Source organism: Cygnus olor, chromosome Z (genome assembly GCF_009769625.2).
Source record: "Cygnus olor isolate bCygOlo1 chromosome Z, bCygOlo1.pri.v2, whole genome shotgun sequence".
NCBI classification, from domain to species: domain Eukaryota; kingdom Metazoa; phylum Chordata; class Aves; order Anseriformes; family Anatidae; genus Cygnus; species Cygnus olor.
This window is the reverse complement of record NC_049198.1, coordinates 21,003,391-21,291,748: the sequence shown is the minus strand read 5'-3', so window position 1 is coordinate 21,291,748 and position 288,358 is coordinate 21,003,391. Positions and strand designations below refer to the sequence as shown.

The following is a 288,358-nucleotide window of genomic DNA, read 5'->3' as shown; positions in this document are numbered from 1 at the left end:
TCCTCTGACCCCATCTGATGGTCAGTTTAGGTCATGAAACTTTTTCCCTTAACAGTCCTGAAAAAAAAACAGTTTTAGCATTAGGAAGGAAGTTATCTTATTCCTGGATTCTGTATCTGCATTCCCTTTACAAAAATGTTGAACACATCGTTTTATTACAGCAAAGTACCAAGAGATGAAACATTCCAGCAGCAGTAAAAAGCAAGACATGTCTGCATCTCTTTAGTATACCATTTCAACCCATGAAAATACACCATCCCATTATACACAGCATAGAGAACAGAGTAGTGTTCATTTTAACTGTTCTACTCTCAAGCATGTCTTTTGCAGAAATGTAATAATCATTGTAAGAAACAAATTAAAAAGGTTGAAGCAATACATCGGAGTGATTAAAACCAACTAAAAGCTCTAACTAAAAACTGCATTTTCATGTTACTGTGAATCTCCAAAGTCAAAGATAATTCTGTATAAAATCTCTTATTTATTCATAACCATCAGAAGAAAGGCTCTACTTTCTGGAACTAGTAAAATTCAGTTACTTTGCAGCTCCCGAAGAAAGACCACCCCTTTACTGTATGACTTCACCTGATGAAGACTCCTTATAACTATCTGCATCCTACAGCAAGGTACATCTCATGGCAGTCAGTGACAATGCCCGTGGTACCTTCAAGGCTGATACCACTGCAGTGGATCAAACAGGTTTATATGCATATGATCATAAATACAGTCAGAAATCCACAGCTATTCAGCCTAGTACTTTGAAAATCCTTGAGAAGTCAGAAAAAGTAAGGATCCTAAAAAGGTTGATCATCTTTCCTATTCCTCATTAATGTATGTAATCTGGAAACTGTTATCCACTCATGCTCCTGCTACATACAGAGATGTGTGGGATCAAGTAGATTAACAGGCTTGTGGTCACTGAAAGAGACCACTTTGTCTGCGTAAAACTGTCGGTGACGTGACAGGACCCAAAAGTGTACCACAAAGCAGCAAGATCATAAAATATGACCAACAGTTTCTCTCCTCATCTCAGTTATTCACAATGCTCAAAGCTGCAGCACAATGCACATCTTAATTGCATGTTAAGTGCCCAGTCCACTATAGAGCGAATGGTGTATTGTACTGGGTCTGGCTGGGATGGAGTTATCTTTCCTTGCAGCAGCCCATGCAGTGCTGTGCTCTGCACCTGTAGCTAGAACAGCACTGGTATTGTGCTGTGTTTATTTTTGAGCAGTGCTGGCACAGCACCAAGACTCCCTCCAACCCCTCCAAGAGCCAGCAGACTGGGGGTGGGCAAGAGGTGGGGAGGCGACATCACCAGGGCAGCTGACTTAAACCAACCAAAGGGATATCCCACAGTGTGTGATGGCACACTCAGCAATAAAAGGTGTGGAAGGGCAAGGAGAGGGGGGGCTCTCGTTATGAAGACATCTGTCCTTCCAAAGAAACACTACATGTATTGAGGCCCTGATTCCTGGGATGAGGCTGAATATTGCACATTGACAGGAAGTAGGGAACAATTATTTTTTTAATTCCCACTTTGCTTCCATGTGTTTTTTGCCTTTTTTTTCCCCTTTCTTTTCCCTTTAATTACATTATCCTTATCTAAACTTGTGAGCATTTTTGTTTTTGTTTCCATCATATATTCTCCCCCTCTTCTTTTGACAAGGGGAAGTGAGAGAGCGGTTGTGGTGGAGTTTGTCTGTCCAGCAGAGTAAAATCATCACAGTGTGGTAAGGGCATTCTGGCCAGTAGGCAATGGTGAACCTCAGCAAATCTGCAGCTGTTTATCTTGGCTACAAGATACCTCCAAGCCACCTTGGACATTATACCTACACATCACTCAGAAGATTTGTATCCTTCTGTTCTTTTAAAACATAACCATAAAAGAAATTTTTTCTCTGTTTTATGTGCTGACAATCCAAGTCTGCAGCTTACATTATTCTCAGAGCAAAGCCAACAGTACTGCTATACTTGGTTGAGACAGTGTTAAATCAAGTCATAAACATCACAATTCCACTTCTCTAGAGATCCTGTAAAATAACACTGAATGTTCTCTCAGAAAGTGCAGAGTAGATACGATATTGATATGATTTATATGATATTTGTACTGTCATATTGGTGCTTGTACAATGTTAATCACAGAATTACAGAATCGTTTGTGTTGGAAGGGACCTTAGAGATCACCCAGTTCCAACCCCTGTCATGGGCAGGGACACCTCCCACCAGACCAGGCTGCCCAAAGCCCCATCCAGCCTGGCCTTGAACACCTCCAGGGATGGGGCATCCACAGGTTCTCTGGTCAACCTGTGCCAGTGCCTCACCACCCTCACAGTAAAGAATTTCTTCCAAATATCGAATCTAAATCTACCCTCTTTTAGTTCAAAGCCATTCCTTCTTGTCCTATCACTGCGCTCCCTGACAAGTCCCTCCCCAGCTTTCCTGTAGGCCCCCTTTAGGTAATGGAAGGCCCCTGTAAGGTGTCCCTGGAGCCTTCTCTTCTCTGGGCTGAACAACCCCAGCTCTCTCAGCCTGTCTCCTACACAAGAGAGGTGCTCCAGCCCCTCGATCTTCTTTGTGGCCCTCCTCTGGATTCACTCCAACATCTCCATGTCCTTCTTGTGCTGCGGGCTCCAGAACTGAGTGCAGCACTCCAGGTGGGGTCTCACAAGAGCAGAATAGAGGGGGAGAATCACCTCCCTTCATCTGCTAGTCATGGTTCTGTTGATGCAGCCCAGGATACGGTTGGCTTTGGGGCTGCAAATGCACATTGGCTGCTCAAGTTCAATTTTACACCCACCAACACCCCCCGGTCCTTCTCCTCAGGGCTGCTCTCAATCTCAATCCATTCTCCTCCCAACGTATATTTTTGCTTGGCATTGCTCCAACCCAGATGCAGGAGTTGACCTTGTTGAACCTCATGAGGTTCGCACAGGCCCACCTCTCAGGCCTGCCCAGGTCCCTCTGGATGGCATCCCTTCCTTCCAGCATATCATTGGCAAACTTGCTGAGGGTGCACTCAATCTCACAGTCCATGTCACTGACAAAGATCTTAAATAGTGCTGATTCCAATATGAACCCCTAAGGAACGCCACTTGTTACTGATCTCCTCTTGAACGTTGAGCTCTTGACCACAACATTTTGGGGGCGACCATCCAACCAGTAGATAGAAATGAGTATATAATTTTTTTAGGATTTTTTTGTTTATTTTGTCCCAGCCAGACCCAGTACACCATTTGTACTGCCTTGTCTGTGTTATTGTTCTATTAGAAATAATCTCTACTATATGAAGATCTTTAACATCTCATGGAGGTATGCACATTAAAATCCTCCTTAAATATGTCCTTTACAGCAAGGAAAGCAGGAAACCATGTTGCACCTGTAATATTATCAAAAATGTGTGTCTTAAAGATGTCATTTTTCTGGCAAAAAGAGACAATCACTTCAGTGTACACCATGTTGGCTGCTACTCAGTTTCTCCTCTCAGAAAATGGTCTCCAACTCAACCATGTGTTGCAGTGTATTAGATAAGAATCCAAATAATCCATATGACTTTATACAAGGTCTGTGTGAATTCTTGAATGTGAGTATATCTACTGCTGCATTCTTGAACTGTTGAGCCAGTGCTTTCCTCTGACCTAGCCTGTGTAATAGCTCTGCTTAGGTAGTGCTCAAAGTTTAATAAATCGTAGACATATTTCTTCACCCCATGTGGAGGTGGGGTGGGGGTGCATTTGGGGGTGAGGGGGTGGTGGCTTGTTGTGGTGGTTTTATCTTCTGCAGAAACATGACATGCCTGTACTGAAGTGCATTATACATAGATGTGTATTGAATGCGGATCAGTCTATTAAGGTAGCGCAAAATACTTAAAAAGTCAGGACTTGCAGTAGTGTTTGCACAAGCATGTTAAAGAACATGTGGTGAGCAGCAGAGATATTCAACTGCCAGCTTGAGAAAGGAACAGAAAATGAGTATGCAGTGTGGTTAAACTGTTTTTATTTTTATTTTTATTTTTATTTTTATTTTATTTTTCTAGAAGTAATATCTTAATCTTTGTTTTATTTTAGTTTTACTCAATCAATTAATTTTATTTTGAAAGTTTCTTATTTTTGTACTTAAACTAGCATTCTTGCAGCAAGGCTGTGATAAGGGTATGTGAAAAGCAGGGCTGATGGGAGAGGGAATAGCTTTTGTAGTTTACTGGTACTATTGTGAAAAATCAGCTAAACTGTTTCCCACACAGGACCCTTCAGACCTGTAACAAATAGCAAATTTCAAATTGCTCTGATGAGCTGGTACATACAAAGTTTTTTTATAGATTAAATATTCTAAAATTTCATCCATTTATCTTTGGAAATCCCATCTACTCTATTCGTTCTTTACAAACAAAGGCACTATTTTATTTAGGTCTTGACCAAACCAATGTTTGGTGCCAGCAAGCACTTTTTCATATAATTAAACTTTACAGAACTGTCCCATAATAAAAAACAATTGAAAAATGGGAGAATTAAAAATATTTATGAAACTTATATGAAGGGAGAGAAATGATAAACCTCCATTTCCAGCATAGGTGAATGATATATATAATTTATGGGTTTAACAATAATAACAGTTGTCATGTTATATCTTAAGAGTGCAGACTGGCATTTTTGGGTCTGATGAAACAGTATTTTAAAGAGTGGTTTAAAAGAAGAGAGGATAGAAGATGACAGATGGGGTTTCTAAAACAGTGCATTGCTTGGAGGAAAGTTTGGAAAGGTAAATGAGGGAAGGAAATGTAAATTGGTTGGCGAGGTTTATCGAATAGCCTTCTATAATAATGTTATTGCAGATGGCATGTACAGGCTGGTTAGCTAAAGCCCACTAAGAGCTCAATATTATCGTTAGTTTAGCTCATATAAAAGCTTACATTTATGATATGAAAAACAGGTAACAAATACACTTAATTAGCTTCTGGAGTACTGAAAGGCTTGTCTTCACACAGAGGTCATCAAATTCGTAGGGTGCTTTCTTTCATAAAATGGCACTGTTACTTTAACTTTGGATTGTTAATACGTTCAAAGGGAATGTGATTAAAACACTGTAACTTAATATTTCTCTTTTAAGATCAGAAAGGTGTGGAATTGTCTAAATTAGGAAATAAGCTTTGCAACAGGTTAGCATTAACCAGCTATTCAGTAGCTGTGCATAAATATTTGAAGAGTAATCCTTCTCTTTGAAGAAGTAAGATTTTCCCCTAGTTAATCCAGGATATAAATATTTTAAAATATCTACTCCACTGAATACTTAAAGGTTGAAATTTATTAAATGGGAATGCTTTAATTCTCTATTGTGACTTAACCTGACAGGCACCTAAGCACCACACAGCCCTTGGTGCAATATTGGCACAAATGCACCGTTGTGCTAGCTGTTGGTACCTCTGTTCTTTGACCCTCAGCAACCCCAGAACAGTTCTCTGGGAGTTCTCTGGGAGATCAGGCAAGATAGACAACTGTTAGACCTTTTCTTTTCTTAAGGCAGGTATGACAAAAACCCACCAGTACCCTTTTGGATCCTTGAAGTACACTCTCCTGAGGGTACTGCCAAGGATGTGTGGAGCCTCCAGGCCAGTCACAACGGGGTGCTTTTGCCACTCATCCCCAGTTAGGCTCACTTTGGCGCCCCAATACTGTTAGTTGTTGGGATCCCTCTGTAATTCCAGAAAAACAGATGGGTTCTGCCCCTTGATAGCTTGATGGCATTAGGGTAAACTGTGCGCCAGGTCCACTAGAGCCTTATACTCATGCTGTTCTGATGTGCCAGGCTATCAAATCTACAGAGTCCAATAAGACCAGTTGTATCTTTCCTCCACCTGTCTGGAGGCAAGGCCCCTCTAGTCCTGGTCATTGCGTTTGTTACTCGCTTCTTTTAAATTTGAATCAAATGTCGTTCCTTAAGGTCAGAAGTAAGATCAGTCCATCTACTGTCCACTGGAAACTAGAACAGCCATTTCCATTGTTTTTCCTTGCAACTCATGTACCTGTGCCTCAAGAGTTGAGGTAGATTTTCCATTCTACTTCCTCTTGTCCTCACGGTGGTCATGCAGATACAAAAACACAGGGTGGCCCATGGTGCATACCCACTATATCCTCCTTCTTGAGCAGAGAAACACTTCTAATAGCTGATATACTGGTCTGTATGGGTGGGGGAGAAAACTTATTCTCTCTGTGTTTGAGCTGCTGAACCAGTTTCTCCACAGCTGAGACACAGGCCCATATGGAAGAAGAGAGACTTTCTTTGTATTGCTGGAGTTGGCCAGCCAATTCATCCAGCATTTGTCCCTCTCCATTTTTCCAGGTCATTATTGTCAATGAGTTGGCATACTAAGACAGTGCACTCTGTATAAACTTCTGCCACATGGGTCACATGCACTTCACTTTATCTGGATCTTTAGATATCTGTTCAATGTCTAGGTCATCGTAAATCACCTCCAGCATGGCTAATTCTCTCAGGTACTGGGTGTTCTCTACATGGTTGTCCATTTTCCTGGGTGACATACAGCACCTTCCTTGAAGGGATATTCTTCCTTCACTCCTGACAGGAGTCGCCTCCAGAAGCTAAAGGCTTGTACCTGTTTTCCAATCTCTTTGTCAATGCTCCCTTCCCTAGAGAGGAATCCCAGCTTCCTGGCTTCCCTGCCTTCTAATTCCATGCTACTGTCCCTGTTGTCCCAGCATTGGTGCAGCCAGGTGACAATGGGCACACCTGGATGACAGCTGAAATCTTTTCACATATCTCACTGCTCACTCAGGGATGGGGATCAGGTGGTGACTGCTGCATTCATGAGATCTGCCTATTCCTCTTCCTATCCCCATGATAGCCCTACTTCAGAGTAGCTTCCCTTGTCCTCTTCTTCCTCCTTCCTATTCTAAGTAGGAGTCTCTTTCCTTGCTAAACAAGATGACTTTTGCATCCCTTATTTCTTCCTGTGTATCCTATGGGGTGACTGATACCTGCGTGGGTTGGTTCTCTGGTTCAGCTGCAGGGCCTGTTGCTGAGGTTGTAGTAACCGAAGGGCCTGTCATGGGAGTTGGATGAGCTGCAGGAATTGTCACCAGAGTTGGATCAGATTCAGAGGCATTTTCTTCCTCTTGAAGGTGCTGAATAAAAAAAGAAAACGTGCTAAATAATGTTTGATGTGCACAGGCTGGACCCCAGCACAGCGCAGTGAGCTATAAACCTCTGGCATTGCCAGGATCAGAGCTTGCATTTTTAAAATAAATCTATCAGCTTTTTAGCATTCTGCATTTGTTCAGGTGTAAATTCCAAAACCATCAAAGGTGACAATCATGATAGATACCTGCTTACATCCTCCCACACACCTTGTGACCCATAACCATCCTTCCTCAGGGCAGATCTCTGGGTGGTACTTTTAAATAGCTTTATAACTATAGACAAAAATGCAAAAATGTGTAGGAGACAAAATAATAGGATCATGCTAGTTTGAACTCCTCAAGAATATTCAAAATTTTCAAAAACTATTTTAACTTGCCTGGAGTAAAGGGTGTACTTTTTAATAGTCTCTATAGTAAAGTCCAGGTGGTTGGACCAGATGATCTTGACTGTCTTTTCCAACCTTAATGGTTCTATGATTCTGTGATCCCTTTGGCCAGTCTGGCTGTGTCCCCTCCAAGTTTCTTGTGCAACCTCAGCAGGGCAGCACGAGAAGCTGAAAAGTCCTTGACTCAGTGTAAGCACTGCTCTGCAACAACTAAAGGTGTGTTATTAACATTATTTTTCTCCTAAATCAAAAACATGGCAACATACCAGCCACTATGAAGATAATTAACCCTATCTCAGCTGAAACCATGACATTCTCTTAGGCTGGCATTAAAAAACAAGCCAAGCAAGCAAGAAACTAACAAAACAACAATAACATGTTTTGTGATGAATACTGAGGACATTTGTTTATACGGTGTAACAGTTCTGGGTGGAGATTCTTAAATTAGAAAGCATTAAACACTTGTGTGATTTTGCAAAATTAGAGAGCACTGCACAATGCATATAATAAGTATTGTATTACAAAAATGTCCAGATACGATGAGAATGAGTTATTTATAAAAGTAAAAGTACAATAAAACACACTGTCTTCAGTCTTTTTTTTCCATAGCCCTCTGCACACTATGTTATTTAACATGTTATTACTGGTATTATTTAAGATCTTTGTCAGTGACATGGACTGTGAGATTGAGTGCACCCTCAGCAAGTTTGCCAATGATATGCTGGAAGGAAGGGATGCCATCCAGAGGGACCTGGGCAGGCCTGAGAGGTGGGCCTGTGCGAACCTCATGAGGTTCAACAAGGTCAACTCCTGCATCTGGGTTGGAGCAATGCCAAGCAAAAATATACGTTGGGAGGAGAATGGATTGAGATTGAGAGCAGCCCTGAGGAGAAGGACCGGGGGGTGTTGGTGGGTGTAAAATTGAACTTGAGCAGCCAATGTGCATTTGCAGCCCCAAAGCCAACCGTATCCTGGGCTGCATCAACAGAACCATGACTAGCAGATGAAGGGAGGTGATTCTCCCCCTCTATTCTGCTCTTGTGAGACCCCACCTGGAGTGCTGCACTCAGTTCTGGAGCCCGCAGCACAAGAAGGACATGGAGATGTTGGAGTGAATCCAGAGGAGGGCCACAAAGAAGATCGAGGGGCTGGAGCACCTCTCTTGTGTAGGAGACAGGCTGAGAGAGCTGGGGTTGTTCAGCCCAGAGAAGAGAAGGCTCCAGGGACACCTTACAGGGGCCTTCCATTACCTAAAGGGGGCCTACAGGAAAGCTGGGGAGGGACTTGTCAGGGAGCGCAGTGATAGGACAAGAAGGAATGGCTTTGAACTAAAAGAGGGTAGATTTAGATTCGATATTTGGAAGAAATTCTTTACTGTGAGGGTGGTGAGGCACTGGCACAGGTTGACCAGAGAAGCTGTGTATGCCCTAGCTTGGAAGGGACTTTGAGCAACCTGGTGTAACGAAAGATGTCCCTGCCCATTATAGGGTGGTTGGAAATAGATGATCTTTAAGGTTCCTTCCAACTCAGATAATTCTATGATTCTATGATTCCATCCAAATTCCAAAAACATTTTCCACATATATTTTTTAATTGTTTTCCTTATAATTAAATGCAGAGAAGGTACCAATATTATTTTTAAATAAACCACACCTTTGTTCTGAAAAGTTGTGATTAGAGGTGAGAAAAGCGCTTAGCCAATGTCCCCCAGAGCAATGTACCACTTAACCTGCCTATCTGCAGACATCCACCGTACTGCAGTGGTACACAGCGTGCCAAAATGTGCAAGCAATCCTCTTACAATGCCCTTTCAAATCCTTCATTTATCACGTATACTTATGTTCCCAAAGATATAGCCATTTACAAAAGAGACAATATTAAATTTTAATCTGTTCTGTCCCACAGCACTGATGATTTATCACAGTCTACAATAATTGTCAAACTCAGTTCCTCCATGGACTCAGCCCTCGCTCAGGTTCCTATTCTAATCCAGAATTCATGGATGCATTTTGCTGTGCTGTGTTGGCTATGTTTTCCCTAAGGAAACAAACAAACAAAAAAGTTTTAAAAATTATTTTGTTTGAACTAAAGATCAGGCAAAATCAGGCTGTTATAGGCAGAAATTTCAAGGTTTACATGGAGATTGACTTACTGTCCTTCATGATATATAGGAATGATAACCATTACTCATTTTACTGAGACGGAGTCTGGCACACGCTCTATAACAGAGATGAAGTTACATCAGTACTTTCAACAGAATGATAATATTTGGGCTTAGCTCAGTAGTACTTTTCCACCAGCTATTTTAAAATTGAAAATCGTGCATGCTGTGATGTTATAAACTAAAACATATTAACATATTGTAAAATTATCTGCTCTATACATGAATCAGAAATAACACCAGTCACTCACCCTGTCACTAAACAGTTATTTCAACACAGTTACACCAGACCACATACCAAACACACACCTGTACCAACCAGTGTATCATGCAAGGCACATCCGCTTGGAAGGTAATCTTCTAGAGCTACCGTTAGTTGATTGCTCCAACATTGGATTAAGCCTAGACTAGCAATTTTGCTTTTACCAAGAAACAGGACAAGTTTCCAAAACTATTATCCCAATCACCTCAGTCTGTTAGCTCTGAGGTCTTTCTGACTCAGTTAATAGAAAATAAACTCTTCCTCCCTATTTCTTGTTGGGTTATTTTAGGTCAATGTTCATATTATATCCTCAGGGATCATTAACGACAAAGGGATATATCAATCAACAGACACACTGCAGTTTATAAGGTGAGCAACTTTATGGCTTCCCTGGCTGTTCTCAGAAGACTTGCATAGTAATGTAATGAAAATGAATGATGAGCTGCCATTAATTATCAGAGATCTTATGGGTCTGTCAGTGTGTGAAAGGTCTTGAAATAGGAAGACGAAGAAAAAGTGCTCGTAAATTTGAGAAAAATACAGGATTAACACCATAAATAGAAACCAGATGAAAACATTATAGAATTAGCAAAATCAGAACAAATAAACAATGTCTGCCACAAGGAAAAAAGAAAATAATAGCATTTAAGGAAAAGATAAGGAAAAGTGCAGGCTACGCAGAGGAAACTCAGGCAAAGTAGCTGCAGAAGGAGAGAAGACAAGGAGTTTATTGGAAAATTCACTTACTACTTGCTAAAAGATGTCCTAAGCCTTGTAGAAGGTGAAAGAAAAGTCTTTCCATCCTGAACGAACACAGGTGAGAGGCCAAAGAAGCAGAAGCGCCTTTTTTGTCCTTATCACAAAGCATGAGAAATAATGTAAACTGCACTTCATCAATATTTTACATTGCCATTTCTCCTTCTGTAGTTTCACATGTTGAACATTAGAAACTGGACAGAAATTATTTTCTTCTCCATTTTATAATGGATAATGTATCACTTGAAAAAATGATGAAAACATTCCTACACTCCAGTCTCCCAAGCTGCAATACAGAATAGGAAAAAATAGCTCTTTTTACTGTGGCCTTAATGCTGCTGACTTTTGAATAGTGTATATTTACCAAATGTTGGTCTTCTACCTGTAGTTACACAGGAAAATCAAAAGTATGTACACATGAATGGCTGACAATATGCTTCTCTGACTTTTTCTTATGGGCAAGTATGAAAACTACAGAGTTTGCAGATCTGTACGTGTGCACCTAATGTTTTGAAATACTCCTGTTGGTTCTTACTACCAAACAAAGCAGATTCTACTCTTCTCATTGAACCTAGAGAGCAACAGGTTCCACTAAACAGTCACCTCCCAGGATCTGACATTTAATATGCACACAGAAGGATGCTGTGCTGCACAGTCCTTTGTTGTGCATAATGGTCACTGACGCTAAAATGTTTTTAAAGTGGACTGATTAATTTATTAAATTCCTGTTTATATTGAAGTGAAATTTGTGTGTGTGTGTATATATATATATACACATATATGTAGTAGCATTAATCCAAAGGAAGATATAGAAACACACCCTAATGGTGCAAAATTCCAGATCGAGGTAATCCCCTATAATACTTTTCTATAGGTGGACCTCTCTGAACAACAAATAAATTTGTCTGCACTTCTCCTGAGTCTACATGATCTGTGGTGTCACAGGTGAATTGACCTGTCATAATGGCTCACATATCAATATTTATTTTTGTTTAATATAAAGTTGAAGCTTGATCCATTAATTGACTTAACACAGAAGAAAAAACAGAAAGGGGTATCAAAGCCTAGCTTGAAACCAAAGGAGAGCAGCTGCACTCTGTGCCTCCTGGAACATGTTCACCACTCATAGTCAGCCTCAGGGACAGCAGGTTGCAGCAATCCCTTCCAAACACACAGTCGCTAAGACGTTGCCATCTTGGGAACAGGAAGAAAACTTTTGTAATAAGCTGGAGGTCAGACATGACACTTCTGGAAAGTGAATCTTTGAATCATGAAGCTTTGCACAAACTTGACAATCAGGATTGTATACCTTTGGCCTTGTCTGGGCTGGCTCAGTCCTCTTTCCAGAGTTAAGACTGCTCTGGTAAAGAGGAAATGTTGGGAGTAATAAAGCCACACAGCATTAGTCAAAGCAGAAATGTATCATATTCAGTGCAGGTAGATGCAGGGTTTGCATGAGGGAAATGATGGGCCATGAGCTGGTAGTTAATGTTCAGTAGTTACAACTTTCTGTTGGGACAGACTGTTGCACAAAAGCAGCAGCTCCAAGTTCAGCAGCAGTCAAAAACATAAACTGTCATGCATTGGGAGTTTTTAGGATAGGAATAAGGAACAAAACACAAAATGTAATTGTGTCACTGTACAAATCCATTACTTGAATTCAATACCTTGAATATATTGAGCAATCCTGATTCCCTAGTTTCAAAGGAGATGTACTAGGACTGGGAAGTTTTTGAATGCAGACTTCAAGGAAACTCAAAACTATGAAAGAGCTTTCATGAAAGGAATGGTTGAGCAGATTGAATTCAGACAGTTTGGAAAAATGAGTATTCTTCAGTGAAATGACAGAGGCTTGCAAGATCATAATAGTCATAAAGGGACTGGATAAAAACTGGCTGTTCCCTCTGCTAATGCAAAGGAGCAGCAGCCATCAAAAGAAGGTGGCTGGAGACAGGTTCATAACCAGCAAAAGGAGACTGCTCACAAAGCAGGTCATACACAGATATGTGGAGCCCCCTGCCAGATGATGCTGTGGATGCAGGAATATTAGGTTGCTTCAGGGAGTGCCTGAATAATATCATGAGAGAGTTACCATCAGTTGCATCCTACATGAACACAACAGGCAAAGGAGATCCTCTGAACACACACACACACACACACACACAATGTCCAATATTGGGAATGGATTAAGGGAAAGCATCACGTATGTCTGTACTGTTCCTACACTTCCCTAGGAATCCATTTTGGTGTCACTGGAGAAAGAACAGAGGACTGGATATGTAGACAATGTTTTAACAATTTTAGTTGGATGCTACAAGTTCTGTAAATTAGAATAATTGGAAAGAAGATAAAGAACAAAACTGAAAGCTACTTTGAAAACTATGCTTTAGCAACAACAGAAACAGGGCCCATTGCAACCAAATTCCTCCCAGTAGCAGCTGAATCCCAGCTAATAACAAGAACAATGTTTAAAAAAATAAAAAACATACTTCTACCTTGCATTCCTCCAACCCACTGTAGTCTCCAAGTTGTAAGTTTGGCAAAGATTTAAGTCCTTTTTAATTATTTGAAAGTTATTTTTTTATTTAACATTGTGGTGTAGCAGGTGGACATTGACATGAACAAGTCACACTCCTCAAGGTGGAGTGTGCACACCTCCTAGGTTTGCTAGGCTAGCTCATACTGGCCTCTCTCTCTGCTCCATGTGCTTCAAGGACTGCAGATATCCAGGTGTGCCCTAAAACTCAGTTTCTCTGCAAAAGAGAGCCCTATGACTATGTCATGATTCACAACCACATGCAAAGGGGACGGTTTTTAGCCCTTGAAGTACAGATCACCAATAATTCTGCTTACACCTAACAGATTGTGTGAAGTGATGTGCAGTAAGATATTGAGGAATCAGGGTGCAGGGAATGTTTCAGAGAAATCTTATTCACAATCCCTGCTAACCACAAGTAACAGAGGCAGGGTGGCTGAAAGGGCCAATTTGAGACAAACAAGGGATACAGAACAACCTCTAAAGTGAGCAGGAGTGACCTCCCTTACCCCGTTACCTGTTCCTGTATGTGCAGCTGGAGGTGTCCTGTCACAAGGCATACATGACAACCTCAGGCGCCTCACCAGTAGACCCATTTTGAACTTCCGCTCTCCCACCTTCACTGCTCAGTGCAGCACTTTTTGAAAGTTATGTTGAATACTCTTCTCCCAACAGTTCAGTTTGCAAAGAATTGTTATCAGAAACTGAAAACCTGCCGAAAAGTTCAGGTTTACATTTTTGAAGGCATCCTTAAGATTCCCAGGAAACAAGGAGTAAGCCCATTTTAAGATTATGAAAAATGTCCTAGGGAAGACATTGGGAAGTCAGAAGAAAACATCTTGAAGACACATTGGATATGCAGAAAGGTGACATGAGGGACATGAACCATTAACCCGCTGTTAGGAGTAAGTCAAGGCTGGTAAATGCCGTGTAATGAATGAGAAGAAGGGGTGATTCATGCTGCAGCAGAGCTCAGGCACCACGCATGCCTGAGTATTTGCCGGGTACCTTCGCAGAGAGAGCTGCAAAGTATCATCCATATATGACAAAATATCATCCATAGTGTTATCTTCAGTATTTTCCATCCCATTTCTACTGAATCCATCATTCAAATTATCTCCTGTACCGTCTACATGCATAATATGAAGAAGAGAACAGACCAAATTAAAGAAGGAGCCAGTTCATCCTTACCATTTCTGAATAAATGACAGCTCTGTCTGGCAATATCAGAACCCAAATCTATATTAAATTTTCACTGATATGTCTTGGAGTAGCAGTTTCATTTATTGAACAAAATGGAGAGGAAATCAAAGGAGAAAATTAATTATATAAGATATAGGGTTTGCTTTCTCATGGCATGAAGCAGCCTTGCAAAACAGAGCCAAAGAGTTGTCAGGCAGCGCTGAAAAACCATGGGACATACAAGCTCCTTAGGGCATGACAAATACAACAGGAATACACAGTGTGAGATGCAATAACTGTCCAACACCTGCAGACAGTAGTGCTAACTGACCAGAATAAGCAGTCAAAGACAGGAAAATGATTTATCAGTTTTGAATATTATATTACTAGCAGCTTGAAAAACTAACACCAAGTAAAGTGAAACAATAATTAAGTGCCTTTATAATTTTTCTTCATACATCAAGAGTCTGATTACACAAGCTGTTATAAAAGATGCAAAATTGCCACCCCTGATGTTTCATGTCTTCAGCTCTTGGTCAGATGCACTACTGCAGAACAGCTAGACTGCACAGGGCAAGTTCCCACAGATCTTTTTAAATCAAATGTTTAGGAAAGCATGTCAATTCAAACTGTTCCTATTTAAATTTTATTTTGCTGTTAGCATTTTAAATTAAAAATATTTTGACTGAAATGGAAAACAAATGCTCAACAGTTCTGATAAAACATATTTGTTTGCACTGATTTGAAAACTATTTGTTTAGAACTTTCAAAGTACTGTATTAACATTTTAAGTCTAAATTATCTAGTTGGAAATTAAATTCAAAATATCTTCAATTGATTTCTATTTTCACATTTTTCTATATTTTTGCATCACTACATCATGGCGTAATTGTTAAATAATATTTTTGTATGAACATTTGCTATCATATTTTTTTCCTTTAAAGTTAAAATTTCTATAAAACTTAGGGGTACAAAAGCAAATAAAAGAGGTACATTCATCTAGAGGAGAAAATATATCATCATTGTGTAGCAGCAGCTCTTTGGAAACTTTAAAAAAAAAATCAGAGCATGTAATCATTGCATGCCAGCAACAGTCATAGCATGAAATAAGGCTTTTTAAAGCTTAAGTTTCTTCCAAGAATTATTATTAATTATTAATTATTAATTATTTACACTTTGCACATTTTATAAGATCTACAAAAACGCAGTACTTTTTCTTACGTTTGAATATATTTTTGCTTGAAATATTTTAGTGAATTTTCCAGAAAATTCATAAAAAAGCTACAGCTTGAACAAAATAATACACTCACCCAAATCAAAAGCCCTGTTACTTTATGAATAACCTAAAACTATTGTGAAATATCTTTATTGCTTCACTGTTTTATTGTCTCCTTGTAAAGAATGCAAGGTAAAGGCATTTTAGAGAAAAAATATATATATTTTACTTCTTCCCAGAAAACGGTGATAGTAAAGAGTTCCAGAGAAGAGGAAGGGACAATGGATGAAGTTTAATGTACTGTAAGACTACATATCAGAACTAGGTAGCTCAGAAAATGCATCTACAGATTTTTATTTTTGTTTCTTTTTTTTTTTTTTCAAACTCAATCCTATGTGGAAAGTAAGAAAGCACTAATGAGATGTCACAGATGATATTGGAATAGACACTATTCCAGATATACTTTCTTGTCTGTATCACTTAAATTCATGACTTCTGTGAGCTGGAATCTATTTTGCCAAATTAGAAAGCTGAAAATAAGGAAGGTTTATTTTTGCATCTTACTTTCAGGAGAACTTTAGACACTGGAAATAATAACCATGACCTGTATAAGAAACAGTGAGAATTTTCCTTAAGTGACATGATTTAACAGAATGATCTGCAAGACAGCACATGAAACTGGACACGTTGAATTAATTGGAGGATTCTTTCCATTTCACCTCTTGACTAAAAATGCAAGACTCTGCTTCCTCTATCATAGTTTCCCTCTATTAAGCCTGATATCACAAATCTACTTTTTCACCTTACTATTCTCATAACAACTGAAATTCATGCTTACTGAGCTACATGACTTGCTGATATACTAGGCCAAGCTTAAAATTCTATTTTTGGTCCTATATGTCTCCATTTAATTAGTGAAAAGATTGAATCTTGTATGCATCTTTGCCAGATCACTGTATCATAGAATCACAGAATGGTTTGGGTTGGAAGGAACCTTAAAGATAATCTTATTCCAACCCCCTGCCATGGGCAGGGACACCTCCCACCAGACCAGGCTGCCCAAAGCCCCATCCAGCCTGGCCTTGAACACCTCCAGGGATGGGGCATCCACAGGTTCTCTGGTCAACCTGTCCCAGTGCCTCACCACCCTCTGAGTAAAGAATTTCATTCTAAAATTAATTTCTTCCTAAGATGCAGTCAAATGAACTTCTCTCTGTAATATATGTTTTTCATTTTTAAGATTTTTTTGTTAGGTGGACCATTTTATTTTCGTTATTCTTGTTTGTTTGTTTTTATTTCTCGTTGATGACATGAGGAAAGACATGAGCTTCTGAGAGATACTTATCTGGGTGACTCCAGTCTGCTTTTTAAGCCAAATTGAAATAACAGCAGGCATGTGTAAACTTGTCATTAGTGTCACAATAATATTATGTAACCTGGTCAAGCTTACATGCTTGAAGATAGCATGAAATACTGCATTCTGCATTATGGCTGACTTCTAGTCAGCCACCATAAGACTTGCTGTAGAGAAAGGAATGAAAAATACCCTGAGAGAAACATTTTTTTTCCTCTTTCAACATTACAATTGTGTAATCATAAGATAAATTTTCAGACTGACAGTTCAGCTAGACTTGCCTGTAAACCTCCTTTTTCATTTTATATAAGAAAAGTTGTGCTTTTCTTCATATCAGAAAATTTTGCTAAAAATAAATGGTTAAATAACTGGCTCAGTTACAGCTTCTCACCCATGTGTCTAATCACTTTTTGCCAATACATTTATACAGTAAAGGGATATATTTCATATGCAAAGCTGTAAAATAATCTTGTCCATTCCAAATGAGTGACAAAAATAGATTTCCCAGAATGTTTTTTTTCATAAATCAAAGTGGATATTTTCTTGTGCATGACTTCATTCTAACTAACTTCAATCCTTTAATGGAAGAAAAAATTGTGAAAAGGCTTCAAATTAAACTAATGATACTGGAATATAATTGAAAAAAAGAAACAACATCCTGCATAAAACCACATTAAAGGAAGTATCCTGCTACAGAGCAGGTATTTACTAGGCTGCTTCTTTGAAATAGCTTTCACAGAAGAGGGACTTCACATCAGCAGCAAGTGAGAACACAGTTGGACAAAGAGGACCAGTTCAGCAGGACAGGGGTACAGAAGGAGAAACCCCTCCTGCCTCACCGCAGAACATGAGGCACACCACACACTTTCCTTCCTGCTACCACCCAGGATTCTCCCCATTCATCTGCTCCACCAGCAGCTGCTTCCCCTGAGCTTCTCATACACCATGTGCACACCACTCACCTTTTCTTGTTTTCTATCAAAAAATATTTTGACATCTCATCACAGAACCTTTCACGGTGGATTACCAAGAGAAGAAACAGGTATAAGCCCAAAAATAATTCATATAATTTGGGGTATGAATTCATATTCTTTGGGGAGAGAGATTACAATCTTTATTCTAGTTTCTGAGAGAAGCCACATCTGCAGGGGGTGGGAGCTGAGCTCTCGGTGCTGGGGCCTGGTGTGGCTGTTCTTGCCTGTCACTTGGGAAGCCAGACAGTGAACTGATGCATTATGAAAACTCTGATCCACACCCCACAAAGCACAATCAGAGAAATGTCCATCAAAGAGCGGAGGTTGCATGGCATACCTTTCATATGAACACATCATATGAAACCTTACCACGATGCAAATAACTGAAAGGAGAACTGGATTACTTCCAGCAGCTAGGTACCCTGAAACTCCAGAGGTTCCCCAGTTGGACATTTCCTCAGTTACAACAGAAGGTGGGGTTTTTTTTTGTTTGTTTGTTTTGCCTTTAAAATGTCACTGAATGGCCTAACAGTCACCAAGATAGCCATTAGCAAGGAGTATTAATGCACAGCAAGAAAATGTGTGTGCCATTACCTTTACTCTCTCCAAGTTGCTTGCCACTTTTTCCCCACTGCAAAGGCACACCCTATGGTTACCTCCAGAATGGGAGATATCAGCCAGACCCATCGACCAATTCCAAAGCCCTGCTATTTCAATTTCCTCTTGTGTTTCCCAATGTACCCTTGCACAGCCTCTCCGAGCTGCTCTGTGTCTCACAGCTTATTTCAGCAGCTGCTATGTGCGGTAGTGTTCATAAATCTCAGAGCTGGCAAATCAGATGAAAAAGGAGCAGATTCATGCAAGGGAAATTGTTAATTATGAGGCTGAGTCACTCTCCTAGTTCCTTTTAAAATCAGATTGATGGTTGGTACAGTGTTCTCTGGCATGTGTCAGTCTACAGTGCCAGTTGAAGACCCCCTGGATAGTCACTGTCAATGTCCAAAGGCAGCTGACACGTAGTTGGACACCTTGCTGTACAGCATCAAACTAATGTAAAAGCAAGAGCTGCTGTATGTGGCAGCTACACAATAGGCCATATCTGTTTCTTTACAGTTTCCTCAGAAATACAGCTGAAGGAACAACATCAAGCTTGAGAAGGGAGAGCACTAGGGTTCATGTTAATATCTTCTCTGCTGAACATATGCCAGGGGGAAAAAAAAATAAAAAATGATGTGTTTTGCATACTCAACACTTTTTTATAGTGGAATTATTTAGTGAAGTAGCACTTCAAAGATCCATTTGCAATCGATTTTGTTGACTTGTGTTGTAAGAAGTTCTTAATTAATTTAGCATTTCCTTCATTAGTTCATTCTGTAAGTATTCCCTTGTAAATTAGCACTGGGCAATGGATGCATACAGCATTATTAATGTGGACAAGGCTGCAGATTAGAGTTTCCATTATTAAGCAGTCACAGAACAAATAGGAAACAGTTACAATGTTTAATTTTAGCATAATTTCCTTTCCTTGTTTTTTTATTTATTGTTTCAAATATGCTTATTCTCCAATGGTTCTTTTGGTTCTCATCAGAAAATGAAACTATGGAGTTTTTCTAACGAAGTCATCTGACAATCTTTTATTTTAACTATAATAATTTACTATGAAAACAACAAGTCCTGCTGGAGTTATATTCTATGACCATGCAGATGTCAATTTGTTTTCATTCTCAGTGGTCTTGCTGACTACTATACTGCAGCCACAGAAATTAAGCAGAGTGAAGAGGAATACACTACTGATGAAACCTATACTGTTTCAACTCTAATTAAGCAGCGAGGCACTAAGTGATGTTGTTTGTGCCTCTGGGAGAGCAGATTGAAGAAAGGGAAAAATACTGCTTTGCTACAACAGCTGGGAGAAAGAAGAGTGAGAAGCAGCCCCGCAGCCCCCCAGGTCAGTGCAGCAGGAGGGCAGGAGGTGCTCCAGGCATGCAGCAGCAGTTCCCCCTGTGGCCTGTGGAGAGGCCCCTGGTGGAGCAGGCTGTCTGTCCCCCTGCAGCCCATGGGTCCCACACGGAGCAGATCTCCACGCTGCAGCCCGTGGAGGAGCCCCCGCTGGAGCAGGTGGATGTGGCCTGGAGGAGGCTGCGGCCCATGGAGAGCCCCCGCAGGAGCAGGCCCCGGGCCGGAGCTGCAGCCCGTGGAGAGGAGCCCACGCAGGAGTAGGGGGTCTGGGGAAGCTGCCACCCAGCTGTGGGGGACCCGTGCTGGAGCAGTTTGCTCCTGGGGGATGGACCCTGTGGTACGGAGCCACGTGGGAGCAGTTCTTGAAGAGCTGCTGCCTGTGGGCAGCCCCCGCAGGCTCAGTTCGGGAAGGATGGCATCCCGTGGGAGGGATGCCACGGGGAGCAGGGGAGCAGGGGCAGAGAGTGACCTTGAAGGAGCGGAGGAGACGAAGCATCAGGTACTGACCACAGCCCCCATTCCCTGTTCCTCTGTGCTGCTTAGCGGGAGGAGGGAGAAGAGGGTGGATGGATGGAAGGTGTTTTTATTTTGAATTTTTAGTTTCTCACTGCTCTATCTTGTAAGTAATGGGTAATAAATGACATTAATCTCCCTACGCTGAGTCTGTTTTGCCCATGATGATAATTGTTGAGCAATCTCCCTGTCCTGATTGCAACCCTTGAGCCCATTTCATTGTATTTTCTCCCCATTTCCCTTTGAGGGCAGTTGTGATGGAGTTCAGCTGCCCAGCTGAGAAAAACCACCACACATGCTATGAAGAAACCACAAAATTTTAGTAACCACTGAAATCCCTTTCACTTTACAAAATTTGCCTATCTATTCTCCTGTGGACCTTATTCTATTAAAATCAGCTTTCACTGCAGAGCATCTTTTTTTTTTTTTTTATTTGCCATCTTATATCTTGCCCATGAGCATTGACATAGTCTTGGTGCAACCATCTATACAATAATTTATCTTGTGAGCAAGGCACGGAGACAACCGAAGGCAATTCTTTGATTGCATATCTCAAGCTTTATCACACAAGATGCCACTGGATTAAAAGAACGTGTAGTGGCAGAATACCAAGATATCTCTGAGATGGACTCAGCCAACTATGTAAAAAGTCCTTTGCATTCACAACCACAGGGCCTTTATTGATCTACCTTGATAGAAAGGTTAAAAAGTTAACCTTTTTAGTTATCCTAAAAGTTAACCTTCTATTAAATTATTTTGTTTTAAACCCTACCTTTCTGATTCCAGTGTTGGATTTAGTGTTGTGAAATTTAAAATACTAACTGTCAAAAAAGTTTTTCCTCATTACTAATGCCTTGACAGTGGAGTTATGAGACCCCAAATGCACCCATCAAAAGCTGAGATTAAAACTGCAGTGAAATCACATATCAATATGTTTGTCTGTTTTTCTAAATTGTTAATTGGATTTCCATAGTTGATAGATTTGTGCACAATTCATAGTAAGTTGCAGAATTTTTTAATGCATTACTTCATATAAATAATTGTTCGTATAACATACAACAGAATAACCAAGGAAACTGGCATATCATTGGAATATCATAACTAAGGAAATAGTTTTCTGGAATGCTTGCATTTTCTGAGGGGATCCTAAAAAGAACTCATGCAACCAGTAACTTGACTGGCATGCAGCTGTAATCCCCCGTCTGGATTTCAGCTACTGTGGCCAAGGGCCCAGATCACAATGTCATAGCTGAGGATCCCTGGTTTAGCATTATTGAAAAAACAATTGTTGAGCTGTGACAGACTATAATAAAGCTAAATCTAGGCAAGACAAGAAATGTAAAAACAAAGACAGAAGTTAAGTCAGTAGTAAGTAATTCAAGGACTGAATAGAAAAATACCAACATGAAAGGTATGAAGAGTAAAGGGGGAAAGATAAACAAATAACAACAACAAAAACCACCACCAACAACAAAAAACAAAATACAAAAACAAGCAAACAAACAAAAAACAATATGGCAATTAGGCAGGGCTGAGGATCAGTCTGCTTTAGGTTTGATAAAGACTGACAGCTGAGCAGAGAGCAAAAATCCACTGGGATCTTTGATTTGATGTCTATTTAAAAGACTTTTGATGTCTTACATCTCAGCTGGACCTAGTGCTATCCATAGATATAAAACATAGATTTATGAATGTATATACAATTATATTTTGTTGTTGTTGTTGTTGTTGTTTTGTTTTGTTTTTCTGTGTACTTAAACAAGGTCTCTGATAGAGATTACAACTGCGTTTTCTTTCCCCCTATTGGCTGACTATTCTCAGCTACATACCCTGTTTTTATTGGTCACCTATTATGAAATGCCCTGGGAACAGTCATCATTTTGCATGACGAGCTTCAGGCTGAAGCTGACAGTTTTAGAAGACTTGATCAATATATTGTCTCCACATTCAGTGATGGCAGGAACCCTACACATCAGCAACACTCAAAACCCTGAAAGACTTGCTGGAGTCCTCCCTACACTAGGAGCAGTAGTATCAGTTTTCAAATACTTTTTTTTTTTCCTTTGGATCCATGGTTTTGGTGGTCCAAGTGTTTTGTCCCTCTCCTCTCAGGCGGGAACTGGGCCTTTCCATCCCCACCATGGGCTGTTGTGACACCATCCCTGAAGACAAACACAAAGATGACATCTGGAATTGGATATGGCTGACTGGTTTCTCCATGATTCACCCTACTGTGAACACTGTACAGTTAATCTTTTGAACCTCCTGAGGGCCATTCTGATGCCATCAAAATGTTTTAACTCTCATTTTCACTGCTATTGGGGAAATCCAATGAACATCAGGCCCCATTTTTGCTCAGTGAAACATTGCAACAGCTGCACTCTGCTGACACTACAAAGATAACAAAGCCCAGGGTAAATCAAACTATATTCACAACAAACAAAAGCAGCTTGCTTCATTTCAGCTGGTGGTGATTACAGAAACCTACCAAAGGTTGCAGTGGAATTGGTTAATGACAAAATCTTTCATTCATTTTTGTTACAAGGAAATTACTCCAGCTTCAACAGGAGTTTAGACAAGGCCTAGATCCTGTATCCAAGATCAAACCACATGAACACGAGCCTTTTTACCTTTATAATCTATGAGAATAGGGAAAAAAAATCTCAGTAAAGAGATTAGACTTTTTATTACAACAGAAAGTAACAAAAATCCAAGCATCTTCAGCTAATATTGCTGGGTATGTTCTCCACCAGGAGTAACACTCAAGCTCCAGTTCTCACTCCCTTGTCAAAATTGCATGCTAAATTCTCTGCTGCAAGGTAAACAGAGAATATCACCATTGTTAATTTTACATAGAGGACAAGGATCAACTTGGTTCTTCACATGCCTATTCCTGCTGCTGCTGCTGGGCTTGCAACAACAATCCTCTCCTGAAATCCTCCTATATGACATGTATAATCAGGAGGAGGAGATCACAGAATCACAGAATTGTAGGGGTTGGAAGGGACCTCAAGAGATAATTGGGTCCAACCCCCCTACCAAAGCAGGTTCCTTAGAGCAGGCTGCCCAGGTAGGCGTCCAGACGGGCCTTGAATATCTCCAGAGAAGGAGACTCCACAGCCTCCCTGGGCAGCCTGTTCCAGTGCTCCGTCACCCTCACTGTGAAGAAGTTAGTTTCGCATGTTGGTGCAGAACTTCCTGTGCTCCATCTTGTGGCCATTGCCCCTTGTTCTGTCCCCACAAACCACTGAAAAGAGGTTGGCCAAATCCCTCTGTCTCCCACACCTCAGGTACTTATAAACATTGATAAGATTCCCCCCTCAGTCTTCTTTTCTCCAGGCTGAACAGACCCAGGTCTCTCAGCCTTTCTTCATAGGGAAGATGCTTCAGGCCCCGTATCATCTTTGTGGCCCTCCGCTGGACTCTTTCCAGGAGATCCGTGTCTTTTTTGTACCGGGGAGCCCAGAACTGGACACAGTACTCCAGGTGAGGCCTGACCAGGGCAGAATAGAGGGGGAGGATCACTTCCCTTGACCTGCTGGCCACGCTCCTTTTAATGCACGCCAGGATCCCATTGGCCCTCTTGGCCACCAGGGCACACTGCTGGCTCATGGTCAACCTGTCGTCTACCAGGACCCCCAGGTCCTTCTCCTCAGAGCTCCTCTCCAGCAGGTCACTCCCCAGCCTGTACTGATACGTGCGGTTCTTCCTTCCCAGGTGCAGGACTCTACACTTGCTCTTATTAAACCTCATTTGGTTTCTTCCTGCCCATCTCTCCAGCCTGTCCAGGTCTCGCTGAATGGCAGCACAGCCCTCTGGCATGAGATGACCAAGAGGATTTCAATTTTATGAACTTCCAGTTGAAAAAAAAAAAAAAAAAAAAAAAGGAAAAAGATAACAAAAAATGTAAAGAAATAACCAGAAGGTATCAGACACTGTGTATAATTCCACATTCTACTGTGCAGAATTTCCATGAATTAATTACATACTAAAAGAGTGTTGGAGCCTTTCAAATAATTTGTAAGCAAACTAAGTGATTCCTACAGCATTCTGTAACTTGGTGGATCAACAGAGAATCAGAATAAATGTTCTGCGTTATTTATTTTTGAAATACAGGTCGGTATGTTTCATAGAAACTTATTTCACACATTATTTGAATAACATCTGTTTTGGGAAGCCTAGTAATGTGTTGCTCAAAAGGTCATTATTAGCAGTAGTTTAATCAGGTTCCACTTTGCCACATGCAGCAGTTTAGAATTAGTGTCTTTTCAGAAGCTATATTTGTTTGATTGTATAAGGTTTTAAATATATATTATAACTGTATCACTAATTTGTTCTTTTGCAATTTTTTTAAAAGAAGGGGAAGGGAAGGGAAGGGAAGGGAAGGGAAGGGAAGGGAAGGGAAGGGAAGGGAAGGGAAGGGAAGGGAAGGGAAGGGAAGGGAAGGGAAGGGAAGGGAAGGGAAGGGAAGGGAAGGGAAGGGAAGGGAAGGGAAGGGAAGGGAAGGGAAGGGAAGGGAAGGGAAGGGAAGGGAAGGGAAAACATCCAGAAATCTCCATAATTTCTTTTGGAAAATCAAAACAGGGATTGTTTATGAATTAATTTGGTGCTTAGATACTCAAGGGCTTTCTTTCCAAATTTACCATAATTTTGTTGTCAAAAAGAGAGACCAGTCAATCCATTTTTACCATCACTGAGGCTGTCATAATGGTTTGGTTCTGGTTTTACTGGCAAAAGGAGACACTGGTGCTCTGATTTCACTGATCAGTCATGACAAGTGCATCTGCCCTTTTTCCAAGAGAGTATTTTTATTTGAAAATATTTGATCATTTAATTATCTGATTTTCATCCGGGTTTATAAACTAAACACAGATATACACTTAAAATAATGTCAGTTGCCCTCATCAGGACTGCTACTAGAACACTTTTCCTGATCACCAACACATAGCAAATAGTGATAATTCCTTGAGACTGAACAAAATTAATGAGACAACATTACAACAAAAAGACAAAAAACAAAACAAAAAAAAAAGAGACAACAAAAAGAGACAATCTGTTAGAAAATCCACATATACATCTCCTCCTTAATGAGGAAATCTTTGCATGTAAAATGTTTTCCATTAATATTACAACATTCACCCTTGCTCCAGGACTTCAGTTGTCAGCCAGGGAGGGCAAAGATTCCCAGGGCACCCTGTGATGACAGAGGGAACAGGCTGAGCATCGGGAGCTTATCTCCATACGTGCGACTGTAGCACGAGCAGAAGTAGCCCAAGACTGTTGACAACTGCCTCTAAGGATCACTCCTTCATGATTTTCTCTCAAGTTAGAACCCCTACTAAGAATTAAAGGCGTAGCTCCATAAGCAATGAGACCCACTGACAAGTGTGCCCAGTCTTTCTCCCAGCCATCCCATTTCACCTGCTTCAGGTGTGCACTCCCAGAGGGATACAAAGCAGAAATAAGAAGCAGAAGCAAAACTTCCTTCCCAGCATGATACATTTACGCCAACATTTGATTTGAGAAATAAATAAATAAGAACAAATAAGAAAAATAAAAAAAAAAAAAAAAAAAGAGAGAGAGAGAGAATAATTCTCATATACATGTATAGGACAAGGTTTTATAAACAAAACAGTATATACAGAGAAGTGATGCTCTAAGACATTTCATTCACCTATCACCCATTCACTTATTTCATTAAATAGAGTTTTACTTTTTATTAATTAATGTTTATAATTTCTGCATTAAAATGTAGAACACAAATCAAATACTGGACTTAATTTCCAGAGGCTCTCAAAAGCCTGTTCTCAAAACATCATTCTAATCTTTTAATCCTTGATCACATTTATGCTGAACATAGAAACAAGTTAGTTGTTTTCTCTGATGTACATCAGCTGAGCCCTAGCTGGATCAAATCTCAGTGTCTCAATTCAGTGGAAATTGCTGTACTAGAGAAACCCAGGGCAGATACTGCTGTTGAGAAAAAGGATCTGGAAAATTCACTGATCTGAAACGATTCCTTCTCATCCTTCTCAACATTTCAGAGTAACAGCAAGAAACTCTTAAAAGATTCATCATAGAAAAAAGCACAAAATTTCTGGACTTGGCCTGAATTACTTCAAGGCATCCATTCAAAATGGTGAATTAGAAAATGCAGAAGTTAAGAGTCCTGTCATATTCCACTGCTAGATAATACTTCAGTGTAAATTGTCACCCAGATATAGGGTGTGTTTTTAGCGTGAGTAGCTTTTCCCAGTCATCTGCATTACTAGAATAAGAATATGATAAATAGTATAATATATGATAATGGTAAAATATAATGTAAAATATTAAACTTTAAAATAAAATTTAAACTGAAAGCAGTCATGATGGGTTAGAACATTGTTTTATTTTAAGGTAGACTTGAGAACCATTAACATCATTGGCTTTTTAGGAGAACAAAGAGGCCAGCATAGTCATAATCCACAATTTACTAAGTCTTACATTTTGAATCCCTTTAAAAACTAACAAATCTAGAACAGACATTACAAGATAGGCTGACTCATTAAAAAGAAATTTGAAAACTACAGTTTCCCAAACTCAGCAGATTCAGCTGTCCTCTGTCTACAACCTTCTCTTTGCAAAAACAAGCTTTGCAATATGCCCTTGAAAGTTATTCTTTTAATACCTTGAAAATAAATGAGCCATACTGACAGGAAAGCGAAGCAGAAACTGTGCAGCCTTCTCCTGTGCTGTATTATATTTATAAATAAAGTTTCATCATGAGCACTGCATACTTACTCATTTTTATCTGGTATGAAATGAGCAGTAAGTTATCATGTACTGCAAAGACAGTTTAGAGGACAGCAGAACCTCCCATCTTACTTGCTGCAAGACTGTCTGTGCTTTGTAACGCAGGCTCCTTACTGTTCACCCTGTGTGCTCTTTGAAGGCATTAGCCATTATCCAAAGATTTCTTTTCATAAATCAGGACTGGTGCTGACAGCTGAGGGATTTAACATTGACTATTTCAGGATTATAATAGCTTATACAGGAAAATAACAATCTTACCATCTAGGTAAGTACAGCAACACCCACAGTGTTTTACTGTTAACATTCCATTAGCATTTCTAGAAATTTAAAACTGTGTTGTGAGAATCTAGGCTGAAATTCAACATGAAGTCCAGAGGCAATACTTTGTACAATGTATAATTTACCTGGCTTTGTCTTATAAAATCAAACAGCTTATATAGTATATGCACATTTACAGTTAGTAGGTATGGAGGAATCCCTGTCCTACTGACCAGTTTATAATAAACCAGTAGAACCTACCCAAACTTGGTGAAGAGTAAAGTATGTCAGGTATGCATGAATCATTTGTTTATATTTGGGCATTTTTGAAAATTTTTGAAAACAAAGCCATGCTTGTTGGATCTTCATCTTTTTTGCCTCAGTCTTCACTAGCAAAAGTTCTAGCAACATAGCCCGGTCCCCAGAAGGCACAGGCAGGGACTGGAAGAATGATGAACCACCTACTGTAGGAGAAGATAGGTTCAAGACCAGCTAAGGAACATAAACCTTCAGAAGTCCATGGGACATAATAATATGCATCTACGAGTCCTGAGGGAACTGGCAGATGAAGTTGCTAAGCCACTGTCCATCATATTTGAGAAGCTCTGTCAGCCTGGTGAAGTTCCCACTGATGGGAAGAGTGGAAACATAAACCACATTTTCAAAAAGGGGGGGGAAAAAAGAAAGACCCGGGGAACTACAGGCCAGTCAGTCTCACCCCTGTGCCTGACAAGATCATGGAACATATCCTCCTGGAAACATTGCTAAGGCAAATAAGGTGGTGAATAAGGAAAACAAGGAGGTGATTGGTGACAGCCAACATGGCTTCTCTAAGGGCACATCATGCCTGAGAAATCTGGTGACCTTTTACAACGAAGTTACAGCATTGGTGGATAGGGGAAGAGCAACTGACACCATCTATCTGGACTTGTGCAGATTTGACACTGTCCCCCATGTTATCCTTGTAAATTGGAGAGACATAGATTTGACAGATGGACCACTTGGTGGGTAAGGAATTGGTTGGATGGTCGCACTCAAAGAGTTGCAGTCAACAGCTCAATGTCCAGGTGGAGATCAGTAACGAGTGGTGTTCCTCAGGGGTCAGTATTGTGACCAGCACTATTTCAAATCTTTGTCAGCAACATGGGCAGTGGGATCAAGTGCACCCTCAGCAAGTTTGCTGATGACACCAAGCTGTGTGGTGCGGTCAACACATTGGAGGGAAGGGATGCCATCCAGAGGGAACTGGGCAGGCCTGAGAGATGGGCCTGTGCAAGCCACATGAGGTTCAACAAGGCCAAGTGCAAGGTCCTGCAGCTGGGCGAGGGCCATCCTAAGCACCAATACAGGCTGGGCAGAGAATGGATAGAGAGCAGTCCTGAGGAGAAGGACCTGGGAGTCTTGGTTGATGGGAAGCTCAACATGAGCCAGCAATGGGCACTTGTAACCCAGAAAGCCAACCATATCCTGGGCTGCCTCAAAAGAAGCATGGCCAGCATGTCAAGGAAGGTACCCCTCTGCTCTGTGCTCATGAGACCCCATACAGCATTCAAAACTAGGGTCTCAGCACAAAAAGACATGGATATATTACAGCAAGTCCAGAGGAGGGCCATGAAGATGATCAGAAGGCTGGAGTACCTATCCTAAGAAGACAGGCTGAGACAGTTGGGGCTGTTCAGCATGGAGAAGAGAAAGCTCTGGAGAGACCTTATTGAAGCCTTCCAGTACCTAAAGGGGGCCTACAGGAAAGCTAGGGAGGGACTCTTTGTCAGGGAGTGGAGTGATAGGACAAGGGGGAATGTCTTTAAACTAAAAGAGGGTAGGTTTAGATTAGATACTTGGAAGAAATTCTTTACTGTGAGGGCGGTGAGGCACTGGAACAGTTTGCCTAAAGAAACTGTGGATGCCCCATCCCTGGAAGTGTTCAAGGCCGGGCTGGATGGGGCTTTGGGCAACCTGGTCTAGTGGGAGGTGTCCCTGCCCATGGTGAGGGGGTTGGAATTAGATAATCTTTAAGGTCCCTTACAACCCAAACCATTCTAAGACTCTATGATTCATAGTGCTGAATCAGAATATGAAAAGGTCATTGGTTTCCAAGAAAATATATGGGCTTAGGTACTAGTGTTCTAGATACTGTGCAAGTATGTAATGAGATATGGACTCTAACATAAAAGTTTGTAATCTAGTAGTCTCATCAAGTGAGATACAATGAAGTCCTCAAGGAATGAAAGAGAAAAAAAAATAAAGAAAAAACAGTAAAGAAGCATTTTGAATAGACATTGCAGTAGTCATGCTAAATGGCATAACTACTATTAGAAATCCTTAGACTCCACCCAAAATCACCTTTTGCTTGTCTCTAAATACAGCTTGATTTTTTATATTGATTCGCATCCAAGCTCTTCACAGAGAATCCTGAAATTCTGCAGAGCCTTTCTGCATATTTATTCAACAAAAATTCACTGTCAATATGTTTTCAATTTCTTTGTTCAAGAATCCGTACCCACAAGTCCCTTAAGTACCAAGACCACAGTAATGGCTAGACTTAATTCAGCTTTTAGGATGGAAAATTAAAAAAAAAAAAAAAAAAAAAAAAAATCACTTCTCTTAAGTTTAGAGTTGCTCTTGGATGAATGGTTTTGGAACCTGATTGTGCTTTTCTTCTCCTGAGAAATTCCACTGAAAGCTAGAGTAGTCATTTATTTTAAAGCAAACACATGGATATTCATGGAAAAGTAGAGGTTTGTTTAATACTTTCACGTATTTGCATCATTTGAAATGAGGAATCTTAACTGTTACAGAAAAAAATGAAACAGGCAAATTGCTTTCTAGAGTGCAAACCATCCCCCTTGCTGACCACGTCAGCTGGGTGCTGTTCTCAGAAGCTCTTTGGCTAGCAGTATCTGCTCTGTATCTCTGAGACAGCCTGCTTGGCTGCCTCAACAGACAGCTTGCATCCTCCTTGTATCCAAACATTTTTTCAGGCACCCAAATGCAAAATGGAGTTAAAGAAATTTCATCCCTCACATCAGTGAAAATGGACTCATTGGGAAAATAAAGATATTTTTTAAAAGTGCATTTTTCTTTTTATTTTTTCCCCCAAGAATCAATACCTGAGTTGAGGCATTACCCCACAGCAATTATTAGCTCTATACAGTTTCCATCAGGCCTGTAGGCAAGCTACAGTTAGCAGAACCCCATCCCGTCACACCAGTTCATGTCTCAGATATAATACATACTAGATATGCAGTTATTGCATAAAATGACATGCATGTTTTCAGAATGTGTTTCACAAAAGCGAGGAACACAACATCAGCCTTATGAAAGAGAAATACTTCCATGGGTTGTTATCTCATTATGCTCTGCAGAGAGTGTGTCTGGTTTACCATTCAATTTCCAATTAAAACAATTAGATTAAATCAAGTATAAATAAAATTGGAAAGCTGGAAAATGAACTACAAGGCTGATTTCTTAAAGTCTCCTATCTTGGCTTGTACCTGTTCCCTCACAGCAGTCAGATAAGATTGAATCTCCTCTTCAATTGAATCCTATAGGGATATAATTACGCATAATTTGCAACACATTACAGGCAACTGAGTAATAATTTAATACTATCATGAATTTTTATTCTTCAACTGCTTTCAAGAGGAATGGTTTTACAGACCTTGGAAGTCAAAGTTGCTGGCTCAGCTAGCACAACTGGATGTTATTTTTTTTCCTCATGGGGCGACAATGGCAGCCCAGTCTACCTCAGCTCAATACAAATAAGTAGTAGCTATGTTGTCTTGCAGGCTGGCTGCCTTGGCAACAGAACAATCTGCAAGGCCACAGAGGAGCCAAGTTTTGTTGACTGAGCAGTGTCAGAGGACAGAGAGCTCAAAAAGCCTCATACACCTCAGGACATAACTCTCATCAGAGCCTCAGCAAGTCATCACCTGCATGACACTGCTGGACCAGAAGGGCCTGAAAGCCAGAAAACAAGAAAAACATTAAGTAACTTCTTTGCATGCAAATGAAGACACACTTAGCATGATGGACGTGGTATTCATAAGAGTGGACTACTAAACTTTGAGTCAACAGTAGTTGCAGATGTTCAGCACAATTGAAAAATTTCTTCAAAAATATTGAACAAGGATGTTTACAGTATCAAGTCCATGTTTTTCATGGGGATAACATTACTGTAAGAACTTACTTCTGTTTTTTATGGAATTTACTTGATTGGTTCCACAGTTCTCCATTAGAAAAAATAAATAAATAAATAAGTGAAAAGCTAACTTCTGTGCTCCTGGGCCTCCATGCCTTTACCAAGACAAAATAAGGTTTAGTGATACAGATGTAAACAGCATTGGGCTTTACAGCCTTGACATTAAAAGGAGTAGAGAAACTCTCAAGAGAAGAAAAATCACACAACTACTTTGCCCAAAAAATGGACGAATTTGAGGAGGTTCAGGTCTTTGAGGATTCAGTTACAAAGATTTCCAGGATGAAGAAATACTGAAGTTTTGTGTGTTTTTTTTATTTTCCTTTTTTTTTTTTTAAGTTGTTGGGTGGGTTTTTTTTAGATTTTATTTTTGATACTTTCCTATGGTGTGTTTCAGTGTTGGGAAATTACTTACCTAAAATACATCCTGGTAGGAAAAGCACATGTACGAATTCCAACTTTAAAGAATTTCTGTTCTTTTGTATGCCCCTTTATTAAGATAATCCTATTTAATCCAGTCAACTACCATATATGTATGACCTTCATTAAGTGTGCTAGCCCATGAAGAGACTTCAAGAGATTTGTATTCAGTGCATAGATCATAAGACAATGAAATGTCAATGATCATTTTTCAAGACAGACAAAGTGGTTTATAATACAGCCAAACAATGCTCCATATAGATAATCTTCTCATTATCTTTGTATGAAGGACACTGACATACTCATTTTTCTCAGTGAGATGTATCCTCACATCAAAAAATTCTAAAAATTCTCCTACATATAGTCATCTTTTGATGAAGAACTTGCCTGGAGGCTTCTTTCCATGTGCTTTTGACTTGTGTTTATTTCGGCATAATTATTTCTATGTATTGTTGTGGTGGTTTTGTTCAGGTGGGCAGCTGAGATCCACCACAACTGCCCTCTCACTCCCCCTCCTCAAAGGGAAAGGGGAGAAAACATGATGAAAAGGGCTCAAGGGTTGAAATAAGGACAGGGAGATCGCTCAACAATTATCATGATGGGCAAAACAGACTCACAGAGTCATAGAATATTCCAAGTTGGAAGGGACCCACAAGGATCATCGACTCCAACTCCTGGCACCACACAGTTCTACCCAAAAATTCAGACCATATGACTAAGTGCACAGTCCAAATGCTTCTTAAACTCCAACAGGCTTGGTGCTGTGATTACATCCCTGGGGAGCCTGTTCCAGTGCACAACAACCCACTTTCTCAGTGAAGAACCTCCTTTTCCCAATATCCAGCCTGAACCTCTTGTCACAGATTTTTGGTTTTGTTTTGTTTTTCTTTTTATTTTCTTTGTTTTTCTTTGTTTGTTTTTAAACAAACTCTGCACTTTATTTCCAATAAAAATTTAGATCCTAGGTGGATACAGCTTGGATACTTGTGTCCAATGGCCTTGGCAGGGAGATTGGAACAGAACTTGGCACGAACCATGACGCTGTTCCCATGGCACGGGTTACCTTCCCCCAGATCACTGGTGTCCTCTTGGGCTTTGCACCAAGGGTTACAGTGTTGTTCTTCACTTTGTATACATAGGCACACCTTTTACCGAAGTAGAACTCTGTCACCTGGCAAGCACAGACACCTTCAATTTTCAGAAGGTCAGTGTGCTCCCACTGGTTTCAGAGGTCATGTTTGTAGCCAGAAAAAAAATGGCCTTGGACCACAACCTCCCACTTATGGTGTCCTCCCACAGCCCTAATCCCGGCAGGCCCCTATGGCAGTGCACCAAGATGGTGATGAAAAGCAGAGTGGGGATATTAGTAAAATGTATTGCCTATTACTAGCAAGTTAGACAAGTGAGAAACAAATGAAAGAAACTAAAAACACCTTCTCCCCATCCACCCTCTTCCACCTCCTCCCCCTAAGCAGCACAGAGGAACAGGGAATGGGGCTGTGGTCAGTCTATAGCGGTTCTCCTCCTCCACTCTGGCACAATCACTCTGTGACTCCACTCCACGTGGCGTCCCTCCCACGGGATGCCGTCCTTCCCGAACTGAGCCTGCAGGGGCTGCCCACAGGCAGCAGCTCTTCAAGAACTGCTCCCACGCGGCTCCGTACCACGCGGTCCATCCCCCAGGAGCAAACTGCTCCAGCACAGGTCCCCCACATGTGGGCGGCAGCTCCCCCCAGACCCCCTGCTCCTGCGTGGGCTCCTCTCCACGGGCTGCAGCTCTGGCCCGGGGCCTGCTCCTGCGGGGGCTCTCCATGGGCCGCAGCCTCCTCCAGGCCACATCCACCTGCTCCAGCGGGGGCTCCTCCACGGGCTGCAGCGTGGAGATCTGCTCCGTGTGGGACCCATGGGCTGCAGGGGGACAGCCTGCTCCACCAGGGGCCTCTCCACAGGCCACAGGGGGAACTGCTGCTGCATGCCTGGAGCACCTCCTGCCCTCCTGCTGCACTGACCTGGGGTCTGCAGGGCTGCTTCTCACTACTATCTCCCAGCTGCTGTTGCCCAGCAGGTTTTTGTTGTTGTTATTGTTGTTTTCCCTTTCTTAAATCTGTTCTCATAGCATAGCTTTTTGGCTCAGCTCTGGCCAGCAGCAGGACCCTTATCTAACTTTGGTCAGCATCTGGATTCTTCTCACAGAAGCCACCCCTACAGCCTCCTGCTACCAAAACCTTGCCACATAAACGCATTACAATTATATTTAAACACAGGAATATATTTGAAGTCAATGAGTCAACTCAAACATTGTCTGCACTTGAGATCAAGCCCTCAGTTTGGAATAGGGATAAATCTGCCCTCACTTAAAAGCTTCATTCATGAAACTGGAACCAGAACCAACTCTGAAAATGCTCAGAATAATCACACACCATGACTGCATAACAGCAACATGTTTTAGCGACATGTTTTCTGAAGAGCATGTACTGCAAATAAAAAGTATATACCAATAAACTAGTTTTATTATTCTGTCTTTCCTTCTGAACTGGAATTTGGTTGTCATGGAGCTCTTCTCTCTGTAACAAAACATTTAGGTGTTAAAATGATCTCACAAGGAATTTTTCGGTTATACCTACCTATCTTCTTGCACTGACTTGCACCTGGGTCCACTGACTTCAATAAGGCACTCAGTCTGAGAAGCTTCCCCAGAATGATTCCTGCTTCTATCAGTTAGGTTTGTGGGGAGCTTTTATACAATAATGGAATCCCCCAGGTGGTGCTCCTTTGTGTGTGTGTGTGTGTGTGAACTTGAACCTTTCTTTCTTCACGATATTTCTTAGATATGAGTATTAAATGGTTTCATCTGTGAAAGAACTGCTAGATCCTTTACCCTAGCCTATAAAAAATTCAAGTTTTGTTTTATTGTTGTAATAATTTCATGCATTCTTCAAGTATCTGTACCTTCTAGCCAGGCAGAATCTGAATTTTAGAGCAAGCAGATGATAACCTAAAACATTTATTATCAAGAACATTTATTTTTCCTCTGCAAATCAAAAAGGATTGGAATGCGATGTCACCCCAATTTCTAGTTTATTTGCAGATCATCCTTAATATGGACAAAGATAGGACATGAAGCAAAAAAGAGTAAGTGAATAAATAAAAGTCCAGAATAATTGCATTTTATTCTATCAGTTTTATGTATTATCTTGAAAAACAAAGAGAGTTCATCACAGAGTTGGTACATTTCCATAGACTTATCTGTTTCCTGCTCACAGCTTTTATAGTGCAGCAGTAAGAAGGTAAATGCATTGATGTTTATTGATGAACTGGATATGGAGGACCCTTTCTAAACAAAAATGATTATGCAATAATGAAGAAACATGTTTGTTAAAATAGCTTTGATTTTTGCTGGAAATATTATTTTCATTAACAGTAGCCGCTATAATTTCCAGATGTAGATTTACTGTCATATTCCAGATTTATCTTTAATCTTTTATACAGTATCATATAGTGTGTACTGACATTTAGCAGCCATCCTCATTACAAACACTGTTCTTGATCATTTTAATTGCCTAAAATCAACTGGACAATAACAGAACTATTCAATAAATTACTGGAGGTACCAAGTGGTATCTCAGTACCTTTAGATCCAAAATTGCTCTATAACTTAGAGATGCATAGTTTACAAATAAGATGCAAAAAATAAGTATTCACTCACCAAGACAAATTACTTGAGGTTTTCTTAACCTCTGGAATATTATTACACTGTCAACTTGGCACTAACTAATCAAGAAAGCTGAAATTTGGGCCTTAATGAAAATGTATTTTAAAATATTTTCCAGTATTGTAACACAAGTGCATAAAGCCCATGTCAAAGGTTTGTGCAGGAAAGAGTATAAAAAATTTCCAGGGTCATCAAAAACAAGCAACAAAGTATTATTTTTCATATCACTACTAAGAAGAAGGTCCATTCCTTTAGTATGTGAATGGAGGTGGGACGCCAGTGAGACCAATATGGAATCTTGTATCCCATCATGGAAAATAAAGTAATTACTCCCCAATAATACCATTTAGAAAGAAAATACCTCACTGGCCTCAGTTTAGGTGGATAATTATTTGGAAGCAAGCTGCACCCTTTTAAGGGCTGCTTCTGAACATCCACAGAGGAGGATTTTGCCATCCTCAGTCACACCATATTTGTCAGATGTTTCCCTTAGCTGAATTATTTTCACTATAGGCCAACAATGTCAAAAGACAATGTCCAACAACTCACTGTCACTGTCAGATTTAAGTATTACTGCCTACATGCCTCATCCAAGGTAGTTCACATGCTTAGCCTGTACTTCTACATAACCAGGAAACATATATTGCCAAAAATTACTTACAGAAATTTTGGCTCCTTTTTAGAGGTTTGAAGAATTGATGATTCCTAGTATGTCCACTCCATTTTCTTAAAAATAAATAAATAAATAAATAAATAATAATCATAATAAATAAAAAAGGAGTAATATTATTGGGAAATAATTTCAAAGAGCGAAATTTAAATATGATAGTTTTTTAAATTATTTGTTTGTTTCCCATATTATTACTGGCCATGTCTACACAGAGTGGACACAATCTGATTTCTTTATCAGTCCATCAAAAAAAAAATCATATATGATATATTTAAAAATTCATCCCTGTTCTACAAAAAAGAAAAGTTTTCAAACAGTTTTTTTGTTTTTTTTCTTTTGTGATGTATCTGTATTGCACATAGCATGATGGAGCCCAGAACTGCAGTTGTGATGTGTTTAATGCAACACTATGAATCATAAATACTGATGGAGTACTGAGTTGCCCTCACCATAATTCATATTTAGCATTCTAAACCATCTCTGCATGTCATGTTGATTTGTTTCACTTGCATGGGAATAAAGCTTTCTTCATACCAGCATGGGGGGATATGAACAAGAAAAAAGTCTTACTGAATTTATCTTGCCCACATCTGTATCTAACTTAAGCCATGAACATGCTCTGAACAGTGGTATGCACATTAGAAATGTATGCCAATACATTTTATTCAAGAAGAAGTTTGAAGAACATGCAGCTGAAAAAATAAATAAATAAATAGATAAAAGGTAGATAAGCTATAGGAAAGAAACATGATTCCAAAGCAGTGAAAGCTGCCAGAAAGGGCAGCTATCCAACTACATATTTTTATTCATTATCCATTTCTTATATGTAAAAGAATGATCAGAAAGACTCAGACACATTTGAAACGCTGAGCAGCACATTGCACACCAGTGTGGCAGTACTATTCACTGTACATTGTCTCAAAGGTTGCTGTGGACCTTTAGTGGGCTACATTTCACACACAAAATAGTAACACCTATACTTCAGGCTACATGCACAAACTAAATTTTTAAATTTTATTTGGTACACTTTGAAATGAACAATGTTCATCTCTCAACAACACCACCTATTTGAGTTAAATAAATGGGAGAAGAGCAGTGTGGGTTATAGGCTCTGCAGTATTTGAGTGAGTTAGTGAAAGAACTGAAACCTTGCATACCTGTAATAATGCATAGTAATATCCTTAAAGTCTATGAATCGACTCTCTTGCAAAGACTTGATATCAAGGAAAAGAATGAAATGCTCTTTTACTATCAATCTGCTCTGAAGCAATCATTAAAAGATTCACCATGCTGACACAGCTTATATAAAGAAACCAGCAATTCTATTTTTTCAAAATAAATGAGGATCTAATTCTTAAGAGTGAAAATGAAAATGAATAATATTTATCAGGTTTATCTAACATTTTCTTCTTAAAGGAACATATCTTCTGCCCCATAAGAAAAGTATTTTAATCTGAAGGTTTAAAATAACCCTGACTCTGTCCAATTATTTCTGGTTTTAAGGTTTTACATAGTTCATTGCCTCTGGATGGAATAGCATTCCACTGATATCTGGTTGTCTTAGATAAAGACAAATGTTTCACTGATTTTAAAGCACATAAATATTAGAGCCTTCAAGAACACTCTTATGACTGTATCTAAGAAATTAGATTAATATCCAGAGCATATCTATTCTGCCTGTTGCGTTAAAGGTTAAAGTAAATGGGAGTGATGCCCAATTAGCCGTTATAAGTCTGGTTGCATTCAGGGTACTGAGCTATCATGATTACGGATTCACAGATAACATAATACACTCTCAGTCTAGTCACATTCTGTGAACTATCATGGCCACACTTAAAGAGTTTGGTTGCGTTCAGTGAGAACTATCACAGCTAGATTTAATGAGTAGTGCAACTTATTAAAGCAACAGGTACACAGGTTATTCGGATTGCTGGTGATAAATTCACTGTCTGCAAATCATATACTAATACCAAAAGTATGAGTAACTCAGCCTGGCTATAAAAGCAGTAAAAGGTATAAAGCAACTCTATAGAGATTTCTAACTTTCCCAGGGAGGCACTTGGTATAACCAAGTGTTTGAATCTTACCCAAAGGTGTCCCGATGGGGGGGGGGAAGAGAGGCTCAGCCCATTGACTGATCCCAGAAGTCAGAAGGTATCCTTCGCGATGCTATCTTCCCTAATATCCCCTCTCTCTTAAGCCAATTTATATTATTTTCTATCCTTTAGGTGGAGCACGAGTAACTCTAGTCATGTATATCTTGGTTATGATTGGTGCAAAGTTTTCTCGCATTTTTTAATGGTATAGGCTCACAGAAATTCACAGCATGTGCTCAGTGGGGGGCAGCTGCACCTTGGAGGCAGGTAGATTTTGGGATGGAGGTGTGTTTTGGTATTATAATGATATTATAATGAGCAAAGTTCACCAAAAGGACAGCATTTTATCGAACAAATGGCAGACCGTTGGCTCAGGGTAGCAAATGTGCAGCTTATCGCCCTCAGTGTGCACAAGAACAATTGAGTTTCCATCTAATAAGATGTGATAACAGAGCCTAGCTGTCTCCACTCTGCTCCATGCTCCATTCCTCTTAGAGTCAGCACACCAAGTTCTCCCAGTGTGATTAACATCTAAGGTTGGAGGCCTAGGGAACTTCTATGTAGTGCAGCTACACTCCACCCTGGAACCTTGTTCAATGCTGTACCTTTTCTTTAAAATGTGAATATCTGTTTAATTTCCAAGTCGCCTTAAGCAATTATTCCACACTGCCAATATCAATATATCACATTATCCTCCACGTAGCCATCTAGCTAGTTTCCAGGCAGGTTTAAATATCACAATTTGGTTTGGCTTTCCACTGACACCTACAGTCAAATTAAGTTAAATTTACTTAGCCCAAGATAGAAGATATTGTGAAGTCCACCACCAAGAAAGTTCAGAGCATCGTTGTTACAGTGTTACTGATATATCCATTCTGCAAGACTGAAATGTAATGTGAATACTATACAGACACTGTATGATGTTCTTCTGGACATGGGCAAATGTCTTTATCATGACGTCAAAAGGAAAACTCCCCCTTACTACAAAAAGACTCAGTGGCACTATTAGAGGCCAAGAGTCAGATGTTGTGAGGTAAATTGCTGTGTTGTGTGTCCACACTTGCAGACTGCAAGCAGTAACACAAACCATAGATTTCTATGAACATCTTTAGAAAAGAACTACTAAGCTACATAGATATTTCAAAATATTGCGTGAATTTATGCTTACACTGACAGACTTACTTGCTCAAGTCATCTTACAGTGTTCCTCTGAAAGTAGATGCAAGCAAGAAAGTTGATATTTGACAAACACTGTGGTCACAGGACATCAGACTAAGCTTTACTACTTATTAGCAGATAGATTCCCCTTTAAAACATGCTATTTAGGAATTTAAATAAGGCACACTTATTGTCAGTTCTAAGCGCTCACTGACTTATTATTGATTAAGCTTCTGGAGAGCTTAACATCTTTAAAACATTTACTACTTCTTTATCAATGATGATCCATTCTTTTCGGCATCTAGCTGAAAATCGTCAGCTTATTTCTGCAATTTCGGAAGGAAGGAAGGAAAGAAGGAAGGAAGGAAGGAAGGAAGGAAGGAAGGAAGGAAGGAAGGAAGGAAGGAAGGAAAGGAAGAAGAAATCATGTCCTCCTTTTTTTCCTAGGTAACAAAGTATTTATTTGGTTTTACTAATTGTTTGTTATAAAGAAAATTCATTTAAAGGTAGAGTAAGACAGAAAATGTTACTGCTAGAAATCATGAAAAAGGATCCCAAACTCTGAAAATTAAATGGCATCACAGTGAAGTATTGTGTGTATCACAGTCTGATGACAACGAGCACAACAGTTCAGGAAATTTTATTTCCTTCTGATAGAAATGACCAGAGCAAGAATGAAAGTGATATCATGAGTGACTGGAAAGAACTGGAAAAATGAGAACTCAGATGGGACATATTTATGTGTGAACGACTATTCTCTGATTTAGAGGATTTATACTCTGGAGATTAAACCATGATGAAAGCATTTCAGCTTTAACTGAATGTCATAACATTGACATAATTCATTAATCTTGAATGCTTAAGTTACTTATTGTGCCATTCTGCAGAAAAGTTTTTTGTTTGTTTGTTTGTTTGTTTAATTGAATTGTATAGTTCAGTTCTGTAGGAAAGTTTTCCCACTTTTTCAATTCTTTCTTTAAATTCAGAGAGGTCAGATATCTAGAGATATACCTCTGTGGAAAAGGCATCTACACTTCTGGCAAAACACAAAACCAGAAGCAATAAATCTTTCTCTTTGTGCACAATCTCAACTGCCATCAGCCTCTGATTACTATGTGAAAGATCTGTGTAGATCTGTACTCTTTCTGAAGAGCATCTACTGAGACCAGACTTTCAGAGGTGTGCATAACTTGTACAGCTGGGTAATTTTTATTTCATTTTGAGTATAAATCCAACCAACTTCATCTGTCTCCCTGGATATATAGTACAGCCATCTGTAATAAAACCAATTTGCCCCATTGCTATGGTGGGAATGAAGAGTTTGATACTGGCAATGAGCAGGCAAGTGGAAATAAATCATTTAGTGACCAGTATACGAATGTAAATTTCTATGAGGCACTCCTCCCATGGGAATGTGAAAAATGTTTTTGAACAAGAGGTCTTTGGAGCAACAGTAAATGGAAATCAGGTGTCAAATCTCCATTCCTCTCTGTGATGGTAACCTTTGAGTCCACAAGGCTTCGCCTTTGCATTAGCACTAAAGAAAAAATGATAACGTGGTACTTCAAGCAATCTAGTCTTAGGAATAAGCAAATGGAATCCCCCCGAGGTTCTCAGCCCCCACATTGGAGGCTAGAAGCCCTACATCAAAGACCCAGTAGCTATTAATCCCCCTTTAACCTTATCATTCCAACAAAGTTATACATTCTTTATAATTCTTTGTAAGTTTTATGTAATTCTTACATAAGGAACATATAATTCTTTATAAATTTTATACAAGTTTTCATAACTGAGAAAGTTGGGAGTAGGAAAGTAAGTTTTATGGCACAGAAAAGGAAGGAGCAGCAGGTGAGAACATCCAGGGCTAATGGTGCCAGTAATGCAAAGTCAGAAAAAGTGCTTTTGAGAAAATGTCACTTCTTGTCTCATACATAAAATGACACATCTGCATTTTTCCAGTGATACAGCAACTTTCCAACTGAAAACCTGCCTGCTTTTTGGTGTCCTGGTTTTAAAAGTTGCATATTTAAAACCTTACAAAGTCTAAAATATCTCTGCTAAAATTTAGAAAGCAACCCTTTGGTGTCAGACGACTTATTCCTGTTCACAGCTCTGATCTCATTTTTCTTTTCATTTTTTTCTTAAAAAATCAAATCGATTTTATGAAATCTGCAGTAAGAATTTTAATAAGAACTCTCTATTTCTTAATTTTCCTTTCAATCTTCTTTCCCTTTGTTAAATGTCTCATCTAATTTTTTTCAGTGAGAGAGTTCAGATTCAAGGTTTCTCATGCTAAAGGCTGCCTTGGTTCTTCCTTGACCAGCTACACCTGTGTAACCATCCTTCTATCTGCCCGCCACTCACCCTTCCGTTGCTGGAAAAGCAAGGTGCAAAGTGTGCACAGAACATTTATATCTACCATCAGCATTTCACTAAAATCCAGACAGTACTATAAAGTTATGAAGTAGGCAAAAAGAAAAGTTGAAAGCATTTCTTAAGAGTAAATAGAAGATTTTCATAAAAACACCAGCAACTTCTGACATCTTATGTTTTCTGCTCATCTTAAACTCAAATTAACCTTTATTACATATTTTAAAAATACAAGCCTGTAGGAACAAGTCTGTTTATTGTGCTGTTCTGCAGCAATAACAGGTCTGTCTGAAGGTTAAAAATATTACTAGATGAAAGAACACAATAAGGATAACTATTTGATGTAAATTTACTGACATAACACACTTCTGGTAAGAAAGAATGTTTTAAGGAAGTGATCTCTGAAACACATCTAGCTTTTCATACAAAAATATATATTTTTTTTCAGAACTAAAAGAAACATGTCTCCTAAACATTATAAAAGTAGGTCCAGCACTGAAAATGACAGCAGTGGAACAAAGACAAATACCAAAATGTAGTAGTTTATATATAAAGAACAAATGCACACAAAAAATTTGTAAGCAGCCAAGCTAAAAAGCTGTAGAGCATTTTAAAGTGTAAAGGTTTGCTGCTCCTCAACAAAGGCTCAGAAATATATGAAATATGTGCAGGAATATATACCTGTGCTATGAGGTAAGGTCTTAGTTTAAAAATTAATCCTGATGTACTAATGCCTTAAATCACCTGGCTTAAAAACAGCACTAAAGTCTTTTTTTCAGATAAGTTAATATTCCTTAAGCTCCCTTCCTCCTCTCCATGTTCATCTAGTTCTGAAAAGTCAGGAAATTTCAGCTTTTAAGATTTTTATATCATCAGTAGTTTGCAATTCTGAAAGATTAATTGGAAACTACTTATACTTTCAAATTATTTTCCATTCAGATATTTAACTTTCTACTAATGTGTACACAGAGGCAGAGGAATAGTTTTCTCCTTTGACTCACATTGAAGAAGTGGCCGAGCCCATCAAAATTGCTGTTTTCTGAATGATTTACATGGTTAATTCTCCTTCAAAGTAGGTACTTTACTTGCAGCTCCCACTTCAAATTTTTGGTCAGTCATCCTACAACATTTTAATGGTAGGTTCAGTCAACATATGTCTGAAAGTTAGGATTTTTAACGGGTTTCATAATATCTTAACTCTAACATGTAGGTATGCACTCTTTAAAGACTATTAAAAAAAAGATAACAATAGTAGAAATATACATCCAAAACAGAAACAAAATTGTTTAGGAATAAATATTTACTTTCTAACTCTTTGGAGTGTCACTCAGCCCTTGGACCACTGCCCGATAGGGCCAGGCCTCTACGCTTGGCATTGTAATCTCTGATTGAAGGATAAACATGGAGAAACTATAAGGAAGTTTTACTACTTTTTTATGATCAAATTAATTTTCTCTGTAACTAGTATAATGCCTTTCTTGCAACCAGGAAGCATATTGAAAAAAAAAAAAAAAAAAAAAAACACTGCTAGAGGTAAGACACCTGTTTTCACAACTTTGGAGAAGTCAGAAAACACTGTCTAGGAAAAATACTATTTTCCAGGTGCCAGGGTGCCAGAGAGACTGACAGACTGATGTGCTAAACCTGAGAGCCTGACAAAACAAAACAAAACAAAACAAACAAACAAACAAAACCCTTCAACAGTTAAAGATATGGGTTTGATTTCAACCTCAGTGATTCCATGATTCTATGATTATATGACATGAATGTTTTGGAATAAGCTGTGTTCAGGTTGTGCAAACTGGCTTTATTTTAATACAAGACTATGAAATCCATCAGTTTCCACATACGCAAAGTGACTGAGTGACGCCCTTGTGATTTAATTTTTATTTCAAGGTCTCACTGACATTTATTTTTAGAAGCTGCTTTCATTTCAAGTGCCTCTGCTGCTATATAAAATTGAAGCACAGAACACACCATTCACAACCACTCACACAGAGTTTTACATGCATACATAAATTTAATTTCTCTTTCATTTTGCTCAGGGCTCTGGAGGTGGAGATACAAAATATGGATCATTTACTTACCTTGTTTTGCCAGCTTATCTGCCTCCTTGCTTATTATCCTGAGCCATGATGACAACTGGTGGCATGATTACTAGGGGTGTTTAAATTTCTGTGAAAAACAGCTTTTTGCTGAAGGCTTACAAATGTGCAAAGAGGGGGGAAAGGAGCTGAAATGTTGCATACATATCATTCAGGTGCAATTTATATGCATACGTAAAAACACAAAGAAATTACAAGTGATCTATGCTGATTCACTGTTCAGATTCCTGCAATGCAACCCATTTCTTAGGCCAGCAGGACTTACGACATGCTTAATTCTGTGTGTACTAGCTCCTTCCTGGAGATAGAACCAGAAGAAGGCTGTTTTGTCATTAAATTCCTCTTTAGGCATTTCTGGCCAGTGTAAGACAGCATTCAGATTCACAATGCTGTACCTATGGGTTCATAATGATGCTTGTACCTAAGTTGTATTTAGTAATTTGGCCTTGATGTTTTGATTTTACACATAGCATGAGATGGCCATTGGTTACATGGATAGCTGGTCAACAGATAAATAAGCGAGCACGCAAACAGTGAATGTGTGGCAGAGCTGTCTCACTTGACCAAATCTGATTTCTTGTAACAGAAAAACATTAGTTGAAGATAAGCACAGAAAGACAGATGGTCTTACAAGCTCTGCCAAAACAATGGGTCTTACTATTAATAAATCAATGGCAGAAGCTATGAAAATTAATTTACCTACCGATAATGTAATTTCTTTGAAAAGTGAAGTCTCAACAACCGATAATAAATCTACCTAAACCAGAGACCGAGTGCTGGAAAACAAGTGCTGCATTTCAAAAGTTTGGTATGTAATGAAGGTCCAGTGTGATCACTAAGAACTTCAAATGAAATATGAAGCACTGACATTTCTAATCAGTTTCCACACTGCACAGTTTTGAAGCAGAAAAACTAGGAGGCTGTTCAGTTTGTATTAGAGGAACATGCAATGAAGCCACCTGTGTAGAATAACTCAAGACAAGTGAATGTGCAAAAGTTTTCCATAATTATTCTAAGTACCATCACAACTGCAAGCAAACATCTTGATAACCATAGGCAGCTTATCCATGCCAAGGACTTCAGCTGCTGTGCCTTATTAACACTACTATGCTGGTTGCCAGTTGTGGCTGTGGCAGCAGCTGTACAAAGCAATTCTCCGTCTCATGGAAACAAGCAAAAAAGCTGAGCAGAACCTGTGTTGGCTGTATGTAAGGAGATGTCAAGCTCAGGCATCTCCCAGGCCAGCACTTCTTAGCACCACTTCTATTATCTACAGTCAGCAAGTGGTCAATTACAAAGGAAGATAATAAGAGGTAGGTGCCTAGGCATAATAGAGATTTAGAACTTAATGGGGGTGCATATGGGACAAGATAAGAACACTTAACCAGTGGATACACGTTCAGTTGAAGAAATCACGGTTAGGCTCACCTAACATACTCCACAGCACACAAATAAATACCCAGAATGGCATTATGTAATTCATTATATATGAATTTAGCAGGAAAAAAAAAAATGAGGACAAATGATTAGTGCTTTGTTAGATTGGTGTCTTGCTCATCTAATGCTATGAGAGTGGTGATGATCCAGTAGAAAGGGAAGCAATGAATTAAGATTTCTTTCTTAACTTACTTAAGACTAAGTTTCATATGTGATACATGTGTTTTGTTTCACAAGGCTTCTTCAGTGCAGCATTATGAGTCCTATTTGGTAGGTATCAGCCCTGAACAGAACTAAGGGGTGGTGATGGTGGGAATCAGGTAGGTTAGAGCATGCATAAAAAGAAAATGAGAAACAATTATTACAATGTGTATTCCAGAACCCTACTAATCTTATTTATATTAGAAATCTACTATTGAGATCTGAGCCCTCACGAAGACTGTTATTCTACAAATAATTTGTCCAAAACACAGTAAAATATCTGACTCAGAATTAAATGCAATAGAATTCCCAAAGAGGTCTGTATAAGCAATCAGGATTATAAGAGAAACAGTAAATCTGCTGTCCTCTCAGTGGCAGTAAAAGAAATTTGGAGGATAAAACCTGGCACTTGGAAAATGAGAAGACTGTCAGGCCAAAAGAAGAATGGCACAATTTATGATCTTTACATTTGGAAGTATTATCTTTTAGATTTTGGTCTTCATTGATGTAAGCTACTTGTGCTATACAAATCCCAACACTGCTTTCTCTAAAACTTATTTCTATATGTAAGTTTCAAAAGGCTATATATAAATAGGAAGAAAGGGAGCTGATATGTCTGGCATCATCTGAAGAATAGAAAACAGCTGGCTTTCCTTAAGAGGAGTCACAGAAGGTGCAATTTGCAACAGATGATAAAATAAGCAGCTCAAAATCTAAGAAGTTAACAGCATTAAAAATTCTCCAATTCCTGTATCTGCAAAGCTTGTTCTATGGATCTATGTAAAGAATAGTGTTGGAAATGGGCTTAATGCCTTGCAGCTGAATAACTCCTGGCTGTATCATATTAGATATCTATTTTTTTTTCTCCCTTTCTCATCTAAGTTTGCTCAATTTACAGTCATCACAGCCTTTAAAAAGAAAATCTCAAAGAAAAACACAGGAGATGTGAATTCATTTATCTTCTGGTAATACTGAGGATTTAAGTGCATAGTGCGGAATATGATATTGTTCATTTGAGACAGACATGAGGGTAAAGTGTAAAAAGCTTACAGAGCAGCTAATTAAGAACTTGCTTTTGCACACTCCATTAACCCTGGCCTGAATGAAAAGCACTTTAAATTACTACATGTATATTTTGTAGCCCCAAGGGTCTGACATGGGACAATCTCCTTAGATATAGTGTACAAATTAACTCCCAGGTAAATTATCCATTTTCTTATATTACAAAAGTTTCCCAGATTAGCAAAATTGATTGCACAACTAGAAATATATATATAAAACTTTCTAAACTATTCATCAACATGTAATAATTCCCTGCAGATGCAAAATCGGTATGAGACCTTTGTATCTGCAGAACACATCTGCTCCTTCTCCATAAGCAGCTCCAGAACAGCCAGCAGGAACACAGAAGTTCTGCAGTGAGCACAGGCAGTCTCTTGGGTAATGTTTACTTGACACATCCTCCCATCATGTTTTTCCTGTTGCAGAAGAACAAGTGCAAGGTGCCTAGGACCTGCTCTGCTGTGCTTGGTGAAGATGGCAGCTGCGGCAGTAGTGATGCTACCACCACTGTAGGGATGCACCTGGAAGGGTGCAATTGTGCTGGGTCTGGCTGGGATGGAGTTACCTTTCCCTGCAGCAGCCCATGCAGTGCTGTGCTCTGCACTTGTAGCTAGAACAGCACTGGTATCACACCAGCATTTTGACTCTTGCTGAGCAATAATGGCACAGCATCAGGATTCTGTCTAACCCCTAAGAGCCAGCAGGCTGCGGGTGGGCAAGAGGTGAGGAAGGAATATCACCAGGGCAGCTGACCCAAACCAATCAAAGGGATATTCCACACCATATGGTGTCACACTCAGCAATAAAAGGTGGAAAAGGGTAAGGAGAGGCGAGGGGAGGGCTCTGATTGTGAAAACATCTGTCCTGAACAAGGGCTATGCAGATTTAGGCTTTAGGGGCTTGGTCAAGCATCGCTTTTTGGTGGGAAGTAGAGAGTAATTTCTTTCCTCTCTCTCTGTGCTCCTGCACAGCCTTTGCTTGTTTTTTGCTTTTTCTTTTTTTTTCCCCCTCTCTTCCTTTTCCCTTCAGTTAAATTATTTAATTTTTCCTTAATAATAATTTTACCTTAATAATTATATTCCCTTTATTTAAACTATCCTTATCTCAAGCCATGAGTTGTTTTTCTTTCCTTCTTTCTTCTTCCTCTTCTCTTCTGAGAAGGGGGAGTGAGAGAGCAGCTGTGGTGGAGTTCAGCTGCCTAGTGAGGTAAAACCATCACAGCAAGCCAGGCTTTTGCTCCCTCATCTGGATAAAGCTGCACATCTTCTCTGTTGCTGTGCTCTTCAGAGAATGTGCTGCAGATGAGCAATACGACAGCGTTGCTTTCTCAGTGACTTCATCCTTGACTAACAGTTACATAAAAAGTACCCCACAGTGAAGGTTGGATCACTGAGTGTCAACATATGCATGGAAAGCAGAACACTCAGCTAAAGTAGGAGCAAGCATTGACTTAAAAAGTAAACAAAACTGAAAACTGATCACACACATTTGATTTATTTATTTATTTTTACTTCACTGTTCTGTTTCTGAAGCTTGATGTAAATCTTTTCCTAGATCTACTGACTAAGGAAAAAAGTCAATTGAATGTCAGGATTCAAAACTGTTCAGCAGAGATATTTTAGGACACTTGGGAATGAAAACAAACCAAAAAATCTCACACCTCTACCTCACTTTGCCAGGAAAAATGTTAAATATTAGCCACACATTCTGTAAAGTGTAATATGCATGATAAAAACAACATTGGCTAAAAGTACAAAAACAAACAGAAAAGAAAAGAAAAGAAAAGAAAAGAAAAGAAAAGAAAAGAAAAGAAAAGAAAAGAAAAGAAAAGAAAAGAAAAGAAAAGAAAAACTAAGACCTGTGTGTGTGCTTGCATGTGACAATGTAAACTTTTATATTGTCAGTAAAACATTATCAATGTATAAATTGATTCCAGTTAGCATTTGCATAAAGTTAGGTATTAATATGGTCAAATTATACTCAACAAAATGTAAAATTAACTTAGACTGGTTCTAACAACTGAAAATTGGTAATTACAAAGTAAACAGCAAATTCATCAGGGTTTCTGAAAACTGGGTATGCAAAGTTGTGATTTCATCCTTATAGCTGGATAGCAAGCAATTGTCACTGCAGACACACCTTCCAATTATATTGATTCTCCAAGCACAGTCCAGAACCACCACTAATGTGAACCCTATCTTCAGTGCCTGTACTCAGCAATTTAAGCTACTCTTACTCATCCTAAAGCAAGACAAGGATAAAGAACATGTTAGTTTGTGAGTAATGAGTCAAGAAACGCTGGACCTCTGAAGCGAATGTCTGATCCAGAGGCTGCTAGCAGAACAGCAGCCAGAAGCTCAGAATAAGAGAGATTAGAGGTATAACACCCTATTCATTCATCCCCTGAAACCTCAATATCCTTTCCAGCACTTTGCACAAATCTGTTTTTATTGTTGCAACTTCTTCCTTCACCTTTAGGGTCAGAAATGCACTGAAGAGAAACAGCTTGGAATGGTAAAACCTATTCTTATCTTTTTCTGAAGAGAACCATCAGCTCTCTCTTACTGTCATAATCTCAGTTTATCACAAAAAAAAAAAAAAAGGTAAGGGAATGACAAATGATCATCCCATAACCTTTTCATCATTTAGAATGATTGCTGAAGTTTACACTTCTGAGCTGAAGTAAAAGAAAAAACAGTGTTCTTTTGAGTGAACTTTAATTTTTCTATGCTGTTGCCTTCTGTCAGGAGAAAATGGGAACAGAATAAAGTCACAAATTCCCCTTAATACTCACTAGTCTAATGCTAAAGGGTAAGAGGCCAGATCTAGCTAGATCAAAGCCAGCTAACAAGGCCAAGTGGTGGACCACAAAAAAAAATGATCAGCTTATCAGAGCTGAGTAAGTTTTGTGTAAAGCTAAGGGCAAAAACTGCCTCCAGATGAAGTTTCAACATCAGAGGAAATTCCCGTACTGCCTGCGTGCTGCTACCCCAGGGCCAAAGTCATGCTCCTCCAAAGCTGTGGATTGGATGCAACCGGGATTCTCCTGGGCATCGTATCGGTCAGCCTTCACTGATGGCTTGACTGCAACACAGCATCTGGATGGAGAGAAGGGTAGCTTCAGGACTGCCACCAGCTTCAGGACTGCTCCTTAAGCCATGAAGATTCAGGTTTAGAAGGAACCTTGAAAGCACGGGGGCAACAAGATGCCAGCTGGGGTCTGTCCCCTCACCTTGCCATCCCTTCCCTTGTACCTGCACCACTGCAGGAGCAAAGCCTTTTGAAGAAAATGAGATCACTGAGTAACAAAAAGAGATTTCAGCCAAACCAGGCTGACAATATGGAGGCACAACAAATACAGCAAGGTCATCCTGACTCTTTTTGTACAGTCTCTGCCTCCCAGATGACTGCATTTCCACCCTCACACTTCCTACCCCCATCCCCCCATGCACAGCCCCCTCTTCAATGTAAAGAAGCCAAAGTATTCAAAAGGAGGCGCACCATCTGCAGTACTAATTTCTGCAACATCTAGATTTAGTTTGGCAGTCTCGCACATACCAATTCATTGCCAGCTGCAGAGCAGAATAGGTTTTACAGAATATGACTGAGCCAAGCCCAAATAAATACAGTGAAGCATTAGAGGATTCAACTCTGGTCCATATGACTTCTGTTTCTAAAATTCCTTGCATATGTTGTTCTTACATCATGTAAACCCAGACAGCAGAGAACATTCTGAATGTTGTAACAACTTTTTTTATACCTTTCACTTATGCAATATTGTTTTTAAAATCAAGAAAATTATATTTATATTTATATATATATATATATATATATGCATCAATCAACTGAAACATTTCTTGCCCTGACTCTATGGAGCATAAGAACAATTCAGATCCAATTTCTTGCAGTTCTAAACTTCAAAGTTACAGTTGGTATGAGATAGTATTGTAAGGAAATAAAATCTGATCAAGGCAAAAACATTATAGAGAGTGGTAGTAACCATGAATATTACCACACGTTATAGAAAAAGAGGCTGTGAAAATGGTTCCTGTTTCCGAAAATATATATATATAATACATATGAGAGTAACACAGATATGTGATTTTATACATATATATATGTACATATATATATTTCTCATATATATATATACATGAGAAAAAGCACTTTGAAAAGGAATCCTTTTTGGCTTTACCTGAGAGTTTGGGTTCAAAATCCTGAGTCCCGCTAATCTAGTCTGTGAAAAGGAAAAGAAAGGGGGGAAAGGGGAAAGAGGAAGGGGAGGGGGAGGGGGAGGGGGAGGGGGAGGGGGAGGGGGAGGGGGAGGGGGAGGGGGAGGGGGGGGGAGGGGGAGGGGGAGGGGGAGGGGAGGGGAGGGGAGGGGAGGGGGAGGGGAGGGGAGGGGAGGGGAGGGGAGGGGAGGGGAGGGGAGGGGAGGGGAGGGGAGGGGAGGGGGAGGGGAGGGGAGGGGAGGGGAGGGGAGGGAAGGGAAGGGAAGGGAAGGGAAGGGAAGGGAAGGGAAGGGAAGGGAAGGGAAGGGAAGGGAAGGGAAGGGAAGGGAAGGGAAGGGAAGGGAAGGGAAGGGAAGGGAAGGGAAGGGAAGGGAAGGGAAGGGAAGGGAAGGGAAGGGAAGGGAAGGGAAGGGAAGGGAAGGGAAGGGAAGGGAAGGGAAGGGAAGGGAAGGGAAGGGAAGGGAAGGGAAGGGAAGGGAAGGGAAGGGAAGGGAAGGGAAGGGAAGGGGAAGGGAAGGGAAGGGAAGGGAAGGGAAGGGAAGGGAAGGGAAGGGAAGGGAAGGGAAGGGAAGGGAAGGGAAGGGGCGGAAAGGAAAGGAAGGGGCGGAAAGGAAAGGAGCGGAAAGGAGCGGAAAGGAAAGGAGCGGAAAGGAAAGGAGCGGAAAGGAAAGGAGCGGAAAGGAAAGGAAAGGAGCGGGAAAGGAGCGGAAAGGAAAGGAGCGGAAAGGAAAGGAGCGGAAAGGAAAGGAGCGGAAAGGAAAGGAGCGGAAAGGAAAGGAAGCGGAAAGGAAAGGAGCGGAAAGGAAAGGAGCGGAAAGGAAAGGAGCGGAAAGGAAAGGAAAGGAAAGGAAGAAAGGAAAGGAAAGGAAAGGAAAGGAAAGGAAAGGAAAGGAAAGGAAAGGAAAGGAAAGGAGTGAAAGGAGCGGAAAGGAAAGGAGCGGAAAGGAAAGGAGCAAAAAGGAAAGGAAAGGAAAGGAGCAGAAAGGAAAGGAGCGGAAAGGAAAGGAAAGGAAAGGAAAGGAAAGGAACCACTCACACTAAAGAAACAAACCACCACCACCACCACCCCAAGAAAAAAAAAGAAAAAAAAGGAAAAAAAACATTATCAGTCAGTTTTCATATTACAAAAAAAGCACAACATTTTAATTAGTGAGATTTATATGGTTTAGGAAATGGAACCAGACAAAGATCCCGAAGTTTGGATGTTTATATAAAACTCAACAGAACCCAGCTGGCTTGCAAAATGAGACCTGAAATCTGACTGGAATTTGCTCTAACTAGACTTTTTCTTTCCAGCTTGACTCAGTCACAAAGTGTATTTCTGCCTTTTCCTATCCCACATTATCTGAACCAAAGAAGCAAACTTGTACTTTCCTTCACCTATTTTAACTCACTCTCCAGAAACCATATACTGGCATAAGAATACGTTTGTGCACTAGCGCTTATTTTATCAGTATGTGCCTTTTACTGTTTTATCAGGCCATTCCCATTTTTGCTGACTGTGAACAGTAAGTCCAACAGCAACAGAAAAGCTGATTCTGGTTCCATCAAACCTTATATTGCCTTGTGAAAATTCACAATGCCTCAAGTCCTGTAATTAAAATGACTTTATTCTAGACTTTTCAAATAGCTTCATTGGCTAACTAAATTAACCTCAAAACATGATATAACCTATGCCATTACTAGACACTGCAAATGAAGAAAAGGACTTTCACGAGGATTGATAACTGTAATTATTTTAAAATTTATTATTTTTAAAGGATTGGCTTTTGACAAAAAATGTCTTTTCAACAGGTTCTATAGCAATAGCAGAATATAACTTCCAAACCTTAAAAAAATACTTCTGTTTATCCATGTTTAATAATTATATTAAAATAACTGGCCAAATAGCTGATGAGAACTTCCATCTCTTGATGTTGTTCACACACTCACCTTTAAACCCCAGCCTTTAAAACAAAACATTGCATGATCTTTATATTTCCATGAGCACTTACTAGGCTTTTTCATCTTTACATAATCTTCTCTAATGCTATCATATTCTCACTAAAAGCGTATCAAGAAAACCAGTCACTATGTCTGAAGGTCAACATTTGTTCACTGAAGATGAAAATCCCGCTATGTATCTGATTCTAAGCCTTCAGCCCTGCTACCAGTATACACATTATTCTCTCCTTTTTAGAAGAAGAAGAAGACGACGAAGACGAAGAAGAAGACCCACAAGAACCACAAGAACAAGAACGAGCCTGTCAATTCAACTCAAAATATTTTGCCCAATAAACACTGTCTCTTTTATCTGTGACAGTGGTAGACTTAACAGACATTCAGCATTCATCTAGGCTTTATCAGTCAGACTGCACAAAACAGATCTTCCCTGAATATTGCAGAGTCACAAAATGCACACCGTAATACATGGGACACTATTTTCTATTTTAATGTTATTGTTTTCAAGCACAATTCTCAAAAACACATGCAGATGGAGAAAACATTAGTTCACAATGCCTGATGCTTTTTTTTTTTTTTTTCTGACACAAATATTTCCCCAGAGGAACAAATGTTACACTCCTACCTGTCACAGCCCTCATATTTACCTCAAAGACATCTCCAGCATTATCAGAAACCTTGTTCACATCCTACTTTTTGCCTCATTAATGCTCAGAAGACTGACATTCGCCTGACATTTACAAACATGCCAGTAAGTGAATTGCTGACACCTCTCATTGAATAACCCACAGCCATGTTTTCACTTTAAAATTCAGTGCCTTGCAATTTGTTTGGAATTGAGTGATCATAGTTTGGGTTGTTGTTTTTGGTCCAGAGTTACCAATTCCTGAAGTCGTTTAATCGCTTTAAAAAGAAAAAGCAACAAAAAAAAAAAAAAAAAAAAAAAAAAAAACGCAGAAACTTTAAAAAATGTTTTATACCTTCTGTATAGTTATAACAACTAATATCATAGAATCATAGAATATCCCAATTTGGAAGGGACCCTCAAAGATCATTGAGGCCAAGTCCTGGGTCCCCAAAGTACCAACCAAGATTCAGACCATGTGTCTCTGAGCATTGTCCAAACTCTTCTTGAACTCTGTCAGGCTTGGTACTGTGACCGCTGCCCTGGGGAGCCTGTCCCAGTTCTCAGTGCAGAACCTTTCCCTAACCCCCAGCCCGACCCTCCCCTGTCCCACATCCATGCCGTTCCCTCGGGTCCTGTCGCTGTCCCCAGAGAGCAGAGCTCAGCGCCTGCCCCTCTGCTCCCCTCGTGAGGGAGCTGCAGGCCGCCATGAGGCCTCCCCTCAGCCTGCTCTGCTCTGGGCTGAGCAAACCAAGGGACCTCAGCTGCTCCTCAGACATCTCGCCCTCTAGAGCCTTCACCATCCTCATAGCCCTCTTTTAGGTACTCTCTGATAATATCCTTGACTTTCTGCATAAAAGTCAAAAATCCTGTTTACATATACTCAGCATCCTACTAGTCTGCTTTGAAACAGAAAACTTAGTTTCAGGAAATTTAGTTTCAGGAAAAACAGTTGTTTTGTTACTCATAAAAAATAGAACTAGTCCCAACTCCCACCTTTGAAATCTTCATGTGACAATTTGTCATCATAGACCTTTCCCAGAGATGAAAAAATTACTCTTTTATGAAACAAAGTATTAGAGGAGAATAGGTGTAGGTTTCTACACTGATGTTTCTCAGGTTCTTGTGGCATTTGTTTAAGTAGCAGAACTTCACCCTGCTAGCAGCCTCTATGTTACCACAGAAGCACCATAGCAGTGCTGCAATGGAACATGTAATATGATGGATTGGCAATACCAGGGGTAAATGGCATTGCCTATATGCAGCTCCAGAGCTGAAAGAAGAGCTCCGGTAAAGGCTGCTATTTTAAGCAAGTCCAACAAATTTACTCCCCTTCCGCCTTCCTGAATAACAGCACCTCCCCGCCCCACCCCCCAAAAAAAAAAAAAAAAAAAAAAAAAGCACCTCTGCCTGAAGTGGGAGGTAAATATCTTACCATTTCCCAGTAAAACCCATGTTTCAAAGACAGGTTTTCCACTGGTGACGCTTTATGTTCATATTTGAGACACAAGAAAATGATCCAAATCAATTCTGTTATGACTTATCGCTGATATGCTGCAGTCAAACTCTGAAGCCCCATGGTCCTGTGCATCTTTGGTGTGAGTTTATGGTGGTCTAAGCAGATAAATTCCTAAATACTTCCTACTTAAAACAGGCAGAGATCATACATAAACAGCATAACAAGTGGTAGCTTTATATGCTGTGATTTCTATTGCTACTGTATGAGTGGGGCTTTAAGTAGAGATTAACTTCCTTCTCCAAAACTGAAGAAGCTCTGGCAAATTTCTGAATGTGCTCAGGTAAAAGCTGCAAGGGCTCGTTTTCCTGTATGAGCTCTGGAAAATGTACCAGTCCTGGTAACAGCCACGGAAACACAGGTGACTGTGCACACGCACAATTATGTCTGCACCGAACAGAACATTTTAACTCTGATACTGTTGGTTTTACTGTTTTCCATCCTTTCGTATTTATCATTTTTATTCTTCAGCATCATTCATTTCTTACCTCTGTGCTTGTGTCAGCTCTCATCATCTTCCTTTTTCATTGTCTTTCCCACTCTTTCCCCCATAGCTCACCTTTTCTATCCTCCCCCTCCCTAGGCCAGTTTATTTCTCTTGATCTACTCCTGAGGGCATCTTCTACTGCACCTGCTCTCTGCAAGCAGGCAGTTGAAACTGTCCCATTCTGAGCTGTGCAGTTTCACTACACAGAGAACATGATCTGGTTATGTCCAATATGCAGAGAGTGTCAGGCTGTAAAGTGCAATTCAGACAAAATTGACCTGCAGGAGTGACACTGTGAGGTCCATGCTCCTCTCCCAATCTCCAGACCAGAGAGAACTAATTTAAAAACATAGTAAATGAAAAGTTGCACCTGCAATCATCCCCAACTGCAAATAGAAGGAAATATGGGACATTTCTGAAAGCCTCCTCTCCACCTCAATTTCTAAATACTAGCCTACAAAATTCTCTCCAGATCTAGGACCAGGAAGATTCACTAATGCCACTGATCTTTATTTAGTTGCAGATTTGGCTATTTTTTCTTTTTTATTCTATAAATCTGTAAAAGTAATGAAGCATATTAATAATGGCCTGATAAATAAGCATTGTAGGTAGCTCTGTTTGAAAAACAAAAACAAAAAAAAAATCACACATTTCTTTCTCTTTTTAAATGTGGTGAATAGGGAAATGCCAGTATATCACAGTGTTCAATCAGAAGCAACATCCTGGAATCCTTTACAATAAATGATAAAAGAGGTTCAAAATAAAATGTAAAAATACAGCAGCCTCCGATATGCTCTGCTAGGTTTAAGTATTCTGCTAAATTTTAATGTTGTATTGAAGTAACAAGAAATTGACAGAACAGAATAACAGTGGTAAACTTCTAAAGCTGTCATATCATTACTTCACTGTTTACAAACAGATTTCACACAAAGTGCAAATTAAACTAGACTATGTTGCTCAACTGCCTGCGGGTAATAATACATTAAGTATTTCAGATTGTCTTTGGTGCTGAACTCACATTCCTACATATTAAAACAAGGACCTTGAATTCCAGAGAGAGTGAGATTCATGAGGGTGGTCATGCTATCATGAAAAAATTGTCAATATCTCCATCTCTAATTATGTTTAATATCTTCTGTACCATTTTACAAATGGTCTGAGCCAACACTGTTGGCTTTGTGTTGGTTGTGATGCAAGCGTGCATATGGCTGGTCGCATATGAAATGTTCAGTGACTTGAACCCATGGACTGAGCCTTAAAACAAAAGCAGTAGATTCAAGGTTCACCTGTCTCTCTGGAAGCTAACCTATGAAAAGAGGACAAAATGATCCTATCTTTCACTCTGCAACCTCAACTCAGATTTTGTGAGCAAATTCAACATCAAGTGATCACTCCTTCCAAAATTAATTTGCTGCAGTGATACAGTTCACCAGATGTAGACCTCAAGGCAGAAAGTCTTCTCCAAATCCCACTCTTCCTTTCAAAAAAATCAGAAGTCCTCCCTTTACAATAAAGCATAAATCATCACTGGATCTTTTCTGAAGAGGACCTTTCCTCTTTCCGGTCTTGTTCCTGAAATATCATCTTCAACAAGACTAAGATATTTTTACTTCCTCATTACAGACTTTTTGTAACATCCCTCCAGTGTGTGGGAATCCTTATGCTCTTTTTAGTATGGGCCCAGTCCTGGTACCCTAAAACTCTTAAGTTTTCTGTCCTAATCCAAGTGCACACTTGTTTCTTTTTCATACCAACTACTCTTAAAAATCAAGGTCTTCATCCACTCGTGTTGTCTTCCTTAGAGGGAACACATTTGCAGCCTTTCCTTTACTCTGTATTTTTCCCTCACAAACTCTCCACAATAAGATCCCCAAAGATTTGGGAGTCTCTTACCAGCATGTATAAGTACCTGCTAGAAGGGAATTAAGAGGTATCCAGACTCTTCTCAGTGGTGCCCACTGACAGGATGAGAAGCAATGGGCACAAACTGAAACCCAAGAAACTCCATCTGAACACAAGGAAACTTTTTTTTTTTTACCGTAAGGGTGGTCAAACAGGTTGCCCAGAGAGGCTGTGGAGTCTCCATCAGTGGAGACAGTGAAAACACAACTGGACACAGTCCTGGGCAACCCGCTGTAGCTAACCCTGCTTGAGAAGAAAAAGTGTACTAGGTGTACTAGGTGGTCACAAGAGGTCCCTTCAACCAAAACAATTGTGTGAAATCTCATTTTCTGCATAACTGGGTGACTTTGTTCAAATTCTCTCTCTCCCTCCTTGGTAATTTGACTATCTAGGTTTCCAGTTCATCAGCCACACATGAAGGCTGATTCAGGATATCTCTTGCAAGGCCGATTAGCCTTTGCCAGCTCTGAAGCTTCATCTGCCTTTGCATTGCTAGAGCACCCTGCTCAGTTACGTTCCTGGCAGTTCCCAATTCGCTGGCAATTTTTGCCAATTCACTATTCATCAACACTTCCTAACCATCAAAAGTTTGATAAGAATCTAATCTAATCCAGAACCACGTGTCATCTTTCTGAAAACCTTTTACCAGATTGAAAATTGCCCATTCACCTTCTGCTTTCTACCTCTAATTATTGAGATGTTAGAATTTCACCTGTGACCATGCAACCACCCACCTTCCTTACCAGTCTTTGTGACATGGCTTTCTGAAAGTCCAGCTCCTCCCATTCAGCCATGTTCAAGAAAGAGGCTCAAAGGAACTTGTTAATTCAGGCACAGCAGAACAATTCTGTTTGCAGGGTTTCAGGCTGATTTCAAAAGTGAGACAATACATCAAAATGCTTCAATAAGTGCATGGCTAGCAAAAGAAAGCCAGAAGAGGGCTCCTGGGATCCAGGGACCATTGATATATTCTGCTTTACAATATTGCTGAATAAAATATATAAGAAGCCTTGACAATAACTAAGACAACACAGGCCTCTTACTGCTTCCTAAACCTATAGCTATTGGATTAATAAATCTCCTTAGCCTTGACCAGAGTGCTTAGTGTTATATATTGAAGAAGTTCATTTATATATTAAAAATAAATAAATAAATAAAATAAAATAAAACAATGAAAAACACAAGTGCTAGTGAACCACCAGGCATTTACTATAGATATAATAAAAGATAAAGCAAGTTCTGTTAGTACAGAAAAGGGGAAAATACACAGCAGAGCATTTCACCAGCTGTATGAAACTAAAATATATTAATAACAACTAAAATTTTTAATAACAAACTGTAGTGGATGTACAGCTTATTCCTGTATGCATCCCTGCCTGAACCATCATAGTGAAAGTGATATTTTGGGTTCCATAATGTTTCCCTTGCAAACTCATAGTCATAAATTCTGTATGTATGTACAAAGTCCCATATTCCTGTTTCATAAGAGTTTCTAGTTTTCCTCAGCATCCTGGAAAAACTGGGGAAAATATCTGGAAGATATATTTGTCAATTTTGTTTAAACAAAAAGAAAGAAATCAAAAACAACAACAACAAAAATAAATTAGAATAAAACTCCAACTGAAAGAAAGACTATTTGGTTTAAAATACTTCCAGAACAACTTCAGAAATTACTCATGTTGTACTTCTGAAACACTGCCATGCAGCAAAATAACTGCTGTTATTGTTCTACAGATTTAGACTTCATGAATTTACCTATCAGCAATTCCAGTTTTCTCAAGTTGGTAAGTTACTAGATAATACTTGTCTATGTCGTACAGTTGATTTAGTTGGTTTTCCTGAAACCAACATATTCGTAGCTTAAAACACAAACACTGAACAATGCACAGGCATTCTTTTATTCTCCCTGAGTAACACCAAAGGTTTTGCTGGTGGAAATACTGGGAATAAATAGCTTTCAATTCAAACAGTCATGTCATAGACAGACTGTGTTCTGTGTATTTTAAAATGCTGTTTCAATGATCTTTCTTGTAGGAGGAAGTTAAAAAACACTGTAGGAAGTGATGACAACCCACAATCACAAACATAACTAATTTTTTGTTTTGTTTTGTTGTTGTTTAAAATAACAATGTGCCCCTACCTCCAATGATTTATAATAGTACTAAATCCCATAACAGAATTGAATAAGCTTTCTGGAGCTTAATAAAATGCAGAAAGTGAAAACTAGTTTCAGGTAGTAAGAAACTATATGCAAGTTCAGGAAATTATTTCTCCTAAGAATATTTGTTTTAAATGTTCTAGGTTTTTGACATGTTTAGAAGTGACAGAGCTATTTCAAAAGCTGTTGTATTTTATTAAAAGCTGGCTACAAAACCTAAAAATGAAGTACTATATTAAACCTTGGGTCACATAAAATATTTTTTTTGCCAAGACACCATTTTACCCTTCTTTAGAAAGAAAGTGAAAAAGCCAATTACTTCTACAGCTCCAGCCCAGGGGACACATTTGCCACCTGCCAACAGCCACCGCTGACTTCAAGCATGAAACATACTTTGATGTAGAGTGTGGTTTTATTTTCTGTAATCCCTTTTAAGAGCCATACTTTAGTTACATTTGCACATTGGTGGCAGAATTGTCTTGTTTGCAGCAATTTTACTTTTATTCCTTTATACTTCTTTTTAGAACCCTCTTTGGAAACTGATGTAACCAATCACCCATTCTGTGTAAACCTGAGAAGAAATTCTTTCATGATCAATATTTCTCTAAGTAGTATGTAATAGTATAAGCAATAATCAATGCAGTAATATGCATTTAGCCTAAAAAATAGTGCCTAACCAGTGTGGACTATGGAAGATATATCAATTTTAAACACTTCTTTTCACTCCACAATCAAATTTTAAAGGGGGTTAACTCAATTCCATTTTCATCCTAGAATCAGCAAAATCCAATATGAACCAGCTATCATACCTTTTGAAAAGTTTCTACAGAATCAGTCAAATTTGACTATCTGATGATTAGTCATCATTGTTGATCACAGCTAGCTGCAAGATGGCAATGGTGAACATTTAAAAATTAGTAATTAATCATTTATTTTTTGAAACAGCAGCACTTGAGCAAGACAAGTAAATGAGTTTGGAAAGCCTTCAATATGTGCACCTCAATTACAAAGATGCTGTATTTCCTAGGGGAAGATGTGGCATGTTCAGCAGCTCAAAGAACACTATGAACTCTAATTTATGGGCATCACAAGAGCTTGGAACTACATATATATATAAAAAAAAAAAAAAGTAAAAATTACCGGATGTTATTAACTGTAAATCTAATAGCATGTCTGTGATAATACAATTTACAAAAGTGACTTTATCATTGTTGAACCATCAAAGAAATTAACCCATCTGTTATGATTTTCAGTTAGGAGATGTGTCTCCACTTAAGACTTCAGTCAGCATTCCCGGTGTGCTGAGAGAAGATACGTGTGGGGACCAACAAGAAAACAAAGATTATCATGAGTAGCTTTGTGAAGGAGACCAGACTATGAGGTGGTCCATTTTAAAAGAAAAATTGTGGTCCAAACCTTGGAAAAAAGACAACTTCACAACAGGAAGGACAAAAATCTCTGCATTGTAACATTCTTTCCTTTGTAGCATGAATAATACAGCCTGAAGAGTAATTGCAACAACACATTACTTCCAGTGTCCTTCTTTCCCCCTGTATTGTCTCTAAACAACAATGCAGGAGCCAAGTTTCCTTATGCAAATTCTTCCAGATGACTTCCTAGATCACCACCCAGCCCTTCCTCAAATGGTGCATCCTGCCAGTCAAAATGGCTTGGATTGGAAGGGACCTTAAAGATCACCCAGTTTCAACCCCCTGCCATGGGCAGGGACACCTCCCACCAGACAAGGCTGCCCAAAGCCCCATCCAGCCTGGCCTTGAGCACCTCCAGGGACAGGGCATCCACAGCTTCTCTGGGCAGCCTATGCCAGCGCCTCACCACCCTCTGAGTGAAGCTTTCCTTCTTAACACTAAATCTAAATAACCTCTCTTTTAGTTTAAAACAATTCCCCTTTGTTCGTAGAATCATAGAATAACCCAAGCTGGAAGGGACCCACAAGGATCATTGAGTCCAGCTCCTGGCTACGCGCAGAACCACCCAAATATCAGACCAGATGTCTGAGGGCATTGTCCAAGCACTTTTTGAACTCCGGCACCTCAGTTCCGAGACCTGGGCAGCCTGTCCCAGTGCCCGACCACCCTCTGGGTGCAGAACCTTTCCCTAACACCCAGCCTGACCCTCCCCTGTCCCACATCCATGCCGTTCCCTCCGGTCCTGTTGCTGTCCCCAGAGAGCAGAGCTCAGCGCCTGCCCCTCCGCTCCCCTCGTGAGGGAGCTGCAGACTGCCACGAGGCCTCCCTTCAGCCTGCTCTGCTCTGGGCTGAGCAAACCAAGGGACCTCAGCTGCTCCTAAGACAGCTTGCCCTCTAGACCCCCCACCACCCTCACAGCCCTCTTTTGGGTACTCTCTGATAATATCCTTGACCTTCTGGATAATAGTCAAAAATCCTGTTTATGTATATTCAGCTCCAGCTACCTGATCATCTTTGTGGCCCTCCTCTGGACTTAGTTTAATAGGACCACATCCTTGTTCTGGGGGCCTCAGACCCGGATGCAGCACTCCAGGTGGGGCCTCCCAAGGGCAGAGCAGAAGGGCACAATCCCCTCCCTCCACCTGCTGGCCACTCCTCTGTTGATGCAGCTCAGGACATGGTTGGCTTTCTGGGCTGCAAGCACACTGCTGGCTCATGTTGAGCTTTTTGTCCACCAGAACCCCCAGGTCCTTCTCTGCAGGGCTGCTTTCAATACGTGTCTGTACTTATGTCTGGAATTGCCCCAGCCCAGGGGCAATGTCACTGTCACCAGCACATCTTGCACTTGGACTTGCTGAACCTCATTAGGATCACATGGGCCCACTTCTCCAGCCTTTCCAGGTTCCTTTGGATGGCATCCCTTCCTTCTGGTGTATCAATTGCACCACTCAGCTTGGTGTTGTCTGCAAATTTGCTGAAGGTGCACTCGAACCCACTGTCTATGTCATTGATAAAGACATCAAACAGCACTGGTTGCAAGATGGACCCTTTAGGGACGCCACTCGTCACCAGCCTTCGCCAGGACATAGAGTCATTGACCACTACTTCCTGGATGCGGCCTTCAAGCCAATTGCTATCCACTGAAAAGTCCACCCATCAAATCCATATCTTTCCAATCTGGAGATCAGGATGTCATGTGGGACCCCATCCAAGGCCTTACAGAAGTCCAGGGAGAGGATATCACTTGGTCTTCCTTTGTTGACTAGTGCGGTCACTCCATCATAGAAGGCCACCGGATTGGTCAGGAACTATTTGCCTTTGGTAAAGCCTTGCTCGGAGGTTGAGGGACTCAAGAGATGGGGAAGCCTGACTCGCAGAGAAGGCCGAGGCTAAGAACTTGCTGAGTACCTCCGTCTTCTCCATGTCTGTTACCAGTTTGCCTTTCTTGTTTATCTGGGGGGTTGGAGGCATACTCTCCTTGGCCTTTCCTTTCTTTCCAATATACCTATAGAATAACTTTTTGATATTTGCAATCGATCAGTATTATTTCACTAACATCACACAAATTGGTCTTCTCAACTGTTTTGCCCAGGACTCACAGGACCATATGCAGCTTTGCAGCATCTCCAGGGCAACCCCTGTCTTTTATGCTTCCCCATGAATCCAACCACGCAGACACTTAGTTCTTATCAAAAACAGAAAAGCCTTGCCTTCAACTTCACAGTTACTGCCTGTGGTGGTTTTACCCAGCTGGGCAGCTGAGCTCCACCACAACTGCTCTCTCACTCCCCCTTCTCAAAGGGAAAGTGGGAGAAAATACAATGAAAAGTGCTGAAGGGTTGAGATAAGGACAGGATCACTCAACAGTTATCATGATGGGCAAAACAGACTCAGCACAGGGAGATTAAAGACATTTATTTTCTATTACTAACAAGCTATAGATGTGAGAAACAAAGAAATCAATTTAGACACCTTCCCCCTATCCACCCTCTTCTGCCTCCTCCCCCTGAGCAGTGCAGGGGGGCTGAGGTCAGTCCCTGATGCTTCCGCTGTCTCCGCAGTTCCCTCACGGTCACTCTGTGACCCTGCTCCACGCGGGGTCCCTCCCACGGGATGCCGTCCTTCCCAAAATGAGCCTGCGGAGGCTGCCCACAGGCAGCAGCTCTTCAAGAACTGCTCCCACATGGCTCCATACCACAGGGTCCCCCACATGTGGGCAGCAGCTCCCCCCAGAGCCCCTGCTCCTGCATGGGCTCCTCTCCACGGGCTGCAGCTCTGGCCCGGGGCCTGCTCCTGCGGGGGCTCTCCATGGGCCGCAGCCTCCTCCAGGCCACATCCACCTGCTCCACCGGGGGCTCCTCCACGGGGGGGCTGCAGCGTGGAGATCTGCTCCGTGTGGGACCCATGGGCTGCAGGGGGACAGCCTGCTCCACCAGGGGCCTCTCCACAGGCCGCAGGGGAACTGCTGCTGCGTGCCTGCAGCACCTCCTGCCCTCCTGCTGCACTGACCTGGGGGGCTGCAGGGGTGGATCTCACCCCTCTCTCCCAGCTGCTGTAGTACAGCAGGTTTTTTTCCCTTTCTTAATTCTGCTCTCCCAGAGGCACAAACAACATGACTTACCGGCTCAGCTCTGCCAGCAGCAGGTCCCTTTTGAGGTGGCTGAAACTGGCCCTTATATACCATGGGGCAGCTGCTGGACTCTTCTCATAGAAGCCACCTCTGCAGCCCCTCGCTACCAAAACCTTGACATATAAACCCACTACATTGCATCTTCTGAAAGGTAAAGTGGTAAAATTTGTAAGCATCAGAAGTTTAATTAGCCTGTATTCCATACACACCCCCTTCCCCTTTCAAAAGTAAAGCTAAAATGACATCAGGATCAAAATCCTTCCTCACTCAGGACAGTTTCAGAAACTACTTCAAGGCTTCTGTTTCAGGTGGTTCGTTGTATTCAGTTTCTTTTCTTATCGAAGTAGCTGCAGTCAGAAATTTCAACATAAAGGGTCTAAGGCTTGCAGCAGTCCTGAATTCACAACCTTTTAGTGAAAATTTAATCCTATTTTGGGAGGGAGAGTGGAAATAATTTGTTAACATCTTAAGACAATGAAGAATTTTTTTCTGCTATACCACACATAATATTGCCTGACTTGAACCTGGCATTGCCGAAACAGGCAATACAGGTTCTCCCATTGTCTCAGAACATGTTTTTCTTCTATTTTTTAAGCTGAAATTTCTCCATTTTTTCAGTATTGGAATGGTACTGAGTGCTGGCAGACACTTGTTTTGCATTGTGCTAATAGTAGTTGTCAGATAAGCAGTTACAATGATGACAATTAATTTATAGTCCAAGTCTTGCAGTAAAATAGTTCAAGATGAAAAGCTAAACATTTAGTGAAAAATTTAACTTGTTCCCTAACGCATACGAAAATGAATTAATATGCTAATTCAGAGGTATTACTCAAAGTTAATCACAATGTTATGATGCCATTATCAGCCAAAAGTATGTCCATCACTCCTTACAGCCTGTGCTGATATTAGTTACTGTGCACTACAATAAACTGCTAACGCTTCACCACATGGAGCAATGCAAGGCTTGAACATCTGAGAAAAGAACAGGTCTGGCTCATCTGCACACAGCAGTGCTGACAATCCCCACCTGCACGCAGATGCTGTGTAGGTTCCTAACGCAGAGACCATCCTTCTATCCATATCTGGAGAAGGGGTGGTAGGACCTCCCTCCACCTGAGATCACAGAGCCCCATGTGGAGGTGCACATGGGATTTTACCAAAATGTGCTTTAAGATACAGAAGTATTGTTTCCCGACCTGAGGTTGCTCTGCAGGCCTTTCATTGATGCTATGCAGTGAAAAAACTAGCAGGGCTGACTAGACCTGCACGAAAAATGTAATTTTAATGAAATAACAGCATGTATGTACGGTAAAGAAGGAGGAAGGGGAGAACATTTGTAGTGATGGTGTTCTTCCCAAGAAACCGTTATGCATGACATGCCCTGCTTTCCTGGATGTGGTTGAACACCTGCCTGCTGATGGGAAGTAGTGAATGGATTCCATTTTGCTTTACTTGTGTGTGTAGCTTTTGTTTTACCTAATAAAATTTGTCTCAATCCAAGAGTTCTTGTGTTTTCACCTTTAGGATTCTCTCCCCCAGTCCATCTAGAGACAGTGACTGAACAGCTGTGTGGTACTAGATGCCTGCAAGTTTAAACCACAACAGTAAGGTTATCTGGCAAGATTATCAAAAGTATAAGTATCTCTATCTTTAAATAGTTAATCAACTCTGAGAAAAAAAGAAGTCCATCCTAACAGCTTAATTATCCTTTAGTCAAGCAAACAAACTTCAGCCTTGGAGGTGGAAGACTAGAACTTAAAAGGAAAAGCTAAAAATGCAAGAGTCTTCTCCTCACCCCAAACCCAGATATGAAAGACAAAGACACAGAAAGGAGAAGCTTTGCCCTGTCATTCCTGCAGCTGCCAGGTAACTAATAAAGATAGCTTTGAGTTTCATTTAAATCTCAAGTTTGTAGATAATTGTTTGAATTGTGACACTCTGGGCTCAAACTTTTCACTAACAATTACGAAGTATCTCAGTGATACGACTTTGGTGAAAAACAAAAGAATTGCGATAGTGGATAACAACTTTAAGTCCAAGTACAGTCCAGAGTTAATTGAAATTAATTATTCACAAAACTCTGGAGAGCTTCACTGTGTTACAACAGCTAAAAGGGAGACAGAAGGAACTCAAGAGAAAGTAAGAAAAATTTCGTAACAGAAATAAAGAAACTGGTGATAAAAATGAAAACCTCCATCTTCGGACAGATATACATCTGCATTCTCTAACCCCTTGACAAATACAATTTAAGTGTTACAATCTAAGTTTCTTTTTCCTTAAGACAATTCAAACTGAAGTTATCACGTTTTGCTCATGAAGGAATGCTTCTACTCACAGTTTTACTGGTGTACTTGTATGGCTGAATATGGAGCCAAGAAATGGTAACAGGACAAAGAGAAAATTATACGTATACAGTAACAGAACAAGCAACTACTGATACTGAACCATACTGCTGGATTAGTAGGTATGCCTCATGATATATATTATCAAGTTCCTTCATACCTCTCAGTTTATGACATAGTTTTGTGAAACAAAGTCAGTAACAGTAAAGAAAACAGTATGACCTGCAACAGCACATGACATGTTTTGAGGCATCATCCTGAAATTTAATTGACACTTTTCTGTTTTCCTCTCTGGAAGCACCATAAATTGCAGCACTCTTTTACTTTTTTACTTTTTCATAGGGAACAAAGGACTCCCCAGTTACATGCTGTGCGCAGCCACATACCGAGAATTTATAGTCCATTTTGACATTACACCTAAGAAGGCTGTCACCATAGGCCAACTAGACAAAAATAGCTTTCTCCTCGTCCCTCCTCCCTTCAGCACTTTATTCTGTTGAGGAATAAGCAGTAATGACGAAGGGGAAAAACACTGCCTTTGAATCACCAACTACCCTCAAGATTTCTCTACAATTTTTCTAAGTTTAATATCCTCGCTACATCCTAAAGGGTCTGCTCTAAAAATCAAACGTACTCTACAGATTTCGGATGTCCTTAATCTTACAAAGAGGATGCTACTCAATCCTGAATATATCATAGGACCCACTTCTACTAAGACTGGTAACTTAAATTGCTACAGTACACATGAACCCTATCAGCTTGTGAGAGAATTCACATATGGTAGGATTTTCTTTTGTAAGGAAAAGAAGTATTCAACTTCTTCAGCCTGGAAGCTTAGGCATATACAGGTTTATGTGTGCACATAATGTTTAACAACCTTCAATCAGAAACTGTTTCCTGTTGAAACAGTTCCCTACAGCTGCAGAAAAATGCTGTCACAGGCAATTAAGAAGTATAAGGCTGAGAAATCAAGGTATTACCACTGCATGAAAGCAGCTCCAAAATCAGATTCTGCTCCTCAGTGTGGAATCAAAAACACTTCCTGTTACTATTAACAGCAGAAGAAACAAAGAAAAAAATAAACATATTTCCTTATACAACCCATCATTCTTCATGCACAGAAAAATCACACAGTCATGAAACACTTTGTAAACTCTAGCCAGGACCCAATTTACATTTATTCTTTCAGCCGTACAGTGAGAAAAAAGAAATCTGCTTTTTCTTTGTGAACACATTATTTTCAGCTTTCAGTAGGCTCTTTCATACAAGAGGGAAGGTTAGAGTTTTTTTTTCTTTTGTATCTTTTGAAAGGAAAATTGGACATAAAAAATCTTGTTTTCGCTTATTTAGAAGCCTTGTAAAAATTCTTGTAGCTGTGCAACTACTTCTGTATCCACGGTTTCCATAAGTGCATGGAAACCTTGTTCTCCCAGCAATTCCTGCTGTGCCTTTAGCTTCTCATAGACGAATTGCTGCAACGACACAGTGTGCACGGGGTCCTTCAGTGCAAGCTGTGGAAAATGAGGAAAAAAAAATATAAGAACACACTTGAAATACTGCAAGTACTCATCTCTCTAATAATCTGAGCCCAGGAAAGAAATCTACATTTCTTTGTAATTAATTGAGAAACAGAAGGAAAAACTATAAAAAAATCAAATTAATTATTATCAAAAGCAAATGTCAGCCTAACACTATTTGAAACAATAGTCTCAAACCATGAACAGTCTGTTGTAAAGTTCCACCCTTCTATAAGATAAAACAATTTCAAAGCTGCTTTGCTGAAATGAATTCTGCTGAATAAATTCTGCTGAAATTCATTCTGCTGAATGAATTCTCCTTAACTCCTAAGAAACACATCAGATGTGTTACCATGACAAGCACTTTAGATAGTGTATCAACTATGATCAGTTATATTTTATTAGTAAGGAAACAAAGAAACTAGTTCAACTAGTGCAGCACTAGACTTAAATGACAAGATCTGGAAATAAAAATATTTACAGTTAGGTCAATAGCTAAAATAAATTGTTCATATGCATAAAGAATATACACACTTCTTCAGTAGCAGTACTTATATAACAATCTATCCAGCTGAATTATGCAAATTTCTTTTAGGCAGGGACTGACAGAATATTTGTCTATTTTACACAATAACTGCAGAAGAGGTAAACAGAAGGGCTACATTGACAAAGGATCAATTTTGAAGTCAGAAGAGAGGGGTGGGCTAGCTAGGGACATGGACAGGTACACAGCATTTGTCCCTCAGTCCACCAGGGTGGATGAAGGGGAGGTGAGGACACCTAGAGCTTGCAGTATCACAAAGCACTAGGATATTGAAATAATAACAAAATCACTGCAGATGCATGAGCTTCTGCTTATCTTAGTATCAAAACCAAACAACACTACTATGTACGCTGGAAAGTCAGGAAATAACATATAATGCTAGGTTTCAAAGTCCACTGAAAAAGAAAACCTTCTGAGCCTGTATACCCTGCTATGCTATTTCCAAAGAAACAGGGCATACTAAATGCAATAACTATATTTTCTTTATTCCTTTTTATTCTTATTTCACAGTCTATTGCCCTAGTCTGTTGCATTATTACAGAATTATCTTAGCCGCCACTATGTAAAAATCCAAAGTGAAAATTACACAGGATTATTGCGACAGGCAAAAGGATATTTCCAGTAATGTACATTTATTGATCAAATTCCTTTGTTGGGTTGAATCAGAACAAGGAATTACGGCATTTAATTCTTCTCTGACTACAAGCTATGGGATACAATTAGCATCGCATGGGGATTTATATCAATGGGAATGCAGTATCAAAAGTATGCCTTATTAAATAAGCTACCTGGCCTGACATATGAGGTTGAACACAGATGCATTGTTTCATCAGTAAGAGTACAGGTATCTACTGCCTAATACAGAGTTTTTATTTTTCCAGAGCAGTAGTAATCATAGGTCACTCTCAACTTGTGAGCTATGTCTTTTTTGTAACATTAATGGATGAAGCTACAAAATCTCTAAAGAAAAAATCTTACTGCTTATCCATAAATAATTCATGCATACCATAATGTTGCATGTTTTGAGATACACTGGAATAAAATAAAGAGAATCTTTTCTGTTTTGGTATGACAGAAAAAAAAGGAGTATTTGAATTTTAATAGGGGGTGGAAGACATTAAGATGTACTTATCTATTAAACAATACTACAGGCAAAACATAGGGACATACTGATAGAAACAACCATATAAGCACAGGACTTCTTATAACGTAAATACTTACTATTGCCTATTAGTGGTTTGTTTCAAAAATAAAAGCAAAGAGAGAGAAGAACACCCTGAAACATTGTAATTATCACAAAAAAGAAGTGCTAGTCCTTCATCTTTTTAATTATGGTCACATCAATTTTCAAATTGTAAACCTCATCATTCCCCCTACGTTCCTAACACTGTCTCAGCCTTTGATCGTTCACCATTTTATACTATCCATCTATTTTACATTTCAAAGGTGAGATATGATCTTTTTACTACTTATTCCTAGCACTTTATAACACTAGCATTTTATAATGTTATTATAATCCTAACATTGTATAACAATTTTTTAACACATTCTTTCCACGTTTGAAAAGGGGACTAATTGCAGTAAGATTTTAATCTTTTTTGTATAGTAGTAATTCTCAGTAAATGTAGTCTGGTTGCTAGAATATACACAAACTTTTCAAACTGAAATACTGTAACGTAAATTCTAAACTACAGCTACCGTAGTCCAGATTTACCAAGGTGTATTGAGTCCACATTGCAAGGGTTTGGTACCATGGGGGCTGTAGATGTGGCCTCTGTGAGCAGAGCTCAGCAGCTGCCACACGTCAGATCAGAGCCAGCTCCAGCTGGCTCCAAAATGGACCTGCCAGTGGCCAGAGCTGAGCGAGGGAGAGACACTGATTGGGTGTCTGGGAGAGCAGGTTGAAGAAAGGGAAAAATAGTGCTGCACAACAGCAGCTCAGAGAGAGGAGTGAGAAGCAGCCCTGCAGCCCCCCAGGTCAGTGCAGCAGGAGGGCAGGAGGTGCTCCAGGCACGCAGCAGCAGTTCCCCTGCGGCCTGTGGAGAGGCCCCTGGTGGAGCAGGCTGTCCCCCTGCAGCCCATGGGTCCCACATGGAGCAGATCTCCACGCTGCAGCCCGTGGAGGAGCCCCCGCTGGAGCAGGTGGATGTGGCCTGGAGGAGGCTGCGGCCCATGGAGAGCCCCCGCAGGAGCAGGCCCCGGGCCGGAGCTGCAGCCCGTGGAGAGGAGCCCACGCAGGAGCAGGGGGTCTGGGGGAGCTGCCGCCCACCCGTGGGGGACCCATGCTTTAGCAGTTTGCTCCTGGGGGATGGACCCCGTGGTACGGAGCCATGTGGGAGCAGTTCTTGAAGAGCTGCTGCCTGTGGGCAGCCTCCGCAGGCTCATTTTGGGAAGGACGGCATCCCGTGGGAGGGACCCCGCGTGGAGCAGGGGCAGAGAGTGACCATCAGGGAGAGCAGTGGAGTTGAATCGCCACGGAATTAGAGCCCCCAATCCCCACTTCCCTGTACTGCTTGGAGGGAGGAGGTAGGAAAGGGTGTTTGGGGGAAAGTTGTCTTACATTTGTTTTTAGTTCTTGCTGCTCTAATCTCTTAGTAACAGGCAATAAATTACATTAATCTTCCCTATATCTGTTTTGTCTGTGATGCTCAACATTGGTGAGTGATGGGTCGTCCTTATCTCAACACATGACCCTTTTTTCATGGTATTTTCTTCCCTTGCTCTTTTCAGGAGGGAGAGTGAGAGAGCAGCATGGTGGAGCTCAGCTGCCCACTGGTGTTGAACTGCCACACAAGGTTATATCCTTCAGTAGCAGTTAGCACAATTTACAGGGTTAAAAAAAAAAAAAAAGACCATCTTACCAAGCAAAGAAACAATTTTCTTTTGTTAATGAATGACTGTAATTTGGAGCACATAACACATTCCTAGTTAGTTTCATAGCTCACAACAGTCAAGCATAAAATTACTGTAGGAAATATTGCACAGAAAAACAGGCATTGAAATTGCAATGGACATGTCTTCTCATAGCTGTGACCCTCAGAGCAGCAACTAGATTAATGGCATGTACTACATACTTGCCTTGGGAAACAACTCTAAAAAGCTGTTTGTTAACGACCATTTTACTCACAAACCAATTAATAATCCACAGATGTAGTCAACTAAATGACTTACGTGACCCTACCAAAAATCTCTTCTGAAGTACTCATTATTATGTGTGAAGACAGAACAATTTCCTGAAAATATCAACTTTAATTGTTCTATTCTTCTAGAAAACATTCCTCCATGTGACAATTTCATATTTACAAAGTATATTCCCTGATATCTAAAGAAAAAAGATGAAAACAAAGAAGAAACAGACTTCAAGTCAATGGAAAAATAAGCTTCTAATATTTATAACCAATGTTTACTAATAAGCCTCAGCTTTAAGTCCATTTTTTCCCTAATTTTCACAAGCTTCTAGAATACAATTATGCATATAATGCTATTCTAGCACACAAACAGTGATTTTCAATTTCCAGACAGAATTGCTGTTTTCTTTTGAAATATAAGGTTTGAATCCTTGCATACTTTTGCAAAGCTCATTGGAACTTAAAATCTGAGCGCTTGCTAGCATCTCTTAATTATACTGGTCTTCTCTAACATCTCTTTGAGGTGCTAACACACTAGCACTTGTCAGGCGGCAGACAGCAATTCCAAAGATCTTTTGAATACCAAAGATCTTTTGAATAATCTCTGCAATACTACTGAAAAGTAATTGTATAAAAATTTGTTTAGGTTATTGCAACAGGCATAAGCATCTCCCACCATCTGTTCAATACAGCAACACTGTAAGCCAGTAGGGACTTTTATAGTATGATTAATGCTTGCTGTCATAAGCACCAGCTAATGTTTCTAAGCCAAATGGGACTTAGTCTTTTGACTTAAATTCAAGGAGCTAAATACACTAATTTGATTTCATTCAGATCATCACATCAAAAAATATTTTGAGTAAACTACATTTGCTTTCCTTCTACTTTACATTTTCAGAACTTGTACTCAGAACTAACAAAAATGAAACAGCTTAGTATAACTAGTTTATAGATAATATTAAACAATCAGCTGCAGTCTTAGCTGAATAATCAAGCAAAATGATAGTTTGGTAGAACACTAAACACTCAAGCTCTCATCTTTCATCTTATAACACCACCAAAAACGCTGCCTCAGGTAGAAGTCTCCCCTGACCAGAATTTCACCAAAGTATTCAGGTACACCTCAACGCGTATATATTTTAAAACAAAAGTCCCTCGACATTAACAGTGGAAGCCAGTAATCAAGTCTATAAATTACCTTCATTATGACAAAATTGTAATAGTACCTGGTTTAAGAGATGACCTTTCAGATGTTTTCAGCCAATTCTACCTGATTTTTCGAGGAACAATTGTCCTCTTGAAAATTAAGTCTCTGGCTTGATAAGCGCTGAGCATCTAACATCAGTCCGGCTCAAACAGCCATATCAATATTAACACTGGCTATTATTCTGCAAACACTAGGTCAGGGACAATCTTTGAATTAAAGTATGTATGTTGTGCTCCTAGTTGTGTGGCTAGACTTTTTTTTTGATTGAAACACTCCTGATACAGACAAGACCAAAAAGTACCTACTTCCAAATAATAATAAAAAAAATGTAAAAAATTCCAACAGTTTCTTTACCTGAACAGCAAGCTAAACAAAAGCAGCAGAATTTTGGCAAGGAAACTTATGTTACTAAAATCTGCTTTAAGATGCTGAGTGAAAACCTTATTTGACTAGCTTTTTAATATAGCTACTTTACAAATTGATCTTGAATCTGGACATGGGTGCCTACTTTAAGGCTGGACTCAAAAAGCAAATTTTCCACCTCACTAGTTGTAAAAAGCAGTTTGAATGGGAAAAGTAGTACACAGGTCTGGAGAAAAAACATGCCCCATACCTCCAAAATCCACTTGCCACCATCAGACTTCCTGCAGAATTATCAGTTTTTTGAAACCAGTATTTTGTCAGGTGGATCTCTCCGCTCAACGTCTTTAGACAACACCATCAAAAATCATACCATTTCCAATACATTGTTATACATCATTCAGTAGTACTCAATCAGTGATCTAATCACTACAAGCAAGTCAATGGAATGTCATTTAGAATGCAAGAATGGGTAATAAAAGTCTAATAAAACTCAAAAAGTTTTTCGGTGATATCCTGAGCTAAATTTTTCTTGACAAGGTTTCCAGAATTTAAAAGGATCTCTTCAGTTTAAAGATGAACACTGATACTAAAGAAAGCAAGAGTGGCGGACATGAAATATTTACTAAGATAATTAATATCTTCAGACTGTGAAAGACTGGAAAAATGATTTAAGTTGTGTTATGTCCTTTACATTTAACAATGATCTCAGATTATAAAATGGAGATGGACAATATGAAAGGTTTTTCACAGACTTCTACTAATGTTTTCTCACAGATTTCAATGGGCCTTGCATTAGACCTGTGATTTACCTGTAGATTAAGTGTATACTGAGAAATTATACCACAAACAGTGCAATAATAGTATTGTTTTATCACGTAAAATTTGATCGTTTGACTTATTACAATGTAACTCATCTATTTATTTTCCTCAGAATATAAAGTCATGCTTTAACCAGTGTCCTTCCACAGTAGAGTGAAAAAAAAAAAAAAATACTCCCAAACCTTTACACATAAGCACATTATTTACACTTAAGATCATCTAAACAACGTGCTACCATGGACAAATTTTAAGTTTAAATAAAATTTTAAAGGAAAGTAGTTCATTTTTCTTCCCTGGTTTCAAATAGACACCTGAAAAAGGTTAACTCCCTTTTTGAACAATGATACTGGAGTTCATCAAAACATACACATCAAGGGCACATAAAAAAACCATTTAAGTCTATATACTATATGCAATGCAAGGTCATGAATCAGTCTCCATCTATCCACATTTTCTTCAACATATTTACAAGAAGAATAAAATATAGCAATAGCTGATAAATGCTGATTAAACAAAGTTATCACAAACTTCTAAAGCACTGTCTAGCTAAAACTGTCTTTAGTAATTATGAGCTATGCGTAACTATGAAAAGAGGTAGCAATGACAGGATAAAGGGATAGATCATAGAAGAATATCTAGACCCTGTGCAAACATCAGGAAGTCATACTTAGCATGGACCTTGACAGCTTTTTCTTTTCTCTCTTTTTTTTTTTTTTAAATCTTTTCATTAGTGCCTTATGAGGTTTAAACTCTGAACCCTGCCATAAAAGCTGCTGATTCAACACGTAGAATATGTAAGAGGGTATAAACCTCTTGCAGTAATTAGATAGGAGACTGAAAACTTTCTTAAATCAATTACAGATTCCTGTTAGGTGGGTCCTGATCTTCCTCTTTTCACCCCAAATATTTGTTCACATCTTTGTTTCACCAGAGGTATTTGCTACTGCATTTGTTATAGATATCATAAGAAATGTGTGTGCTGATGCTATTACATAAAGGAAAAAGCTTCCAGTGCAGGTGGATGGGAATGGTCCCTGGTGCTGTTTTGTTTTTAATCCAGTTTTGCAAATCAAATGCCAGTTGTACTTTCAAAGCCCAGTGTCGCAAAATAACCAGGATTGGCACACTCCTACTACTAGTAACTGACCCAAATCATCTGCATCATTTTTGCTACTGAAAGCAGAACAATTTGAAATAAACATTTGTGAGAAGTCTCAACTTGTGCACCATCCAGAAAAATTTATAATGAGTAAATTCAGCTGGGATTCAAAATGAATTTCTAGCAGACAATCCTAATAACTAGAGTTTGTTTGCTTTAACAGCTGTGAGAAATTGCAAAGAACAGCATAAGAAAACAGTGAACACATTAGCTGAAAAAAATGACAGTAGAGAAGGCTCAAGTCTGAAACATATCAGGAATAATCATCTAAGTACGAGAATGAAGAGTGAAACAAAGAAAGATATTCTTACAACGGAGGCTTGAAATGAGAGAAACAAAGGATTTTCATAATACTTAGGAACCTAGAAAACACAGAAACAGTGGAAATAGATATATCTAGATTATGAGATAAGAAACACAGAGGAAGCTGCAATGTCTGTGTATGATAATGTGTTCTATGTAAACCTTCCAAAGACACAAAGGCTGACTATGTGTTCAGGTTGAATGTTAAAGAACAGTAGAGGAAAAATCACAAGCAATTCCTTCAAAAAAAAAAAAAAAAAGAAAAAAGGAAAGTTACAAAGGGAAAATACATTTCCCATGTAAATTAACACCTGACTCGTCACGTCCTTACAAGTTCTGGCTCTTCATTACCCAAGCACAGCCATTTCTCTTTAATCACAAACGAAAACTATTATCCAAACGGCCAATGAACTTTGTATTACGTATGATCTCAGTATAGTTTCTTCACTATGACTGTGTTAATCAACACTGTACTGGTGCACTGAATCGTTTAGGAGGTTAGAATGATACTGGTCATAAAATAATGACCCCTTTTCACTTCTCTTGTACATCCCCAACGATGGTAATTCATATTAAATCTACAAAGTCACAATTTCTAAATGCATACTATACTATTAAAGTCAATCCATAACTACAAAATTAAGAGAATTTTGACTACAAACTTATTAAAACTTTAGCTAGAGAGAAATAAAATCGGGTATATTCGAAGAATGCTAATAAAATGGAAAGACTATTTAAAAATCCACTTGATGTTTTTAAAATCTGATTACAAAATCCAATGTATATGTATTTGTATAAGTCTATACGTATAGATATGAATATATGGAGCCCTGTATCTTCAGCTATCTCAATAGATATATCTATGTATATATCTCAAGATATCTGTATATATTTTATTTCAGCATATGAAATCCTCATCAGATTTACCTATATGGATACCTGCATAGACACAGATAACATCTATCTAGATTAGTTATGTACCTAAAGAAACACCACAATTCCTAAGAACGAATACTATAATTCTGCAACAAACTTGGCCTACTATGACATATCAGTAAGCTTCATCTTCCTGCATTTTTCGATAAACCATTTTTAAAGCATCTCAATTTTACAATGTCCAAATTCTGTGAACAGATGATGTTTACTTTGGCAACATTTTCTAATACTCAAAAGGAATGCAGAAGCATAAATATTGTCACTGCAAAGTTCATCATCAGAGTTTTTTCTCTTTTTTTTTGATTCAAGAGATGAATTCATCTAAGAAAAACAGCTGAACCAGATCCAAGTAATTGAGTCTCATACAAGTGAATTACATAATCAGTTCAATAATTAATTAACAGATCTAAAACTTACAATTTTTTTCCTTTTGTCTTGTTCTGTGGGAGGTTCCTCATCTTCTGTAACTTTGGGCTCCTCAAAATGAGGCATCAACATGCAGCTAAGAATGGGAATAAAAATAGTTTGAGTACACACTATAATTAAAATTTATTTTAAAGCAGTTTTAAAAACACGGGACAGATAGGAGGAAGTTTGGAAGTCTGGCAATACCTATTAACAAGGCAATACATGCCTGTGGAGATAACACATTACTGCTTAGTCAGTAATTTGGTTGCTGCCAAATTTCACCTGACTTTCCTTCAGTGGAAACACATTTAGACTCTCTCCTCTGCCAAGATGGTAACTTCTGAAAAATTTGTCTCAAATTGTAACTGATGTCTGTTGAAACAGTTGAAAATTAGCCACCAATTTAAAACCTATTCAAGCTTGGGAGAGACAACCAAACTTGGCCACTTTCTAGTGCATAGATGTGTATTGTGTCAGCATGTATGTACTTACCATTTTTATATCAGTACTGCATTTAACAGTAGGTTATTATTTTTATGATTATTTTTCTTAAAAAAAAGAAAAGAGCTTGCATTTAGAAGTTTCCGTGGCATCAAATTTACTGCTGATAGACATCTCTTCTGTTAGATTGCAATCTTTTATAATTTTCAGTAGCGTTAGGCAACTAGTCTTCTATACTAATGTTTAATATATATGCTTCATAATTGACTTATAGACAGAAAAAGATCAAGACCGAATTTACTAAGTGAACAGATACTTTCATTTTGCAGCGGAGTTCATCATGACTAGACATTTTTGTCTTGGCAGATCAATTCAGAAATTATATTCAACAAGAACGAGCCTCAGGAAAAGAAAGTCTGAACAGATATATTTTAGCTCAAGTTCTTGTTTAAAAATGCATTTCTGCATACAGAAAACAGACCAAGTGGGTTTAAAACACGTAACATATAAAATGTAATGTCCCTAACTAGAGTTTCCCAATCTTTCTAGGTGAGTGCTATATAAGCACTCTGCATTCTGTCAGTATGAAAATCAGAGTGGCACATACACAAACCTGTAGCATTAACAGAATCAGCAGACATTTCTCATTACATTCATGCTTTTCTGTGAGATCTTTAACAAGAGAATCTGAAATCTATTATGATCATTACTATTGGTTCAAGACAAAATCTGAAGGACACTGAACAGTAAAGTTTTAGGTGGATAGAAATTAGTTAGCTTTTGTTTCTAGGCAGATACAAGGCTTTTAAACTTGTTTTTCTGTTTTGCCCTGCCCCCAAGTGATAGGTGACTGTATGCACAGATAATAGCCATATTTTAATTATTGTAGTAGGTATGAAAGGGGAAATTATGAAAAAAGGTCCAAATTCCAGAGATTTTTTCTGTCTTTTCAAATAGTTTGTATAGACTTCATAAAGCCATTGGTGAAAGTCATCCTCTAGCAAACATGTTTTCCATTCACGTTGCAATCTCCATGTTGGAAGAATGCACATAAATTCCACCACTTTACCAATTCTTCTTCCTAGAAAACCTGCTTTAAGAACTGAAAGGATGTAAAATCATTCTGGTGACAGCAACTTGCCACCATGTATTAGTAATGTTTTACGGCAAGAAGGCCAAATAAACCACATATTAAAAAGCAATAGGACAAATGTACGTTATTGCTCATTTTCAGCCCTATACTTCTCTACTATACATTCTACTAGAAGATGAAATAATCCTGTAGCTAAATTGAATAATTTGCTTTAAAGGATATCTGTTACTAAAATGAAAAAAGTTGTGATTATATATGAAAACATTCATACTTGCTTAGAGCTGTATGAAATGCTTGCTAAGCAGCATGGCAGAAGAGCCAAATGCTAACTCAGAAGCTGCTTCCAAAGGAATTAGTCCTTTCAAAAAAAATACAGCAAATCACATTTCCTCTCACCTCATAAATGGTACCTCTTGCAACTCAGTGTATTATGAAAAGGAAGACAAATGTCAATTGCCAAAATATACAAAATTATATTCAAATTGAAGTCTGAAAACTCAAGTTCTGTAACCATAAACAGTAATTAAAAAAAATAAAGAAGGAGGTAATACTTTTTTTTTTAAAAAAAAAAAAAGAAAGCAAGATGATAAGATTGGGAAACCTGCAAATATTGGCGAGACAATACTAGAAGAATGGAATGCTCCTCTTTCCAGAAAATCTGGAGGTCCAAAAAGATTTCTTCTAATTACCATTACAATGCAAAATACAAGTTCTAGAAAATCCATCTGACTGTAAGCTCTTTGCATTGTAAGCCAGGCCACTGTGTTATTGTTTTCAGACCTTGAGCAGAATCCCATCTATAAACTGGCAAGACCTCTACCTCTGCCTTTGTATTTGGAAAGGCTCCTCCAGAACCTCACTGCTCTAACTACAACACTTTCTTCAAATTCCCAGTGTAAAGGTACCCAGGGTCAGCTTATACTCAAGCCAACACTATCATTTAATTTGTAGTTTTCCTGTGCATATTTACCCCTGCTCCATCCTTTATAAGCTGCAGTTCTATGTATTGCTTCAGCCTTCATTTTCCTGTACTCAACATACAAGTTCTATTAGCCTTTCCCCTGAAGTAAATACTAAGAAGCTACACGTTGTGATTTCCAGTGAGGTACATGATTTTTTTTTTTTTCTCTACCAGTTCAAGCTTAAATTCATTCTTCTTCAACCTGGACGGATGCAATAGCAGACACCACTCCAGATGAGTGCTTTTACTTTATTTACTTTCAGATGATTTGGAAAATTTTAACACAAATGTCAGAATCTTTTAAACAGCCCATTCGGTATCTGTTAACAGAAATATATCCTTGGTTCAGTGTGACTGTATTTTATAAAGAAAAAACAACGTCGAGAGTTTAGAAATGTGCAGTGAGACGTTCTACAGGCCTTCAAGCTTAAAATATAAAATGAACTAGGACAAAGTTTTATTACTTTCTATGTGAGAACTCCTTCCAAAAAGTGTTGGCAAAGCAACATGTTTAGAAATAGAAGTGACTCTATGGTGTTGTCTCTGATAGTAAATAAAACATCACCACAGCACATTTTCAGACTTTGCAGATAAATCTTATATATTGATAAACAGTTCAAAGAAAAATAAATGCCTAGCATGGGTCAGCACTTTTGCAATCAATTTTTGGGCACAACTGAGGTTTAGCCTGTATGAACCATTCACACACTGGTGCACAGGCCACCTATTTTAAGGGGAGGAGAAATTAATAGCACATATGCAGGCTGTTCTGTGCCAGCTGGCTTCAGTGACAGAAAACACCCCCTTAAGCATTTAAATAATTAGTCCAGGTCCAGGTATTCTGTCACCAGATAATTATCTGAAAGTTAGAAAATGTTTGATTTTTATCACACAGTAAATAATATTATTAGAATATACTTCTTGGCTTGACTTCTCTGGCTTTGATATAATACCTCTAATAAGCTGGGAGTTAGTAGTAGATGAGTGAGTGTGATTCTGGAAGCACATTCTCAGCAACCCTGAATCTTCCCACCATAAACAAATCCCCTTCTTCCAGCTCAGGAAGCTGCCCTTTCAGGTATGCCCTGTAGCATAACTTAACATACGCTGGTATGTTAAGTAGAACAACTGAAGACCATGAATTCTGCTTGAGGAATAGGTTTCCAAGTGTCTCCACACCTACGTACACTGGGTACACTCAATGGATGTGAGGCACTTAAAAAAATAGTTAAATGCTGGATGTCACATTCAAAGAACTGTGCTATTGTTGAACTACCAACAGCAATCTTTATTGGAAGATAATCTTAAATATAAAATAGTCAAGTGAGCAAAAAGCAAAAGCTAAGAATATGAGTATTTTAAGCCATCATTTAATAATTTTTTAAAATAAAATTCTTTCCATTTTCATTTTATGTTCAGCCCCAAGTATTTTTCTTAGAACCAAAAATTTGCTAAAACTTTGCCAAAAAAAATTTACTATCCTGCTAAAACAGATTCTGTTACAGAAACAGACTCTTATGAGCATGTCTCAAATGCCTACAGAGTTTTCCCAACAAAACACCACATATGCAAAACTATTATTAAACACAAAAATTAGATTTTTCCACTTACTCTTTGTATGTTCCTGTTTCAGGATCTTCAGTCATAACGTCATACAGCCCTTCCAATGTAACGTGGATGATACCACAAAATTTATCTTGGATAACACTGGAAAAGAACAAAATTTATTTTGGACAACACTGGAAAAGAACAAAATTTCTCTTGGATAACACTGGAAAAGAACAGGAAAGTGACTTAGCTAAAGGAACTAAACAGGAAATTTGCTCAATAACTGTAAAGCACAGTTAATGAGCAGTGATTTCATTACTTACTGCTTAGCTAAGCATGCTATCAAGCAGCTAATTCAATTTTTATTTTGATTACATAAATGACCTAAAGTCACCAAAAAGATGCAAGTAACATTCACTTTAAAAAAAGATTAATAGAATGAAGTGTTGCATGCCGTCATTGAAAACCTAAAAGTAATTGCAAATAATTGCATAAAACTCCAGAAATGAGCAGGGAATCATGTTACTGGCTTATCTTCCTAACACATTTGCACATTTTCTCCCATTATGAGTTGATGAAAAACCTACACTGCAAAGTCCTGAGCAAAGAGCAGCGTGTAAAGCCAGTACTTTCCCCTGTTGTCTTCTCTCTTCAGCTTTATGAATATTTAACCTCCACTGTTTCCACCCACAGAAGCCAATTTTCTTAACTAGACAGGTGGGGACAGGATTCATCTCTGCTTAAACATAGGCATCTCCTGTCACTTGAAATACCAGGTTATCTAAGACAACTGAAAAGGGCTGTCAGATACTGCCAGGGGCTTTAAAAAAAAAAAAAAGAGAAATAAAAAGAGATGAGGACTTTCCTTTCTGCAGCTAAAGGCCAGGCTGGATACCCACATATATCCAAAATGACACCTACATTTAGACACTTATCTCTGCCTTGAGAAAGAGTGCCTGTAGCCTAAGAAGAGCATAGAACCACAATCTCCCAGACTCACTGAAAACGTAGTTGTCACCAGCTTCTAGTTAAACAGAAAGCAGCTGTGATTGCTGTAATTTCTGCTGATTTCCCTGCTATTCTGGGCTTGACTATCAGTGCCTGAACTCCTGCTCTGTGAATTACAAAAGGGTTAAGCCACATTGCAAGTGAAGAGATGTTCATCTTTGGAAGACTCCAAAGTTTCCAGCTGTAAGCAGCAAAGAAACAGTCTAACTGGTGATGGTAAACATCAACTCTTTCCTGGTTCACTGCTCTTGGCTGAAGCATTATATTAGCCCCATTTTGGAATTTCAGACTTAGTTTTCCCCAAAAGATGCAGCTGGTGCCTATTATGCAGAAGCAAACAGGTTCCATATATGTTTAATGATACTGAACACAGTGTGTTCATGCTAGTTTCATCCTTTATATTCTAAATATGTTACTTAAAACTGCTTAGTCAGCTCTGTTCTTTAATATTCTTTCATTCCATTTTTGTATTTACAATATGATCAAAACCAAAAGACTGGATAAAAATACAGCTACTTTTACATTAGTTCTATTTGATAAATTCATTTTGCAGACATACAAAGTTATAAATATAAAACAGGCTATAGAGCAATAGATTGGAAAAAAATAGGTACCAAGTTAGAATATTAAGCATACAAAATGTCTTTTCTATTTGCTTTGATAAGATTATGATTCAGCTCAGGACCATTTTGATTTCACAGGATTATTTCTTTCTGTTTGCCTGGCTAAAGTCAAATGCCAGAAATTGAACTGAATTTTGAATGAAGAAACCTAAAACTCCAGCATTCTCTGGGATGAAAACTGATTCAATTTTCCTTCAGACTGGCTTCTTATTGTTCATTTACATTTTGAAAGAGACTTTCTCCCTTACAAACAGCTTCACTACCTCATTCGAAGAAGAAAGCAAACAGCCTGCAGACCACTGAGAAACAAGCACGGGCTATTTAACAGCCTACAGAATAAGGCCTCAGAGATAAGGGATTTCTTCACCTGAGTTAGAGATTCCTACAAAGCACACCTCCCATTAAAGCTCTTTTGCCTCATACTTTGTAAAAAACACTTATCTAGGAAAATCCCTATTAGCTTGGTATTTTCCACTGTGAGAAAGGAAACAGCTGTCCTCACATTTATTTCAACAGGAACCTGGGGAATTCAACCAAGAACACTTTGCACCCTGGAGGAGCAAGCTATGCTCTGTAAGCATGCACTATTTTAATTAACAGTACAGGTTGCTATCAGCTACACAGTAGCTATATTTGCTCCTTTCAAGCTTCATGAAGGATCCCTAATTGCCAGAAAAATTTTGTAATTTTAACTGGGGAGGAGGGAAGGGAGAAAGGTGTTTGACACTACAAAGGCACAGCCTTTTCATCTGCTGCAAGGGCTAATTATGGTCAATCTACTTGGGTGGTGGTGGGGAGGGGGTTTACATTAACCAAGATGTAAAACATATTGTAAGCATAGTACTCATTAACTGTTCCCTATTCCCCCCACAAGCTTGCAGATTGATACGAGAAGCACACAGAGAGGCCCTTTCAAGTTACTTCTGTTTCCAGCTTCTTTTTCCCCCCTTCTCCTTTTTCCCTTGAAATGGGACAAAGCTTCTTCCTACCAGATACAGGTAGTTGCAATGTTTATCAAGTATATAATCATTAAATAATACTGTTTTTATAATGTAAAACACATATGAGGGAAAAATAAAGGGCCTATGTTTACTGTGATTTGAAAAAAAATCAAACCTGGATTAAAGTTCAATGACAATACAGATGAGATACTAGGTCTCATTTTCATAGACGAGGAGGAAATAGCCTTGCAAACCAATCAAATATCTTTTAAGAAGTCTACAGGTTGTGTCAAGAAACACATTGGGAAGTTGTATGAGTGGATTCGGAAAAGAAAGGGACACTGTATTTTAGATTAAAGCTGAACTGTTGATACTGCTCATAGTAAAACCTCAGCTCAGAAGGAAGGCAGTATTTAAGCAGTTACCCCCTTCAACTACATCCAATCCAGGTCAGCAGCAGAACAAAGAACAGCATAAAAGTATGGTTTATAATTACCCTAAGGTTTCCTAAATTATGGGAACAACAGCTAGTTTGGTAAGCAGCAAGAATTATCAAGAGACAGGCCCAGAACCAGGTTTATAAGATTCTAACTGACAACAGCATAGAAGCTAATCAGTCTAGGATCCAGTTCCAAAGATGCAATTGACACATTCGTTATTATTATTATTATAAAAAGGATCTCTTACACTATCTAAAAAAAATCACTTTGTCTCTACTGAAAAAACATCACAAACATTTAGGGTAGCTTGAATGTGAATGATCTCAAATCTTTCATTTCAAAGCTTGCATATTCTGTCAGATAAAAATATTGAACTTTTTGCAAAGGAAAAAACACAGACCACATATGTTGTGATTAAGTAGTAATATACCTTTCTCATTCTGTTTGACATTTCCAGCTCATTCAGCTACTTTTTCAGTATTTTTATTATCTCAATGTTTTATACAAACATTCAGAATTTTGAATTTCATTTACATAGCTACTGTAAAAAAAAAGTTTTACCATCAGCTTAACAAAACACATCATAATAAATTGTTAGTGGTGCAATTGTTATATAAGTAAATAAAATGGTCCTTGTGTCCGCTACAATTCTTCCTCAGTCTACCAGGGAGGAAAAATTCTCATTGGAAAACACACCTTTCTCCTCTAGACATTAAAAGGAAGAGGAGGAAATTTTTTCTGCTTTTCTGTTTGCCAGGATGAAGCAGCAAACACCAAAAAGAAAGGGAGAAGCTTCATTTCATACCTTTACTGGTGTACACTTGTGAAAGATTAATTTTTTATTCTTATTTCATTAGCCAGGGGAAGAGGTAGAAAGGGACAAATGGAGATTAGACACGTTATGAGCAATGTAAATGAATTCTTTTTTCTCCCCTAGAAGTTGCACTGTGCTATGAAGCTCCTAAAATGGTAATGACACATCTAAAATGATATTTCCAGGGTAATCCTATGGCTGACCGTAAATGTGATAATGAACTTTACAAATGGGAACCTAGTTAGGGACTGTGACTAAGTTACTAAGTGGAAACTTATGGACCATTTTGCGTCATGAGGGAAGGCACTAAAAGGAATTCTAAATGGGTTCCCTAATGATTTAAATAGTTAGGCCATACGAATGACACGTGTACATGGATGCATCTATTGCCTAGTAGGAACACCTAACTTTAAAAGCTGCTAACTGCCAAGGGCACTTCCCTGCAGATGCACAATGTACCTCTCAATTCTTTGCTACAGTGAAACACAAAATTGTTAGCAAGACAGATATTAGAGGATGACTCTTCTCCAGAAGATGTTGTCAACTGCCCCAACACTCCTTCCAGACACAACTCTTAAAATATCCTTTTACATTCCACCACTGTAGATTGTGAGACTCATGCCTGAAAAACAATTCCTACAGGAGCTTTCCATCTACAGGTGGAAAGGAGACACGTTCAGGTGGAACCATAGTCTTCTGGAGAGAGCAGCCAGGGAACACAGAGCCTAACAACAGAAGACCCATCCCTCCCAGATTTGAGGATTGGGCTTGTTTTGTGCACCTTCATCCACTCTCTCTCAAAAAAAAATCCTCTCTTATATGGACACATTAACATTTCTACTGATGAAAAGCTGGTTAACTAGCTTTGACTGGAATTATCGCCTGGGTGCTAATAAAGCCCATTATTACTGAAGACATCCATATAAAATTGAAAATTTAGAAATACAGAACTTAAGACTACAGAACCTACTACTGTGGAATCACAGACAGTGACAAAAAAAGCAACAAATTTAACACTTATCACAGGGAATTACATAGGGAAGGCAGAAAGTAACAAAAAGGTACTAAAGAGGAAAATTAATTAGCCACAAAAATAATTAAGCATGAATTTAAGAGTTGTCAGTGTTTTCCCTTCTTAGAAGATATTCGCATGTTACATTTAATTAATATCTGACTAGAAAAGTACAGATAAAGTACTTTCTACTGATGCAACCCAAAATAGTTTAAGCTTTTGCTCAAGTAGCTGAATTAAGTGCTCCATAAACTAAAAGTATATCGTGTGTTACACAGTAGATTAGAATAAAATATTGTGATGCAACAGAAATTAATCTCAATGAAACTGAGATTTTGTTACATTCAATAAAAACATGTAGCAAACAACAATAGAGGCACACAGTGAAGACTTCCGCTGTCACACCCATACAAGTACAGTCAAGGTCTATATTTGTATTGGCAGCAGAAAGTATCTGTCATTCCTGGAAATGCACTGGAGATGTACAAACAGGATGACAGGGAGTGGAACAACATGATCATGCACATCAGCTACACTGGCAGAAGGAAGGCTAGCTGGACCAAGAAACCCTGCAGCAGTCCTATGCATCTGGAGAAGTCCTGGTCTCCAGGATGGACTTTGGAACAGCAAGATACTTCTATGCAACTATGAAGTTGAATCAACATCTTGACTATCAAAACATTGCTCTCCATTTTTCACTGTGCAAAATGATCTCCCTTTAAATTGTGCTGTTGATAAACCAAGTGACTGAAGTCTCTAGGGTGCATACCTGAAGACAAACAGTATCTGCAAAAACAGGTACACTCAGCTAGCTGAAAATTTTACTGGATTGGAGCATTTTGAAACTATTTTTAAGACTTTTTCCTTAATAAAACTTGAATTACTGGAGGAACAAGAAAAAAAATCACAAATTCAGGTTGAAAATACACCCACATAACACTAGATGCAACCTAACAGTAATGTAAAGAGAACATTAATATCCTAAATAAATGTTAAAATACATGCAAAACAAAAATATCCATCATTTAAAGCATAATCATAAAATAAGGTCACTAAGAAACATAATTTGAAGAACTGACACTTCTAAATATACATCACAAAAACAACTATCTTCAGCAATCAAGCTATAGTTATGTACTTAAAGTATAGTAGATTTCTTCTGTTTACACCCCTCATTGAGCCAGACTCTCTGAAATTTTACTATATAGATGAGAATCTTTTATAGACAAAAATTAATCAACTCCATTACCCTAGACACTATAAACTTGTTCAAGTTTTCAATCCACTAGAAATTTAGCTTCCCTATTAGCTATGACCATAAAATGATACAGATGCACACAAAAAATCACTTTTTAATATATTCATTATACAGATTGAATATACATATTTGTATGTTAAAATGTCAGATATGAACACATTTTGTATCATTTAAATTTGTTTTCATTAAGAGTTTCAACATGTTAGCTGTAAATATGCTCACATTTTTCTCTGCGATGATTAATGGAGGCAGAACAGAAATTATGCTTTAGAATAAATACAGTAAGCATTATTCTCTTCCCATTCCCCCACATTTCTTGCCTCCACGATCCTGCTAAAAACTGACATTTAACTTTAAGTTAGCTATGCAATTTCTACAGAAACTTAATACCAGTAAGTACTGCAAAACAAATCAACATACTTTTTACTGCATACATATTTGAATCATAGAAATAATCTTACAACAAGGAAAGATGATAATATACCTATCCAGGTCAGATTTAAATGACATCTAATAAAAAAAAAATCAGAACATTCAGGAAGCAAATGATGATGCAGAACCCAAATTATACCATTTGCTACAATTCTATCAATCAGCTGATTTTCGTCAGTGAAAGATTATTATTATTTTTTTATTTTTTTTAGAAAATTGAGTTCTTGACTTCTTGGCATTTCAGATCACCAAAAAAAAAATCAAATCAAATGAGGTTAATTACAATGATGAATGTTCAAACAATATGACCTGTGCCTGACTTTCTGATGCTGTTCGCTTGAGCAACCTAATTTGGTCCAGTTCTGGATGTCCCACTGAATTCTCAGTTAGAGACTGCACTGGATTAGTTATGTTGTATCTGCCAGGCTGATAAAAACCATAATATTCTATTCTCTTTTCCCCTGAGTTTTCCAGCACCTTTAGTTTCTGTCTAAACCAAATAATTTTATAGGTTAGGAACAGGATAACAGCACAAGCCAGAATGAAAAAGGCTAGCAAAATGTCAAAAGCCTGACTCAGCTTTTCAACCTGTTGCGTACAAAGTACAGATGTTTCTAATGATACAGGAGCAGCATCTGTTGGAAATAAACCTTTTCCTTCTACAGTTCTGTTAACAGGTATAATCCGTGCTGGTATTTTTACTGGTGATATTGATAACGTAGTTGCCTGTGATGGAATTTCAGCAGCATTTTCTTCATACGGCAAAGGGTTAGCAGATGTAGCTGTAGTTCCTTCCCAGAAAGTAACGTATTTTGTATCCACATTAACAAACTGTTCCAATGTATTCTGCCTGTGTACCTTATGCCATGCCATCAGCAAAGTGGTAGGGCTGTGATGGATTTCTGTAGATCCTAGATTCCACGCTGCTTCTGGGCTGGCAGTGGGGCTACTGCAGTTTGCAAACTGAGTCCACCTAATATAACGCAAAGGTCTGCCACGCATACTGAGGGGATTTTGACAGTGAATTTTAACAGAAATAGGAGATGATGCTAGCCAATTCAGCAACCCAAGCATTTTGCAGCTACAGTTCCAAGGGTTGTAGTTTACCTGTAGATGAGTTAAAGACACCAGGGGCTTCAGCACTTCAGGTTGCAACTCTGTAATATTATTAAATGCTAAACTGAGTATTTTAAGTGACTGTCCCATTTTTTCAAAGGTACCATCACCAATACTGGTTATTTTATTTCTGTCTAACTGCAGATACATTAAATTGTTCAATAAAGTAAAAGTACTGGAATTTATATTTTCTAAATCATTATAACTTAAGATTAACTGACTAAGATTATTTAATCCAAAAAAACCATTTGCAGAAATCTCTTTTAGCTTTACACTTTTTAAAGACAAATACTTAAGCTTGTTAAGTCCTCTAAATGCAAAATGATGCACTGACTGAATAGGATTGTGAGACAAAGAAAGTCTTTCAAGGTTTTTGAGCCTTCCAATGGCATTTGATGGCACAAGTGTTAAATTGTTACCTTCAAGGAACAAATATACAAGGTTTTCAAGATGATAAAATGCTGAATCTGATATCCGTGAAATCTTATTATTGGCTAGATTAAGCGTTTGAAGACTTATCATTCCTAAGAAAGTTCCACTTCCAAGGACACTGAGGCGGTTTCTTTGAAGTGTTAAATATCTAACAGAAAGGAGATCACTAAATAATCCTCTGGAAACAAAAGCTATTTGATTATTCTGAAGGTATAAATAACGAAGATTGGAAAGACCTTCAAAGGTTCCTGGATCCAGGCGTTTAATATTATTGTTATCTAGATGCAGGTAGCACAGATTAGGGAGTTCCACAAAAGCTTTTGGATGTACATATGAAATACTGGAATTTTCCATGTAAAGTGCAGCAAGCTTCTGAAGACCTCTTAATTCATTTGGAATGACATGCGATATATTATTCCCACTGAGGTATACAAGAATTGCAGTTTTGGGGAAGTTCCGGGGGATGCTTGAAAGACCCAAGTTACGACAGGTAACTTGTCTCCCTGTGCAGAGCTGGCAAACAGCTGGACAGCCAAGTACCTCCTTCTGGAGGAGCAGCAAAAGAAAACCATTAAGGAGATATGGTAATGCTCCTGTGCAGGGTGGAAAACTTTGCAGTCCACACATATCCCTGTCTTTGTCCTTCTCACTCATCTCTGACTTCGCTAGTAGAGATAAAAAAAAATTATGAATATTATTCATTTGAAATTATGGATTCTACTTGTACATTCTTTAAAAATACAGGCATTACTTTCAAGATTGTTATTTCATATATTCTCCTCGTGATGCCAAATAATCAATTTCAAAATAAAACTTTTAAGTATCATGATTTTGAATTACATGGAAACAAATTTCAAAGTAAATGAACAGTGAAACAAATATACTGTCAAAATAGCTGGAAAATATGTAACCGGTTGCAGCATAAAAGCTGCCAAAATGATGGATTCTAGTAGATTCAAGATACTGCTCATTATTTATTTTTAACAGTTAAAAATGACCAGGAACTTTTTCAATAGCCATCAAGTAAAAGTGCCAACTAAAACACTGTTCCTTTCATTTGCGGATCATTTTTAATTTGAATTTTGCTTTTATAAAGTTGTGTTACATTCAAAATAAGCAAAAACAATTCCTTACCCCAAATCTGAAGTTCATTATTTCCGTTATTTACTTGTTTTGCAGTTTGTTAGGCTGTTACCAGTTGACTGACTATACTTATCTGCGAAACGTTAGTAAAAGCACTATTGTCGGGTGCTACAACTCTCACGTTTTTCCCCTGGATTTGTAACTGCTCACTCAGGAAACTAAGAAAGAAGTGGTTAAATTGAGGTTGCCATGGATACAGGAAACTGTCAGACAGGAAGTCATTTTATCTGTGCTTCAGAAGCATTGTTGGAAAGGAAATCTCAACTATTTGTTTCTAGAAAACCAAGAACTATCCTAGTTTGTAACTGTTGCCTTATTTTTTTTTTTTTATAAAACTACTGATTTTAAGTAGCAGAGCTCTAAAGAGTTTTTTCGAATATAGTTAGTTATAGCTATTACGATAAAGCATACTTACTTGTAACTACTATTGCCTTATCTGTAAATCCCAGCCAGAAAACAAAACATTCTATTAAACAAACAAACAACATTTATATTGTTCCATCTCTGTCTACCGAGCAAAATCGCTCCTCACGTAAGCAAAGTCCTGTGAAATATAGAACAGCAAGGTCTGGAAGGCAAGGCCTGAACCCCTGGCATGGTACCCGGGGCATGCCAGCCAGGCAAACCCCTCCAGAAAGCCCAGGGAAGCCTAGGAAATCTTGGAGATGAGAACTTCACAACACAGTACTAAAAAGCTGTGTATTACATTTACATTACATATATAATTTACATATTCATGTATTTTGCAATAATAATATTATTACACTGTATTTCTTGATTTTCTTGATCTTGATTACACTCGATCCAGGCACTTAGTTAAGTTTCATGTTAGGACACTTTTTTTTAAGCAGACTTATCTGCACAGGTCTATGTATGTTCTAAAAGCCACATCCTACGTACATGACTTTAGTTTCCTTCAGTGTCCCTTGTGCAAATAAAGACTTTGTGCAAATATGAACTATAAATAGTCCCCTCACTTAAGTACCGGACATTACATCCCCAGTTTATCTGTCACAGGGACTAAACACTTGCAAAATCCAGTGACATATTCAAAGGGGGAGAGGATGAAATAATAAAAAGAGATGTAAAGTTAGAGATTAAATGTAAAAATAGAGTAACTATAAAATCACAGTTTATACTAATATGAGACACCTTGCTTAGCAAAACGAACATGACAAAGCCCATCAATGGCCAAACACAAGACAAACACAAGTCAAACACAAGAGACAAACATAAGACATTACAGGAGAATCAAGTAGCTTCAGCCACAAATACCTCACATCGGAAACATGAGTTCACTTAAGAGGCAAAATGTCATCCAAAATATCTTTGTCTATAAAAATCCAAACTGAAATGCAGGAAGCACATAAGCCAAAGAACAGAATAGATAAAGACACACTTTTGAAGCGTCCTTCCTCCAAATTCTACCTAGAGAGTTTCTAAAGCTTTAAAAAAAGTTTTAACCATACACAACTGGCTTTACTAGCTTTTTATGTTTGAAATATAAAACACAAAACATTGTCAACTGATAAAGCTGTTCAAAAGCACCTTGAGTTGGGAGGAAGGGGAGTGTTTAAAAAAGAGACAAATTTAATCTTTAATTCTACCACTGTCAATCTCTCTTAAAATATCTAAACGAAATTAATAAATCAGCAGAACCAGTAGAATTGGTCCATGGGCCAATTTAGACAGACATTATCAGTTACAACCCAGAATTTGAACTGCATTTGGTTCTTTATTCTGAGACCATTAAACCAACAGGAAAACTAATTGTTCTTTAGCATTAACTATTCATTTTACATTCGATTTTTTAAACCATATTTAGCATTATTGTGGATGCAAAGGAAAGTAAAATAAAATAGCATTTCATTTCTTTAAAGCAGCAAACACTGAAACAGTTTTGAACAGTTCCCATGATGATTAAGGAAATATCCCAGATATGGGAGAGATCAGTTAGAATAATTGAAAAAGATTACTCAGATCAGATATAATCAAGTGAAGGAACAAAGCAGAGAAAGACTGCCCCAGAATGATAAGTTACTTCATACTCTGACCTACCCTACACTCCATACAGCTTACTTATACTGACATTTACTTGGGTAAAGAAATTTTAAAAGTTATTTCTTACGTGTTGTGTGAAAGAACTCCAAAGGACTGAAAGAAGTAAGTCCTGAGCTAAAAATGTTTTAAAGGACAAATACTAATAGATCTTGTGTTTTCAAAACGGGCAGAAAATTTGGAAGACTAAAATAATTACTGAAATTCCATGGGACATCAAATAGTATGAAAATTTAGAGAAAACAGTAGGGTATGGGCCAGATAAACAAAAGTTGGTGCCCAGAAAGTTGCTGAATATCTGTGGTCTTGTACTAAAGGTGAATTATTGATACCAAAAAAATTTTGATCAAACTCTCAGTACCACAGTGGTCCTGAGTACATCACTGACTTTTTTGATCATCAGGTCCCACATACAAAATTATGAAGAAAAGTGTTAAGGTCATTGATCAATTCACAGTAGTAATTCTGGGGAAAATCTTGTCCAGTACTCTGTAAGAAATGGCACCTAAAGTCCTGCAGATCTGATCTGACTGTAATTTCTAGGTATTATCTCATTAATAGTACACACTTAAAATACTTGAGAGGAGTATCTATTATGGAAAAAGAAAAACAGCATGCTATGTAACTGATACCATCATTTGGGGGAAAACCATTAAAAATTGGTATAGGTATTTCTCAGACTCGCTAGTCCATGAAAAAAAACGAAAATTCCGTCATTAGTTTAAAACTACTAAGACAGCACTTAAGCAGAAAAGCCCCAAACTGTTCATTAAAAAGAGCTTTGGCACCTCCAACAGTGACATATTTTATGCACATATTTTGTTTTCCAGTGATAGAAAGATCAAGTTTATTTACGAATATAGATAGTTTCACATGGCGATACATTTATTTTTGAATTCTGAAGTGAATTTTATCTTAATACGTTAACATTATTGAAGCTCCTTGTGTCGTTTCTTTTAGCATATTAAAATCTAGTTCAATGACTCCTTGCCAATACAAGCATGAAGTCTGAGCAACAGTAATTTGTCAAATTCTTCATAAAATGAAATGTCAAAGCAATTGAAAGAACACACAAGCATTATACCTAGTACAGCCTTTCCAAGCGACCTCTATTTTCTCACTAGCCAATACTAGATAAAAGTATGATTCAGGTTAAGAATTTAATAAGAATAAAATAGTCATCCAACTCAAAATTATGAAGAGCAGAAAAACAAGTTCAAGTACAAAAGTTACAAATGCAACAAGTTCAAATGCAAGTTCAAAAGTTACCCACCTTTAAAATGTATTAAAGCCAGTTTTTGAAAAGGGATTTCATTTTCAATCATTACAAAGTTATGTTAAGCTCACACACTGAAGGAAAACCAATTCTTATGACTGCAACTATTCTTTTGAGCTTGTAAGAGTGAAACTGTCCATTTCCATCCCACTACATTATTTCACAAGAAATTGTATAGCACAGTAAAACTATGCAGGGGCAAAAGTTAAAAACGACCTGCATGTGATGCACTGTTCATATCCCAACACAGAATTCAGAAGAAAAATCTCAAGATCAGCTATTCTCCATTACCATTTCCCTTTATTTCTTTGCTATTGGAATGGTCAGTCCCCAAAAGAACTGCGCTCCTCCAACCCTGCTTATTTTCCATCTTCTCTTTGCTATTACCACTCTGATAATTCAGCAAGTACCTCCTCTTACAGGCCTTCTGCTTTTTTTCTTCACAGGTGGGCTAAGATGCACCTTGTTTTACTTCCAAATAGTTACCACTTTCTACCCACATCTTTCTCTTATGTTAAATGTTAATTTACAAGCTACAAACACACTGCTTGGGTAGAATAGCCATCAACATTTAATCTCATTTTCACCTGGTTTCTTTGATCCAGTGACACCTGCTATGGACATCTTGCTGATGTTAAGATAACAGGCCTCAACCCCCTACCCCCACTCTCCTTTTTTTCCTCATTATCATTTCGAAAAAGTCTTGATTTGCTCCTTCAGTTACTGAAAATTTTTCCATTCCACTGAGCACTACTCCACTCTTATATAACAGCAACTGTGATTATCATAAAGGGAAGACACAGGCACGGAAGCTGTGATACTAAATTAATAACCCAGAAAAAAACATTCCTGTTTAATAAAGGCACAGTATTAAACGTTTATACATGTAAACATTTATCACAAAACCCATTTCAATCTTTGTAACTTATTTTCCCTTTTATCCTTGGCATTTATATGCATATTTTTATTAAGTTATGAAAAGCAGGTTTTGCAACATCCTGAGAAACAATAAGAAGAAAACTACAAAATTATTTTTCCCATTGAGAATAAGAAACTACACATACACCTCCCTTTTAGAAATCTTACTTCACTTTAAACTCTAGAAAAAATGACAGAAAGCTCGTACAAAGCTAAGAGTAAAACTCTTACCTAGCAATAATTATTACACCAAAAAACATTTCTTATGCAAACCAACAAGAAAAAAATAAAGTCAGAGCGAGCAGTAACCTTGTGAATAAAACAATAACAAAGACTGGCCATTAATGAAATGCAGAGATGTAATATGCTGAAAAAAAAAGTATTTTTAGCTTTAGCCTCTAACTATTCACTACAATAATTAGTGAACTCTGATCAAACTAGAAAAGCAATACAAGATATAGTTAATATGACTGCAATTAAAACCCAAAGATTTAAAGAACTCGATTCAAATAATTTCCCAAATTTCAACCAGAGTAGCTAATTAACTTTCTGGAAACTGATTCAAACCTAAATCCAATTGTACAGCTCTCAGCAGCATGCTGCCTAACTTACCATACAGCACGGCCATGCACTTAGCATTAGCAACTGACAGCTTCTAAAAATTTTAGAAAAGGAATGCATGAGCGACTGGTACCTTCCCTGAAAACTACTACAGAGAATACGTGTACACAAAAACCAAACGCTACTTCTCCTTTAAAAATACAAATATTCTTTACGCTCCCACACTAGACATTCCTTCACAAAACATCAAGTTTTGGTATTTCAAACAGTCACTTCCCCACCATTTTGATTAAGAAACATTGATTTTTAGGACACTACTTATTTGCAGAAGTACTTGTAGTGACATGGGTTGTGTTGTTAACCAGTTATGGCACCTTATTCAATCTTAAAAGTCCTGCGCTGCTAAGTCACCAGAAATCTCAGCTGCTCTCCAGCAATCTCAAACATCATGGAATATATGGCAAGATGACGAGCAGATGTACCAAAACAGATTAAAACAAACAGGTGGAAAACTAGCTACAAGTTTCTATTAACTATTTTTTAAAACCTATTACAATCTTGTGATTTCTGACTTACCTGACTTTAGCCAGGTAAATACATTTTTGCTTGTTCAAAAATGTATTTGCAAGCATGTAAACTGCATATTACAAAGGATAAATAGTTTGAAGAAAGCTATTTTGACCATGTCTCAGAGTGTTTTCATATGACGTTAACATAGCAGCAATTTAAGATTTATATTATATTTTTATGGTAAATAACAAGGTTACATTGTGTGACTTTTAACAGCACTTAATCAGCATTTAATCACCAGCCAATTGAACACAATGGTTTCAACAGAATTTGCTATGATAGACACAGCAACTTAGTTAAAGGTTCAAGAATGGCATGGCTCATCTGAGACCTTCCAAATCCAGTCATGTGTTTCCAAAATCCCCTTTTTAGGGTGAATTACTCACCCTGCTTCATTCTCAGCATTTGTCTGCAGACGAGGTTGTTCCTCAAGGAGTCAGCCCCGAGATGTGCTTCTCAGGGGTACCCTGAGAGGTATCCCAGCTCAGGGGGAGATCAAGGGTGCAGCCTCCTGCAGACCCTAGAGAGCTAAAAGGGGCTCTTACTCAGGACTGCTATTTAGAGGACTGTGAGACTGACTAACAGTACTATCATCCTGGCTATGGTACAGATAAGGCAATTTCAGTATTTTCCACCAACCCTGCAGAATGTATGGCTCTGGTACTGCCCAGAGCCTGAGCAGCAGGGTTGGAGACACGATCAGGGAGTGCCTATTTGTACTCACCCATTACGCCTGCTGCTCACTGGCAATGGAGGACTGACATAACATCACTTAGTCCTGAACTGCAGCTGAACTTCACCACATAGATCAAGCCAGCCACAATCCCTGGAGAGCTCAGATTGGCTTTTCTCTAGCTGCTATATATTTATAAGAAAAAGCGACTGACTCGTAGTCAAGCTCAGATTCCTTACCATGTTCTGGAACTCCAAATTGCAAGGAAGGATCACATCGAGGCCTACCATGGCTCGGAAGCCTGAGCAAGACTTATGTCAAGTGCAGGAATAGAGTGCATCTGCCACAGACCATTAACAACTTTTGCTGTCTTTTATATAATTAAAAGGTTTTATTTTAGGGTGGAATAGATTTATAAGAGTTTTAGGAAAGATTCCTGAAATCCTGTATTTATATAGGTCAAACAAAAACAAGATACTAGCTGCAGTCAATCCCTTATGACTACAGTTTAACTTTATTTTATTTTTCAGTAGCTCAGTTGCATTTAGTGACATAATCCCTTCACATTATTTGGTACACTTTGCAAGCAAGCCTTATAGGCCTTACCGGAAATGTTCCTGACCAGTCCATAATAAAAACCAGTCCATAATAAAAACTCAGGTGTGGTGAAAAATTAATGAAGTTTTTGAACAAGGGAAGTTTAAACAGTATGTCCAATCTGCATCCTCTAATCAATGCTTTGATGTCAAATACTAATTATGTAGGTGAACACACATTTCACTAAATAAATAAAAAAAGAAGTGGGGAAGAAAGGGCAATGGCTTCAGTAGGGTATCCTTGTTTCTTTATTGAGATGATAAAATTAGTTATGTAACAAATTCTGACTTTATAAATGAGGATATAACTACCCTGAAGGAGAATATGACATTATTCTTACATTATTGGGTTCATGAGGGGTAGATCCTGCCTAACAAATTTGATTTCCTTTTATGATACGATCACCCATCTAGTCGATCAAGGCAAACCAGCTGATGTCATCTTTTTGGACTTCAGCAAAGCTTTTGACATGGTTTCCCATAGGATCCTACTGGACAAAATGTCCAGCATACAGCTAAACAAAAACATCATACGATGGGTGAGCAATTGGCTGACGGGCAGGGCTCAAAGGCTTGTGGTAAATGGGGCCACATCTGGCTGGTGGATGGTCACTAGTGGGGTCCCTCAAGGCTCCATTTTAGGGCCAGTCCTCTTCAATGTTTTTATAAATGATTCGGATGTAGGACTGGAAGGTGTTTTGAGCAAATTTGCTGACACCAAACTTGGGGGAGTTGTGGACTCGGATGAGGGTGGAAAGGCCTTGCAGAGAGATCTGGACAGATTGGAGAGCTAGGCAATCACCAACCGCAAGAAGTTTAACAAAAGCAAGTGCCGGGTCCTGCACCTGGGACGGGGCAACCCTGGCTATACATAGACTGGGCGACGAGACGCTGGGGAGCAGCCCTGCAGAGAGGGATCTGGGGGTTGTGGTTGACAGCAAGTTGAATATGAGCCAGCAGTGTGCCCTGGCAGCCAGGAGGGCCAACCATAACCTGGGGTGCATCAAGCACGACATTACTGGTTGGTCGAGGGAAGGGACTGTCCCGCTCTACTCTGCGCTGGTGTGGCCTCACCTCGAGTACTGTGTGCAGTTCTGGGCACCACAGTACAAAAAGGACATTAAACTGTTGGAGAGTGTCCAGAGGAGGGCAACGAAGATGGTGAAGGGCCTAGAGGGGAAGACATATGAGGAGCGGCTGAGGTCACTGGGCCTGTTCAGCCTGGAGAAGGGGAGGCTGAGGGGGGACCTCATCGCAGTCTACAACTCCTCGCGAGGGGGAGTGGAGAGGCAGGTGACCTATTCTCCATTATCACCAGTGACAGGACCTGCGGGAACGGTGTTAAGCTGAGGCAGGGGAAGTTTAGGCTGGACATCAGGAAGAGGTTCTTCACCGAGAGGGTGGTCGCACACTGGAACAGGCTCCCCAGGGAAGTAGTCACTGCACCAAGCCTGTCTGAATTTAAGAAGCGATTGGACTGTGCACTTAGTCACATGGTCTAAACTTTTGGGCAGACCTGTGCGGTGCCAGGAGTTGGACTTGATGATCCTTATGGGCCCCTTCCAACTCGGGATATTCTATGATTCTATGATTATTATATGACTTTCCTGTGATGGCTATATGTAATATTAGGACATAACCTTAAGAGGAAAATTAAATTTCTAACAAAGTAACTTTAAAAAATGACAAAGAAAAACTTCTGTAATAACCTAGTGAAGATTTATAATTGCAGACTATAAGTGCTTGTACTTGCTGAATGCCAATTATAATTGGCAGAAATCACATTGGCTGACATATCAGATTTGATACACAATGAAAAAATGCAGACATTCGTTTACACGAAGATTAGATACAAGTAGAGCAACCTGAAGAACCTCTTCAGCTCTTAGCCTCTTCTTTGCAGTAGTTTTTCCAGTCAAATATATTTGAATCAAAGGGAAAGAGTGAACACTGGAATCTGGAAATACTACTCAAGTGCCATAAATTAAAAAGAAAAAAGACTGGATAGATTCAAATGCTTTGTATTTCATACTTAGCAAAGTAAAGTCTCCGCTATTTTGGAGCTGTACCACTCTACACTGGTATGTCTAGCAAGAATGAGCATACTCTCAAGCACCAAAATTAGTTGACCTTTTTTGGAAGGCACTGACTTTGAGAATTTATAGCAGAAATAAATTAAAAACAGACAAAATACATTTCACAGGTGAGCTCTTAAAGAACCCTCAGGAACAGTAAGAAGTGGAACAAAGAAGCCCATTAGGAAATTACTACCTGCTTATTCTAACTTTAAATTGATTGTCTTAGTATTATTTAAGTCTTTAATATTTTGACGTAACTTCCTACCATTGGTTCTGTTGCTTTTTTTTTCATTAACCTCCCCAAACTGTATTTTATGAAAGTAACACATCTTTCCCTACACAGCATCATGAGAAATTTGAAAAAGAAATTCAACTGTAGTACCAGACTACTATGGTTTAAATTGATGGAGTAATCACAACTGCTCTCCACTTGAAAATGCTCATCAGGAATCAATATTAATAAGAGGTTACAGATGCCCTCTATTCAGATTTGGATAATTTATGTACAGCATGGTTCTATTTTATAGAAATAACTCTTCATGGATATCACACTGCAAATTCTATATTGAAGCTTACATTGACCTTTATTTAAGATCTAAAAAAAACTACAACCACTTTCACAGAAAACAGTGAAAGGACAAGTATCAGAAGTGAGCAAAAACCTGCATGGCCTTAGAAGCATCATGAAACAAGAACAAATCCAATCCATTTTACTCTGACACATACTCTCTAAGACTGCTAACGGAGAGTGGGTAACTAGCAGAAAAGCATGCTGCTTCTTTTGCCCTTTTTTTTTTTCCTTCAGTGAAAGCAGAGACTGATTATATCTGGGACCTCTTAAAAATCCAACCTGGACTATGAATCCCAGATGTTCCAAGCCTACTGCTCAGTATAAGCAAGCCATAGAGTCTAAGCTAGCAACATTACATAGGACAGCACAATCTACAATGATCTCTTGTCAATAGACACCTGTGTAAAACAAAGTGTGCTCCCAGACAAAATGATGTGATACAAAATCCAGCAGTACTCAGTTCAGGCCAAAGAATTATTGCAAATCCCATGGGATACATGTATCAGTCACCCAAAAACGCTAACAATTTGAGTGCCCAGATTCAAGACAGCAAATGAAGATAATTAGGTAACACTTCGTTTATGCAAAAAAAACAAATGAGTAAAACCAGGAAATTACTGCAAAGTGAAAAGGTGCTGCAACACTACTCAGGAAAGAAACGGTTATTGTTCTTTTTAATATATTTTTTTTTTTGAATATGAACTTCTAAAGACTAACACAATGTGCAGCTGCAAGTAGGAAGATAAACAGGATGCTGGATTGAAGGACTATAAGCATACATGATAAAATGCAGTGGTACTGTTGCTACTAAAGATCTGTCATTCCATATGATGATATTGCTTACAAGACAGCTATAGTTGGGCTAATAAACTGTTACTTTATAACCTGCTTAGGCCAACGATTTGGCCTGAGAACCACTGTGACCTACAAGTGCAATGTAGCGATTTCCATCATATCCACTCTAAAATCCTTTACTAATGCTAGGTGCAGTACAGATACCTATTTTCTCTATAGTGAAATCCTGAAACCTGCTAGCAGTACCCGCTATGGGAGTGAGCTGAGGGTGCAAACCTGCTCTGCAACAAGCAGAAATGTATACATGGCTTTCCTGAGCAAGTCTGCCTCACTGCCGTCCTCAGGAGACAAAATCCTGTTCAGCCTCAGCAGCTGAGAAATCTTGAACTGGCTTAGGAAATCCAAAGAAATGTCTAATCAGCAATCTGTTTGGAGAGGTAATTCAAAAGGCAAAATTACATAGCTTTTCTTGAGAAGGTTGTTTGTAAGAATTTAAGTATCCTGTTTAAATACAGTAGTTTAATATATTTTTGCCGAACTCTGCAAATTGACTTGCAAAAGAACATATTTTTTAACATGAGTTTCAGATGTGAGATACAGCAACCATATGTAATATAATTTCTACGAAATGCCAAAAACAGTGACTCACGTTGTTAGGTAGAAGGAACAAGTGCTTGACAGAATCAATTTCACATATTCAGTCTGAAGGTATGTTTGGCTCTGGCAGTCTATTAGTTGTACAGTAAAATTTTTGTAGCCTTTATAAAGATATGCCCACTGAAGAGAAGCTTTTTTTTTTTTGAGAAGAGGCATTCTTAAGTAATCTGAATATCTGAAAACTAAAGCTGTCATTAGCAGAAGTTTTATTGCATTGAGAACTGCCAAAAATAATTTGCTCTTGCAGCAGGAAATTTGGAACAGCTGAAGGTAGTTCAAAAATAACAAGGTTATCTAAAGCAAGTTTTTTCCCTCCTCTCTTTACAAGAAACTTCACAGGAAGACAGGCATGTACTTCAGCAACTTAAATTTTAGCTAATACCACTAAGAATGTTTCAAATACATTCATAAGTTTTAACACTTATGTCTGCTGAAAAGAACAAAAGCTTTCTCAAACCAGCTGCTTGGTTCACCTTTGGCTAAATATCTGTCCTGATGATCTGGGGAAAAAAAATGAAAGCTTCTGTGCACACTAAAAGAAATGAAACCGCTAAGTTATACATATAAGAGTTCCTTGATTTTTAGGTACCAACTACATACTCTACAGCTTTACAAATACTAACATAGCTTTAGGATTTGTAAGTAACATCTAAATTATCATTGGAAAATACTTCAGACTTTTCAAGAAATCTAGCAGACCAAATGTTAACTCATGCAATACTGTATTCCTGACTTTCAAAGCAAACAAGAATACTCTGAGGGTACATATGACCTGAGCTCTCACCTAAACATGTATTACAAATGAATCCCTGTAGTGACAATTTAAAAGAGTAACTCTATTCAGCATTTTCATTACGAATTCTTTTTTTGTGTGCGCTTTTATCCACCAATGGCCATGGTCAGAGAAAGGGCAATACTATAAGCTAATCAGAGAAAAAACTGTTCCACAGTTTTTCCACAGTAACTCTTCCACTGAATGTCATTAAGTAGAAAAACAGGATGAATGTTACGAACTACCCTCAACCTGAAACAAGACTGAACAAACATTATTCCCTAGAAGGGACATCAAAAGACTAACGAGCCAACTCAAAGAACCACATATCAGAGGAGCAGCTAAGCCAATATTAATATGAGAACGTATGCTAAAAATTATGGTCAAAATTACCGTAGTTTCCTCACTTTTGCTGAATGACATTTTCAAAGAGCTGAAAAAAGTTTATTGCTTTATTACTATGAATCCCAAGAAAAGATTAATATAATGTAGCATCAAAATTTTACCTTTTTAAGCTTCTTTAGCCCTAAATAAAGATGCAATATAACTACTCATATTTGAATATTAATTTGCAATATTGTGAAAGGTCTTACAAACTATCTTAAGGGGCTTTGAAGAATTCTTTTTAATGCATTTTTGCATTCTCTCACCCATTCAACGATGGTAGAAGTGAAAGCAATGCCAAAGCAGACAGTTTTCTTCTCTCTGGCTGAGTGATGTTATCCATGCGATCAACCCACATTTCAATCATGTTACCAAGAATTTGGTCCAACTGCAATGGGAAACAGTTACATAAATGTGACAGAAGTTGAACCAAGTGATGTATTTTTATTTTTTGGTGTGTCCCCCCACCCCCCTTTAAAATTATTAATCGATCATGCTTCCAGGCCTTGAACCACCCTTACCATTGTAACCTTGAAGTTACAAATGCATTTAGTTCACAGACAGAGCACAGATTCAGAACACTGAATTACTCAGTTTTCATATGGGAATCTTAGCACATGTAAACAACGTGAATTTACTCTTTTTAAAAAAACAAAAACAAAAAAACACTTTCACCAGTGGCAGAGACTTGTCTTTTTCTGTTTAAACCTGAAGATAAGAAAATTATTACATTCCTCTTCAAGACATAGCAAAACACTTGTAGCAAAGGAGCCTCAATAACCTGATCACTGAAAACTGAGCACATTGAACCAGCTGTTCTAGAAACCATCACTGGTGAACGATTAAACCACTGTCCCTCATACAAAACCATCAAGGTGCAACAAGGAAAGCAACTCTCACCCTGAAACATCATGCAAACTAAGAGGGCTTATAAAGATCATAGCGGGATACAGCAAGAAGAAAATCTAGAGATTGTATAAAATTTCCGATGAGATGTTTTAAGCAAATTGTGGGAACACATAAAACTTGGTACAGGAGGAGTTCAGGGGAAGAAACAAAGCAGGAGAAAGGGAACATGCCTGTACTGGGGAGGTACAAGCACTGAAAACACAGGGAAATTTTTTTTCACGTCAAAAGAATGTAAGATTTCCACATGAAATACTGTTGAAATACCAAGACAAGCATCCTTACCTCCTGACCCAATTCACATGCCATCTGGTTCAAAAGTAATGAAAAAAAACTTGTATTTTGTAGTAGAACTCTACCCATGACACCCAGGTAAGTAGACATCAACATTGGGTATCTCTGAAACAAAAGTAAACAAGACCAAAGCGTATTTAGTTCAATCGAGTGTTAAAAATACTTAACATACAGCACAGAAATGCATGGAAAACATTTACATGCATCCTTTATGCATTTTATTTAATTAAAATTTTAAATGTTCATAGAACACAATATTGAGCAATAGTTACCAAGGAGTATACTGACACTTACAAAATGAGAAACATGGCAATCCACAGTCTGTTTCACTCAAACAGCCATGACAACAAGCAAAATTATTTTACTATATATATTTAAAAGTCAGCAGCTTGAAAATAAGCAATATACTTCACTGTTAAAAAATAACTCTTAAAATTGATTATGGTTCCAAAATACTGTTTAAAATTTTAGTAACAATAAATATAGCTAATATTTCAGAAGTTGTTACTGCTCTAAGAGAACCTATATGCATTTGCCAAAATCTAGTTTGCAAGTGTCTCAAAATTAACTGGATACAGTAATAAACAACTTAGTTTATTATCTTTTGTTATTTTCATTTTAAAAGAAGCTACAGATAAATCCAACATCTAATAATGTAAATATTTTGCAGAACTGCCTACTGGAAAAACAAAACGCCAACACTTACCTGAAAATGTTAACACATTATTGTTAACCTATTCAAAGCCTTTTTTTTTTTTTTTTTTTAGTTTGTACTGCAAAAATAAAACTGTTAAGCAATATTACTTGGTCTAATCTTGGAAATACGTTAGTTAACTCAATCACAGTAAGAGTCAAATATTGATAAAAAAGCAGATGTTTTGATCGAAGAGGTCAGAAGCATACAGAACTTCACCCACCAGTTCTGCCGGTAAAAATCCTTTTTCCTCCTACTATCAATACTTGGTTAAAGCATATTTGATTTTACTCTTTTCTGTCCAACATGGAAATTTGTTGAAGGCACAGAGAAAAAGAAAACATGTAAGTAAACAAAATATGAAAGTTGCTTCCACCTTACATAAATCATTCTCACATTCTTCAGCTCTTCATATTAGTTACGTCAATTGGAAAAAAAAAAAAGGTCAAGTCATTCCTCTCTCTACATTCCAGCTTGTTTTGCTCTGATGCATGTAGACTTAGAAGTAAGTAGTATATCACAAAAAAGGCACAACAAAAAGCCCTAATACTTACAAAGCATCTAAGTGCTACCAGTGTAGTCATAGCACATTTTCAGTGTTAAAAGTGAAGGAACAGAACAATAAAACTTGTGGTATTTTATTATAATGAACATTAGATGATGAAATAAGTGATGAATAGATTTAACTCTTGTGCTACCATTTTTACTACATATAGACTTTGAAAATAGCTGTCAAAGATCTATCAGATGGACTTAAAACTAGAGAAAAAGAGAGAAATACCAACACGAGAAAACTGGGCCAGGCAATTGAAGGTACTTTCCTGTTCAAAAGGTAGAGAGGACCAAAAGAATAACTCTTACCTCGCCATCTATAATCCCTTTGAATACTGATGGCAGAAGGGGCTGAAACATTTGAGGACCCAAAACAGGATTTACTTTCAGGACGTTTTCCACAACCTTAAGAACAAAATTAAATTAGATAATAAATACATTTAAAAATCATAACTGAAACTTTAAAACTACATATACCGATCTATAAATAAAACTCTGGTAAGATGTTTACCATTAACAAAACCCAGGACTGCTGAAAGTACGTTCTAGTTAAGTGCTCTGCAAACCTGACCTGCTTTCATTCTCACATGGAAAACTGACATGAGAAGCCAAACCAAGGGTCCCATCTAGACAAGCACCTCCTCATCAGCCTCATTCTGATCCTGGCAAAGCTAGCAAGGCTGGGCTCCAGGAAAAGCAGCTTGATGAGGTATGCTGGAAGGGAGGAGTCCCAGCAGTTTAAGGCCTATTACTGTACCTTTGTTCAGTCACTTTTTTGGGGGAGGGAAGGGGGAACCATTGATTAGACCCTACCATCACTTTGCATGTTGTAAGTAACTGCAAGTGATCTCGTATAGGCTATTCTAAGTACCTGGCTCTGGCTCCCAGTTTTTACATTCTTAACTCATTGTTTCTCAGCTCTCTCTTTTCCCATGAGATGTTCCCTGAAGTAATTTTTTTCCTGCACTCTTTGGGCTTTCTCCTCCCAAGCTGCTTGTGCTCTCCCAGTGCAGAGATGTGTGGTTTCTGTCCTTACTATCCATGCACACGTGTATAAAAAAGGAAGAATGGGGCAACAACACAAAAGGTTTCCTTTTTCCACACCCTTTCAGTTTAGGGGAACTTCCACACAGAAATTCTTGTCTAGTCTCCCCTGAATCTGCGTACATGTAAAAATCCTGATGCTTGAAGAAACACCATTTTATTTTCCCTCTCCTTTAATTTTTTTTTTTTTTTAATCTTGTTCCTACTAGCTTAATTTAGTGGTCCCCATTTCCCATTTCTTGCCTTGAACAAGATGTTTTTTCAATGCCTCTCGATTTTGTAGACTTTTAACATACTGTTGTATGTGGGGCCAACAAAACCTTTCCCCCTACTCATCTCTCCTGGGGACTTGAAGATTTGGCTGAATCATTTGTTCCTCGTACAGAATCTTTTCAAACCTTTGATAGTCTTACTTGCTTTTACCTGAGCTTTTTTTGAGTTCTGCTTAAACCTTTTCAAGATTAAGACAACAGAGCTTTACATAGTGTGATACCTAAGCAAATCATTGATCTTTCCAGGAGCACAAAAAACATTGTTTTGTCCCCTATTCCTCCCAATACCTCCTAGGGTTTTTGTTTGTTCATTTGTTTTCTTTTTGACTGCTATTTCATTAATGGTTCTGTGGAGATAAAAAGATCATTGGGTCCTGAGCAGTAATGACTAACTCAGAGCTGACTCCTTTAGGTAAGACAAGAGTGTTTTTTCCCCAGATGCGTAGTTGCAAGTAGCAAATTTCTGCTACTTAAGTGTTCATTCCAAGATCTTACTTAAAATTGATAAAAACCACGTCATTTATTTTCAACAAATTATGAATTTAGAAAAAAAAGAAAAAAACTCTTAGAAAAAGGAGAAGACATCAATAACAGTAAAAATCACTGCCTTTAATATAGCCTTTTTCAACTTCCCTTTATCCTGTCCTGTAATCTTAGGGAGGAAAAAATAATCCCATCTAGGCAATAGGAATGATGGCTACCGCAGGCAATTAAATGCTGGAAAGACACCTGAATTCCTGAAAATGTAAAATCTACTTCATGTAATTTAATCATCAAATTGTAGCACTGAAAGCATATCAGTTATTAATGATAGCTCTCTTCCATGCACACTGAAACAATATAGCTGGACAATTATTTTTTTTTTAAAGTATTCCCGTGTTAAGTAATACAAAATACAGCATAAAAAAAATTCGTTAGATCAAAATTACATTCTCAAGGTTGCCCATTCTTCCTCTTAAGATTGGTTTAGAAAGAGTTATGCTGTATAAAGATATATTTAAAACTAAAAAAAACTTATAATTAAATGTTAATAAAACAGCAGTAGACATGCCTATGTTGATAATATTAATATGTAAAAGAAAGTCAGAAAATCAAGGTAAAAATGCCTATCAATTCCTATGGTGCATAAATAGAATTTTGATTACTTCACAGTCGTAAGTTATATTTATAAAAATGTGAAATTTCTATGTTTATTTCTATATAGTTAAGCAATTATCTCAAGTATAAACACTAAAATGAAGTTCTAAAGAAATACATATTAGATTCAAGAAGAGCAGACATTTTGTTAAGGCAGTCAGTCTAACTGCTTGTAAAAACTGGAAAAGTAGCATAAAAGCAAGTATGAAGGTATTTAACTGATAACATTTTGAAATAAAAATCATTTCTCACACCAAAGAATTCGCAGGAATTGGTATCACGCCTAAATCTGAAATAATCAAGGCCTGACTGCATTGCAGTCACAGAAGCCAGGTAAAACAATCTGTACTTAATTAGCTGTAGCATATGTATTTCTAAACTACATTTGCAAATGCTTTTGTGTGTTCAGCTACAGTCCATAGATTCAGATTACATTCTGTCAATCTGGTAGTATGTCAGTATTGCCCAGTTTAAAGTGCAGAATAATTCTGGCTAAGCACGCATCTTTAAACATGATTTCACTTCTAAAATATTCCTGTAGTGTTCATCCTGAACTTCAGCAATGCTAATGATAATTTTTTATTGGCAAGCAGTTACAACAAATCATTTTGTCAATTCTGTACTATTTACAGTGTCCCCCACTATTTATGCATTTTATTGCTTCTAGCACTGTTTATTCTCTTCTTGATATTTAAGTAGCAGAAGTAGCTACTAAATCTGGTGACAGAGACTTCACAACTCTCATTGATTTTCAAAATAACATTGATGCATGTTTTTTCCTTAAATACATGGATTTTTTTTTATGGTTTGTTTAACACAATGATTACTTAAACCACTACACTCTAGCTACACAACCCATGAAATTTAGTTAATATTTTGTCAAACCAATAAGCCCTAGAGGCCTACGGACAAATTAATAATTCTTAGATCTAACACATGCTTAAGTATCTAGCAATATTAAAAATCGCAATATATATACAACAAAATTAGGTCATTTACTACGTTAAGCAAGTCAACTATAAAATATTTCTAGTTAACTCATTTCTAAGTGATTTCCTTCAACTTCTTATCTACTTATTCATGACAATTACTGCTTGACTGACTCAGACAGCCAAAGAGAAAAAGTAAAAATAGTGAAAACTCGAAGTATGTCAAAATTCAATATACACAGACCTCGTACTTTAAAGGAATTTCTCTTTAATAAATATAATAATGATTAAATACTTGCACTCAAGAGTTATGGCTTTTTTTCATGAGCTATGTAACAGTAAATTTAATGATTTGAGAAATTAAGCAGGAACTGTGTTTCGGCTCCTCCCTTTTAGTGGATGGCCAACAGCTTCGTTTAAATAGATGCTTGCTCTTGGAGACTAAGCTCAAGAGTCAAAACTTGCTAATGCATGCAGGATTACTTCAGGAAGTCTGCAACTGGATATGACATTTAAATTAATGTTTTTAAAGACAAAAAGCACAGAAGAAAAAAATGGTTGAGATTATAATCTTGCATTTCCTGGACAATACCTCCTCCCCCCAAAGAGATTATGTTAATATTACTTATTTATAGTGAATTTTGATGCCACACACTGGCAAGTTTGATAAAGGAGGCCACCAGCCTTCCCATAAAATCTTGTCAAGGTAATTTAGTAGATATAGTTGGTCAATTTTGGATTATGGAGTAGAAAATAAGAAAAAGATGGATGCTAAATAAGATTGGAAAGATTCCTGCAGGAAAGATACATAAATGTACGCTACATGTCTAAAAGTATATTACTATAACAGCTTGATTACATACAAGACTTGGACAGGCTTCAGTTTTCAAATTTAAGAGAAAAAGTTGCTACAGGCAGCAATAAACCATATGTGTAATCTTTCCTTGCTTCCACTAGAGTTGAAATGCAGTTGTAACACTAACCTTGCAGGTCCTTAAAAAACACTGGTGTTGAGTTATGCATAGAAATAATGATAGGATGAAACAGCAAGAGCAGCACATAATTGAAAAGACTCAGACATTACTCCCTAAGAAGGAAAAACTTTTTCCTGCAGAGAAAACAAGTACTATGTACCACTAAGGTAAAACATGTATTAAGGGGCTCTAATTTGCATACCAAGTGATACTGGGGACAATTCAGATTGCTAATTCTGTTGGAAGTATTGGGAATTTGCTATGCGTAGTGCATCCAACCTGTTTTTCAGTTGCATGTGGACCCAAGTAAAAGGTCCAGCACAGAAGGATTGTTAATAAATGCATTTTACTAGATAAAGACTTTACCATTTAATTAACGGCACTGATTTCAACAAGCTGCTTATGAAACTCTGTGGATACTTAGAGGCTAGCAGCCAAAAACAGTGCTGCTGAAATCCCAACAAAAGAGGCTCCTTCCTGTAGATGAAAGAGTCTGTCGCACTCCTCTGAAATAATACAGTTGTTTAGTTCTTGTTTAAAATCTGGAACCAATTTGTTAACCTGACAACAAGGAGAACAAAGTCCACCTGAGGGAAAAAAGAGTCAAAAATGCCTTTCCTTTCTCATCTATACATGTAAGTGACTTATGACACTTTGCTCAGGAGAACGAGGTACACATTTACCAGCCTAATACAACACCTAGAGAAGTACAAGGCCATCCAAGACTCAAATTGGTAATCGAATGAAAAGACCGAGGAGATGTATAGATATTGTCATCATTAAAACACAGTGTGGTATGTTCACCAATGATACTGATGTGCAAACCACCAAGAGCAACAGAAGTATCTTTTAATTATTGGTAAACCTATTTTCGAGCTAACAGAACAAACAGAGGTTTTAAACTGATACAATGTTTCCAAAAAGTCTCTCTTGGCAATGTTCAAACTCCCAAGAAAAACTCATTACTTGCCAATGCTACCAGACAAGTTCGGTTTTCTTAATAAAGTGATGTTGTTCAAAAACTTGTTGAATAGAACTTTTATCACATAGGGGAAGAGTTTTCTTTATTGCAGGATTACTTTATAGACTAAAACTATCTAAAGTAAATTGTTGTAAGCAATAACTTTATTGCTCTTGAATCTAAATGAAGCAGTAGTTAAAATATTAAGAATGAGTTTTTGAAGTCCTGTATCTCAGAAGAATTTTCAAAGTGACCACAAGAGTCAGAACTTCTTGACAAGAGGATTAACATTTGTTTGATACAACCTCCTCCAGAAGAGAAAAAGGTATTCATTTACCTAACACATTTGACAGTTATGAGTTATTGTAAGACAGATGGATCTAAGTTCTCATGCTCCGTAATCCTCTCATTGTCCTTAGACACTAACCACTGCTACTGACAGAATAATTTAGCAACCATTTCAACTGTCTTAAGATGTGCATTAAGACAGTCGTCATACACACACACAGAAAACCCATTTAAGCCACTTTTGATTGCTTTAGATTTCCTCTCCTTCTTCTTTTATACACTACTCAGAGTAATTCTGTTACTACCAAAATACTAATTTTGTTCATTAGGTCTCTCCCCTTTATTTTCTTTTTGTGTGTGTGTGCGCGCCTTATTTCTACGGATTTGTTTACGGTATCACTTATCTTTGGATAAAAACAGCAGAAAAAAACACATTGTTTAATCTCTCAGATAATTAGAAAATCAAGTCGCATCAAGCCTCAGCAATCTTGTAATAAATTGTCTTATCAGTCCAAATTAAGATTCTTCAACCGTATGCTTTTATTTACTGCTCTGATGCCTATTTTCAACCCAGCCAAAGCTGTTCGTAACACAGTATTTCAGAACACTCCCTCATTTGTTTCTAATATTTATCTTTTTTTTTGTTGTTGCTCAACACATCAGTATGATACCTGAGAAAACTTTTTTTAGAATACAAATATTTACATTGATATTTCAGTTACCCCTTTGGAATCAGATAGGCATACTAGGAAGGTGTTCAAATTACAGTGGACAAACTGTGGCTAATGCAAGGTCACACTGGAGCCAAGTGGATAAATATGCCATATTACTAATGTTATTTCATTTTAAGGTTCAGATTAAAAGCTGCTATATCATGTATTTGCCCAACAACAGACCAATAATACCATCAATGGATAGGTATTAACATTTTAAGCTACAGAGCTAGAGTCCTTATGCTCCCCGCAGCAGGAATTATAAATGGAGGAGGACTATTAACTCCTGTTGTTTCCCTGTCCACAGATTCTTTCTGCAAGTAGTTGTGCAACCCAAAGAGATAGGTGAGATTTTAATTTTTGCCTCTGTTGTGTTTATAATGAACTGGACTTCATAAGCAACACAAAGCTCCTAGTAAGTACTTCCACTGAAAATGTAAGTAGTAATAAACTACAGTTACTAGTCTGTATAGTATACCATTCTGTATTACTACTAAAGTTCTTATTCTAACTTTATTTCCTCTTGAAGCTCTTCAAAAGGAATATTTGGAGGGTCAGATTTAACATTTTAAATGCTTATGAATTTCATAAGATCTCTTGCATAATACCATTTGAAGTTTGTGTGGAAATAGTGGTGTTTTTTTTTAATGATTTAAAAAACATCTAGCAATTCCATCTAAGCAGCTGTTGCTATTACAAAGTAACTTATGACAAAAGCAAAAATAGGTTGAACATCATGTCACAGTACAAACATAAGTGCGCTACACAAAGCAATGTGATAAAGAGTACGTACATGATAAAGAATATGTATATTCAGTATTTAGTAAATACTGGCCCAAGAGCTATTAAATTCTAGCAATTGTACAGAAATGGAGGAAAAAGTAAATTTTGAAGCTTTGTGCTTATTTAATAATAAAATCACGAAGATTTTTTATAATGAATGTATATATGTAGACTCATCACTTCAGCCTTATCTTGCCAGTTACAAAACTTTAACTCTGATTATTATTCTTATTGGTATTGAATACTGAGAAGTAAAATTAATTTATGACCGAAGGGATCAATTACGATTCACAGGGTACAGATGAATCTCAGATTTGGATTGTTAGATATGGCAATTAGGTAGTTATCTATCTTTACATATAATGATTAGAAGCACTCAAAATGAACCTACATTATTGATGTGTGCTGAATGATTTTGAAAATTTTTAGGGTTGAATCATTTCTTTATGTTGCATTTTGAACCAAATAATGGAAAATATTTTTTTTTAATTCTGAATCAAGCTGAAAAAACAAATACGACAACTTTTAAAACTTATTAACCATTTTAATTTTGCCTTCTTATTTGTAATTACAAGTGCGGGTACTTTTCATGCTGTCTTCTCCATTTTTTAATTCAACTAGAATTGAATAGCTTTGATAAATTTTCTTCATCTTCCCTGAGTCACCAATATTCACAGATTAAATCAAGTTACCTTAATCATAAAACATAATCTTTGTTTTGCAACTCAATGTCCTCAAGGTTTTCTAAGGATAACATCATCTTTGCCATACAGTGATTGGTCATCTGCTTGTTTAAATGTGCTGCCACCATGCTGCAAAATAAACTGCTTTCATGAGGGTGCAAGCCCTCACTAACCTTCTTTCTGTAACAATCTATGCGAAGTGGAGATCTCAGACTCTTAATCTAAATCAATCCGTAAAAAGATTATTTTACTCAAACTTAAATGTATTTAGAAACATCTTGAAATCACATGACTTAAAGCATTGCAGAGATGGTACAGGAACAGCAAGCGCATCAACTAATTATCATAGAATCATCTTTTACAGCGCTCTGTATGGGACAATACTAGCCTTCTCTTGGTAAAATATATATATTTTTGAAAATACATGTGTGCATGTATACACGCTCCCAATACGTACGCTTTAAATATGTAGTTTAAAACATCTCTGACTCCAGTAATAAGATGTGCTAAATCAGCTGTTTTTTTCTACATGTTCTATATTCATACTTGAAAATGTTATTTAAACTTGACAGAACTAGCAAGTAAGAATACGGATGTCTGGAGCTGAATATTAACATTATTTTCATTGTACTCTACCTTTAAAGCTTGAACTTGACCTTCAGTAGTGATGTCCTTTAAGAGTTCACAAAATGATCGACACAAGTCAACAGCATACATCTGAAATTAAATAACAGAAGCACAGAATGTCAGGGATTGGAAGGGACTTCTGAAGATCATCAATCCAATCCCCCTGCCGGAGCAGGAACACCTAGATCACATCACACAGGAACGCATCCAGGCAGGTTTTGAGTATCTCCAGAGAAGGAGACTCCACAGCCCCCCTGGGCAGCCTGTTCCAGTGCTCTGTCACCCTCACCATGAGAAAGTATCATCTCATATTTAAGTGGAACCTCCTATGTTCCAGCTTGCACTAAGCTTTATATGTTTACGTATATATTTCAAAACAATTAGTGATATTTTTAACAGAGAAGATTTTAAATCATGACATAATATCACTAGTTCATTTATTTCTTGATAGAACTTATCATAATTTTAATCTGGCAGGAGAATCAATAGAGCAATGATTACTGCCCTGCATAGGACCTTTTCAGGTAGGAAACTACTAAACTGACCAACGTTATTTCTAAATCTTTCAGAAATCTGATTTTATTGAGTGTTCACCATGTGCCATAAAAACCATAATTCTATGATTCTAGGATTTTAACATTCTTATATACACAAAAATGACCAAGAGTATAAATGTTAATGTGCCCAGTGCTTCCCAACACGTGTTAAGAAAAGAAAAACAATAACTTGCCAGTAGGGAATTAAGGTGCTTAGTAAGGAACATGAGGTTTTATATCATGGTAATGTACCTGCAAAAATTCAGTCGATGATAAGAAAATATAAGCATTGATGATCTTAAAGCAATTTTTGAGGTTTTCTGAACTCAGCTCTGGAAAAAAAAATAAAAAAATAAACACGCAATTCAGAAACTCATAACCAAATTGAAATAGAACCAAAACAATCCACTTCTAAAACTGGTTTTTGTCATACAGCCCTAAAGTGCCAAAGGCCTACAAATAGGAAAAAAAAAAGGTTGTTAGATTCGGTACCATTCAGTACCATTCACATTCTGTTTCCCTGCTAGGCTACCAGCAGGGTTCACGTTCAGCTAACGTGTTCTCATATGGAAGCACAAGAAATCTTATGAACCCAAAAGCCAATTCTAATCAAACAAATAAAATAAAGTTTTGGATGTAATAGTGCACTAAGAAGCTACTGAAGACAGAATAAACGAAACATATATTTGAGAGTCCTGCAATTTCTGATACATTATCTCTTTCCTATTTGATTCACTAATTGTTGGATAGAATGAGTGAAAGAAAGATTTCAAGTCTGCTTGTCTGACCCACGAGCCACATCAAATGGCAGTTAGCTTCTAGACTGAAACAAGCTGAGCTGTAGGCCATACCATGAGTACTTCAGTAAGGAAAGCACATAGATCTAATAGATGGTGTACAGCTGCATTTTGAAGAAAGAGGTAAAAAGGCACATTGTCAGGGAGCGCCTAATACACAGATTAAGAATAATCCTTATCAGATTAAACAAACACCAGGACCTGGCCGAGATCTGATATGTGTTCCATTGCTTAAATGCATGCAGTCTGTATGAAAGTGGGGCTTACACCTAGTGATGCTTATAAAGGAAAAACTTCTACAGATAATTTTCCAGGACAGAAACTATGGCTGGTTTTCTATTATAGTATCTGAAAACTTCTAGCGAGTTTGAACAGTTCCTTCTTTCCCTTCTGATTATAAAGATCATTAAAGTTTCTGTTATTTGACATAGCCCTTTGAGAGCTTTGAATGCGTGATTACTTTAGTATCTCAGTGATTGTACAGGTCATGCCTTATTATCACTCATTTTAAGTATTTAAATATCTTGACTTGAAAAGAGATGGACTTTCAAGTCATCCATCCAACGACCTCATCAAAAGATTCTAATATATTAGCTTTATTAGCACATTTTGTAGTCCCCCTCTATTCCACTCATGAAACCCCACCTGGAGTACTGCGTTACGCTCTGGGGCTCCAGGCATAAGAAAAACATGGATCTGTTGGAGTGAGTCCAGAGAAGGGCCATAAAGATTATCAGATGGCTGGAGCATCTCTCCTACAAAAAAAGGCTAAGAAATTTGGGGCTGTTCAGCCTAGAGAACAGAAGGCTCCGGGGAGACCTTCCAGTACTCAAAGAATGTTGGGGATGTACTTCCAGTACTCAAAGAGGGCCTGCAAGAATGTTGGAGATGGACTCTGTCAGGGAGTGTAGCAACAGAACAAGGAATAACGGCTTTAAACTAAAGGACAGCAAATTTAGATTAGACATTCAGAAGAAAGTCTTTATTATGAAGGTGGTGAGGCACTGGAAGAGGTTGCCCAGAGAAGCTGTGGATGCCTCATCCCTGGAAGTGTTCAAGGCCAGGCTGGTTGGGGCTTTGAGCAACCCTGTCTAGTAGGGGGAGTGGGTAGCCACCCCCCCCATCCTCCCCCCCCCCCATGGCAGGGGAGCTGGAACCAGGTCATCATCAACCTTCCCTCCAACTCAAACCTGTTCTATGATATTACTAATATTGCACTTTTTTTTCTGAAGTTCTTGCATTCTCCTTAGAAGCCTGAAGAATTTTTCTTACTGCGTAAAACCATACATTAAGTTTCAGATAATGATGCAGTAGACAAATAAATAAATGGTCACCTAAACATGAAATACTACTCAGCTTTTGATAGCTGATAGAAAGATAATAAAAATCAAGTAGTAAAATTATAAGAAATAAATTATTTCTCGCCAGAAGAAAGAAAACAGGTAAGACATAAGTAACTACAAAATTTCAATTGCTCATTTGTGCATAAAGATCAGTGTTTACTAAAAGCATTTTTCACGTTAAACCTGATGCTTCTCAAAGCAGGTATGTCTTGACTCTGACTTACCCCAACCTGAAACTGTATCAGATTTAGCTGTAATTTTAAGCAGTCTTGCTGCAGAATTGCATTCATCCACAGAGAACATATTCCTCCATTCCACATTATTCACTCTGCTGCACAAAGAGACGGATGGAAGAACCTCTGCAACCCCTCTGTAGGGCAATTATATTCCTTCAGAATTTAAACATTAACAGTGCCAAAATGAAAATTAAATACTACAATTATGCTGTGATTTATTATTGTACATCAGTGATAGTACTATGCTGTCTGAAGGAAGGTCAGCTATGCAAGTGAAATTACTCTTATCAAATGTAATATTCTATTCCTATATCTTTAAGATTTAACGACAGCACTGATAATACTTTAAGAAGCAAATCTAATTGATTTGTACCACTCGCATCCAGTTCCAACAGCATTAGTATCCTGAAATGGATATGAAAAGCTCTTTCAAATTTATCTGAAAAGGAAAAACTATATATTACATTTGGACTAGTTAAAAATCAAAAACTTTTTTTTATTTTTTTCCCTTGAAGTTGACTGTTAAAAGAGATGTTTGACATATACCTGTGTTGATATATGCCACAAGCCTATGACATGGCCATGAAAAAGAGATGCTCAAATGACGAAAAAAGTAGTAGGAATGTATAGGACACAAAAAAAAAATCTAACTAAATCCTAAACTAATTTTTATGTATCCAGCACTGGAACAGCTTCCCAACAGACACATGAATATGCGTGTCAAAAATTCTCCCAAAAGATCCAGGAGAAGCAAGGGTGAACAATTGCTTCTTTATGCTGTAAATTTAAGTTAGGAATTGAAGTCAAAGGACCCTGAAGGTACTGTTATCAGTAAAGATGATCATCTTCAGCAGAGAAAGCATAAGAGGAAGTAGCAGGGGTGTCTTCAAAGTTCAGGTTTGCCAGGTGCTACTGATGGGCCAGGAAGTAATCGTAGACAAATCTTGGTAAGCATCATGAGAGCATTTCATAAGAATTGTGCAACAGGTGACATTCTTTTGCAATCATCTAGACATGAATTCATCAACAGGAAACAAAGCACAGCAACATGTTCCAGTTAAGTGATATTCATAGCACACTTCAAAACTACCTGACAATTTGTTCACAATGTATTTCATTCAATTTTATACCACTTCGCTAAAGAATATGGTGTACAGTCACAACCACGTAAGCACAGGACCTCATCACAAAAGCAGTTAGTGCAAAGCAAAAGCTACAACACAGTAAAAAGCCAATAAACTCAACAAGATACAATCCAAGACTGTCAGCCTGTTTTCTATGCCTTCTAAAACACACGCTTACATACAAATGGTTATCAATGCTTTTTTCTACAATACCTTTGGGTGAGAGTTATCAAAGCTGCACTATTACATTTACAGTTCAATTCCCATAGTAGTTTGTCACCTATACATACATGAATACAGTACCTCTGTGAGAGGTAACATTAACACAAGTCTTAAAAATCATTATCTGGCAGTGAAGAAGATGAAATAAGAAGACAAAATGCGTACAGAACTTCTCTTCTCCAGCAGAAAGGCTTCCTGGCATAACTACTTTCTCCTCCTCAGTGGGACAGAGTATGCTGCCTCTCTCTGATGTCCAAAAATCTCATCTAAGAACTTCTTTCCTCCTTTCCTTCCAGCTCTTCTAGTTCAACCATCTTGACCTCTAATAGCACACTTTTTCAGAAGGACACAGTCACTGACGGAGTAGTTAGTTAATCACAGCAGAAAAACAATTGTATTACTTGTGTATTAGAGTAATTCCATTCAGTAAGAATAAATTCAGAAACTGAAGGTCAGAAGGTTCATATTCCTTATACTGTATTTCCAACAAAATAATTTTGTGGAGTGCCTTGAAGCTAATTCCCCGCCAGCTCCAAAAGACATATGCAAAGCAATCATCTACTTACGACCTCCCCTTCACCAGAATGGTTTCTGCTTTCTGGAAAACATACGCTATTTTGGACTATAGAAATCAAAATTTTTGACTGAAAAGACACTCAGAAAACAAAAGTTTATCAGAAAAATGATCAAGAAGTAAACTAGTAACTCAAGGCTATACAAGGAAATTGGTTTATGATTATATATTGCAAGGGCAATTGTATTTTCATTACTCAACTCCATCTCTGATGTAGAAAAAAAATGACAGAAGCACATTTGAAGCCTCACCTCCAGTAAAATCTGCCTAGCTTAACTGTAATATTTATGCTGTCAGCATCATACAATAACTGTCTTTAATAAGAATAAGGAACGTTCCTTTGAGGAATGTACATTTTTTCCAAAGGAGTGTCTCACTCTTCTCCAGGATTCATTAAAAAAAACAAAATCAAATTGTTACAAGCATAGAAGATAGACCTCATTCTCTAGGGCCTCATGAAGAAGGAGGGGCTTGTGGGGAACGTGAAGCTCAAAGGCAGCCTTGTCTGCAGCAGTCACCTCCAAGCTCAAGAACGATGCATTCCAACACAGGGGATGTGAAGCAAAAACACCAGGAGGTCTGCATGGATGAAGGAGCTCCTGGCCAAACTCAAACACAAAAAGGAAACCTACAGATGGTAGAAGCAAGGATGGGTAACCTGGGACAAATACAGGGATGTTGTCTGAGCAGCCAGGGGTCAAGTTAGGACAGCTAGGTAGAACTGAATATGGCCAGGGATGTCAAGGGCAACAAGAAGGACTTCTACAAGTACATCACTGATAAAAGGAAGGCTAGGGAAAACATGGGTGCTCTCAAGAAGGAAACAGGAGACCTGGTTACACATGAAATGAGGAAGGCTGAGGTACTCAATGACTTTTTTGCCTCAATCTGCACCAGGAAGTGCTCTAGGCACAACACCCGAGTCGCAGAAGGCAAAGGCAGGGACTGGGGAAATGAAGGACCGCCTACTGTAGGAGAGGATCAGGCCTGAGACCATGTAAGGAAGCTGAAAGTACACAAGTGCACAGGACCTGATGAGATGTATTCAAGGAGCCTAAAGGAACTGGTGGATGAAGTTGCTAAGCCACTGTCAATCATGTTTGAGAACTCGTGGCAGTCTGGTGAAGTTTCCACTGATTGGAAGAGGGGAAACATAACATTTTTTTTTTTTTTTTATGGGAAAAAAGTCAACCTGGGGAACTAGAGGCCAGTCAGTCTCACCTCTGTTCCAGGCAACATCATGGAACACATCCCCCTGCAAACTGCGCTAAGGCACATGGAAAATAAGGAGGTGACTGGTGACAGCCACCATAGCTTCACTAAAGGCACATATGCCTGATACATTTGCTGGCCTTCTACAAGGGGGTTACAGCTTTGGTAGACAGGGAAGAGCAACTGACATCCTCTGCCTGGACTTGTGCAAAGCATTTGACGGTGTTCCACACAACATCCTTTTCTCTAAATTGGAGACATGGATTTGGCAGATGGACCACTCCAATAAGCAACTGGCTCAGTGGCTGCATTCAGAGTTGCAGTGAATGGCTCAATGTCCAAATAGAGACCACTGACAAGCAGTGTTCCTCTGTGGTCAGTATTGGGACTGGCTCTACTTAACATCTTTGTCAGCAACATTGACAGTGGGATTGAGCACACCCTCACCAAGTTTGCTGACAATACCGAGCTGTGCGGTCACCATGTTGGAAGAAACAGATGCCATCCAGAGGGACCTTGACAAACTTGAGAAGTAGCTCTCTGCGAATCTCACGCAGTTCGGCAACACCAAGTGCAAGGTCCTGCACACGGGTCAGGGAAATTCCAAGCACGAGTACAGGCTGGACAGAGAATGGATTGACAGCAGTCCTGAGGAGAAGGACCTGGGGGTTCTAGTTGATGAGAAACTCAACATGAGCCAGCAATGTCTTCTTGCAACCCAGAATGCCAGCTGCTATCTGGTTCTATGATTTAGTAATACATCCACATTTTGTCTGCAGAGTGCGCCACGGTTTCCATTCATACCTATCACCACCATGGAATTTGCTTGAAAACTAGGCAGAATAGGGTGGGCAGAAAACAGAAGCAGCAAACGTAGGGAAAGCACAAACACAGGCCATTTCTGAACTTAACACAAGTGGAGTGGCAGCATGATACAACCATGAAAATCATGACCACTTGTATATTGTGAGTTTCCCATAGCAGACTACCTGCTACTAACACAGAACAAGGAAGAGAAAGGGAATGTTTGTAGATATGAGTGAAGATAAAGAGTAAGTATTGGGCAGCTACAGAAACTAAAAGGTGTATCTGGAGATAAGATTGTACTAAAACCAGTACAAAATACAACTTTCCTGAGCACAGTTGTCATTAGAGACCTAGTGTACATGAAGCAACAGTGTAACTGGAGGAATTATCTTCTGCCTACCCACTGTGTTGCAACCTTCTACTGACCTTCAGTCAGAATAAAATATTAAGAGCCAAAAAACAATCTGTAAGAAGAAAGCCAGCTTCTGTAATCTTATAAAAACATTCCTTTAAAAAAAAAAGAATAATTTGCTACATGAGCTCCATAGCCTAAAAAAGCACAACTAAAGATTTCATTAAGCAAAAATATTTATATAATGAAATTGAAATGCAAAATTTTTATACTGCATTTATTCACAAAGAAAAAAAATCTGAACTTTAATTCTCATTATTAAGTTTATATTTGGCAACAACTCAGGCAAAACTACTGCCTTTAATTTCAGTGTTGCTTGTCCAATACACTTTTAAACATTTAGGGAGTTTGAAAACCTCCTATGTAATTATTGACCAAACAATGGTAAAGCTAATAATGGAAACTTCAATTCTTGAAACTGGAAATCATCATTATGGCTGTAAGCAGAACAGGCAAATATATAACCCATACCAGTAAAACTCAGCAAATTTGGTGTTAGATTTTCAGTAACAATACTGGCAGCTGAAAAAAAAAAAAGCAAACAAGTTTTATTAGTAAAAGGCTCACCAAGAAGGGCGGACATGTTCTGAAATATTCTCAGGAGCTCAGGTGTAAGACAAGGACTATTCTCCAACGTCACTAACCTAAGAATAGATTAAATGAAATAATTCAGATGACTTATGAGTAACATTGACTAATCATTTTGACAGATGTGAAGCATTGCAACTTGAAGTAACCATGCACATGACCCACAAAAAACACGTAACAATTGCTTGAAGCATATTTCAAGTCCAGTATCAGTCCTTTACAATATACAGAATCATAGAATCATTAGGGTTGGAAAAGACCTCCAAGATCATCCTGTCCAACCATCCCCCTACTACCAATGTCACCTACTAAACCATGTCCCTAAGCACCACGTCCACCCTTTCCTTAAACACCCCCAGGGATGGTGACTCCACCACTTCCCTGGCCAACCTATTCTAATGCCTGATTGCTCTTTCTGAGAAAAAAAGACACATTAGTAGAGTCATCGGTTTTTCTAAGGTAGTAAAACAATGATATGCTACTGGTGGTTTTTGTTTGTTTGTTTTACAGGTGGGAGGGTTGTTGATTTAAAAAAAAAAAATAACGAAACCTCAAAAATGGAGCAGTGAGAAAGTTTAAGCATCTGACTTGGGGATCCTGGGCTGAACTCAGAGAAGATGGAAGATGGGAATATTGATGGTGTAAGGACCAGGTGTGCAGTGCTTCAAGAGCTACAGTAGGAGCTGGCTCAAATAGTTTTTAGAGTCCCAGACATTTCTGCCAGCTCCATTCAGGTATCTCCGATGCTCTACAACAACTTAAAATACCATATACATTCTTCAGCACAGACATCAGAACAACCACCTCAAGATCAGCATTAATAAATCATAGAATGGTTTTGGTCAGTAAGATAAAATATGAAAGTTCTGATCTGAAACCTTGTCTTAAATTTTGTGAAGATCTTGCAATTTAAAGTTGCTCCTCCCCACCAACAGCATTATAGATCTTAGTTTGTAACATAAAACAGATCATTTTCAGGTTAGGCGTTTGAATCACAGATACTTATTTACAATTTAGATCTAATGAATCTCTCACTGTTTTAAGACAATTTTAATATATTCCTATCCTATAGGAAAAAAATGTGTTGAATTTGTTTCAGGTTAAGCTTTCTCCCTTTATAGGAGGCAGTTAAAAATAGATCAGTGCCACTTCTTATTTTATGTTCAGTCACCAGAAAGCATGAGATAGCATGACACCCGAAAGATAACTTTTCCATTTTATTTCTTTTAAAACACACAATCTCTTCCAGCAACAAGCTCTGAGTATCAATGGGTTATTGTGCTCAAGTCAAGCATGTCAAATTGTTAGTTCAGCATGCACACTAAAGAGATTCTAGACTTTGTCTTGCTGTTTATTATCTAAACAAAGCCGTATGTTGCTACGAACTGCCTCAAAAAGGATTTCCTACTCAAGTAGTCACTTTCAGTTCTGTTTCTTTTACCAACATTCTAACATTACTTCTTAGAAAATGTCTAGTATAGATGATGTCAAGGTAAGATATCTAGAAAGCTTTTGTTATACTCCTTTTTTTTTCTTCTGAAGATATAAAAAGAAGAATTAAGTATTACATTTGATAAAGAATTTTCTTACCACAGCTCCAAACCGTCTTCCAGAAGATAGACATGCGGAGGCTGGGAAACATCTGTACTTAGCTGAATAACCGGAAGTAGAAAAGGATAGAGATTTTTGCTGTCTGCTCCCAGGCCCTGTAAGAGTAGATAAAAAAAATATGTAAAATGCTTCAAAAAAAAATTAAGCATTTCATGGATAGAACTGAAAAAGATCTATAATGCTGTTCTATTTATATACTGTAAACACGTATTTGAGAAATCAAACACTGAATCTGTTTCCATTTCATACAACATGAAGTTGCTTAGTTTGATATTTGAGCTCTCTCTCAACAAGTCTTGAGAAATTTATATAAACTTTTGGAGAATGAGCAGCTACCAATGGTCGGCAAGAACAGTACACATTCCTAAATAACATTCCCTGGTCATTCCATTTCTTGAAAAACTTACAGCTTTAACAAATACTAAATGATTACATGCTGAATAAATTATGCTAAAGATCAGAAAGGAATTACTTGGACATTACTACATCCTAAATCTTTTGACACATTCTAAGAACAGAAGGGTTTGATTTTGTTCCTAAACAAAGATTCACAGACTAATGATAAAGTTTTTTGTTTGTTTTTGAAGTGATTCATGAGTCATATACAAAGATGTCTTCCTTCCCAAGGATGTAAAATACATTTTTCTTTCATCAGTTAATAAAAAACAAAAACAATTTAAAAAATACACTCAAGATAACCATTGTTGAAGCTACTCAAATTAAAACTAACTTTACAAAGATTGGAATTCTTAAATTGGAAACTACTGGCCATTTTGCAATATTACTACAAGAGAGAACTAAGGCTAACTGAATGCAGCTTTTATATAATTACTAACATTTGTAAACTTACGTTTAAAACTATCTAATGTTTTTCAATTAAGGTTTTATTTTGTAGAATAATTTATTATTCCTATTGTTAAACAAATTTTGATTAAAAGAGAAACAACAGCAAAGAAAAAGAACCTTCCATAAACGTGTCTAAACTCTTTTGAGTTTGTTTTGGCCTACATAGTGGTCTGTAAGGAATTCCACAATTTATGCATTATGGAATTATTAATATTATTTTTTTTAAAGAACTAACCTCGCTTTTAAAAGAACAGTAACTTTTCTTTTAGTTGTAATGTATAACAGCTCCCTTTACACTTTCATTCCACTGTTAATGTTTTCATAGACCTCTAATAATATCGCTTTAGTCATGCCTTTCCCCAGGTTCAAGACTGCCTGCATATTCAGTCTTTTCCTGTATGGAAGCTGCCCTACATCCTAGAAGCCCTTCATAATCTTTGCTAATTCTACATTTATTTATTTATTTGGAGATACAGTATGAACTAGAGAAGGTGGGATACAACGCATATTAGGGAAGTGTTTAATAGCATTAATTCTGCAGGCAGTATATGGTTATAGATTGCTTTATTCTTTTTTTATATTAACTTACTGCATTTTATTTGTATTTTTTTCTGCCAAGAGCAGAGATATTTCTTGTTATTTCAGATTTAAGGATTTAGTTATACCTAGATCTTAGCATTGTCTTTGGATAAAGCAGCAAAGAATTTCTGTAATTTACTCATAGTAAGCCTATAGAAGAATTACAGAATTCATAGTACTATAGCACAGAAAAGCAGGAAAGAAAGGCAGATTACCATCAGGAATTCACCCCCCCCAAAAGGTCAAAACTTGTTTATTTGACTACAGATTACCAGCAACTGTCATTCTAGATATAACATTCCATACTGTAGCTATAAATGCTATATAGCAAAATCTAGCTATAAAAGTTGCCTAGATTTCTTGATCTCTGAGAACTGTAAGACAGTAAGTGAACAAAATTAACTAAATGAACAACTATGTACAAATGAAACCTAATGTTGATAAACACCACCAATATATTCTGGGCCAGGAAAAGTTTCCTACAACATGAAGAACTACAAAAAAATCTACAAAAATCTACAACAAAGTGGTCTGAGAATCATTGTATTCACCTTCATTCTCAGTATTACTATTTTTATGTTATTGCACTTAGAAGTTGCAATCATTAACAAAGGTAAGGTGACAGACCATGCTCAAAGAAATTTTAATAGCTCTGACAATACCATTTTAAAACATACATTGAGAAAGCCGAAATACTCAAGTATACTCGAAAAGAGACTTATAAGCGTGGATGAATTCTCAAAAGAAAATAAAAATTTGAAATACAAACACAAGTGTGTGTGATGCAAATCTGTTATATAACAAAGCAGGCAGCTCAAAGCTGCTATTATCTCTGCTCCGTATTACACATGAACAAAGCAGAAGAGAACAAAAGCTGAGAAAAAGTATATTTCCCATGTGCTACGTAATGTTGCAGAAATCATTGTAAGTGCACATTACAGGTATCATAGGTTATACAGTAAAAAGACAACAGTAAAAATGGTAACAGAAGGGTCAGAATGCTAAATAAACAAGATGACCCATAATTAGTTAATGCCAAAAAAACCCTTGAAAGACATTAAACCAAACAGTTAGGATTTAAATGATAAACATTTGATGATAGCCTGAATTAAAAGCCAAATTAAAAAAAAAAAAAAAACAGGCACCACTCTGAAGCTAGTTATGATGGCCTACTTCTCAGCCTATGATTTAGAAATGGCTCATTTTCCACATAAAGCCTGCAGCCAAAATAGGAATTTTGCATCCTTGAGAGCCGAATGAAACACAATGGGGAAACAGGCACACCTGCACTGCTGAAGTCTGAAGCACATACATTGTTTGTCGGAAGAGACTGACATTCCTAATGTCTTCTGGGATACAAAGGAAGCCAGAACAAGCTGCTTTACAGACACTAAAAGAGGTTCAATTCCAAGATTACAAAACTAAACTAAAATGCTCCAGAACACAAGCATATCTGCTTAAAGAACTGCTTTTCCTGAACAACCCTCTGGAAATCAAACAGTTGAATACTTAACATTACCTGTGGTTATCTTCATTCATAGCACTATGTTTTTGTAAGACTGAATGGCATTTAAAAATAGTCTTTAAAGCCAAAATATGTAAAGTATATCCAAATTTATCTATATAAATATTAACCCCACCCCCCCCAACACACACACACACTGAATATAAATATTAACCCCCCCCCCCGCCCAAACACACACACACTGAGAACCTGCAGACATGACTGATAAAAGTGAAGGAGACACTAGCAACATTTCTGTACTTTTGACACCTTACCTGAACAAGATGGATTAGGGTGGTTAGAATGGCACACCGTAGCATATTGTGCTCCTCGCTCTGTTTCCAAAGAAGTGGTAAATACTGAACCAAACATCCTACATATGGTCGTATCTGAAGTTCAAAACACAAATGTGTTTCTTAGTACATGAAAAAATGCCATTAATTTACCCCAAACATGATTTCTGACAGATTTAAGAGGTCTCCGTTAAACAGCATATTTCTTACTCTGTGACTGAAGTGATTTCTGACTGAACAGTGGTTTGAAAACAACATGCTACCTATGGTAACATTTGAGGTGACAAAAAAGCTTAAGTATTAAATAGAACATGAACAATAACTTAATAACTGAAGACGTTTCAATATCTGTATGATATGCGTCTGCACTACAACACAATTGCTGAATCCTTTCAGAAGACCAGAAGCAGTACCAGGAAAAAGGATCCTTAGAGACATAAACGTGGTTGCTGAATGCTATTTTACATGAAGTTTTCAAACATAGTAAGTTTCCAGAGCAGGACACTAATCTGAAGCTGTTACATCTACCATGATCATATTTCTGGAGAAAAAAAAAAAACAGGACTTCAAAGAACCACAAACTCTCAATTGCAAGCAAAATACCCATGATGCATTGCACATTTTAAGTGTATGTCTATTCTCTTGACATCTGTAACAGCAGGACTATAAACAAGCTAGAGTTTTGTTTTCTGTGCTTAAGACTTAAGAATTAAGCATTTATCAATCCCTAAAGATTATTTTAAATTTAAGAAGTTTTCCAAAATGGTGAAAAGTACAAAAAGCAAGAATAACAAAGTAAACTCAGATATAAATGTTCCAATGTAGATCAAAACTTAGACCTTTTTTTGAGAAGGAATGATATAAAATTTTAAATAGAAATAAGAAAATTGTCACTTCACACTGAATTCTAGTTCAAACTAAATGTTGTCAGCTCTGGGGAGAAAGACAGAATCACTACAGGGTTACGTCTACCCCGTGACAATGACAAGAATGAAAGAGCCCACGACAAGACACTGAACATAATTCTAAAACCTATATAAACCCTTTCAACCTCAATAATATTCACAGACAGTGTCATCTGAAAAGTTTCTCCCCTACTAAAAAGAAAGCACAAATAAAACCACACACCAACTGCTTTCTCCCAGAAACAAGAGTCAATAGCCAGATGCCAGCTTTTATCCAGTTATTATAAAACACCAAGTGTTCAGTTCAAAGACTGCAGAATTGCCATTCTCAGAGATATTCAAAATTCAGCTGGAGAGGGTCCTGAATAACCTCTGACATGCTGTGAGCTTGCAGTGTACCTCCGGATGGTTGTCTTAACCTAAATTTTTCTGTGATGCTCTACAGGGCCAAAACTTTAGTCTACCTTTTTCCTACAGTACTTAATGAATTAACCTTAACAGACTCATAAAGACTCTTACTGAACTTGCTTTTCCTGTTGCTTCCATGGCTGATATAAATACAAATGCAGGGAAATCTGCTGTCACGTTGATTTTTCCTACGATGGAAAATTAGGAGAGCTACATTTGGCTCTCAGACAGGATTACTTGTAGAAGGTGGAGAAACTACAAAGCATGCACTGTCTCTGACCTTAATAGAATAATACAGCAAAACAGAAAAGAGACAAAAGCAGTCAACAATTCATTTTTACACCTGCAAAAATATCATCTTTTAAGTTTAAACCAAACAATATACTTTAGCAGAAAGTTGGTAACTGCACGCAACTTTGTGTTAACTAGTGCTGTACAGGCAATCCTGACCCTTACCCATGCCAATGAGAAATAAATTTAACTGCATTCCCTGGGAATGTAAAGCATTTTGTCCCCAGAAATGTCTCTTAATATATAAGTTTTAATAAAGGTATAGGTCAGATGTAAGATGATACAATTAGAATACAAAATGGAAATAATGAAAATTGCAAGAAATGCATTAAAATAAGCAGAGGAATTCATTCTGTACTCCAAAGCGTGAGTGAATGCCAAAAATAAATAGTAATTTAAACAGTTATAGTAACAGAACAAGAACAATATTACACAAAAAGATAAATGAAAACTAAAAAGTAGATGACCAAATAAAGGAAATAATACAGGCACCTACCATAACAATAACCAGTCGACTAACCAATGCCATTTTTCTACTATTTTTGCAGAAGCCAAAAACAGTAAGTTCTCTGTGGTGTTAGTACAAAGCTAACACTGTCTGAATTCTAGAAGAAAAAATACCTGTACATTGACTCTTTCATTCACACATGACAGAACATGAAGAACATGCATTTTTGTGTCACATTCTGTTACTTCCTGAAGTAGTTGAAAGAGCAGTGTGAACATGGATTCCAGATACTAAAAGAAAAAAAAATAGGGATTAGACCATCAAAAATACTATCCAAGAATCATAGAACATCCTGAGTCGAAAGGAGCCCACAACATTCATTGACTCCAACTCCTGGCTCCACACTGTACCACCCGAAAATCAAACCCTATGTTTGAGAGTGTTGTCCAAACAGTGCTCAACCACCCTCTCGATGAAGAACCTTTTCCAATCAGTGATATGAATTGGCAGTTTTTCAGTATGCTTACAACCCCGAAAGATTAAGTGTCTTTCAAAGTTCATAAAGTGTGCAAAATGTTACTCTTTCATTTAGAAAAACGCACACTAGATGTCCACAGACTAACCAACATGATTCAGATATGTTCTTACGTAACAGTTGAAGTATGTAATCAATCTGAACACAGATAATTTTCATGTTTCAGATAGTATGAACATGATTTCACAAATAAAATTCTATGAAGCTGAAGGCCATCACTCCAGAAGGAACACTTTGCTAGGGTCAGAGCAAGAGTATGGTCTTCTAGCTCTTGGATCAGCAGGTAAGATTTAGATTTTGAACTTAAAAAGACATCTTAACCAATTCCAATGTTCAGAGTATAGATACACTCTGCATTTTGTTCCCTCCGCCCGAAGAGTTACAATTACACAGAGGTCATAATCCAATGAGGACAAACACCTGCTAAATTTAAATATCAAAATACATCTTTGCTGCATTTATAAGTAGCATTTTATTATTTACTCAATGCCAGCAATGATGACCAAGTTAAGAAACATCAAAATAGGAGAACAAATCCATGTTTTTAATGCACTATTTTAACCACATGTCTATGCTTACTACTGAAGCAACAGAATGCTGGAAAGTACTGTTTGAAACAGGTAAGAAGGAAACTATTCACTAACAACAGCATACATACTGTCTGAGCATGAAAAATCTTAGCATCTGGTAACACTCGGTATATATAGTACTAAACACCACAAGAAGAAATTGTAATAATCATAATAGAGAGGTCTTGAATTGTCTGTCTGAATATTGCAAATCAGCAACCTTAAGGGCAGCAACATGAATCTTCACATTCTGCCCTATGAAAAAATTAAAAATAAATGCACACACATACACACTGATTACTAAATAGCTTGGTTTAAGAAGAAATAGGACATGATGTTTTTTCCTGCCTTTCTCTATGGATATGCCAGCTCATGAGAATATATCCATATAAATGCTCTTACCGGTAAGAACTGATCAGTTCTGAACTCAAAGTCATCAACAGGTAAAAAGCCATTAAGGAAAATAATACACATTGCACAAGACTACAGTAAGCTAGTATTTTATGAATACATAACAATTATAATGTGAAAATGTTGGAAGTTAAAAGCTGCTTATTTTCCAGTAACATCTAATTTAGAATTAATCAAGTTTCTATGTTAGTAAAAGGATATTTAACTTCAGTGTTGTAGCAGTTTCAATACGAACCTAAAAGACAAAATATGCATAACACTTATGTCGATTAAACATTATCCTGATTATCAACATAGTATCTAAAAATATCAAACCAGCTATTTTAGTAATTGAATTGTTCTTTGTGTTCTGTCATCCTCTAAGAAATTTGGTTACGGAATCATAGAAACATAGAATCCTAGAATCATTTAGGTTGGAAAAGACCTCCGAGATCATCACGTCCAACCATTAACCTAGCATTGCCAAGTCTACTGACCACTGACCATGTCCCTAAGCACCACTTCTACCTGTCTTTTGAATACCTCCATGGATGGAGAAGCAACTATTTCCCCGGGCAGCCTTCTCCAATGCCTCACAACCCTTTCAGTGAAGAAATTTTTCCAAGTATCCAAGTTAAACCTCCTCTGGAACAACTTGAGGCCATTTCCTCTTGTCCTATCGCTTGCTGCATGGGAGAAGAGACTGACCCCACCTTGCTACAACCTCCTTTGAGGTAGTTGAAGAGAGCCATAGGGTCTCCAGATCCTCCTTTTCTCCAGGCTAAATAATCCCAGCTCTCTGAGCTGCTCCCCATAAGACTTATTCTCTAGACCCTTCACTAGCTTTGTTGCTCTTCTTTGGGCACACTCCAGCACCTTGATGTCCTTTTTGTAGTCAGGTGCCCAAAACTGAACACAGTATTTATTTGAGGTGCAGCCTCACCAGAGGCCAAGTTCGGGGAAGCAATCACTTCCCTAGTCCTGCTGGCTACACTATTTCTGATAAAGAAATTTGGTTAGTTCAACTCAAGACACGTTTTTGTTTGCTTTAATTTTAGTATCCTTTACAGTTAGTTTGGCATTGCCTGGAGAAACCACCTGGAAAAAATACTCAAGAAAAACCTTCACAAACGTCAAGAAAGAATTAAGCAAGATCTTTCTATCACAAGCATGTGAAAGAAATTGTCGCAACAGTGAAGGAGTTTAATTTGAGATTATCTCATGTCTTGCCGTCACCCAAAAAGCAAATAAATCAAACTCAAAAGGTAGCATGTTCTTCCCTGCTAGATATCGGGAAAGCACTAACTACGAAGTCATAATATTGGCAGGGAAATCCATCCTGCTTTTGCTAAAGCTGTCTGGAATCACAGAAATAACTGTTAGATTGCCAGTTAGTAATATTTAACAAACTAGCTAGGTTTTGGCAGTCTCGTTTGTTTTTTCTTTGTTTTGATTGTTGGGTAGATGCTAGGTCTGTTCAAAATAAAAAACACTAATACAGCTTCTCAACTTAACTTCACCTGCTGGTAAACTGAAATTGTTGATTGAAACCACAGAGTTGTGCTCAGATTAGCAACCAATGACTTTTATCACAATCTGTCAGCAGACAATAGCTATGTTGATGCTTAAATAATATTGTATACCAGATAGACTGTATCACAGAATATTCTTGTTTAATCTACAAAAAGTGTTCCTGAGTTAATAAATGATCTATCTCAAGATGCTTCACAACTTTGTTACAAAAACAGATGGTTGCTCTTGCCATTCATTTTCCCAGATTCATCACTTAGTGGACATCTTAAAGGTTGGCTTCGTGCCTGTGAACTTGTTTTCCAATATTTCCACAGACTCCCTCAAAACTTCCCAACAGATTATTTTCTGCACAACACAACAGACTTTGAAGTGTGATGTTATTGAGTTTCCAAGGTTTATATAAGGTACAGTATTCATGTTTCACCTGTGTTTATAGAAAATGTATAACCCAAAATATTTCTTATATTTACCACTAGGTCTTGGTCTTGAAGCAAGTTACGAATTGCCTCATACAACATAGGCCTCAAGTCTGATTTGAATTTAACTGAAATCCACTGTCCAATCAGCCAGATTACTCGTCGACGTATTGGTTTATACCTTTAAAAGAGGGGAAAAAATATCATACTCATTCATTATGTTTGCTGTTCTAAAATACTTTGATGAAAAAGAAATCTAACAATCAATACAAAAACAATATTCTGCAAGACAAGTATTAAAAAATTTTGTCAAGACCACCTTTCCAGAACTTTAATGTAGAATTTTTTTTTCCAAATCAAAATTCTTCACCAGAAGGCTTGGGAAACAAATTCATGTCTGAAAACAAACAAACAAACAACCAAAAAAAAACCACACAACTCTTCCTAAATGAATCTTGAAGATGTCAGAAACACAGTTTATTTTGCGTACGACACAGCAATAACTACTGCAAGCTCCTGCCTCCACAGGAATTTCATCCCAGGATATCACAAATGCCAACCAAATGGTATTATTAGGTGTCTTTCCTACTATAAATACAACTATATCACCTGTGGAAGATTTTTGTCAGTTTTTGCTTACGATATATGGGTAGATTGCATAAATGTACCACCATAAATATGCCAAAAACAGAATATGCTGCCAATACCACAGCAGCTTTAGAGATTGGTGCTCGGGCAGCATTACAGCAAAGGAATAAACATATATACAGGATCTCTAATTTTTTCCTATTTTTCTGACATTTAGCATAACCATTACAGTACTTGGCCACTGGCAGATAACAGAATGAATTTGTGATATTAAAAAAAAAAGACTAATGAGGAAAATAAAAAAAAAAAAAGCATCGGGGACACAGTTAAAGTAAATAATTAGAAGAGAAGTATACTCCAATGACAAGTACTTAACTTTCTTAAGTTTAGCAGGATCTTCCACTGTACATGAAATTTAACTGTATTTGTAAAGAAAATGTTTATAACTGCCATTTACAAATAAAAAAGTCAACTAGCAGCTCTCTATGGAAAGTCATTTACAACTTATAGCAGCTCTTCAGGGCATTAGCATACAAATTAGTTCATATTTCATTTCACCAGACTCAACTGTTATCTGAATTTCAAATAGAGAAGAAAAAATAGCTAGTTGTTTCAAAGGACATTAGTGTCACCACTAATGACTTTGAAGAGCACAGTAAGACGTATTCTGAGTCAAGGGGTGATTTGGAATTCACCTAATGAGGATAGCAGTAGAAAAGGATTTAGCGTTCTTCCCCCAAGGGAAAGGTGACAGCCTGAGGAAATAGGAGGAACACTGTCTTCCTACTCAGAGTTGTCCATCTCTACTCTGAGGTACCAAAAAATATCTGCCAAAATACCTTAAGAGAGACGCTAAAGACAGGTACTCACATGAAGGCCATCCAAGTGAAGAGGACTTTGGTGGGATGCAAAACCCTTGGCAGACAAACTATGTAACACTCTTCACACAGAACCAGACTGTAATCATTCACACTTTTTAAACATAATTCAAATTTGCCCTTACTTCCCTATTTTATTGCTGGCCAAATTAACTGAAGAGTGCTACAGAAGGCTTGTACTAGTACAGAAGAACAAATCACCACCTTGGCTAAGCTACAGCTTCACAGAAATCACTTCCACAGATTTCAGGACTTTGCTGCCTAAGGGGTTCTGGGAAGTCAAGAGGCCTAAGTAATTTTCTTTAAATAAGAAAATGTGGCTGTCCTGAGAAAGTTTAGTGAAGTCAAAGAGCTTCAAGATGACAGAGTGATAGTATCTTTACAGATCGTGGGAAGTAGCCACCACACTAACAAACATTAACAAAATATAAGTTTCATGAACATTGTCACATCTGTGACTGTTTACCTATTCATATTTCATGCCTCTGTTCGTTTAGTGGATGTGTTTTAAATAACAAGCATTTTTCAGTTCTGCAATTATCAGATCTTCTATCTTACCAGATCTGTATCAATAATTCATGTTTCAATAAGGAACACATACCAAACCAAGGTGTTTACCTGTTATGAGAAACCTGCAGTTCTGCTAGTAGCTGGTTTTTAAACCACTGATCAAAATCCACACTATCAAATAGCTCATAAGCAGCCAGTCCAACCGCATTATACACTGGGGAAAAACAAAGTCATGCTTATTGTTTGGTTTAATGCTTTATTTTTAATTCTAAATAATCAGACTAATTTAAGACTAAAAACACTTTTGCTAGTGTAAGTGCAACAAACAAAAGCAATGCATACAACTTAAATAGAACTTAAACACTCCTGAAAACGGTTAAAAGCAATAAGAACAATGAAGATCTCATTCTAATATCAAGAGTGGTTTAATTAGAGGCCTCAGACAATTCTTGTGCCAAAAAATATCCCTATTTATAAAATAGATAGAATATAGCCATGACAGCATTGCAGTTCATTTACTTGCAGAGAGGAAAAAATAGGACAGTAAAGGACATTGTCTAAGGGCTTGTTAAAAAGCTGAAAAAAAATACCATATATTTACACGAGTATCTCTAAAAGTTAACACTGACATCGAGCGCAAGGAAAAATAGGACTTAGATCCTACTTTCCAAATGTCTTAAAAAATACATCTTGCATATGCTTCATATAATGTTTAAGAAGTCAAGCACATACACAATAGCAGCTCTGTTCCTTCAAAGGTAAAGTAAAATTTAATTTACCAGCATCTTTAATCAGTATAGCACTGGTATCTTCCATGTTCGTAGTTCCTACAAGACAAAAAGTTAAAGAAAAAAGCATAACTAAAACAAAGAATGCAAGCAAGATGCTTTCTTAAACAAAGAGCTTACACTTCAACGAACTATGCTCTAAATTAGGACTACATTGCTATTTTTACTTACAATTCATTGTAAGTAAAGCTTTGATACCTTTTTCAGTGAATATGCTGAAATCTAATCTGCTTTCACAACCTATTTTTGACTTGCTTCCTCAGATCAGAATTACATTTCATGGCAATATGCAAGTCAGAAATTGCATTTTAATGAGCAGATTGAAGACCATGTGGTAGACATTGAAAACAGTTACTACCCTGACTTAGTTCTGATATACTTTATATGTTTACGCATTTGTGCTTAGAATGCCTAAGTAAAAATTCTCCCAAGTCTTGAAAATTAATGAATTCTTAATGCCATCTTGTACTTTAACTGTAAGTCTCAAATTGAAAATATCCAGAAATGGGTACTTGAGGTCTTCAGGGAAAAAAAAGTATGAGTATCTGATAGCATAAAAGTAGTATCTTCCAAAATTCTTGGAAAACAAAATAACCTAACCCTTCTATAAGAAATCTTCTGCTATTCCCAGTATCAAAGCACAGCAAACCATCCAGAAACTTATGTATACTAAGAAGTTCTGGATGTGAAGTCAGAAATAAACATTCATTTTCTGAGCATGGTTTCTATTTAATAGGATGTACTGAGCCATTCCGGTAAGTTCAAATACAAAACATTATAGTAAGTCACGTAAGATGCAACCTGGAGAAACAAAACCTAAGCCAAAATGATAGAAAAAGTGCCAGTTACTACTTGTTATCTTCTATGGCCACTGTAAACTTCAGCTTGGGCGCAAAAAAAGAGTAACTTCTCAGCCTGCAAAGGCTTCTGTTTCATACAGAAGAAGACTAAGATTTTAAGACTAAGTAGATTGTGCAGAGCTGGAAAGTCCTCTAGACCATCCAAAACAACAGCATAACTTGAGCTTTCTATTTAAATGTTTTTTTGTTTTTTTTTTTTTCTCCCTGATTCTTGCATAGACATGGCAAAATCACCATAAACTGTCTTGCAACATTTGAATAGAAAGTTCCCAGTAAAAACCAATCTACAGACTTCATTAAACTTCACCATTCTCAAGAAAGCCTGGAACCTCACAGAAGCAGAAATGCTTCTATCTTTGTCAGTCATCCAAAAGTCACATTGAAAAGGAAAGAATCCTTAGGATTTCCTCTTCCTACATACACATTGTATTTTTATGGCAAGTTTAAAAATGTTAATGTATTAACAAATTCTTTCAAATAGAATACAGAATGAATGTGCTATGTAGCATTAACTATCACAAGGTAAATTTGTTTAATATTTGATAAAAGTTGATAAAACAGTTTATAAAAAACAAAGAACACTACATTTTACAGTTCCTGTATGTTTCAAACAACTTACCTTGCAGACTGTGAACCATTTCTAAAAGCACAGGGGTAAGAGTCTGATTGTACTCGTGGAAAATATCAATAAAAAGAACTTCTGTACATGGCTGAAAATTTAAAACAAAAAAAACGCTTCAGAATCAAGACAATGGCAATTAAAATGTATTTTATGCTGCATTTTTTAAGTGCTGAATACCTTACACCGAAAGCTGTAATTTAAAATGTAATCTTCTGTAGACAAATTAGTTTTATATGAAATACCACTTCATATTATACAATATATATTATGAAACAATATTAGCGAGCTCTGTGGTACAAGACTGCACCTGTGGAGTGCCACAGATAACTCAGAAGCTAGTGACCACACTGTAGGTATTTCACAGTTTCCTTTTGGATTAGTTCAGTCGTCTGGTCTGAATGCAGAGCTATACTTGCGCTTTGGAACACACTAGACATGCAACGTTATTTTAGTTTTAATCTGAAAGTAACCCAGCAAATATGCTTTGAGATCTTGCAAAGCAAAGCACAGCGTGGATAACTGGGAGATTCACTCCAAAAGAACAGTTTTGATCTGATCTGAAAGGTACAGATGCATCTGAAACTTCATTCATCATGTATACTAACAAAGTCATTAGTGATAACATCAGTTATCAGTTTAAAGAAGAGAATTTCTCTTCAATAACCACCAGATCCTACAAAATACAAAATGCTGAAGCAAACTCCTTTTCCTCCGTTCTAGAATATGAAGCACATAGTTTCCAATAAATTTCAGAAAGTTTAACCATTGATAAACAAATGAAGTTCATTTACATTAATTGGAATGAAATTTCTCTAACTAAAGATTTTTTTCTGAAAAACATGAGCTTATCTTTTTACCACCTATCATCTCTCCTGGTTACAAGACTATCAAGAAGTGCATGCAGAGATGTAGAATGTTTTATTTCAAAGTGAAATACTTACTCTGAGACTGTACTTCCAAGAATCTCCTCCTGTCTCTTCTACAGCTATTATTTCACAAACAAAAGGAGAAAGCATTATTTCAACTATGGTTCAAACAAAGTTTAGTATTTAAATGTGAGTATCATGGACAACTGAGAAAGCTCTCACATTATGGAAAACACAGACATACACTCCCTCTGGAGGTTTAACAAGACTGCAAAAAGTAAACCAATATTGTAGGAGGTATATATATTATACCCGTATCTAAATAAATTGTGGCCAACTATACAAATTTCTTACTGAAGCCTTCTGGGTCCTCTTCCCACATTGTTAATTCTTCCTCTGTCAGCAGAAAATAGTGAGTGACTAATCTCCTACATATCTCCATTAGTGTTGGATATGTGAAAAATGCCGTCTTTATTTTATGTGCTTCAAGAGTTTCAGGACTGCTATCTGAAATGAAACGCATAAAAATTCAGATTACAATTAAATAGTGAGGAAATTCTTCAGTATATGTGTGGTGAGGCACTGGCACAGGCTGCCCGGAGAAGCTGTGGATGCCCCATCCCTGGAGGTGCTCAAGGCCAGGCTGGATGGGGCTTTGGGCAGCCTGGTCCGGTGGGAGGCGTCCATGGCAGGGGGGTTGGAATTAGATGATCTTTAAGGTCCCTTCCAACCCAAACCATTCTGTGATTCTATAATTTAATTTTAAGAGAGTTCTCAAACACTACAATTAGACGGCCTTTCAGTCAGTAGTGCTTCACAAAATATTTATCAAGTTTAACAGCTACTACTTAAGTGAAAAACACTGCTTTACTGTTGTTTTATATACATATATATACACACATACATATACACACACACACACACACATCACGTTACTGAAGAAATTAATTAAAAACACAGAATTCAAAGAAAGTTTCATTTATATCTATTCCAAAATTTTATCCAAATATAATCTTAAAAACAACTAGGATGACATTTTTTGTTTGTTTTTCTTTTAAGGAATTAACACTGGTTATAGACAGTAGCAATAAAAACAAATACTGCATGCTATACAACCAACACAAACACTGTATATGTTTGGCAAATCCATGTCCATATATATGAACACTTTAACCATCAATACAAGAATTACCTGTATAGAGACAGAAGCATATATTATTAAGTATTGATGCATTAAGTGCTTCAAAAGTACAACTCAAAGGAGTTCACTAACAACTCGCAAAATTATATACAAAATATAAAAATATATTTAGTAAATAGAAGCAGTACCTTCAATATATTTTGATGGCTTATAAGCATAATTTTTTACAATCATCTTGATGAGATTCATGCACTGTACAATAAAGCGCTCAAATACAACTCCTTCACCAGCCTCTGTGAAAACATAGCTTACAGCGAACTCCAATGACCTCTGAATTAAAGACGTAAATGAAAAAGGATGTTGATCCAGGAAGTCCAAAAGCTAGAAATTAAGCAAGTAGAAGAGCAAAAAAATCAATTTTTTGTGCAAGTCGTACATTAAATGCTTTCATAAAACTATTTACATAAAATTATAGAAAATAAAATTGAAAGGAGGAAATTAGGAAAAGATCAGTATCAATGCTTAATGAAGCACTAGTTTCTCCACTAAATTATTGATTCACATTCAAAATTATCTTTTGTTAAAAGTTTAAGGAACAATACCTGTTTTCAACTTGATAGCAACATAATATGTAAAACACATCCACTACAATTAAAGCCGTCAACATTTTAGCACATTGCTTTCCACAGGTACTTCTAGAGCAGCATTTATGGTTCATGTTGTTTAAAAAACAAATTCCAGCCTTCAACTGGGTAACTACTAAGGAGAGGCAACCCTATGTTTTCACTGGACCATAAACATACAGCAAATTATTGCCGATTTCCAGACATCCTATACTGTATCACGAAAAGCAATTCCAATGTACACAGACCATAAGGAAAAATGTTTAAATTCATCACTACAGATACTTGCTACCTGTTCATAAGACATACCAGATGGTACTGACATTCTCATCATTAAACACACGGGACATAAGAAAGATAGGAGGTGCAAGGGTAAGAAGTTTTAATTCTTTTTTCTCCACACACCCCACACTCCAGAACAAGCACTTGCTTCTTCACCGTAGTTCTTCTAACTCGTGATCTAGAATGTGCTTACAACTTCCTGATCTCTACTACTTGCAAAAATGCCTAAAGCTAAGTTCTTGCATCTTAATTTCTATAGATGGTAGATTATCTATCAATAAAGTGCATTTTCTCTCCAGATCTATGAAGACAAAAAAAAGATGTGCCCCCATACTCCGCTTATAGTTCAAAAGAAGAAGTACTATGATAAAGACTAAGAATGTTGGGTAGAGTACCTTCAGTTCAATTCGCTGATAGCTACATGTGCCTCCCACCTATAATAATTATGCTGAACATTTAAATTAGAACTATTGTCCCAAAATATAATTTGCAAACAATGGGAAGTCATTAGGTTTCATACCTATTAAAGGCAGAGCAAATGTCAATGCTAAAATTACCTTCTGATAACACAATTAATGGTTGCACAGAATTAGCTGAAAACTCAAAATGTACTATATAATACAAAAGTCACAGACTGTAAAAGTGAGAAAGAGAAGGGTTATTTTTGTTAATTTTCTTTCAGTAAATCCGAACTGGCCAGAGATTCAATAGAACTAACAGTGCCTTAGAAATAGCAATCTAAGTATATATAGAAGTACTTAACTGGATGAAAAAACTCATGATTTCTAATAAAGACCATGATTTTTTATTTTTTAAACAAAAGACTACTTAATAATTTACTTATAGAATGCCATTCTATTTGCATTAAGGAAATGGATTCTTTGCTCCTGTGATTTATGTCAGCATGAAAATACAAATACATTTCTGAAAAAAATAAAATAAAATAAAGAAAAGGCTATTTTATAGCAAAGAAGTTCCAAGTTGCAGTACCTTCTTTTTCTTTAAAAGATCTGAAACCTACTGGTTTTAAGGAACATACATATTGGGGACTGGGGACTGCACTGCTCAAATCTATTCAGTAACTGTATGGAGAATTTACTTACCACTTTAGTGAACAGAATTATAGTCTTTTCTAGACGATCTCTGCATACGTTTTCTGCTCTTATACTTCTACCTGGTAAATCAGATATTTAACAACTATCATTTTTTCAGACTCCCCTTTTCTTTCTGGATAACTACATCTTAAAAAGTTAATACTGGTGAACAACTTGTTTTATCTGCAGTTCAGGGGTTATAGCAGCCAGAAAAAAAGTTCTATGGCAGAATAAATTCAAAGTCATAAATTGAAGGTAATGAGTATTGCAAAAAAATAATCTTTAACCATTTCTCTCAGCTGCAGTGAAAGTCACTATAACTGATCTGAATAGAACAGTCTGGACATCATCACACACCACTCAATCATAGAAGACAGTCAAAATAATGCAAGCAAAATGCTAGCATAGATTAGCAAAATGCTAGCAAGAGCGCACTGAAAAGCTTAAAATGCCCTCATAAGAAAACTACGGTATATCCTTATTACATATGTATGTATGTGCTTTACTAGAAAACCCATCATAAAAAAAAAGGTTATGGACACCGGAAAACAGTCTGAATTCAGAAAACAAAGATAAAGCTTTTATAAGAAAATAGAAAAAATAAAGACAGCCATACTGACAGCATACAAGCAAAGAAGATGATATAACAGAAGTAAATTCTAGTTTCATTATAGTTAGTGGTGTGTGCTTTTGAAAAACAGCTTACTGATAAGGACTACAGGCCAGTCAGTCTCACCTCTGTGCCAGGCAACATCATGGAACACATTCTCCTGCAAACCATGCTAAGGCACATGGAAAATAAGGAGGTAACTGGTGATAGCCACCATGGCTTCACTAAGGGCATGTCATGCCTGAGAAATCTGGTCTTCTATGACGGGGTTACAGAATTGGTAGATAGGGGAAGAGCAACTGGCATCATCTATCTGGACTTGTGCAAAGCATTTGGCACTGTCCCACACAATATTCTTGTCTCTAAATTGGAGAGACATGGATTTGACAGATGGACCACTAGGTGGCTAAGTCTTAGATGGTCGCACTCAAAGGGCTGCAGTCAATGGCTCACTGTCCAGGTAGAGATCAATAATGAGTGGTGTTACTCAGGGGTCAGTATTGGGACCAGCACTATTTAACATCTTTGTCAGTAACATGGACAGTGGGATTAAGTGCACCCTCACCAAGTTTGCCAATGACACCAAGCTGTGTGGTGCAGTCAACACACTGGAGGGAAGGGATGCCATCCAGAGGGACATGGACAGACTTGAGAGGTGGGCCTGCGCAAACCTCAAGAAATTCAACACGGCCAAATGTAAGGTCCTGCATCAGGGCCAGGGCAATCCTAAGCACAAATACACGCTGGGTGGACAATGGATTGACAGCAACCCTGAGGAGAAGGACCTAGGGGGTTTTGCGGGATAAGAAGCTTGACATAAACTGGTAATCTGCGGTTGCAGCCCAGAAAGCCAACCGTATCCTGGGTTGCATCAAAAGAAGCATGGCCAGCAGGGTAAGGGAGGTGATTCTGGACCTCTGCTCTGCTCTCATGAGACCCCACGGTGAGCACTCCGGAGCCCCCAGCACAAGGACATGGAGCTGTTGGATCAAGTCCAGAGGAGGGCCATGAGGATGAACAGAGGGCTGGAGCACCCCTCCTGTGAAGACAGGCTGAGGGAGTTAGGGTTGTTCAGCTTGAAGAAGAGAAGGCTCCAGGGAGACCTTATAGCAGACTTCCAGTGCCTGAAGGGGGCCTACAGGAAAGTTGAGGAGGGACTCTTTGTCAGGGAGTGAGTGGAGTGATAAGACAAGGGGGAATGGCTCTAAGAAGGTAGCTTTAGATCTGATATTAGGAAGAAATTCTTTATTCAGAGGGTGGTGAAGCACTTGCACAAGTTGCCCAGAGAAGCTGTGGATGCCCCATCCCTGCAAGTGTTCAAGGCCAGGCTGGATGGGGCTTTGAGCAACCTGGTCCGGTGGGAGGTGTCCCTGCCCATGGCAGGGGGGTGGAATTAGATGATCTTTAAGGTCCCTTCCAACCCAAACCATTCTGTGATTCTATAGAAACCAAAATGGAAATAGTAAGCTTCAGCTCATTTCTTATCATAGGACATTTGAATCCTATGACAACCGTCAAGCATCAAGATGGGATTGCCTTAAAAGTCATTCAATTTATGCCAGAAGACTATCTAGCCAAAAATGAAAGAAGGGGCAGAAAGAGCATGATTACAACACAGCAGAAGGGGCAAACAGTTGCATGCAGAGAAGACTGTATTATAGAAGACCAAAAAAAAAGAAAATATTTTGGCATTGAACAGAGTGGAAGTTTCAGTAAACTTTCCTATAAACAAGGTTCAGAGTCCAAATCAGCACTTCTCACCTAAGTACAAGTTCCCGAGCCAACTACTTTCATTTGTATCAAAAAATTATTTCTATTCAGCTCAGATATCAAACACTGGAAAGAAATTTGTTGAGTCCTCAAAGAGTGGCCTGACAAGCTTCAAATTAAGGAATGGTTTGCACTATGGGTGAATTAAATGAATGAATGGCTTTGCAGGCCTACTGCAAGTGAGCAGAGCAGTGTGTTGAGATGCAATTCCACTGAGCATTTTTTTTTACCTGCTTCAGGTAACTTCCCTACAAAAGCAGTAACACTTGCCAATTATGCTTATACTTCTGTTGACTGTGTTAACCCGTGGTTGTCTGCCTAAGACTACTATTCTGCCAGGCATAAAGTACATATAGCTGAATGTGGTAATTATTTTCCATTTGACAGTTACCAAAATATACAGCAGACTCAAGGAAATATGAAAAACAAAAAGAAAATTCAAGATGATGTGTATTTCTGTGGTATCTACATATTTGAATATGCATACTTTGTCACTCCATGGCTTAAGACTTTTTTCTCCCCAAAATAGGCAATATAACACCAGGTATGATTTTGGTGGGGTTTTAGTCTTTTAATACAAAAGTAAAAACAATGTTATTTAAGTCTTTCTTGTGCAGTCTCAGCACCATTTAAAATAACTCTGCATTTATAAAAACAGATTTTGATAGAACTGTATTACTCTTTCATCCAATTTCTAATATTTAACCAACACAAGGAAAGATTAAGATACTTACTACACTCCAGAAATTGTTTTAGCCGTTCAAACACTGCATGTAGAAAACCCTGAAAATATAAGAGTATGTGTGTCTAAAGATTAAGTTCATTTTACACTGTATTGTGAAAAGAAAGTTGAGTCAAACGTAATGTTAACAGCCCAGACATCACAGGATCACTTTTAAGTAAGTAAGTAATTTTAATGGACAAGCAATTTCATCACGAAACAAGTAATTAGCAAGCTAGCATACTGCGTAGATGATCTTTGTTAGCACCACACAAATAGCACAATATCTCCAATAGAAACAGGAGTCTGTAAACACAGACTTACGCTTTACAATCTCTCCTTTTGAATTCAGCATATAATATGGCAGGTATAACTATTCTCTACTTCACAGTTTAGGATGAAGCTGTTAGGTACCCAACTTTTTCAGCAAAGTAAAAAGTGTTTGGGTGTGAAGGAGAGGTTTGGGTTTCATTTTGTTGTTGTTTTTGCCCTAGATGGGCTGCATACCGCAGGCTTTCATCTCATAATCAGAAAAATTCTATCATGGATAAATACATCATTACATTCATAATTAAATGAAAACATCCTTTCAAACGATGGCTGAAGAGTACACATGAAATCTACCAGTAGAGAGAGAGATGCTATTATCACATGACGCAAACTGGACGGGACACTTTTTAAGGTTTGTTTTTTCCTTTCCCCAAAGACATCTTGCCATTGATGTCACAGTGTCTAGGATCTACCTAGGGTCTGATGATCCTTAACTTTGAGAGGGCAACTTTGAGAGAATATTACTTGAATTTCCTTTACAAAACAAAAATGTGTCTTTCAGCCATCTTTGAACATTGCTGTAACACCTGAAATATTGACAAAAGATTTTTAAATTAGAAACAAATCCATATTACTTACCATCACCTCTGCACTTCGATGAGGTTCTACAAATCCATGGACTGTTAGTTTACGAAGCACTAGGAAAAAAGAAGTTACTTGTGTAGATATTTCTCATGTTCAGATTTCAGACCATGATCAGTTGCTGTGCATTTCTTCCAACTTCCAAATTTAAAAAATACATTAATTTTGGGCCTTCGGATACCTCAACCATACCTAACATGAACATAATCTCTTGAAATAATTTAAAATTCTGTATATTACGTGAAAACCAATGAAAAGAACGCCAAGAATTATTGAATTGTAAAGAATTCTGCAAATGCTGTAAATATTCACCCTCTATAGGGGGGGTTCTGTAAATGAAAAGGGCCAAGCTAGGATGCATATGCCATCTTTTTGATTTTCTCAGGTTTGTTACCGCCAGTAACCCAAAGTAGCCATATGCCACAACTTCTGAACTAATTCAGGACTGATATCAACCACACTGCAGGCACCACGCAAAAATATTTTAATTCCTCAATGCAGCAAAGTACAGTAAGGATATGCGATCATTCCACCGTTAAGTACCTGAGCATCGACCTAAAATCTAAACTGACCGATAAAGCTACCTCTTAAGTGACCATGAGATGAACTTAACAAAACAAATTCACAGCTCAGATTCTCCAGTTAAGCACCTAAAATAAGACAGACAGATGCAAGTCTACACTACAACACACACAAAAATGCGTCCTGTCATGCCTTCCACTTTCCCACTTCCAAGACTTAAGACTCCTTACCACATGCATATCAGAATGGTGCGTTCTGAAGAACAAAGGTACTTTCTTCCCCTTCCGAGTGCACCATTCTTATTCTGCTTTGCTAAAGGCATAGGTAAGAAGAAGCCAAGACTACTGGCTTTCCCAACAGGCATGGCTTTATCAGATGTTAGGACTCTTTACCAGAGAACTGTTTATCATCTGGTGTGAAGAAACTTATTTCATTACTTGTATTAAATAATTATTCTGTATTACCTTTCAATGATAACAAGGTTCTTTCTAAGGAACTTGTAGCGGCAGCTTCATCCCCTCTACAAGCTTGTTGTAGGAACGTATCTGTATGATGATTCCACAAGGAACACGCAAAGCTATAAATACCAGATGCAAGCTGCAAAAGATCAACAATATTTGATTTCCTGAATGTATTACAATATATTCATAAATTTTAAATGGCAGTTGAGACTATTATATTACTTAATCCATCTTCTTGTATAATATAAGCAACAGTGTTTCACTCATTCCTTTGTTGTACTAAGTTGTACTGACTCAACACTATTTTCCAGAAAAATTTCTTGTCTTAATTTGAGTATGTTATGATAGACTCATCTGCTTCCCTGACTACTTGTTCTATGACTATCGCTTTAAAGCTAACTATCTAGGCCTCCTTTCTTACCTGATTTTCACTAACTCTAGCCATAGGTCTAAAACAGAGTATGAAGCTTCAAAAAATTCCAGCTGTTCTCATTGCCTTCTCTCTCACAAGAGTTAAACTATTTGTTTCACACCATAGGTAACATCTGAATCAGCTTACACTGGGAAAACAGGTAGCAGTTACATGCATATATCTAAGCAAAAAAGTACTGAACGATGCTTACACTGAAACTTATTACAATGACATCTGCAAACCCTGGATTCACCTTAAATCATTTAAAATATAGAATGCTTGATGGTTTTCAAAATAGTAATTGCTTTATTAACAATAAGGGGGAGTAAGAGAACCACAAATATATATACCATCCAATAGGAAGACCCACCACATACTTTTAACATCTGAAGTCATTCAAATGGCAATTGTAATTTGCATTACTGCAGTACCTAGAGACCTAGTCATGGGGCTAGGCTAATTTAAATTCCTTTAGTCAACAAAGCAGACAAAGTGTGATAGTGGTAGTACCTAAGGGACCTAAGCTGAAGAGCAAGTATGCAAGATCATCATAAAGCAATGTCAAGGTACATGCAAGACAAGGAGGTGATCTGAGACATGGCTTCACCAAGGGCAAATTGTGCATGACTGATCTGGTGGCCTTCTATAGCAATGTGACTGCATTGCTTGACATGGAAAGATCAACCAACATAGACCTGGACTTCTGTAAGGTCTTTGACATGGTCCCACATGAAATCCTGATCTCCAAATTGGAGAGAGATGGATTTGAAAGGTGGACCATTCAGCAGATAAGGAATCAGCTTGATGGACACAGATGGAGAGTGGTGGTCAATGGCTCTATGTCCTGGTGGAGGCCGGTGATGAGTGGTGTCCCTAAAGGGTCCATCTTGCAACCAGTGCTGTTTAGTACCTTTATCAACATTATAATGAGTGGGATCGAGTGCGCTCTCAGCAAGCTGGGTGGTGAAATGGATATAACAGAAGAAAGAGATGCCATCCAAAGGAACCTGGAAAGGCTGGAGAAGTGGGCCCATGGGATCCTAATGAGATTCCACAAGTCCAAGTGCAAGGTGTGCTGGTGACAGCAACATTGCCCCTGGGCTGGGGCAATTCCAGACATAAGTACAGACATGCTGAGAGCAGCCCTGCAGAGAAGGACTTGGGGATTGTGGTGGACGAAAAGCTCAACATGAGCTGGCAATGTGCATTTGCAGTACAGATGGCCAACTGCATCCTGGGCTGCATCAACAGAGGAGTGGCCAGCAGGTGGAGGGAGGGGATTGTGCCCCTCTGCTCTTTTCTTGTGAGGCCCCACTTGGAGTCCTGCATCTGGGTCTGAGGTCCCCAGCACAAGGATGTGGAGCTGTTAAAGTGAGTCCAGAGGAGGGCCACAACGATGATCAGAGGGCTGGAGCACCTCCTATGAAGACAGGTTGAGAAAGCTGGGGCTGTTCAGCCTGAAGAAGAGAAGGCTTCAAGGAGACCTCATTGCAGCTTTTCATTACTTAAAGGGGGCTTATAAAGATGGAGAGTGACTTTTTGCTCAGGCAAATAATGATAGGACAAGAAGGAATGTTTTCAAACTGAAATAGGAAAGATTTCGACTATAGATGTTAGGAGGTAATTCTTCTCACTCAGAGGGAGGTGAGGCAGTAGCACAGGCTGCCCAGAGAAGCTCTGGATGCCCCATCCCTGGATGTGTTCAAGGCCAGTTTGGAGAAGGCCCAAAAACTGTAAGAAACTGGAAAAAAAAAAGTAACTGATGTTTTCACTGATTTGCAACAATTCACGGTATCTTTTCCAATATAGCCATGTAGCTTGTCCAGATGATCGATACTCAAAAGTAAGACAAAGAATTAGGATAACAAACATTGTCCTCTTGTTTCAAAAGATACAGAAGTTCTGAAGTACACAGACACTCAGAAGCTGTAAAAATGTTTAGAATGGCTCTTATTTATTATGAGAAATAATAACCTGTCCAAGAGAAATCACCTGCCACTTAAAGAATGTGAATTCCCTTTACCAGGAGACAGAAGAAGCAAACTGCAAAGTTGACCAGTTTTGCTGCTGTTAAAAAAAATCATAAAATATGAATGCCATAGTACCAGATGCCCAAAAAATCTCCTTTTTCCACATAAGGTTAAAAAACTATTCACATACAGAGTTCAGAGCTGTTTATTTCTCTTCACAGTGAAACTGAACACACTAATATTTCTGTTAATTTCAAATCAGATGATAGAAGAACTCTAGGTATTGAACTTATCCAAAAGCTAAAAACCAGCAAACGTTTAAATGTAAAGACTTAGACTGTGCTTAAACGTTAGGAAATTTCAATTGTATTTTGGATATGAAACGCCCTATAAATCTAAAAAAAAATTGTTATATGGCTTTTCTTCACACCTGAAATTTTCTCTCTCTACAAACAGAAGAATATACAAAGAAACTGTCATGCTGGAAAAACGGTATTCCACAAGGAAGAAGGTTCATACAAACTTAATGAGCTTGCTGGAAACAAGTGAAATATGATTGAAGGTAACTGAGCTCTTTTTGAATCTTGTGAAATGGCTGAAAAACAGCAAAGGTACTGTTGGACAAGACAACTTTAACAATACTACACCTTATGACCTATTAATTCCTTTCTGCCCCTGTACTGAGATTTGACTATTTATGTAGATGGCGCTTTGAGGCTGGACTTTTATTTCTTTTTCTATCTCCGTAAGCATCAGCAACATTCACAGCTGCTTATTTTAGGAGAGCGCTAGAAAACAACTAATTATCTTGCTCTTTCTTTATTACTTTCGAATAAAGAACTGAATCTACCAAAACCTGTACTGTACAAGTACTCAAGTTGTGTATAATGGTCTAACAGATTACAAAATTTAAATACAAATATTTCCTATACATGGATTATATTCATCCGTATCTATATATGTCTGAGGGAGGAAAAACTGTTTCTCCACACACAAACCCCTAACAAAAACTTATCTCAGTCCTGTCCTATTACAGGAATCAGCCTTCAGTCCCTCAAGCTCCTGCTGACTTAATTTCACCTTGATGATCTCACAACCAGGCAAATTATTTCTACACAGATTAGTAAGTAAACCTTCAGAAGCATTCTTCAATACCTGTGTGATAAGTTTTTTTTTTTTTTTAAATCAAGAAATGAAATAAAATTTTGAAACTTCAAATGCAACATGCTTGGAAAAGATGTTTAGCTCACTAAATTCAGTTATCTGTACTGTATCGTTGCGTAACTCCAAACTGGACTGGAGATTTAGCCAAAGACAAACCTGTGTTCTAATCAGTGGACTCTTACAATGGAGATTACAAGCTGGATGAGACAAGACTTGGCATTTTCATTCATGTCTTATCTTTTAATTAACCTGGAGAAAGAAGTTGATCTGATAAAAGCCCTGTCATCATGAACACATTTCCACTAATAATGAAGGAAAAAATATTGAGGTATGGAAGTCTAAAATTTGGCACTGTTTTAGTTTAACTATTGAGTTATGAATCCAGAGCAGTCTTCCAAAAACACTCTAAGTTATATATAACATCTGCTTTAGGGCCTGATAACAAAAGACTGATTTGCACAGATTGTGTTGCAGATCAAACTCTGCTTCTTAACACAAGTTGTTATAAAAAACACCCAAGTCATAAACATGAGTCACATTATAAAAATATTTGTCACATACAAAGTTAATAAAAATCTCAAAGACATTCCACAAAGAAATTGACTTTCAAATATTTCATATTGTACATATAACCACCAAAGTAAGAGTTTTTCTACTTCAAATACAGACACAAAAGTCAACATACCTGCCATTAATTCAGTGCCAGCTAAACACAGGGAAGCAGCAATCATGTAAGACAAGCTGTTTGCCTATACTCTACAATACTGCATCACATTACTTACATCATAGAAAAGCTTCCTATCTGCAGCGAGCCGTTTGGATGCCAGAGTCTTTGTAACATGATAAAAGGTAAGTAATGCTCTGTGTTGTCGAAGATCATCTTGGACTTTCACAGATTCCAGAAGGGTGGGTATCAGTTCTGGCCATTGCCTCGGGCAGTCCACCCTGGCAACTTTAGCTATTAGCACAGAGATCTGAGTTGCTATCTGCAAAAAAAAAATAAAAATAAAATAAATAAATAAATAAATACAGCTACCACAATGCCAAAAATCATTTAGAAAACAGACACTGCAGAATTTAACAGCCAAATAAAACCTGAATTAAAAATAAGTTAGTACAGATTGACAGAGTTTGTGTTGTTTTTTTCCCCTTAAGCTATTTTAAAGTTTGCAGAACACAAAGTGGAAAAAAAACTGTACTTCAATTTTATGATTAAGTATTACATAAAATGTTGAGCTCACTAAACTGTTTAAATTTTACATAAAGATCACTGAAGTCATTTGTTCTAGAAATCATGTTACTGAAGAATCAGATACTTGGGAAACACTTTTTAGTTAATCATCTTTTCTACCACTTCCTACCAAAAAAAATATACCATAGAATTCTGAACACCAATCACCCTTATTTCTGCTATCCCTGGGTGTGATTTTTAACTTTTAGACAGAGACTTTCCTTCCCTCCAGCTACTGGCACCTAGTCCTGTGACCAACAGTCCCATCCAAAAAGTTCTCACCTGCTCCAGATCCTCATAGCACAGGCCAGGGACACCTGCACCCTCCAACTTCAGTTGCTGGCACCAAACACACCAGTTTCACTATTAGCTGGTACCTATCCCTTGCAGTGCACACACACAAGAGAATGAGATTACACCAAAAGATATCCAAGAAGGGATTTAACCTGAAGATAGGACAGACTGTAGAGATCAGGCACAGCACTTGTTCAGACAAGGGTATTGACCAGCTGTGGTTTACAGGGCTGGCCCCTCCTATACACCTTCCTGCCTATTCCACACTTGACTTCTCCCCCTACACATTTCTTAATAAACTTTGTGTAGTTTCACATACCTTCATCCCAAATAACACCAAACCTCATGATGTTGTTCTTTCCCAGTTCTAATCCCTTACAAAGTCCAGGTTGACTCTCTTCAGAGCCATGCCTGGAGTTCCTTAATTGCCCACCAGTTAGTGGCAGCAGACTCTTGGTGTGTGGCATTGTCTGTCAGCCCTCATCAATCAGGCTGTGTCTGTTATCTCCTTCACACTGAAAAGGCCCTTCATCAGATAACCTTAATGAAGCCATTGTTCCCATCCTTACAACAACCTCTACACTAGAAGTTACCTTCTGATGTTATCAAAGGTAATTCCAGCAACTTAAGGGCATAAGAGGTAATAACCATGCCCTCCTTCCTTTACTGCTTCTTTAGCTGTTAAATACGAAGTCTGACCACCTCCACAAAACTCTCTACGATATTCATTGCTGCCTGCTTGATAAGGGAGCTTTCTTCAGAAAGCTGATGTCAAAGTTTGCAAAGAAGAACCAGGAGATTTATTTACTCTTGGATCAAGTGATGTTGATTGGCAGGAGGGAGCAAATAAACTCTTTTCCATATATAACACAAGGAACTTCTACAGTGATGCTAAAGAGTATTTTTGTCTTGAGGTATTGGCTATTTAAGTAGAAAAAAAATCTAACGCCACATTTCAATGAGCATTTTATTTCACTGTTCCCTCTATATGGTAAATATCATCATAGGGCATGGAAATTGTGCTCCCATCATACGTTCTGTTTTCTTCTCCCCCTCCCCTGGAAGTCAGAGGAAGTCATCATAATACCATGTCTAATTCTTATATTTTGAGGTACTTTTTTGTTGTTTTTGTTTTCATTTTTATACATAAAACTGTTATAATTTTCCTACTTTTAATGATGCAGAAAGCACAAGGAACTGTTATGAAGTATCTGTGACTAAAAAAATGGCACTCATGAAGAACACAAGATACCAAATTTCAGGCTTATCAGAGCGGCAACTAAATGAACATTGCCTCTGAAAGGAAACATCAAGATACCTATAGCACAGTTTGGGTGATAGGAAAGAAAGGGAAATGGACTGAAATACCTTTCTGCAACTGCCAACTATGCATGCCCCAAGAACCTTAACATCAAAGCATGTTAGCAAACAATGTGCAGGATACATAACACAAAATTCTGTGTGGTTTATCTGTGGTTCATGAATCATGCTGCATGCTTTGAATAAGCGTCAGTAAAGTCTCTATAAATACAGTTCAATATCACAACAACTGTCTGGGCAAACACTTAGAAGCACAGCGCTGGCATAAAATAAACCCCTCCGCATCTTAAAAGATTGAATCCTGACACTGTTACACAGACAGATAAATACGTAAATCCATATTCTTATAAATGTCAGTTTAAAAGGTTCAAGTCTCCGCATCCAACTACAGTCTTAAATTGCCTAACTGTTCATCAGCAGTAGAATTTGCACCTGTAAGATATACTACTGTGTTTGCAGGTAAACTGACTAAATACTAATGGGAGAACTTATTGATAAAGTTGCAATTGTTTTACATACAATGCATTTAACATATTTTTTTAGAAACATGGATATCATGCAGTCACTTTAAAATGAAGTATATGCTAAACTCTGCACTACCTAGCAATTGCATAAACGATGCACACGTTATGGTCCAGCATGAAACACTTCATAGTTTCTTTTGGTTGAAAAAGAAACAAGTAATATTTGGTCATACTTTTACAATGAAATGGTACTTACATGAAAAATTTAACAATTCCTATGCCTACTGGCATTTAAAAAATATATTTGAAATAAAAACGAAATTCTACTCAAAATCATCACTGCACAAGTGACTTCTACAAAGCACAAATTACTCTTTGATATATTGCTGTAATCCTATGAATAGCAGTAATCCCATGAAGGAATTTAGGAGAAGCTAAAAACTGAACTGTCTGCAGAATGAAAGCGTGTTTCCTATACCTCTTCTGTTTAAGTTTTACCTTTTGCAAATCATATCTATGTTTTGTCTTCCGAATTCTTTAAGACATAACTTAAAATATTAGCTAATAACTTCCTTTCAGAATCTCAATCTATGAGCAAGAATACTGTAGCAGAAGGAAGACTGATTAATCTATGCCTATTTTGAACCCTTAGCATTAGCTCTTAACTCAATTTAACAATAAATCCTTATTCTAATCAAAACAGTAGCTTAATATTAGTCACTTTAAATTATGTAAGACAAGACACCATCATACTGAATCTTTATCATGCTTATTTAAATTAATTAATGCTGTGATTAGACATGTGACAGCAATACTGCTTAGGCAGGTTTATGCAGCAGCTATTTCAACAGCTCATTCCTGCTACACCAACGCCACCACACTTCCGTGTATGGCTATATCTGGAAAAAGTAAGTCACAAAGGACCAGGAGCATGGAGAGGGTTATTTTTGAGCTACACCTATTCCCTCAATCATTTCACCAAGCAGCTGCATAAACAGTAAGGGGCAACATGACCTGTCACTGCAACAAAGAACAAACAAACAAAACAAAAAAGCAAAACAAAACAAGAAAGAGACCACATTGAATTATCATATATAGAAAAACATTCTGAGAGGCAACACATAAATTGCAACTTGTCAACTTCATTATTATTCTCATACACTTTGTAAATAAAGAAACCAAATTATACACCAATACAAGCATTTGCTAAGACAGTAATAATTAGTCATTCACCACTAACCTGGTTCACTGGCTCATTAAAGTTGGCAATAAGTCCAGCACGCAAAGTAGTTTTTTCTTCTTCAGAAAGAGCACTGTAAGGATACAATTATTAGAATATCATTTCATTTTCAACAAAACCCAACTACTAATTCATATTTAGAATTATTTTGTCACTATTAATGGACACAGAAGCTGATCATTATTCAGTCAAATTCAGTTGCACAAATGCTAAAGATTACTTTTAAACACCATGTTCTTGAAACTCATGTATTTCAGCTTGATAAACTATCAAGAGCACATCCACTGTAATTCTGCTATCGCTATCTTAAGGTGTTTGAAAAGAGAGGGAACAGTGAAACAACCAAGTATTTATGAAGCCCTTTGAAATCAGGTTTTATTGTGACCTCTGCAAACCCAAGAGGCAAAAGACAAAGTTCACATATACAGTAGGGTACACAGCTATATTAAGGAAAAAAGCTATACAAAGTATAAACTGGTTGTTATTAAAGAGTTATTATACAGTTATTACTATGACAATTATGACTGAAGCATGACCTGGCCCGTGTACGCTAGTGGATCACGACAAAAAGGTGCTAAGAATAAGGCAATCAGATACAAAAGCAATAATCCTTTTCAACTTACTGAACTAAGAAAGTACTAAAGGAAGAAAGTTATATTGCTTACAAAGGGTGGACAAGTAACCAGGAAGGAACACAGAAACATTGTCTGAGCAGCCAGGGGTCAAGTTAGGACAGCTAAAGCCCAGGTAGAATTGAGTATGGCCAGGGATGTCAAGGGCAACAAGAAGGACTTCTACAAGTACATCACTGATAAAAGGAAGGCTAGGGAAAACATGGGTGCTCTCGAGAAGGAAACGGGAGACCTGGTTACACGTGAAATGGAGAAGGCTGAGGTACTCAATGACTTTTTTGCCTCAATCTGCACCAGGAAGTGCTCTAGGCACAACACCCGAGTCACAGAAGGCAAAAGAAGGGACAGGGAGAATGAGGTGCAAAAGTTCATGGGACCTGATGAAATGTAACCAAAGGACCTAAAGGAACCGGTGGATGAAGTTGCTAAGCCACTGTCAATCATGTTTGAGAAGTCGTGGCAGTCCAGTGTAGTTCCCACTGACTGGAAGAGGGGAAACATAATGCCTTTTTTTTTTTAAGGGAAAAAAAGACAACCTGGGAACTAGAGGCCAGTCAGTCTCACCTCTATGCCAGGCAACATCATGGAACACATCCCCCTGCAAACTACTAAGGCACATGGAAAATAAGGAGGTGACTGGTGACAGCCACCATGGCTTCACTAAGGGCACATGCGCCTGACACATTTGCTGGCCTTCTACAATGGGGGTACAGCTTTGGTAGATAGGGAAAGAGCAACTGACATCCTCTGCCTGGACTCATGCAAAGCATCTGACACTGTCCCACACAACATCCTTGTCTCCAAATTGGTTTTCACAGATGGACCACTCCAATAAGGAATTGGCTGGGTGGCCGCATTCAAAAAGTTGCAGTGAATGGTTCAGTGTCCAGGTGGAGACCAGTGACGAGTGGTGTTCCTCAGGGGTCAGTATTGGGACTGGTCTTATTTAACATCTTTGTCAGCAACATTGACTTGGTTAGGATTGAGTGCACCCTCACCAAGTTTGACAATGGCACCAAGCTGTGTGGTGCAGTTGATCTGATGGCAGAAACAGATGCTATACAGAGGAACCTTGACAGGTTTGAGAAGTGGGCCTGTGTGAACCTCATGTAGTTCAGTAACACCGAGTACGAAGTCTTGCACCTGGAAAACTACAGGCCCATCAATCTCACCTCTGTGCCAGGTAACACCATGAAGCACATCCTCCTGCAAACTATGCTAAGGCACATGGTAAATAAGGAGCTGATGGAAAAGGAGGTGACCCTCCTAGAAAGTATGCTAAGGCTTGAAAGGTGGGCCCATATGAACCTCATGCAGTTCAAGGCCTGCATGCAGCAACCTCACGCAACTACAAGGCCAAGTGCAAAATCCTGCAACTCTGTCAGGGCAATCCTAAGCATGGGCTAGGCAGAGAATGGATTGAGAGCAGCCCTCAGGGGAAGGACCTGGGGGTTTTGCTTAATGAGAAGCTAAACATGAGCTGACAATGTGTGCTTGCAGCCCAGGATAGAGTTGGCTTTCTGGGCTGCATCAAAACTGTGGCTAGCAGGATGAGGGAGGTGATTCTCCCCCTCTGCTCTCCTCTTGTGAGACCCCACCTGGAGTGCTGCATTCAGCTCTGGGGCCCCAAACATGAGAAGGATGTGGAGCTGTTGGAGCAAGCCCAGAGGAAGGCCACAAAGATGATCAAGGGGCTGGAGCACCACTCCAGTGAGGGGCCCCTCGCTACAAGAAGGACGTCGAGGTGCTCGAGAGAGCGAGAGAGTCCAGAGAAGGGCGATGAGGCTGGTGAGGGGTCTGGAGAACAAGTCCTACGAGGAGCAGCTGAGGGAGCTGGGATTCTTCAGCCTGGAGAAGAGGAGGCTCAGGGGCGACCTTATCGCACTCTACAGGTACCTTACAGGAGGCTGTAGCGAGGTGGGGGTTGGTCTATTCTCCCATGTGCCTGGTGACAGGACGAGGGGGAATTGGCTAAAGCTGCGCCGGGGGAGGTTTAGGTTAGGTATTAGGAAGAACTTCTTTACTGAAAGGGTTGTTAGGCATTGGAATGGGCTGCCCAGGGAAGTGGTTGAGTCACCATCCCTGGAGGTCTTTAAAAGACATTTAGATGTAGAGCTTAGTGATATGGTTTAGTGGAGGACTGTTAGTGTTAGGTCAGAGGTTGGACTGGGTGATCTTGGAGGTCTCTTCCAACCTAGATGATTCTGTGATAGGTTGAGGGAGTTGGGGGTGTTCAGCCTGGAGAAGAGAAGGCTCCAGGGACACCTTACAGCAGCCTTCTAGTACCTAAAGGGGGCCTACAGGAATGTTGAAGATGTACTTCTTACAAGGGCATGTAGTGATAGGACAAGCAGTAACAGCTCCAAACTTGAATAGGGTAGATTTAGATCATACATTGGGAGGAAATTCTTTTTACTATGAACATGGTGAAGCACTTGCACAAGTTGCCCAGAGAAGCTGTGGATGCCCCATCCCTGCAAGTGTTCAAGGCCAGGCTGGATGGGGCTTTGGGCAACCTGGTCCGGTGGGAGGCATCCCTGCCCATGGCAAGGGGTTGGAACTAGATGGTCTTTAAGGTCCCTTCCAACCCAAACCATTCTGTGATTCTATGATTCTACAAAATGCAAGGAAGACAAGTAAGAAGGACAAACTGTAAGCCATAAAGGTCAATTTTTATTCAAGTAAAGCTTTATCTCTACTTCTTTAAGTGACCTCTTTATGAGTTTATGAGTTGAGATTACAAAATATCGTATCACTCCCCTACTGCTTCAGGCTTCATATGAGCCACATAACTCCTTTTAATTTCTGGACAGGAAAAACTGCTTTCCAAAATGCCTTTTTGGTATTTGGTTATATAATCAGGAAAAATAAATGCTCTTTTATTTACTGATGATACCTAAAAATCTGTTTCTTGCACACATCAGTCAAGGTTATTTAGGAAAATTTTACCTCACATCGCAATGATTTAGATGCATGCATTCAATTATCACATCTCAAATGAAGTCTAGTAGCTAGAATCAGAGATTAAACACAGCAACACTACCACTTCCTGTTGTCTGATCTCAGTTGCCAGTCTATGATACTAACCCACACTTTCTACACAGCAAGATTTAAAATTATGCCTAAAGCTCCCTAAAACAAAACTAATCTACACTAATCTAGGCAAGCAAGAAATATTCATTTCAAAATACAAGAAAGTAGTATTTACCCTAAGATCAAACATTCGCAGCAATTCTGTTATTTTTACTTTTTATCCTCCTTTGCACAAATATTTACTATTTCCCAAATCAAAGACATATCACTAAGTATTGTACACAAGGGTGGGCCATTCATTGTTTCATTGGTGACTTATAACTGCATAATAAGCCTTATTTTCAAAAGTAATTTGAAAGAAAAAAAGGAAAAAAGGACTCATGAGGATGAACTCCTCAAATACGAAAGCTTATGACAAGCAAAGTTGTCAAATACCATGTATAAGAATTTAAGAAACTAATTTAGGATTCAAGTGGTATAGTGCATTTTTATGTGATTTGTACGAGTAAAGTAGTCTCAGGCTGCCCACAGGAGGATGGAAGAATTTACCATGTAGCTAATCCAACAGTGACATCTGCTGGACACTGGAACCCCAGCTACATATTCACCTACCGCAGAGTTGAGACATAACAGCTGAAAACCATCTTTATCCTTTATTATATTGCAAGAAAAACCCACAACTCCATAGTGAAGTTGTAGGCAAACCAGAAATTATGAAGAATGCATGTTATTCAACAAACTGTTTCACCTCAGCGCTGAATCACAAACAAAAAATTAAGATCTTCTGCAGAACTATTTTAAACATTATGTTGTACTCTTCCAGTTTGCAGTTTCAAAGTTTTTGATCTTTTTCCAGCTAGTTCATAAACCAGAAATATGAATCTGAAGATACTTATAATTAGTGTTAAAACAAAAATATTACACAAGTTGCTACCACAGTAATCAAATCAAAGAATTAAGTCCACACAAGAATTAAGGAATTAATAGAAATTCTCTGTGAAATCAAAAGTATTTTCAGGAAAATGAACTCTTAATACCATTCAGATTAAAGAAGTCTTTTTGAAAGAAGCCAAAAACGTGCAAAATTGTAAAATGAGGAAGCTGGTAACACTTCCAAAAGATAGACCAAATTGTGCCTTAAAACAGGCCATTACAATCTTAGACTCCTTCCTGTAGCAATCTGGAAAACTGCCTGAGAAAAATAGGAGAAAGGACATTCAAATGCCCATCTCTAAATATACTTTCACCCAAAAACGCTGATTTTAGTTTAAGGCAGGTAAAGAATGAGTAGCATGTGTAGAATAAATAGCAACGGTGAATGTGTGCTAAAAGCAAAATATTTCAGAAGGTTCACTTTCTTTTAAAAAAATAGTTTGTATTCACCCTTCTGTGACTGTGTATTTTATTATAATGAAACACTCAACCACTGTACTCTCCAAAGAATTCATGATCTCAACTTACTCTATATTTTCCTGCCTTGTAGCAGTAGCAGTTGTGAAACCACAAACACATAGAAGTAGGGTAAAACTAGTCCTGCTATACTGAAAGAAAACTAACTTCAATACACTTGTACAACAGAGGCATTTTACTGGTTGTGAAAGTTTTTAGAGATTCAAGATTCTCCACAAGTATATAAATATTCAAGACTAGCAGTCTAAAAGAATCCTTCTTTAGCTGTTTTGCTAATGAATTAAAGCTACATGAAGAGGTCATTTATATGCAAGAACTCTTTCAGTTCTCACAGTTCTTCAATCTACGCACCAAATTTCAAATTTGGCAAATTGCAGAAGTGTCAATAGTACAATTTTTTCAACCAAACAGTCTAGGAAGATCAGAGCAAGCTTTGACGTACTACCATGTATGGACAAGTGAGAGCTGCTGATCTGAGAGATGAGGTGAAAGATGAGAATTATACAAGGACGAAAGAAAAAATGCAACCTGTTGAATGTAACCTCCAAAAATCATGGTATCCAAAACACAACTATTTCAAAGAACGACTGAGAAATTGCCACTAAGAACAGTATTTCTCAAAATGATTTCAACATATTCAACAAAAAGAAAACTGATCTGTGTGAGCACAAAATACTGGCAAGATGTCCCATAAAAGAAATTGAAAAAGACAATTAGAATAGGGTTAAAAATGGGCAGTATGAAAATCTAACATGGATTTACTCCATGCAATCTTTAATAGTAACCAGTGATTTTATTTTTTTTAATTACATTCCATTTGCAACAGTAAAAGCATGTTGAAAGATTGTTACTCATTTTTTACCTCACACTAAAAGATTGCAGTCATTACTTCTGCAGGAAATTAATCACTGACTTTTATGCCAGCGCTACTAATATCTATCTAAAAAAAATAACACATTGGAACAATGTATTTTAACTGGTTTGACTAATACTTGTTAAGTAAGCAGCAGTAATGTAAACAGCATTATCTTGTAATTTTAACCATGCCCAAGACAGTATTTTCCTCTTAAAAAAGAGAATCTGCTTGCATACGTTTTTCAATCATATACTAATCCACCTATGCAAAAATTCCAGTGCTTCATGTAATAATGGAATACCACACTATTTGAAATGCCCTGAAGGTACAGAATTTCACCGCTTTTCCCTCTTACTGACACACAAACTTGGTGGATCTTCAAAAAAGCTTACAGTACAAGGCAAACTACACAAAACTACCTCACAAAACATAATGGAAACCATGCCATACTTTCTGAGTTTTAGTTTTTCTTTTTAGTTTACAGTTATACTCCATAAAAACTGGACCTGAAATTCCAGTTTACACCCTACACAACCTGACACTGACGTTCCACCTATCGATATCATTAGCATCTAAAAGCCAGACGTAACACTTCCAGGTCTGTCATAGCTCCCACAAAACTAAGGAAAATTGAAACCTTTTTTTTAAATTACATCTACTTTTAAAGGAAAAAGAAAGTAATTCACACACAGAGCAGTGACAAGTATATAGCTCTGTAGTTACCACAAATTATAATGGCATTCTTAACTTTTAAGTAAATGCTCAAGAATACTGGCTAGATTTTTAGTTTCTTTGGAGAACTTTTTATCATGCATTATCAGAACAACAAAAAAGAGGACCAGAACTTTCTATCATGACAGCTATTGTCTCTTTCTCATATAAAAGGAACAAGGGGAAATGGCATCAAACTAAAAGAGGGTAGATTTAGATTAGACATCAGGAACAAGTTCTTTACTCAGAAGATGGTGAGGCACTGGTACAGGTTGCCCAGAGGAGCTGTGGATGTCCCATCCCTAGAAGTGCTCAAGGCCAGGCTGTATGGGGCTCTGGGCAACCTGGCCTAGTGAGAGGTGTCCCTGCCCAAGGCAAGGTAGTTGGAACCCAAACCATTCTATGATTCTATATATTCGATAAGAATTCTGAATTAACGTGTCTCAAATAACCTCTCCAAGAAACCTCCTACCTGTCACATCTAATAATCTATCTAGGTCATAACTTTATAAAACTTATGTCGCTTCAAAATCTGGCATCTATGAAATAAAACTTGTAACTCAGTTTGAGAGTAAAAATATGAACAAAGTTGTAAGAAGTGATATGAAAACAGACTGATTCATTAATGATCCCCAATATTGAAATGTTCTATCAATTCCACCGTAAATTCCAAAGAAGCTGCTATCAGCCAAGAAACATGCTGTTTCCAGTTGGGTAAGTGTAACAAAACCTATTGTAAGTTAAGTGCAAGAAAACTAGAACTTACTGTGGTGCAACTCGTCTCCAATAGCGATCAATTCCATTTTTAAAGTACAGCACAGCTAACCATCTGACATTCACATCCAGGGTATGATTTGTGAAGATGTTCTGTTTAAAAAAATAAGTTAAAAGTTATTCAGCATGACACTCACAGGATAGAAGTTGTATAAACATATGCACTGACATATGTATAAATACACCTACCTCTGTATATACAGTTGTATATAAGCAAAATGCACAGTCAGCATTTGACAGGCAAGTGAAATAATGTGTTAAAAACTACTTTTAAAAGATCACAGAAATGCTTAGCACTAGGTCTAATAATTTACAAAAAATAAGACCAATGTATAGTGTAAGGATAATTCTAATCTTGTCTGGCTGAGCAGGGAATATAACAGCAATAACTACTAGCATCAACCAGTTATTACATTTTTTAACAAAACAGATGGATTCTGGCTGCAGGAAAAAAAAAAAGCACTCTGTATCACGCAGATTTCCAAAATCTTTCAAGAAATTTCTTCATTATCTTGACCCATGCCAAGAACGTTCCTCACTATCAATATGGTAGACAGAAAAACAGTGACGTGCTAGGAGAGCAACTCTCAAACTTGCCTACGCTTATTCTTGAAAATTAGCTTCTGCTGCTAGAGATATATAGGTATCTGTGTATATACTTATATATACATATATTCACACACACAATACATACATATACACATAAATGCATGCAAACACATACAGGTATTATTTTATATGGTGCCGTTGTAAAATTAACCAACTGGGAAAAGCTGAAATAAACGACGGCTATTGAAACTTAATACAGGTACTACTCTGGATAGCAGCTCTCCTGCTGCTTTACAGCTGTGTCCACCATCCCCTTAAGAAAAGGGTGACTACACCAGATGGTTTCATCTTGAGGGTGAGAGACATTACTCTTCTTTGGGGAATAAATAGGCTTAAGCTCAGTGGTCTTATTTTATAGTGCACTTGAATTAGTTAGCTTCAGAACTCTACTAAAACACAAGGTTTCAGGTCAGAAGATTCTGCTACAATTGGGTGCCAGGTTTGATGCAATTAAAAATACACTCTTCAAAGAGCTGAGGACTACAGAAACCTAAGATCATCAAGCAACACACCAAAAAAGCCACAAACCCCAATCACTACAAAGCAAACACTTACATGCTAACAAAGGTATCAGTTCGAAACTAGCAACATTTAGAAAAATATCAAAAAGGTTGTAATTTCTGTGACAGCATTACAGCTACAAGAACACCGCAAACTCATACACCTGGTAAAGGACAAAGGTTGCTTTTCAAAAAAAAACAAACATTCTAACTCTGACTTTTCATCTCTGTTCTTCAAGAGAGGTACATAACACCTTCAAAAGAAGCATAGAAATAAATATTAACATCTCCACTGGGTACTAAAGATTATAGATTCACAGATGTGTTTCACTGTGAATTACGGTCTTCTGTCTTGATCATCCCATAAGAGATATCTGACGTTAAGTACTTAGATTACTCCCCTATCCCATAGGGATTAGCTGTCTTACCAACTCTCCATTTACAACCACCTGCTTCACCCCTCAAGACCTCATTTTTTGCTCCACTAAGAAGGTACCAGCTACCTCCTCCTTCAGACAGTCGGATTCCCATAATCAAGTTAAACAAAGTAGAGATTCTCCACTTATATTTGGTTTGGAAGATTACTGTTTATATTTCACACTTGAAGAAAAGGCTCATGTGTCCCCAAACAGGTCTACTTGATCACATTAATAGAATTAACAGGATCTGATCCTCTTAAACACTTCAGTTATTAGCCATTATATCTAAAACTCCCACCAACTTCAATTACAGCTGTGAGTGCTCATCATGTCCACCACATGAGCTGTACGGCTGTAATGCTCAGAAAACAAAGAATTCCGAGTCAGAGGCAATTTCTGCTGTTTTCTTTCAAGATTTTTTGTCGCTACCGAAACACTAAGCAGCAGGTAAAACTGAATTTGGCAGCTCAATCTCTCTTCCTAAATCCTGACTTGCTTCAACTTTTCAAACAAGGGGGTCTGCAGAGAACAGAACGTCACCATACAACTCTGTGTCATTGCGTCCACTGAAGGCAGATGTTTGTAGAAAAAGCAGTTTATCTGCATGTTTTTTAAGACTGTATAGTTCATATAAACACATACACAAAGGAATACAAGAACAACACTGTTAAATTCTGAGTGTCTTCTCTGAAACTGTTGGGCCTCCTTCTTAGAAGATGTTTCCATCACCTTGCAACATGCTAATGCATCTGTTTCATCAACAGCACTGGAACCTTCACAAGTTTTCATCTTTTCCATGTCGGCAACCTTACTACCAGCCAGTCTGGTAATCTCCCTGGAAGTCCCTCTCTACTGATAAGGAAACCAATCCAACCTGGGAATCAAACTCAGTACACTGAAAAGCATGGGGAGCTTTTCTTCTACAAAAAACGTCACAATGCACCACCTCCACAATAAAGAAAAAGGTGTATTTCCTTGACATATACAACTGTCACCACCTCCTGGGGTGGTAGAGGCAGTTTCTTTGGCAATGGCCTTCTGTTATCTACAGTTCACAAGAGGACAACAACAGGTTTAGCACTAGAGGACCAATCAATCATGATGCTAGAAGATGGATTTCCTCCTTTTTGTAAACAACTGGGAAAAGAATCTGCTTTGAGACAGTGATAGCAATGCTTAGCATGGCATCCTGTACAGATACCAGCAGCTGGGCCATGACAACTAAAAGCCTCCCTCAGCTAAACATCAATGTTCAACAGCATTCTAAAAAAGCCACATTCAAATTTACCCACAATGTAAGTAATAACACTTTTGCACTGTAACTTACCAACAAGACTGAATAAAAACCTGGCTGCGTCTCCCACTGCTTCAGTTGTTCCTCAGCTGGTTTCAGTACTGCAGTATCTTGACTAGTAGCTTGCGTCAAGACTTGCAAAACAATAGTACTTGCACTGTTGAGATCCATGAAAGTCTGAGAACATTTAAAAAGGAAGAAAAACACTTAAAAGAAGACAGCAAATACAGACAAGTAATTTCCATGAATTTTATCTAAACAAACCCCACTAACTTTTCATTAGACTACACTGTGTATGGTAACATCACACCCACTCACACACAGTATCAAGGTACAGAAGTGATTAAACTATTCTGCTTTCAGAAAATCCTACACAGCAAAAAGCAAACATGAAGTCTGTCACTACATTTACTAGATTTGAGGAATTACTGAAAATATTTTGATTTTAAACTGGTTACCTCTCCTGTGAAGCACAGCAGACAGAGCAAAACTGCAAGTCACAACAAACTTCAGCTCCAAGCAGGCAACACCATGGGGTTAACTAAAACAGGAAAAAGATGCAGAGTATTAACAGTTCTTTATTTTCAAAATAGTTTTTCCTCAAAAGAAAAACTGATCCATTTCTGATAGTTAAATTCTGTCATTCAAGTATATATAGACATTTTATATCTACTTTAAAGGATGACTTGTGGAATCCTATTCAATTAGAGTTCTCAATGAAATTGAATTTTCCTCAACATACTTGTATTTATTATCTGTTTAGCATCACATGATAATCAGATGAATTGAGAGTGCTAACTGCGTAATTTCAAATATAAAGACATTCTTATGATCTATAAAGACAAACCAAAACATTGCCCTCCAAATGGCACAGAGAAGAGAATGACTGTAGGAAAAGAATTAAAACAAATTGAAGAGAAACATATACAAAAACAACTACAAAACCTGACAATTAACAGAACTGGTTTTCTGTCTACAAAAACCTCCATTTATAACCTACGTAAACTTACTGTAATACAGAAACATGTTAAAATATTTCTATACTTAAGTTCTCCAAATAAAGAACACAGTTTATTTCTCTACTACAAAGAGGTGTGAAAATTTGTTCAAAACTGAAAAAAACTTTATCATTCCAATTTCACCAAAAAAAAAAAAAAGAGGCAGAAAATTGTTACGGTGATAGTAAGAACACCAGAGAAATCAAACCTTATTCTGATGCAGGTGTAAAATTTTCTTTTGAAAAAACAGAAACTACCCCAACACCAAAATAAAAAATAAGATTAAAGATTTGTTATTCCAGAAATAGCCCTGCAATATGAAATGGAAAAAATGTAAGAATTCACAATATATGTATGTCTCCAATCTTCCTTAATGAAAAAAGACAAAAAATTTAAAGGTTTTAGGGTTGAAAAAATAAAGCTTAGTGTACTTTCAAAAATACTAACCACTAAATCATCTCTCTTTACAGAAGTAATTGAAAAGAAGCAAGGAATCTTCTGTTTTATACTTGCCATGTGATATCTTTTTATGTCTCTGCTTTAACTGCCCTACAAAAACAATTTACCTTCTATTTCTTCTTAATTACTTGTACCATTTAAACCTTTATCAGCTCACAGACTCTCTAAAGATTTCCTAAGATTATGAGACCTTCACATAACTTTAAACATTCAAATTCTTAGCTTGCATCTTAGAAAGCCATCAATTTCCATGGGACCAAGACCCTGATGCACACTGTAAAATCGAGCTGGGACTGGTTTGCGCAGAACAAAGAAACAATGTCAAGGTAAGACTTGGGTGTTATACTAAAAGTCCTGCTAGGTTCATTTTTCCATCAAAAGTAATAATGAAATCATAAACCTGTAAATAATCTTATAGGCACGACAGTAAGATGACATGTTTAGGTGCGATATCGTTAATTTTTCTCCCTTTCAGGGGATATTTTGGTATCTTGAGTACCTTATGCTGTCTGTCTGCATCACTGCACAGTCAAAATTAACCAGGAAGCAGCAAGACAATGACAGCACATAAAAACACTGGGTTAACTCACACGGATCACAACAGGAACTTTATATCGCACAGCACAAAGAACTTAGTAAAACAGACACACAAGCAAAGCTGCAGTAAAAGATACATTCAGATTTTTCTGGTATAAACACTGTAGTGCTGAAGTATGTCTATTATAGCTAATAGAATTTCAGAGAACCTAAAAGAAAGGTAGTGAGGGAAACGAATAGAGGAAAAGAAGTAAATGGGGGTAAAATGTCCTAAGAAGTAGATGTAGAGCTTGCACAAAAGACAAAAACATATCTCAATTCCTACAAGATCAAAACTATAATTCATATTTGAAGTGATTACAAATATTTCCACTTAAAAGTCAAACTAACTGCTTTCCAAAAGAAATACATTCTTATCTCACACCAGCCATCAGAACCTGATAAAGTATAATTTTGGAGCACCTAATCAACTAAAAAAATAGCTGAACATTGTTTTAATTGTGAGGTGAAAACCAAACAGACAACTTCTGAAAGTTAACAGGCTTGCAGTGTGTACGTGCCTAAGCAAAATGTTACACAATTTCTTAAACTCCAAATAAATTTATTTTAAGCCTATTGATGAACCATGTTCTTCAAAGAATGATTTGCACAGGAAAACTGCATGTATCAACAGCAATTCTGCGGCACATATCCAGATACTTGCTGTAAATATCCATTGCAAGGACATGGAAAAAAAATCATTAATGAACTTCTGTGTAAAAACTGATTTTTCACTAAAAAACTAACATCATGTTTGGTAAACAAAACTGTTTCTCAGCTACATTTGAATCCAATGCAGAAAAGGAGGGTTGTTTTTTTTTTTGTCTCTTCTCCCAGGGAACAGTGCTGCTACTAAAGTTTCACATAATTCATCAAGAACAGCTCTCATTAAATAACTTGCTTATTGAAGTTAGTGTAATACAAACAAAAACCTGCAAGGACGTTTTTCATTTTCTGATTTCAAAATAATTAGCTGACAGATCTAAAGATGACAAAAAAAATCATAGAAGAATTTGCAAAGTTTCTTTTTTGATAATGCTTCTCATTCTTCAAGAAGTCTGTATTTTCATTTAAAAAAAAAATGGGGCTCACTCCTAGAATAATAACCCTAGCAGGTCAGAACAAAAAATAATTTAACCCATTATTCTGTCTCTGACAAAGACCATACTGGATGCCCAAGTGAGAACACCGGAATACGACAACCTTTCAGTGATATTTCTGAAAAATACTCTCCCATCCTCCAGAAGACTGTGGTTCAAGGACTTCCTAGAAGCAGGCCGTTTGAATTTAACAGCCCTCAGATCTTCCACAAATTTACACTGTTGTTTTTTGACCCCATGTAGATGATATCCCCCACACAACATTGGATGAAGCTGTCACAAGCGAAATATGAGATAAAATTAAACTTTGCAGCTTAAGCTAATTACAAATAAGGTATGCTTATATAAAAAGCTATGATTACTAAAGTAAAGAGTACCACCCTATGCTTACCCCTGCACCCCTTAAATGCTGGATGCTGGAGAAGGATGAGGAAAATGCATAGATTTTTATTTGCATCAAGCTCCCATATCATTTCCACACCACGCTGCCACGCAACTAAGGGTGCTAGGCATAAAAGAGCAGGCAGAACAGCAAGCAGGTGCTTCTTCAGCAGCAGTACTGGTTTATGCCAGCTGGAAGTGTTCATCCAACTGCAGGTTTAATAAACAAACACTGACAGTTATTAGGAGATCCAAGATCTGTATTAAGATGCCTAACAGTACCCTAAGAATGAATGAGTATGCATGTTTAGGGATGTCCCTTTTCAGTGAAATGGAAAACTGTGGTATTAGCAGCATGTGTTTTTCTCATAAAAATCAATCTTAACACTAGAAAAGTACTTTTCCCTTAAATCTTAAAAAAATTTAAATCAATTACCAAATTCAGATACAGGGGAAAAAAAAAAAAAAACATGCCTTCAAGATGACTTCAGCATTCCTTTAAGATACTGAACTTTCAACTACAAGTAATTCCTAAAAGGAAAAAAAAAATCCTGGGAACCAATGCGGTCTATCAATCTTTTTTTACTTGTGCCTCATAAAGAAATACTTCAAACAAACATATATTAAAACAGAGCCAACTTAAAAATTGGTCCCAAAAGGGAGACATATACTTCCCTTTCCACCACTCCCCCCAGCTCCCTTTCCTCTTGTTTTTGTCTTTCCACCCCCTTCTTTTCACCATCTCTCATCCTCACTTTTGGTAAGCCAGCTGAACTCACTAATCATCCAGAGAACCAAAAGTTGTCTTTCAGTTTTTTTTGTGTTTTCTAAGGTTAGTGTGTCAAGTCACCTGAGTACCCTACTCGGCAGACACCAGAAGAGGCTACAGGACGTTGGAGGAACACAGGACTTCCAGCAATGGCATCAAGCCATTACAGGCTCTGGTTTTAACAGACAAATTCAATTCTGATTCAAAAGTCTCTCCTGATATTCCTTTCCCAAAAACAACTTTATTTTCAACAGAAATCCTATCCTCTGCATGCACTCTGTAAAGATGATCAACACCTTTAGGGCATCAGCTCTTATCTCAGGTGTTAGTGGATCCTCCCAGAACACAACTTTTACTGCTGTCAGTGCAGAGATGCTTTCGTGCTGTCAGTTCCTGCAGATAGGACCCAACCAGGTCTGGCGTTTAGCTGACAGTTAAAGCTTTGCATACCATAAAAACATGATTTTTCAGATGAGGAAGAAAAATTTGTACTCCTTCCAACCACGCACAAGCGTAAGTACATAATATAAGGTATATATTTCTAAAAAATATTTTTCAAACATTTTCATTAGGTAAGTAGAATACATTAAATCATCAGAGATTGAATGTAACAATAGAACACAGCTGGATTGCATTAGGACGATGAAAGCCCCACCAAACCACAACTTTAGGAATTACATAAAAGCTGAAGCAGGGCTGTTCCAGGTCAGATCACTTTTAAAACAGGAGGTGCAAAAGTCTTTTCTGTTGCACAGCAAAAAACAAGGGACATGGGTTACATCACAGATGGGTTACACCACAGGAACAAGGATTTTCTCCACAGTCTGCTGAGTACTTCCAGTACTCAATTCATTGTTAAACAAGTTCTACAAGATGTGCTGAAGATGAAACAGATGAGGCAAGTACTAAATACTTGTTATCTTTTGGGTGCCTTCACAGCCATGACAGGTGCACAGAAACATTGGTGGAGTCTATGTACATTAGAAACACCACTTTCTTAGAAGGCAGGCAGGGGCTGCACTTTTGAGTAGTAAAAGACAGTTTCCAAGCTTGATCACTGGGAAAAGCTTAGCGCTTCCAACCTCTGTATCTAATCTCAGAGCTTGTTTTCAAAATAAGCAGTGAGCAATTTCAGCAGCACTTGTTGCTTTCTGCTGCTTTTCTGTGGTTTATACCTATTGCTATCGCAACTAAGCAGGAAGCACGTGGGGATAAAAAGAAAAGAAATCCTTTCAGCTGAGGGTATTGAACATCTTCCAATTGCAAATCAAAGCATGGGTTTATTGCCACATCAGAATTTCTGCTTGTATGGAGGAAGTGAGCATAACCACATACAAGAAGGAAACCTGTTCTCCACGACCCTACTGCGCATGCATAGACCTGAGACAGCAGCATATTCCCCAGTTTCCATTGAAATAAAAAAACTTTACTTACACCTAGAAAATATATAACACATCAAATGCAACCCCTCAGCACAATGAGCCAGCGATGTCTTGAGACACCAGGAAAACCAATGCTCTGTTCTCATTCTTACCTTCCAGTGTTCAGCACTTCTGTTCCTACTCACCAACTCCTACATCTCCTTTCCCTTGCAAAAATCCAGGATCCACTTTTCCTGTTCTACACTGCACTCTTTAATTCTCTTTGTAAGAAAATACACATACATGCAGTTCTCTTCAAACAATAGTCCTAGTCTCTTGAATGTTCTGTCATCATGTTTTCCGTTATCAGTCAGTCCTCTTAATAGAGGCTAAAAAGTATACTGGTACTTTTCCCATACCACTGAAACACACATGAATTTTAGAATCACTCATCAATTATGAAAACAAAAAAAAAAGAATAGCTATGTATCTGCAAGGGAACAAACCAAAGATTTCATTTGTAAATGCCTACAAACTTCACTTTTTTGAACTTCAAAGAATGCAGTATTCATTCATATCCCAATAATTAATTCTATACATTTTTTATCTTTTGTTAATTCCATAAATTCTTTTCCACCGTGATGAGGTGTAAGAACGGATCTAGTTACAATCTTCTGAAATTGGTTAAATTATTGCACAAAATACATAGTGTTATTGCTGAAAAAAATGCAAACTACATACTGGGCTTCTTTTAGAGGGACATGGTAAGCAGCTCTAGGGGTGTTACTATTTTCCTCTGTGCAGCAATGTGTCAGACTGCTTCTAGCACGCTGTCTTCGGTTTTGTCATCATTGCTCTCCCTCTCCCCAGTTCAAAGAAAAAAGTGCAGAAATTGGAAAGCCCGGAGTTACTAAGACGACTGGGATCTGACTTATGAGGAGATGTTGAGGACTTGTTCAGGTGGCGAAGCAGAGCTAACGGATGACTTAAAAGACACCTACAAATAACAAACAACTACCTGAAGAGCACTTTCAAAGAAGACAGAGCCAAACTCTTCAGGTCAATGGCAGATGACAGGCTAAAGCTACAAACTGCAGCTTGGGAGGTTCAATGAGAAACTTATGACTGACTGTTTTTCAGCACACTTATTTTAAGGAAAACAGGAAAAACAAAGTTGCTATTCTGAAAAGCCACAAGAATCAGTAAGGGGACACCTAAAAAAAAAGAAGGTGAAAGCTAGCATCTGCAGCAATATTCACATGGCATTAACAATGCTTGTAAGGATACGGTCAATTTCAGGAACAGCTGGTAATCATTCCAACCTCTCTCCATCATTCTATAAATTTTCCTACCAGCCTTTTTTCCTAAGATTATAGTACCTGTATCAATCATGCCAGATGTTAGTATTTCTACTGAGTAGTAAAAACAAACAAACAAACCACCAGTATTCTGAATGTTCAGGGTATTTCTAGAACCATTAACAACTACACTAATGACCGCAATCACTACAAAGATTAATGTTAGTCATTATTAAGACTTTCAAAAGCAATAGATTTTTTTTTATGTAAATGAGAAAGACTGTCTACACTTTGCCAATTGAAAACATAATAAAGAGAAATAAAAACGCTTATGTAGGAAGGAGCTACAGTGTTTCTTCTCCTCACTGCTGTTGACAGAAACAGAAGACTAGAATTTATTTATAACAATTTGTATATGTATGTATTTTTTACAAGAGTACAACACTGAAACTAAAACCCAGGTATAAGAAAAATCAGCATGCAGAAGACACCAGGGAAGAAGGAGTAAAGAAAAAGGAGGAACACAGGAATAATGGAGAGCTGCGAGCAAGGCTGATAATATTTACAGAGGTATCTCAGATTACATTATAAAATATGCAGATGAAGAAAAATGGCCTCTTATGGTAAATGGAAAGTGGCCAAATGAAACTGACCAAAAATCCCAACAGAAATAACAGGAATAAAAACTGACAGTGGGACTATTCCAAGGAATATGCTTGGATATAGCTCAGAGGAAACCATGTCATAGGGCTCAGTACCAATAACACAGAAAAAGAAAAAAAAAAGAGAAACACAGAGACAATAGAAGAATATTTTTAATGTTTAATAGTCAGCTTATGCAATGACCAAACTCATAAGACTAATCTTATTCCCTATTCTTCCTAGCTCATCTTGTTTTAGTAGATTTTCAAAAACACGACTGAACACTTCATAGTGAATTAGTATTCAAGAGCTGACATAGAAATGCAAGTTTGTCTGCCTTCATGCAGAGACTTTAAATTAATTATTAAATAGTTAATTGAACTGAAAATTGAATTGAAAACAATTTCAGAAGATGGTTAGAACTTGTGTCTGATGATACAGTTTCAAAATTTTCTATGTTCAGCTTGGGCAACAAAAGCCTTTATTAGGCCATATATATATATATATATATATATTTACAGTACAAAACACCCTTTTGCAGAACATTACAATGACGGAATGCGAGAAGAAAAAGTAGAGAGTGATGAAAGATACTAGCATTAAAGTTTCAAGAAGTCATAACCCATAAGGAACATGCTATTTGTAAGGACTGAGGTGGTCCCATGTATTACGAATGTGAATCCGAAAGGCACTGCACACACATTACAGATCCACTTGATCTTTGAGGCAGGGGAAGCAAGGTATGTAGCAGCAGAACCTGGAAACTGCACCAGCACTGTGTTTACGGCCACGTTCTTACACTTCACACATTACCAACTTGTACGTAAACACAAACAGAAGACATAACTCACCACTCCTGCACCCACCCTGCCTTCAATTTTGGGAAGAAGCCGTTTCCAGTAAGTTGTCAACTGCTATCCCTCCAGAATCTGTAGGAAGAAAATAAGCGTATTTAGCAAAAAAAAAAAAATAACAACTAATAAAACGGTACTCGCCCTTTTCCACAGAACTGAAGTTCTGCCAAGATGCAGCCCGACCGCTCAGCTCACCGACGCCTCCCCGCCGGCCGTACCCGCACGGAGAGCCACCGCAAGGAGAAACGCGGCAGCGGCTCCCCGCAATTAGCTAGCAGACCCCTTCTCACTCGCCACGCGACCTACGCGCAGAGCCGGGAGGAGAAAAACACAAAACAAAAAATAAGCCGAAGCTGAGGCGGGGCAGCGGGCAGCACACGCGGCGGCCAACAGCGCGGCGAAGGCCGCCTCGCCCCCTCCCCGCCTCCCGACCGGGCCCGGCACCCCCCGACCCGCCGCGGTATCCGGGGCGCGGCCGCTCCCTCACAGAAGGCGGCCGTTGGCGGCCGTTAGCCCTGTGACGACGGTGTCGGCGCGTGCAGCGCGGGCCCGGCGCGCGGCTCACCGTCGGCGGCGGGCGGTGGCGGCGCCGCACGCGGGGGTGGGCGGGGCGAGGCCGGCGGTGGGCGGGGCGAGGCCGGCGGTGGGCGGGGCCGGCCCTGGCGCGCGACCCCCGCCCGCTCCGAAGCTGGCGCCACGAGCCCGGGGAGGGGAGGGGAGGGGGGGGGGAGGGGGGGGGGGAGGGGTTCGCTGCAGCGCCCCGATGATTACGTCATCGCCCAGCGACGCAGGCGGGGGGCTCTCCCCGCCCGCCCGCCGCCGCGCATGCGCGTGCCGCCGCCGACGGGGGGAGGGGGGGCGTGGCGTGGCCGAGGGGGTAACGGACGTTTAACGGTCGCGTAGCGGGCGCGGCGGTCGCGATGTGTGCGTGTCTCGCGACACGTCTCGTGGGTGGCCTCGAGCTGACGAGGTCGGTGTGTAAGCGGTGGGAGGTAACGGAAGGAAGGAAGAGTAAAGTTTTGGGGGAGTTTTATTTACTCCGCGCTCATCCCGAGCAGTTGAGCGGCGAGGGAGCACGGCATGAGGGGGCTCCCGTACAAACACGCGGTGCATTCACGTGCACCGAGCCAGGCGTTTGGTGCTCAGTGACTTCATCTGTGTTTGTTTCTTCGGAGGAACAGCAAACACTGAAGGTGTATCTGATGAAACCGTCAGGCTGGGCTCTGAGATGCCCGGATCTGCAGCGGAATGAGGAGCTGGGGCTGCTGTACACAGCCCTACCGCTTGGTTTGTGTCCTTCGCCCGTGACAGCACGTCAGCTCGGAACAGCAGCAAACACTCACCCGTACGGTGTGCCAACACAGGGCTATTCAATTTTAAGGCACAGTTTCTGATGATAAACTGATAGCCCATTCATGTCAGTTAAAACGTCATGTTGCTTTAGCATTGTTTGAAATCACCTTTTAGTCATGTTTTCGAGGCTGAAAAAAAGTTAAATAGTAGGTGTTGGAAGATGGGACATCCCTGGAGGACTCAGGAAGGAAGAAATAATTCTAGTTGTTCGTATATAGCAGCATTGTGAGAAACAAAGTTGTGTTTTTGCAGTAGAGAACTAATTTTCTGTATTCAAAGGTAGTTGTGTAGTGTGAGAAACTAAGTTGTGTTTTTGCAATAGAGAATTACTTTTCTGTATGCCAAGGCAGTTGTGTAGTCATAATAAGGAGAAATGCTAAGTAGGTAAGTGGACAGTAGAAGGCCTCACTGTTCCAAAATAAGGTAGAAGCTTGAGAAAAACAGGATGAGCAGTGTGAGTACGGTAAAACAAAGATCACAAGTTCTCAAAACATAAGAAAGGAGAAATTAAAGGGTTGAGAAAAAAGAAAAATTGTACGTATATGGTATAGAGAAGCGTCAAGTAGCTTGTGAACTTGCAGTACGCAGCCAATGAGGAAACGGGAGGTGATCAGGTGTCGGGTAATAGGGAATAAAAGGTTATGATTTGTTTACTAAAATGTGCTCCCAATTGACAGGACGCCTGCCATTGCAATTGCAAAGAAAATAGCTTCACAGAAGATCCTGTCTGAAGAAAATTATTTGAGGTGTTTCTCACAGCATAATGCTGAATACTCTGACACAGAAAATCCTCTATTAACAACTTTTTCTTTTCTTTCCCCCTTGCTATCTATTCTCACTCTTTTTTCCTGCCTTCTACTCACGCACAGCTAGCTGGAATGGGTATTCTGCTTTTTGTGTGTGTCTGTGTGTTTTTTAACCTCCTCACAACAATAAACCGATGTCTAAATAACCAATGCAATTGACTTCCCTCATGCTGTATATTAAGCAATACTATTTAGATAAGAAATACTATTTAGCTAATAAATAAAAGTATTTACCTAGGAAAACAGGCTGCCATTCTTTGTGACGTTAGGGACATGTATATTCCCATATATAAGATAAAAGAGGAAAGTATATTCCCATAATAATTATATGTAAGATAAAAGAGGAGATAGCAGCACCAATGCATCAAACCACTCGTAAGTGGCTAACGCCATTCAGACAAACCTAAATAGCTGCCGCAAACGCACCACTGATATTACACTGGCCCTGCTCTGCGTCGGGTGTTGCGGGCGCACCGCAGCACCTCGGTAACCTCCGTCACACAAAAGCCGTCGGCCTGACCACCGACAGAGGCGGCCGGGGGCTTCCTCCTGCCCGCGCACCGCCCCCAGCGGCACCGCCGCGTTTGGGCCCCCGCGGCCGCCGTCGGGGTCCGCCCCGCTGCCGTGCGTCGCGGTGCCGCCGCGGTGCTCCACGGGACGCGTAGTCCCCTATAGCCGTGCCGCGGCGGCCGCACGCGTGCTCGCAGCCGGGCCGTGCCGTGCCCGCCGCCGCCGCCATGCCCAAGGCGCGGGCCGGGAAGCGGCCGCGGCGGGAGCGGCCCGAGGGGAAGGCTCCCGGTGAGGCCGAGTCCTGGCCCGGGAGGCCGCGGAGCGGGGCGTGCGGGCAGGGCGGGAGCGGCGTTATGGCTGTGTGTGTCTGTGCTTCTCCGCAGGGATCCTCTTCAACACCGGCGCCGGGCAGCACATCCTGAAGAACCCGCTCGTCGTCAACAGCATCATCGAGAAGGTGGGCGCTGGGGGGTGCCGGGCCGGCGGGGGGCTGTTTGCTCACTTACCTGTCTGTGCTCGGCCGAGTGGCGCTCCTAGTTAACTTGTACGACGTCCTTGTTTTCACCGCTTCCCTCCTTAAAAAAGAAGAAAAAAAAAAAAAAGTTCATACTTCTCTGTTAGCTGATTTCAGCTTTTTATTGAGCTGCTTATATTTTTCATTTTATAATTGAATTGCTGCTAGAAATCAGTTCCAGAAAAATATTCCTTATTTAATAATTTTTATTTATTATTTTGTTTGTTCTTAGGCTGCCTTACGACGTACAGATGTCATTCTGGAAGTCGGCCCTGGAACTGGTAACCTGACAGTAAAAATGCTAGAGAAAGTAAAAAAAGTAAGTGTGACTTTACCACCGCCTTCCCGTACGCATGCCATGTTATGGCTTGGCCTTTGGAATAGAGAAGCGTTTTCAGCTACCTGATTGAAAAAAGTAGAATAAAGTGTATTTTTCTTAACATTTGCATGTATATCAATGTTTTTTTTTTTTTAGCTGTGTTTGTAAAATATGCATGGCTTTGTCAAACTACATTGCTTTTGTCGGTTTATGTGATAACTTTTGCATGTTTTGTGGTGCCAGAAAAAAAGGTGCATAATGTAATGAGAAGTATTTAAGAGTTATTTAATTGCATAGCAATATTTATTTGATGTTTTTTTTACAATTGTAATTTTAATCCCAGCTAGGAGGAGTTCGTGTATAAAGTTCCAAGTATCTGCTTTATTTTCAGGTTATTGCCTGTGAAATTGACCCTAGACTTGTGGGTGAACTTCAGAAGAGAGTCCAGGGCACGTACGTATCAACCTTTGAAGTAGTGATGACTTAAAGCGGTGGAGCTGCTTTGGCAAAAACATTGTCAACATGCTTATCTGAAGATAACCACAGTATATTTTCACCCAGGTGTCTGGCAAACAAACTCGAAATCAAGGTTGGAGACGTCTTGAAAACAGAGTTGCCATTCTTTGATGCATGTGTAGCTAACTTACCTTACCAGGTATGCGCTAAACAACACGGTAAAACTTTTTTTTTTTTAATGATAACTGCCTGGAAGTTACACTAATGCTGTTACTCTTTTCCTCAGATTTCCTCACCATTTGTTTTCAAGTTGTTACTTCATAGACCTTTTTTCAGGTATGTACAAGAGCACTGCTCTAGATTACCAGATGGGGGATGGGGGAAGGGCAAAAAAATAGTTTCACAAATGTTCACAAATCAGTTTTTTTAGTTTTTAAATATTTTGGTGGATCAGAGCCACACCAATTTTTTTTTTCTATAATAAGAAAACTGTCAATGATTGAAAATTAGTTAATGTCAACTAGTTAATATCAACTAATGCATAAGGATAAACTTAGTTTTGGCGTGAGAGTCAAGCTGATGAAAGGAAGAATGGCACCTGTTTGCACTCAGATTATAAATAATCGTTATTCCAAGGATAAGCAGAGCATGGTAACATTTCAAATGTCTTCCTATGTTAGGAAGTAAGTGTGCTAAGGGTAGAATTGAAGCCAAGACATTTACTATTGTCTGGTCTAAAAATGTAACTGCCCAGGTACTTCTGTGTGTTGTTCACCATGACAGTAGTTCTTCATTTCTCACGCTGAAATATTAACATTAGTGACGTTACTGATCAACTTTTGGTGCTAGAGAATTTGTATTTGGAGGGTTTGCTGTGAAATTACTCAAAATTATTTGTCATGCATGAAACTCTGAGACTGGACTCTCTCTGATCCATTTAGCAGTATAAAGAACAAAATTCTATTGTAGTTTTAATGAAACTTGGATAGTTTTACCAAGTTGTATTCTTTTGTTTGTTTGTTTGTTTCTAAGTCTTACCTAATTAAGGGAGTGTGTGCATATCACAGACTTCCATTCCTTTAAGTCCTGAGGGGGGAAAAAATATTTTCTAAATAGCAGTTAGCTTTTGACTTAAAAGTTGGTTAGATTTAGAATTCATTTTCTCATTTCTGTTGCTCTCAGGTGTGCAATACTTATGTTTCAAAGGGAATTTGCACTTCGTTTGGTTGCAAAACCAGGAACTAAGCTATACTGCAGACTTTCTATTAATACTCAGTTATTAGCTCGAGTGGACCATCTGATGAAGGTATTGTCATTCTGCTTTACTTAACAAAGCTATCAAAGAGAGAATAATGTTTCTAAGAACGTGAGGATTCACTGCCTATTCATGCAGCTGCCTAACCTCTAACAGGTTGGAAAGAACAACTTCAGGCCTCCTCCCAAAGTGGAATCCAGTGTTGTCAGAATAGAGCCAAAGAACCCACCACCACCTATCAACTTTCAGGTAAGTGTTGTATAGTATAATAACAATGTAATGTTCTAGTAATAGTGTTTAATTTTGTTTCATTTCTTTGTACTTGTTACTCAGTTGTTTATGTTGTTTTCACTACTAAGTATCCGTTGGTATTTACAAAACACCACAATATTTACTCTTGTATTGATCAGGCTTGTATTACTGCATTATCTGCATATAATTGGGTGCAGCTTTTCTTGCAGTACTTACAAATACAAGCAGCAATACAGGCTGGGTGGAGAATGGATTGAAAGCAGCCCTGAGGAGAAGGACCTGGGGGTGTTGGTTGACGAGGAGCTTGACATGAGCCATCAATGTACGCTTGCAGCCCAGAAAGCCAACTGTGTCCTGGGCTGCATCAAAAGCAGCATGTCCAGTAGGGTGAGGGAGGTGATCTGCCCCTCTGCTCTGCTCTAATGAAACTGCACCAGGAGTCCTGTGTTCAGCTTTGGAGCCCCCAGCACAAGAAGGACATGGATTTACTGGAACAAATCCAGAGGGGGGCCACGAGGATGCTGAGAGTGCTGGAGCACCTCTGCTATGAGAACAGGCTGAGAGAGTTGGGGCTGTTTAATCTGGAGAAGAGAGGGCTCCAATGAGACCCTATTGAAGCCTTCCAGTACCTAAAGGGGGCCTACAGGAAAGTTGGGGAGGGACTCTTTGTCAGGGAGTAGTGATAGGACAACAGGGAATGGTTTTAAAATAGAAGAGGGGAGATTTAGATCAGATATAAGGAAGAAATTCTTCACTCAGAGAGTGGTGAGGCCCTGGCATAGGCTGCCCAGAGAAGCTGTGGATGCCCCATCCCTGGAAGTGCTCAAGGCCAGGCTGGATGGGGCTTTGGGCAACCTGGTCTGGTGGGAGGTGTCCCTGCCCATGGCAGGGGGTTGGAACTGGGTGATCTTTAAGGCCCCTTCTATCCAATTCTATGATTCTATTTCTGACAAGACTGAGGTACTACCTCCGTATCAGTTGGAGAGTTGCTACTCATAACATCCCTTTCATAGTGCTTATTATGTCACAGAATTTCTTCCAGCTTGATGACTTAAGTTACTTGTGATCAAAGGAGTGTTTTTGAGAACTCTTACCTTACTCTGCATAGTCTCAGAAGGCAGATGCTACAGGATAATATACTCAAAAGTTAATTTTTAAAATGCTTTGGTCTTCGAGACCATTTCAGCCTTGCCTAGCATTAGCAGATTTTCTTGAAGTGTCCGCATTCTCATCACGTAAGATCTGGACAGTGGTACCCAGGCATAAAAAAGAACAATTCAAAGGTTTTATTGTGTGAAATATTTTTCCCTCCATTTGGGTTGCTTTGTCCAAGAATGCATGCTCTTTGTATTGTTAAGAAAGGTACTCTACTGAAAAGACGTTTTTGCATTCAGTATTCTTGTGAAATTGCCAATAGTGTTCTTGTTCTTAGCAACTGTATGTTCCTTTCATTAAGTACTGTGTGCTTTAATTTCAGGAATGGGATGGTCTGGTAAGGATAGCCTTTGTTAGGAAAAACAAGACACTCTCTGCAGCCTTTAAGTAAGTAACTTCTGTTAGAAGAATTTTTTTAAGTTTGAGAGTTCGTCAAATTAACCATTTATTTTGTGTAAATATCTAGCAGTGTTATATGCATGCCAGCAGAATCTGAGATAAACCACGATGGAGAGTTTATGCTGAGGTCACAGACTTCTCAAGTTAAACTTTTAGTCAGCTGTTTAAGAAGAACAGCTCTGTGTAGTCATTAGTTTATTTTTATATTAAAGATGAACAACCAGTTAAGTCAAAAACAAAACATTTAAAGATCAGTTTTCATTCTAGGTTTGAATTTCTTTCAGGTCCAGTGCTGTAGAGCAGTTGCTGGATCATAATTACCGAATTCATTGTTCCTTACATAATAGAGTAAGTTCCTTTTTAATATATTATGTTTTATTTATGTGTACTCTGACCTAAATACTAAGAATAAAAAAATCAGAATTGAAAAGCTTGACATGTTAAAGCTTTTCCAAGAGAGTTTTGGGAAGGTAGAAACTTTTTTTCTTAAAGAACAGTTTAAAAGGGTCACTAAGTTACAGTGAAAAAAATGAAATCTGGGGATATTGTTAATATATTGGCTGTATATGTCTCAAGGATGGACTTTTACCAAAATCTAGTAAGGAAACTTGGAGTCTGTGTCACAATACTGTTGGTGATTCATTTATAGTGAATGAGATGAGATATAAAAATTCAGATGCAAGAATACAATAATCCATAGAAGAAAAGCTACAGCTTATGTCACTTGAAAGAAGAACTCTTCTAAAAGCAAAGGAAGAATAGATTATTTACATTAACCTATTTCTATGCTATGAATAGAAAAGTAATTTGTATCCCATTTTCCATTGATAGGAAATACCTGAAAACTTCAAAATTGCGGAGAAAATACAGACAGTCCTAAAAGATACAGGTTTCTCTGAAAAACGAGCTCGTTCAATGGATATAGATGACTTCATTAGGTAAATCTTTTCTCTTTACCCTATTAAGCTTTTTCAAATTCTACCTGCTTCTATACCTCTATGTCAAACAGATAAGCATTGGGTTACATCAGAAGAGAACTAACCATTTTCCTCTGCATAAACCCAATATAAACTGCTGCTTACAGCACTCAGATGGAACTAGCTAAAGATCCCTGCTTCTGTAATTTGTGTTCTAGACACTAGACAGTGTCTCTGCTAAAAATGGCTCTAATAACAGGATTGGTTATCGTAATTTTCTCTGGAGATTTACACAATCCTTCGCTGTCCTCCTGTCTTGAGGATTAGGCCTTAACGTAATTTGGAAATTTTAGTAATTAGTTACTATTTTCTGCTCTTCTGGTGAGTAATTTATGTTAGAACAAGAATCCTGTCCTAATTCAGTCTTAATTCAAGATAAAACTAGCTGTTTCTCAGCATAACAATTATCATGGTCACTGCTTTTCAAAGAAATGCAGCAAACCTGCTAGGACTCACCACCAGTAACTGCACTGGAAATATATCTATACAATGGCAAACTTCATAGTAACTTGTAGTGTAAGCTTCCTAACAATTTTTATAGTACTTGAACAACAGTAGCTGCTTTTATGCTACTTACTTATATACTTTGCCAGCCAGCGTGACTTGGAAATGACTTAATTGGCTGTATAAATGAGTGGAAATTATAACATGAATATTTCACTTTTTCAGACTGTTGCACGGCTTCAATTCAGAAGGCATCCATTTCTCATAGATTCTACCAGAAGAGTGAAAGATCTTTATTTTCTTATCTAAGCCTTACTGAAGCCACAGTGACTGCAATGAGACAAGCTCTTCTCACAAAAGCAACAGAATACAGAGTGCACACTGGTTCTTATTAACATTTTATCAGAGGTAATAAATAGGCAAGATGCCACTCCTTATTTTAAAAGCGTTAAATTCTTTCAGGACTGAAGTGAGATGCTGGACTTCCACACAACAGAATATGTTTAAATTTACCCGGTGACATGCAGATTGATGCTTCCATAACTGAAATCTGTGTTCTCTGCTCGTGAACTTGATCTCAGTATATTCTTGTAATACTTACGGTATAACTCATAAGTCTGTGTTTAGCAACAAAAATGGATTTGTAGTCATTCCACTTGGTTCTTGTTTCTTTTAAAATATATTTAAACACTTCCTTTTGATTTGGAATGTCCATTTCTTCCTTTTTGTCTGGTAGCTACTAGCATTCTAAGTCTGTTAGTAACGTATTTCCATTCAAGAAATCCCAGTAAGTGTTTTTCAGAAATGAGCATTTATCATACGGGCTTGGTGTCAGTTGTTGGAAATATCATTGAGGGACCTAACATTACCAGTGTCATCTCCTTTACCACCTCCTTACTGCCATCAGACCCCTGTAGGAATCAGCAGAAAATTACTAACTGGCCAGCGGTCTTAAACATGGACAGAAGAAGGTGGTTATAGCAGGTGTTCACCTGTGAAGTCAGGCAGCTATTTTTTGTCAGAAAAATTTGTCATTCAAGGCCAAAAGGAGGATTAAGATAGATCAAAGCTTTCAGTGAACCTCAAAGCAATACATTCATGTGTCCTGACTTATTGAAGTGTCTTAATATAGTTTGGATTATGTATTTGTTACTAAGGACAAGGCAGAGTTTTTTCCCAAGGAAGTTTGCGTTAACTCTACATAGCAACCATCAAAAGAAAAATCCACTTTGATCTCTCTTACAATTCAGGAAAACAGTAACCATTAGCTCTGTAGCATGATGCAAGTTTGATGGCATAACTGTGTATTAACTACCATAAGCTGGGTATCAGGACTGGATATCAGAGGGTGGTCGGGCACTGGGACAGGCTCCTCAGGGCAGTGGTCATGGCACCGAGCTGTGGAGTTCAAGGAGGGTTTGGACAATGCTCTCAGACACACGGTCTGATTTTTGGGTGGTTTTAGTGTGGAGCCAGGAGTTGGACTCGATGATCCTTGTGGGTCCCTTCCAGCTTGAGATATTCTATGATTCTGTACTAAGTCATTTGTTTCATGTCTGGCATCTTGCCAGTAAATGCAGAAGAGACAGATTAACAAAAAGTACTGTAGTATTCAACTTCATGCAAGTTGAAAGGTCAGTGATTCAGAAACACTGCCTGAATTTGCAGGCATCCTGAAGGAGTGCTCAATTATTTTATACTGTAACAATTCCAGTGCTGCTTCACTGCCTATAGAACCAATTTATGAGCGATGGTTAAGCTGCCATAGCAATAGGCACAGACCAACACAGAAGGAAGAAATACAGGAGATACTCATCATGTTTTTTGTAAGCTTTTGTTTTACAGCACAGGAAACAGAATATGCTTGTCTGAGTCCTAGTCATGCCTGACCATCATACAATGGCCTACAGAATTCAAGTGCTATAACCAGCTGCATTCACTTGCTTATTTTAATTCTCACCGCTTCAGTCTCAGTGTAGAACTACTCTTTACAGCAGGCTCATCACAGAGGCAGTCTCTTAAGGGCCACTAGACATGATTTTAACCTGCAGCTGGTATCTCACAGACCACGTCATTTACAGGGTTTAGTAAAAGGTGCTGAGATCTACCTGCCTTTTCTCTGCCTGTCATCGTTACTACTTGCTATAAACCACAGCCTGGCTGGGGCTCTTGGCTTGCATGCAGGAGTAGTAGGGAAGCAACTGTTTCCCACATATGATGCCCCAGTCGTTAGAGGCTCTTTATAAAGTAAGAGTTCTTCAGAGCAAGTTCAAAGAAACCCTCTGGTATTATACAATAACCTGTACTATCGTCCACTAACAAAAGTGGCTGCCTCTTTTTATTTATTTATTTTTTAAACTGCGATGAATGACGTTCTTAGCCAAATGCTCAGAAAGCCATGTGATGTTTCTTCAAGACCTGCTGCAAAATGAAAGTCAGGACAGTGCTCTGGGGAATTCTTCTTAAATTACAAATTTGCATAGAATATTTTTTTCCAGAAGTAAATGTTCATTTTGAAATCAGAGGCCTTTTAAAAAGTGCAACAACTCACGTGTGTTTACAAAGCGCAACCCTTCCCAAAGCAGAACAGAGCCTTCATAGAAGTAAATTCTCAGCTGTAGTTCATTTAATAGCTTAATTTATTAAACACATTATGTAAAATCTACATTGTTGTTTCAGTTTTCATGTTTACACACAGGAGGATTTTTTTGATTTAACCATGATGCAACAATAGCTTCCCATAGCCTACCTTCCTATGGGAGATACAAACATTAAACACTACAGGAATTCCTGGCTCATTTAACTCTCTTTTCATTGCCTTCCCTTTATTTTCCTTCAGGCCTGGCACAAACATACAGGCCTGTATTCCAAAAGTAATGTTTAAACAGTTCCAAGGGAAAGTCTGCTGATAGGAACTCCTGGAAACAGGGAGAACTCCTAGAGAGGTCTACAACTCTTCATTTGACACAAAATTCGTACATGAAAGGTTAGTCTTTCTTGGATACCGACTTTGCAAAAATAACTTGAGTGCCACCAGTTAAAAAGTGCTGATATACATGGCGCCATTTGTGAGAATTCAGGTACTTGAGGGATTTCTATTAGCACTAGGTAGAGGTATTGTGCAAATCCTCAAATGATGCAATTTCACCTCACTTTTCAGCTGCTGGCACCGTATACAAAGGGAAAAATAGGCATTAGCTACTTTTTTTTTTAAAGCAACAGAGCTACTCAAACTACCTGCAAACTACAGTTAATGTACATGTAAGTCTGTCATGCATCAAAAGCCAAATTTTAACAGTATGTGAAAGGCCAGTACGTATTTCTTTAGCTATATCCCCAAACTTTGACAGTTATCCTATCCATCATACACAGAGGTCAGATTGTACCTTCTTTCCAACAGCATTATCACATCATACCACATACTGCTTATCTGCATTATCCTAAGATACAACTCTCCTCAGTACTTAAACATTACCCTTTATCATACATCAACTAATTTATATTTCTGTTTTTTGTTTTATTTTTTTTGTTTGTTTTTACAGAGAAAAATGTTAGAATTATATAACCATTCTTTACGCCGTTCAAATGAATCTAAAATCCAGATTTTTTACAAGGAGGATGGAATGTCCAGCTGTTTGTACACTCCAACAGCTCTTGCAGTTCCTGTTCAAATGATATGGCACATCCTGTGAAATGAATGAACTAACCACCAAAAAAAAAAAAGGTCTCAAAATACATTAAAAATGTACACACACTAAAAGTAATTTATATTGACAAATAAGGAATGTTGTTTATTAAGGCTGTGCTTCAAAAAGAGGATGTTTAGGGTTAAGTAGCCTTCATCAAGGCACAGAATGGGAAGAGGTAAGCACAGCTGTATGTAGAAGAGAAGTTATGTACAACCACTAGTGAGGTGTGCATGCATGCAAACACAATTTAAAACTGCACAGCTGGTCTTTGTAACAAAACTGAACATAGTTTAAAGGAAATACTGTGACTTTAGTGGCCACAGTTTTACTTCATTATTAAAAACATGGTAAATACTTCCAAACAAAAAATTCACAATTCGAATAAATGAAATATTTTAAACAAAGTGCTTCACAGATCTGAACCCTGCATGGTTGTGCTGTCTGGTCTAGAAGCATTTTGTAGACATCATAGGAGCATTTCACACAAAACCGAAAATGTCACTCAGGTGAATAAGAAACAGGACACTTCCACAGACATTTCTAATGTTTTTACACTTTCAAGTAGTTGAGTTCTTACGGCCACTGGGTTTTGTAACAAATGTGTGCTACAGCAGTACGGGTTTGTGGATTCCTTTAGCAGCAAAGGCCCGTTTCAAAGGGCACGTGGTCTTTTGGGGTTGATCTGTTTACTGGCCTGTTCCTCCTCTTGTAGAGCTGCCCGGAAGGATTTCACTTTATCTGTAAGGAAAAAGAGAGAATGAGTACTGATGTGCCTGTTCTCAACACAGATCATGAGACTAAGCCCTGAAGAGCCCTGAAGTTCCACATCCCTGCCCGAGTGCGTAACAAAAAAAAAAAAAACCACACTCATGCAGAAAAGCAGCTGAAGCTACAAATGGCAAGAGGACTGAGATAAGCTTAAATTCAGTGCTCACCATATAAAACAAGCTGCTTAGCAACTTGGTCCCTTCTTAGATGCTATCCTGCCTAGTCTCAAGGCAGGAAACTGCACAGTTGCACTCCCAGCATGTAACCTGTTTGTGCTTAAGTTCTGCTTCTAACTTGGAGAGTACAGGAAGATACAAACAGCATACTTCCCTTTCCTTCCCAGCAGCTTCTCAACCATCTTTAAAAGCAGACAAAATTTTATCTCAGTGTATAATCAGTAGCATCCTAACACCCACCAGAATAAATTCTACTTTATTTTCCTATGAGTGCATTTGTTATTACATTTTTGAAGTTTTTCACTGTAAGTAGATAAGCACATCATTTATACTTTTCATCATAACTAGCAGGAGGTGGGGGAGAAACCTAGGAAAGGAAGCATGGCAATCCTTCATATTTCTATTCCTCTCCCAGCCACTTCCCAGTAATACACTCCAGAATTCAAAGAAGGAAACCAGAACAACAATGTAAAGAAATCAATCCCAAAAGGACAGGAAAAACAGCTGAAATATGCAGCGGCTATTGTTTGCCACAAGCAAAACTCAGAAGTTACTGAGAGAAAGAATCTTTGACTTAACAGTTCTTCCCTCCTGTAAGCCCTACAGACATCGTCCTACCTGTAAACACACAAGGATTTTTTAGACAACCTTTACCTCCAGAACACTGTTTCAGAAGAGGTATCCAACAAGCTTTAGAAGAGCAGAGAGTCACCTAAATTTTATTTTCTCACTGCTGGTGTCTCAAATTGTCTCTTCCTGAAGAGGAAGCCCTCAGCTAGTTTGTATGAAGCAAAGGAATGTATAATTGACAATTATTTGCTGAGCAGGCCACATCTGATTTGTTTGACTCATTCTAACCTACAGCAGATACTGAGATTGAGTAAAATCTAAGATTTTATCTTCTAAGGAGTTACCTGGATCAAAAAAAACGTTTGCTAAAATGAAGATACTACGGTATGAGTACCTTCTGTGAGGTATTAAGCTGACAATCTGACTTAGAAGACAAACAGTACAGGTGCTAAGAATTAACTGCACTATGGTTTTCAACAAAAAGAAGTAAATTCATTCAACAAATTCATACAGAAATGCAGCTGTGTAAAAAAACTACGTTAACAACACACATTTAAAAATGAGCAGACTGCTACATTACAGACTGCAACAGAGCAGGAACTGGGATCACAGAATCACAGAATCGTCTAGGTTGGAAGAGACCTCCAAGATCACCCAGTCCAACCTATGACCTAACACTAACAAGTCCTCCACTAAACCATATCGCTAAGCTCTACATCTAAACGTCTCTTAAAGACCTCCAGGGATGGTGACTCAACCACTTCCCTGGGCAGCCCATTCCAACGCCTAACAACCCTTTCAGTAAAGAAGTTCTTCCTAATATCCAACCTAAACCTCCCCTGGCACAACTTTAGCCCATTCCCCCTCGTCCTGTCACCAGGCACGTGGGAGAATAGACCAACCCCCACCTCGCTACAGCCTCCTTTAAGGTACCTGTAGAGTGCAATAAGGTCGCCCCTGAGCCTCCTCTTCTCCAGGCTGAACAATCCTAGCTCCCTCAGCCGCTCCTCGTAGGACTTGTTCTCCAGACCCCTCACCAGCCTCGTCGCCCTTCTCTGGACTTGCACGAGCACCTCGACGTCCTTCTTATAGCGAGGGGCCCAAAACTGAACACAGTACTCGAGGTGCGGCCTCACCAGAGCAGAGTACAGGGGGACAATCACTTCCCTAGTCCTGCTGGCCACGCTGCTTCTTATACAAGCCAGGATGCTGTTGGCCTTCTTGGCCACCTGAGCACACTGCTGGCTCATATTCAGCCGACTATCAACCAGTACTCCCAGGTCCTTCTCTGCCAGGCAGCTTTCCAACCACTCATCTCCCAAGGATTTCCAAGTACTTTTTGCTTATCACATTACCTTACTTTTTTTTGTGCACTTCCTTTGTATTTTCATTTTCCTCCATTTATAATTTTGGAATGAAGGAAAAGAAAGGGAAAGTTGCAAGAAGAAGTGCATATTTCCTGGAGGTAAAAAAACAGGCTTTTCTTTTAAACTAGGATGAATGGAACACGTATGTGAACTTGTTCCCAGGCAACAGAATAAACATTCCTTCCACAGGACAGCATAAGAGGTAAAAAAGATCCCAGAATAAAAGTACACTCCATGAATTGCTAATAACCCCAACAAAAGTGATTAAAAGCAATCTACCTCTAAGTTCGGTCAAAATATCAATTTTTTGCTCTAGGATTGCTTCAAGTTGGGTAGCGTAAGAATCCACATCATAGTCTACTTCTTCTGTCATCTCAAGAAGTGCTTTTTCATCTTCTAGCCATCTAATAGATTCCTACAATTAAAAACAAACAAAAACAATAAACAACTAAATACTTTGGCAGAAGTACGAGATGCAAAACAAAGACCTACTCCTTTTCACAGGATAACCATACCTCTACAGTCACCTCAATAAACAGATTTCAATCCTAAAATGAATCCTTATTCACAGGACAGCAAAGTTGTGTGTTTGCTACAGTTTCGTAATTCCAGCAGCCGTATCAACAACCATAACCATACATGGTTCTGAAGTGAGTCTTCAATTTTAAATAGGGGCTGTTTGTCACTGACAGCAATCACAGACTTATTACTATAGTCAAGGAGACAAGACAACTCTGTCCACGCTCAAAACCAGTTTTGAGAGAAGCTACGTAAAACAAGAGCTATTTTAAGCTCTCTATTGCTTGTGCTAACTCCCCACATAGATCTGAGTACTGTAAAGGTTGGTTAAACCAGCTCTTGAGCACCTTTGCATTCCAAATATTACCAAAAAAAGAGAAATTAAAAAAAAAAAAGAAGTATTGCAGCAAAGAATGCAAACAGGAGCTGAAAGCTTACAGAACCATGCAAAGCTATGATTAGAAGAACTGATCTTATTAGAAATGCTTTAATTTAAAAAAAAAGCAGCAGACAGTTCTAGGCATGCTGGGCCTGAAATACTAAAATTAAGTCTTTCCCTCTGTGCTCAGTAGCTCAAGTAATATAAAAAATACAGTCCAAACCCCATGTATGTTTTTTAGGATACCTATTGTAGACTCATACATCACAGAATCAAAGGAAGATGGACACGTCTAGAGCACAATTCGTTCATTTTAGACATTTTTGTCAGGATAGGATATTTTGTATCCCAGAATCAACAGCTTCCAGAAGAAAGTTGATGGAAGACAACTTCTGCCTGATACAGCTTGTAGATTCTGTATTGGTGCAGCACACCTCCGCCAATAGCCTAAGCTAACAAGCCATGCTGCGAACTAAGGGAGCTAAGGCTTGAACACATTTCCTTCTAGTGACTGCTGTGAGGAACAGTAATCTCCAGCAGAAGGCCAGATGGACACACAGAGGCAATAACATCATAAATTAATGCAGCTTGTCTCTCGAGAAGTCCCAGGCATGAGGACACAGCTATGGCATATGGCGTTTGACTTTCACACTTCTGCATATTTTACTTCAGGACTAGTGTTTCATAACTAAATCTCTAGATCTGTTGGAGAATGTGTTATTTAGCATCCTGCTGTATTATATGACCACACATCAGTGTTCCATTAAGTTCAATGCCTACATTGAGGAGGTGAGTATATTCCTCACAGGTTTAATGTTCTGCTGTTCTCCTGCAGCAGATGTGCCAAAAGGACAGCCTGCCTAAAGACTCTTGGGTTATAAACAGAAGCAGCTCACATTTCCCTCTGAAAACTAGTAATTCATACTTATTATTACAATTTGTTTTGTGAATGTAAAAGGATCCATGGTGCTGACCAGCACTGTACTTTGTTGGCAATATTCCTTCCAAAGACCCTGACTAATAGCAAGTGAAAACCTTTATGTATCTGTAAAAAGGAAGCAAACAGGCAGTTAGAAAAATACTGGTCTCTTCTGGATGTGAGTAGCTCGGATGGGAATATCACAGAAGAATACTTGGGGGGAGTATTACAGCATCTTAAGAGGGAGACGACCAAGCCATCAACAGAAATGGTGCTGATAGAAACATTACTACTAATTTCCAGCTTTGAAATATGAATATTAGCGTACATTAGACAGTGAAATGAAAATTTCAAGACCAATCTGAATGAACTTCCTGCAACTACAAAAAAAAAAACAGAGTCACTAATGCTGGAAAAGGACTAAATCAGAAAGTATCTCAGTACTGAAAATAACTTTTCTTACAATGAACACAAACTATTTAGGAATGCTTGTGAGAAGAAAAGGAAAATCTTATTAGATTCCTGGGTTGATAGAAAAATATGCTTCTCTTTCATCATGGGGATAAAGATTAGTGGTTATCAGATCTAAACATCTGCCCCTATTTGTTTGCTACAATGGATTTAGTGTAATAAAACAATTTAGAAATCCCTGACTGCAAAGTAATGACCAGATGATACCCTGCATCATATACACAAATCATATGCAGGATATTTGCTTCAATTGGAAAAAACAAAATTCCTAGATTAGGATGAAACAAAACAGAGATCCATCCTTACCTGGAAGACAGCCCTGTGGTCTTCTACTACTTGCTCTTCCATTTCTACCATTTGTGACACAGCTTCGTGGAAGGTAAACAACTGTGGAGAAACTTCCTCTTCCTAAAAAAAACAGGTAAGCTTGTTAGTCTGGAAAGAACCATGACTACAAGAAATACACTGAACACGTTCCATCCCATCACTGAGCATGAAAAGAAATATGTGGAAGGCAGACCTTGACAAAAACGGGATTTTATATTTCTACATGAAAATCTCCAGAAATGGGGGGAGAGGGCAATAAAAATCAAAATGTTAACAGAGTTAAGTTTAATTCATACTCATTAGACATTTCCAGCCAGTCATCCTCGTGAATACTGGTGTGTAGAACATCTCACATCAGAAGAATGAATTAAAATAGTGGAAGGAGAAAGTTACAAGTGAAGAACGGTAATTTCTAGTAGGTTTTAACACCTACAGAAAACTAGGTTTTCTGTCATGGCCTTTGTTGAGCATATCACAATAGAGGCAACAATTTTCAAAAAAGAGAACACATTCAATACATTTCAGGATATCAAAATTCCCATCCTTTAGGGAAAAAAAATAAACCTAAGGTGAAAAAATCTAAAAATTACGTAGTTAGTTCTTTTAGAAGAATGCACAGCATGGAATTAGAAATTGGGGTAAACAGGACTTCAGTAGACATAAATAATTAATAATCAAAGGGGAAAGCACTAGGTAGGTTGTAATTAATTTTTTAGCAAGACAGTATGGCTCCCTATACCATGCCTTTGATATCTTTCTAAAAATACATTGTAAAGCTTAATTGAATTCCACATGAGCAATGAAAAGCATGTGAAAGGTTATCTGTCTGTCCAGTGGGAAACTTCAGGAATCACATAGCCTATTCTAGAGCTAGTTACTAAAATGAGAAAATGCAGGTAAGACCACAAAGACGTATTTGAGAAGGAAGAGAATTTTGAGAAATATGTTATGAGAGTACAGATTTTTTGTTTCATCTTTCACCAGCATTTTCACAAATTGAGCATTAATCCCTGTTGAACATTCAAGGATCCAGAACAGCTGATAATCATCAGTGAAGGAAAAATATTCTTTGGAAGATGCCTCTCTGCCCCAGCTCCCCACTCGTCCAGACCAGGGAGACATTTTGGGAATACGGTGGGGCTCACCCCCAGACAGGGCACTGGGGTTTCACACCATGAAAATCAGGATTTCGGGAAGAGGAATATGGGTACCCAGATTCCTAAATGCAGAGAAAGGCAAACTCACTTGAAATGCATGGAAAATAATGCTCAAAACCGCGTTTTAAATAAAATGGACAAGTATCCCAGGATATGTCAAACTGCCTAATTTAAGGTGAAGCCATACTGGAAAAAACGTACACTAAAAAAACATCAGAGCCTAGAACATACACTGCTTAGACACTGAAGGTCCTAATAAGTGAGGAAGATAAAGAGAAGTGTTTTCTCTCACTCTTTGAGAAGCCTTTTATTTTTGAATTCTGTATGAGAGTGAACTGTAATGTAAGAAAGTAAAGATGCATGCTGTATTTATTGTATTGCTTACGGGCTATAAAAACACATTACTCTGGACTTGTTCTACCATTATATTTATCATCTGCTCTCTATATGTATTGTTGTAAACTACTCACATTTTGTTCACAAAGCAGTTTAAGATCATCTCTCTGAGGAGAGCTCCCCACTCCCCACTGCGTGTCCAAGTCATCGATCTGATTGGGAGCATGGTGTATAATGGGACGGATATCTCCTGCGGCACTAGGATCAACTGTCAGCTCCTTCACCCTACGATCAGAAAATATTTAATTTTCCAATTAGTAACTTCCTGTGCAAAGTAGCCACCACCAAAAATAAAGCTCTATGGGTTTATATGCTATTTAATTCACTTAATATGGATGATGATGCCACCTTCACAAATTTAATGTGCAAAGAACACGTTAGTGAAAAAAAAAAAAAAAAAAACATGGACCATTGAGTTTCAGCTACTTGTGAACTACAATCCATCTTCCAGCAAAAAGTATTTTTTAAACTGAGACCTTACTATTCATTAAAATGCTAAGAGGGCAAAAATCTTCAAACCCTCAACATAAACTTCTTAACAATAAATAATATATGATAGAAAAGTTCACTCAACACCCAAAACCTGACCATCTTTCTTTTTCTGTTCAAACAATTGTGTTTAAAAAAATAATAATCAGCAGCAACCAATTAGCTGTTATAAGCAAACCCACCAAAATTCTACAGAAAATATTATGCAACCAAGTATTTCAGAGAATGAATATATCCTTTAATTAAAATACTTTCAAAAATGAAAATATCTTAATTATCCTTTAAACAGAGTAGTCAGATTTGGTTCGCTAAATGTGCAAAGCTGACATCACCATTGTTGTTTTTTTTTAATGTATGATGGAGAATAGCAAGCCTGGATACAAAATGTGGATGTTTAAGGAGGATGAACAAAATAGTGGGAAGATGATTGCAGATCATGCAGAACCATCACCTGCCAAACAAAATAAAAACAAAAAGTATGTGTGACTCAAGGCAAGGGAACTAATGAAAGGTTGGTCTGTAAAATTACGTAGCCAAAAAGAAAACTTAAAAATAAGACTCCATGTATAGAATGAAATAGACCTGGTGATTGAAGGAGAAAAGTCGTCATACTCATAGGAAGGAGAGAGATCAGAGCGACTGCCACTACCCTGTGAGAAGGGAATGTCCGAAGGACTAATTCCAAATTCCTTTACTCTGCAGCAGCAAAATACAGCAGCAAATTAAGAGAAAATGTTCTTGTAAACACAGTTAAAATGACAACTCTTTGTTTAGCATTCTTCTTTGATAGTCTAACAATATAACAAATTATTTTTAAATCAAAACGTGAGTAAGAGTGTGAATTTACTTAAACCTTCTGTAAATAGAGTAAATATTAAACCTTCTGTAAATAGAGATCACTAACAAAACTGAGCAAAACCAGTGCAGCTAATCTACAGGAGACTACAATAGCAGTGTTTTCAGAAGAGTAATTCTAGATTTCAGTTAGTGCAGTTAATAAAATTTGTTCTACACTCAATATTAAATTATGCTGCTCTTTTTAAAATAAATAAATATATAAATATTTTAAATTCTATCCTTCCCACTGTCTTACACTACACGCACACTGGTGTTCAGCACCTAAAAACTAATTGTATTATGAAAATGATACATTTCTAGAAAGCAACTTAAAGATAATTTTATGGTGAAAGGCATTTACCCTGTAACAGCATTTACACTGTAGCAGCATACAAATCTGATACCAAGGCAAAGAAACAGGTTCAATGCAACTATGTCATATACTAGAAATTGGTGTTTAATTTTTTTGCATTTTTTCTGAAGTCACTTCAGCAATGCACATGCTATATGGGAGAGGAAGATTCAATGAGTCTTGATGAACATGGAGCTCCCTTGTTTCTGTGACTGCAGTGACTAGATGCATCATTTTCAAAAGGAAGGAAATCACACAGACAAATCCAACCCAGACAGATTTGCTACTAAGTCCCTTGATCCAGGCACAAATTTGGATTACAAGAGGAGTTGGTGGTGAGCTTTTCCAGCACCCTTTTTGGTCATTAGTGACTAGCCAGGGGTGCCAGACAGCCAGGAGAAACATTTTTGGCTTTCTTTCATTCAGGCAAGAAAACCTGATTCCAGGCCACTAGGTGGTAGCCTGTTCCGGAGGGAAAGAAAAAAAAAAAAAAAAAAAACAGGATTGCTAATAGCCCAAATGCTAGCTTGCCTCCTTTGTTCTTTGCAGTCTCTGGGTCTTGCTGAAAAACTGTAGCAGGTCTAACTGCAGCACACACAAGATCACCCCATCTACACGAAACTAAAGAGAACTCCAGCTGGGAAAGGCTCCTTTTACAATCATCGAAGAGAGGCTAATATTTTCAGAGAGCAGAACAAGTCTCAGAGGTGCTGACAGCCTCTGGAGGTGCTAATTTCTCTACACTGATTATATCGTCACCGTTGATTAACCAGTTCTTTACCAGCTATCTCAGAAATTTTGCCTATAGTTAGGAAGTATAGAATAAGGGCCACAGCAACTGTGGAATCTTGTTTAGAATAAGCTAGCTGATATATATATGAAATAGCCTGGCAACTGCATGAAATTCCAAGGGGACAAAAATACATGTAGAAAGGTATCTCAGGCTGCACTCCAGGGAATCATCATGAATACCAACGACGCCTAATGCAAGAGCAGATGCCTCCACGGCAGGGGCAAAACGAATAGTGGCATCTTCCACACTACTTGCACTGCACACTATACCAACCTTTGGGTAATGGCTTAAATGCAGTTTCTAACGATTCTACTGTAATGGTTGAAAAAAATGACCAATTAAATTAAATGCGAGCCTGGATCAATAATCTTATTTAAGTAAGGTTTTAGTCTTACTATGAAATGCAAGTACCCTAAAATTATTCAAGTAGATAAAACAATTATATATCATGGAACAACAGTATTCCAAACTTCAGTGATCAACAGCCAGTACAGCTGTAAGGAATAACATTTTCCATACCTATTTGCGTATCTCAATGTATTTAGAGTGTTTTCACATGATGCCATCCCTGGAGAAATTGTAGCAATCTGCAGAAAACAAGCCACACATTAATAAATCACTTTGTTCAGATGAAAGGGTAGATGAACTCAAATTAACTTTTGTTTTGTTTTAAATCCCTGGTTTCATTTAAGAACTTCTACAAACACCATCTACAGTGTACAGGTGTCCTAATACAATGATATGTCAAGAATAAAGATGTCAAGTCAAACCTTCAGCTTAAATTTTTTAACCATACCTGACACATTAAGAATTCATGGAAATTTCAATCTATTTCCCTCATCTGACAGCCTTAGTAACATAACATGTGAACTGAAAACTCTAATTGAAAAAATAAGACTCCCCAGAAAGGGAAATATGGAAATATGCAATTCAGAAGAAAGTAAGTTTAATGCATCCTGCATGCAATTACCAGATTTTTTTTAATGCGTGCATCTTCAAGGGCTGTTCTCCATTCAAGCAGACTGAATAGTGATTGGAGAGAGCTGTTTTGGCCACAGCTCAAAACTGTACCTGAAAAAATGCTTATCTTTAATATCGCTACGTATTTTCCTAAGTAGAGATTTTTTTAATATTTTTTTTAATGAAAAAATTTCTGTAAATAATACTTGATAGCTAACTTATCACACATATCTGGAATCTCTAAGTCTTTCCTTTTCCATTTAAACAAAATATACTGAAGATATCACCTTCTTTTCAGAAATCAGCAAAAATACAACAGTGATCAGGCCAGAGTGGCAAGAGTGGTACCATTAATTGTCCTAGCTTCTCTCAGTAGTCCAATTTTTACATCTTTGCTCCTTTCAGAAGAGCCAAAAAGACACTACCCAGGACAAACACCTCTAAGATCCAACACACTAACACTTCTGCTGGCAGCACAGCATCAGAAACTGATGAAGATCAGATAATCCCAGTCTTCTGTTTCATCCTGCTGCTGACATTACTATACAAGAGCACAGGTACTCATCTTGAGAGGAATTTCTCCCAGTGGGGAGAAATATGCAGCGGGAGAAAGTTTAAAGAGCCTGCTACTACATACACTAAGTTTAAATCTCTAACACCAGTATGCATCAGTTACTAATGAAAATAACAAATGTATATTTGAAAAGATCCTTTGATTGCATGTCTCCTTATTAAGCATCGTGAATACTAAGGAACAAAAACCTACAAGTTTCTAAAATCCTTCCAGAATCTTTTTATGTGAAAGGTGCATGTTCTACTTCTGTCAGCTTAATGCTCTGAATACACCACACACAGCAACCACCTCAACACCAGGACACCGCTCGAACTCCTCATGCACAAAATGAACAGCTGCTACAAGAAAGGGCCACTGCAGGTGCCGTCAGTCATGCTGATGCCATTTTCAGGGCACAATACTCCGTCTGTTGAATAGAAATGTCCACTGAATCACATGTCCTCATGCCTCAACAAGCCCAGCGCAGGAGGAAGAGGACTCCAACCTCTCCATCGCTCACTTCCTCATTCATAACTTCAAATGATGAGAAGGGAAAAGGTTGCACTACTTGTGGACAGGAATATCTTTAAGACCAGCCATGACCAATCTTCCCATCTCAAACATATCTACATCAGTTACAAATCACCACAGTGGCATCAGCATCCCTTTTAGGGGACTGGAGTCTCCAACTTCCTGCTCCCTGCCTGGAGAACTGACGGGTCTCGAACTTCAGCAATGACTCCAGCACGTCAAGGATATAACACGTCGAGGATGCAGAACTGGTTAAAAGGGTCTGTTTTATGTGCCTGCACTGCAAATTTCAGATGATGATACATTATCCTATGATATAACTCTTCAAGAACAACATGAAATGGTCTTTGAAATTATTTTAGGACAAGAACTTCAGTGCAATTGCAACGATTAACAACATTCAAACCAAACTACTTTTGCTGACTGTCTCTGGATTCCTACAGAATGAAACATAATAGTCATAACTGTCCATGTGGAAGTTATTTTCAAAAAACTAAGTTTCTGAATCATATCTTAACCTTTTATACAGAGAAGAATGTTCCATCCCTGAAGACATAACTTGCAAAATTGGAACAGGGATTCCATAAATAATAAAAGGCAAAGTAAAACAAGAATTAAGAGTAGAAATTACCAAATAAATTTGACTCAAACATCCCACTTAAGATTAGTATGACAGAAAGAAAATGGAAAAAGCCCAAAAGGTATTTTATAACAGCATATTTCAAAAGATGGAAGAGGAAGTTAAAATCACAATTTTTACTGCATCATTTTATACGCTTTCCGTATTGAAAACCACCAACCTATTTGCAAAATGTCTTATTCTATATCAGATCAAATCTTTGTCTTCTTGAGGAGTCCCTTTACAATGAATGTCTCCTGACTAATAAGCAAAACCAGCATCTTGAAAGGATCCAGTTTTGATCTTACACATTCAATAAATGATAGTCTCCAACTGAATAATATTTGTATGTTGCAATCTCTAATTTATTTTGCCTGCAAAAGGCTAAAATGTTTTGGAGGAAATGCTACCATTACCTTGCAACAGTTGAAACAGTACTGTACTTAAAAAGATCTTCTACACTTTCATTTACTTAAAATAATGTTGACAGTGTTCTAGAGAACATAGCGGTGATCTCTAAAGTCAACTGTAGAAACTCGAAATGAAATGATTTATTTTATTTTGCAATCACTTTTAGAAGTTCCAAGCACCACAATTAATTATGTGGCTCTGCTGCAAACAAGCAGTCAGTACACCTGCAGAATAAGTATTCTTTTAGTTTAATAAAAGACTGTTCAAATTCAGCTATTATAAACCATGACTTGCCGTTTCCTTTCCCTGTACATTTCATCAGTAAAATGTTGCCAACATATGAAATAAAGCCTAAACATGAAGATGCTTACACACCAGACACACCCTACCGAAGAGACAGCCATTAATGTGTAAGGCTGAATAAACTATCATTTAAAATTATTCATTGTAAATAAAGATGGAAGATGGATGAGGCTGTTGATCGTTATCCACGCTTCCCACCACTTGGCCACCGCAGTGCAAATCTCTCTTCTTTCCAGAGAAATTGAGTTAATTCTAGGCTAAGGTATCTCCCACATGTCCCTCAATTCAATATATGCTGTACAGTAGCCTGTCAGATCTCTAGACAGGAAGCTATCTTCTGTATGCATCTATTTATTGCAGGAACATGTGCTGCAAACATGAGTGCTCAATCTAAAGAATCGTGAAGATGCACTGTAGTTTAATTTTCTTAACTGTAAAGTGACTGTAGTTGTATGAACGAGAAAAATAATTCAATTGTATTTCCACTCACTTTCAGAGGGTATTCTTTTCCTTCATTCAGAAGTATACTGAATACAGAATGAAGGAATATGAGCTGTATCAGTTATTAAACACCCACAGATCATGGATTGTTCTTGATAGAATTCTTATGCATTTAATCAGGAAAAAATGTTATGACAACTCTATCATAAAAGCAATGAATAAAAATGCTACAGCAAAACAAGAGACATCTTATTAGCACTTTATGGAGTGTTAAGGGTGATGGTGAGAACCTCATGAAACATTCACAACTGCTAATCCTTCTATGTACGGACAGTAGTTGTCAACAACCTAACTTCCCAAATCTTCCTCAATAATATGGGTAAGTTAGCTAGAAATGCAATGTTTAGCTTTTTGATCCTGAGTAGGATTTATGAAGTTGCGTCTCAATGCAAAGAGAACAATCCCGTCCTTTCACTGGAAGACTGAAGGAGAATAAAAGATTTATCAAAAATGTTTTTACCACCACTTTCAAAACAGAACCATACTAACAGCTAAAGAAAAGACTAGGCTGTGCTATCACTGGCTTTCATGCTGTGGTCTGCAGAATTCTGTGGCCTCTCAAATAATTCCAGGGTATATGTGAAAAGTAACCAGTACAAAGAAGCTTAACAGACAGTGTGCACTGCAAAGACTTTGCATTTCCGTAAGGGGAGAGTGTTATGGATGCACAAATAAAACCCGTGAAAATCCATGGTTTTATTTGTCCTTTCCACCACCTGACAGAAAAATTGTTTTTCTGACTCATGCAAATACACACTTAGAAAACATACATCTATCCATCCTATATATCCCAATACTCCCCTCTTCAACAGCCTAGAGCATAATCTGGTATCTTTGATTGCAACTCTACATTTTCCTTCACCATTTAAAGACTGTAACTCACCAGTATTTCCAGTTTACACCACTTTTACAAAATTCTGATTCAACAAACAATGCCCTCATAATTAGGACATCATTAAAAACAATAATTTAAAAAAATAATAAAAAAAAGAAACACCTTTCAAGCTAGAAGTGTTTCTACCTAGGTCCCTAGCTAGAAAATTAGAACAAGCAGTAAGAACGGCCAATAAAAAGTAGAGGAGGGAGCAAGGACACATCTCTGCTGAAAGACTCCCACCAAATGAAGTGGTCTATTTTCTTATTTTCTCAGACTCATTAACTTAAGCCTAACAGATTGCCAGTAGCAAGTGACCAGCTCTAAACATGATGTCCTATGTTCGTAGCTTCTTTTCTTTTTTCAGTTGTAAATACATACAATTAACCGAACAAACTTACCATACAGGTACGCGAGTTTTCTCCTATGAATGAATCTCTTAGCACCTGAGTAAGTTTACTTGCTCTGAATGGTGTATGAGGTTTATTTCGGCCTAAGGCTCTAATGCACTCCTGAAAGAACAAAAAGGTTTCTATTTATTCAATGTTAAAGAAAATTACATACTAAAATGCTATTCAAAATCAGATAATGCGTGCCCTAGTTATCTTGCTGTCCTCTAAGTCATCACTAAAATTTACCTTTAAACCTTGGATTCAAGAAGTTAGATTTTTTTACCTCTCATTAAGTTTACCTCCTACCTTAGGAGCCTTAAAAGCTTCCTGAACCTCACCAGAAATGTTTACATCTATTGTATCCAGCAACAACAACAAATTCAGTGTTGATGTTAAATATCCAGACAAACAACTATTTCTGACTACCAGCTGTAAAAGCCTGAATGATCTACAGCATCCAACAGCAGAAGAATAGGGATGGTGGCAGGTGTTAACTCTTATAAGCTAAAAGAATAGCTTTGATTCTGGCTCTATCCTGGACATTCTTTACAGCTCAGAAAACATCAGTGATCAAACTTTCTGAAAGCTTACATAGGTCACAAATGTAGTGAGTATGCAATAATGAGTACTAGTATTGCAACTGGTTGGAGAGTTCCAGTGAAAAAATACTGTGCAGAAGTTATTATTATGAAATTACTATAGAATTTATAGCAGCAAAAAAGTACAAAAGTGCAAAAATGCATTTGTTATAACTTAAACATCACTTCTGCCCACCCAGAGTTCAAACATTAGTTAATAAATCACTTCTTACATAAGAAAGTTTGAATATAAACCTTTGAAATTTCCTAGAAACAGGTCTTCCAAAAGCAAGGCTAGAAACCAGGGGATGATAATCCAAGAAACCACTGCAATCGTGAAACAGCATGAAACAGAACTGAAAAGGGGCTCAGAATAAAACTGCCGTGACACAGAACAGAAAAAAACACAATGGCAACTTGGACTTATCTAATGTGATTATTTAAAAACTCACCAGCTGAATTTATTAGAATGGACACAGCTCGGGTAAACAGAAAAACTGAAGCTTGTTGAATGTAAATTTCACATGCAAATGCTTAAAAGGTTCACCAATGACCAATATTTATAGATGAGCAAGGCAGTGCATTCCTTGAAATTTCTGATTTTTTTTGTACCTTACTACTATATTTACAAAAGGAGAAAAGTAGATTAGACAATAACAAATGTACATGTTGAGTTACTAGTATAGCAACCAACAAGTTTAATTAAGATATTTTAAATTACTTTAACAATTTTTAGTTTGCTCACTCTTGAAAAAATTGAATTCTGTTGTCTTCTTAATAGTAAAAGAATTATAGGAGAACACTGCCAGCTTTTAAATTTGAATAGAGTTTTAAACATTTTTTCTTTTCATCACAGCACAGTAAACCAGGTAACAAAACAACAACACTACTTCCATGTAGGAACAGTACAGAAAAAACCTTTTGTACCAAAATTTGAATCGGCTAGGACAGGACTGACATACACATGTGAGCAGCAAATCTTGGATTAGCACTGAAGACCAGTCTCATAACATACTAGTTTAATTTGAGCTTGACAGTAACTTCAAGGGTATTGAATGCAAACAGAAAAAGATGTGCAATGTTTTTGGAGGCACACGAAAAACAGAAAATTAACATATTTTGAAACAGTTATATCTTATCATACTGCTTTAAGACTTCTGCAAGACCTCCACTAATTTTTATTTCCCCTTCTCCGTTTAATTTAGATCACAGCTACCAATACAGCACCAGAAGAACTTTTCACTGTAATTAAAAACGATGTGTTGGATGAAACTGATCTATGTTGTATGTTCGCTGAAGACATTAGCCAGAACAATATCAGCAAGTAACTTAAATACAAGGAAAACAAAACAGTTTTATTCAATCAATTCAGTAAACAAATACGCCATAAAGGTAACTTTATTATTTACCTTTTTAAAAATCTCTTTTAAAAAAAATAATATCCTGAGATGGAGCAGCTGAGGGCACTGGGGTTGTTTAATCTGGAGAAGAGGAGGCTCAGGGGAGACCTTACTGCTCTCTACAACTCCCTGAAAGGACGGTGTGGGGAGCTGGGGGTTGGCCTCTTCTCGCAGAGAACTAATGACAGGGCTAGAGGGAATGGCCTCAAGTTGAGCCAGGGGAGGTTCAGGTTGGAAATGAGGAGACATTTCTTCTCAGAAAGAGCAGTCAGGCATTGGAACGGGTTGCCCAGGGAGGGGGTGGAGTCACCGTCCCTGGGGGTGTTTAAGGCAAGGTTGGACGTGGTGCTTAGGGACATGGTTTAGTGGGTGACATTGGTAGTAAGGTGATGGTTGGACCAGATGATCTTGGAGGTCTTTTCCAACCTTAATGATTCTATGATTCTATTTCAGACCTTGAGTATCAAAGTCAGTCAGTTCTCCTCCCATCTGCTCTCATTTTAGGTAAATATCAGAAAAGTCTTAAAATCAAGTTGTTTTGTTTTGTTTTTAAAACTGTATGAAAGTTGACAGCACAATGTTTCTGCAATGTTTCTGCTTGGTAATTAACAGGTGTTCCTTCAGGCATTTAGAGGAAAAATCAATACATTATTTTACCTGTCACATCAGTAGACAATGTAGACAAGCAAAGCCTTCAAAAACAATCATTTTAATAGTCATTGCTATTAAATGTAGAAAGCTTCCACCTACTCAAACGCAATGGAAACATTTCAGTTACCTTGAGTGCTAAAAGGCTCTTGTTAATTTCAGCACCTTCCAGCCTTGTCTGTCTGTCTGCACTGGAAGTATCTGCTCCTCTTTCATTTCCAGCCAAATCAATCAGAGAAAATTTACCATGCAATTTCCCTTTCCTTCGGAGGATAATCTGAAACACTGCATGGCTTCGAGATGAGTGTGCATTTGCAGATGTCTGACCAGATGTCCTTTAAACAAAAGGAGAGATGGGGAGGACATATGAAGACATGAAGGACCACACATGTTAAACCTACTACCCTAGGAGTAGTTTTTTCAAGGCAGAGTCCTGTATCTTCTTACATATACTGACAGCATGTCTAACATACTAATGGAGACTGGAGATATAACCCTAATAAGTTGATGTATATAGTACAGTTATACCTATGTTTCCATCTCTTCATATAGAAATGGAAGATTTATAGTATTTTACCTGCGTCTTAAAAGCAAGAATAATGAGATCTTCAAAGATTTCAGATCATCAGAGAGTTTACATGTAAAACGCCAATGTCATTTTTAAATGATCACGCAGCAGCCTGTGCAAAAGGCTAATTTTAAAAACAAGGAAGCTTGATTTTAACAGAAAATAAAAGTTTTATGCTTAACCTCTGTCACTATATATATCAAGGCCTTTTACAACTGAAGAATTTGGCAGTACTCCAGATTAAAAACAATGTGAATTTAAATCAGTAATCTGGTTACATAAATGCACACAGTTCATATCCTATAGAAAAGTCAGTTCCTATTTCTCTCTAGGAGACTGAGAAAGTCTAAACTATCTTATTCAAAAGGCTGGCAGATTGATTACTTGCAGCCTACATCATATCATTAGAAACCCCATTGTATATTAAAAAGCAATCACTATGCAGACACAGAGAAATTAACTGATGTTCTGATTCTTTAATTTACAATGAAAAATTGGTGGAAGCTATGGGAGATACCTGCAGCTGTTGCCTATTTCAATAAGCTTAAGAACATCTTCAACACATTTGACTTCCCGTTCCTGTAATCCCACCACCTGGACTTGCTGTTTACCATCTTCTAATACTCTTAATTTTGTCTTCCTGTTCAACAAGTCAAAAACCTTTGGGAGTGGGGGGGAAACAGAACAGTTAAAGAGGAATTTTAGAAGACACTTGTTTCAAATCCCACATCAAAATATGCAAAGTATCCCATGCAAAAAAAAAGTATGATTGGAAGGGAATTGTGAAGAATTATTTGAAATAAAGCTTTCAGAACAAAAAGGAGACAAAAAAAAACCTTTTACATAACAAGCTCACAATCTCTTTGAGGAAGTGCTTTTTCACAAACAAGACATCAGGTACTCACCTTACCACTGTAGATTTCAAAAAATGTTGCATATACTTGAAGTTCTAACTTCTTATAGTTTGGCTTCTTTAGCATTAAAAAGACATCTCGAGCTGTGAATATATTTCCAAATTAAAATGAAATCTAGTTATGTATTTTCATTTAGTAAAGACTCGTTAATATATAATAGTCTATTATACAGCAACTCTCATAATTTGCAAGTATAGCAAATAGGGTCAGTCACCAAGTCTAAAACACTGTATTTAAACTGCCAGATTATATTGGAAGATGCTGAAGACCCCAAATAGTAAACTCAATTAATCATTACTATTATTACATTTTGGAAATAATCTATATGTCCTTTACAGGGTAAAGACTACACATCTCGGAACTACTTTGTATATTACGAAATCCCTACTGTAACACAAAATATGTAGAAACTTATATTTGCACAATAAGAAGCAGAAAATCTATTGATCTCAACTGATTTGCAAAAAGCCAACAAACCAATAAAGTCTCACCTGCAAGTGCATATATTCCCTTTGAACAATCTTGGTTCTTTCCTGAAAAGTCACCACCCATAGTCTACATTGAAAAACAACAACAACAACAAACACTAAAGGTCACAAAATTGTAACTTACATATTTGTTACTTATTAGAATTTAACCAAGTGCATTGTACATAAAAAACGGTGTATTGCTGACATGTAGAAGAAACACTTACATGGGTTTTTCCACTGCCTGTTTGCCCATATGCAAAACAAGTGGCCATTCCCCTTTCAAATATGGTCTCCACTAATGGTCGAGCTGTAAACCTTGAATGCAAAAAAATAGTATGTAAGAAAATGAAACACTTGAAGTTGCCACTACCACAGGGACAACATACATTTTAAGGCCAGAAATGACAGAACTGGGTCTGTACTCTGAGATGCCAAAGAACATCTCCAAATTAGAGCTAATACAGCTCTAAGGCATTAAAATATCCTAAAACATTAAACAAAAGCTAAAAGGTGTCTCCCATTTATTCTACAACAATATAATCCTCCTTTAAACCCTGAAGAAAAAAAAATCCTTTGTTTTAATAATGCAATACAGCACAGCTTACTACATGGAGTCTACAGCTTCCTAAAAAAAATAGACAGCATTAGAAAATATGGGAGCGGGAGAAGAGAATAGATAAATACTTAAGTTTTGCCAATACAAAAATTCCTCTACGTTGTTTTTTTAATTCTTTCTTTTCTTTCTAAATCAGCTTCTAACATTAATTTTATAAGACAGACGGCCAAAACAGCATTGAGATTCTTAGTGTCTTGAGAACATACATATGCTGAGAAAAGGCTCAAGAAGATGTATAACCAAGCTCATCAGAACAGAAAAATCTAGTGATACCTGAGGTATTACTTGATGTGTCAAAAATACTTTCCCAAAGTATTATTTTTCTATTTTAAAGGATTAACTTCTGCTTTTAAAAAACATATCCTGTTACTATTCCTAATGCTAGCTGTTTATCACTGTTACTTCATGAAATATCTTGAAAAGCAAAGTGTAACCTAATGGAGGGTTATGTCTATTAAATAATTATACTAAGAGTCTCTGCAATATACTTCTAAATGCTCTCTTTCTAAACTTCTTCCAGATGTGTCCTTTTATTCCACTTTGGAACAAACACAAAATTACTTACAAAAAGCATACAGGCAAGATCAACCCATTCAGCAGCCAAGGGTTATACAAAATGTAACAGAATCATCATTAAAAAAAATAAATAAAAATGAATGCACCAGATGACTTTTGATCAGCCTTAGTCTTTCTTTTTTATTTCCTCCAAGCATATACTTCATTTGTCCTCAAGAGGATATTTCCATCTCTCTGCTTGTTCTTTTAAATTTGGAATATAAACTTCAAGAAGCCTATTTTCCTAAGAAGCATACTCCATTATCTCTGTTGAGTTTGAAATTATGCATTTTGATTTATAAAAAGTGGTATTAATATTATCTATTTTAAAAGAAGACAGAATACAATCGTAACTAGAAATGTTTTCATAAAGCGTTATACAATTCCAAATGTTACCAAGCCAAAGGCAGTCCAACTTTCCTTCTACTAGAACCTTCCTTTGCAATCTTAATCTTTTAGATATATAAACTTTGTTTCTCCTTTAAATATTCAAAATGCATACCCATGCAAACTAGTGTTAAAAGGTTTTTAACATTAAAAAAAAAAAAAAAAAAAAAAAACTTGCAACTCAGTTTTGTGGCTCAAGGACACAAAATACTTAAAATACAAATTAGGCAAAATTAAACTACTAAAATGGAGTATTAGATTTTTTCCTGACAAACTGAAAAATTTTTTCCAGTATAGAAATACATTAATTTTATTATACCGAAGAAAACTGGAGTAACTAGTCATACTATTTTTTTGTTCCCCACTGTGGGAGCCTACTATGACACCTGTCTTGCTCTTAATTCAGTTATAACAGAAGACCTTGAAGCAAACTATCCTTCAAGTAATAATCAATATTGTGCCATCTGAGGAAGAAGAAAAAACCGTTCACTACTACAAAGGCCAGAGATTTATTGTTTCAGGCTGAGTACAAACATATTTCAATATTTTCTCATATTACCATTAATTTATTATGTAACTAATAAAAACCATCCAGAAGAAACTGAACTTTAAAATATGGTAACGCTGTATGCCAAAAACATCTTTCACAATTAAACACTATGCTCACAACGATAAATGAGGACTAACAGAAAAGATTAAAGAGAGATTAAAGAACTGGTTGTTAAGCAGGAGGAAAACCATTGCAAGAGGCAAACTTCACAAGGCTCTGCCACAGCTCTTCCATGTGAAGAAAGAAAAGAAGTCACCAATGGACAAACATTAGAGAGAAATCTCCAAGGGCATAGCTTTGCTTCAGTTTACACTAATGAAAGTCTTTTAAACTAACAGACTAAGGACATTTGCATTTTGCTATCCTTCTGCTAATTTTATCAACCGCAGGACTCAAATTCTCATTTTCAAGGCTTTTTAATAAATATTTCATTATGTATTTTCACTTATCCAATGACAGCATGTTAGCATCCACAGTCAACCTGGATATGATGCCAACTTTGACTTTCTAACTTTTGGATTAAAAACTATCATTAGTATATTAAATTAATATATACTCCTTAGGGTTATAGAAAGCACTCTCCAAGCATAAGGAGAAGTTAAATCATCAAATTCCATTCTAATATCAATATTCCTCACAAAATGCTTCACAATATTTAGACTGTATACCAAAATTATGACCTATCCTAATGTCATAACTTTGCCTGCTAGTGTATCTAATCCATTCAGTGACAGGTAGAATGCAAACAGCTACTTCTAAACAAGTTTTTGAAGTGTTGTGTGCATTATTCTGTGACAGTCATGGAAGTAAAATGGAAGAATAAAGGAAAAAAGAGATCCAAATACCTTGGAGCTGTGTGTGTGTGCATCTTTGCTGCTTTTTTTTTTTTTTTTTTTAATCAGAAAGCTATAGCACTTTGAACAAAATAAATTAGCTTCCATGTAGGTCTGCGTTACATCAGTTAGACCTCTTCCAACAGCTCAGGAACCTCAGCAATACGAAAAACACAGCAATGCTCTTTTTTTGTACTTTTCTCCACCCTCTTCTGATTTGTTTCCAGAAGTTAATTATCTTATATTCAAACAGCACGGTATTTGGGGCTGGTGCTGCCCTTTTATTCCAAGTTTCCTGAAGACCAAAAGCAATGACTCAAGCTCCAGGTGCCGTGCACATACTAATTAATAAGAAAATAACACTGAGGTGGATGGAGTAGCAATGAAGTTGTTCAAATATTCACTGGCTGAGAAGGCAGGTAATACACACTGTCTGGCAAGTCTGGGCTTGGAGAAAGACTGAGAACAGAACTGAGGTCAACAGAAGTGGAAATGGAGATGACATTGCAGATGAAAAATTCAGGATAAGCAGAGTTAAAATATGAGTATACAGACAAAAGAATGGAGGTAGCAATATACATATCTGATAACAGAGAACAGGGGTCAGGTCCATGACCCAGTTACTGACATGGGAGATAAATGAGAGATAAAATAAAAAAATATTCACAGAAATAAAAAAAAAAGCATTTACACATACCTGTAAACCATTTCATTAGGAGCCGTGTCATCAAAGGCATAATCAAAACGAAAAGTTTGGTTTTCTAGGTACCTTGTTAAATCCACCTTTTGTTTTGGCTCATGTACCATCACAACATCTTTACTAGGAATTGTTATTACATCAAGGTCTTTCATTAAAGTTTCTATAAAATAAGTGAAATATATATATTTAACTAGCAACACATCATTTTTTACATCGTTTTTCATTGTTTATATTCCTGTAACATCTCAGATAACACAGCTCCTCCAAGTAACAACAGTGCAGTAGACTAGGGCTTCTGATACCTAGATAGTAATCTTCTAAGTTAGAAATTTCATTTCGGAAGTCTATTCATCCTATCCTAGCAATTGCTAGAAATTTAAGAGAAGTGTTACAAAGTTGATTAGATAAAGAAAGATCATTAATTATAGCTTGTTGTATAGTCTATAATAATAACACTTTTCATGGATTTAAGTTCTTTTCCCAGGTCTTATAAACTCTTTTTACAGATTACTACCATACCCTGTGAGTTTTTCTAAGTAAGTTCTCTTCTGGAGAAACTGAACACTGCAGTCTACTTGTACTGTCCAACATGCTTAGCAGAATCTTCTTGATTGTAAAATTTTGCTTTTATTTTCTGTAAATCTTAATGTTATAGTAATATGTTCACAGCTTCCAAAAATGAAAATATTGCTTTCATTCTACTTAGAGATTTCCATTTGTATATTCCTTCTGGAACCTAAAGCGTAGGTCTTTAATGTAGAATTTCTCTACAGTTAAATACTTTCGAAAAATTATCTTGTAAGCAGAAAGCTGAAAATGCTAATGATGCTTCCTATCATTGGGAATGAACAAAAGCTATCTAGTTGTGATTTCAATAGTGAGTTCCCAGGTTATAATTACCACAGTGCATTACAATTTACAGCCAGTTGTTGTAGGAGATATGAGTCAGCAAAATACAGAGAACCCAGCGATCCACGATATGCACAAAAATAAAGATCTTTTGTGTGTACAGTCAAGATCAATAATGTGTCCTGCTTGCATTTCTATGTAAAATTTTGTAAGGCATGCAGTTCAAGAATTAGATGTGGCTTTACACAATCAGATAGAAATCTTTTCACCAGTTAACAAACTTATCAAACTGTACAATGCTTACCACTTCATGACATAACACACCAACACAAGTATGCATTCAATTCACAATATAATCAAAATTTCAACTGCACTGCAATGAAGTAAAATGTAATTATTCTGCAGTAATCACAGAGAAGAAATAAAGAACACTGGTTAAAAGGGATATATGAAGGCTAATTATTTACACAAAAATCTTTTTCAGTTAAAGCAGTCAAATCTGTTATTTCTTAAAAAATTGTTTGGAATAAGACATTTACCTGCTCCTGGGTAATTATTAGGACAACCTGTATTCCTTGCTGATGAAAATGTGCAATAGTGTTTATAAAACCCACCATACCCATTTCTCAACTGTAAATATACCTCACTGAAATAAAAATTTAAATTATCAACCTGAAGACCTACTTCCTAAAAAGTCAGTCCACAAAATTATCAGTGCTGGGAATATACAAAGACTATGGTGATACGCCTGTGTTTGTGAGAGACTGACATAAATTCGTACAATTGATTTCTATTGCATAATTTGAGCACCTTACAGAATTTCAAAATACAGAACATGAAAAGGGAAAGGTACTATTTTTGATGTATTGTTATTGCAATAATAAAGGAAACGAACTATTTTTTATTTTTTCTCTTTGGGTTTTACAGAATAATATTCGTTTGTGCTTTTCAATTTTAGTCTTTCAATTCTTTCATACTCTTCAATTTTAAAAATGTGGCATGAGAAATACTGCTTCTTATGAATTCTCAAAAAATAAAATACATCTTTTCAGAAGAGTGTATCATAGGACTACTGGATTATCTCTGTGGTTCCTTCCCAGTCTAAGAGAGAAGCTTATTTTAAAAAATCCAAAACAGCTTTAGTGTCAGCTTCACTTTTACTTAGGCACTCATCTTCAAGGCAACACTTGGAGTGCTGTGTCCAGTTCTGGGCTCCCCAGTACAAGAGAGACATGGAGCTACTGGAGGGAGTCTAAAGGAGAGCTACGAAGATGATGAGAGGACTGGAGCACCTGTCATATGAGGACAGGCTGAGAGAGCTGGGCCTGTTTAGCTGGGAAGAGAGAAGACTGAGGGGAGACCTCATCAATCTGTATTAATATCTGGAGTGTCGAGTGGATGGAGCCGGTCTCTTTTCAGTTGTGCCCAGCAACAGGACAAGAGGCAACGGATACAAAGGTACAAGCTGAAGCACAGGAGGTTCTGGCTGAATATGAGGGGCCACTTCTTTACTGTGAGGGTGACAAAGCATTGGAACAGGTTGCCCAGAGAGGTTGTGGTCTCCTCCTCTGGAGATATTCAAAACCCACCCGGATGCCATCCTGCACAAAGTGCTCTAGGTGATCCTGCTTGGCAGGGGGATTGGACTAGATGATCTTCAGAGGCTCCTTCCAGCCTCGGACATTCTCTGATTTTGTGATTCCAACAAACTCTTCAGAAATAATTTCTCAACAGCTTCTAACCACTAATACCTAAGGTCTGCAACTTACACAGTTTGAAGTACTACTTTTGAATCCCAGCTTAGCCTTACGACAACTTGATGTCATTTACTATAATTTCACTTTGTCTACCTTCTGTGCGGGTAGAAGGCAATGTTTCTCCCAAAATGTATTAGATTTCTAAGTCAAATTTTATTACAGATAACCTTCAAGGCTAAAGCAGAAATTGAACTGCTAACAGATTTGTGCATTGAATATCCTTATTATACAGATTGTGAAAAATAATTTAAATTAACCAGCTTTTGAGGTTATGCATTCCTTTTAGATTATTATATATATATATATTTTAACTTAAAAGTGAAAAAAATGTAGAAGCAGCAGCTCTAATGTATTTTGTGGAAGGAAAAATAACACTAACTATATACTGACATCAATATGTTTTCTCTTTCCTGTACAGTTCTCGCATATTCCTCCGGAAATGCTTGCTCCACATAATCCTTAATGTGTAGCTCTGACAGTACAAAAATACTAAATACGTCTCTTGTTATTTCATAGTCAGTGTGATGCTCTTTGAGTCCTTTAGCTAAACCACATATATACAAAAAGGGAAAGGAAGAAACATCTTTCAAGATAGAAATCAGCTTAAAATGGTGCTGAATTCAGATGGGTTCCAATCCAGAAATATTTGCAGTTCTCACTTTCCCATTTCTCTTCATCATGAGAAGACTGGCATTTACTGGAGTTGAAAACCTAAACAATTTGGGGAATATTGTCTGCAGCCTAAGGAGCAGGCAGGAAGTGTGTATATATACTACTCATATATACAAAGATGTCACTACGGAATGATTCCAGTACCTAAAAACAGGTGGTTAGTGCCACTTCATATGCCCCAGGATATCTTGCCCAATCCTCAGATGCAATTACAGATGAGTCTCCAATTTGTCTGTAACCCACAAGCCCTATGAGGATGCCTTAGATACTTATGGGTGCCTAAAGTGTCATAGGACACCAACATGTACATACCACCTGAATTGTTCTAAACGTCTTATTTAGGTCCACTTGAAAATACATAAAAAAAATACATGTATAAAAAATGTGTAGAAAAGCTTTCATTGGGTAGCTCACTGATCAGGAGACTACTTAAAGGATAGTTTAAAAGAATGGTGATTCTAACACAACTGTAAGATTACTCAGGAAATTATAGCAGAATTGATGTCCAAACCAACTAAATACACCCTAGATGACCTTGGAACAAAATTGCAGTCTCTGTGCCTCTACTCCCAATCCAGAAAACTGTGACAGTTTAAACTACTTTTCCCCCTGACTTTATCCAGGTTATGATAAATCTATGAATTGTCTGGGTCCCTCATACATATTGGCTAGTACTAGTGTAGTTTCACCTTTGATCAGTATTTCTAGATCTCTTCAGTATGAATAATATAACTATCAGAAGCAGCTTTTCAGAGAAAGAATTCTGCAAAATGTTAAATGGTCATACCTTTTTTATTGAGTGGTCGTTTTCGTACACAAACACATATCCTGTGCTCATCAATCTACAAAGGAAAGAATCTATCAGTAAACTATACTTCAGTTCCAGTTATAGGATACGTTACCTCTACTTTTGAAGTAATTAACCAATCATATAAACGAAGAGAAATTTCCAATACAGTGAGTCATCTGAATGAGCAAAAGCCCATTGCATCTGCACAATAACCAAGAAACTGAAAGGGAGAGCCATACATTAAGGATAAAAAAACTGTGCAGATAGTGACTGGTTTCTGTAGAGTATTAGATACAACTTACAGCAAGCAAATCCAGCTGTAACAGGGTGGATATATTATTGATGGAAATTGTTAGGGTCTCAGATTTCCACAAACATCTGATAAAGTCATTTAAGGATTCCCCTGACTTCCCTGAAAATCAAAGGCCCTCATCACCTTGAAAAATCAAATATTCATCTTTACACTCCACAAGGTTTTTCAAAGAAACCCAAGTGTTTTGTGTGCACATCACTTAGCACCCGAAGAAAATGCAGAAAAAAATAAATCCGTGCTATAAAGAACACTAATACATACTAAGCAACTTATTTTTCATGTTTACAGACAGAAGTATAGTCATACATTGGAAAAAAAAATTAAAAACCCATAGAAAAAATACAGAAGGATAAAAAAATTTCCACGTTGCCTAGGGTACTTACAGGATCTGCAGTTGTCAACGGTCTATAATCCAAACTTCCCCTGAAATCTCTTATCATACACATAATTTCATAATTTGGGTTTGTAGCATCAACATCCTAGAGAAGCAAGCAACAGAATTTTTTACATTATTTTCCTGAAATGGGCTAATTTACATAAGTTCTGAATTCACTCATAAAGAAAAATACATATTAACTGATGTTCTGATGTAGGTCATTTACTGATCAGAAAGGAAATTTTATGGTCATTATATGACCTTTATTTAATATTTTTGGTTGTCAAAAACACTTTTTAATTGAGGACTCACTACAAGTCTACTCAAGGAAGAAAAATGACTCCCTCTTTTGTCAGAATCAACACATTAAAGAAACACTACCAAACAACTTCACAACAACAGGCAGTACATGCAGTCAACGCCTCTTAACCTGAGATAACACTGGCCAAAAAACAAATGGATAGACAACTATATAGGCATAAAATAGGCTGCAGAGGACCGTGCAGGTACCCCAGCTGCTCTAAGTGAGATGGCTGAAGGAGGTTGATCCTAGTTAACTTCTACAGCGACTTGAATGCACTGGAAACTCTTAGAATCATAGAATTATGATTGGAGAAGACCTCTACAGTCATCAAGTCCAACCGTCTTCCAACACTCCAAGAGGCCCCAGAAGCAGAAGCTATCCCAAAGACACGTGATATGCTACATCCAGGCTCACAAGCCCTCCTACCCCTAAACCTGGAGCCACAAGTACCGTAGCAAAAGGACATGCAAGAGCTCATGCACGGAGCCCACCTAAGCCTTGCTAAGTCAGAGGTGTAGAGCTGGGCAGGCTGCAGAATTACTCAAATATCTTTTCCTAAAATACCAATTTTTACAGTTTGGCGACATCCTATTGATACCATACATAGCCAACTCTGGTCCTCAGACCTTACTGAGCTTTGCATGGCTCCCCACAAATAAGCTAAAACTCCTTCTGGACCACAGCAGATTGTGGAGGCAGCACAGCCACTTCCAGAAAGCAATGCACTGAGGTTAACAAGCTGAAACATCAGATGTCTGTGCATCTGTGACAGAGTTGATCCCCATCTCAGATAAATCTGTGATGTGGTAATCAGAAGTTGACTATACTTTTATGTTCTCCACTCTGACTACTATGAACTTAAAACTGCTTATAGTAAGTCCACACAAAATGTATTACTGCTGAAACGTTTCCTTCTAAAATTCAGAAAGAAATATTGCTTATTATGGAAAAAGTATTTGCCTAGTGTTATTCAAATTCTATTTAAAGGTCTTGCCCACTAGAAGACAGTGGTTTCTTGCCCACTAGCAAACAGTGCTGCATTTCACAACAGAACACGCAAAGCACCAGAAAGCACAGATACAGAGAGGTCATCAAGGCAACCACAACTTTCTAATACAGAAGTTTAAGACTTAGGTTCAAAGGCAGTATTCACAGCAGTGAGATACAATGAATATTTTAGGTGTAGCACCATGTCAAATAATTTTATGATATAAACCAAAAATTAATTGTTCCTCACACATAAAGACATAGTGATATTTTTCATTTGTTTAAGTGGGTGAAAATTAGAGAATGTGAATTCAACATAGGTCATTTTAGGTCAGCTTAGAAACATCATTAAACCATAAAGTAAATTTAAACTGTCTGAAGTATTTACTAAGTGGTGGTACTTCTCATGTCAGTAGCAGATTGGTAGCATCTCTTTAGAGAGATTAACCCATAAGCACAAGCCTGCCAACAAGACTACACTACTAGTTTTGCTAAAGCTTTTACACTACTGTGACAGAAAGTCATTTAATGTTTAGAGATTTTTCTCACAGGATTAGCAACTTTCACACAAATTTCTAACAGCTCACTGCCAACCTGCCTGCACAATACAAAGCTAACCTATAAATTCCTAGACAGGTTTAAAGATGAAAAAAGAAAAATAATCACTGTTCAAATTTGACCCTTAAATACATCTCCTATAAATTCCTAGACAGGTTTAAAGAAGAAGAAAAAAACACTGTTTGAATTTGAGCCTTAAATACATCTCCTACAAAGCATCAAAGATCATAAGGAACAATTTATTATAATGTTGAAACATCTTCTGTAGAATAAAAGCCTTATCTAAAAGCCAAAGCCTTGATTATTTTTATCAACATATTTTCCCTAAGAAACAGCTATCATCAGCACTTGATTTTGAAATAACATATGGAAAGTTAAGTAATTGTAAGCAATTATTTGTGTAGGAAGAAAAAGAGGGGGAAAACTGTATAAATAGCTATGAGACCAATGCAGCTATGCAACAAAATGGTTTATCAGACTTCTATGCAGGATGAAATCATTTTAATTTCAAGATTATCACAGTTCATAAAAATTACTGAAGAATGAAAAAAAGCACCATCTAAACTAAAAATACTAACCTGCGCTCTTTTTTCTCTAAGTTCCTGCTGTTGTAACCTTCTTTTTTCACGTTTCTCTTGCAATTTTTCAACCTCTTTTACACAATTAGATTTTCTACGTGCTTAGAGAAAACGATATAATTTAAAATATTTTCAGTGTGTTGCATGGATTTAGTATTTACACTACAATTATATTAATTAATCAATATTTAGAATGCATTTATTTGTATCAACTGTTTTTTCAAGGAAATCAGGGTTACTACAAAATAAGTATAAAAATTTAATTTCTAAAATTCATAGAATAAATAAATTAGAAAAAATATGGGAATGGGACCATAACTACACAACCAAAAATACAAGGACAATGACCCTCAAAAAACATTTGGATAGACACATTTGGACAGATACATGAGATCTCTTGGTTTGTATTAAAAGCAAGTCCAGGCAAATTAAAAATAAAAATAAAAAATCACACATTCATGGTTAAAAAAAAAGATAAAGGAAAATCAAATTCCAAGCACCAGCACAACTATGACAAAACTGAACATTTGTTTAGCCACAGGGCTCTGAAGAAGCTTTGTAAGGAAGCCTACAGACAACTGCATATATAGATCACTTGTCATTTATGGACAACAACATAATCCAAGAGAATGTACATGTAATGCCCAGAATGAAAGAATCCTTGATACACTATTTACATACAAGGGGGTCCAAATTCCTTTTTTGCAGCTTGAACTGGAGATATATCTGAAACACTACCGTTCTGTTGTGAGGAGGAAGACTGCTCAGGAAGCTGAGTGGGCCGTGCACGTGCAGAACCAACCACTGCAGAAGAAAAGCACAAAGCTGATCTAGATGTGAAAGAATAACATTTCTACCAAATTCTGAAATGTTTTAGTATGACAAGATAAAACAAGGCCTCTTTTGAGACAGAACAATTTAGTGAGTGCGGAGGAGAGTCATATGTATGGAAAGTCTATTATTAAAGACATTTGGTATGCAGCCTTTTTTATCCTAATGTTATATACCAATGCAACATAATTATGAAGTACCAATGCTGCCCATGCATATTTTTAAATACTATACTACACAATATGTACACAGAATGAAGAATGTACTTGTAGATACACAGTCTTTCAGTGCTGTAATTTTATTTATATTGTGATTATACCAAAAACCCAGCAAGAAAATGGCCCTGCTGTTTAATATTCTCTACAAATTAAAAAAATGGTTCCACCCCATTGAACCTACAATATCTGGAGGACTACAGGTAAACAAATGAAAAGCAGCCAAGTGCAATTCAAACTACAAGTGGAAGAAACAAACCTTTTTGAGACCATATTGAAAGTGATATGGATACAATCAACATGTCTACCTAAATTTATGCATTTATTCCATATGTGATAGAGATGCCAATTTCTAAAGATGCAGATATCTATTCCCAGTGAATGCAGTGGGAGTAGTAAGCATGCAAGCCTCTCTGGCAGAGCTGAATATTGTAAGTTGTTATTCAAAGAGTTGCTTCAAGCACCTCTGCTTCAGCTAGCCAGTTTCTTGCAAATGCTACTAATAAGCTCTGCCAGAAAAGCATGAAAGTGAAGGTAACAGCTTTGATTAATAGCTTAGAGATGACATTCCAAAGTTAGTTATGTTCAGCACAGGTTAGAAAATTAAAACAATAAGCAATAACTATTCCTTTCCATATTACAGATGCGTAACATCTGCAGTCATCTAATACTTACTTCATTTCACCTATTATTCTGTGACATTTTTATGGTTTTTATAGTTTTTTCACTATTAACTGTAAAGAAATAACCTGTAGGTTTAAAGTGTTCTTTGAATTAATGTTTACACACAGACTGTTAGAAAACTAAGCCAAAAAATTGAAAGTGTAAGAATTTTATGTGCACTACTCATAGTATATCGAAACACTCCATTAAGCTGAAGTAAATTGAGGATGTTTTAATTTGTAAAAGTCCACACGTAATCTATAATGATTTATAATAATTTATAATAGCATAATTAATTAACTTCAAATTGCTGCACCTTCAGTTCATTCAGCTTAACTTTCCTGATGCTATATTGCTTAAACTTGCAGAGAAATATTATTCATACATATCCATTCCTAAATACACATAGCAGTAATTCTAGGAATGATGTGCCATGTCTTCTCCACGTCACATGTGTACACACTGAATTAGAAAACCAGAACTGTTAAAGAATTTTAGATGAGCAGGAATTCAAAACTTTTCCATATTTTTTCCTTCCTTGAAATGGTCAGATATAACAATTACCTCTATTATCTCTGGCAGAAGTATCATTCTTAACAGCTGCCACAGTTCGTCGACTCTACAAAGAAAGAAATGTCTGTTATTTGATCACCTGACTATTGAAAATATAAATTACAGCCTCACCTCTTCCTCTGACATAACATCAGCAACACAGAGAGGTGATAATTATGAAATCCCACCCCAAAGAGCCTAGGGTGAAGACTACTTGAACTATATGTACTGCTTCAAAACAACCTCCTTTTCTATGTTTTCACTTGAGCTATACCTAGTTATATAAACATTAGTCCCCATCTACCTCCCTGCCAAACCTATTCTTAGAAAATTTTCAGAAACCCCCATTCACCACAGAAATAAAAGGAACATATTCAACAAGTAGTTCCACAGACAATAGTAAGATTTAAAAATTCAAGCGTGACTATATGTATAGAAGTTCTGTAAGTTTATTATGAACATACTGCATAGGTATTACCAACCTTCACAATTTTGTTTACTTTGGCTGATGGAGTAGGTGGTGGTGGTGTCTCTGGACTAGGTTCAATATCTTCATCAGGTGCAAGATCTGGATTAAGTGAAAATATGCTCTCCAAGTCAATCTGTTTAAAAGAACATAAAGCATATTTGTGAGTCTAAGAACAAATTCAACCTCTCAATTTCTGCTGTTAGACTTGAGAATAAACAATAAATAAATTTATTGTTTTCACCACACAACTATTTAATTCTATAACCTGAACTATCTCATTTTGTATTCACTAAAACATCTTAAGCATTAGTTATTGTCTTACTTGAAACACACACCCTTCAAAAAACAGATGAATTACAAATGACCAACAGATATTTGCAATTCTGTAGAGTGATTAAATTAAAACAGAAATAGCTAGTATTAACACACAAAAAAAGAAAATTACTGCAGATAATGAAAGACATTCTATAACATAAAACGGAGATCTCAGTTATTTGAAATTTCCCAGACAGTGCAAAAGGAACAGACAAATTACAGTGACCCTAAATATAAAAACAAAATTGAATCTATATTAAACATACTACCCTGTTTTTTTCTTCTAAGTTCTCCTCCTTCAAAATGCCATTATCTGAGGAGGAGGGAAGATCTAAAAACTAGCAAGCTTCAGATCTATTGAAACTTGGCTTCCTAAAGATCTTAAATAGTTTGGTTTCTAAACTGCCACTTCCCTTGGCTGGACCTTTCAAAGATATCATTAGTATATGGATTCTTTATGTCCAGAGGGTTGAGCTCCATGGATGAGATCGCCAGGACATGTTCATACTTTTTTCTTTTTCCCATGTTTTAATAAAACTAGTTAGGTGTAATTCTGAGATGCTTCTCAAAATCTCAGCTTGAACAGGCTAACTTGGTCCAAAACTTCAAGGAAGAAGGGATAGCAAAATATAACTGAGACACACAGAAAGATAGTTCAAACAGGCAAGCCTAGAAAATTATTGCCAAAAAAAAAAAAAGTAAATAAACAAACGAGAGTCCAATTCCTCATTAAAACAGGCACAAAAGAATTTCTAATCTAGCCATCCCACTGGTTTCCTGTCTGAACTGCAAGTCTTTCTCCCTCTCAAAAATTTGATTTTTCCACTTGTAAAAAGGGGATAAAAAGCTCAGCCTTTGTAATCTCATTCAAAATCAACAGATGAAAAGCACTACTTAAAAGCTATGACACAGAGCTCAGGAAGTAAAATCTGACACAACAGATAACAAGATTTTCAAGACAGCTCCCATTCAAAACAGTCTGTAACCAAAGAAGCATTAAGTAAAATAATATTTATATCTTCTTTTCATTTATACACTGCAAATTTCTAAGTAACGCTCATGTAGGCTATATATTATTTAAAAAGAGAAAGGTTCTAGAACAGTTAAGTTTACCTCTTTGCCTTTAGTATCTCCATTTTCAATCCATTCAACAGTTACACTTTCATTATCTTCATTTAGGGATGTTACCATAGCTTGATGAATTCGTCCTGGAAAGGAAACACAAGCAATCATTTATTAACAGGTGAAAAAAAAAATCTCAGAAGCTATTTGAATACATGTATGCAAAGGAAGGCTGGAAGAAGACGGTTAAAAAAGAAAGGGGAATAAATAAAAGACGGTTCTTGGCCATGTTCTATAAACTGGCTTAGATGTGAACCACTATCAGAGGTTCTACTGGGACAATACCCAGTGAAAAAATTCAAAAGATATAAAACTGAGTGGTAAGTAAGCAAAATACCATGTGAAAGCCACACCACTTAAAATCTTTTTCCTGTAAAATGTTTTAGTAACATTTCCAATACCATGATTACCCCATGGGTGGGAAAGTTTACTGTGGTATGCTCCACACAGGCTTTTTTGTATTCTTTCTAGGCTGATACAACATTAAGTGTCCCGACATTGGAGTAAAGCACCCTGACATAGTATTCTGATATCCATTCCTTATGGACATTCAATCAGTTGGTAACTCAGCTAAAATTAAGCTGTCTGTAACAACAATACAAATCCTCATTTTATAAACAACTGCTACGGTGCCATTGCTATGACTTTTCATGTGAAAGATCTCAAGCCAACAAGTCCCTATAAAGACAAATAAAACCAGTAAAGTTCCAGTAGGAATAGAGATTTTCCTTTTAAATAAGTAATATATTGCACTTTTCTTTATATCCTCTGACACAATTTATCGTATTTCCTATGTATGGTAGCAAAGAGTGGTTGGAAGAGCAGAGCAGCCATGCACTGACACAAAAGGATCAAGATCCATCTGTCACATCGATTTCACACCCATGCGTTGCCCTAAGAACACCAAGAACTCATCTTTCTAAGAAATAAAAGTCCAATGTAACTGCTCCTCTGATACCCTCTTTTAATGAGCCATAGCACAAACAAGCAATCCCTAACTCTGTTGTGTATGAGAGGCAAACATAGATGATACAGTAAGAAACATATCGTAAAAGTTACTCCCCAAGTATATATATACACGGCAAAGGCTCTAATCCCACAGAACCAACTCATACGCAACTCCTCTTCCACCATCCTGCCTGCCTGTCACACCAGAATACTGTTTTAATTGACCTCATGTTTGTATCCACCCATGAGCCAACATCCACATATCCAAGAACCATGTACTGCTCCCACACCATAACCTGACCATTTAGAACAGACAGTTCATGCATAAATTGATTCTGTGGGTCAACAGTTTAACTATGAAAACACCTTGGTCCTTCTCTGTATGTCATTCCCTAGGTCTCCTCCATGTTGCCTCTTTTAGAGACACTGACTACTCATGGCTTGGACAGATGTGCTGTTTACTGGGTACAAAGTGGCAGGAATGCTGGCCGCAAACAGTCATGAATGGAGTTAAATCCGGTTGGCGACCAGTCATAAGTGGTGTTCTTCTAGGGTCAAAATTGATGACAGAATTGTTTATCAGCCATCTTGATGAGAGGGTAAAGTGCACCCTCACTGAGTTTGCCCAGGACACCAGCTTGGGCAGGACTGCTGATCTGGTTGAGGCTAGGAAGGCCCTGCAGAGGTATCTCGATAGACTAGATCAATGGGCCATGTCAAGCTGTATGGCATTCAACGGGGCTAAATGCTGGGTACAACACTTGGGGCATAACGACCCCTTGCAGCCGTATAGGCTTGGGGAACAGTGGCTGGAAAGTTGCCTGGCAAAAAAGGACCTGGGGGTGCTGGTCAACAGCCCAATGGACATGAGACAGCTGTGTGTCTGGCTGGCCAAGAGAGCCAACAGCCTCCTGGCCTGCACCAGAAGCAGTCCGGACAGCAGGAGGATGAAAGTGATTGTCCCCTTGTCCACAGCACTGGTGAGACAGACTGCACCTTGCGTTCTCTGTTCACTTTGGCGCCCCTCGCTACAAGAAGGACATCGAGTTGCTGGAACGCATTGAGAGAAGAGCAGCAAAGCTGCTGAAGGGCCTAGAAAAGAAGACCTATGAGGAGAGGCTGAGGGAACTGGGGTTGTCTCATCTGCTGCAAAGGAGGCTGAAGGGACACCTCATCGCTCTCTTCAACTACCTGAAAGGGAGTGGTAGCAAGATGGGAGTCAGGCTCTTCTCTCAGGTGACAAGTGATAGGATGTGAGGCGACAGCCTCAAGGTTCTCTAGGGGAGGTTCACATTGGGTATCAGGAAGAATTTCTTCACAGACGCTTAGGCAGCGGTGGAGTCACCAGACCTGGAAGTACTTGAGACATGTATGATGTGGTGCTTAGGGACATGGTTTTGTGGTGGACTTGGCAGCGTTAGGTCAATGGCTGGACTTGATGATCTTCAGGGTCTTTTCCAACCTACATCATTCTGTGAAATGGCCGCAAAGGGGATGCAGGAACTGGAGCGTATCTCCTCTGAGGAAAGGCTGAGAGAGCTGGCGCTGTTCAGCCAGAAGAGCAGAAGGCTCAAGGGATCCCATCAAGGTGTACAAATGGAGGGTGCATACAGGACAGAGCCCGGACCTTTTCAGTGGTGACAGAAGGAGAGCCAGGGATCACAACTGGAACACGAGAGGTTCTGTCTGAACATCGGCAAATGTTTCCTTACTGTGCGGGTGACTGAGCAACAGAACAACTTGCCCACAGAGGCTTTCCCGCCAGCAACAAGGGATGAGCCCTTCTGGTGAGTCCCTCTGACAGCCCTCAGAGGAGCCGAGTCAGGGCGCTCTGTTTGCACCCCCAACATCACCTGGGTTCCCTGCCTGCATTGCTGGAGCATGGAGCTCAGCAGCCTGCCACCACAGGACCCAACATGTCGGAGGTTAAACACCACCGCTAGGCTGTGACAAGATGGAAAATGCCCTGCAAAGCAGCAGGCTTTCCCCTTTGGAGGGGCTGCTGTCCTCACTGGACAGCACTTGGGGACAGCCCCAGAGGCCTCTGTGATGTCACAGAGCAGCACCCGTGACTTCTCCAACCTCACCGCTCTGCAGCAAGCTGCATTTGGTTCAGGACTCCTGTGAGTTCAGACGCGTGGCATGCAGGCTCCAGGAGCATCCCGGGCTTCACTGAGTTGCACCTTTGTGCGTTCTTGTGTGGTGGGGTACTGCTGGTCCCCACAGCACCTGTTCCGGAGCTGCAGGCACAACGAAGGTGCCAGGGTCCTTGGCACCATCGAAGACGCCCAGCCAGCTCCTCCGCCTTCTCTGACCTCCTCCTTCAGGTACCCTCTGCTAACTCCAGCCGTGCTGCTGGCCTGGGAGACAACGTGGGGGGCTGGAGGGGCTGGGACTGGGGGGACAAGGCAGGTGCCGAGAACGGCCATTGAGATGGGTGGCCCACATGGCTGAACCTGATGATGATGAAGAGGAAGAAGAAGAATTTCAGCCCACAAGAAGGCCCTTCAGGAGGCCCTCACCTCCCTGCAACCTCCACTCTCTTGGGCTCTCTTGGCAGGCAGGACACTCCATCCCGTGCCGCGGAGGATCTGGAGCAGAGCGGCTCTACAGCAACAGCCAGCGGGGGCCAGATGTAGCAGGCGGGGCCATCGGAGGCAGCGGCAGGGGAACAGTGCCCCATCTGCCTGGGCACCACCAGAAACACCGCCTACATCTATACATGTTTCCACGCCCTCTGCTTCCGCTGCATCCAGCGGTGGGCTGCCACGAGATCTGCGTGCCCGCTCTGCAGGCAGCCCATTGACCGCATCCTGCACACGGTGCGAGCGGACGACGACTACCAGCAGTACGTGTGCAGATCGTCCGCTCGCGGCCATAGGAACACCGCCAGGCAGAGGTTCCGCAGCAGATCCCCTCAGCGCCGCTACGACCTGCGCCCACGGCCCAGCAACAATGGCCCCGCAGCTGGAAGAAGGGGGCCGCAGGGGATCAGACAAGCAGACGGGGCTGGCGCAGCTCCAGGGCCCATCAACGCCGCCCCCTAGCAGGCTGCAGGGCAGCGCCCCACCAGGCCCACCAGCGGACCCACCCTCCGCATCAGCTCGCTGCTGCTGCGGCCTCTGCGCATCCAGCTCCCCGACAGGAGCGGCCGATGAACAGCAGGGGCCTGACAAGCACCCATGTGGGACCCGAGGGCTCTCACTGTGAAAACATCTGTCCTCCCGAACAACGGCTACATGCATCGAGGCCCTGCTTTTCCCTTTAGTTAAATTATTTAATTAATAACGATTTTCCCTTAATAATTACTTTTCCTTTAAATAAATTATCCTTATCTCAACCCATGAGTTGTTTCTTTCCTTTTCTTCTTCCTCTCCTCTGCTGAAGAGAGGGAGAGAGCGGTTGTGCTGGAGTTCAGCTCCGAGCGAGGTAAAACCACCACATGAGGGGATCAAGCGCACCCTCACTGAGTTTGCCCATGACACCAGCTTGTGCGGGACTGTTGATCTGGTTGAGCCTAGGAAGGCCCTGCAGAGGGATCTCGATAGGCTAGATCGATGGGCCATGTCCAGCTGTATGGCATTCAACAGGGCCAAATGCTGGGTACAACAGCTGGGGCATAACGACCCCTTGCAGCGGTACAGGCTTGGGGAACAGTGGCATTGCCCAGGGAAGTGGTGGAGTCAGCATCCCTGGAAGTACTTGAGACATGTACGATGTGGTGCTTAGGGACATGGTTTTGTGGTGGACTTGGCAGTGTTACGTTGGACTCTGCGCATCCAGCTCCCCGACAGGAGCAGTCACTGAACAGCAGGGGCCTGACAAGCACCAGGGCGGCGGCCTCCAAACCCATCCACCAACAGCCGGGCTGAGGGTCCTCAAGGCCTGCCGCTCCTTCTGCCACGACAGCCCTGGCCTCGCTGGCTCCCCGCTGCTGCCTCCACACCCAAATTTCATCTGGCCCAGCAGCAGCACTGGCCCAGAGGGAGTTCCTCTCCTTCCCAAAGCCAGGCTCATCCTGCAGGAGCTCTGCACAAGAACCACCCCCTGGAACAGCGAGCACAACTGCACTGCCAAGCAGCTGCGCAGTCTCCGTGCTTGCAGATACCTCAAAGCCATCTGAGCACGTTCCTGAGACACCTGCTCTGGGTCAGCCTGCTTGAGCGGGAGGGTGGGACAACAAGACCTCCAGAGGACCCTTCCAACCTCAACCATTCTGTGGCTTTTTAGTTATTTTCCAACACACCAATAAAACTACCTCTGAAGTCCGAAAGCAGGTACCAGTTTGATCACAGTCATTTCATATAAAAGTCGGACATTTGATCAAGCTCTCCCCACGAGCTAACAATTTCCCTGACAACCAAGCACCTCCTTCTACCTGGGCTTCAGCTGAGCTGGAGAAAAATGAGAAAATCCACCCAGTTTCTCCTCCACCCATTGTTTCAAACTTCTCTTTTAGCCACTTCAGTCACAATTTGGTAGTTTTCCAAAGCTAATGTTTTTATGTACTCCAAGCCTCTTAGGGCCTGCTTAGGGACAGAAAGGAAGATAAACCTTAACTCGTATCCAATTTATCTCACCTAACAGCACAAGTAATATGGGTATTTTTTAGCAATTCTTTTACTGTACAGGCTGCCTAATCTTTCACACCGAGTTAAATCTAAGGAAAAAGAGAGGGTGCAAGTGTCAGGGAAGGTATCAGCAAATCTTTGCAGTCTAATGTAGCATTCAGAGGGGCAAACTGACTAAAACTCAGCCAAAATAAAAGCAAATGCAGGGACTCATGTAGCAACTGGCACCCCAGGCAGCGGTGCTTTCACATCTGCAGCACTTACATCGCAATGAACATTACATTACACAACCATTTCTAACCTCTGCAGTTGTCCTTGCTCCAAGCATAATCATAAGATTCAATTCTCTGTTAAAAAAGGTTGAGTAGTATTTTACTTATTAAAAAAAAATCTTTCCCCTTTGTTTAGTTCCTTTCCTCTAGCATTTGCTAGTTTTTATTTCTCTGAGCCATTATTTTTTCCTGAATATATCCTGCCATTAGTGCTTCTTCAGCAGCACTCTCTTGCATTTCTCAGTGCCCCCGCACACCACTGAAGGCGAGGTCTGCTTCCTCACTTCTGGTACCCACAGTGTCAGTGTTGATGCTGAGCTGCTCACAGAGGGCAAGAAAAAGGTGACATGAACACTGCCACTGTTAACACTGCGCTCACTCCACACAACACCCAATGTGCATGAAGAGCATGGTTTTCATCCTCCTCCGTGGGCATCAGCCTGGATTTGGAAAAATCCAGGAGATGCAGGGGCAGAAACCACAGCCATACCCTCCTCACCACGTGCAGACCTTACTCCTTTCCTCAGCACCCAAACAATGTTGCACAAGAACGTCCTGCCCTCGGGACTATGCCCTAATTCTGCTGGTGACTGTGAAGCTGGCTAACTCAGCAGGGCATTCCCGCACTTCACTTCTTTGGATGAACATTTTTATGCGACTTTTCTTTGTGTGTGGTGCTCAGTACACCTCTCCATTACTTTTTCCGCTGCTAATAACCTACAGTGACTTAATTTTGTGCAAGAACCCTCCATTGTGGAACTGTTTTAATTAGTTCTCTGATTTGTTAGCAAACTAGGAATACAGCCCACTTTTTTTCCTGTAGCGGTGCCACTTCATCCATTGCTACAAACAGCATGCTGGGACTGCAAGGACACAAAAACTCTTTGGTGCTGCGGGAACTGGCAGACTCCTCAAGCGTACAGTGATAAAATTTTCTCCTACAGTCTTAAGGCTTGGCCCGGCTGTCAGTGTGGAATCAAAGGAAAAGCGATATATGAAAAATGTAACTTTAGAGAAAAATAATCTATAAAACATTATAATAATTAACATGTCACCAGATTCTATAAATTTTGAGAAAAACTACTGTTCACTGCTGAAACTCGTGACACTATATTAGTCACCAAGCCATCTTAAGTCATACTACCTGTTCCTTTGTTCTACTATTTTTGCCACAGAATAAATAATAATTAAAAAAAAGGTTTAAACTTTGTCATAACAAGTGAAAGGAGATCAAAGCAGGCTGGTGAATGAATAGAAAATATTGAATCCTCTCACAAACACAGTAAGCCAGCATGCCATAACAAAAGAATCACAATAAGTCTTCCATCTCTATGCCAGACTTCATCCGCTCCCTGGCCAAGAAAGTCAGGATTGAATTAAAAAAAACATTAACAAAAGTTATGTCCAACTTCCAAATATTCTCAGCTTAAATAGAAAACCTACATACTATGTTTAAACTGGCAACGTACCCATGCAATTTGTTCCTCAAAATTCTTAATATGTTATTAAAAGTTTACATGTTACTGAACTGCCAGCAAGCACATTTACATCTTTACAATTGCCTCTTGCTCTCGCAAACAGTATTCCATTATATTTTTCTAGTACACAGCTGAATACAGCAGCTGTGAAACTCAGGAATGCCAGCAACCAATTAGGTTGGCATAAACCTTGTCTAGCATATAAAGCAAGACCAAGCTGCAAATGCTAAAAGCATAAGAGCCAAATCAATCTGAGGTGGCTGAAGGCAACATCCTTCATTTCTGGTGTGTTTTCTGGAGCTGGTATGAAAATCTGAAATGTAAACGTGTTCATGTAAACACGAATGTGCATAAAACTAAAAAGAGCAAGTGATTACAAAATGACTATCTTCACATACATTTCAAAAACAAAAGAAGGAAGTCCAGCCATAAAGGTGATGCACTGATTCTTCACATTTACAATTCCTCTCCTCGCATGATTAGAATTCACATCACAGGGAAAACATTTTTTTTTTTTCTGGGAAATAGTTACATTGCTTTAGAACTCAAAACTGATTAAAAAGTTATTTGAACAGGCCATTATTTCTGTAAATGAATTCTGTCAGACAGTGCACAGTTTACCTTCTACAAACTAGAGCATGCAGAAAACAATGCTGCAAGTAAAAGACAACGCAAATGTATGTGAAGCCACCTTGAATACACTTACGTTACAATATTCTCCCCTTTATTGATACAAGTGAACAACATCAACTCTTACATTGCCTCTTTTCCTAGTCATCTTATGAAAATTTTAAAAACAGGAGAAATAAAGCAAACAAGCATAAACTTCTGCAGAAATAGCAGATAAAATGCCTGTACTGTAAGAACTACCGATGCAGAAAAAATGTTTAGGAAGAAGCAGCAAAAGCAAATAAGCAGGGTAAATCAAACACGTTAACCTATCCTCACCCTAGTTAGCAGTGCCAGCTGGTAGAAAATCCCAAGAGGTACTCAGATCTTTACCTCTGAGCAAACTCAATGTTTTATATCTGCAAAACTTCTTGAAAATCCCACAACTCGGAAGCAGTGATCGATTTCAATACTAAATCCATAGCCTCTTCATCTTTCTGTTACTTTTCAGAAATTTAAGTCACCACATGTAAATATGAGTCTGTGTTTTTGGAATTACAGCCTTGGCTAAAGCACTAGCTAACATGTGACCCAAACCACTCCGTTCTCTCAAGTGACTCAAGAAATAAGGCTGGGGAACGACCACAGCCTTCCCCACCCTTCCAAATAATTAGGGTGTACTGGCCTAAAATGACATTGCATTTGTACTTCTTACGCAGTTTTGTGAAGTCTTAGAAACCTTTGAGACCTAATAGTTAAAACTTTACACACGAAGTCTAGATCAGGCTACTAAATGGAAAACTTAATAATTTGCACAGTGACCCTCTCATTCCTTCACCCCAAAACAGCAGCAGAACTTTAAACCACAGAGATAACCTACCACCATCAAACAATTGTTTAAGCTTTGCTAGTTCAAAACCAGGCAATTGTTTTTAGCAGGCTCAGGCTACAGCCATGCCAATGGAGCCAGCATTCAGTAAAGGAAACTCAAGAGCTTGTTACATCCTCTGAATCTTCCACTTCTTTAGGAACACAAATAAATTATATTAGCTCAGACAGCAGTCTGCTCAGATGAGTACAGTTTTTCCTAACTGCATCAACAGTAGATGTTTCATAGACAAATACAAAAGTATGGTACAAGTTAATGATGACTGTAACAGAAGTTACCCATTGATTACAGGACTGCAGTAGCCATTTGTGAAACATGACATGACTTTACTAATCATGTTCACAAGGGACTAACATAATGTTACCGCATCTACAGACACCTGGACATAGAACATAGACATGCTTCACCTTCACCCTCTGCCAATTGATATTCAAAAATTAAAATTGGAAAGAATAGAATTTCCCTCACTCTTTTGGAAAGAATACAAATGATAGGTTTTACATTAAAAAAAATGTTTATGTATGTTTAGATATAAGGCTGTGAATCAGGAAGCAGCGTATACCAGAATGAATGTGGTCCTAAACATTTTTACCTGTGCTATGGGCTCCAATACACAGGGTTTTGATGGAAGAACCTTCCTGCTCTTACAGAGAGAGCTCCAGAAGGAAAAAAAACTAATGCTTTATCCACCCAACAACATCTATAGCAAACACCCAAGGAAAAATCCAAAGGAAAAAGACAATCCCAGTGTAGATGTCCCCAGTGATGTTAACTGTGGCTATGTTCCCATTTGCTTCATCAGTGCTTACAACTTCTCTCCCTGCACTAGATGGACAGTTCTTCTGTTAATTCCACAGGGAAAAACTGGCAGTAATTGACAGATGTTTCTTTCTCCACATCACTAAGCATGCTTGATTTTATTTTGTTTCAAAGTCTCATTTATCCACATACAAGCAGCCCTGGTATAACGAAATGTCTGAGCCTTTTCAGTTATCACAATCTACTTTAATTCTCTTTGTTTCTACCATAAGTTATGTTTTAGTTTTGGTTTATTTCATCATACAGATGTTTTATTTTTTGCCATGCTACACTTCCTTGTTATCTTGGCTGTTATCTCAATTATGTTACCACACTGCCACTAACATATGCAGTACCTACCTTGTCTCTAAAGCAAGACCTTAAATGCTAAAAAAAAGCCACATAATTTTTCATTACAGATACATTTCTATAATTATTTTTTTGTGAATGATCCCTAGCTACCAACTCATTTTATTTTTTAATCACAACAATACCTGAGTATTTCAAATGACAAGCTTGTCATGACTGCATATGTTGATCTCTCTAAGCCTCTACAACATAACAGATAGGATTTGGGGAACAAAAACTAACGTTAAACAAATCAAATTTCCCATATCTGTCTGTATATTCCAGTTTTGAGTTAAAATCCAACCTAGTCTGCTCTTAGCCCCACGAAGAAAGCTACAGAACTCAGAAAAAAATCCCCATCCAAGATATGTATGTAATTTGTATGGAAAGAAAAAAAAATAAATCAAACACAGTGCTTTAGAAAAACAAAGTTCACAGATCTTACTGACAATCCAGTAACAAATGAGGTAAAGAGGAAAAAACAACCAAAGCTCACATGCCACTGAAGCACGTGTAGCATTTAGCTTCAAAATACAAAGAGCATATTTCATGTCCCTCAAACAGCAAACAGGACACGAGCAACTTTTTGGTCCCCCTTGCGTTCAACATCAATAACCCTTTCCACACCAACCATTATATTATAATTCTACTTGCTTAGTTTAGCTGAACTTGTTAATTGCCTATATGTGTGCACCTCCTCTAATGACATTTCCTAGAGCTGCATCCTCCTGCTGCTGTCTCGAGTTTGTGTTTCTCTAATAGTTTTTAAATCACCAGTCTTTTCAAACTGCAATTCATTGCTTTTTTTTTTTTTTTTTTTTTTTTTTTGCTGCTGACCTTTCATTTTCTGAGCCAACCTCTACTATTTTCCTTTACATTCAAAGCAAGCTTCTTGTGGCCTCCCCAGTTAGAGGAACACTGTGTGTTTCACTTCTCTTCAACACGGGTCCAGTTTCTCTTGGGGTGTGGAACTAAGACTCTAGCAGCCGTATTTCAAAGCACATTATTTCACATTAACGAGCTCCTCTGAAAGCAGTCTTGACTTTGTTTACTTACAGAAGCTACAACTGCCTGTGAAATCAATGGCAGTCACCCCTCTGGCTTCACAAAAAGAATGAGGAAAAACTCACCACTGCAGCATTCAGAAGCTACAGCTCCGTATTGCTTCCATAGGTGTCCGCGTCAGAATGATAGGCGACTTGTTCCTCAAGCAGCTCAGTGCATAAAGTATCATGTCACAATGGGTAACAGATGCACTGATATCTAGGTATTTATCAGCCAGTTATCTCAGCTGCACCACGCCAGTCATCCTACCATTTTTAAAAGCCACCAAATCCTCCACATATAACAACCACAGAGAAAGACATTTGGAAGGAAGCACCTGTCCAATCATCTAACGCATAGTACTGTAAGTCCTATTAAAAAAAAATAGTAAAATAAAATAATAGTAAAATAAATAAAATAAAATAAAATAAAATACACTTTAATAAGCTGAATTTATTTCCTCATGTTATTAGGCTGCGCACCTCTGCCGTTCATCCTGGTGGCAAGTGGCACTAGCATCTCACTGTCAACATACACAAACATTTTTCTAGATTACACGTGTTCACAGCCATTTAGTACTCTGTACTTTCTTTTATAGTTTGTACAAGGACACCTGTACAGGAATGGTGAACCTATCTGTATCTGTCTCAGCCCAAACACTCAGCCTTTTTTCAACACTGCCAACCAGGATGAAGTGTGATATTCAACATACGATTCCAGACTGCAACACTCACCGCCAAATTACAGTAATAATGAAATTGCACTCACTTTTCCCCTTGCCAATTCACACCAGTGGTCCACAATTGTTTGGTGATTAACTAGAATATCAAGATTTTTCGCCTGTCATTTACAGCTTATGAATTCCCAATTTGTAGCAAATGCACTTTTACTTTGTGTTATTATGTTTTATCCCAGTTTATTCCATAGCTCATATTCTTCCTGCATAATATAAATCTCCACAGAGTTGATACTCCCACTCTAGCATAGCAATTAAGTTTCCCAAGAACAATGTTACTTTTTGTGTTAAGGCCAGGAATGAATAACAGCCAGCCAGTCCCAAAACAGACCATAGAAAGTGTTATGTAGAAATTAGTAGGTACACCACCATCATCTTTCTTAAACACATGACAATTCCTGTATTAAACTTCACCTGAATCATTTATCCTGCTTTACAAAACATTTTACTGAAATTCAGAGAAATGTATGGATTACCTTCAATAATGTAACAACCTTCAAAACTAGCAATGCTATGCAAAGCCTCTGCATTGATCCTGCTCATTTCCAGGACACTTATCTGGTACACAAGAGACCAGAAGCATATCAGCATCTGTCCTCCATTGCTTGCTACTACTTTCTATTGAGGCACTCCAAGTTACAAGACTGATTTGATTAAATTTGTATTTACCCCCCCCTTTTAGTGCAAAATCAAGCAAGGTGAGCTAAAATGACTCCTGAAACTGATGTTAACGTAATGTCTGATTGCTCTATGACCTAAAATTCTTTGTTAGAGAGGCTGTGTGATCTCCCTCCTTGGAGATCTTCAAAAGTTAGCTAGACATGGTCCTGGACAACCTGTTCTAGGTGTCCCTGTCTCCTCCAGAGGCCCCTTCCAACCTCAGCCATTCTGTGAATCAGTATGGGCTGGTTCTGTCCATGACACCCCAGGACAGCATGTTTCAAGACAGACTACCCACATCTGCAGCAGTTGGTGTTCTGCGCAGGTCCCTTGGCTGTGCCTACATTAACAAGTGGTGTATGGCAACAGGAGCAGATCTGTAAAGCAAAGCAGGTGGTGCAGAGGATCCCACATTCACACCGTATGTTCCAAAGGGACTGGGGGAAGTAGTGCCACAGACCAAACACCACGTGTTGGAGTGCACTGTGCACATTTAACTGGAAGGTGCATTCCAGAAAAGGTGCATCCAAAAGGAATGTAGCACGCTCCAAGGCCACTTTCAAAGTGAACTAAATCATAGTACAAGGACGTACGGGATGATCAGAAGATGTATATCCAAATTAGTTCTGGATCTGAACTGGAATGCTTGTATAGGCACATCCCAGTCGTCCAAGCAACAGACCTTAATTTTTTATGTTAACTCACTTTGACCTATACAGAAACAGAGAGAAAACTGCATTGTAGCCTCCCACTACGATGCTTTTAGAGCATGAACATGAGTGTAGGCTGGCTGTCCTCGGACGTGCAAGAGAATATGAAAGTGCGATACCTACTGAAGGGCTGCCCAGGCAGTGATAGGCAAAATGATGCAGTTCAGGTCTCTTCTCAGCAACCAGCCAAGAAAGTTCAAGTTTCCGACAGGAGTTGGGTCATCTGGTTCCCTTCCGATGGGAGCCTGGAAGTAAACTAGTATGCGTGCAATGACAATGGTCATGGTACCAGGATGCTAGACTAAAACGAGGTACAAGATAAATTCTCAGTACATACACAACCAGGACACTCAGAGATGTGAAATACTTTAATCCTCTCTAAAAGAAGATTACATGTAAACAAGTGAGAATGAAGGAGGGGACTGGGAAAGTGAAGCCATGTGTTGTAGGCTTGGTTTTGTTTTGTCTGTTTGTTTTAATGAGACAGGCTTTTCAAAACATTAGCCAGAAACTTACATGTCATCTTCCAGCCTGATGTTCAGTTACACTCCAATACACCAAGCTCGGGGTCTCATCCTTTGGCAAGACAGGTTTTTGGGTAGTCAGATGCCATGACAATTGTGAGGGAAAAAAAGAGAGTGCACAAAAGGTGGCAGATGAGTGGCAGATGACACGGATAAAAGAAAGATAAAGCACCCAGAGAAAAATAATCTAATTTATGGATACACAATGCTGAAACTGCAACTAGCAGTTACAATTCAAATAAGAGATCCCTTAAGATATCATTCACCGTTCTGTAAAATCATTGACTCAAAATGCAGCAGCAGAAAAAAGAAAAAAGACAATAAAAGATTGACCATCATCAGGAAGCTAAAGAATAAAACAAAGCGTCACTGTGAAACGCTAAATAAAACCTTTCTGTACCCACATCTTATTTACTATTTGCACTAGCCTTCACACCTCAAAAACGGTGTAGAGGAATTAGAGAAGGACAACTAAAATGATGGAGAGAATGAAACAAGCAGAGATTAATGCACCTGAGAATGCTCACGTACAAGGAAAAGGCCGCAAGTGGATTTGGTTGAGCTTCACAGTCAGAAAGGACAAAATGAGTAGAAACTGTTACTCCCACAAATCCTGCAAGGCTAGAACTAGGAGCACTCTCTTCAACTTTTAGGCAGATAAAAGTAGTAACGCATCTGGCTATGCAGCAAACAGCGAACTTCCAGATCTTGCTTTCACAAGAGATTTATGAGGCAGACGGTGTAAGCTGCTTCAGAAAGGTATTCAATAAATTCACAAACCATAGGTCTATAAATGGATATTTAACAGGACTATGCAGAGTTGTACTCCTAACATCTCGAATGTAATTCTGGATACTGGGGAAAGACAAAGGCATCAATCAGACTACAGATGGCAAGGCGGGTCTGCTTTTCCCGAATTGCCTCTCCTACTGCCAGTGGGCTAGATGAATTATCGGTGTGATCCACTCTGGCAGGTTATGGCAGTGGTCAGCATAGTTTAAGGTGATGAATGAATCCCCAAAAGACAGAAATACTTCACAAACTTAAATAAAAATAAAAATCCACTCTCTCCAATTTTAGTAAAAGTCTTGAATAGAAAGAAAAACAAAGAAAAAGAAAAACAAGTTTTCCTTTGCTTTTCATAAAGCAATCCTACTTTTGTTCCACAATCACAATGAAATATCCTTTCCGAACTGTAGAAAAGGTATACACCAAATCAACAAAAGAAGACCCATTTTCAATATCCACACAAGGTTTTCCAACTCCCACTGGTCATCCTCATGGCCTGCTTGAGCTCCCTTCAGTTCTCAGATCTGAGGAAAATTAAGTAATCAGAGTTGTAAATTTCATTCAAAAGAGAACAAGACATTAACAGATGACATTATAGTATTTCCTGTCCTGTATCATATTTTTCTTTTACTATGGCTGCATAAGTGAAGGTTTTCATTCAGTTAATGGTAATGACATTCACATCTTTTCTGTCACTTGACAACTTGTAAACAAGTTGTAGGAATAGTTCAATGTCTTCTTATGTCTATTTTTTTTAATTTTGGAAGACAGAACATAATTTGACATCTTCTTGCACATTTAGTCAGCAGTTCCTTGAAGTCCTTTAAAACAATTTTGCAGGCAGCTTCCTTAAAATCTTTTAAAATTGCTCGTGAAAATACCTGTCCAGAATCTTTCATCGTATATTTTTACAGATCTAAGTCCTCTGTGTTCAGTATAAATTTCAATACAGTTATGGTATGTAGGAGTAAAGGTAGATTCAGTCACGTCTCTCTTTCTAACAGCACTGAGGTTTAGAGGTTGTAGATATTTTTTTCGCTTTTCTACAACAGGATTTAAGATTGTGGTGGATTCAAATTGTGTGGTGGATGCCCTCTGCCAAAAGACTGAGATGACTTGGCCAGTGTTCCCCCTCCCATCCCCCTTCCTCGTTTTGTTTGTTGCTTAAATAAATAGCAGAGACATCTTTTTCATGATGTTCTCTGCTTTCTCTGAAGCTAACAGTAGCTGCCCAGAAACAACAGCTTCTTGCAACACACAGAAGTTTTCTAGCAGCACCTTATACAGATGATTTCAACTGGTACCATTTGCCTTTTCTGACCTACCTGTCAATATTTTTTTCTCCCCTTATTTTACAATATTACATTCAGTAAGAATATTTATCATAACTTATTACAGAGTTGCCAAATGTTGTTCCTGGTTAAAAGGCATTTTTCATCTCATACATGTTTAAAAGCCTGTATTTTAGCCTTATCTTAACAAGGTTCTAGAAGTTCAAGATCAAACTTGGAATATTTTAATTCTTCTCTGTGGTTTGATTAAAGCTCAGTATAACTTAAAAATTTTCAGATCATGACTTATATTCACCCCATTCATCACCACCTGAATTCCTATTCTATTAAACTGTCAAGAAAAACTGGAAAGTTCAATTCATAAATACTAAAGCAAAACTACATAAGGAACACGTAAATATAACCCAAAATTGAATCAGTAAATTGGAGAATTGCAAAATCTAAGTGTGCGTGTGCTTTTCAAAGTGAATTCATTTCTACTGCCTTCTTCCTAGAGTCAGAAATAGAGTACAGATATACTGTGGACTTTGTTTCTAAGGAGAAACCTTTACACAAATCTCTCTCTCTACTTCCCTCCACTTATATATGTATTTGGTGGGCAATTTGAAGGCAATTCTTAACTTACTAGCCCCACCAGGAAAAAAATACGCTTAAAATACTCATACATGGGATTATGTAGAGGTTTCAGTGTCAAATGAGAGCCATGGTAAACTCAAACTTGCACTTGACTACAAGGCTTCAATTGAATTAATGATAACTTGAAAGCAAAATAACATTCTTCTATGGGGGAAAGCATGACCACCCACTGCTAATAATGCCACCAAAGCCAAAGATTCATTGTCATAAGCAAGTTCCCTTACTCATTTTATTTCTACCTGGTATTGCACAATTGCATTTTACAAAGTCCTGGAATTATCAGTGTTGCAGATAATACAGCAGTGGCAAGGAACAAGCAGACTTTTCCCTCTACAGGTATGGGAAACCTTAAAGCTGCTTATGCCACATGCAGCCAGAACTGCCACTATGTAAAAACAATAAGCTACACTGAAAGCAGTGTTATTTGATAAAGAACAAAAAGTTCCACTGTCACATTCAAGCCTTTAAGCAGCAAAATCCCTCATTCTTCTCTTTCAAGAGTCAAACATAAGATCAGACTCCGTTGCTGAACTAGAGCCTGCTCAAATAAAGAAAACTGGAAAAAAATAAAAAACTAACAAAGTAGCTTAATTACTAAATCTAACTGATAACTCACCTGTTGTAAAAGGTCATTTGAAGTTCTCGTTAAAAGCACAGTTATACAGTTATTTCCAAGAACCTCTACTGACTCCTTTACACTAAGCAATTCTAAAATTATCTTGGGTTCCTAGCAAAATAAAAGAACTGAATTTAGACTGTAATAGTAGTTATCAACAGTCTTCTAGGCATCCTCTATTTCTGTAAATGATTCAGGTCACCACAGACATTCAAAAATAAAAATTAAGCATAAGTCTGAAAAATTAACTCCTTTTCCCAGGAAAGGTACATTCTCATGCAATTTTTCACACAGTGTTACCACTTTTTGTCTAACAGATGTAAAATCTAGATTTAAATATTCAGAAATAACTAAGTTCAAAGACATCAAAATTAACTCTACAGAACACTCTTCACCAGAGAAATGGCAATACAGTTGTCCTAACACCCTCCCTATCTATGGCTGCTATTTCCCCCCATAAGAGATTAACAAGGCACAGAGAATAGTGGCAAAATACAAGAACATCTAGCCCCACGTTCTGCCTCCAACAGTGGTTCTACTTCAGAAAAGCATTCACCAAGATAAATGTTCTTCACTAACTTCTACCAAAGAAATAATTTATGGATTTTCTAAGCCAACAATTGTCCTGTTTATCATGATACTTTTGGGGATAGGAACAAAATGCATTTCCAGGATATCAGACACAGTCATTACTGTTTCATAGCTAAACACATACTACAGAATTCAAAGCGTCCATTACAGAGGTCAAAGTTGTAGGAAAATCATGTCAACCATCTGTCTATCTCTATATTGGGAACACTATAGAGAGTTATTGGCTTTTTAATTCTTGGAGTGAAAATAAAAAATAGTACTGAAACAAGAGTATAACAGCAGTGAATATTTTAAGGAAAGTAACGAGGACAGAAAAAGAAATGGAACGCATTTGAACACACAGAGTAAGAACAGTTTCGTGGATGTAACTCGTAGCAGTTTATGACAACCTACATCTGGATTACCATAGTTTTAGTTTCCCAGCCTCCCTCACGTTCAGCTGAAAACTAACACTGATGCAGTGGGCAGACAAAAGTAGCCCAGATTTAACCATCTTAAACAGACATGGAATTATACCAGTAGTCAAAATTACTAAAACTAACTTAATTGTGCTAAGTGTCTAACGTCTTAATTAAGTACAAAAATCTCTACCAAAAATAACAGAAAAAAAATAGTCCAAACAATACAATTAGAAAAATACATTTTAGTCTCTATGTTCAGTTCAGAACTGAGAACAATTTAAATAAAATCCCAAATATGAAGTCACAATAAAAACTAAAGGTTTAGAATATACAATAGCAAGAAATTTTTTTTTTCTTACTATAATTATTCCCTCCAAAATACTAATAAGAAATGCAAGAAAGCATACGCTTAAGAAGAGATAAATAGTAATACTGGAAAACAAAGATAAGCTTTCAAGCCAGCTAAAAGAATTGGTCATATATCTGAAAGCTTGTTCGTGCTTTTGAAATAAAAGAAGAGATAACAACAAAAGCATATTACAGCTCCATCAAAACTTTTCACCCTAGATCTGAAAATACATACTGAAAGCATCTATGCATCCAGACAACTCTAACTATGCCACAGAGACATTACAAGAAATTGATTATTAAAAGTAAATGTCTTCTTAAAAACTATTTATTTTTAAATTACAAACCCATCGTGACTGACCATTCATTTTGTTTACTGCACCTTCTCGCTACTGTACAAATTTAAGATGGCTTGGGTGTCCTTGCTGTGGAGTTCCATACTTTAGTTTTACATTACACTGGAAATTAAACTTAGCTCTGAAGAGCTAAGATGAACCTCTAACTTACCATAAGCAACTTCATTCTTTTTTCTCTATTGTGTACATTCATAGCAAACAGTGTATTTTAGCATTTGCAATGGGTTGACCACGTACTCTCTTCCTGATCTCAAGATGGTGAGGATGACAAGACAAACCAATAAACAATAAGATGGGAGAAAAGTCAAAAAAGAAAGATCACATTCTATGATGTAAGCAATAAGTGGCTTAAAAGGTAGAACTTGAATGAAAATACAAAAATGAAGAGAATTCACTCCATTCTGTTACTTATTTCTCAAGCACAAAGAAATCACAATGGCGCATTCCACAGGTCAATCCAACAAAAATACCACAGATTCTGTGCTCTAGGAAAGGAGCTCATCTGGTAAATACTCCATGCTCTTCACTCAACTTTTACAGCCTTTGAGTAAGTAGATATATTCAAAGAACTCAAAAGGCTAATTCATCCTCTAGAGCAAATAGAGATACTTTTGCAATGGCACTGCTTTTCACTCAGACATGACCTCTTTCCATCAATTCATCATCTTTTCCCACCTCAACAAGGGGTGAAGACATGCTTGGTGCCACGCTGTCAAGAAGCAGCATGGCAAAGCCTTCAGTTCATAAATCCGTAAGAAGAAAACAGGAGCAAAACTGGGTGCCGGCAACAAACCACTTACAAGGAGTGGGTAGAAAGAGTAAAACTTTACCTACCAAAAAAAAATTTAAGGGTGTATTTCCGCACAACCCGACGAGATGGAAAGAAAAACAAACAAACAAACAAACAAAAAAAAAAACCTATGCAACACAAGCTATATGATCCAATGGCTACACACAGCTCTAAAAGACATTATTACCAGTATGTAATTCTGTACTGAACATGGAACAAAAAGATGAGAAGACTCTCTGAAGATTAGCATTTCAACTCTTGTCATTCAAGAGCTATTTATGCAAAATATAGAAGGCCTACATAAATATCTGAATATCTGCAAGTTACAGTGAAAATCCACTTATTGAGTATCAAGAACAGAATGCTTAAAAAGTGATTTTAAAAAGGACACAGCAAACTTAACACGTCTTCCTGGTCAACATTTCTATAGGAACAATCCCCAGAAATTGGGTGTAACGAGATGAGCACCTCCACTCGATAAGTAAGTCTACACGCTGGACCCACTAGCTCCACCAACAACGCCAGATTTGAAGTCCTGTTTGTGACCTGGCCACTAGGGAAGGACAAAGACACATTGTGTCAAATATGGCTTACATAGGGATTAGGTAATTGAGTCAAATGATTTAAGTGGGGTAACAAAAAAGTCTTAGTCACAGGGAAAGAACAGATACATGTCACCAAAGGAAAGAGTAAAAGCACATTACCATTTAAATCTACCCTCAAGAGCTTGTTAAATAGGGTGACTACCCAAACCTGAACAGAATTTTTATAGCATCATTATACCTTCTATCTTGCTATAAAATCATTATTGCTATTGGGAGCTGCACATAAATGTCAAGATCGTCATAGGGGATCACCCAAAACACAGAGGATGGTGTAGACACTGAACACTAACAAACATCAGTTTCACCCAATTTGGGCTTTGAAGAAACAAAATAAAACAAAAATCACAGCCCTTACTATTACAAAAATTTAGTCTCCTTTGTATTTGATGGTTACCATGATGTTTTGGCATGCGTAAGGAGAGAGAAGCTGCCAGTAGGTTTTTGAACTAGATGGATTATCTTTGACCATGACCAGTTTCAGCTGCTTCAGAGACAAGTAAAAAAAAAAAAAAAATCCTAAGTAGGCAATTACAAAATAACACAGCCACAGGCAAGATTTCCTCCTGCCTCCCATCAGTTAGAGGTTATTTAAACTACAGGCTCAGGTAGGACAGAAACTACCTTTTACGATGGGTGGTGTTACAGAGCTGGATATTCCTATCATCCATACCAACACCCTCCCTAAAATTCTGCTAGGTTTCCAGCATCCATGTCCTATGGTAATAAGCTCCATGTGAAAACTGGTCCAAGTTTATTCTCCTTTCTCAGTTTTAAGTTTTCTCTTTCAAACACTGGCAGTTCTACTGTTATTCTATTATGAAAAAAAATAATAATAAAAATGAACACAATCTCGTGATCTCTCTTTTTCATGTGATTTAATGGTTAATCTGTAAAAAAGAAAAAAAAATCACCCTTTTTCTTTTCCTGGAGTTTCTGTCAAATCTTCAGTCACTTTCCTCAATCACCAGAAGGTCCTTTCTCCTCATCTGCTGCTTTACTTCCGACACAGTGACACAACCACTGTATTCCACCCCTCTCCAAATGAGCAAATATGTAATTAATTTCTCTCTTCTTCTAGGTAGTATTTCAGATTTGCCAAGATGGAGAGGATAGGAACAGTCTGAGGAGGAAGTGTGCAGAACACAACTGGACTGGAAAACTAAAGGGAAAATACCAATTAGCCTACCGGAGGTCTGCAGGGCATGACAGGTTTATCCTATTTCAGCAAAAGACTGAATTTATGGGGAAAAAAAATTGTAAGACATTCTTTCTCCAAGTAATTATATAGGTCTTTGTCATCATTAATTGGATAACACACAAGAAGCAGGGATGTGGGGATAAGTTCACTTGCAAAGCAGTGGGCTATCGTTATTTGGGTAAGGGGAATTCATCACCAGACAAATACCCGTATTTAGACCTGAGAAAGGTGCATCTGGACAGGAGGAACCACCCTCACAGCTGATCTCGCAGCTACATTCTGGCTCACTCTCTAGTTCTTCTGTGTGATAAGGCATATTTTTCACGACTGGAAACACAGTCCACTGTGAGAAATTCACAACCTAAAACGAACGAGTTCTTTCCTGTTTCCAAGACAGATGACCAAGGCATATTTCAAGTAACATAAATAAATTGTACCTAAATAATTAGCAAATTTCAGTATCAGAAATGATTATTAAAAGCCAAACTAGGTGACCACTTGATATGCTCTTATATGAACATAATGAGTTATCCCATGTAATTATAACTGGAAATATTATCTGTTACTCTAGACAACATTTATACCAATGTTTACCCACTGAGAAAAAACAGATACACAGCAAGCAGCTCTGCATCGTCAGTCCTCGAAAATGTTGGGCTTCATCCAAACACTGGTTTTCATATGTTTTTGGCCATGAGCTCTAATAATGCTTTTCATTTGCAGAACGTCTATATTCTATTCAGTCCTATAAGAAATCTCTCACTTAAACACTTAAGCCTAATTAGAACTTTTCAAAATGACAGAATATGTAACTTTTCTTTCCAGAACATTCTGGTCTCATTCTCACACTTCTTGTGTTTTACATGTCTTTGAAATTTTGTTGTAGCGAAGAAGGATGACTTTTAACAGTGACGTTTAATTTAAAAAAAAAAAAAAAAAAAAGCTATTCTCTTCATTCTACTTTTTATTTAAAGAAAAAATAGAGTTATCTGGAATTAATAAAGCTTTGTATTCAAAAAAGCGTTTAGCATAACTGGTGGACAGATGGGAAAAAAATGCATACTTGTTCAAATGACCCCACTAACAAAATAGAACTTTATTTTATTCAGCAAATGAACACATAAATAAGGATATTTTAAAGAATTATTATACTTACCTCTCAAAGCATAAATTTAGTTTTAAAAAAGCAATTATTACAAATAAGACAGTGTGGGACAACAGAGCAATCAACACACCACCTTCTCTAGAAGCTTCTTAGACGGTTTTAATTGAGCTTTCAACCTCGAGCCGCTGGTATGGTAGATGGCCCTGGTTCTGTTCTACCTGGGATACAGGTTCCAGGTTGGGCACATCCAGGTAGTGCACTCTTCCTGAAGGAGAAGGTCATACTTCACACCTTCACTTTCTCCCAGCCACACATTTCCTACACACAGATACTTTTGGGGTGACAAACCCTCTGAGAATCATCTGAACTCCCTAATCCTGCAGCAAACTATCACATCCAAAAGTCTGCAAATTCAATACAATTAATGAATTAAATCATCAGAATAAAAATACTGGCCACAATGGATGCAAGATGGAGCTCCTAAGAACAACGCAACTGGCAAAGGCATCTTGTTGGAAGCAACCAGGTCAACCCTGATTGCTTGTGCAACCACAGCCCATGTTGGTATCCTACCTTCTGAAAGGCAAAACAATCTACATACAATGTAGTGTGGGCTGGCCTTTGGTATTTGTCTCAAAATGCTCCCTTCTGCATACCTGGTGATCCAGCATCCCTGATGGAAAACAAGAAAACATTGCAATAACCAGGACCCACTAACCCTGGTACAACACTGCAGTGTGGCTGCTCACACGAGGACCAAGGCAACGCAAATGCTCAAAACCCTAGTTTGCATGACTGCTGGAAAGACAACCCCTAGTATATTGCTGATGTGTAAGATACTTAACGCGCTACTTCACATATGTGATACAGCAAAATATGTGAATTGTAACAGTAATGAAAATAAGTATTGTTATGTTGAAGAGTTACTGTCCTCAGTTCTAACTTCAGATGCGAGCAGAACTCTACGGAGCAGAAAAAAAGAACACCAAAGCATTGTCATGTCTTATTGTCCAAAGAATATACAAAACAGACAGTAATATGTATTAGAATTTGATGCAGGCCTCAGAGAAATTGTTTTTCAAGTTGCTCTGATGAATCACAGAATTGCAGGGGTTGGAAGGGACCTCAAGAGATCATCGGGTCCAATGCCCCTGCCAAAGCAGGCTCCTTAGAGCAGGTTGCCCGGGTAGGCGTCCAGACGGGCCTTGAATATCTCCAGAGAAGGAGACTCCACAACCTCCCTGGGCAGCCTGTTCCAGTGCTCCGTCACCCTCACCGTGAAGAAGTTCTTTCACATGCTGGTGCGGAAACCTCAGACAGAGATCTGCAGGAGTTATGCAAATAAGTGCCAGACCTATCAGATTCTTCACGTGACACACAAGCCATTAGGCACAAATTGAGGGGTAAGGTTTAATACAGCGTCCAGCTAACACCGAGCATCTGATTTTTATTGTAGGGTTGAACTGCACTATGGGACGTGAGAGAGATGAGCTGCATAAAGACTTGCTGCTCATTTCCTGCCTCATGAAAAAACCATGCTGACTTCAGCCTTTGACCTCCAGGTCTCTCTTCCCTTAAAAACGTTTGATTATTGTATAGCAAGATGATGAAGGGGGGAGAAAACAGAAGACCTTCCAGAACGCGCCAGCAGAACCCCACCCTGGTTCAGCAGCTTTCGGAGACCTCACGAAGGCCGGGAACGGGTGACATATTCCCCCTCACATCGAGGATCTGAAGCCACGGGTGACCTGCCTGCGGTTCAGCCCCTGCCAGCCCCCTGCACCCAAACACACGGGAGGAGCTGGCGCCCCCGGCTTGCTCTATCCGCGTGTGTCTCTGGGCAGCACCACACGGGCTGGGGATGCCGGCTGAGGCGACGGACGCCCCGGGGGGGCACGGGGACCACGGAGCGAGCGTCGCACGGCGCCCCCCGCACCCAGGCCTTTCCGAGCGCAGGGCCGGAGCGAGGCAGAAGTTACCCCTCCACGTTACGGCCTCCCCACCCCCCGCACCGAGTCCCCTCCCCTACGCCCCCTCCTCTCCCTGCCGCCCCCCCCACCCTTATCGCGCCCCCCCCCCTTCCCTCCCCGCCTCCCCTCCCCTCCCACCCCGCGCTGCCGCAGCCGCCCCGTCCCCAACGGCCCCGCGCCCCCGCCCCTCCGCCCGCGCTCCCCCTGGCAACCGCAGCGCGGCCCGGCCCGGCCCCTCCCCGGCCCCGCGCACACAATGGGCCCCGCGCCGCGCCTCAGGCGGCGGCACCCGCACGGTCCCTGCGGCCGGCACGGCACGGCGCGGCCCCTCCCCTCCCCTTTCCCTTCCCTGCCCGCCGCTGACCATCGCTGCGCTTGATCTCCACGTAGATCCCTATCTGGATCTTGCCGAAGTTGGCCGCTGCCATCGCCTCATGGGGCAGCCGCGGGGAGAGACGAGGGTTGGGGGGGGGGGGGGGGCGGGCGGGCAGGGCGCGCACAGGCGGCGGCGGCGGCACCGACCGCGGCGGCTGTGGGAGGGGATGGAGGGAGCGGGAGGGACGGGGGGGAAGGAGGAGGGACGGGGAGAGGGAGGGAGGGAGGAGGAGGAGGAAGAGAGAAAAGGCGCCGGCCGGATACAACGGGCGCTGCGCCTGCGCGGCTCGGCGCGGCGTCACGGCGGACCGTCTCCTCCGCCTCCGCCTCCGCCTCCTCCTCCTCCTCCTCCTCGCCTCAGGGGAGGGGGGCGCCGTCTCCTCCGCGAGGCCGCCGTCCCTCGGGTGCCCCTTCCGAGGGCGGTGCCGAGCCTCGTGAGGCCCCCGCGGCGTTAAAACCGCCCTGCCCGCACGGCTCTCCTCCTGTCACCTTGCGCAGCGCCGACAGACCGCTGAGCACACAACCTCGTCTTCTTCGCACGGCAGAGCCCGGCGATTAAAAATAATCCCCCCAATCCGCCCGCAGCCGGTAATACCTCAGGAAGGCTGTCACCTCGACACCCTCCCTGAGAGACGCAGCCCCCAGCCCATCGCCCTCTCTCCCCGAGCAGCTTCTCTCCTCTTTTCCTATCCGTGCTGAAAGCAGAGCGAGTCAGAGTCAGCAGTTCATGGCTCCCAGTTCCTGCAGGCTTTCAGTACACTTGTACATAAATAAATACATACACGAGACCCAGAAGAGGAACTGGCAAAAAGTTAAAACAGCAACAACTGTCTTGCACAACTTGGTTGCTATTTATGTTGGCCCTGAATGATGTAAACCACCCTCTTGGTGAACTGCTAGGGAAAAAATAAATGATGAGTGAAAGTTTGACACCGTGGTTTTTGTAGTTGTTTGGTCGGTTTTAGTCTTTAAAACTGTCTTATTCTCTTATCCTTGCCTTGCCCAGCTTCAGTTGTTCTCATGAGAAATTTAGGTCCAAATCTGAATTGCGTTATTCATGGAGGGCATCCCTTACTACAGTTGTGCCGGAATTATGATACAAAAGGCAATAAGAAAAGTCCAACAAAACTACATTGCTTCTCTAGTTTGGCCAATATCCATTTAATTAAGTCTGTTGACAAACACAAAGAAATACCACTTTGAAAAAGATCCGATGCAAGTAATACAATGCCTTTAGGAAGGCCTGTTCTAATTATAACAGAGCTAATGATATGCTTGCTCTTTTTAACCCATAGGTATTTTTGAAATAAAAACAAAATACAACAAATCTTTTAGACTTTTGTAAAAATTAGGCAGAAGTTAACGTTGAATTAAAAAATAGTTTTTTGTTTGGTTTTTTTTTTTTTTACTCACTATAAGCCATGGCACTTCAGTGATGTTCACTGAAATTTTGTAATGTTCTTTTTGCACAATTTGTACTACACAGACTTATATTTCAACTTTGTCTTGCATAAGTACCCTTGTCAGACTTGGATAGCCACTTGCTTTGTCTCTGTGTAACTGTTAAATTTACAATCAATATAATTGAACCTTTTCTGATATTTTTCTGTAAAGTAAAAACAAAAATATTCAGATTCTAAGATTAGATGCAGAGTAATTGGAAAGCACCTCATTTGAAATATTTGAATAAGAAATAATAAGTAATTTTTCATACTATTTGCTCTGTCTTTCACAAAGGTTACACTGAAAGCTTTGATATGTAACTATAGTTTTCTGGACAATGATTTAAGTCCTGTCACTGCATAAACGAAGGTTAATTTTACATACAGGCCATCCCGCTGAGGAAAAGAAGCTCACTCTTAGAAACATATACACAACCGTAAGTATTTATAAAATCATAGTCTAACACAAAATAGAACTTAAATACATATCAAATCTGGAGTTAATCCTGAAATCTGTGAGGTGCTTTGGCCTTACTCCAGAAAATTATTTTAGAATGTTCCAAACTTTAAATAAAAATTTAAAGCTGACACTTTAAACTAAGGCCCTAAATTATTATTTTGTTGTACACTCTGTGACAACTGAGATATTTGCTATTGCCATAAAGCACACGTGGAGGCTTTCATAGAGCAAGTCAGTAGCGATGAGAAAATGCTTGTGTTCATCTGGAGAATGAACAGCGATAGTCATAAATACATTTGAGTATTTTTAAATTAAAAAAGCATTGAAGGATGAGCATTAAAGAAAGTTTTCTAATGCAAATAAAGATCTCTAATTGTTTTGATTTGTTTTAAATCAAGTTTACATCCAAATCTGTACTCCTGAGTACCATTTTTTCTCACCTAATATTCTAAATACATATCTCTTTTTACATATTCAATTAAAAATACATACTCAATCCAGTATTAAATAGAAGATGCCTCAGTACATGGTATTCTTGGACAACACAGACAAATAATACAATTACTGAAGCTTTGGCCTTCAGTTCAAAACTTTGGCTGCTTTTGGATTAGAAAGATATAAAAAGTAGTGGAAAATGATCGTTTACCAGGCATGTTTCGTCTGGTAGCAGGACTGCTTGAGTTTTCAGCAGACACTAGCGTCTGCCTGTATTTCACGATTACAACCACAGTAACTAAAATTCTTTATTTATTGTATTTTGATGTCCAAATCAAGTTACGAATACCAGTCTCTCTCTTTGATGCCTTAAAAGTGATTGATTAGTAAATATTTGAACTATTTCACACTTTTAGTGAATTATTATGATTAATGATATCACAAGTTTGCAATCATATTTATATGAAATTTTTCCTTTTTCATGCTCTATTTGGAAATTATGACTTCTAGTTGCATAACTAAAACAGATATTAAACGTGTATGCAGGGCAGTCAACAGTTAAGTAAAAGGAGCACGTGAAAAAAATCAGCTACATCAGCTACATATTAATACACATGGAAACAGAATTAAAAACAAGCCACCATAGTACTGTAACTTCTCTGATCATCATGAGAACCTGTTTTAACACAGAAAGAAATCACAAAATTAATAATAAATTACTTTTTCTACTTGAGAATCGGTAAATGCGCAAACGGTGCCTGAAACTGTCTGAAAATCCAGTTGCCCTCTTAGGCGGATACCCTTTTTGTCCAGTTTGGTACCATTGTGCAAGCAGTAACAGATGAACTGTCTCACAGTTCCCTTCCTGCTTTTTTTTTTTTTTTCTTTTTCCTTTTATGCATCTTTTCATCTGTATTGCATTGCTATTTAAAACTACCCCCTGCTGGACACAGCACTTCGTGAGTAATGGCACTGTACAATGCTATCAAAAAATGATAAAAAGAGGAGAACCGCCTTACTTGTAGAGAGGAAATATTTTAATGTATTTGCCACTGCTTTATGAAATATAAAAATCTGGTTTTCATGTAACTACATCTGAACTATAAATTGTTGCATTAGTCGAACTTTGTATAGCTGCCTTACCTGAGAGTCCAAATGTTCTAAATATGTCACTCAAAATCTTCACAACCAACCTTATGTCTTCCACAAATCCACTCTAAATTCCACTGCATTAAATGCCTACTGTAAGATTCTGCTGGTTATCTTCAGAAATGAAACTGATGATTCATTTAAATAACAATTATTTCGGGATTATACTTAACTAATTATATATTAGAAACAACATAGATGGTTTGCCTTTCTGGTTTGAACAAATATGCCTGAGCATTACAGTAGTATGTCTGTAATATAGAATGCAGGTGCTGAAATTTTTGTTACAAAACTCAAACACACTTGCCATATGTCAGTTGCACATCTTAAAAAGAGCTGTTGACGAGATATTCATGCCAACATCAGAAGGTGTTCTTCAGCAGTGTTTTGCTAACAGAGCAAATTCAAACGAAAGCTTATATTTTCTCTTATGGTCACTGGTGTTATCCCTCACCACTCTGATACCTTCTTACTTGGCTTTTCTGGTTGCCTTTCAATATGCTCTCTAAGGACAGATTTTCCAAAAGCCTCTCATTTGCATGAATGGATATGCAGAGGTCTGCTTACATGTTTTCATGATTGCATTCTTCTTTTACTAGTTTATTTCCGTGTGGCTTCCTAAGATACTCTTAGGTCTAGTCTCAGAAGAACCTTCTAGCAGCACACATAAGGCTGGCATATGGGTATGTGGTCAGACAAAAGACAATAAGAAAATGAGGGGCTCATGAACCTCTAATGTTATGAAAAACATCACTCTGCATACAGAAGCTTTGGTACACTTTGATGAGTTTGGAAGGTCAGCCAAAAATATAGAGAAAAGAAATTGTTGCACAAATTTGCCCCTAAAAAAATGCACATACAAAGATAAAATTGAAATTTCACTTATGGCTTTATTATTCCAGTATGAGCTGCATTCGTAAAAAAACATCTACATGCAGAAAAGTAGAGCATTGCTAGATACTAGATAAAGAACCAAAAAGTGAAGAAGTGTGTGAATGCATGCTGATCTCAAAGCAGAAGATGTGAACATCTGGGAAGAGCACTCTTCCCTCTCTTACCATGACCTTCACTCCTGCTCTACATCTGCAACTGCAGTGACAACATCTTTTGCTCTTGCCTATATTCATAACTGTTTGTGTACATTGGATGAATTAATCGAAACATGTACCTAATTTGAAAATGGCAATCTGGAAAAAAAATCACTGGTTCAAAAGTCACAAATTGATAGAAGTCCTGAAAAATTACAAAGCTGGACACACTTATTGCAGTAGGCAGTGTTATGGTCACTGTTGCCTGGCTTGTAGTCCCAAAGAGTAGGGCACGAACCTACGGACAACAGGCTTGTGTTACATCTTCTCTTACTCATTCCAAATACTGTTGCTGAGTGTCTGGCCCAAGGCAGCTATATACCTGTGGTCATATTTCATTACGTTTTTCTATTGATTGTATGAAACACAGGCAGAATTCCTGAAAGACAGCAAACTACTTCAGAAAAATCATGAGCAAAAGCAGATGGTCCATATATCCATCCAAGCCTCCTGCTGCCAACAGATAAGGCCAGAACAACTATGCTATGGATATTTGCTCTTCATCCTCCTCTTCTTTTGTTTTCTCCTAGCTTTTCACTCTGCAAAAATGTTAAGGGAAATCTCAAAGGGTCTGTAGTAAAACAGTGTTCCAGTTGGACTTATTCAGCTGAATGAAAAATACACACTTCTACAGCCTTCTGCAACCCAATGTAACTTTTTGCTCAGAAGGAAATATCCTGTGTTGTATTACTGGTGAAAATAGTTTTAGCATGAAAGCATCTGCCTTGTAGCTTAATCTAATGATTAGATCCCATCTTTGCCTTGCTAGTAAGGCTTCTGCAGCTAGTCATATAGACCTCGTAAAACCAGAGTGGCTGTTTTACTTGCTCTTTAAAGTTATCCTGGAGTTTTCTATATATTTCTGCATCATTAGCACATAGCATTAGCAATAACAGACACCTAAGGTATTTTTTGTCCTAGCACAACATATTTAAGCACATTTTTATTGTGGAACTTTATTTCATGTAAATTGTCAATATGCTTGTTTATGATTTTATCCCCTTCTAATACCCTTTCATAAATGTAGTGTAACCTTTGTGTAATTAAATAGAGGTACTTGTGTAATTCTTGGGCAACACCCAAAGAAGTGCTGGGGATGGTGATGTACACAGAGAACAAGAAACTCAGTGTTGAGCATGCCTGCTCCTCAACTTGCAGAAGGGAGATGGAAAAAAAAAAAAAAGGCTATTTGAAGTTTTTTGTTTTGTTTTGTTTTGTTTTATTCTCAATCACAAGGCCGTCTGGACCTAAATTTGAACTAAAAGGATATTTTAAAGGCAGACAGTTTGCAGAAGGTCAGTGGGTTTGATTCCATATATCCTGGAAGATAGAAAGCATATGATATAAGTACTATACAACAGCCATCCTAAGCTTTCTTCTAAACACTCGTACAGACCTCTGACACTACAGATCCTTCTGCTAGCACCTTGGCTGTGGAAATGGAGCACAGAGAGGCATGCTTTCTAATTATAATGATGCATAATTTTACAAATTAAAATAGACTTTTTTTTTTTTTAAATCAAAATCATTAAAACAGCACTCTTTATCCCTATCTTTCTGCAAGAGAGAATTTGGTGCACTCAGGAATATTTTGAACCAGGCAGGCTTGTATTTTGCCATATACCAAGCTTGAACCAAATCTTCTACAACAAAAGGAGATTGTAAAAAATCATCACTACCAAATTATTTTCTTGAAATTCAATCATCAGATAATTTGATTAATACATGTTTACTCTTGCTTAATAGATTTCTTGGAAAAATTAAGAAGTTTGCTTGCAAATGGATGCATGCATGTTTTTATCTTCAATAATGTCAAAGAAACATAAAAGAAGTTTAAAAGATTTATCAGTTTTTATATCCTTGCAAATTTGACTGCATATCCTATCACTTCACCTTAGAAAAGATGGGAATGATATATGCAGATTATTCTGTTCAGTACTGCTTTTGACAAATTAAGTTGCTTACATTTATCATAATATAGATGTGCTTAAAATATCATAACAAAGGCTACTTATCTTTAGAGAAATCTTATGTGTTATGGACACAGCAAACCTACAATTTTGTCCTTGAAGTAAAAAATAATAATAATAAAAAATCCCTGACACTGTAATTACTTATTGTAATAATTAGAAAAGCTAAAAGTTATTAATGTTCTGTCTTCTGTTGCAAGCCATCCCATATATAATTTTTCTATATATTAATTAAAGAAGTATTTTCAAACTTTTTTTTTCCCTGGGTTTCAGAAATGATGAAACTTACAAGATAGAATAAACCAACAGTTTTTCAGTCAACTGTCTTACTACCTCTTAGTTTGACAAAGCAATGAGATGAAAATACTAGGACTTGAAGAAATTACTGCAGTATCTTCCCTGTCAAAGCAGATATTAACCCCAATACAGTTACAGGTGAGATGATACTGAAATTGAGGATTCCTTTACATTTAATGAATCACAGAATCATAGAATCACAGAATGGTTTGGGTTGGAAGGGACCTTAAACACCACCCAGTTCCAGCCCCCCTGCCATGGGCAGGGACACCTCCCACCAGACCAGGTTGCCCAAAGCCCCATCCAGCCTGGCCTTGAACACTGCCAGGGCCAGAGCATCCACAGCTTCTCTGGGCAACCTGTGCCAGTGCCTCACCACCCTCTGAGTGAAGAACTTCCTTCTAATATCTAATCTAAATCTACCCTCTTTTGTCTTAAAGCCATTCCCGTTTGTTCTATCCCTTCACTCCCTGACCAAGAGTCCCTCCCCACTTTTCCTGTAGGCCCCCTTTAGGTACTGGAAGGCCTCTAGAAGGTCTCCCTGGGGCTTCTCTTCTCCAGGCTGAACAATCCCAGCTCTCTCAGCCTGTCTTTGTAGGAGAGGTGTTTTAGCAACTTGATCATCCTCATGGCCCTCCTCTGGACTCGCTCCGAGAGCTCCATGTCCTTCTTGTGCTGGGGGCCCCAGAGCTGAGCGCAGCACTCTGACGGGGTCTCACAAGAGCAGAGCAGACGGGGAGAATCACCTCCCTCGCCCTGCTGGTCATGCTTCTTCTGATGCAGCCCAACTCACCCTGGCTCTTTATGGTAGGTGGCATGATTAACAGAAATACCAACAATTCCTGAGAATTAAACTCCAGTGGAATGGATTCCAAGGCAAAGGACACCAGTCAGGATCAAAGTATATTAGGGTGAGATTTAACTTCAGCATAGAAGGGCTCCAGCAGGAATCAACACTTTGGCAAGTTCTTCTCCACCCAGAGGAAGAGACAGCAGTTCTGGGTCTTGCTAGAATTGGCATCACAACGGCAGCATCCTGGGCTGAGGGTAGGGGCGGTGTGGGGAAAATGCTTTGCCTCAACAAAAGGCATGATGTGGTTATGCTCAGATACTGATGCTGATGTCAAAGGATAGGAATCCTTTGGAGATATCAACACACCTCGATACACTGAGTCTGGTGCAAAGTTATTTCACCTAGACAAAGGCATTCAAATGTTTCCAAGCTGACTAGACCAATTGCATGTGGAAAGAAATGAGACTGAAATATTTTTGATCCAGCTACTAGAATATATTTAAATATATATATACACATATATTTTTTTTTATGCTTGAACTAAGTAGTACATGTATAGTGAAAATATATTGGGGAAAAAAATGCTTTTTATGTGTAGTTCTGAATGTGGGTGTTTTACGGTTGTTCTCTTCCTTCAGCTTAAATAAATTAATTCATATACATTTCTGGTTACCCAGAGACTTCCTTAAGGAAGGTTATTTCTTACTTTTCTTATTCCTTCTGGAAAAGGTAGAAATAAATTCACTTTTTTTTTTTTTTTTTTTTAATACAGCATTGATGAAAATTCAGGAAATGGTAAAAACGCTTGTGAAAGATACACAAATTTAATTTTAGCCCCTTTGGACTTGCTCATAACAATAACCTATAGAGTGCCTTCAGCAACCCATCCACAAGATATATTTTTTCTCAAGCCTGATTCTTTTCAAAAGTTACATTCTTTCTTTCTTTGTAACCTGACGTTTGAAAAGAAGGAGCAGTCCAAAGAGACAGACAACTGTAGACAGTATTGTGATTACCTCCAGAATTTAACCTCAAAGAGAAACTTTGTCTGAACGTAAGGAACTTTGCCCCATACTGCTTCTCACAGTAGCTGAAAAGAGCATCCAACACAAGCAGCCAGTCGCTATACTGAGCATGTGGAAAAAAGTCACAATTTCCAAGAATTAGTACATCAATAAGATTAAACGTGATAACACCAATATTAGATTCACAAATGAGAAACTGAATATTCAAATGTTCTACTCTATAATGCAATACTCATTCTTTGAAAATTCCCCTGGTTTATCCTGTGAGCAAGACGAATTCAACCCAGTGTCATGCTCTTGCAAAAACAGCACAGTGCAGGTCAGATGAATTCATAACATGGGAAAAAACAGAAGGTATCTGTTTTGCTTTTTACAGCAGTATTGAGGCCTCACTTCCAGTTGTAGACAACAGGAATTAAGAAAAGATCAAAGCAAATGAAAGAGGGTTCATAGGAAGGACACATGATATAATCAGTTACTTGAAAGGTGATGGTTTCTGAGAAGAGGCTGGAAAAGCTGGACTTTTCTTTCGTTCAGAAAGACTGGATAGCCTAACAGCCTTCCTGTGTGTGAAGGGGCTGAGGTGACGGCAACCAATTGCTGTCTGTGTCCACAAAGATGTGGGTAAGTAATCACAGAATCACAGAATGGCTGAGGTTGGAAGGGACCTGTGGAGCTCATCTGATCCACCCCCACTCCTCAAGCAGGGACACTGAGAGCAGGTTGCTCAGAACCATATCCAGGTGGACTTTTTAGATATCCAGAGGGGGAGACTGCACAACCTCTCTGGGCAACCTGTGCCAGGGCTCCATCACCCATATAGTTAAGCAGTGCTTCCTGATGTTCAGAGGGAACCTTCTGTGTTCCAGTTTGTGCACATTGCCTCTTGTCCTGGCACTGGGCACCACTAAAAAGAGACTGGTTCTGTCCTCTTTGCACCCTCCCTTCACATATTTATAGGCTTTGGTGAGATCCCCTGAGCCTCCTGCTCTCCGGGCTGAGCAGTCCCAGCTCTCTCAGCCCCTCCTCATGGGAGAGATGCTTCAGTCCCTGCATCATCTTGCTGGCCCTCTGCTGACTCTTTCCACTATGTCCATGTCTGCCTTGTGCTGAGGGGCCCAGAACTTGACACAATACTCCAGGTGTGGCCTCACCAATGCTGAGTGGGATGGATCACTTCTCTTGACCTGCTGGCGATAGTTTGCCTCATGCAGCCAAGAATGCCATCAGCCTTCTTAGCAGCAAGGGCACCTTGCTGACTCATGTTCAGCTTGGCATCTACCAGGACCCCCAGGTCCCTTCCTGCAGAGCTGCTTTCCAGCTGGGTGGTCTCCAGCATGTCCTGGTGCCTGGGGTTGTTCCTCCCCAGATGCAGGACTCTGCTCCTCTTGTTGAACTTCACACAATTTTTGCCAGCTTGTCTCTCCAGCCTGTCAAGGTCCCTCCGAATGGCCTCTGGTTAGTCAGCCACTCCTCCCAGTTTTGTGTGATCTGCAAACTAGCAGAGAATGCACTCTATTCCATTGTCCAGATCACTAATGAAGAAATTAAACAGGACTGGACCCAGTATTGGCCCCCAGGGTACTCCGCTCGTTACTGGCTTCTAACTAGACTTGCACAACTAACCATTACCTTCTGCGTCCAGCCATTCAGCCAGTTTTTGATCCATCTCACCAACTACACATCCAGTCCATACTTCAGCTGCTTCTCTATGAGGATCTTACAGGGCACCATGTCAAGGTCCTTTCTGACATCCACAAAGACAACATCCAGTGCCCCCCCCACTCATCCCTCAGGCTGGTCATTTTGTTATAGATGCTTATCAAGTTGGTCAGGCATGAATTCCCCTTGGTGAATCCATGCTGACTACTTCTGGTGGTTTTGTTTTCCTTCATGTGCCTGGAAATGATTTCTAGGATTAGGATACGGTTTAGGAAACAAAACAAAACAAAACAAAACAAAACAAACAACAACACCTTAGTATTTAAGCATATTTTAAGCATAGTTAAGCACTGGATCAGATTATACAGGAGTTTGCCATAATTCTCTGGTGAAGGTGATTCAAGAACAGATTAAATACCTCTTAGAGATGGTATATACCCTGCCTATGAGCAGGTGGGTGGACTAGATGACCTCTTTCACATCCTTGCAGCCTTACATTTCTATTACATTTATGTCAAATCCTTTTCCTCCAGTCTAAAGCCTTTCCCCCACCTAGGTTAACAGATTACATTTGAACTTCATGGCTGTTCTTATCTTAGCAATACATTTCATATTGTGTATTCAACCAACACCCTTATGATTTACCTGATAACTTGGGCGTGCCTGTACTAAGACATCTGAAGAAAGAATCCCTGCCTTTCAATATGTTAGCAGAAGAGGTGGAGGCTTTTTTTTTTTTTCAAAATAGTTATGTACAGAACCACTGAGGTGCCCTTCAGGGGCATTAAAATGAAGTTAGTTAGTAATTACTGACGTTGTTACAGTTACTATCATATTTCATTTCTAATTCTGAGGTTATAATCTCAGCTACGAAAACAAGAAACAGCAGACAAAACCCGACAAAAGCAAGCAATTCCAGGATGTGCAGTACTTGTACACCTAAATGAGAAACTTTCCCATCAAGCTCCTTTCTGTTGGTCACAGGACAATAGCTATTGATACAAAACAAATAGCAAAATAACAGATCTCAGTTATGATGAAAACAAAATTCTATGCTGCAACTTTCCTCCATTCATAATTTACAAATTCTTTATATTAACTCCCAAATAAAAAATAATTACTCAAAGAGGTGAAGTGTTTTTGCACATTGTTTATCTACAGAGAAGAAAGAATTGCTGAACAAAAACTAATACTGAGAAAATACTGAGAAATGAGGAAATGGGGACAGATGGACTCCGCCCCCCCCCCCCCCCCCCCCCCCGAGGTTGCAACCCAAGAAGTTGTCACATATGTCAGAGAATGTTGTTTAATTTCCACGTGTTATGTTACAGGACTGTAGCCTTTTGTTCGCAGCTGTGATTATCTACTTAAAAAAAAAAAAAGCCTACCAAAAAGAAAAAAAAAAAAAAAGAAAAAATATCTTTGAAGTAACTAGTTAGTCACAATCTAACAAAGGCAACTACGGGCACTCAACTCCCTGAGAAAGAGGGGATTTTTGTTAAGCAGTCTTTCCACTATGTCCCAGTGTCCACAAAACAAGAGGCAAACAGAACACCCCTGGATGATGATGCCAGTTAGCAGATCCATGGTGATCAGTGTATTGCTTTTTTTTTTTTTTTTTGAAAGTGGTGTTCCAGTGTATTCATACAATTCCGTTTTATTTGTAATAATTCATTTTGTGCAGATATGAGCACAAACTGCTTGTATCAGACCAGTTTGTAAAGAAAACTTGTGTCACTGCAAGATACATGCCACGCCAGAAGCCTGTGATCATACTAGATAATGCAGCATTATGAGAAAAGCCTATTTAAAATGAGTGAAAAAATGGCAGGTTGAAGCAAGTTGTACCAAAGGGATGGCTCAGCACCACTGGATACAGGAAGCTGCTTGGTAGATAATTTTATCTAAACAGAAACCATTGGTGCATCAGGGAAGCAGAGTGTCCACTAGGCCTGTATAAACAAAACTAAGACATCCTCTAGAAGCTGATTTTTACTTAGACTAATGACCCTTAAACTGGTGATCTTAACTGATGTTAGGACTTCAGTACCATGCAGAGTTATGGACCCCAATTGGAAAGTCAGTGGACCTCCGCAGATCCAAGCAACACAACACCACTAACCCTAGTGTCATCTCTGCTGTCCTCTTTCTGCTGGGATAAACTTGCCTTTCAGGTATAAACTGGCACCTGGAAAATGAAGCCAATAACCAATTTTGATTCTATGGTCTGTGTTTGTTTCTTGTACCCTAGGAAAACTGAGGTGTGAATAGGCCTCCAACCTAAATACAATGAATGAGAAGGAAATACAAGTACTGGCAGAAGACGAGCATTTCACATCCTCCTTACGCTGCACAAGTTTGTACCTAGTATTCAGAGTCCATAGAATTTCATCCATCAGTTGGTATACATATCCTTGTGAGTGGAATTGTTACATACAAAGTTGGATGTTCAAGACTGCAGTCATCCTAGTGACGATATAACCTGCTCTTGTTGCAGTCAGTAATATAAATAACACAGTGCAGTACTGTTTACTGAGATAAATACTCACACATCATAGCCTTGTGTTTTACTAAGGAATCTCACCAACTGAGATGATGAACATAGCACCTCTGTTAATTCAAGGCTATGATTCATTACCTAAGAGTTTTTACACGTTTTCTGTTTTTTCCTTATTGAGAGGTTCCACTTTCAAAGCTCAGCAGTTCATACTGAGCATTGCCAGTATTATATCACTTAATTAAGATAGGAATCTTCCCTTTAGCTGAAATTCTATCAACATTTCAAAGATTTATCAGAAAGAAATATTTGTCAGACAAATTGCACTTTCTGACATTGCTTCTCAGTCTCTGTGGATATAAACCTTCAGCTTGATCTTCATTTGAGCTTTGTCTGTGTGGCCTTCATTATTCTCACTGCTACTACAGTGCATCAGCAGGAATGCATACACAAATGACAGCACTTTTCTGTAGAAAATGTAGATTTCAACAACAAGAAAAAAATATAGAAAAAAAAAAATGAATTGAAAGAAGCTTTCTGGTCCATCTCTACAAGACTCTCCTTTAGCCCATATCTCAGTTACTGACACAACAGGAGGCATGAGGAGAACAGGAACTTACCTGCACAACTGTCTAAGGAACAGATTTGTAAAAATCACTGAGGAAATTGCCAAGTACATAACAAGGCTACAGGGAAGATAAAAGAAACCCTTGTCATGTGGAGAATAAAAAATCACAAGCTTGATTTTTTTTTTTTCCATGGAAGAAGAAGGTGCTTATCAAAATGGTATTATATTTCCCACTGCGCAGTCCTGGTTTATTCCTAAAATGCACTGTATCCTTTCCAAGGATATGTTCTGAAACAGTTTTAAAGGAGCTCTTTCTCCTCAGATCTTTCCCTCTGTTTTCTGTTGAAACAGTCTCAAAAATAAATTAATAACTTCGGGGCTGTAAACTTTTTTTTTATTATTATGACTGCCATTGGATGTATGATTTTCCCTATAAACTCATTTCCTGGAGTTATTTACTTAAAGAAAAAATAATTTTAAAATACGACATGTTACTCCTCAGGTTTTATATTGATAGTTGTGCTTAGCATTTTTATAGGACTATAATATCCAAAATACAGGGCAAACATTTATCAGCCCTTACAAAACCATTGGCATTGGACAGGAGAACAACTGATCTATCATATACCAGTAATAAAGCTGGAAAATATAGAGATTAATGATATGCTTCTCACTGATGAAAGTAAACAGAGATGTGGCTCTTGACTCCACTTCTTTCAGATTACAAGTCATCTGCAGTGTGAAGCGTGGCAGGCTCTCCCTCGTTCCCAAGCGTCCTGATGGTGCTCCGTCAAGAAGTCATCTCAATCATTTTCTGTGAGACCCAGCAGGAGAAATTGTTTGCATATTCATTTTAGCCTCTTTATATCCTACAACTATTTCATGTTTCCTTATCTTACATGATGCAGTTCCAGCTCCTTAGCAGACTCTGGAAGTAGCGCTTCTCAAAATCCATTGTAAATTTAACACATACTTTCCAAAAATTCCAGTTTTGTAATGTTCTTCAGTATCTTTATTTTTAAACTCATGAGTAATGATTTCTACTTTCTGTTGTCTGAGAATTTTTCAATCTCAAACCTAGCTGCTCAAAGTGAAAATTGTTTTTATTAGCTTCAGCCAGGCCAGCATCAAAGATGCATTTTCAAAATGGGTGTCTTTTTGGTTAAACACCAAGTAAATTAGTGATACACAGTGTTGACAGTGATCAGCCAGATATCATTATCCTTTGAGATTTAAGTCCCTGAAAGACAGTCAGAAACCATATTCAAAATGGAGTTTACAGTAAGATAGAGACGACCAGTCTGCAGGATCAATTCAGAAGTTTTTAAGGGCAGGTTTCCTTTATAATTACATATTTCTCAAATTTCCTCAATACTTTAAGTGGAGAAATGGGTTTCTAGATTTCCTCCCAGGTTGTGTAGAATTAGATCTGAAAATGCGCATGATACAAGGAATCCTTCAAAAGAAGTGATATTTTGTGACCATATGTGGAATTTTACTGATAATATTTTTGGAACTGGGTTGCCTTTATGTGAAGTGCTAAATATAATATTTAAATTCAAACTTAATCCTTGAAGTGTACTAATTCTGTCTTTTAAAGAATTTGATAGTGCTTGCAAGGCTAAGTCTAAGCACTATTAAAGCAAAAAAAAAATAGAAAAAAAAAGTCTGAATTAAAAAAGGAAAACTCATTCCTTAATACAAAAATAACAGGAATTATGGCAAGCTGAATAGCCTTTTTAACTCCAATTTCAAACCATAACAATAGTTTCACATTTAAAATTGAGTGATTTCCATTCATAAGGAGAGATGAAAAATAAATTGATACAGTTCTCCACATACCCAGTTAGAAACAATATTATATTCATAATCAGCATTTCTTAAGTATCATTTTTACACTGAAAATAAGTTTTTAGATTTGACTCCTGAATAGTATAATCTGTAATTGCAGTCACTGAGGACAATTTATCTGTGTTGCACACCATTTCTGTGTCACTAACAGACATGACTGGAAAATGGCAATGAGTAGAAGAGGAATAAAAATAGATCCTAGAGCCTAACTATGGCTGAATTAGGGTCATTGTTCAATCTATGGCAAGAATAATTTTGTTTAGTGAAGAGACGGTATGGGAATGTCTTAAAAGAAAGAGGCATAAATGTACAAGAGATACAAGAGATGTACAAGAAAAGATTATAGAATGTATTTCTAAGAGCAGCTTAAAAAAATAAAAATTCAGCATGTTCAAATAATATTTTTGTACGTTTTAAGATTTTTAAATGCTTAAATTGCAATAAACTGTCTTGACCAAAATGATAATGTTTACCCTATTGTGATAAGTTTTGATAAAATGCTGAGAGTGGGTACCAGCTCCCTTTTCACTTGGCAAATATAGTTGGAAGCAGTGTAGCTGAGGAAGACAGTATCTCCCAAGAGACGACTGAGACCATCTTAAGATAGTCCACTTACTAGTTAATATTTTGGAAAAGAATTTGAGAGTTTTACTCTTTTTTGAGAAGAAAAAGCTTTTGAATTTTAAAGCTGAACAGTACAGATCATTTTGGATACATGAAAAGAAATCCTCTTTCATAGATTAAGAAGAAACTGTCATTGCCTTGTAGCTTAAACTTATCCTGAATATTCTTATGCCCTAGATTTTTTTTTGAACATTCTGTACATGGTCTGAGATTAAAGTTTTCTTTTTAATAAGAAGAAACAATGACTCTAACTGCAGTAGCTTCATGCAATGTAATTATGCTTGTTTCAGCAGTACTTCAGAACCCCAAACATCAGAAACATTAAAAAACACGTGAGAAAATACCATGAAGGGTATAGGGAAAGATTCCTTTCCTCTCTCTGCATTTCACCTTATCATTTTACCTCACGATGGGCTGCACAGGCTTTGTTTTGTTCACATCCCTAGAGACATGGTATGCATGTGCAAGGCTAATTTTTTGTGCCTGGAAATCATTTGTTGCCATATCAGTCTTTCCGGGACTTGGCCCAACAGAGACAAATGCTCATAGGATCACTCAGTCAATCTCCATTTTGGGGTCATAATGAGTATCTGGATCACTTTATCTAAATTGGTCACAGTACCAAAAAGATGGATTGATTTTTAATCCACTGAAACCAGCACTGACTAAACTTTCCACATTACACGAGAATTCTGTCTATTTTAAATATCTTTGTGCTCACTAGTACCTAAAATGAATACCATTTACATATGGATCTTTATTTTAAAATGCTTTACAAGAATACAAGTGACCTTGGCAAATTCATACTGTGTGTGAAATGTACTCATATTTTACATCACTGTAACAACTCACCAGTCATTACTTTTACAACAAATTAGCATAAAAATACATAATACGTAATATCTCATTTGGTTAACACAGAACATGATTATATATTCCTTGGGACTATCATATTGCAACAATAAATGAATTGCACATAAGTGCACATTAAAAAAAATAATAATTTCTTAAATTCCTTTTTACTGCCCTTTAACATGTTTGGAGGACATCTTTGGAGCACACATACCATTATACACATGCCGTTAATGTTCTTAAAAAGATTTTGATGTTCTGTGATGCTGACAGCTTTTCTATTACTTTTAAACAACCTAATGATATTTAGTTATGTATTGTTCTAAGGGTTCTATACATAGATAATGGACACTCATGTCTTCATGGTGCTTGCAGAGAGGGCAAGTCACATCCTAGTCAATTATTTGCAGAGAGAGCTTTCAACCAAGATATAACTCTAGCTAAAGTAGGTTTCTAATTGATGTCTCTGGGAGTTGACTCAAATGCCAGCTGTGAGGACTGGGATTGCTGCTTAAATCAAGAATAGGAGTAAAATTATTCTTTGCCAAAGAAAAACTCAAGAAAGCTGTGCAGCTTTCAGAAATTCTAAAGTTGGTGTTTTGCTGTGGGAAGCGTTCTTTTCTCATCAGCCCCAACCCTACTCTGTAACGGTGACAGATGAACATCACCCGTGTAAATGAGTACACAATATAACACAGAACAAGTAGAGCCAGTGCAATGTTGGGATCTGTTGCAGATCTAGTCTATAGTATTTAAAAACAAATATGGACTGATGTTGGTATGTCTAATATTAAACTTTTCAAATTTGGCATTCAAACTACTATACATGTTTTGAGAGAAAATTACATATTTAAAATACTAAATTATAAAACTAACAAGAGGGGCAAAGAGGAATTGTTGGAACAGCATGAAACAAAACTGTTTGGGTCTTACCAAGTGCTTCCACAGGCAGTGTTTCTGCAGTTTGTTGTTCCCAGAAGACATCAACCAGAAACAGTCAATGCTGGAGTCTGACGCTTATTTTTATGGCAAGCCACAAAAAACATCTTTGAAGTTTACAGTGCGAAGCAAGATCAGAGTTGATCAGACAGCTGCTGACAAGCTCCCTGAAAGCACAGCACAATGAGGTTGCTACATTCGAGAGTCTATTTATGTTTCTATTAGAAAGAAGCTAATTTGCTTTGTATAATATCGGGAGAAAAATCTTCAAAGTGGAGGTTGGAAAATTCCATTTTCTGCTTGCTGTCACTGGTTAACTGCCTTATAATAATTAAATAAAACCTTTTAGTTAAATTACTAGCTCCACAATATACCACAAATTTACATTCCATAAATTATGTTTTATTTAAGTATATTCACACAGACATAGAATCACACAGAATGGTTGAGGTTGGAAGGGACCTCTGGAGATCATCTAGTCCAAACCCTCTGCCAAGCAGGATCACCTAGAGCACATTGCACAAGATGGCATCCAGGTAGGTTTTGTATATCTCCAGAGAAGGAGGCTCCACAGCCTCCCTGGGCAACCTGTGCCAGTGCTCTGTCACCCTCACAGTAAACAAATATTTTCTCAGATTCAGCCAGAAGCTCCTGTGCTTCAGTTTGTCCCCGTTGCCTCTCGTCCTGTTGCTGGGCACCAAGGAAAAGTCTCCAGCCCCATCCTCTTGACACTTTCCCTTCAGATATTTATACACATTAATGAGATCCTCCCTTTGTCTTCTCTTCTTCAAGCTAAACAGGCCCAGTTCTCTCAGCCTCTCCTCATATGAAAGGTGCTCTGGTCCCCTCACCATCTTCATGGTCCTTCTCTGGACTCACTCCAGTAGCTCCATGTCCCTCTTGTACTGGGGAGCCCAGAACTGGACACACAGCACTCCAGGTGTGGCCACACCAAGGCCGAGTAGAGGGGGAGGATCACCTCCCTTGACCTGCTGGCAACACTCTTCCAAATGCAGCCCAGGATCCTGTTGGCCTTCTTGGCCACAAGGGCACATCGCTGGCTCATGGTCAGCCTGCTGTCCACCAGGACTCCCAGGTCTCTCTCTGCAGAGCTGCTCTCCAGCAGGTCAGCCCCTGCCTGTACTGGTGCTTGGGGTTTTTCCTCCCTAGGTGCAGGACCCTGCACTTGCCCTTGCTGAACTTCATGAGGTTCCTCTCTTCCAACCCTCCAGCCTGTTGAGGTCCCTCTGAATGGCAGCACAGCCCTCTCGGGTATCAGCCACTCCTCCAAGCTTTGTGTCATCAGCAAACTTGCTGAGGGTGCGCTCCGCTCCATCGTCCAGGTCATTGATGAATAAGTCAAATAAGACTGGACTCAGTACTGACACCAGGGGGACACAGCTAGCTACAGGCCTCCAACGAGACTCAGCACCACTGAGCACAACCTTCTGAGCTCTGCCATCCAACCAGTTCTCAGTCCACCTCACTGTCCATTCATCTATCCCACATTACCTGAACTTGCCTATAAGGACGTTATGGGAGACGGTGTCAAAAGCCTGGCTGAAGTCAAGATAGGCAACATCCACCACTCTCCTTACATCTATCCAGAGAGTCAATCCATCACAGAAGACTATCAGGTTGGTTAAGCAGGATTTATTTCCTCTTGGTGGATCCATGCTGACTACTCCTGATCACCTTCTTATACTCCATGTGCTTGGAGATGACCTCCAGCGTGAGTGGTTCCACCACCTTTCCAGGGATGGAGGTGAGGTTGACTGGCCTGTAGTTGCCTGGGTCCTTCTTTTTGAAGACTGGAGTGACACTGGCTTTTTCCAGTCCACAGGCACCTCTCCTGTTCTCTACGACTTTTCAAAGATGATGGAGAGATGGCTAGCAATAACATCCACCAGCTCCCTCAGCACTCATGTATGCCTTCCATAGGGGTCCATGGATTTGTGGGTGTTGATTTTGCCTAAGAGATCTCTGATCTGATCCTCCTCGACCAAGGGAAAGTCCTCCTCTCTCCAGACTTCCTCTGTGGTCTCTAGGGTCTGTGATTCCTGAGGGCTGGTCTTAGCAGTGAAGACGGAAGCAAAGAAGCCCTGCTTCCCCCTTGCAAGATCCTGAACTCCACCATCTCATGGTCACTGCAGCCAAGGCTGTCCCCAGCCTTCACATCTCCATCTTTGTTTGTTAATACGCGGTTCAGCAGCACACCTCTCCTTGTTGGCTCCTCGAAAACCTGTATCAAAAATCTATTACCAGTGCTCTGCAGGATCCTCCTGGACTGCTCGTCCTAGCTGTGTGGTCTCTCCAGCAGATAACAGGGTGGTTGAAGTCCCCTATGAGAACCAGGACTTGTGACTATGAGGCTGCTTCTGGCTGGCTGTGGAAGGCTTCATCTACTTCCTCTTCCTGGTCAGTTGGCCCGTAGCAAGCACCCACAACAGTGTCAGTCGTGGAAGCCAGGGCTTTAATCCTTACTGATAAGCTCTCAACTCACTCTTCATCCACCCCTAGGCAGAGCTTGATCCATTCCAGTTACTCCCTGGAATGCAGAGAAAAATGAACAAGAATCCTGTAAAAGAGGAAGAAAAACACTTTGAGAGCTTCTCCATCCTTTTTTTTTTTTTCCTAAATTTCCATAGACTACAACTTAGTGGACAAAGCAGTTTCATAGCAAATGAAAAAAAATATCCAAATCAAGTATCATCCTAATAAAAAGGTCACTGTACCTGATCATTTTGATTTCTTTTTGTTTTTTCCGTGTTACAACAGACCTAATATTAGACAAAACACAATCACAGGGCATGAAAAAATGTAATATTTACCTTTGTTAGAACTAATGAAGGGTTACACAATGTCAGTCCACAGACTTTGATATATCCAAGGAGAAGTGGCTGGAGAAAGAGAGACTCTTGTGGACATGCTGCCATTGTTCAGGGGCCTTTGGGGTGACAGTGTTCATTTTACACCATGACAAGAGTCTATGTAGAATATGGTAGAACCCCGAGTTTGTCCAATATGTTTTGATGCAAGCAACTGCTTAGTAAAAGACTTAAAGTGACAGATAAATGTCAGTAATATATACCTTTTGATAAATCTTTTTTTTTTTTTTAAGTGTTACTCTGTCACTTTAAACTTTGGAATTCTTATTTTATTATTTAAGAATAATGAAAACCTTCAAAACTTATGCACAGAGGAAGTGGGACCTCTCTTCAGCTGCTGAAATCCTGCTGAGACAGGAACAACTTGGAACTCCTATGTTTCTTAATACATGTGATTTCTGAACTACCTGGTTCCTGGTAAGAAAAAGAGCACTAGAAGAAACCACAAATGTTAGTAGACTATGTTGAGAATGGGCATTAAATTGTAAGTACAGATTTGCATGCATTGCTTTTCTGTTAAACACCTGTTTAAAGAGGTGATTTAACTTCTGGATGGATGAAGTATAGAATGACCTTCAGTTGCCCAGACAGATTTTTGGAATGACCTTTCTGTTTTATGTGTGCTTAGAATATTTTAACCTGCCAGATATTCCTCAGGCCAAGAAATATAAAAATATACCTCATATCTCAGTGGATCTTTGTTGACCAAGTATCTTTTAATAAGATCTGCAATTTATATATTCCATTTTTTCCACTCAGAAGTCGGTAGTATTCTTGACTTTCTGTGAGAACGAAGCTTAACAAAATCTGTTTAAATATAGCCATATGAATGTTGAAGTCAGCCTGTTGAAAAGATGTTATTCAGCTCAAATGCTTGATAAAAATGTTGTCACAGAATAGAGCTATAGAAGGTGTTTTGGCAGCTGCAGCAGTAGCATTTGAAGCATCTTCATAATTAGTGTTATCTAAAGCTTATTTACTATTCAGATTCACTGAGATTTGCTGCCAAATTAACAGTTTTTGCTCTCCAAGGACTTTTTAAATAACATGGTCCAGCACACAGTTTTATTTTCAGCTTTCCTCAGTTCTCTTTTTATTTTTAATGAAGCTGATTATTTGCTTATGTCTTTTATTCTCTTTTTCTGATGTGCTGTCATTTTTTTTTTCCCTAATGAAATTCAAAGTAAAATATATACAGATTAGTGATTAATACTGAAAAACTCCAAAATCATGAATCATGTTTCCTAGTGCTTAGGTCCTCCGTTAGAAGGAGACATCCATGAAGCAGAAAACCTTGTTCATTACCACAAGCATAGTCAGAGTCTTTTTTGCTGCATATACGAATAGAATGGTACTGAAAGCTCTGCTTGATTAGAATAGAATGAAGACTTGATTTCTGAAGAGGGGATAGAAGGTAGCAATGTCTTTTTTGTTAAACGCCAAAAAAAACCCTACAATTTTATCACAAATGTTAAACGACTCTAAAACAGTAGCTGACAGACTGTTTTAACTCTTTTGTTAAAGTTTTGTTTGTTTTATTTTTAATTGCTTTTGTAGTAGAAAGAGGGTTAAACAAAGAGTTCACCCCTTGGCTGTTTAGACCTGTGTAGAAAAAAAAAAAAAAAAAAAAGAAAAAGATTTGATTAATTCCTTTCCATTTTGTTGCTATATTCCTTGTATTGACAGGAATAGTGTAGGGCTGCTAGGTTATTCTATAAGCCAACCATTAAGAAAGGCTGATGTCCAGCTTAACTTTGTATGATCCATCCCTTGCCCTCAGCCCGAGCTAGATCATAATTTCCAGACCAGCACTATTTCATATTTGTTGTAACCACCTCACAGTGGGCATCATGTAGAGGCCACTGTGAGATCTTCAGAGGAGAGGTGCTTCAACAACACTGCAGGTGTTGAAAGGATTTTGAGCCTTGAAGTACAGGATTTACATTGTCACATACATTTTGTGATACAATAATAGCAAAATGCCTGTGCATTTGTCTTCATGCATGTTTCAAGAGATTCTTATAAAATGAAGCATTTTGAAAGAACGGAAGTTCTCTAGATTTAAAACAAATCTAGATGAAATGTCTCTCCCTAATCCATCCTTTCTGAGTTTCCTAGAACTGGCAATTGCATAGCTGGGAGATGTTGGCATGTTCTAGGTCACCATCACAGTGCTTAAAGACTTTTGTCTTGTACCATTTCCAGTATGTTTTTAGGCTTTTTAAATACCTGGTTATGTTACTAACTCAGTTTCTAGTGTGCTTATTTACCAATGAGCTGAAGATGACCTCTGTGGAAGAGAGAGTTATTCTGGTCCTACCTAACACTGAAATGAATTCCTCAGGACATAGGACCATCACAGTCCTTTGTAGTGGGTTTATGTGGCAAGGTTTTGGTAGCAGGGGGCCATAGGGGTGGCTTCTGTGAGAAGAATCTAGAAGCTTCCCCATGTTATTTGTTGCCCTGCTACTGACCAGAGCCAAGTCAGTAAGTGATGTTGTTTGCACCTCTGTGAAAGCATATTTAAGACAGGGAAAAAAAACAACTCCTGCTACACAGCAGCTGGGAGCGAGAGGAGTGAGAACCAGCCCCACAGCCGCCAAGGGCAGTCCAGCAGGAGGGCAGGAGGTGCTCCAGGCACGCAGCAGCAGTTCCCCTGAGGCCTGTGGAGAGGCCCCTGGTGGAGCAGGCTGTCCCCCTGCAGCCCATGGGTCCCACATGGAGCAGATCTCCACGCTGCAGCCCCCCCGTGGAGGAGCCCCCGCTGGAGCAGGTGGATGTGGCCTGGAGGAGGCTGCGGCCCATGGAGAGCCCCCGCAGGAGCAGGCCCCGGGCCGGAGCTGCAGCCCGTGGAGAGGAGCCCACGCAGGAGCAGGGGGTCTGGGGGAGCTGCCGCCCACCCGTGGGGGACCCATGCTTTAGCAGTTTGTTCCTGGGGGATGGACCCCGTGGTACGGAGCCATGTGGGAGCAGTTCTTGAAGAGCTGCTGCCTGTGGGCAGCACCTGCAGGCTCAGTTCGGGAAGGACGGCATCCCGTGGGAGGGACCCCACACCACAGGGGACAAGAGTGACTGAGAAGGAGCGGTGGAGATGAAGTGCTATAGACTGACCACAACCCCCATTCCCCTGTTCCCCTGCGCCGTCTGCTCGGGGGGAGGAGGTGGAAGAAGGTGGTTAGGGGGGAAGGTGTTCTTGGTTTCTTTCATTTGTTTCTCACTTCTCTAACTTGTTAGTAATAGGCAATAAATCTTACTATCTCTTACACGACAATTGTTGAGTGATCTCCCTGTCCTTATCTCAACCCTTGAGCCCTTTGCATCGTATTTTCTCCCCCTTCTACTGTGAGAAGGGGGAGTGAGAGAGCAGCCATGGTGGAACTCGGCTGCCCACCCAAGTAAAACCACCACATCCTTATCCTATTCCATGGCAAGAGTAAGGTCTGTCTTCTTCACCCTTCCTTCCCTTGTGTACTTACATAGTAACTTTCACCTCTACTCAAGAGTGACAACATTAAACACTACATACAACACTAATAAAAAGTACCTTAATAAAAGCACTTAATTACTCACATAATTCTCTTTCTGAAATAGGAGGAAATACAAATGCCAGATATTACTCAGTCATGTTCTGGAAGGTATTCAAATATTGCGGATGAAGGTGGCTTTGAACTACAGAATAGAATAGACATTTTGCATATTGGGAAAACACATAAAGAAATTCCATATGAAAAGTGCTGTATAAGAGAAATTGAATTGTATTATTCATTGATGGTTTTGTAGAGAAAGAATATACATATTTCTAGGGTTTAGTTACACCTGCCTGTGATTCAACACTCACTGCAGTCATTTTAAATCTCTTCCTATCTGAATCAGTCTTTGGACTAGGGAGGTCTGGGCAGGAAAGCTCTACCTCTCTGGCCATGCCTCCTTGCAAGGGTCTGAAACAGCTGTATGAAACAGCAGGACAGCATTGTCCAGTAGCACTCCTACCTACTTCCTAGAGAAGAAAGATATGAGAGCAGGGACATACCTCACCACTACCAGTCACTACTGGAGTTCAGCAGCTGTACAGGAGATACCATGCAGTCTCCCTGAACAGTCATCAGTGGAGAAAAGCCAGGTGAGTAAGCCAAGCTGTAAGAAGTAAGCCTTTAGGGGGCGGCAGCTGACATCAATCTCCTTTTACTCCTCTCTACCGACGTCAGACCCCAGCCTTCCTGGTGTGCTGCGTCACACTAATTCACAGATTGCCTATGCTCTTTAGAGGGATTTAGTCCCTTGATTAAAACTTAAACAGGTATTCTTCAGAAGCACAAAATCAAAATGTGCACTGCGACTCCCTGGTAGGTTGTGACAAAGACTTTGACATTCCAAGTGGAATCTTTTTGAAGTTTTCTGCGATGTTCTCAAGGAGGTTTATTTCTGTCTGAGTTTTGAGAATTTAAGTCTGTGAAATGCTCACTTTTTCATTCTTGTTCCAATTTGTTAGTAAAGAGAAAAAAATGTTAAATATTTTATTTCCCTGTCTCTAATAAGTCTATTTTTATAGTATTCAAAAAAGCTTTGGCAGAGAGCTACCCCCATTTAAAACAAGGTAAAAAAGACGCGAAGCTAAATTGAGCAATATTTTTGACTTTCCTACATTTGAAAGATGTGTGGGTGTCATCTGAATCCTTTGCAAAAGACTCTGCTCAACTGATAATAAAGGACCAAGAGTAATTATTTTCCCTTTGCTTATTTTCTAAGATATGTAAGGAGAAAAACAACAGATTACCAAGGTGGTTTACACTTACCCATAATTTTCGTAATTCATCAGAAAATGCTATCTGGCTCTGCAGTGAAGCATTGAAACAGGCTGTCCCTGGATGCTGGGAGAGCTCCTTTGAGAAGAGGCTGGACAAACACATATGTGGTCTAGCACATCTCCTGCTTAGTGTGGGGCTGGAGATGACAAGGCAGCAGCTTTATACAAAAAGCATATGCTTGATTTGAAAGTAACATCTCGCTTTTAATATGGACGTATAATAATTTATTAAAAAGGAACTGTCCTGATTTTGTCTGTGATGGAGTTAATTTTCTTCCTAGTAGCTGATATGGTGCTGTGCTTTGGATTTAGGATGAGTATAGTGGTGATAACATGCTGATGTTTTAGCTCTTGCAGAGCAGCGCTTGTGCAGAGCCCAGGACGTTTCATCTCCCTGTGCTGCACAGCCAGCAAGGAGGCTGGGGGTGCACCAGGAGCTGGGAGGGGACACAGCCAGGACAGCTGGCCCAAACTGTCCAAAGGGTTGTCCCATACCACATAGTGTCATGATGAAAAATCAACTGGGGTGGGGGGCAGCAAGGCTCAGGGACTGGTTGGACATCAGTCAGCATTGTACATAACTTGCTTTGTATATGATGATGATGATGATTATTATTATCCCTTAATTTTCTGTCCTATTAAACTGTTTTAATTCAACCCATGAGGTTTTGCTCTCTCTCTCTTTTTTTTTTTTTTTTTCTCCATTTCTTTCCTGCATCCCACCAGGGGGAAGAGAAGAGTGAGCGAGCATCTGTGTGGTGCTAAGCTGCCTGCTGGGTTGAACCACAGCAGAAGCCTAAAAATTCTCTTTAGTGCTCTGCTTGTCCACCCGTATTGAAGAGTATCACTACTGTCACTGGAATAGAAGGCCCCAGAAGCAGTGGAGAAGCAATTTTTGGGAACTCCAGGGACTCCAGGGACTGTCTGTGACTGCAGGGCATCTGTTACAGGCCACCAGGTAGAGAAAGATAAAGCATATTACCTGTTAATAAATTAAGTCTGTTCCTTTTCTATCCAGTTGCGTTTACTTCCCTGAGCCCCCCAGATGTTCTGCTGCTGGTAGAAATCCATTCCTGTGCTCTCAAATGCTCTGAAAACTCCAAAATAGAAAAATTAATTTTAAGATAACAGTCGTAAATACAAATACTGATATTTCCAGAAAATGGCAGCTGGTGAGTAGCAGCATTTATAAATCTACTATTGCCTGATAGGGATCAAAAATCAAGCAGTGCACAGACACCTGACCCCCCTGAAGTCAGTAACAAAGCCCCCACTGACTTGCAGGGAACCAGGATTTCAGCACTTACATTTAGCAATTCAACTGCAGAGTTTGTGGCAAAAAAGCAAGGTATTTGTTTGTGACGCTGACCACCCAAGAGACGGGCCAACAGCCCTGTCAGCTAGCATGGAACAAAAGAGTGTTGAGATGAGACTGCACAATGCACTGGCTGTGTTAGTGCAATTAGCCAATCATGTCATGAGTCACGGGCAATAAAGAGCTGTCTGTAACAACAGGGCATGAGGAGATGCAGCCATTTCTCTGCAGACAGGATTCTTTAAATAAACACTACCAGGTCACTTGACATGTGGTAGGCATCCACATGGCCAGGCAAACAACTCAGCCAAACACCTGGAATCATCATGGGATTCATTGAAACAGATGCATGACTAACAAGGAAATCCTGCAAGCTCAGTTTCTCTTTGTTGCTTTTAAACTTGCCCATCTTTCTTCTGAGGCACTTACTGGGGCAAATATAGATCCATACTTTCTTTTTTTTTTTTTTTTTATTAAACTCATTTTTTAAATGAATGAAATGTTCTGTTATATCTCACTGAGTTGAGTCCCAGAGACCCAGATGTGTGTGGATAACAAGAGTAAGAGCATTTTTCAGAAAATGTTACCTGAGCTTATCAAGAATTCAGCCTCAGCCAGCATATATGACCCTTTCATACATCCATGAGAATGCCTTTGTATTGCTTAGCGTCATGCTTTGTTAATTTGTGAACCCTTATGGAGATGGATAGTGTCTTGGCTAGCTTGACAAAACACAGAGGTTTTTTTACAAGAGTTCAGAGTGATGGCTGTGGGGTGACAGGCAGGAGATCATATAAAATGGTCTACAACTGGCATTTGAAATCATGCTAAAAAGTTCTGTTTTCAGATTCAACAGGTCCCTGTGACTATCTTCAAGCTCTCTGAGAAGTTTTGAGTGTTGGCCTTGTTCCATAGCTTGGGAGAGACTGGAAATCACTAATCTGGAGGATTTAAAAACATCAAAATCCAGAATCTAAGACTTTCTGTTTTCTTGGTCCAGGTGTAGGTAGCTTGGTTGGCCTAAACTTGTTATCCCCACTCTAAAAATAGCTTGAGAAGGAGACCACCATTCCTGCATTAGTATTTGTTTTCATTGATGCATTCAGGCCGACAGGTTTTGGACAATCCTACTTTCAAGGAATAAACAACTCTATCACTAGGTTTGTATTCCTTCTCACAAGGAAATATTATGTCACTGAACTGTTGATACTATTATCATCACTGTTGTACTTATGCATTTCTTTTTAAGGTATTTTGATGGGGCTTGTAGGGGTAATGGCTGCTGTGTTAAAAATTCTGGGTTAATTTGTGTTTTGATATAAGCAAGCATTTTAAAATAAACAAATTATGATCTCTCTAGCAGAGAAATACTTTAAAAAGTATTAATTCATAAGAGCTGGTGATTAAAACAAAAAAATTGATTTGAGTGTCACAAAATTAGACTTATCCTTCTGCAATTGTCAACTGAGCTGATTTAGTGGAAATTTGCTCAACTAAAGTACACAGAAGCAGACTTATTCCTAGGACATGTTCATTATTCAACATCAAAAAAACACCTGTAAGTCTGTAAAGGGCAAGCTAGAGCACTTATTGCTCATACTCATCAGAGTGAGAACAGAAAGGGATTTAGAACAAGTATTTAAGGAAGAGATACCATCCAAAGGGACCTGGACAGGCTGGAGAAGTGGGCCCACATGAACATAATGAGGTTTAACAAGTCCAAGTGCAAGGTGCTGCACCTGTGTTGGGGTAATCCCAAACATGAGCACAGACTGGGAGAAGAACCCATTGAGAGCAGCCCTGCGAAGAAGGACCTGGGGGTTCTGGTGGACGAAAAACTTGATATGAGCCAGCTATGTGTGTTTGCAGCCCAGAAGACCAGCTGCATCCTGAGCTGCATCAACAGAGGGGCGGGCAGCAGGGGAGGGAGGGGATTGTGCCACTCTGTTTTGCCCTTGTGAGGTCCCACCTGGAGTGCTGCGTCCAGGCCTGGGGCCCCCAGCACAAGAAGTATGTGGGGCTGTTAGAGCAAGTCATTCTTTTTTGATTCAAACTTTTTAATAACATGTATCACCTCATCTGAATGTATTTTCTTTGAAGAGAAATTTTAGTGCTTTAAATTCATTCTCTAATGCTGCTGGGAAAAATAATCTGTGAATTATATATAGTATATATATATATGTAATTATATATATATTGCATTATAGCAAATAGTACAATTAAGTGAGAAAGAAGGTGGATCACTAATTAATACACAAAAGCAACTCCACTGTTCATGAACTACTCCTGCTTGGAAAACCCATCCTTCCTGAAGTGACATGTCTGTTCTGGGAATGACCAAGAAAAACACTCTTTTCTTCTGTGCTGTGTCTACAGGTCAGGAGTAACATGGTAATATCCCATTTACAGTGGCAGATCTCCTGAAGAGAAATGAAACAATTTATTTCTTTCTGAAAAGGATAAAAAACACCAGATGCTTTTCTATCCAGGGACCCACAGAAGTGCACTCAGAAATGGTGACAAGAACTGCTTGGATATTTGACTGTGAAACAGACCTCTCAGTGCTTGGGAAATGTTCCTTTGCTACTGCTGGCATGCAGAGCTGTGCTTGCAGGAGGTCACAGTTTTAGTCAACACCTTCAATTATAACACACCTCTGCTTGCGTCAAACTCCTGCTTTAGGCTGTCTTTGCTGATTGTTTTACATGTTGTCTGCAAACTTAGCTCATCTGGCATGAGCCAACTTACTCCCTCAGAGAGGAAACTTTGGGAAGGCAGGGCTTTATATCTGCTATTACAGGTAGTAGGGCAACCATTGGCACCTGAGTTTCCAGACAACTAACTCACCTCAAGGCATCCAAAAGCATCCCAACCCCTATAGGTTTTTGCACACTTAGGGTTTAGCCACTTGATCAAGTGTCACAGTATAGAAACCTAGGGGTGCTGACTAGCATCAGTGGCTCACCAGTGGGCAAGAAGACTACAAAGAAGCACATGGACATTCACTATAGGATGAATAACTGAACCAGCCCTTCCTGGGCACAGGGCTTTTTTCTGTTGTGGTACTGTCACCTCTGGAAACTAGGGAAAAGGCAACTAGTTGACAACATATCACCACATAAGGTGAACCTTGCCCAGCATCACGTCAGTCCACTGAGCCTTGTTTCAGCACTGCTTAGGACCCTGGGAAAGGGAAATTTTCTGACGTCCACATCTGTTAGAAGAAATTGGAAGAGAATCCTTGTCTAGAGGTTCCTCTGTTTAATTTTTTCTGGACTTGGACATTGGTGAAACCTGTCAATGGTGGATGTCCATGGTCCATATGTCATATTTCAAAGTCTGTATGACTTTAAAAAATAACTAAGATAAATAGTGCTATTGTCAAGTATCTTACATTGGTATACAAAGCCATGGGAAACTTGTAGAGGGATCTGCAAACTGGAAAAGGCTGGAAATTTCTTCTGATTCCTTTGGACTTAAACAAGTGCTAAAAGACTTCTATTTGATTTTGTTGTTGTTGTTGTTAGTTTTTGTTCTTGGGTAAAGGTGAGGAGCCCCTGTTTGATTTTATCTGACCTATTGTGGACAAATTGACACTACTCACTTAAGTTCACATTATTGAATTGTTCTGTTGTAGAAGACAATGCACAGCTTCTCTCAGCCCTGGAAACATTTCATTTTATTTCCTAGAATCCTCCAGGAGAGTTGGTGGGGTTTATTGACCTAGAAAACATTTATTTCCTAGGTTCCTAAGGGAATGGCATTGGCCTCTTCTGGCGTTACCTTGTTGTTGCTACTTTGCACTATGGCTTGTAATCTGTATGTTGCCTTAAGGCCTATTTATTGCTTGTCTCTTGGTGTAGGCCAAAACCTACAGTTTTGTAATGTTCCTGAAGGAATTAATAAATTTATCCCATCAGAGTCATCTGTTACCTCTTGTCCTTCAAGACTTTCCTGGGGCCTTATCTTTACCAATTCCCCCACCTCTAGTCCTGCCATCCTATAGAAGAAGGACCCCAGATGCAGTACTTACAGTAGGAAAGTACATGGGTGGCGTGATGTATGAGGAAGAGAAACTGCTTGTGGATTTGTGAGATTGCACAGCCCAGCGTAACGTTATGCCAAAGACTATGAGGGAGGAGCAAACGTGACAGGGATCCTTTTAAGAGGCTTTTGAAAGTAGCCTAGGGAAAAGGATGAGTGCTGGGAGAGGCAAGCACATGGGGACTTGAGCAGACCCATCCAGAGAAATGAGGCTTGTGCTACACAGGCTGAGAAATCATGTACTTCGCCACTGAACAGCAGAAGCACATGTATTCCCAAACGTGGTTTTCCTTCACAGAAGTCCTGACATGTATAAGGATGGTATCAAGACGGATTCATGAGGTCCTGATCACTCTGTTCTGTTGACAGGATTTCTCCCCACCATCAGAAAACTTGTGCAGCCTGTGATGGGTTGTGAGGATGAACATAGTGCTAGGGGTGCTGGCAGGTAGGCATTCTCTCTAAACATGTGTGTGTTCATGCCTGAGACACACTCCACACCCACCCTGCAGAAGGATAATGAAGGAGGGCTGGCATTGCATGCGTGGGAACATCACCCAACTGGTGCCCAATTTGCAGCATCACCACCATGTAGGCTCCTCTTCGAGAGCAGCAAGGCATCACTGATATGTGCCAGGCCCCCTCTATCAGAATTCACTGGTATGTATTTTTTTTTCAACTCTATTAAGATTATTTTCTTTTGAAAATTGTCTCTATTATTGTGACCCTTATTTGTGGTTAAAAATGACAATAAACCAAAATAGCCCTTTCTAGTTTCTGTAATCATTCATTGCTTTCTGGTTTAAACCAATCCTCTACGCTTGGCATGTTAAGCAGTTTTCCTCTTCTGTTTCTTAAAAAAAATTCTAGGAGCTAGTTCTAAAAACCTTTTCGGTCTTTTTTTTTTTTTAAATCTCAGTTAATATATTCTAAACCAATGAGTCGTAGGGCTGTAGAAAGATGATACCAATTAAACTCAAGATCTGACAGTCTTTTCATAAGTAGAGCAAAAGATTTGGATGAAAAGGCACTTTGAGTTGTTTCCTTTTGCAGGATAGTACTTGCAATCAAAATAGATTTGATGGCTAAGATCTATTTTTGGCTGTGCTGGTGTATATCCATAGCGAACCAGTGAAAACACCTACAAAAAAAAGGAAGATTTCAGAGCTGTTTGAGTCAGTTTGTGCAGAAACCAGTGTCAAAGCAGGTATCAGACCTATCTCAGTGCAATTTTATGTTTGAAAGAAGATTGCTGTCTTTTAACGACTCAAACAAGCACGTGTTTGCTTGTGATTTTCTATAGTCAGATCTGAGAGGTGCTCATTTTGGCTTTAATAATCTGGTCTATACTCCTTTTAGGAAAAGCTGTTTTTTACAGACAAATTCAACATCTGGTAAGATAAATGTATAGACTGCATTTCTTTAGTGATATCTCAAAAAAGAATTACAGTGAGAACTTTAGTATTTCAGAAACATACTTATATTTTGTTTTGAGTTTTAGAGGCAAATTGATTATTTCAGCTTTCTTTTCTCAATATATGACCTAATCATACCTGTCCTTATTAAACTGAGTAATTTCATTAAAGTGAATTCATTTTTATGTGAATACATTAATGTAAAATTAATTTTATTTGCATACTCATTTATCAATTTCAGATTTTTTTCTAAAATAAATTAAATAATATTTTGAAATGTCAATAGCTCAAACACTCATGAGCAGTGCTATTATAAACCAGAATTTTTACATGCTGCGCATGTTTGTTTTGCTAAATGAGTAAATTTAAACTTTGTGTCTCTAGCAGACCATATGTAAAAAATAATGAGTCAAATTTGATGTTAATTTGAGGATTTTTTCATGACATTCACCCCCACAATATTGAAGCACTGGTTTATACAGTATGGGACTTTGGAAGTCCTTCAGAAAAAAGGAAAATAAATAAATAAATAAATAAACAAATAAATAAACAAATTGATAAATAATACAACTGGGACAAACCAAAGCCATACCAAGAGCCTTTGGCAGAAACTAGTGCCATGGGCAGGCTGCAGGTTTCCCTGCAGAGGGTATACCACTCATACCACACTGGTACATACAAGGGCAGAGAAATTCTGGCATGAACAGAGGCAGGTGCAGGAGCCTGGCTGCCAGGTGTCAGCCGAGCCCAGGTAAATCTGTTCCTGGCATTGCACAGGGCTGTCAGTTGAAATTAAAGGACTTTGAGCATGATTAAACACAGGTGAAAGTTGAATTGTTTGTATGACTCAGGATGAGTGAGAGCAGTCAAGGGTGGGGAGGAGAGGTGTGCTGCTTGATCCTGTGCTTACAAACAGAGAAGGGCTGGTTGGGGATATGAAGGCTGGGGGCAGCCTTGGCTCCACCCCAGAGGTGGTGGAGTTCAGGATCTCCCAAGGAGGAAGCAGGGCAAGAAGGATCTCAACCCTGGACTTCAGGAGGGCAAACTTTGGCCTCTTCAGGGACCTACTTGGAGGAATCCCATGGGTTAAGGCCCCAGAGAAAAAGGAGGTCCAAAGGAGCCGGTCAGTATTCAAGCATCACTTATTCCAAGCTCAAGACCTATGCATTCCTATGAGGAAAAAGGCAAGCAAAGGGGGCAAGAGACCTCCTTGGATGAGCAAGGAGCTCCTGGAGGGACTCAAATGGAAGAAGGAGATATAGGGAATGTGGAAAAGGGGACAGGCCACTGGGGAAGAATATAGGGACACTGTCAGAGGAACAGGGATGTGATGAGGAATGACAAGGCCCATTTGGAGTTAAATTTGTTTACTGTGAGGGTGACAGAGCACTGGGAACAGGTTGCCCAGAGAGGTTGTGGAGTCTCCTTCTCTGGAGATGTTCAAAACCCACCTGGATGCGGTGCTGTACAGCACGTTCTAGGTGATCCTGCTTGGCAGGGGGGTTGGACTAGATAATCTCCAGAGGTCCTTTCCAACCTCAACCATTCTGTGTGATTCTGCGATTCTGTGAGAGCCTGAGGAGATCTAGGTGGACCAAGAAACATGCAGGTGCTACAGTGGTGAGACAGACTCAACAAGTCCAAGTTCCATTGGAATTTCCTCCTAATGTCTAGTCTAAATCTATCCTCTTTTAGTTTAAGACCATTTCCCCTTGTCCTATCATTATCCACCTGAATAAAGAGCCCTTCTCCATCCTTTTATAAGACCCCTTTAAGTATTGAAAGTTCGCAATGAGTTCTCCCTGGAGCCTTCTCTTCTCCAGAGTTTTCTTGTCCATAGCAGCTGCAGCAATAATTGTTACCTTCAATCTTCTTTTTCATTGTAACTCCTTCTATTATCCCTTATTCTATGTTATAACTTAAATGTTTATAGATATATGTTAAAAAAAAAAAAGCCTTAACAGCCTTGTCAGCATCCGTGAATACTTTATACATTGTACATTCAATCAAATTCATTATTAATACTAGTTTATTTTGTTATGTCTTTCATCTGTCTAGATCTAATCTCTGAATTTATTTGTTTCTTAGTGGACTGTGCTACTTTGGCTGTTCTGGTGTCAGCTGTCCATGGTGTCAGGATGGCTTGTTGGGTCCTCAAGGAAGACAGCAACTCAGATGCCCCATGTACTGTAGGTGATCATAGATGTGGGCTGGTGATGCCCACGCCCAGGTTGGCTCAGGTGTGGCTGGGCAGAAGTAGCTGAGGGGCTCAACAGGGTGGCTGAGGGGACACAGCCGCAGATAAACCTGCCCAGGTGCCATCTGGGAGGGTGCAGGATGGTCCAGCACAAAAGCAGACCAGGGGCTCTTGCAACTGCTCACAACTGTTACATGTGGTGACCGTTCATGACCATGTCCCACTTTGAGTGATGTTCTGTGGTACTGCTGAACTTAGATGTAACCACATAACTAACGCCACAGACCTGTCCTAGGCTCTTAAGCATGATGGTGGGGACAATCCACAATAAGGAGATTGACACCCTCAAGATCATCTAATCAATAATATATATATATATTATATTATATTGGGAAAGGGGGATAAGAACCTCAGCCAAGGGATTCTTGACAATCTTGGTTTTCCTGGAAAAAAAAGAAAGCTCATGTGTGTTTGTGACTTAGTTTCCCAAAGGCTCCCTCAGGATAACTGGCAGCAGCACTGATGTTATGGCTTGTAGTCTAAAGGACATATACCAAATAAAAGGGCTTAAGGAGACTCAGCTTGAAATTTTCTTAACAGAGCTTCTTAACAGCCATGGTATAATAGTCCAATAAATGAAAGAATGTCCAATAAATGAAAGAAAGTATTTTATGGTGGTTATCTATCACATACAAAAACAATAGGTTTCCATTATGGGATTGGTAAGAACAATTAACATTGTATAGCATTGATGTGCAAGGTTTGAAATGTTTGTAAAGTAGGCAATAGGACTGGTTGAACGTGAAGTGTCCTTACAAGACACTAATGAAGTTGCGTTATGCTTTAAGCTAATCACTGTTGTCAAACATTCCTTCCCCCAGTATCTGGCGATCTTACAACATAGGGGCGTTGCAAGTAAAGTGGTAAACTGGGGGATTAGGTGTAGGAAGTACTGAGTAGTTGTGGCTAATGCACACATATGGAAATGCCACCACTGGAGATAAAGGCAACATGTTTACAGATTTGGTTGGAGAACTGTTTTCCACCCAAGCTGTATTGGATATCTCTCATTCAGTGTCTGGTAAGCAGTACGTAGGCCAGACGTTACTTTCACTAGGCTTAAATAATTCCCTTTTTGATGTTAGTTACAGGGTGAGGCACAGCCTCCCTGTAGGTGGCAGCCTGTAAGTTGAGCTCACCAGGAACGAGGTGTCCAGGCTGTCTCTATTATTAATAAGGACAGACAGGCATTTCCAGGAGGTGGTTTGTTGCACCTGTTTTATGAAACTGTGTTGTGTTGCAGAGGGGAAGGACCCCAGAAGTGCCTGCCACCACCAATTACAGAGGGATCTTACCCGACTAGCTCCGACGAGATGTCTATGTCCCAGATGACCCAAGCAAGATAAAAGAATAAGAAGCTTTGATCTTCTGGTGCTTATTGCACAAGTATGCGCTGTTTCCTATAATAACTTCAGTGACTTATATATGACAGTTTAGGAGGAGGAAGCTAATTAACAACAGATATTTAACTGTCCTGTCTTTATCTCTAGCTAACAGTATGCAGAATACACCAGCTTTAAATATGAGCAATTATAAATAATAATAAAATACTGGAGAGAAGCCAATTCAACATATGCAATGTGGTTTTTAGCTGGAATTTATTCAGTTTCCTAAGCTCATATTGTAACTCTTCGTTGGGTTTTAATTTAAATCAAGAAAAGCAAGTAAGAAAAAGTACAAAAAATCTCCAATAGTTTCCATAGAATCTGTCAGTCTGTGCAAATTAATGTGGCTATGAGCTTATATTGTACCCAGTGCCTTGTGATTGCAGGGCAAGTTGTTATAATCATATGGCTCAGAGCTGGGCATTACAGCAACAGGCCAGTCCTGGCTTTCTGAGCATTTCAGCATGCAATGCAAGAGAGGAGAGCAAGCTCTTCATTAAATTAATACATCGACCTGGTATGCATATAATGTACACAGTCAGGATTTTGGGGGGCAAATGTAACAGCGATCGATTTTTATTTTAATTTTTTAATTTGTCAGGTTTCTCAAACAGAAACATCTGTGGAGTCGCTGCAACTCTCAGAAAATTGAAACTTGCACACAACATTGCTCCAGCTCTCCAGGTGGTGGCACCCCAGCCCTGTTTTTCTGTAAGGCAATTAAAAAGAAAAGGGAAAAAAAAAAAAGGAAAAAAAAACACCTAAGAAGTCTAGGGGAGGCAAATGTTTTGTTTCTTATAATTTGCTCCATTTGTAAATAAGCATTTAAACTTTATTTTAACAGTCATATTTGGAAGGAATCAGTAGTAAAACAAACCAAGGACTTATCATTGTTACCTATGTTACTTCATTTCTATTCTTTAAGCTTTTTTAAATACTCTGTCATTCTGTGCATAGAGACTGTTTGTTATTTCATGCACTATTTACTCATGTTAAAAAATGAAGTGACAAAGAATAGAGGCAAAGGTCTCCTGCTTGCAAGGAACAGTGGATAAATATATTTGTTTGTACTATGGGTTTGCAGTTCCACTAGAAGGAACACTTGACATTTTGATGAGTGTCTCCAGGGAGAAAAGGTACTAACTTCAGAACTTAGTTTTAATTATACTAAGGAGATTACATTATTCAAAAGCATCCCACTGCTAAGGTGCAGCATTTCCTGAAACAGTTTAGTGGAAAATGCCACATTAATCAGTTCAGTATTTCACTCAAATGGCTTAATGATGGGAAGAAAAGTTGAAGGCACTGTAGTATAAAAACAAAAATAGACAGAATGCTCATTTAAGGGAGTAGGATCACATTCAAATGACCTCTTTCAAGTGTACGTTTTTGAGAGGGAAATGACAGTGGTGAGGAGGCAATACTGTCTTATTCTTGTTGGTATGCTGATATCCATGGTGGTTCTGGTGCTGTGCTCAGATGAAAGAAGACACCAGGCACGCCTGTAAAGCTCACAGCCCTGCAAGTCGTGCCCATGGCCCATGACCAGGTACAGCATAAATATAATCTGGTCTAACACAATTGAAATGTTGGCATTCCGGCTGTCAGGCTCAGAACTCTATTTAATGAAGGAGGCAGAGCAAGCAGCAAGCATCTCCAGACCTGCTTTGGTTTGTCTGCCATTACAGTTAAAACATGAGACCACAAGCATTGTGATGGAGTTGTTTCTCTCCTCTTCAGAAGAATAAAGTCCAACTGCAGCCAACTCTTTTTAAATGAGCAAAGAAATAAACACACAGTGATAAGTGAGTTATGGCACTCATTACACCTCTGCAATTCACATGCACATCCGGCCATTTTTATGTTCTTATGTGCATAGGCAGTTGAGCTCTCTCTGTAAATGACACAAAACATTGACCACATCTTTTGCTGTCACATTCATATGCCTAAACATTTTATTACCCTGTCCTTCCTCCTCGTGTTCCTTCCTTCCCATTTGTAGCCCCAGGCCATAAGAAAAGAATTTGCACAGCTGGTTCAGTCCCAACCTATATGAAGTAAAATAATGTTGTCAGTCAAACTACTAACATCATAAAGGATCAGAGTGCAGGCAGCAATTTTGCTGAAGAGGTGACGTGCAAAAGTTTCTCCATGGAGAATGGTGAAGTCCTTAACAATACAAGTGCCCTGGTGCCAGTAAGCACATACAGCTGAAAGAATCTGGGGGTCATGCTATGAATTTTGGCCACACCATATTGTCTTATCTTCTTCAAAAAGAGAGGAGGATTGTGGCAAAGAGCCTTTCTGAGTGATGATATTAATGGAGAAGATAAATCCAAGAAACAGAAGGATCCTGAAAGTCCTCCTTCAACTCACTACCCCTGGGACGTAGCCAAACTGCGCTATCTCCGTTTTGCTAATGGACACGCTCTAGGAAAGTGCCTAGAAATTAACAAGGTGGTAAGTAACTGCAACTATGGATTTGTCAAGAACAAGTCATGCCAAACCGGTCTAATTTCCTTTTTCTGACAACATAAATGGCTTTGTGATAAAGGGAATAACCAGAGATGTGATATATCTCAACTTTAGTGTGTCTTTTTGTACTTCTTCCCATGGTACACTCATAAGCAAGCTAAAGAAACATTGTCCAGGAGAAACTGTTGAAACAGACACATGTCTTGAGAATAGACAACCTTAGGAAACAGCAATCAAAGGTTCACCACAAGCCTGAACACACTTATGAAGTGGGTTTATACTGGGCTTGGTCTTGTGTTGTCTACCCTTCAGTAATGACTTGGTTGAAAAACAAGAGAGGATGCCTGCAGAACTTTCATATGTCTAAGCTGGGAGATATAGCAAATATTTTAGATGGCAAGGGCAGAATAAAAAAGGGTCTCAATGAATAGAGAATAATGGGCTGAAATAAATAGGCTGCCATTCAATGAAGATAAGTGGAAGTCTCTACCCCAATTAGCTGGCAGCAATCAGACAGGCAGCAGTACCACAGATGAGGATCTGCAGGTCACAATGAATGGAAGTTAACTGTGTCATGATACTGTAAAAATGGGAGGCTTATGGTGGGATGTATAAAAGCTGGGCTATGTAACGTGCACAAAGAAATCCTACCATGTTGCTGAGCATGAGAGAGTACAGCTGGACTGTAGACTCCACTTTTGCATGGCCCACATAAAGAAATGTGTTACAAGTGTAGAGAGCCCATAGTAGAACAAAAGGAACCATCAAAAGCTGAGAAAACACTGCCTATGAAGAAAGACTGAGAGGTGAGATTCTGTCATTCAAAGGAGTGCAGCCCAAAGGGACACTTGCTAAAAGTTTCCTAGCAAGTAAAATGCTGCTAAAAGCAGCAAGAGGGTGTGCTGTTCTGTATCTTCTGTATTTTTGAAGAGCAGGTAGCAACTCCTGCATGTAAACAGTAGCAAAGATTTAAGTTAGGTTGTAGAGAAATGTTCTACATGTGAGCAAGTGCAAGCATGGTTACAGTGCATAGGAAACTACAGGATTTCCATCTTTAAAAGTCTTCTAGGAGCATTGGTTGAGAATATCTTTTTTTGGAGTAGGGAAATAGATTAGCTGCTGTCTTAACCTTATCGTCACTAACATTAGGGGCTGACTCTCAATCTTCAGAAAGCAATGTAGAAAAAAAGAATGTACAGTGGTTTTATATTACTAGGACTCCCAAAGTCAGAAATGTACTGTAGTGTATTAATATTTGCTTTCAAATAGTATAAACCACTATGGCTAACCTGAGAAGCAAAGAAATAAAGGAATCCAAGGCTTCTTTTGGAAGGAAGGAGAACTGCAGATGACAAGCAATGCACACAAGCATTGTGTATGTAGGGTGGACAAGCTGATGAAACATGCTCTTGCTATTGCTTTTAGTAAACTATCACACACTGTAGAGTTCGAATCATGCTTGCTGAGTTGCCAGTATTTCATCTCAAATGTCATATCAGCCATATCTTTGGAGGTGAAGGGACTATCTCTTTATCAAAAACAGAAGAGCCTTTTGGTGTCTCTGAACACTAATAAATATTGAGTCAAATAACTGAGATGGGCCTGCAGGGTCTTGCAGAGCACACTTAGAGGTATGGCACAGCTAGCATTTTCTCCTCATTTTTGTGATCTTGTTCTTCATTTCTGCCTTTGGAAATGTTGGAAGTTTTTCCTTCCTTTACTAGCTGCTAATCCTCCTTACACACACCATGTTTGGTTACTCTCTAACTGGAGTGTTACCCCTTTTCTGCTTGTGGGATGTGTGATTTTCTTGGGTTTAATATTTTTGTGATAGTAATTAATTTAATCAGGTTTGTGCTTCCCACACCACTGCCATGACCTTTAGTATTAATGCACCTAGGGAGGAATAACCCCAAGCACCAGTACAGGCAGGGGCTGACCTGCTGGAGAGCAGCTCTGCAGAGAGGGACCTGGGAGTTCTGGTGGGCAGCAGGCTGACCATGCGCCAGCGATGTGCCCTTGTGGCCAAGAAGGCCAAAGGGATCCTTTGGGCTGCATTCGGAAGAATGTTGCCAGCAGGTCAAGGGAGGTGATCCTCCCCCTCTACTCAGCCCTGGTGAGGCCACACCTGGAGTGCTGTGTCCAGTTCTGGGCTTCCCAGCACAAGAGGGGCATGGAGCTACTGGAGAGAGTCCAGAGGAGTGCTACGAAGTGATTAGAGGACGGGAGCAGCTGTGTACGAGGACAGGCTGAGAGATCTGGGCCTGTTTAGTCTGGAAAAGAGAAGAATGAGAGGAGACCTCATTAATGTGTATAAATATCTGAGGGGAGGGTGTCGAGAAGATGGAGCCTGTCTCTTTTCAGTGGTGACCAGCAACAGAACGAGAGGCAAAAGGCACAAACAGAAACACAGGAAGTTCCAGCTGAATATGAGAAAATACTTCTTTACTGTGAAGGTGACAGAGCACTGGCATAGGTTGCCCAGGGAGGCTGTGGAGTCTCCTTCTCTGGAGATATGCAAAACCCACCTAGATGCCATCCTACACAACATGCTCTAGGTGATCCTGCTCGGCAGGGGGGTTGGACTAGATGGTCTTGAGAGGTCCAACCTCATCCATTCTGTGATTCTGTGATTCTGTAATTAATTCTCCATCAGTAGCGAAACAAAAGAAAGATGCTGTGAAAGGGCATTGCAGAATGGGAGAAGCCATTGCTTTGCTTTCTTCTTCCTCCCCTCTTTTAAAACACTGTCCTTCAAAAACTTTCCCTCAAAATTCCTCTCAGCGACTAGAAGAGGTGTCTTCAAAGACAAAAAGAATATAAAGAATATAAAATCACCTTCCCCATGACTATGACCGGTGCTTCTGGCAATGAGCCTTGACTGAAGTGAGCTATGGTCCTTACACTGGGTGTCTGCAGGACCTCCAACCGGTTGGGAGAGAACCCTAAGCAGAACTGCTGCTTCTTAATGAAGCCTTGAGTCTCAGTCTTGAGGATTGTATATCTATCTCATCCTTCACATTATTCACTTGTGCTTTAAAGCATAAGCTTTCTGGTTGCCCAGAGAGACTGTGGATTCTCCTTGCTTGGAAATCTTCAAAAACCACCTGAACATTGACTTGGACAACCTGCTCTAGGTGTCCCTGCCTGAGCAGGGGGATGGACAAGATGAACTCCAGAGGTCCCTTCCAACCTCAGCCACTCTGTGATTCTGAAAGCTTTTGCTTCTTTTGTATTTCAGGCACTTCAGCTGGGCATTGTGGTTACAAAGCCTTCAGGGCATTAAAAATCTATTTCACGGTAACAAGCAGATATTTTTTTCCTTAGGATTGCCAACTGGAATTCTCTATATCTCTCACCACCCTTGACGTTTACAGTTCCAGTTTACTCTAATTATTCCCGAGAGTACAAAAAAGCAGGTACTCAGTTGCCACCAATGGATGCTTGGCTGCCACTGCTTTTTTGTGATTATGAAATTGAAAAACTCACATGGGAAAAAGTAGTCATACTTTCTTTAAGAAGTGTTGACAGCCTGAGGTTTAACCACTGCAGCTACTTTGTAATGACTAAGTCTATCTTCTGTCATGTCAAATAATGGTCAAAATTCTGTTGTCAGCTATCTTTGGAAAACTCCCCAGAATTTATCAGGCATATGTTGCTCTAAGAGACTTTCCCCCATGTTCTACGGTGTGACACCGGCTGTATAAAATCTAAAAATCTAAAATCAAAACACTGACAGAATTGATGGGAAATGGAAGCATGAAAAAGTCCAACAGAGGATACTTGACACAGATCAGGGTCTCACATTACTGTAATTTTATAACACACCACTAAATTCACCAGTATCAGCTGACCTACTCCAGAATCACATCATGTAACCTGTGGATGTCACCTGGCTTCTCCAAAAAAAAAGTCACTAGAACATGAAAGAAATGGGAAGGTTGTTTTTATGTGCTAAATCTGAGTTAGAGTTAGTTTTTCTTGATTTAGCTGCCATAAGGTATTGTAGACAAGACAATAGACGAAAGACAGAATGAGAGGAAACCTAATTTAGAAGGAAAGGAGTTGCAAGAAGAATTGACTGAACAGTATTTGGTGCTTTTGTTGTTGGAATTCAAAGGGCAGGAATTCAAACTTGTGGGACTGATTAGAGATAACAATTTTATGTGGACATGGAGAGCAGCTCTGTATCAACATGGACACACCTTGAGTACTATGTTCAGTTTTGGGCCCCTCACTACAAGAAGGACATCGAGGCCCTGGAGTGTGTCCAGAGAACGGCTACAGAGCTGGTGAAGGGCCTGGAACACAAGTCTTATGGGGAGTGGCTGAGGGAACTGGGGTTGTTTAGTCTTGGAGAAGAGGAGGCTCAGGGGAGACCTCATTGCTCTCTACAGGTACCTGAAAGGAAGGTGTGGGGAGCTGGGGGTCGGCCTCTTCTCACAGGTAACTAGTGATAGGACTAGAGGGAATGGCCTCAAGTTGAGCCAGGGGAGGTTCAGGTTGGAAATGAGGAGACATTTCTTCTCAGAAAGGGTAGTCAGGCATTGGAACGGGTTGCCCAGGGAGGTGGTGGAGTCACCGTCCCTGGGGGTGTTTAAGGCAAGGTTGGACGTGGTGCTTAGGGACATGGTTTAGTGGGTGACATTGGTAGTAGGGGGATGGTTGGACCAGATGATCTTGGAGATCTTTTCCATCCTTAATGATTCTAAGATTCTATGAAAAGACAGGAGAAAGAAGATGGCTTCAAATGAAAAGATTTTTTTTTTTTTTGTGGAAGCAATGCTATCAAATGAAAAATATAAAGAAGTTGTGACGGATATGAGGAACCAGATAAATATATAATCATTAAAGGAATCCCTGGGATTAGACAAGGACACAAATGCTCTGGATACACGACTTTCTGAACTCAGCTGTGGGATTTCAGGTATTACAGGTCTCAGTCTGAGTTCACAAGTGAACCAGGAAATAAATAAATAAATAATAAAAAAAAAGAAAACACACAAAACTGGTGAATGAAACAACTCAACACCCACACCAATAATGTGCCACCTCTGCATTGCTACAGGATATACTGCAAGGACTTTGGGGTAGAAACTTTCTTGTAGTTTGTTCATCATCCAGTTACTGAAAGCTGAAGGTGATATTGCAAGATTAGTAACAAAAAAATTTCTCTCATACCATGGAGAAAAAATTCAAGGGCAAAGGCCCTGGTAAGAAATGCTTCAGAAGAGAATTGTGAGCTTTATAAGCAGCTATTGCAAATGAGATTTTAATTAAAAGGAGAGTAAAGAGAAACAACTGAAGAAAGCTAATCATAGGGGAAAGAAAAAGCAGAGGCCTGTTTGATATTTCTTCTTCTTTTTTAATGCTGCTTTTTATTGTTTATGAAAAAAAATGCTTAAACAAGCATTACTGGTGTTGTCAGTAATACTGTAACATTTGCCTTCAGTCCCTTTGTTGCTCAGGGAACATGTCAGATTTTCAGCACATTTAGCCTTGCCATTTACTTCACAAATCACAGCTGCAGAGTGGTACAACCAAGCCAATTTTACTTGAAATGAAATGCTAAGAAAAATGAAATTTCTCCAGTGGTGCTTCCAGGTATTCTGAGTTTAGGGTAATCTTTTCATTAATTTGGTTCTGCAAAGAGATAAGCTGTAAAAACATGGTATTCCTGCAAGATTAAATAATAAAGATCACCAAGTGACAGTTAAAGAATACAGCATTTTCAGTTTTGTCATAGTGTAAGTTTCTATTAACAGAATATTTTTCAGAATATAAGCACACATTAAAAGGGCAGATAGCAGGAGATGGATGTCAAAGACAAAAAACCTGAAGCCTTCAATGCAAATTCACAGACTAATGTTTGAACTGGGATAAAATGCCTTCTTTTAAATGACTTGCCTTTAGTCAAGGTATTTCTCAGTATAAATATTTTACCTTGGATAGTAACGTTAAGCTTTATTTTTAAGACATTTGCAGTGACCTTCAGGGCACACAGTAGAAAGAAGCTGGTTGCACTGAATGAAATGTTGCTGAATTCCAGATCCAGGATACGGGCAGCCAATGTATCTGTCTCTGGCTAATCCAGCAGCTAGAAAACAATGCTATGGGAATGCACATTTTTTTACCCAATGAGAATTTAATTCTGTATGCTTATTTTGCACAGGTTAAAATGCTAAAGGAATAAGCAATTGAGAAAGGAAGCTTATTTTCTTCCTCCTGTGTGAGAACTGCAAGTAATTCTAATCAACTTTAGCAGGGGTCAAACACACACTGTATCACAACACAGTAATAGCCACGGACAAAAATATCTCTAAACCACAGCTGTACAGTAATAAGATTGAAACATTCAGAAACACACACTTAACTCTTGTTTTACTGAAGCCAGGGTTTCCATGCTCCAAAGTCCCCTCTAGGAACTTTACTGTTGTTTAAAGCTGGGTTTGGAAGGCACTGGGAGATGAAGGTGATGGGTGAAAATTTAAAGCCTCAATACATACATAATAAAGTGAAGGTCCAGTCCTTTTGAAAGAACTACAGAGCAAGGATTCTGCCTTGATCATTATTGTGATAACTTATGTAACAGAGGAAGTGATTTTGAAATTTGTTTTGCAGAAGGAAACCTGCCATGAGTCATCGTGATCTGAATGCTCAGGTGTAGGTTCAATCCATATCTCAGATATACATTTAGTATAGTGAGTCCTATGTTTCCACAGAAGCATAATGAACATTAGAAAACAAACAAACAACAACAACAACAACAACAACAACAACAAAACTTTGGATTAATATATTAGTATATCTCTTTATCAATTATAGTATCTTAGTATTTTCATCTATAATTTTAGTACTTTCATCTATCTGATAACGTTTCATATTATAGAAAACAACAATAACTCTTGGCAAAATTCAGCTTTCAGTGCATTTGAAAGAACATGTCTTTTCTGACATTTTTCCTATTTCTCCAGTTTTATTCCAATGTGAGACACATTTGCATTGATATTATACAATAATTCCATCTTTCACTTATTTTTTTATCAGAAGTAAACTATTGTTGCTTTGCAGTTGATTTGTTGACATAACAAAAGGGGGAATTGCACCAAGGAAGCAATGAAGAGTAAAGCAAACTCTGTTTTATCCTATTTTTTTCTGCTAATTACATTCTGGGTTGCCACCTCTTTTCATATAAAGGTGCACAAGTTCTCCCACCCACAGAATAGCAAATCAGTGGAAAGCAGTTTCCAAGATATACTCATTTTCTCCCTTACACCACTGCTGATGTCAGTAATAAATTTGTCTGGAAGTACAGCTCTTTTTCTCTGTAATTGAACAGGTATTTTGCTGTTGATTTCAGTAAGATCCATTGTTTAGCTCTGCATTTTATGCCTCTCATATTCTGAGTTATTTCTCTGAACAGAGTACTGCTCAGAAAGCAGAGTCGCATATCTGTAAGTGAGGAATCTGCCATTTTAATAAAGCATTTTCTAGAGTGATAATATTCAAGCCTTACAACATTAGGGATTTTTGAGCATTGTAGAAATGCTTCTTGGTCTGAGTTCAGTCTTTGTCTCCTCCATAACATGGTTGGATCTCTTTATCTTTAGCTGTTCTCTCACCAGATCTGTAGCCGTGGACAAAAGTGTCATCTTGCTTATTAGCTACCCTGTGCTTTGTGTCAGTTATCTGCTCACAAAGTTGTTCAATTTGGAGGTGACACATCTGATTTGCTTGACTTTTGCAGCATGGCAAGATTGGAGGGAATGTGATGCAGAGCACTAGTTGATGCTATC

The 288,358-nt window shown here is 38.7% G+C and overlaps 5 protein-coding genes and 1 long non-coding RNA gene across 20 annotated transcripts; 1 reads left to right on the top strand and 5 right to left on the bottom strand.

Moving 5' to 3' along the window:
• Positions 1-67,844: 67,844 nt before the first annotated feature.
• On the bottom strand, positions 67,845-171,938 carry IPO11 (importin 11). 10 transcript variants are annotated; one of them, XM_040542331.1, is made up of 33 exons: positions 171,793-171,859; positions 171,501-171,607; positions 171,303-171,380; positions 163,326-163,408; positions 162,901-163,044; positions 160,038-160,138; positions 152,630-152,702; positions 148,863-149,066; positions 144,538-144,670; positions 143,549-143,607; positions 142,653-142,701; positions 139,548-139,618; positions 137,728-137,920; positions 136,753-136,905; positions 136,474-136,517; positions 135,530-135,620; positions 134,042-134,089; positions 133,371-133,476; positions 131,341-131,467; positions 129,560-129,593; positions 129,350-129,390; positions 128,017-128,133; positions 125,774-125,887; positions 122,549-122,664; positions 120,938-121,014; positions 113,896-113,975; positions 113,117-113,197; positions 105,006-105,101; positions 103,442-103,555; positions 102,517-102,638; positions 81,186-81,281; positions 77,089-77,173; positions 67,845-68,206 (listed from the first exon to the last, which is right to left on the bottom strand). In XM_040542331.1, the coding sequence occupies exons 5-33, from the start codon at positions 163,036-163,038 to the stop codon at positions 68,042-68,044; spliced, it is 2,928 nt and encodes a 975-aa protein (XP_040398265.1). In that variant the 5' UTR covers positions 163,039-163,044; positions 163,326-163,408; positions 171,303-171,380; positions 171,501-171,607; positions 171,793-171,859; the 3' UTR covers positions 67,845-68,041. The 10 variants fall into 10 exon arrangements, with proteins under 10 accessions (XP_040398265.1, XP_040398268.1, XP_040398259.1 ...); XM_040542334.1 differs by lacking the exons at positions 171,501-171,607; positions 171,793-171,859 and adding an exon at positions 171,871-171,938; XM_040542325.1 differs by lacking the exons at positions 171,501-171,607; positions 171,793-171,859 and adding an exon at positions 171,871-171,925 and having other exon boundaries at positions 139,548-139,627.
• On the bottom strand, positions 84,688-95,813 carry LRRC70 (leucine rich repeat containing 70). The gene is made up of 2 exons (XM_040542336.1): positions 90,333-95,813; positions 84,688-89,863 (listed from the first exon to the last, which is right to left on the bottom strand). Exon 2 carries the CDS (start codon positions 89,850-89,852, stop codon positions 87,930-87,932), a length of 1,923 nt encoding a protein of 640 aa, XP_040398270.1. The 5' UTR covers positions 89,853-89,863; positions 90,333-95,813; the 3' UTR covers positions 84,688-87,929.
• A 2,120-nt stretch (positions 171,939-174,058) lies between the features above and the next one.
• On the top strand, positions 174,059-180,446 carry DIMT1 (DIMT1 rRNA methyltransferase and ribosome maturation factor). The gene is made up of 12 exons (XM_040542323.1): positions 174,059-174,262; positions 174,358-174,431; positions 174,721-174,807; positions 175,199-175,260; positions 175,369-175,462; positions 175,550-175,599; positions 176,446-176,569; positions 176,675-176,767; positions 178,248-178,312; positions 178,609-178,672; positions 179,156-179,262; positions 179,971-180,446. The coding sequence occupies exons 1-12, from the start codon at positions 174,202-174,204 to the stop codon at positions 180,011-180,013; spliced, it is 924 nt and encodes a 307-aa protein (XP_040398257.1). The 5' UTR covers positions 174,059-174,201; the 3' UTR covers positions 180,014-180,446.
• Positions 180,447-182,366: 1,920 nt separating this feature from the next.
• Positions 182,367-243,247, bottom strand: KIF2A (kinesin family member 2A). Of its 6 annotated transcripts, none has more exons than XM_040542320.1 (21): positions 242,923-243,247; positions 217,660-217,754; positions 216,245-216,364; positions 215,775-215,829; positions 214,183-214,305; positions 213,502-213,602; positions 211,082-211,177; positions 210,383-210,437; positions 206,315-206,477; positions 202,901-202,991; positions 202,698-202,761; positions 202,198-202,289; positions 201,810-201,952; positions 200,855-201,059; positions 198,108-198,218; positions 193,474-193,541; positions 191,555-191,668; positions 190,558-190,708; positions 188,910-189,011; positions 186,595-186,730; positions 182,367-184,172 (listed from the first exon to the last, which is right to left on the bottom strand). In XM_040542320.1, the coding sequence occupies exons 2-21, from the start codon at positions 217,735-217,737 to the stop codon at positions 184,087-184,089; spliced, it is 2,154 nt and encodes a 717-aa protein (XP_040398254.1). In that variant the 5' UTR covers positions 217,738-217,754; positions 242,923-243,247; the 3' UTR covers positions 182,367-184,086. The 6 variants fall into 6 exon arrangements, with proteins under 6 accessions (XP_040398254.1, XP_040398251.1, XP_040398250.1 ...); XM_040542317.1 differs by lacking the exon at positions 242,923-243,247 and adding an exon at positions 242,317-242,913 and having other exon boundaries at positions 214,240-214,305; XM_040542316.1 differs by lacking the exon at positions 242,923-243,247 and adding an exon at positions 242,317-242,912.
• LOC121062381 lies at positions 220,605-221,883 on the bottom strand. Its single transcript, XM_040542324.1, has 2 exons — positions 221,178-221,883; positions 220,605-220,944 (listed from the first exon to the last, which is right to left on the bottom strand). The coding sequence occupies exons 1-2, from the start codon at positions 221,859-221,861 to the stop codon at positions 220,786-220,788; spliced, it is 843 nt and encodes a 280-aa protein (XP_040398258.1). The 5' UTR covers positions 221,862-221,883; the 3' UTR covers positions 220,605-220,785.
• Positions 243,248-264,474: 21,227 nt separating the features above from the next.
• Positions 264,475-269,280, bottom strand: LOC121062251. Its single transcript, XR_005815495.1, has 4 exons — positions 268,979-269,280; positions 268,654-268,768; positions 267,661-267,808; positions 264,475-264,765 (listed from the first exon to the last, which is right to left on the bottom strand). It is a non-coding gene; the product is annotated as an uncharacterized LOC121062251 (long non-coding RNA).
• Positions 269,281-288,358: the final 19,078 nt, after the last annotated feature.

What these genes read in the sequence shown, in the direction of transcription:
- LRRC70 (XM_040542336.1), bottom strand. Translation starts at nt 89,852, where the DNA reads ATGAGTGAGAAGGACAAAGACAGGGATATGTGTGGACTGCAAAGTTTT.
- IPO11 (XM_040542325.1), bottom strand. Translation starts at nt 163,038, where the DNA reads ATGGATCTCAACAGTGCAAGTACTATTGTTTTGCAAGTCTTGACGCAA. An exon ending in ATGAAAGAGTCAATGTACAG is followed by an intron (nt 125,888 to 128,016) that starts GTATTTTTTCTT and finishes TTTGAACTTCAG; the next exon opens with ATACGACCATATGTAGGATG. An exon ending in CATGTGAATTGGGTCAGGAG is followed by an intron (nt 102,639 to 103,441) that starts GTAAGGATGCTT and finishes TTCCCATTGCAG; the next exon opens with TTGGACCAAATTCTTGGTAA.
- DIMT1 (XM_040542323.1), top strand. Translation starts at nt 174,202, where the DNA reads ATGCCCAAGGCGCGGGCCGGGAAGCGGCCGCGGCGGGAGCGGCCCGAG. An exon ending in TAGCTAACTTACCTTACCAG is followed by an intron (nt 175,463 to 175,549) that starts GTATGCGCTAAA and finishes TCTTTTCCTCAG; the next exon opens with ATTTCCTCACCATTTGTTTT. An exon ending in GAGTGGACCATCTGATGAAG is followed by an intron (nt 176,570 to 176,674) that starts GTATTGTCATTC and finishes AACCTCTAACAG; the next exon opens with GTTGGAAAGAACAACTTCAG.
- LOC121062381 (XM_040542324.1), bottom strand. Translation starts at nt 221,861, where the DNA reads ATGCATGTAGCCGTTGTTCGGGAGGACAGATGTTTTCACAGTGAGAGC. An exon ending in GCACGGGATGGAGTGTCCTG is followed by an intron (nt 220,945 to 221,177) that starts CCTGCCAAGAGA and finishes TAGCAGAGGGTA; the next exon opens with CCTGAAGGAGGAGGTCAGAG.
- KIF2A (XM_040542316.1), bottom strand. Translation starts at nt 242,380, where the DNA reads ATGGCAGCGGCCAACTTCGGCAAGATCCAGATAGGGATCTACGTGGAG. An exon ending in AAGTAAACAAAATTGTGAAG is followed by an intron (nt 215,830 to 216,244) that starts GTTGGTAATACC and finishes CTTTCTTTGTAG; the next exon opens with AGTCGACGAACTGTGGCAGC. An exon ending in GAAATAGGCAACAGCTGCAG is followed by an intron (nt 201,060 to 201,809) that starts GTATCTCCCATA and finishes TTTTGTTTAAAG; the next exon opens with GACATCTGGTCAGACATCTG.